The sequence below is a fragment of the Chlamydotis macqueenii genome, chromosome Z, assembly GCF_036417535.1.
Source record: "Chlamydotis macqueenii isolate bChlMac1 chromosome Z, bChlMac1.mat, whole genome shotgun sequence".
NCBI classification, from domain to species: Eukaryota; Metazoa; Chordata; class Aves; order Otidiformes; family Otididae; genus Chlamydotis; species Chlamydotis macqueenii.
In genome coordinates this window covers 33,417,489-33,705,846 of record NC_141593.1, presented here as the reverse complement: position 1 = coordinate 33,705,846, position 288,358 = coordinate 33,417,489, and the positions used below count along the sequence as shown (strand labels likewise).

Here is a 288,358-nt window from a genome sequence, read left to right as displayed (position 1 = left end):
CACAATCATATAGACAGGCATTGCTATTAATGGTAAAGCATGAACAAAATCACAAGTGTAAAGATTTAGAGGAACTGGTCTCTCAGTAGTGTAATCATAAGAACACGCACTTTCTTTTCTAGCTGATAGACTCCTACTTGCAATATTTTCCACTGCTTTGGATACAACCTATTCTGGTGCCATTTTGTCACTGATTTCAACTGAATGTTGTCAGTCTGAAGACAGCAAAAAAGACAAGAATAAAGATCCACTAGTAAATCAGTTTATGTATTTTTACAGAATTAGGAAAGTGGTAGAGGATCTCTCGTGATCATAATGAGATCATACTTAAAAAAAGAAGCTTCCTCCATGTAAGCAGCTGTAAAATTTATTGCCCAGATTGAAACTGCCCCGGATCCTTTTAGTTTTTTGATGCAGCCAATTTTAGCATTTGTAAAGATATTCTGGCTCATATTTGCTCATCGTCAGTCATTCCTAAAAGTTATTGGATACCCCATTTTCCCTAAAGCTGTATGCAGAAGCAGATTACAGAAGTCCATGAGAACTGGTCAGTCCTTTTCCTCCATTCCTAGCAGGATCTCAGATCAGTTTGCAACTCTCTCCACAATGCATTACCTATTGCTTGGCTTCCTATGAATGAACAAGATGCCCATGAACCCAAGCCCCCTGGTTCACATTACTCCACGTGCCATCAGCTAGCTCACCTGTGACTTTGCTGGGGAAAGAGTTTGTGGCTGGCACCTTCCGCAGCAAACTCTGGGCTGAGGAATGTGCTCTTCCTCTGCTGCAGCATAGCCTTGCTGTTTTGTCTCCCTCGCTAGAGGATAGGGAGAGTTTATTTTAAAAGGTTTAGTAGATACTGTTTTATACAAATTTCATAGATATATTAATGTCTTAAAACACTTGGTATATTAGATAGACATTGGATATATGGCAATACAGCAAAATGTTTAAGGAAATGAAGAAATACATCATTGCCTTTTCAGGTTTTGTTTCCTTTTTATGATTATTATAATGTTAAATGAAAGGAATCTGTTTTTTTAAAGGGGGCTTTTTTTCCTCCGTTGTTTATTAGCCATGTGTAACTGCTTAAATGGCAGGGTCACCTTTCCAGTTCACGCATTTTGCATTGTCCCTCTTTGTGTATAAATACAACTTGAGCCTTCAAACTCCAGCACACACTAACTCATGCTGCAAGTAGTGCTTGTTTCTTTACTATAGGCATTCCATTTTTGACAGTGATGCCAAAGTTTATGTTTTAGAAACAGCAAGCTGCCTCCTCTACTTAATATAGGAAGGGCCCCGTGACAATCACAAAGTAAAATGAATTAAGAAAATAGTCAGGTCTTTGTAATAGGTAGCTTCCAGTTTTCTGCAGTTCCTCTCAACCGTTGACGGTAGGTTACAAAGCAAGCAGGAAGCTAAGTTTTGTGCAGTAAGAAATGGCCAACGCAATGTCCCCCTGATGTATCAGCTTGGATGACCACACACTCCTGCCTTTACCAGAAGGGCTCAGAGAACTCAGACATCTTAGAGGGTCGCCTGGACACGTGCAGGTTGTTACACCTGGCAGCTGTATTGTGATATGTAGCCTCCATGCAGAGATTCTCTATACCACCAGAGGCTCCAATCTGGGCAGTTCTCTTCTAAAGTTTACCAGCTTTCTATATCTTCCCCAAGTACATCACATTTATCCGTGATCTGGTGAGTTGAGATGTTACACCTCTTTCTAAATGCAAATAAACCTGAATTTAACAAAGAGGCTATGTAAGTGAGCTTCTGCCATTGCTTCCTTCTCTGGCAGCTGGACTTAGTTGCAGGCTCTTGCCTCTGAATCATGCTTTCTCAAAGTGGCATACAAATGCATGAAGTGCAAAGAAAATTTAAGAATGGTGTATATAGGAGTTAACTTAGAGTATTCTTGGAGAAAGGACAGCATCTAGAACTACTTATCTGTGTAATTTGTTGTTGTTGTTGTTGTTCAAGATTTGGGGGGTTTTTTATTTGGCTTTTTTTTTTTTCTCAGATAAGCACCACCTTGCAATAACAGTTGGTGCTTTGCAATTAAATAATTTACTGTCTGTATGATACTGCTGATACTCTCTTTGGAGACACTGCTATGGAATATGTACTGTGCAACACCGCACGTGGTGACAGGGCTCAACGCTAATAAATGAGAATAAGAGGTTTGCTTGGTCACTTGCAGATCAGAAGAATAAGCTCAAGCTGATCTGGGAGTGTATTATAGCTGATCTGTGAGTGTATTATTTCATCTCCTCTTCTATTTGTTGTTCTTTCTGGTGGGAGTGATCCATTGTTTCTAAAATCAAGCTGCCTTTTGCAGTCGACTTCCCACTGACATGAGGAGCAGGCAGTGATTTTGCTTCCAGATGAAACCTGAGGAGAACAAACATCTGTGAAAAATGGAGAATGGTGGCAGCCCAGTGAAGTGCCTGAGAGCAAAGTGTTCAACATGCTCACTAATAAGTGTCAGCTTGATTTGAATCACTTGCTAAAGTGCTGCCCAGCTGAAGCCAAAAGAACATACCTTCCCTCAATGAAATGGAATCCCAAAGCATAAATAAAAGATTTCACCTGGGAAGAGTGATTTATTATCTCCATCCCAAGAAAGATGCCTGTGATTTACCACACCTCCTTGCTTTAAAGCAGAAGGAAAAACAATCCCTTCCCCCAAAATAACCCCTAAACAGCAACCACCAGCACTGTCTCCATTAGCTGGAAGAGAAGTCTGAGATGCATTTATACCAGTGATTTAGCTGAAGTCAACAGAGTCATACAGACAGGAGAACAGACAAAGTGAGAGACAAACTGGGTCCACAGTTCCAAAAATAATGAGAAAATCACTGATATTAATTTTTAAAAATTTTTTTAAAGGACTATATCATAATGGGCTTCTGTCCAATCTAAAACTGTGATCCTGTATCCCAATGAAAGGGGCCAGCTAATCATTCCTGACCATATGGATATTGTAAAGTTGTAGAGATCAAAACCCTCCCTGACAGAACCTTGGATGAACAAAAGAAAATATTTCTTCTCCCTCTTGAATAGCCATTTCGGGTTTTATGGGGAGTCTGATCCATGTTGGGACAACAGTTTGTACGGCTTAGTCAATGCTAAAGAACGTTTTACACAGCAGACACAATCAATAAAGCTTATAATTTATTTACTTCATTCCTGAGTCTGAACGGTTTGATTTAAGGAGCTGACACAGGATGTCAAAGTGAGGAGGAGCTTTCTGGGGCGAATGGCAGGTTTTAAATACTGTCTAGATCTTAGGTAGGTTCTCCATAGCCTTTTGCTCAGTATTACATTGAAAACAAGACACTATTCATGGACACCCTCAGCAAATCACTGTGCCGTGTCTGCTGCTAGCTGTTGCCATAAATTACATATACAAAATTCAAAACCACCACACGGTGACGACTAGGCCTCTCTTTAATTCTACTTACTCATGAAGCCTGAGCTTCTGTGGGTTGTGGGAGATGCAGGCAGGATAAATTATAATTACACACAGTCCCTAATTCTGTCTTCCCTACTTCTACTTCCTGAAGTTGGGAAAAGTAAGAATGGCAGGGAAGCTGAGGTGATCACAAGTCGCGAATAACTGGGGGTACCTGTCTCTTTTTTTCAGCCTCACTTTTTCCCAACCCGAAAATTTCAGGGAAAATCCTAAGTAAATGTCTATCAGGGTCAGCCAGCAAACTACATACTTCTCTCAAGCAGGCAAGTTTAGTCAGTTCCCCTACAACTTTACCTTTCTTTCCAGTGTGAAGTAAATTATCTGTGGCCCTTAAAATATTGCTTGGAGTGCAGAGTACTTGCTGAGACAGTAGAATATTTTCAGGTGAAAAAGTCCTTTACTGGAAGGCCTATGCTTTAATTTACTCAAGTTTAAGCCAAAAACAGGAAGCCACTTCTGCCACAGGAACTGTTTAGTGTCTTTTTCTTTTCAGTCCTCAGCAAAGGATCAGCCAGATTTAGCACAAAGTGATCACTGGTAGGGACAGCTGTGAATGCATGCCCAGCCTTGAAAATTCTCATGCAGCAATAAATATGTTGAAGACACTGCATGAAAAGATCATTGAGTGGCTTGTCCCTTCTTCTCTTCTTCCAGGGTTTTATGATCTCGAATAAAGGTGAAAATGTGATATGTGCATTACACACTTATATATTTTTATTTACAAGATGCAATCTATTGCCTAAACCGCTAGTCCCATTTACGTCACAAGACATAAAAAAACAACATAAATCCAGGGGAATAAAGAAATGCGAGCTTTCACATGTGCCGCATTTGTGCCAGTGCTGCCCTGGTTTCTTGGGATTCATTCCTAATGGGAGAAGTTCCACAGGAGCATAACAATGCAGGAGTGGAAACTTCCCTTAGTCCAGAAATGGACACCAGGTACCTGTAGAACAGTGCCCTTGGCCCTGTGGCTACAAGACAAGTGAAAAGTACATCAGTCTATGTCACCTCTGCTTTCCATACCAGAGTGGGAGCTACACCACAGCATAGTAAGCAGGTGAAGCTGAGGCTTCTCAGAGATCCACTCTTAAGTATCCTCTGAAACAACCATAGCAGGTTTTGCAGTGTCTAGACAGAGCCCAGTCCCCGTGTGCTGCACAGCAAGGGCACTAGAGAAACTGAAGTCTATTGTGAGAGTTCATTCACCCTCTGAATATGAGCTTTGAAGTTACTTCAGCAGCTCTTCTACATTTCTGATGTCCTGCAAGAACTCAACACAGAAAAAATTATCCCTCCTCAACATGAACCAGATGGAACTTCCTTCTTAACGATCTCAGAAAGTACAGCGTCCACTCCAAGTACTTGGCAAGTACTGTACAGTACAGGTACCTCAAAACCATAAGCAACTTTCACATTCAGAAAGAAATGTTAGCTTTGGCTGCTGTACAAAAGGAACTATAAAACAACAAAGAGAGAAGCAGAGACCATTTAGGATATTCCTAAATGGCAGGAAATAAAAATGACAGGAATAAGGTAGATAAAAGATTCGTGCATCAGAACGAAATATACTTTTTCTGTTCACAAAATTATATTTAAAATGTGTACTTTGTGTTTTACAAATCAAGCCCACATTGAGAAAACTGCCGTCTCTCAGCCATCTCTTTATCTAAAAGGTGCTCTTTGGTCCTGCCTGAGTGAGATGAGGAATGATTTATTTGTCAACCAGAGAATGCTCTGGAAAAGAAATTTTGCTTTTCTACTTTTTCTCCTAGGAAAAAAACAAAAACAAAAAAAAAACCAAACCAAAACACTCTTAAGGCTAATGTGCCAGGCTAATGGTCACCACTCATTGCTATGTGTTCTGGCATTTGACATCAGAGATGCTGGAATTTCTGAAGGAACTGGAAAATTGCAGTGGCTTTCCCATTTTTGGTAGCATTAAAGCAGGAAAAAAAATGCTACCACTCTGCATGACCCAGTACTGATTCTATCTGGAAGGACTGTCATTGGCTTTAACAACAAATCCTCCTTTTCCTGAGTAGTTGTACTTTGCAAGAATCTCTCTGCCTGCTTATGGGGGTCTAAGTAGAATGAATGCTGTTCTGTGCTGGAGTGAGATTTATTTCACCCTTGGCAAGAAGTCACCAGTTTATTTGGGGGGGATTTAAACTTCTGTTTACAGAAAAATGATGGGGAGGAAAAAAAATCTACTCTCCTTTGTGTCTACATTTGGAGGTTTTAGAACTACTTTACATTGGAAAGAAGTTCTGGAAATTCCACCTCCATTAAATTGGATGTACCAATATAATGCAGGTCTGCTTGCTTTTATTCATTGTATTGCCTGTCTGTTGCATTATTGCTGGATTGCTTCCAAAAATCATAATAATAATAATAAAATAACTTGTTCAGAAGATGTTTATCCAAATATCTAAACAGGTTTTTGAGGAACAAATCCTTATTGAGCAGAGATATCATTTCCAGCAATAATGCCTGGAAGAAAAGAAGAATGAAAAGTGTCAGTCAAAGTAAACAGATTCTATATTGCAGCCCCCAGGAGGCCATGCTACGGTGTATAATATATTCAGTTGCTCACACCTAGCCCTGTTTTCAAAGTCATAAACTGGGGTGGATTTGTCAGAGTTTCAACAATATAATTGTTTAGCTGTAAATTTTCCTGCTGGCAAGTTCCCAAGTTTTCAGATAATCCCAGGCAGGGATTCAAGCTTGCAGTCACATACACAACAGACGGTTCACAGGTAGCGTGTGGAGCCTGCAAACAGTGCTGCCACAGAAGTTTTCTGGGGATCACGAGCTCCCTCAAGCACACAATGTAATTTGAATATATGATACATGGATACTTCCATCACGGTGCACAAAGAGAGTGACATTGTTGTGGATTGTGTATGATTAACAGTGAAGGTGTAGAGTAGGTTTAAAAGTGTGTAAATCACTCAAATTTTTAAGCATCTTGAGCAATAAGATGCATTCCCACTTGAAGCCATGCAGAGAGGGCTTGGCTCTGGCCTTATTTCAAAATAGTCAAGGGAAACACCTGTGTCTCTGTTAGCATGAGGCACAGCCCACAGCTTCTTACTTTGGCTACTTTTCTCCTGACTACACAACTTATGTCCTGGCAGCAAGATCTCCTGAGGTTTTTTGTTTCATTTGAATGCTTATTTAGCCTCCATCTAAGTTATACAACAAGGCTTGAAGTGTTTATAGAAAAAGCTACTAAGATAGCAGTCATACTGAAACCACTTCTTCGCAGGTAAACATGATGAGAGCTGATGTACATAAACTAATGAAGAGGAAGGGAGAGAGAAGAGCATTTCCATTTCTCACTGGATTAGGAAGTCAAAGACTATTTCCCTGATTGAACTGGAGTTTTCTCTCTCAAAGTACCATACACAGAGGCATTTATTTATCCTTAGATGGAAGCAAAACAATGCTGGAAGACTCCGGAGCATGGTGCCGTGTCCCATCTCTCACATAGCCTTCCCTCTCTGTTATTTGAAGAGTAGCACAAATTCTGCCCACATAGAATTTCCTCACCTGAAATTCACTGCAAATAATCTTCACCCATTAATTCTTAAAAACCCCAGAACTCATTGCAGTAACTATATCCTTCTGAGTCCCTAAAATAGCCTAATAGTGTGAGAGCAAGAGAGCAAAACTACGACTCTTCCTCCAAGCCTTTATTTGACCAACCACTGATGCATCAGAAAGGACCTCCTAACCCTCTCACTCATAGTGTCCGGGGCAGCTGCTGCAGACGCTGGTGTGGAATTTACCTACACATCTTAAAGGTCCACATATTTTTGTCACCACTTTGCTGTTGTACATCACCTGCCCCCTTACCTTCATGACCCCCCTCTTCCTAGCTGCTTCAGCTCTCTAGAGTTCAAGAAGACACAGCTGGCAGGAGTTCATCCAGAACATCCTGGTGAGCTCCTCTTCCTGAAATCACTAACACTGTGTGCCCACCTCACTCTTACTTTTTTTTATTAAAAGAAAAAAAAATACACTTTCACAGTGTTTTCAACAGGAAGCTTGCATCAGCCAATATTCTCTCTGCCCTCAAAAATTTGTCAGAAGGCATCATGCAGAACTCAGGAAAAACTGTGAAGAGACTGAGTCACTCAAAGGGCCAACAGAGACTTGGACTAGAAAAAAAATAGCTGAGGCTGAATCAAGGTTGCAAGCATTTTCCTCAGATGGCCCAGCACATCCACAGCACCCTGCAGTACAACCCTTCCATCGACCTCAGTGGTGCATGGAGACAAAGCAGGACCGGTCATAGACACCTGGGGCCTGTGGTGATGTTCACCCTGTCCTTTGCAACTTCTGCCCTGTTTATATGGGGCCAGGCAGTCTGCAAACACCTAACACAGTGCCACAGTTCAAGCTTTGTGATTTGGTGGAGGAGATGTACACAATATTAAACATATTTAGTTCTCTTTCCCGAGAACTTGCTTCTTCAAAAATAATTGGAAGTAGAGCACAGTGTTAGAGCATAATACTGAGTGCCAGAGAGAGAAACAACCATAAGTATTTGCTGTCTCTTTTTCCTCCTCTATTGAAAACATACAGAAAGAACTGCCTTATCTCCATCTTCCTTGAATACCCCTGAAGATCAAGAGGTTGACAGTCAAAGGTATTATAAATTCCTCTGTAACACAGTTCTCTAGCTGGTATCTGTAACGCTGCGCTTGCCTCAAGCTTTATCCAATAATTAACTAGATCGCCTTGGTCACACATACTTGGACTGTAAAACGCCTCTGCAAGATACACTCACAACCAGCCCTGACTCCACACATGCAAGGCTCTGATTTATTCATCAATTTGGCCCGACTAGAAGCAAAGCTATTGTTTTTCACCTGGGGTGTGATCCAGCACTCATTGATGTCAAAGGCAGTGCTCCCATTGACTTCCATGGGACGCAGGATCAAGGCTTTCGCCCACCAGCAACTGACAATAAGTCGTGCTGGTAGGGAGGGCAAGACTCCCAATAGCAATTTAGAGTGCAAAAAATTTACTGTTGTGTGTTAGGTTACAGAAGATGCTCCTTCTTATAATCAAGCCATCCGGCCTCAGTACTTAGGTACCTGGGCTGAACAGCCGTGCCACACTGGATAGGCTCCCAAACCTCCACTTCAGCCTCAGTTAAACCCTGAGGTAATTTCCATATTTTCTTTATTTCTTTCTCTTCCTTCCTTCCTTTCTTCTTTTTCTTTCTTTTCCTTCCTCCCTCCCTTCCTTCCTTCCATCATTCCTTTCTCTTTCTTTCTTTCTCTTCCTTTCTTTCTCTCTTTCTTTCCTTTCTTTCTTTTTTCTTCCTTTTTTCTTTTCCTTTCTTAAACTTTCTCCAACTCTCTCTGTTTCTCTTTCTTCCTTTTCCTCTTCCTCTTCTTCTTCTTCCTTATTCCTTTCATTTTATATTCTTTCTCCCTCTCACTTTACCATCTGTCTCCCCTGATCCCACTTTCTCTCTCCGTCCCTTTCTCTCTTCTGCTGTTCCTTTCCTCATTTCTTTCATAATCCACTTGTTCTTCTCAAATTGCCTAAAAATGCTAGATAGCAATTCAGAAGATGTGTATTCATGTCCAGAAAAACGCGTTCATACAGCATGACAGAACATGCAGGTTCTGGACATCAGATGCACAGCAGTTCAACCCTTCATTCCAACTCCCTTGCTGCCGCTCCCTGCTCTCCCAAGTCTAGGGGTGAGAGTAGTGTAGAGGGGCAACCTGCCAGGCAGGTGGGCACTTTTCTTGGTGTTATACATTGGTTCACCTTTATAAGACAAACTTTTTCAGTTAACATTGGAGTTACTTAGGATTTAATATCACTTACTTGAGAGCAAAATTAGTCCTCATGTATGAAGATAGCATTTGCTTTTCCCAGTTACTTTAAAACTGGCTTTTTATCTTTGATTGTTAGTCAAATAGCTTTTATTTAACCAAAATGTGATATTGTTTCTTCCCCACATTCCACAAGGCTAACTGTTCCTGTGGTTTATTTCTGCTTTTCCCTCTCTTCGCTTGGCCCCAAATGCACTAAGATGTCCCATCTCCCATCATTTGAAGGTTAGAGGTGACTGGTTTATCTAGAGTTCACTTCAGTTATATTGACACACACATGCTGCAATTGGCATACTCAGGCCTCTGGGCTCTGGCTCTGAAAGCCGTTTCCACATAGTAAGAGGAAGGGATGTAGGCTGTGACCCATCAGTAGGCTGTCTATACACTAAAATAATGGAGAATGTGATAAACTGTCACCAGAATACAGTCTCAGTTCCCTGACTCTTAATGGTAGAATAACACAATAGGGTCAGACTAAAAAGGTTTCCTTATGAAAATTTTATCAGCAACTTTGGTAAATTGCTGTGGGAAAGGTGCTTTGCTCTCAGGCAGACCTGGAACCTGTTTTTACAAGGTACAGCTCGCATGCATTGCCTCACTCCCGCAAGATATTAAGGGCACTCAAATTGAATTAACACCAAATCAGGCCGGTGCACTTAACAATACAAATGCACTTAAGGGATGCCTCAGAATGATTTGTGACTAAAGAAAGCAAAGAAGAAACCGGCCTTGAAGACCACAGGGGTGGTGTTGTGTGTCATATACAGGAAAAGCCATAAGTAGAACTTAGAATACCGGAAAACCATGAACTTCAAGGGCTCTCAGATACCTTAGACCCAGCCGTAAAGTAGATGGTCTCTTTTGTGGTATGTAGAAAGACTTGATAAATAAATTACAGCCGATTTTCTTAGTGGTATGGTCTCCATTACCTTTGACAGCAGAGCAACCGCTTTGCTAAAACGATAAGAGGTGAATAATGGTATATCAGGTAGTGGCAAAGGAAATTCTCCGAGATGCCTGTTCTCTCCATGGGAGCAATGACACAATGCAGAAGTGAATGAGATGTGATGTGGCAGCTGACAGGGAGCTCCATGTGGACTGCTGCTAAAGCCAAAGCAGCTGAACCATAACCCTAGTAAGAGGGAGGAAGCAGTGAGGTTTTGTTTTTCTGTTAAATTGTCAAACTCATACAATCATAGAATCATAGAATGCTTAGGGTTGGAAGGGACCTTTAAAAGTCATCTAGTCCAACCGCCCTGCAAGGAGCAGGGACATTCCAGACTAGATCAGGTTGCTCAGAGCCTCATCCAGCCTGGCCTTGAACATTTCCAGGGATGGGGTATCCACCACCTCTCTGGGCAACCTGTTCCAGTGCTTTACAACCCTCATTGGAAAAAAAAATTTTCCTAATATGTAATCTAAATCTACCTCCCTCTATTTTAAAACCATTACCCCTCATCTTATCACAACTGGCCCTACTGAATAGCCTCTCCCCATCTTTCTTGTAGGCCCCCTTGAGGTACTGGAAGGCGGCTATAAGGTCTCCCCAGAGCCTCCTCTTCTCCAGGCTGAACAGCCCCAACTCTCTCAGCCTGTCCTCATAGGAGAGGTGCTCCAGCCCTCTTATAATCTTTGTGGCCCTCCTCTGGACCCTCTCCAACTGGTCCATGTCCTTCTTATGTTGGGGGCTCCAGAAATGGAGGCAGTACTCCAGGTACTCACCCTTTTCAAGAAGCCACCTCTGTTTGCATCCATTTTTCATCAAGTTACTCTAATGGTTTCTCTGAGCCTGCAGGCCATATTCTCCCATAAGTTAGGGGACCAACTCTGCAAACTTTAGACCACAACTAGGCATAAATGACATAAAGAGCACTAAAAGCATTCTGCACCTCAGGACTGCTCTGTGGATTAAGCTTTACAGAGGGATGGATCCACCATGGTGAAATAGGTCTATGTTGAATTCCTTTCTGATCAAAGACTAGTATTGGATTTAAAATACTAGACATTTAAGCTACGTATTATACTGAGAGTCTCTTGTCTTAGAAGGAGGCTTTATACTAACTGTTGAAACAAGACACTTGTAAAGTCATGATGGTGTTGTGGAAAAGCAGGATGAAGCTTGATTTGGGGTTTGTGGAGAACACATCAGGAAGCTGTGTAACAATAAGGGATTTCTATGAGCTGCACCATGACTGCTGAGTAATTTGCAGAAAAAGAAAACATGACGTAGGACCATTTGTTAGAGCCTGCAATAGCAGGATGGCTCACAGGCTGTGGCGTGCACACCCATCTTCCAGCTGAGTGCCAAGAGTTAGGAAAGAAATATCCCATACACCTACAAACTCTGGTGAGTGTCCTAGCAGTCTGTTGGCAGAGGAAGACATAAAACTACTGCTATGAGCAGTCGGAGCTGGGGGATGGCTCAACAATAGAGAGAAGTCCCCCCAGATACACCACTACAGCCAGCCCATGGTGCACTTTATCTCCACCGGAAAGGGCCAGCCCAGCACAGCAGGGACTCAGCCAGGAAGCAGACCTTTCCTTGTCTCCTTCCTACCTGGCCTGAAAATGAAGTCCCAGAGAGGAGCCAGCTGGAGGCATTCAGGGTAGAATAGACCTTTTCTTCTTTCCTGCATCCCAGAGTAGAGTAGAGTAGCCGGGACACAGGCTAGTGGCCTCATGGAGCAGAGCTCCTGCCATGGGAGGGCAATTCTTGACACTGGCAAGAAAAAGACTTTTTCCTTCTCCAAATGCTCATCTGGGCCTTAGCATGGACAGCTGGAGATTTTTCTGTGATTCTGCTCATTTTAATGTGGAAGGAGAGCAGAACAGAAGAAGCTTCTTGACAGAGAAGAGCTTCAGGTTGGAAAACATGTTTCCAGGCAAACCTTCGTGCTCACAATGGCAGAGCGGGGGAAAGGGAAAAAACGTCTGGTAGGCAGCAGTTCAGCCTCTGCACTGCGCCTTTTGTCCTTCTACCCTTCAACCTGGTAGGAATTCAACACAAATAACCATGCTGTGGCTGCAGAACCGCATGACCCACTAGATGTCCTCCTTAACAAATGCTTTTATGAAATTAACAAAAGGACTGTGCAGCAGCTTCCCAGTAAATCAGGCCTAGCTTCAACTTGTACTCATGGTGTGCTTATTAACACCTTCTCTTGGAATACCAGTCAAACATACCAGCTAAATTTTTGCTCACACTCTGGAAATATTCCTCCTAGTATCTAAAGCAAAGGGATCAAACCCCTGACTTTCACTCAAGTTTTTGTTCCTGGAGACAATATCTGAATTCCCTTATAAAACTGGGTTCTTGAACAATTTCTACAGACAGTCTAAGATATATAAATTGACAGACTGAAAGGTGTTTGTACACATAATAAAAATTTTTGTGAGTCAAAATTAATCAGGCCTACAGAGCTTGATATAGAAAGACTGAGGCACAAAAAAGAAAAAAAAAAATAAAACTCAATCTTTTCACACATAAGCCAGATTCTAATGATCTGCATTTACATTGGTTTCTTTATTCTCATTGGAAGCACAATTTTATATCAATTTTCTGTGTAAAATCAGTGAATGGAAAGTTACTAAATTATTAATAACAATAAATGATTAATAGTTGATGTAATAAATAATCGTTTTAAAATCCATTCAATAGGTTGCTAACCATTATTAAAAACCATGCTTTACACCTCCTCTTGACATGCTTATAATCTTCCATATCACTTGTTGCTACAAAGCTTATACCTCTTTTTCACTTCTAGTAAGCATTTGTTAACCCTTTATAAACTATCTAGGAATGAAACCATGTTGTAGAATGCAAAAGGAGTATCTTGTGATCAGAAGTCCATCACAACGACAGAATATCAGTCTCGATGCAATTAGTCTTTCTTATGAAGACAGAAAATTATCTGAAGGCAGTTGAACTAGATTTTATATTGTGGAAGAAATAAATAACTATCCAGAAATGTGACACATGCAGCAGATTCACAGAATGGTTGAGGTTGGAAGGGACCTCTAGAGGTCATCTGGTCCAATCCCCCTGACACCTAAAGCCAGTGGCCCAGGATCATGTCTAGACAGCTTTTGAATATCTCCAAGGCTGGAAAATCCACAACATCTCTGAGCAATCTGTGGCCATGTTCAGTCACCTTCACAGTGAAAAACTGTTTCCTGATGCTCAGACAGAGCCTCCTGTGTTTCAGTTTGTGCCCATTGTATTTAAGCACACTGATAAGATGCCCCAGAGCCTGCTGTTCTCCATGCTGACAAGGCTCAGCTCTCCCAGCTTTTCCTCATAGGTGAGATGCTTCAGTCCTTTAATCACCTTTATGGTCCTTTGTTGGACTCTCTCCAGTATGCCCATGTCTCTCTTGTACTGGGGAGCCCAGAACTGGACACAGGGCTCCAGGCCTGGCCTCACCAGTGCTGAGAAGAGTGAAAGGATCATCACCCTTGACCTGTTGGCAGCAGTCCTTCCAGTGCAGCCCAGGATACGATTAGCCTTCTTTGCAGTAAAGGCGTGTTGTTTTGTGTTCAGCTTGTTGTCCATCAGGATGCCCAGGTCCTCGTCTGCGAAGCCGAACAGTACACAGGTTTACCAAGCACCTGACCCAAAATCCATATAATGCAACCTCTTCTTCAGTACATTTTAGATTAACCTGAATTAACGGTAGAAAAAAATCTACTGAATCCAGAAAGTTCAAAATTTGATCAAGGGAAAATGAATGAGAACTTCCAGAACCTACCCACCCCCCTCAGATCTGTCCCTTAAATGAGAGCAATTAACTTTACATCTAAACATATTTTCATTATTAAGTATTCAGCAGGCCATTAGAGTATGACAATAGATCCCAGCAACTTTCTGCTCCCAAACCAATTTAAATAAACATAGCTAAGGAGGAGGATGTATGCCTTGCTCACCCTAAGAGTTAGCAAAAGTTAATAATACTAAAAGTTAATAATTGCCAAACAAGGAGACAAAGTGTTGTTTGGTTTGGAGTCGGTCCACTCACATATCCCTCAACACTTTAAATGAGTTCATTGTATTTTATGAGCATTAAAGCTTCCCCCTCCATCAGTCAACTCGTTCTCTTGGCTAAATTTTAATACATGCTGTGAAGTTATATCCCTTGAAATCACTGGCTTGTCTGAAGGTCCCCAGACACTCCCTCCTCGGTTCTCTCCCTCAGTCTCACTTGCTCTTCTCCACACACCTCTTATGTCTTTACTCAGCTGGTTCTAGCCCACACAAATATACCAGTCACAACAGAAGAGTTTTCTCTCTCACATATTCATACTCAGCAGGAGAATATAGAATAAATTTCCTCTACTAACATACATACACATGTATATGCACGTATAACCTACACACTTCAGTGATTGTAACTACCTGACTTAGAACTTTCATTGGACCGTGAGATGAAGTTTATTTGTTGCCTGCATGTGCTCACTGTGGCCAAGAAACAGCCAATACAGCTTCTCCCCCACCTCTTACCACAAAGCTGAGCAGGAGTTTCCAGTTACATTTATCACATTACGTGTGGAGTTAGATTTCCCATTACGCCCATAATGTGATCAGCAATTAGGTAAACTTGCACGGACTGCCACACTCTCATAAAGTCCATTAATAATAAAGTACAAATATCAGTGACACAATTCTTGTGGTTGCAGTGGTCTAAGTCAGGGGGTTTAACCATGGTGCTAGGCAGATCGGTCAAAATCCTATTGTGACAAGAGAAGAGACACATACATCTTTCTGTCATACACAAAGTTTCTGATAGCATGTCGTATTATGAGTGGTGGTTTATGTTTAGTTACCTGGTTATCTTGTGAAAAGGAGAGGGATGCCTAAATGTGGCACATGTATACAAAAACTGTGGGAAAGGTTTGACTTCCACTCCATTTCAGACAAGAAAGTATTTGAATATTTTTGTGTTTTCAGATTAGGGAGGGAAAAAAAAAAAAAAGGATAAAATAGCCATGGAAAAAAAACCCCAGAGTTTCATTGAATAAGTCATTGCTAAAGCTGCATTTTTTTGTCATGGTTCTTGAGAGAGTCAAGGAGTTCATGTTTTTCAGAAAATTATCCGTGACTGATGACACTTTGGGACTTTTTGCATGTGGGTGGGTGGGTGGACGCAATGCTAACCGGTTGAATCAATTTCAGATAAATCCTTTGCTGCTGTCAAGTTAAGTCCCAGACTGCAATGGAATATGACAAAGAGCAGGAACCCAGCAACGCCACCACAATGACAAACTGTCCTGGAACAGGGAACTGTCCTTGAGATTGCCTGGGAGCAATGAGCTTTCTCCCTCCCATAAAGAAAACAAAAGACCTTTTCTTCTTTCTCTTTCTCTCTCTTTTTTTTTTTTCCCTCTCGTTCCCATATTTAGAACCATAGCTTGGTTCAAAGGTTAGTTCTGGCACGGTGACCAATTGGATTTCCATATGGTGTTTATTTATTTATTCTTTGTCTAAAATATTTTTGGCACAACACATTTGCATGAGTTATATGGTGTTTATAGAAACCTGAATACTGGAGTTCATACAAAAGGTCATTGGCTCACTCTTTCTCGTATTTTAATTGAATTTTCCTCGCTGTTGTTTCTGCTGCTGCTCATTTTATGTCTTTATAGATATTGATTTATTTTCTGGATTCTTTTTTTTTTTTTGCTTGTTTGCTTGCTTTTTTGAATTTTTCTTCTTGTTGTGGTTGATTTTATTTCAGCTTGACTCCTCGTGAGTTCTCTGTAAAAGCTTCAGATAGTCTTATTAAAATATGTGAGTGTGGTCTTGTCTACAGACTTGTCACTTGGAGCTAGTGCCCATTTCTTCTCAGGATAGAAGGCTTCCCTTCAGCCTCTCTGAAAGAGGAAATTTGATTCTGCTTGAGTTTTTATGAAGCACAGCATCATCAGAGGCTGCACACCCAGGAGGACTGAGCAGATGAGGCCCTCTACAGACAGACAGGAGCAGCCTCACGGTCACAAGCCCTGGTCATCATGGGGGACTTCAGCCACTCCAGTATCTGTTGCAGGGACAACACAGCAGGGTACAAGCAATCCAGGAGGTTCCCGAAATGTGTGGATGTTAACTTCCTTCTACAATGACAGAGGAGCCAACAAGTAGAGGTGCTGTGCTGGACCTTGTTCTCACCAACAGGGAGGGGCTGGTTGGGAATGTGGAGCTCAAGGGCAGCCTTGGCTGCCGTGACCATGAGATGGTGGAGTTCAAGATCCTTAGGGCAGTGAGGAGGAAGTACAGCAAGCTCTCTACCCTGGACTTCAGGAGAGCAGACTTTTCAGAGCAGACTGAGACCTGCTTTTCAGAGATCTGCTCTGCAAAGTACCATGGGATAAAGCCCTGGAGGGAAGAGGGCCCCAAGAAAGCTGGTTAATAATCAAGGATCACCTCCTCCAAGCTCAGGAGTGATGCATCCCAACAAAGAGCAAGTCAGGCAAAAACACCAGGAGGCCTGTATGGATGAACAAGGAGCTCCTGAACAAAATCAAACACAAAAAGGAAGCCTACAGAGGGTGGAAACAAGGACAGGTATCTGGGAGGAAAACAGAGAGATTGTCCAAGCAGCCAAGGATCATGTTAGGAAAGCTAAAGCTTTGATAGAATTAAAACTGGCCAAAGACATCAATGGCAAAAAGAAAAGCTTCTTTAGGTACACTGGGGACAAAAGGAAGACCAGGGAAAATATGGGCCCTTTCCAGAAGGAAATGGGAGACCTGGTTACCTGGGACATGGAGAAGGCTGAGGTACTTAATTACTTTTGTGCCTTAGTCTTCATTGGTGAGGACTCCAGCCACATCGCCCAAGTTGCAGAAGGCAAGGACAGCGACTGGAAGAATAAAGAACCGTCCGCTGTAGGAGAAGACCAGGTTTGAGACCATCTAAGGAACCTGAAGGTGCACAAGTCCATGAGACCTGATGACATGCACCTGCGAGTCCTGAGGCAACTGGTGGATGAAGTTGCCAAACCATTATACATCATCTTTGAGAAGTTGTGGTAGTCCAGCGAGGCTGCCACTGACTGGAAAAGGGGAAACATAACCCACATTTTTAAAAAGGGAAATAAGGAAAACCTGGGGAACTACAGGTCAGCCAGTCTCACCTCTGTGCCTAGCAAGATCACGGAGCAGATTCTCCTGGAAACCATGCTAAGGCAGATGGACAATAAGGAGGTGATTGGTAAGAGTCAACATGGCTTCACTAAGGGCAAATCGTGCCTGACTAATTTGGTGACCTTCTACAATGGTGTTACAGCATTGGTGGATAATGGAAGAGCAACTGATGTCATCTACCTGGACTTGTGCAAAGCATTTGACAATGTCACACATGACATCCTTGTTTCTAAAGTGGAGAGATATGAATTTGATGGAGGATCCACTCAGTGGATAAGGAATTGGCTGGAAAATTGCACTTGCAGTCAACAGCTCGATGTCCAAGTGGAGACATGAGGTGTTCCTCAGGGGTCAGTATCAGGACTGGCACTGTTTAACATTTTTGTCTGCAACATAGACAGTGGGATAGAGTGCACGCTCAGCAAGTCTGCTGATGGCACCAAGCTGTGTGGTGTGATTGACAGGTTGGAGGGAAGGGATGCCATCCAGAGGGACCTTGACAGGCTGGAGAGGTGAGCCATGCAAACCCCATGAAGTTCAACAAGGCCAAGTGCAAGGTCCTGCACATGGGTCAGGGCAATCCCAGGCACAAATACAGACTGGGCAGAGAATGGGTTGTCACCACCCCTGGGGAGAAGGACTTGGGGGTGTTGGTTGATGAGAAGCTCAACATGAGCCAGCAATGTGTGCTTGCAGACCAGAAAGCCAACCACATCCTGGGCTACATCCAATGAAGTGTGGCCAGCATGTTAAGGCAGACGATTCTCCCCTTCTCTTGTGAGACCACACCTGGAGTACTGCATCCACCTCTGGAGGCCCAAACATAAGAATGATGTGGACCCATTGGAATGAGTCCAGAGGAGGGCCACAAAGATGATGAGAAAGCTGGAGCACCTCTTCTATGAGGACAGGCTGAAAGAGTTGGGGCTGTCGAGCCTGGAGAAGAGAAGGCTCTGGGGAGACTTTATTGCAGCCTTCCAGTACCTAAAGGGCACCTACAAGATAATTGGAGAGGGAGGACTTTTGACAAGGGTATGTAACGATAAGACATGGACTGGAAGAGGGTAGGTGTAGATATAAGGAAGAAAATCTACTGTGAGGGTGGCGATGCACTGGAACAGGTTTCCCAGAGAAGTTGTGGATGCCTCATCCCTGGAAGTGTTCAAGGCCAGACTGAACGGGTCTTTGAGTGACCTGCTCTAGTGGAAGGTGTCCCTACCCAGGGCAAGAGGGGTTGGAACTAGATGATCTTTAAGGTCCATTCCAATCTAAACCGTTCTATGATTCTATGATCCCATTCATTGCCTTTAACACCCTATTTCCTACCTTTAGCAAACAACTATGCTAAAACTCCTCTCATTTTGCCTACCTACAGTATTTGTAGGAAACATCCACTTAACACATGCTCCAGTTCAACAGAGCGCTGTGGCAAAGTTCCAATTCAGGAAAAGTATTAGCTCTCTGTTCAGTTGTGTAGGAAGCCTCTCTGCACACCCAGGTCTAAATAATGCTAAATGGCACTAAGGCTTGATTGCCGTGTGGTTGTAGCTTCTTAGTCTTCAGCAAAGTTCTGTGAAAAAATAATTTTTACTGGTCATCTTTTAGGTCATCTTCAAATGTTAGGATTCAGATAAGGAGGTTTTGTTTCACGTAGGCCTCTTTGACTCTTTATGTATGTGTATATATATATTTATATATATATATGACATTGTATACATCTTATACCGTTTTATATCATTGCTGGTTAATATCAGATGACAATTTGCTCCAGTTATGCAAACTGTAAAATTCTCCTGAATCCAGCCTTGATGGAGCACAGCTGCCTTCAAATGCTTCGGATTTACCCCAAGGCCTCAATAGCACCAAGACAAGTTCCAAGATCAAGGCAAACCTCGATATGCTGAACAACAGAATTGGCTGTAACCCTTTTAAAATTTGATTTATTGCATCTTTATTTCCAGCTGGATTCCTTTGCAGTAGCAAAAGGCTTGTTGAGATCAATACGGCCACTTTGACTTGCTGAAAGGAAAACCCTGCGGTGCTTCATCCTAACCTAAGTGCTTTACACTGATGACATTATCATCCATGGTCTTCTTGTATCTGAACTTAACTGTCAGCAGTGTCTGTAAATTTCTGCATTATGTAATATAGCAACAATCCACATTGGGAAGAAAACCCTGGTTTTTCTTTGTAACGGATATTCCAGCTCACTGGCTGTGAAGCATCACCAGTGATATCTGAGGTCACACAATGACATTGAGGGACTGGGAAAAGGGGATCTTTTGCTCTCAATCGATGTGGAAATGTTCTGTGACTGAAGGGGAGACTTCCACAGGTTTTTGGCAACAGGCTTATTACATCTCTCCTTGAGTTAGGTACCTAACTTTATGCATGTCTCCAGATTGAACTACAACCTGCAGTTGAATGGCGTTTCTTAACGAGGACATCATGCCACATCTGATCTGAGTAAATTTAGAAGACAGAACTCTTCTAGTTAATAAACAGAGCTAATATCCAAGATGCAAACTATTACTCTATATCTGGTCTAGGCTTCTAAAAACCAAATTGCAATAATTTCTTAGCCTGGCTAAATTTTGCCTTATTTCCTGCTAATATAAATAATGTTGTTTATCACAGAGACTTCCAGAATGTAACAATGTACAAAATGATTGACAAAATCACTACATGTCTCTGAACTCGTTTTTCAAGAAGTCGTAAGTTGGATTGTCAGCAGATTACACATACCTCCCACCACAGGATATATCACTTGCAGAAAATTTCTCCCGTAGCTTGCTCAAGAAAAAAAAAGAAATCCTATGAAATATCAGTACATATCCATTCTTCATATTTCATTCTGGATTTCAATTTTTTTCTATTTTTTCACCAGTTAGGTTTGTCACGCCATTAGAAAGGAACCATAAGAGCAGCAAATTAAAAAGCAACAACCCAGTGTAAATTGTTTGGAAAAATCTCTCACTGTGACAGGTGACATAAAGTTTTCCTTTTGCATACATTATGTCTTAAATAAGACATACTTTGCAATTTTATATTACAAATTATGCTGTGCTGGAATCAAACTAGAGATTGAAGCAGTTTGTCTATTGCAGTGAAATTAGTCCAGTACCTGGGTCATTTAACAAAAACATTCAGAAAATGTAATTAGACCAGAACTCCACTCTCTGAACATCAAGTATGCTCGTTACAGTAATGTCTACAAGACAGGCACGTGGACACTCTTAATTACCTGCACAGTCCCAGTGACTTTGGTAGGAAGGGTTACAGGCACAGGTCTCTGCAGAGCTGCCATTCATACACCTGCTCCTGCAGCAGGATGATTATTAATTTTAGCAACATCTGAGGATACCCAGTATGACATGGCAGGCACATATCATGTTGTGATATTTGAGCTAGAAACACGACCAGCATCTCTTCCTTAATTTAAGGACGTTTTTTAAAGCTATAGACTTAATTTTAATTCATTCTTTTAGCATTGTTCCTGAGAGAGAGGCCTAATGGAAGAAGTGAAGATAAATTTTAGCTGGACAACCAAGTTCCTCTGAATGTTTTTCAGGAGATGAGCAACTTTTAAACTTCAAGTTGACTGTGGCAGGCAGAAAGCTTCAAGCAGAGTGAGATTTAAATAGGTCTTAGACAGCATCAGAGATCTGATGGTTTTAAGAGCCTGGGTCTAAAATGAAAACAATTGTATAAGTCAATTAAACATAGCAGTAAATGAAACTTTCTGCAATCTGTATCATTCCATCACTTCCATTGGAAAAATAAATGATAGCATATCAAAACAGCTGTTGTTTCATTTACTGGTGTAACTCAACAGAAGAAAGAAAGATCCTCTACCAGTATCATCTTCTTGAGTTAGAAAATTGAAAATATAATACTGTTACATACAAAAACATGAAGACTATATGAAATTCTATTTCCTTGTGATAATGGTACAGATAATAATTTTTCAGTAGTCAAAATCACTAATGCATGCTCATTCTTTTATATTTACAAGTAATCAATGAGAAGTAGAATAACAACCAGAAGTTAAGGTTAATGAAATCAAATGAAGAATTTTGAAAAGTCAGACCTGTTATTGATATGCCTAAATATTGACTTTAGCCCCTATGAATAGATCAATAGGGTTTAATGTCAAAATGAACTCATCATAACAAAAGACAACAAACTTCCCTTAAGAAATGCCTGCTTCTGCCCAATGCATGCTCTTGAACTACAGAGCACTTTTTAGAAAAAAAAAAAAAAAAAAAAGCAGAAATCTTGACCAAAATAATTTCCCCCAGGTATAAATCATGACCCCTGATGTTTCCCTGAACCCTTTCTATATCTCAGCTCCCTCTCGGACCATGGGACCAGGGGCAGGCTGTATTGCAGCAGGCTCAGTGTCAAGCTTATGGGTGCTGGACACAGTACAACCTTCTTTGTTCACGACAACCACAAACCACTCTGTTTTTTTTTCCATGATAGAGTCCCTCAATTATAAGACTACCTTTAATGAAAAAGCCATGGATATATATATTGTTTTCTTGCATCCCATCTGGACAAATATCAGCATGGCTGTTCCCCCATTCTTGAAAAATGAGCTGCCATTTAACAGCAACAGCTATGGTCATTGCGCAGGGAAATGTTAAACAGCATAAGGCGAGGCCAAACGTCTGTGGCCTGAGGAAAGGAGGCATTTGCAATTATCTTCTTGAGACCTGTCCCTTGTCCATTATCTGAGTGCAACACTGGTTTGGTACCATTCTAGGCTTTCAACCAAATCACATGTGATAGGGGATAAAACAATCTGATTTTCAAATACATTATTTCACATCATCTTTCGTTATCACTGGAACTGAGAAGTATTTAGGATTACATGACAGAAGTAGGGGCTTTTATCAAGTCTATAACAAAGATATTTATTGAATTGCTGTGTCTTCTGTACTGTAAGTAGTAACTGTACCAACTAGCAATGGGCCATTGTAGACTCTTTTGTTTCTCAGTAGATTTTTCCAGAGACATCTTTCAGAGAACTTTCACTTTCCTCATGAATTGTCTGTTTTTCCTGCCTTTTAGCTCACATTCACAAATACTATTTTCTTTTTTTTCTAATAATTTTTATATCTTTGGGAAAAAAAAGATATGTGTATTTTCACCTTTATGCCTAACATTAAAGAAACAACAACAACAACAAAAACAACAACAATAATAATTATTATTATTATTATTATTATTATTATCATTATCATTATCATTATTATTATTATTTCAAAAATCTAAACCATAATAGACTGTGTGTTTGTTGGGCAGCTAGGGAAATGGGTTTTTTTAGTAAATAACAAGATTCTTTTTCCTAGATAACCTCACTTAAAGTTGTTTTCAAGTCTGTGAAACTGACCCTTTAACATCCTTTTGCACACATATTGCTGGTTCAGACTGTATTCTGTTTGCATGTAACAAATGTAATCAAGTTGAGAAAATTCCCATCTAAAAAACTGCTGGTTTTAAGTTCTGAGATCAACTACTCTCTGTCAAGGTGAAGTCTAGCATCAAGCTTCCTGGACTTGGATGAAACACAAACTAAGTTAGAAAATCTGCATGTGCAATTTTTGGAAGTTCCAAAACCGGTCTGTGGGACACAGGCAGCGTGTGTCACCTGGACATAAAGTCCCACACAAGTTATCTGTCTATTGAAAACTGTGGATTACTCTACTAAGCGCATTTTCAGCTGCTAGGGCAGTGCGCAGAGCAGCTGGTGTCTACGCAGTGGCCTGGTAGCTGCAGAACATGGTAAGAACAGTGAAGAAAACAGCAGCTTTAAAAACAAAGGAAAACTAACAAAACATAATAAAATGTAATTAGAAAAGGAATGAGATCTTATTAAAAAGTTTACAAAGGAAAGTTTTTCAACAGGACAATAGACACTGAAATATTCTTGAAAGGTCTACCTAGTGGTACTATTCACCTGAACAAATCTGTTCATCTGTTCTAAGATGCAAATATACATATCACTCTTCAAGAAAACAATTTTAAAATGTTCCAAGCTTACATGTGCAAGGCTCTTTTAAAACAGTTCCTTTGAAAACCTAAAAGTTGTTGTCAAATTGTTAGTTGGAGTCATACAATCATCTGAAAGTTATGCAAGGTTTTTTTTAAAAAAAAAAGTAAATGAGGAAAACCAAGATACAGAGAGGTTAAATTACTTCCTTCCAATGCCACGCAAAGTTGACAACATATCAGTACCGGTTCCCTGAGGGATGAATAGCAAGTCTAGGTTCCAACTGACACTGCAGGTGGAGTTTGTAAATTTTTCAGTCCATATTTGTATGCCATATAAAATAAAAAAATGTTTTTTCACATCAGAAAAGTGCAACCTAATTTAATATTACTTAGTACCTTTTTTTTTAGCAAGGTACTGAGTTTGTAGCATATTTGGTGCCCACCCTAAGCAGGGTGGATGAAGACAGAACACATCCTCACATCCCTTATAACAAATCCACATCTGTGACTGATCTCAGCAGTTCTGGACTTCTCCAGTGGCTGATGGCAATACACCTGAAAGAACAACTCTGCAGCAGTGAGCACCTTAATTTGTAAAAATTATTTTCAAGGAATTAAGCCCATCACAACAAGAATTATGATTTCACACAGGTCTCCCTACTACTTGAACTCAGCAGTCATGTTTCTGCCCACCAGTGTGCTGTCGATGGTGAACCGACAGATGCAAGACTCCGGGCAAGCACACCGTACCCACACCAACTGAAAATGGAGCCCTGCTGCATGAAAATCATTGCATGAATCCACAGGCAGGCAAGGTCACCAATTTTCTAGAACTTCTTTGGCATTTTATAAGTGGAAATGACAGACGGAAAGCATCATTAGTGACCTAGCAGTCCCAGGCAGATAAATCAAGGTCTGAGGGAGCTGAAATCCCCCCTGCATACATTGCAGGTAATCAATCAGCAGAGATGCACTGTAATCAGGAGGCACCTGCTGATGCTCTGGTGCACCTCTTTCTTTCTGCCACAAAAACCAGCCGTCATCACCACAGACAGTTCTGGTGTGCTAGCATCATTGCCAAGCTGGGTTCCAGGCTAGCCTCCCTCCCAAAGTGATTTTTTTGGCTTAGCACAAGGCACCCTGAAGGCATAGGTGTTGACAAGAGAGCACACATGAGGCACATAGCAAACAAAGACTCTAGCAGAGAGCACGGGATGACTGCGTGTTATCCAGCCAGCAGCACCACTAGGCCTTTGCTGAGCACTGAGCTTTGCAGGATGCTGTGGAGCTGAGAGGCTGCAGGGGCCAGCACCTGCTACCAGATCAACAGCAGAGGTGTTGGGTACCCATAACTTCAGAAACTTCATGTGGTGCCCCAACATCAGGCATGTTCGTAGAGCTGCTGAGCTTGCTTGAGTATCCGGGGTTTGCCAAGATGTCCTTAAACTCCCTCAGTTTAGATCAGGGGAAACACTTCTCTAAGGTTACTGGCTTAGCCTATTCGGTATTTTAAAATATATATCATATCAAAATTTCCATCAAATCTGTCACTTGCTATCTGCCTTAAGAAGATAAATATTGGAAGACTGTTGCTATATGAAAACCCTAACTGGTTTGCCATTTCAAGGTAGGCACTATCTATGCTGTAATACTTAAATCCTGCATCATCCCTCATGAGGCAGGAGCACTTAACAAAACAAGCAAACAGCAATTTCTCATTTGCCAGGACAGCTTTCATGTTACACTCAAAAACTTGTTATGGGGCCAAAAAAAAAAGGGCAGCACACCTTATATGGGAAGTTTAAAATTTCTTGTTAGTGCAATGAGTAGTCCAGCTAGAACAATGCTAGCACTCATCATTCAAATGATCTAACTAACACAAAATAAAACTCCTTAATAATTTGATTTTAAAATCATTATACAAAACCTCAGACTATCTTCCCCTTTCTCTGGTTTTACATTGACCCTCCCAAGGCACCTGCATGTCCTCAGGTCGGCAGCAGCACCTGCATGACACACACCTACACTTCACTCTGTGTTTGTTGGTCTGGAGCTCATGTTATGTCCCAATTTACTCTGTAATGTGTATTTTACTCTTGATTGGTAGATAGATACACGTTGTTTGTTGCTCCTGTGGCTGGTTCTGCTCAGGTCCCCGGTCTGTGCCTCTTCAGCTGACAGCAGTAAGTTGTTTATCGCCCTGGAGCCTCCAGTGCCAGCTTGTCCCTCCCTTCTGTCACCTCACAGCTCCACTCCTCTACGCTCTGTCCCTGTTCCCAAGGTCTCTGCTGTCATACCAGGCCAGCATATAATGGCGTAATAATGACATCATTATGGTAGGGTCATAAATTTTGCATTCTGCATGGAGTAACTACACTATAAAATACAAAGTTATGGCTAAAGTATAGAATACTTTACTATAAACTATGAAATTATGGCTATTCTGTGACTGTGCAAAGATAAGCAGAAGTAAAACAAATTAGGCAACAGTCATCTGATCATTGGAAGAATTGTTTTTACAGCTAAATTAACTAAAATAAAGCTCCAGGCAGGCCAAGAAGACCCCACACAAAGCCTGGCAAGCTTGCCTCCATCCTGAGACCTCACAAAGTTACTGCAAAGTCTACAGACTTTACTGGGCTACACACAACTACTGAATTTCTTGTCAAGAAAGGAAAAAAATTACTCCAGAGGAAGAGGCATCATTCCAACAAAATGTTCCACGTTAGTGTAACGGGAAAAATAAACACTTGAGTGTGTTATCAGGAAAATAAAAGCTGAACCGACACTGACCCGGTTGGTTGCCATTCACGCTCTCCACGATGTCAGTAAGCTTATTTGTGAAAGATAACCCCACCTTCCACCCCAAGACACACATTCACACTTCAGATTTTGACTGCAGTATTTGCTCTGGTATATTAATGAACAACAGCAGAATTGCCTATAAACACATTTTGGAAACAGTATTTACAGTGCACTCTGCTAACACATTATGGAAGAGATAGATACTTCTGAGTGTGCTGCATATGAACCTGGAAGTGGTGAAAATATTTAGCAGCTTTATAAAAGCCTCTTTTTGCTTAGAGGAGAGAGCGTTCACATACAATAGCCCTTGTTATCCCTAAAATGTAATTTTTTTCTATTCCATGCTTTGTAATGATACTTGTCTCCTGCGGGCTCGAACAGACAGTGTCTTTTGGCTTTAGCAGAACGCAGTCCCACACATCACCATGTGTACAGCTTCACAGATCACTGGTAGATATCTATTTGCATTCCTGTAACTTACAGCATACACTGTTATTTTTTCTTTCCATCTTTCAGAAAGCTCCCTATAATATTCTGTACAAATGGGAGTGCACTCATGTATACATAAGCAAACATATGTATCTTGGATGGGGATCTTTGTAAAGTGGATTTTAGCCCAAAGTAAATTTTTGTAATCAGATTTAAAAGCCTCCAGAATTGGAGATTATAACGGAAATAGTGCAACAGAGCATCTAATAGCAGCACTGCAAGATCTCTTCTGTAGAGCAGCAGTAATACTTAGAGAGTGAAACTACAGTGTTACAGCAACACTCTGCAGCCCTCACTTGTACTTTAAACACCAGTTTTGCAGTGAAAAAATGGGAACAGTAAACAGCAGCTCAAAATTTCTACCAGCAGTATTAATATCAATGACTCTTGTAAAACCAATAGCATAAATCTTGCTCTTAGCACCATAGCACATGTTTAATTAATCAGGCCTGCCATCCTCATTTGCCCTTCACTGGGTTTCACTGATGATTACCCAGTGGAAAATTCAGCCCCTTAATGCAAACCATATCCTTTTTAACACTTTCTTTCCAGCGTCTGGCTTTTGGGGGTGGCAGAGGCATTGTCAGCAAAGGAGGCTGGGACTCTCTTCTTGGCTCCAGCCACCCTTCTGGGATTTAACCCTTCACCGGGGTTACAAATCCACTTGGAAGGAGTTGCTTTCTTTCCTCATTCAGAACAGTTTTTCCTTCAAGACCTCTTTTCTTTTCCTCTCAGCTGCAGTGATAGTATTACAGCCAAATATTTATGCATCCTGTGAATGCGAGGCAAGAGATGTATTAAGTGCTAAGGTATTCTAATTTATTCTGTTAAAGGAACCATGCGAGGTAGCACAAAGCCCTCCCTGATTTTGAATTGTAGGCCAGTCACAAGTTTTACTTGTAAAGGACATCAGAATTTTATTTTCTTGTTGGTAGTGCTACCCAGGAATGAGAGAAAAAATCAGCTAAGAAATGAAGCCCTTGTAAATAAAATATAATTCACAGACAGGAGCAGAATTTTCCTCTGGGTCATTATTAGTAAAACCCAGTGAGAGGATAATAAGGACATGAGACCTGATTAATTAAACATTTGCACTATTGTGTGTAATTATAGTTTTGTGAACCATCCCACGGACATCTGTTTACACAGGATCACGGGACCTACCACGCTGAGCTTCGCTGGGACCTCAGGCAGGGCCCAGCATGGGGGAGCCAAGCCGGGGAGGCCCCACGGCTCCGTCCCCAGACCAAACAACCCTTCTGCCTGCTCCGGCGGCACATCACCGCCTGCCAATCCGGCCATGTGTTGACGGCAGCATCTTCCCAGAGGAAGTCTCCAAACTGGCCTGGTTTAGTGCTCCAAGCTGACCCACTCATACCCATCAGGACGTGAATTTGCAGCGACACCTATGAGTTTTCACATTTGGTTACTCCAGCACTCTGTGGCATTCTCCTAGCATGGGGGATGTATTCCCATTTATCTTACACTCCAATCTATGTTCAAGCCATATACAGCTCACAGGAATTAACATGCTGGGGCTTTTACTTGAAACATTTTTTGAAAGTTTGCAGTTTAAAGCCTTTTTACAGCTTTTATTTGCTAATTAACTTATCTTGGGTTTTGCAACATTCTGACTTAAAAGCCTTTAGCTCCTGAAGCGTATTACAAACCTTGGTGCTAGCATTCTCAGCTAGATGCTGTGGACTTACTAATAGAGACAGCGTCAGCCTGCCTAAAATTTACTGTAGTAGAAACATTAAATTGTCATCGCTCACATACACTTCTGTGATAACTCTAAGTCGCAGCACGCTTCTGCCCTGAACGGTGACTGTGACAGCAGCATCTTGGCGATCTGCTTCTCCCAGACGGCTGGGATTGACAGTGCTCCAAACAGCCCTGTCACGGCAAAATGATCTCTCTTTCCAGGGAGGCTGGGAATAGCTCATCCACCTCCCCTGGGATGGGAAAGGATAATGACCATGGAAGGTCGTTTTCAAGCATTTCTGGAGAAATAAAGGTGTTAATGAGAGAAAGCTCAAAATTTTGGTTCCTTCTTTGGCTTCCAGTTCTTGATGCAATTCAGGGTGTCTGAAAATATCCTCTGTTACTAGAAGTCTGACTCCCCACCAGAGCACCGCTAAGGGAGAAGAAGAAACTGTGGAAGTTACACTGGAGGAAGAAAATCTAGTTTCATATATGTATACTGTTTTTTTTCTTTTTGTCTGATTAGCAACTTTTCAATCTCTCACCTCCTCTTTCAACTGATAATTATCTTTGAGTATTTTTACAGCACTTGTAGCTCTCCCTCCCCTGACCATGCAAGAACAGATATTAAATCAGAATATTTCTGAAAAACCCAGAGAAAGTAGAAAGCATGAATAGCCCAGCTAAGCAGGCTACTTCTTACATGATAGTTGAAAGGCACAAGAGGATTTAACACAACAGAGAGCCAGATGTACATGACCAGAAGGGAAAAAAAAAGAGAAAAAAAAAAAAAGTTGTACAGTTGAAAACTTCTGCTGTGTTTTCTGTTGTAGGAGGAATGGGTGTAAAAACCCTGTTAGCAAAATCCTGCCAGGCACTATGGGTGTCAGCACCTCGTGCATGCAAACAGATAGTTGGGCTGTGTTCAATATTACAGAAATCCAACTGTCACGGGTCAAAAAGACATGCTGAGTTGGCTCAGCGCAGTTCTAGAAACTCATTGCTGTTGCTTTTTTCCTTGCAGTAAAATACTGCCTGCCACAGCATCATCTAATTCTTGCATTAAATGATAACATTTGCATCGGGTTAGTGCCAGGTTTACCTTCGGTGGTAACCACGTGGCCAGTCCTGCCATCCTGCCGCAAAACCAACAAACTTTGAATGCCCATCAGGTCTGCCCAGCAGTGTGACTGGTTCCTGTGTGGGTGTAACAGACAGGAATAAGAACCTTCCAAACCTTAGAAAATGGAAACATGCTGGACTGAGGGCCTGGCACTGAAAGGCAAAAATAGACCTCGATCCTTGAGTCACATCTTCAGACAGACAATCACTAGGTGTACGGCATCTTTGCAAGGAAACACAGTGTCCATTAACAACTCCAGCATGTCTTCTCTTTCTTTCTCTACTTTTCCCCCAGAGAAGATGGTTTAGTTCTGGAGGTCTCTTGCTGTGATGATGCCCAGTAAATCAATAAATCAGTTGTGAACAATGATTTTTATTTATTAAAAAAAAAAAAAAAAAAAAAGCTCCTGTCTGGTTTTAGTATTTTCCTACATTTCATGCTAATATTTCCTTGTATTAGCCTGGTGAACTGTAGGTATATATCTTCAGCAAAAGTAAGATTTGAATACGATATGCTTGAACATCTCCAGTGGGACAAGCTGCCGTGTGTTCCCAGCACAACGGCGTAAGCTTGACAGATACTAGCAGCACAAGCCACTTCTTAACATGACAGAATAAGGAAACCAAACAAAAAGGAGAACTGGTGCCAATTTTGTAAGTGGATTTAAAGGGCAAGTAAATGCACTTTTCTCACTTTCAAAAATATTTATTCAGTCATCAGTTTCAGGCAGTTTATCATGAAAGTCAGATTACACATGTTTTTCACGTATACCTCCTGATGTTTTTCACAAGAAGCTAACTGAACTGACACACTAGGAAAGATGCAACAGGAATGATCCTAATTCTCTCCTTTATACAACTACATTTTAAAAAATGGATAATTAAGATGTTTTACAAATTATAACAAGACTATGCCAAGAACCTGGTTCTCTGAAGAAAAAGGGACTGTTTTCATGAAAAGATTGCCAGAGCTAGGTTTCGCATTTCATTTAGCTGCTTGGTTGAAATATTCATCTCTAAGGCCAGCTACAATTCATTGTTGATTGTAACTGAGTAGGAAGAAAATACTGAATTTTCTTAGGCCTCAATTTTCTTAGGTCTCAACCATAGATTACCACAGAACTTGTTGCATTTTTTTTTTTTTTAATGAGTGGAAAGCACATGAAATAGCAACACAATAACCCTAGTGCAATTTCATGTCTTGAAAGGGGGCTAAGAACCGGTATCCCTTAAGTCTGTATCAAAATTTACTCTTGACCAGTCACTTAATTGCTCTGTCCCTCAGTTTACTTCTGCAAATGACAGATTTTAATATTCCACTGGCTCTAAGGCACTAGTAGACCCTCTAGATGAAAAGCACCAGGTAATCCATGTTGTTATGACAGCAAAAATACAGTAAACCTGTTCAATTTTCTCGTGAGGTAGGGTTGCTAATTTGCTAATTGATGCCTTTGGAAATACAGCCTGAGCAACGTCAGTATGAAGCTTCACTGTCTAATACATCTTGACATAATATGAAGGCAGTGCTAAGTACTGAAAACAGTGTGATAATAAACTTCCTCACATTTTCAAGAAGCTTGGACAAGAGAAACAGAGAGAAATCTCCATAGCGATGCTACCACTGCAACTTTGCTGTTGAGATCATTGGCTTTGCCAGAAAATGCACTGAATCTTATGTGAAAACAAACAGCAGGGAATCCTGAGCGGCTTATAGAAAACCCAGGAAGTAACCAGGGCAGCATTTTTTTTTTCTTGTTTAAACCTTGCATGGTGCAGTGTTGCAATTGACCGGGTGACGCAGCAGCAAAAATCAATTGAAAACTCTAATAAGGGCGTCAGATACGACTGAAGGGAAGCAGGTGAAAAAGATTGCAGATGACACCACACTGCTCTCTGAATATGTGACGGGAATGCAAGAAACAACTAGCAGTCCACAATGGTGTCACTCCATTTTGGCCTCACCATTACTAGAACAATACAACCCTGTCTGGGAGAGCCAGCACGTCCGAGAAAATGATCTGCTGGCCAAGACAGCCACAGCTTCCTAACTGCAAAGATCTCCAAATGCAAAAATACATCACAGCTTGACTGGAAAAGTGACTGTATGAAGAAGGGGTAATTTTGGCAAAGAGCATGGCCATCACAAACGCCAGTCAATGCTTGCAGCAGCCACTGCAGAAACGCTCAGAGGTGAGGGTGGCAGCTCTCTGGGCTGGTGCACCAACAAAGGCAGCGAAGAGAGGTTGCAGCCCTGCTGCCCTCTCTGGGCCTGTGTCGTGGAGATGAACAGGCTGCAGCTCTGTTTCTGCCATTCTGGGACACCTGGTTTTTCTTTAAATTCAAAACCAACTACTCAAACTAGCTAGTACACAAAGCTGAGTCAACCGTACGCAGATTAAGTTTCAATTAAATCTTTTTACCTAAGGACTATGTTGAACTGTAGAAATCCTTCTGTGCTTTCAGCTGATGGTAAGGAGTGACACACTTTCCCTTGCTGTATTTCTTTGCTACCTGTGCTACAGATCCTTCCTGGTCGTGCAACACTCCCTGACAAGACAGCCTTTAATGTCAGTAAAATGTATTTATAGAAAAGACATAGAAAGGAAAATAGGGAAAAAAATATATATATAACTTGCATACAAGCTGGGGACACCAAGCAGTCACGAGGCAGACACTTTGTCCTCTTCACTGAATTCTTCTAACTCGGGTTTCACTCTTCTAATTTTTAAATTTTATTTTACGTAGCAAAACATGACAGAACACATCTGAGAGAACCACAGACAAGGGAAATGGGACCCATATAAGATAAGGAGGCAGAATATTTGGCTCTATTTATCTCACAGTAGGGAGTGTTTTAGCTTAGATAAATCCTTTAAAACTTCTTAGGGCTGTAGTTGCAGCAGTCTTAAAAGAAGCTAAAGGCACTTTATAAAAGGCTTTCAAAGGCTCAGAGAAAAGAAAAGAAGTGCTGTGCATTGTTACTGTTTCTCCTAGCAAAAAGATCTACACCCAAGGCAGGAGAAACACTGAGAAACACATGTTGCCTGAGTAAAATTTCTTAAAGTACTGGGCATCCTAGCAGGCAAGTAATCCATCTTGGGTGTAATATAGGTCTTGGTGAATAAAAGGTCCAAATTTCTACTCACTTCAGTGGGGTCAGGATTTCACACGGGAGATACCCCACTGTAGTCTCTGTATGGTTTATTAGTCCTGCTTCCAAAGCACCACCCTTACTGTCCTTTCTCAGCAGGACCTTGATGTCTCCGTGTTTGCAGGTTTAATCCAAGTATTTTATAACTGGTCACATCTGGTTATCAACAGCTGATTAAATTGACACACCTGCCTTTTCTGTCTGATCTGTCCTCATGGAAGACACACTAAGTATTCCTGGCAAACTTGTACACTTTAGGGCCCATCTTATCAATCCACCCCACTATATGTTACCTAATAAATCAGCAGGAAAACTCAGAATGAAAATTGTGCAATAGAAAACATCATGTTTTGCAGTTCCCCTGAGTTGCAGGAAAAGACCCTTCTGAAGGTGATTTCTGGTTTACACGGCATAGACCTTTGAAGTACACTCAATCTGGAATCAATTCAGGAATTTACAGATATGGGTTATCTGCCCTTGTTTATTCACAATGATGAGAAGAGTTTAATTAATACCATGCATATTAGTCAATTCTCTGCTTTTAAACCTTACCTTTTGCCCATCAGCCAATCAATATGTATTTTAATCTTCTCTCCTTTTCAGACATGGTTTTAACATCTCACAGAACAGAGTAGCAGAATTCACAATCATTAATTGCTATTACCAGCCCTTTCATTTTCTGAACATCAGCAGTTTCTATAAATTTCACTTTCATCCATGTGTTATGTTATCTGTTCTTATTCACCACTTGTTTCTGAAGTATTCTTTTTAAAAACTGCAGAGAGGTTCTACTAACCAGTAATACAAAATAATTTTTATACCATTTCCTTACTATTCTCAGAATTTCTGTTTGACTTGGAAAAACAGATAAGAATAAGCTTCAGCTGTAAACTTCCATATCTATCTGCAAAACTTAAAATATAGAAATTTTCCTGCTACAAATACAATTAAGCTGATCATTTTGTGATATAGTCTAACTTTTTAACCCAAGGAGTTCTAGGTGACAATTAAGTCCCTCAAAATGGAAGCGTTTGAAAGTCTGGTAGTTCATAGCCTACCAACAAGCAGTCATATTTCTGCTGATCTTTGGTAGTAGCAATTAATATGACTATATATTAGTCCTTCTCTCTGTTAATCAACAAAATCAATAGTTACAGGTAGACATGGAAGAACAACTCTCACTGACCTCTCATTTCTATTTTATTTGCATGATTGAACTCAGATGCAAAAGGGAAGTGGACAGGAGGTGGGACTTGTCAAGTGACCCAGGAGGAGTATAGTGCTGCTGCCAGTTGTGCAGAAATGGGGTTAGGAAAGCCAAGGCTCACATGGAGTTGAATGTGGCAAGGAATGCGAAGGACAACAGAGAGGTATTCTACAAGTACAAGAACAGCAAAAAGGAAATGTGAGCCCACTGCTGAATGGAGCTGGGAAACTGCTGACAACTGACATAAATAACGACAAGGCACTCGATGCCTTTTTTGTCTCAGTCTTTACCAGTAAAAATCACTTTCAAGAATCCCAGGTCCCTGAGACCAGAGGGGAAATCTGGAGCAAGGAAAACTTACCATCTGTGAAGAAGGACCAGATTAGGGAGCACATAAACAAAATGTTTGTACATCAGCTGAAAAGTGCTGAAGGAGCTGCTGATCTCACTGTGATGACACTCTCAGGTGTCTTTCAATGGTCATGGTCACCAGAAGAGGTTCCCGAAGACAAGAACAGAGTAAATAGCACTCCAATCTTCAAGAATGGCAAAAGGGAAGATTTGGAGAATTACAGGCCCTTCAGTATCACCTCAGTCCCTAGGAAGATAATGAACAATAGCTCCTGAAAACCATTTCCAGACACATGAATGACAAGAAGGTGAATGGGAACAGTCAGCATGGATTTATGAAGGGAAGATCATGCTTGACCAACCTTATTGCCTTCTACAATGTGGTGACTAGCTTGACAAATAAAGGAAGAACAGTGCAGGGTGTTTACCTTGATTTTAGTGAAGTCTTTGATACTTTTGATACTGTCTCCAGTAACACCATCATAGAGAAGCTGACAAAGTACAGGCGAGGCAAGTGGACAGTGAAGTGGATGAAAAAGTGGCTGAACAATCAGGCCCAGTGCTATTCAACATCTTCATTAATGGCCTGGAGGATGGGATGGAGTGCATCCTCAGCAGGTTCACAGATGATATAAAACAGGGAAGTGTGACTGACACGAGAGTCTTCTGCTGCCATGCAGAGAGACGTCAGCAGGCTAGAGAACTGGGCAGAGAGGAAACTCCAGATGTTCAACAAGAAGAAATGGAAGTCCTGTGACTGGGGAGGAATAACCCCAGTTACCAGTACAAGCTGGCCACCCAGTGGAAAGCAGCTATGCAGAAAAGGATTTGGGAGTTCTGATGGGCAAGAAGCTGACCATTAGGCAGCAGTGTATTCTCACAGCAGAGAAGACCAACAGTATCCTTGGCTGCTTTAGGCAGAGAGTGGTCAGCAGGTCAAAGAGGTGATCCTTCCACTCCGCTCAGCACTGCTGACGCCACAACTGGAGTGTTGTGTCAACTTCTGGGCTTTCCAGTACAAAAGAAACGTGGACATACTGGAACATCGCCTGTGCAGGGCAACAAAGATGATCAAGTTACTGGAGCATCTTTTGTGTGAAGAGAGGCTAAGAGAGCTGGGCCTGTTCAGCCTGGAGAAAAGCAGGCTCAGGGAAATCTTATCCATGTGTATAAACACTCCATAGGAGGGAATGAAGACCAGGGAACCAGACTCTTCTCTGGTGCCCAGTGACAGGACCAGAGGCAATGGGCACAAACTGAAAACAGGAGGTTCCCTCTGATCATTAGGAAACACTTTTTTTTTTACTGTGAGGGTGACCAAGCACTGGCACAGGTTGTGCAGGTAGGTTTTGGAGTCTCCATACTTGGAGATATTAAAAAAACAACTGAACGCAGGCCTGAAAAACCTGCTCTAGCTGATCCTGCTCTGAGTAGGGGGATCAGACTGGATGATCTTCAGAGGTCCCTTCCAATCTCAAACATTCAGTGATTCTGTGAGTTATAAGCCAGTAGCATGCTTGCAGTTATTTGCTGCAACACTTTTATTATCTGTTCTGTGACCCATGCGAATGATCACTCCTGCGGTGGCATCATGGAACAGATTAAGCAATCATTACAAAACAGGACCAGTTCCTTAACAAACCAAACACTCTTGGGTACTGTGAACTAAAGACAGAGAGAATGAACAACGGAATTTTAGGACATGCTCTCATTTGCTGTGGACACAAACCTCAGGCTTCACAATGATGAAGCTCTCTCTCCAACCTTTTATTAGATTGGTAGCTGTATGCCTGCGTATTGGTGTGTCTCATTACTGTGCATTGCACACTATGTTTTTCGTATATGTGCCAAATGAACGGATTGATTTGAGTGACCTTTATGACTTTTGCAGTCCACTAAGTTCCCATCTTGAAACTTTTTAGTTAACATGCATATGGCATAATTTATTTGATTGTTTTAAGAAAAGCAGCTGAGTTTTTGTGTAACAATGGTAAAACAATGCTTCTCCTTGTGGACAGGACACTTATTTTTAGACAAACTCCTCACAACATGAGTAACCGGGGCAAAGAAACTGTGTTAAAATATCACTTTGAATTGACACATGTTGGTAGTCAGAACAAGAAATCAGGGGTACCAGGTTTACAACCCAGCTAAGTGACCCTGTATTTGTCACAGAATGTTTAAACTCTGCTGTAATAATGGAGTAATTATAGAAACACTCAAAGCTTCACTACCGGTATCTACTTTCTTTTGTCCTTCATTCTCACAGAGAATTCCTTAATTCTGGAAAAGGCAGAATTTTGATTGTGAAAATAAATATACATATACATACAGAATAAGAAGAACAAAGCAGATATACAGGAAACTAAGAATATGAAATTGAAAAAAAAAAACAAAAACAGAAAGAAAAACTTGTGGAAGCCATGTAGAAATTTCTATCACCACACTTTCCTGAGGGCTACAGTCTAGATTATAGTCTAAAGTCAACTCAAGTAGCTCTCCACATTTCACGTCCCTAAGATGTATATCTTTATGAGATCCTCAGACCTGTCTGTAAAATTATAGTCTCTAAATTTGATGTGAATTAGACAACTGGTTTAATAAAAAAGACGACTAGCAGCTGCTCAAATAAATAAGTTTGTATTTGACTAGCTTACATGGTGAACTGTAAGTACTCTATGAACTTTGTAAGAGGTAGAAACCATTTCAGTTATTAAAAGAAACCAAGTCTTTTTTGTGCAGCACCAAAAAAGAGGAAACTCCTCCCTTTCAAATTATAAATCTTTATAGTGCAATTCTTTATGGTTAGGAAGAGGACTTCAGACACTTTTCAAATAACCCCAACCGTTTAATCTGTACCCTTCAGGAAGTCAAGCTGTGTGTGTACGTGAGACAGAAACATTTTTGCTGAAATAGGAAGAATGATAACGGTTCTGCTCAGCCCACTGTAAAACTAACTGCTTCTGATAGGGGAAGGAACCTACTTTTCCTTTGCAGAGAATAGCATTAAATGGCTTGTGAATCTTCATCCTTTTGTAGTCTGTTCAGAACCTGTGACCACAGGAGACCACTATACACAGATTTCTCCCGAAAAGAAAATGGACAGTAGATTCATTAACAAAGGCATTTTATTTTATTTATGTAGAAAACCAGAAGCTTCTAAGTTTAGTTTTCAGCAAAACAAGTCTAAGCCATTCACAAAAGATCCTATTTACCATTTCCTTTTAAATTTACTATTACACCTGAGTCAGTTCAGTCAGGATGTTCCCTGTCAGGTTTTAAGCAATTTGTTTGAAATTCTAGCAAATCCAATATCCCAGGAGTAGTATTTATTCATTTCCCTGCCTTTCCCTATGCAGTGATCAGCCAATCATATAGGTACAAAAGTGCAACAGAAACAACAAGTATTCCACAAATACTTAACGTAGACTTTTGATGTAGTTGCAGTTGTAAAGGCAAGTGTTTCACACTGGAGGAAATCTGTATTTTCAATAAATTAAGATACCTTCACAGACCGCAGGACATGAATACACTAGAGATGACAATTCATGGACTTTCCAAATAGGTTAACAATTTTCATCTGAGAATGAAAACTGGAGAAAAATGGGTAGAATTCTTACTTAATATAATTTACAATCAGGATCCTGGACAAAAGTATTCCATCTTGAAGGGTAAGCTAGGAATTTTTAAATTTGTTTCTTTTTTTTTTTTTAAAAGTAGCAGTTGACATAGAATATAAAGCAGTTTTTCCCGTTTTTCTTATAGGAAGTCACAGCCAGCATTTGGTGTCCAAATCCTAATTTATTGCTAAAATCACACAAGTGTCTTCTTCAGAAATAAACAGAGAACAGGGCCTTTTACCACTGAACAAGGCTACAAGTTACCTGAAGATCTCCAGAGATTCTCAGGTCTTCTTTTCTTCCTGGTCCTTCACAATTAAAGCTGTTTCCAGCTATTCTCCCCTTGTATGTATTATTTTCCTAAATTAGGATGTCCACTAGGAAAATATTAGCACAGTTTTTCTAACTGGTCAGTTTTCTTCTTGGACCTTTTGACCAAATGACTAGCACCGCTTTGCAGTTAGTCTAAGATTGCGGTATTTGGCTCACTTCTTTAAAAAGGAGTTTACTTATAATGTCAAACAATAAATTCTTCTCAGTTTACTGGTAATCATCAAGTTTCCTCTCCTCTCCTGCTAATAATTTAACACATTCTGCCTTAACTGAGGCTCAAGAGTTCACCAAGCCACAGTTGGTTCTAGCTGATTGCTGTAAGTACTTCTGGGTAAAATAAGCAGTTCAGCACAATGTGCACAATATGTGTAACAGCACAGACACTGCAGAGTGCTAAAGAATACATCAAATAAAATAAAGCATTAACATATCGAAAAAGCCTACACCCAACTCAAATGTTCATATACAAACACACTGCATGTAAAATTAGACTTTGAGCTACAGCAGGTTCCCACACATCTCCTTATGGCTTCACCCCTCTGTATTGCTCAGTGCTCTTTGCAGCACAGTTGTGAGTTTCTGGCAGCTGGAAAAATTTATATTTTTTTGCCCTTAAATCAGTGGCAGACATGAGAATCGAGTTCCCACAGGTCAGAGCTCTGTAAGCTCTGCCTGCTGTACTATACTGCTCTCGGTAGTATACAAGAGACTCAGTGTAGATGTTGGAAGAAGACATAGATCTGCAAACTTCACCTGTAATTCCTACTGTGAAGTAGTTTATCTGGTTCCAAACACTTTCATGATATCTTAGATATTAGGAAGAAGCTAAATATATTTCATAGAATCATGGAATGCTTAGGGGTGGAAGGGACCTTCAAAGATCATCTAGTCGAACATCCCTGCAAGGGACAGGAACATTCCCCACTAGATCAGGTTGCTCAGAGCCTCATCCAACCTGGCTTTGAATGTTTCCAGGGATGGGGCTTCCACCACCTCTCTGGGCAACCTGTTCCAGTGCTCTACAACTCTCAGTGTAAAAAATTTTTTCCTAATATCCAATCTAAATCTACCTCCCTCTATTTTAAAACCATTACCCCTTGTACTATCACAGCAGGCCCTACTAAACAGCCTCTCCCCATCTTTCTTGTAGGCCCCGTTGAGGTACTGGAAGACTGCTATAAGGTCTCCCCGGAGCCTCCTCTTCTCCAGGCTGAACAGCCCCAACTCTCTCAGCCTGTCCTCAGAGGAAAGGTGCTCCAGCCCTCTGATCATCTTCATGGCTTTTTACTTAAACCCATAAAGGCAGATACTTAAACAGACTGCTGCTTCTCAGAAGCTCTGACTATTACAACCTTGTACAGAAACTCTTTGTGATTTACCACTCACATAAGATTCAAGCACTTAGTTATTCCCTTAGGAGCCCAACTGTGATGTCCCGATGTCACCTAATAAGATAGCATAAGAACCAGGAAGTTCACACAATGCATCAAAGTGTAGTATAAGTTAGGTCCATTTCCAGTTGCAGGCTTCAACCAGGCTGGCTGACATCAACCTGAAAAATGAAAAATGGCATTGACTTGCCAAAAAAAAAAAAAAAAAAGTCATAACTGATAAGCATTTGCGAACTCCAAGACACAGAATTCTAATGACTTCCAGAAAGCATCCTGCGGTCATGAGAAAAATCCTGGAAAGCAAAGAACCCAAAAGCATAACAAAGCCCTATGGGACTAAACAAACAGCATGCAGACCAGTTCAGCCAAAATAAGGAAGTATTTAACATCTGTCCATATGAGGGCAGTTGTTTGGGAATAGTTACTCTACCGTGCAAAAGCACAATACAAAATATTACCCCATCCATTGTGCACACAAGCTTTGTAAGCTCACCAGTGTTTATTGTTTCCCATGTTCCTCTTCAAAAGCTTTTGTTTGCTTGAGCCCACAATTTACAGCATTTTCTATATCTCAGTTGCCAACTCAGCATCTATTTCCTCTTGAAGGTTTTAGACTGACATGGGGCCTTAACACTGAGAAGTATTCAGAGAAAGAACATAAAGTTATTTTTTCCAAACTTAGACAAAGACTAAGTGGACACACCAATGAAAAGCCATCGGTGTGTCCTAAGGCAAGCTTATAAAAGCTATCAGAAGGTGCTTCTATAACAAATCTGCCTTCTGGAGCTGGCTTTGTACTTTTCAAGGTACGTTTACTAACTCGTGTGACGTGCCCAATAAAAAAAATCTCGAGATTAATTATTTATCTAAAGACCCAACAATTCTGTCTTATCAGTTCTCTCAAGAGGCAGAAAACACATATGAGAAAAAAAACCCTAGTTCAGGTTTCCTGTCAGTGTATAATGAATGTTGCCACCATTTAGACAGTACAGGATTCCTACTGCAGCAGAGCACGACTGCTCTGTCTCGCACACTATTCTTCTATAGCAGCACGATATGTCAGTGTATACTTTGCTGAAGAGAACTTCCTGTCAACAATCAGTGTTTCATTGGCATTAATGTGCAGTAAAAGACAATGAAGCATGACTCAATTAAACCACCAAATACTGCATTTAAATAACATTAACCCCTGACATTTTAAAAGAACTGTGCAGGATTTTAGTTGCACGACTCTCGTTAAGGTCAGTGCTTTAATATATACAGCTTCCCACCCCAAATGTCTGACATAAACTTGTATCAGTAAGCCAACTGAGACTGAAGCCTGAAACCAGGATTTATCTTCTACTGTAAACATACCGCAACTAAGGTTTCTTCTATGCAATTGTTTACGGGAATAAATTTCATTACCTTCATGTGGGATAGAAGTAGGGAAGGATTTTATATTTAATTCCTAATTCCCTTGCTTTTTTTTTGGCAACTACCTTGTGAATGGAGGATTTGGAAATTAAAAGCTTTTTATTATGTAAAAACCTCAAATGCTGTCCGAATGTCACAGGATGGAGTATAGCTTTGGGTCTCTCCCTGTGTGTGCCAGCAGAATCCCATGCATTAGGAAAATTTTACGTATGAAGTGGTGATGGGCTGCAGATCAAGACAGTGTACACTGAAATTTACTGAAACTCTTGCCTGAGTCGTACAAAAGTTGCCACCATTCAAACTGGCACTGCTATGCACATGTGCCAGATCCTTACACGTAACAGCATTTTCCCTATAAAGTGTAAAAGGTGTATGCTTTATTTACAGACTACTGTTCACAAGAACACAGTCTATGACGCTTGTTGCCAGGACTTTTAGGACCACACCGCTCTTGTGAACTAGACCATTTGAGCATCTATGAGTCAACAGTTAAGTGGGGCTGCCATACAGATTAGCTGTCTATCACACAAAAATATGTTTATGTATTAAATATAATTAGCATTGTTGTTTTTATTTTGAACAATCTCCCTGTTATCATTATGTAGTGAGATTAAAAAATCTATTTACCATGAAAAAAACCACATACTTACGCAATAATGCTTACAATACTTGTGCTTAAAGTAAATCCAATATTCTTCATTTTATAATTAATTACTTTCATTGAATTAGCCAAAAAAAAATCCAACAACTTCTGAAGCTTTCATCAGGCACAGTAGAGCCGTAAGTAAGCAATCTAATATCAGTAATGATTATTAGTACTATTGGCTTATAAAAAGACAGGAAGTATGGTAAAGTAGAAGTGGTAAACAAAGACCTGAAGAAAAAATTACTCAGTGGATATCCCTACCTCCCGCTGAGCACTCCTTGAAAAAAAATTAGTTTAGTATTCCTCATATTTTTCTTAGTCTTTGTTCAATTTTATTCATCAGTCACTGGTCACCAGAAACAGTAGATAAAGATTCACTTTCATGTGCATTGAATGACTGGTTTGTAAAGTAAGAATAGTAAGAATATTTTCTTCTTTTTTTTTTAACTTCAGCATAGAACTACAATTCCTAAAATTAAATAAACTGCACAAAATCCCTATATGATGCTCCCCATGACAGTTATCAGATCCACGTTAGCATGACAAAGAGCATGTCACCTTCCATCTTCCATTGATACTGAAGGATGATTTGCAGAAACCTAATTGAAGCCAAGTCTACATCTGCAAAACTGAAGTCACAGTTCAGAACCTATCAGGGAATGTAATTATACCAGTTTTAATCCCAAAATGTTATACATAAAAAGGTTAAATAATTTAGTTTTGTTATATGCAAAGATCACTGTAGATCCCACTGTTTTAAGTTAATATTTGGCAAAGAGGAAAGAAGACTTAATACTTTCCAAATAAATACTGAGGTACATTTTGGGGCCATACAGAGAGCATGACGTGAAATGATTGTCCAAAAAGGAGCAGATTATGAAGACCAAAGTGAAGCCAAGTCAGGCAATATCTAGTAGTTTAATACTGGGCAAAAGCAAGCTGAAAAGACAGGAAAGAATGTCCTAAAAGATTCACTTTGTGAGTTTGGATTTCAAGGCCAATCAACAAAAGAATGGAGAGAGAAATGCTGAGTAAGCTTGGTGTTCATCACCAAGCAATGGAAGAAAGGTGCTCTTCACATAAAGATTTGTTCCAAACTGTGATATTGCCAAGGGTTTCTTGGGTTTTATTCACCAGAGATAAATCAAACAACAACAAAAAAAAAACATTAGGAAGAAAATGCTACTAAAGCAATTCTGTATTTCAAAAGAGAGTTTAAATAATTTTTAGGAGCTAAGTTATATCACTAAACATGCAGATTTATATAAAATTTAAAGCCTGGGAAAACCTTTCAAGTATAGGATGACAGCAGCATGATCAGCTGTGATCAAATGATCAAACAGACCTAATTGACTAATAGGTTATATAAAATATTGCATTTCACTTAATCCAGGGCTTTAGCAGTGTTTGGGAATTTTGAGAGCCCTTTACACAGCAAAATGGCCCACAGTTGAATAAGGAAATACAGACTAGATACATGGACGCTAAATCAGTTTCAAAACTTTCCGAACTGGTGGGCTCAAAGGGTTGTCATCGGTGGCACAAAGTCCACCTGGAGGCCAGTCATTAATGGTCTACCCCATAGGTCAATACTGGTGCCAATACTGTATAATAACTTCATTAAAGACCTGGACAATTGGACCCAGTGCACACTCCACAAGTTTGCACTTGCATCCACATGATACAAAGCAGGGAGAAGTGGTTGATAGATCAGAAGTGTTTGCTGCCATCCAGAGTAACTTTTGATAGGCTAGAGAAATGGGCTGACAAAAAGAGAAGAAAGCCCTCTACCTGGGGTGGAATAACCTCATGCACCAGAACAGGCTGCGAGCTCATGACTGACTGGGGCCAATTGGCTGGGGAGGAGCTTGGCAGAAAAGAACCTGCAGGTCTTCATAGGCTCCATGTTGATCACGAGGCAGGTCTTGCGGCAAAGCAGGCCAGCAGCCCCCTTGGGCTGCATCAGGAAGAGAGCTGTCAGTAGGCCAAGGGAGGTGATCCTTCCCCTCTAATTCAGCACTGGTGATGCTATTTCTAGAGTAACGGCTCCAGTCCTGAGCTCCCTAGCACAAGAGAGACATGGACATACTGAAGTAAGCCCAGTGAAGGGCCACAAAGATGACTGATAAAATGACTGGAGCATCTGTCACACAAGGAGAGGCTGATAGATCTGTGACTTTTTTAAAGAGAGGGCTCAAGGGAGATCTTATCAAAATCTGCAAAGTGAAGAAGATGGAGCCACACCATTCTCTGTGATGCTCAGTAACAGGAAGAGAGGCAATGGGCACAAACTGAAGCACATGAAATTCTATTTAAACATAAGGAAAAAAATACCTTTACTTTGAGGGTGATCGAACACTGGAACAGGTTGTGAAGAGAGACGCCATCCTTGCAGATAGTCAATCCCATCTGGATGTGATCCTCAGCAGCCTGTTGTGGCCGACTCTGTTCTGAGCAGGGGTGCTGGACTACATGATCTCAGAGGTGCCTACCAACCTCAACTGCCCTGGATTCACTTGGCAAAGGCATCCAAGGTCTTTTCCAACAATGGAGGAGACTCCCTTAATTGTATAAAAAACTTTACTGTCAGTAAAGCTTCTGCTAGATTTGCAAATACGTGTGGGAGACAATGGGAGCCGAAAGGCCCTTCTGTACTACTGGTGTAGTAGTAATTCCTCACAGTGTGTGGAGTGATAATACAGGGTCATAGTTTAGGCCCAGTCAAGACCAAGCTACAGAGTCTCTCACTCACTCCCCCCACCCTCCGAGGGAACAAGGGAGAGATAATATAACAAAAAAGCTCGAGGTTTGAGATAAGGACAGGGAGGGATCACTGAAGTCACTGTTATGGGCAAAACAGACTCAACTTGCGGAAAACTATTTATTTATTAATAAAACCTAAGCAGGATAATGAGAGAGAAAACAAAAACAACTTCCCCCACCCCTCCCTCTTCCCGGGCTGAACTTCATTTCAGTTATCTCTATGTCCTTCCCCTCCCTAAGTGGCACAGGGGGGAATAGAGAATGGGGGTTACAGTCAGTTCATCACACATCGCTTTATGCCGCTCTTTCCTCCTTGGGTGAAGAACTCCTCACACTCCTCCCCAGCTCCAGCATGGGGTCCGTCCCGTGGGCTACAGTCCTTCACGAACTGCTCCGGCGTGGGTTGTTTTTCCACAGGGAGCAGTCCCTCAGGAACAGCTGCCCCAGCATGGGCCCTCCATGGGCCACAGCCTCCTTCAGGCATCCGCCTGCCCTGGCGTAGGGTCCTCCCCAGGCTGCAGGTGGATCTCTGCTCCTTCATGTGCCTCCATGGGCTGCAGGGGGACAGCCGGCCTCACCATGGGCTGCACCATGGGCTGCAGGGGAATTCTGGCCAGAAGCAGCATTACTCCTCCCCCTCCTTCTTCACTGACCTCGGCGTTCCTCTCACCAGAAATTATTCACAATCGGCTCAGGCAGACACCTCTCAGGTTCTCTTCACATCTCCTCTATTCACTTCTCTTGGCTGGGGTGGGCCAAGTCAGGCTCAGTCAGCCGCCCGGCGGGAGGCCAGAGGGTGAGGGCCACAAGGCCCACAAGGCTCGCACCTCCCCTCTCTCTGCACCCCACTTCTGCTCCTTCATTTTTTTAAAAATATTTTCCCCCTTCTTAAAAACGTGATCGCAGAGGCGTTATCAGGAAACATTCTGCCTCCAATTGGCTCGGCCCTGGCCAGCAGCAGGTCTGCCCTAGGCCCAGCTGAGTCCACCCAACAAAAGGCGAAACTTTTAGCAGCTTCTTGCAGAAGCTGCTACCATAGTCCCCGCCCCACTAAACAAAACCAACACATACAGTCAGACCAATATACCAAAATCTTTGCTGAGAAGTATAAACACAGGTGTGCATACAGGCACACACATGGTTTGTACACAGCTGTAAAACCTCCTACTGCAGGGAAGAAATCATATCTTTCACAGTTGCTTTTCAGAGATAAGTCACTTGGTGGGAAAATAAATTAATACCCATTTTGAGACTGATCAGAAGACAGACTTGTGACGATTTATTTGATGTGCCACTTTCCAAAAATGTGGAGAATATTCTAGCCTCACCAAACATCAGCTTTCTGCTAAGGAAAGTGATTGTTCTCATGGAGCAGTGCTGATGATGGAGATGAGATTATCCAAGTGGAAGCAGTCCTCTTGAAACTGCAGGCTCAAACCATGAAAAGCTCCAAAAGTAAGATCAAGCTCTCAAGCTCTGTACTTTTCAAACAAGCCAGAAAGAGCAGATGGTATAATACAGTCAGGATGCTCTTTTGGCAGCTACTGTTACTGAACTGTGTTGCCACGTTCTACATAAGCATGATTTTTATTGTGTCCCCAAAAAGGGAAAGAAATGCTTTGGTGGGATCATTTGTAAACTACTAACAGGAGATCTTGCCAGCTGGATTTCTTCTGTTCATTTGGAATTTATCACAAACTTCAATTTATCAGATGCTTGGAAAAGCAACACAGGAGTATTTGACTAATGATGATCCAGTTTACTACTTAGCAACTTCTTCACAATATGAGAAAGAGGAGCTTTCCTTTACAAATGTGACATCTGACATCCAAACAACAGATATTTCCAAGTCTCTTCAAAGTGTATGGGTTTAAGAAAAAAGTCTGTAACTCACAGTTGGTCAATATTTAAACAGAGAGAATGCGGTAGACATCCTCCTTTCAATGAAAACATACAAACTAATTCTTGTCAGAAATGATAGCTCACTAGATTATTCCTATTAATTACACTCAGTTTGCCATTGCTATCGCTCTTGTGAAATCACATGAATCTATGCCTGGAGCAGTAACGGGAGTAACTGCAGGAGATCTGTCCTAGTCTAGGTAAGATACTGATTTCAGAAAGAAAATCTTCTTTTGTCGCTACATGCCACATACATCTCTACAATACTACATGTACTGGCACTGAGGGGAAAGGGACAAATATGCTGCAAATTTTCTTCATTAGTTTGAGGTCATGTAGCAAATAGGCACTTTCTCAAATTATAGAGTACCATGAGAATATATTTTTAAAAGTAAAGCACATATATATTTCTATAAATAGTAGAGAGAAAAATGCTCATTAAAACATACTCTTTCATTCTTCATACAAATATAACAGATCTTTGACATTATATTTGGGAGAGCAGAGTACAGTACTCACAGTGCACGCTTACCAGGAACAGTCACTGTAAGGAAAGAGGGGAACCAAGACTTTCGGAGGGAAACAAAACTTGTTTCTTTAGTATTCAAGACTAAATACATCATCATAAGGAAAACTAGTGGTCTTCCTCTATCAGCCAACTCTTAGGTGTGAGAGTTCTGCAGAATTTTTATTTTTGTTTTGCCTGGCTCTGTATTAGTACACATACACACATGCACATCATGGCTGTGAGGAATGAACTTGCACAGCAGGGGAATACCTGAAATCTAGATGCTATCCTTGATTAAAGTTCTTCTGTTGTAAATCTGAGATTTATTTTAGCCTTTCTAGTACCTGAAAACAAGGGTATTTGGAAGACTTTGATCATTGTAAGTGGTGCATTATCTATGCAAGTATTGTTTTCCATCCAAACCAGAATTTCAGTAGTAGTCAGGAGGCTTTAAAATCAAATCCCACATTTGACATAATAGAAGAAATTACAAATTCCATAATGCATAATATTATTTTTCTAATGTATCATTGGCCCATAATGAGAAACAATCTATCATATAGATTTTGCACTCAATCTTCTTGTCAAAAACTACATAGCAAATCAAAAGTTAATTGCACTGGGGAGTTCAGTGATTAATATGAAAACAAATGGTACATTACAAATTTTCTTTTGTTCCTCATTCACAACAATGAAACTGCTAGGATTTAACCTTTAAGGGTTAAAGAGTTTAATCAATGTCAATGTCTGATCTTCTGAAGGCGATAAAGAACAGTCTGTCTAGCGATACCCAACAGAACATCACTTTGTCAAGCCACAAAGCGCCCAAAAGCTTGTCAAGTAAGTTACCAGAAACCTCTTTGTGGTTAGAACTCAGCTCCTTCCTGCTTGACCTATTATTTGATATTTGACCACTTGGTTGCAAGACACTTGCTCTTTCCAGCTGAAATGTCACTGGGGCATCTTGTCAGCTCCCCGACATCTCGGCCTGACATACAATTTTACTTTTGTGTGCTACAAGGCAGAAAATGCAGGGCAATGGCCTTGCTTTAAATTCTGTCAGCATCAAAGATGGGCGTCACTCTTGGGTCCTACCAACAACAACAAAAAAGGAGTCTATTTGAAGGTCAAAACAGCCATTACTTTAAAGTCTTTCAGCTTAAACTAAATATATTACCTGCAACACCGGTTTGGGAACTGTCCTTATAAAGTACATAAACATATCATCAGAAATCCTCCCTGCACAATTGTTCTTCTTTCTGATGAAATGCAGACTTGATAAAAGGGTGAGTATTCAGCGCCTGCAGGGACCAGATTCAGCAGTTAACTTAACTTGTTCAAATAGGCAAGTGGTATCATGTAGCTTTACAAGGAGCAACCTGACCTTCTCACATTGACCAGCAGTGACATTATTGTGCAGGAAGAGAAGCAGTCACATCATTTCTGTTTTGCACAACCTGCTTAAAGTTTGCAACTAAATGCTTGTCTTCAGTTGAGCTGACAAGAGAAAAGAGGGGGCTCAGTGAACCATGGCAGGGCTGCCATGAAATGACAGGAATCATTGGCATACATTTCAAATAGCTCTCTCAATCCTATTAAAGTATTGCAGTCCTGCTTTAAAATAGACAAGTATGAAACAACTTTGATAGATAGAGACTAAAATGGCTTATTGATTTTTTTTTTTAAGACTGAGGAAAATTACCCAAAATGTGTCATTCTTTAACATTTAAAAATATACCACATAAAAAAATGAAGAACTACAATAAATAAAACTTAAAAAAATAACTGTTTCAGTATGCAAAAAATGAGAAGTGCAGAAATGTGAACATATGAACGTACATTTTCATAAAAATGTAAAATTAATGTCAAAAATACATATGCTGAACTACAATTCAAAGGTAGCAACAAAATTGCACTTTAATTGCATCATTTTACATTAATGCAATTTTTTCCTTCTAAAAGATTATTGATACAAGAAATCTGAAAATCCATTTTCCATTGTTCTTTTGGGACTGGATGTGACATTCAGGCTGAAGGAATAGACTGAAGACTCAGAACTGGCTCTGATGTGCATAAAACTGTAGGACGTGCCAGGTTCAGCTTCGAATGCCAAAAAATCTGGGATACGACTCTGGTCAGGCTGAATTCCTAGCTTGAGGCCATGGTGATGTTTGAACTCCCTCTTGATTCCTGGAGTAAAATAAAGTAATAATAAAAAAAGAAAACAAAAAATAATCTACATTTACTGTTAAACTAGCAAGAAGAACAATTTTATTACCCCTTTCACAAAGGTATGTATACTTCTTCATTATGAGGGTGGTGAGGCAGAGGAATAGGCTGCTTCACCAATAGGGAAGCTGTGGCTTCCCCGTCCCTGGGAGTGTTCAAGGCCAGGCTGGATGGGGCTTTGAGGAACCTGGTCTAGTGGAAGGTGTCCCTGCCCATGGCAGAGGGGGTTGGAACTAGATGATCTTTAAGGTCCCTCCCAACCCAACCCATTCTATGATTCTATATGAAGTATTTGCTTCTTGTTTCAAACATTTATTTAGTATACATGGTACCTGAATATATATATTAAGTTTTAATAAGGAGGAAAAAGGACATTAGCTAGAGAATTCTGCACTAAGTAAGCATTAGGAAACAATTGCCTACTTTATTTGAAGTGCTACAAATATTTACAGAAAACTTTTACCCCTCTTCATTATCATTTGTAGGGCATGGTTTTTTTAATCAAGCAAACAAACTTATTCTACAGTCTCGTTGTCATTTTGTTAGGAAAAATATGCCATGCTAACCACAGAAGGTATTAATTTACTTTCAAATATATTTTACCATCAATTGAAATCAAAGACTTAATATTCTTCAAATGTTAGCCTGTTAGAAGATGGCCAGAGAATATACACTGAATGTAGGTTGATGGGGAACATGATTCATATTTCAATGAGACTCGACGTTCAGTCAGTTACAAAGGTTAGGCCAGTTAAAATTCAACATTAAATAACTTCCAGCACCAAGATATTGTACATTCTACTTCAAAAGATTATGGATAATACCAGTACATCAGCATTAATATTTTCAAATGCTAAACAAAGACACTCTGTTCCCTTAAACATCCATAATAACAAACAAACTTAAGAAACATAACATATTATTGCTCTTCTGCCTTGTACCAAGGTATTTTACCCAGTGCACTATACAGCTGAGGAAGTAACAATCAATTATTTCATCAGGTCATCAACTATGTAAAAACTTCACAGGCAAAGCATAATTAGGGAAAAGACAAAATGTACGGAAATACTGTTACAGTATATTTTAGGTTTTAAACACTCTCTTTGGCATTTCAGGAAGAGCATACATGCCTATATAAACATGCATACACAGAGGCAGAAATATATATAAATACAGAGGTACAGATTCCAATATACATACTCTTAGATATCCAGAGAGACGTAGAAGGGTGTGTGTATATTCATATTTCAACAAATACAGACTCAATCATATGTATAAAGACACATTCATGAAACATTCCCCTTTCCTCTGTTACTATGGCTGAAGAAAAATCAATGGTAGCCTCTAACACCTACTTCAAGAGTTCCCTTTGATATGGACTCTTTTGATTTCCTGATTCACCACAAGCCATACTGCAGCTACTGTAAACAGCTAGGTTATGTTAGACCTTCATTAAGGACCCATACAGTAGCAAATTTAGATTACTACTTCAAGTAGATTGTTAAAATGAGGTATTGCCTTGAGTTTTTCTAAACTATGGTGGTGATGAGGATGAGATACCCAGAAGAACTGGCAACTAAGATCTGTAACACTCTAGCTTTTCAGTCGTTCTGGGCTCAATGCTATGCAGAATGGGAAGCACTAAAAAGTCAAAGCACAAATGAGACCTACTGTATTTCTATCAGCACATCTGAAATGAGATCTCAATGAAGGCATCCACCCATTACACTGATTAACAGTTTGTTATTTGTACACTTTAATCAGCTGACAATATACCCAAAATTCTCTCTAAGAGTAATTCATAAAATATTGTTACAACATTGAAATAAGTAAATAACTTGTGATGTTCTAAAAATACTGCTGTGTGTAAAAAAATAAATTAAATAAGATATAGGATATAAACAGTCTTGACTCTGGATAACAAATATTGAAGACAAATTTAAACATATTGGTTTGTACTGCTTTCAACATCTCAATTATCAGCATATCAAAATGAGTAAAAATCACATGCTCTAATTACACTCTCATATTATTCTTTTTCTAGATATAGTGAGGGGTTTTTTTTTTAAGAATATGGCATCAAAATCCCAGTAAGGAGATAAGAAATCAGATTTCCTTTGAGAGTTGCAAAAAAATGTATGAAACTTAATGATTGGCAGCAAGTCAATAGTCTATGTTACAGTAAAAGCTTCACTGTTGGGGAAAAAAAAAAAGCTCAGTTTTAGTTATCCAGATCCTGTGCTGTACTTCTTACTAAGAACAGAATACTATTCACTGAGTAGAAGGCAAATCAGATCTAATAGCAACGTGATTGATGTAAAAAAAAAAAAAATCTTGGCTGTTACTCATAAGAACTGTTTTGATTCAATATCACTATATACACTCATGATGAAGAAGAAAGTAGGATTCTGTAGGTTAGAAGAAAAAATACTCAGAACTGTTATAACACTCATTGTTTGAACACATACCTGTACACAGGAATTTTAAAGGCAGTTATAATTTCCCCAACAGACCTCTTTCAACATTATTGTATTTAGACACCTTTCTAAAACATGTATTAAATTGACAAACTCAAATGACTATGCCAGAGCTGTGATGATAATACATCATATAAATATGCATTTAGGTAATTTTTAAAAGAGGAATTATGTATCTTATATAAGGTGTCTGTTCAAGTAAATCTTTAGTATAGCACTTTCATTCACCCGATAAGCTGTAAATGATTCAATCTAAACTGTTACATTTCATCAGGTAAATAGATATTTAGGACACAATATGTCTAGCAAAAACATGCTTTCAAAATATTTATGTAACACAGTAATTGGTCATGTCCTATGGTCATTTTTCAAAGTCTGATAGCCTGACTTTATAAAACATGTTTTCCCAAAGACCAAAATATGAAAAGTTCACCTATATTGTGGAATAATTGCCTTCTAAACTATAGTTAACTCAAGCAATTTTTTAGCATCAGACATGGAAAAAGGCTTCTAAACCAATTCTTCTGTACAGTTTTTCTTCTGTGACTAACCTATAACATTTAGGATCTAGGTTACAGGTTGTCTCATGATACATGACCTGCTTTACCAAAGTTAAAACTGATTTATAGTTAGTTGCTTTATTATGAATGATATCCTGAGGAAATACTATAATATCAACATGCAATATATCCTTATATATGTTTTATTGCAATAAAATAAAAAGCCTACACAAAGCATCTTGTTGTGATCAAAGACACCTAATTTTGCTTTTATATAGCCACACAATAGATACCTGGAATTACAAGACCATGCATGTATTATGAGAGTGGTGCAAACAGTTAACTACATAAAGAAATTCACTTTTAGAAGTATATGGTTTACCTTCAAATGTAGGAGTAAAATCTATAACCAGAGCTGAAGCCACAAATCAGTCAGAATGGTTTCAGCCTTCAAAGTCTACACAAGGATAATTTTACTGGACCACAATTTTCGGTATAATACCACACTACGGCTTTTCAATTGCCCTCTACTATTTGTATGTTACAACAATAACTCCTTCCAATTTGGGGATTTCCCACCACTAATTTTAGTCACTTTAAACTGCTTTCAAATATTCAATTTCAAAGCACAGTAGTGTTCACAAACTTCTCTTCCACTTTCTTATGGCATGTAACATTCTATATTATAAAAAAAAAATCAGAATATAAAAAGAGGCAAGGTTTTTGTGAGTTAAGACTTCCGGGTTGTGAATAACAAGATTGTATATATGGCTTCGACTGAGGTAAGAAAGTGATAAAAGTGCTTAGAATCAGAACAGAAAATGACTGAGTAAGGGATGAAATAAAAGAGCAGGAAGAATAATACTGATGTTACAACATAATACAAAGACTCGGCTATGGGGGTTCCCTGTGTGATGACGCAGCTGCAGTATTAAGTTCGGTGTTATGACTCAAGGTAAATTAAAGACAATTGTTGAATTACAAGGCAAAAGTGTGATGTGGAAATCACCAGATGACACGATACTTAGGTGTGTGAGGACACCTGACAGCAAACAAAAGTGCAGAGGGAGGAGGAAGGTGTAGCTCCTTCTAAATTCTAGCAACCCTTAAAATCTCTGGAAAGGCTGTAGCATAGTTCCTCAAGAGTAGGAAGAAATGTAATTTAAGCACAGACGCAGAGAGTAATGGAAGGAAAGTGGGAAAGAGTCAATATATTTCTCCGCAATTGAATTCTGATACCGATTCCTCTCATCCCAGCTCTGGAACGTGCACATACACAGTAGTACCAATAGACAGCAAATCAAATGGCCAGTAATGTCCTTTCCAACTTCTCCCACCTATGCTATCATTGTAGCTTGCATTATTTCACTGCAGCAATAGCAATTTCAGTAAGTGTTAAAGAAATGATGACAGTCTTTGATAAACACTTTGCAGGACTTACGTGGAAAACCTATTTCCCTACAGAGAAAGATGCACATGTTCAGACCGCTCACAATCTCCTTCTTAGACTGCCGTTTCCAAAACTCAGTTGCCTTTGCTAGACAATGCCAATGGAATTCCAGTATGCTGCTCATTGTTTTGCTGCTAAAAGTAGCTCCAAGAGCCATTTCTCACTCTCAGTGAAATAAATAAAATATCAGACTAAGGAAAAGGCTAGAAAATGGTGCCTAAAACTGAAAGTATTACGAGTGGGTGACAGTGCAATACAGTGCTAGTTAATGAACTTTTTCAAAGCAGGAATGTATGCTGGCCAAAACTGCAAAGTTTGCTTCTTGTGTCAATGATTTTGCAATTCTGTATGCTGAGGCAGTAGGACTAAATTGGTGCTCTGACACAAAGTAGGAAAACAGTAACATTCAGTATAAATTTTAATTGTCAGCACTCCTGCCTGGATTCTGCAAACAATTTGCTATCAGAGAATAATTCAATGAGCTGCCAACTCATTACATATTAAGTCAGAAAGGTAGACAGACACACAACACACTTTGGGTGCTGCTAGCCAACAATACTAATGGCTTTTTTCATTACCAAAGAATTCCCTCTTCCACTTTCAGGAGTTTTCAAACAAACATATGGGTCTGAAATATCTGGAAATATTTTTTTTTCCTGCCTTTCTAATACTTTAGCATTTAACACATTCAGTGAAATCACACGCTAGAGGCTCAATTAAAAGCAATTAAGAGAAAGATTTCACAATATTGTATTTGTTTTTCTGAAAGAAAATCCTGTTTTATTCAAACATACTTAAACCTGGTACATTTGAAGAATGCATGAGATTGGATGGATTATCACATTAGATAAACCCCTTACCTTCCATGTTTTGTTGACTTGAAGACAAATAATGTTTCTGTATTGCTAGTTTTGATGATTTATACATATTTTAGCAAAAATCCACCACATAGACTACATAGTAAGTTTCTCTTCCAGATGCTTCATTGGAACACACACGGAAGTCTCTCCTTTTCAGGTCAAATTCTCGGCACTACACTAATAATACCAAAACATTGGGCAAACTATGCAGTGGACTGTTTTCATGGTGAAATGCTCTGTCTGTATTGATTTCAATCCAAGTTTCCAAATCCTTTAGTACTTTTTGCCCATCCTGCATACCATTGTCTTTCCACTTTCTGAAGGGTGGAAGTAACTTTTATTTATTTATTTATTTTTAATCTGAGCAGCTAACCCAAATGGGTATTGTGCTGCATGCTACAAACAACATTGAAAGGTACACTGTACTCTTACTAAACTGTTGTGACACCTCTCCATATTTTGCACCAGTGTATAATATTGTCAGTGTCTTTAACTGATGCTCCTCTTGCTTCCAAGAAAGTCTTTCCTGCTATGTGAGTTTTCCCATAGCTTTTTATTGCCTCAGATGAGTATTTCTCTCTCTCACAGTCCTCTCTCAGCTCTCTGCTTTTTTTCTAGTAAGAAGAGAAGGTGACTACAACAAGAGACTAAAACACTCATGACACCACGCTGAGGCACAAGCTCCTCATGAAGTAGTCCTCCCCACTTAGCCTTTTCTTCTGCCAGTGCTAGTGGGAAAAGACTCTCTATCCCACTAGTTAAAGTGTCAAACTTCATATTCTCTTGAGAAATTTATTCAGTCATCAGCTGAATTTGTAGACAGTGTGACTGTCTGACGTAAACCTTCAAAGTTTTGTCTGAGTTGCATGTGTACTGCCACTCTAGCAGAAAAAGGAAAAAAGTGTATTTACATTCATTTTGCCAAACATTAACATCTTCTGTCCAATCATTTGAATGCAGAAATGTTAGGAGAAAACAGCTTAGAGAACAAGGGTTGACACATACAGTGTGAAATCTTAAGGTGCTTGAATGCAATGAGGGAGAAAGTGAGACAGAACCACATTTCATCTCCCTAACTGTGCTATAGTCCACATGAACTTTGTGACAGGTCTCTGTCTCTCAGCCACACTTCACTAGCTTCTGCTGACATTCAGCTGTCAGACAGCAACCCTTTACCATGCCCCTAACATGCTCTACAGCTTCACCCAATTAACTCGCTTTCACTTGACATTGCAGCAAAAAGCTTCATAATAGGTGGTCAAGGTGCATGGTGTCTGCTTGCCCTCTAACTGCTCACGCACAGCAAAATGCTTAGCTACCTTCGTTTTTGTCTGTTTGCTCCAAACTGGTGCAACTACAGTTTAAGCATTCTGTTACTAAACAGGACAAGGACAGCAGATCTTTGCCAGTGGTGCATTAATCTGTCTTCTACCAAAGACTAATTTTAATGCAGAATCCTAGAGATAATAATCATAAACATTCTGGCACAAAAAAATAAGAAATTACACTGATTCAGTTAAGTAGTTCAATCACTTTATTATTAATAAAGATATACTGTATCAGCAATATGGACACAAGGGGGAAAGAGGGGAAAAAAGTAATTATTTTGAATAGTAACATTTAACAACATAAAGGAGAAAGGTCTAGGAACAATGAAAGTGTCTTTATGATTCAGCTTTCTTGCATTAAAAAAATCTTTAGGCATTCACAAGATTAATTTTTGCTATGCATTTCTGCCAAATATGCAATAATTTTGAGGAACAATATTCAGAAATATGAATCTATGTAGCTAACAATACAAATGAACTATTAAAAAATAGAAATCAACATTTTAGCTTCTCCTGATAGCTTATAAAAAACAGAAAACAAACATGGAACACCATTACTTTGCAGACAGATGCCTTGAGAATACTCCAGTTTGCTCACTACTTCTCTCAAGTATATTTGTATTAAATACGTTGAGTAGGTCAGAAAAGGACCTTAAAAATCCAGTACGCAATAAGTACTGATGATGTTCAAGTGCTCTTTGCTGAAGAGGCATGCTGTTAACCAAGAGTGGAACAGTCTGCATGAGCACTGGTGCCTCTGGACAGTAGAATTAGCAAAGTTGCTGGAGCAAATCCCTTCTGCTGGTCTTATGGGTTTCAGCTACCAGAACTCCAGCAAGGCAAGACTCGAAAGACTGTCCACAAAGCCCTTTCAGATTCTGGTGTTTGCTAAACTACAACAAGTTCAGATAGGTGTTGTAACCTACTTGCTTTTTCAGCATATCTACAGGGACATGTCCCCTTGAAATTATCTCTAAAAACCATTAAATAGCATTTTTTTCACACAAGAACTCTGATTTTCATAAAGAGAAGCAGACATACAGTTTGCAGAAAGTGGAAGCTCAAGAGAAGCCACTAGCATGAAGGAAGGAAAACAAAAAGGAAAAATATTGATTGAGGTGTAAAGCAGACACCTCTCTCTACAGGAATTTGTTGGCAAGGACATAGAACCAACTTATCTTTATGAAAGGTGGTGAAAAGAAGCAAGTCATAAGGACTTGGAACCTGCACACCTCTGGCAGAGGTTGCTGATGCAAAAGTGAACAGCTTTGTAGCAATGAAAAAAAATGTAGTGGACATCTCAGATTTCAAGTAGGAAAATGGTATTACTCGGGCTTAAAATGAAGTGACAGGGATAGACAAGGCCTCTTAGTGGAGAAAAGTACTGCAGTTCTTTCCAAAAACCTTTAGCTGAGTAAAAGTTATTTCATACACTTGGTTGTGAGAATATGATCTGATGTTGTTCATCATCCTGAAGTGAGAAGAGAAATGCTGATATCACGAATTGACAGCCTTTAGCATCCCCTAACAAACAGCACGTTGATGTTAGCTCTTAGGAGACAACAGGATTAGGATCATAAACTGGAGACAGACATGGTTTATTCCACCTACCAGCACCTATTTGAAAAACAGACTGATTGTAATCTGTTGCCCAAAATACAGACAAACACTTGCATGCTGAGTAAGAACACCTGCATTTGCAGCATTAGGCTACAGGCTAATCTATATCTCAGTTCATCTAAATAACTGCATGAAACAGAGTAGCCTCTTAAAAAGATCCATTAACGATATCGGCAAAAAATAACTGATTTACACCACATGCTTAGAAGTGGACGATTACTATTGTCAACTTCATTTTCTCAAAATGAATGTATATTATTAAAATCTTAAACGTATTAGGAGGACAAAGGGTTCCACTCTTTTAGCACTGGCCAGTGTAGTGTACATGTTTTGTATTGTCCAGTGCAGATGCGTAGCCTGCTGCCTCCGAGCTAAAATTCTGACAAGAGCTCCACCCCCTTCCCCCATAAACTAGCTTAGAGAAAGATTCACCAGGAAGAGGTACATTTGGCTGCCTGTAGGTTTGGGACAGTTTTCAAACTTTTGTTTGTTTATCCAGACCAAGCACTTTAATGTTCATTCATTCCCATTTGGTTGAAGAAATTTCAGGAGGGAATTGCTCCTTCTCCTGCAAATCGCATGCAATATCTGAGGCAGTGTATGTTCAATAGAGTTCTAAAGGGTAGTTTTATAACAGTAATGGTCAGGGAAAAGAGCTGGCTTTCTGGCAATACGGCTTATAAAATATCAGTTGATATCTGAATAGCCTAAAAAAATATTTTAGGCTCAATTTCACTTGATGGCTAACATGTAGGCCTTTTGTAAACGCTAGATCCAAATTACACTAACTGGGCAAGGAATCAAGCTTATTGGTTATAAACAACTTGAGTGTGGGTGAGCTAGTTTTACTGTCTCTATTGGTTTTGGCTGAATTTATATATACAGTTATACTTCAGACTGAAATTAAATACAAAAATCTAATAATTACTTCAATATAACTTTTTATACTTATTTGATTGCTGAGCACAATCAGCCTCTAAGAATTGTTCTTAGCTCAGGTACTAGATCACCACTTTCTGTGAGGCTGAGCACGCAGTTTGAGTGAGTCCACCAGGCAAATGGAACTAGTATTTCCTGCATATTAATCATATTTTATGTGAATCAACATTCAGAAAATGCTAATAGAATTTCATCCTTTCGTATAAATACGTCAAATGTGTGTTCTGAAAATACTGAAGAGTTAAAACAAACAAACAAAAAAATAACCAACAAGAAACAGAACCCCCCACCACCACATAAAACACTACGAACTTTCATCAGGCATATAAAATTTTTATCAGAAGAGTCATGAAGAAAATAGAAGAAGACTTGGAGAGAGATTCTTCAGCTTTTTGGTTTGTAAAATAAGAAAGCTGTAACACAATTTTTAAAAATCATTTTACAAAGGGATGTTTCAGTAATTTGGCGTGCCTTGTACATTCCAGAATTCCTTTATTCCAAGCTCCTGAGCAGATTATGCTCTTCTCAAAAATCCCTTATTTAAAGTGTAGTAAACCCCAGTAACTTATTAAATTTAACTAGAAATTCCTAAAGCAGTAAGATGTTTTGACATGCACAAATTAAAAAGAAAGTGGATAACTTTAAGTGTCAGGAAGCTTTGCAAAGTCCTGGTTAAGTTACAATACATGCTCAGGCTCCCAGAAGAATGCAATGCATTTACTACACCCTGCGAAAGAAAACTTGATTTCACACAGAATCTGAAAGACTAACAGGTCCTTGACCATAAGCACATAACCACTGTATCAGCTGATCCTTTTATGATCAAATGAGACCCTTGGTACTCAAAAAAAGCTGAAAAATTAGCAAATTATTTCATTATTGTGGCTCCTGCCTCCAAGGGCTTTCTTTTATCAAATTACCTGCAATACCTAGATAGGTGAACATACTAATTTAAGAGAGGCAAGTATTGCAACGTCAGCTGACATTTACTGAGTGAACTATGGGTTTATAAGCCAATTTCAGTTGAGGGACTGATCCAGAAATGTGGTGTCTTAAAGCAAAGTGGCTTTAAAGGTTCCATGGGTACCTCTCTAAAAAGCTGTAGGAATTGACGCAGCTATCCCATCTGAAAAGGATGAAATGGAATCACTGCATCATCATAATGTCACTTTGCTTTCCTCGTATAATCACATTTAGCAGGGAAACTCTGTTCATGATTAACAACACTACTCTTGCCTATATGTTCCGTGCATTTTAGGGGTATCATACCTTCCATTAAAAAAAAGTCAACTGATTGCTTAACAAAAAGAGGGTCCTTCCTTTCCAAAAGGTAGCATTTCTGAAACAAGTCAACAACAACAAAAAATTATTGTAAAATCATAAAGGAAAGATACAGTTTAAGAAGCACATTTGTTTCTCAATCTCTTTAACTGAACCATTATGCAAACTGAAGAAAATAGAAATTATTTGAAAAATAAAGATTACCACAATAGCATCCTTTTAGCTGACAATGAAGCTCTTTACCCTACTGTGTACTCATTTCACATTTTTAAAATTTATTTAAGTACCAGTTTATTCAACAGGCCAACTGCTTCATGGAGTCCAGTCTTTGAAGAAAGTCCTTACTATGATCAACTGGAAAAATTGTGCCTTCACTACATAAAGTGCGTTTCACAGACTTCCACAAGTTTTAATATGTAGTTTGAAAACAAAAACAATAAATAAATAAAATTAGGTTGGGTAAATATTAAGCAGTGTGACTTCAATATTTAAAACCCAATAAAAATAAACATTAAGATGTAACTTGCTGACTATATGCTCTTAAATCATGTCAACATTACAAGATAAAATTACAAGTTAAGAACACTGTTATGCTTCATACTCTAACTCTGAATTTCCTGTCTTTTTATCTCTGCAGGTCATACTCTCTGATATATTTTAAAAGATTTTTTTTTTCATTTCTCGCATTGAGAAAATGCTTAAAGTACAAAATGCAAGCAATCAGGCAACAGAAGTAAGAAAACACATGTATTTCTACAAAAACAAATTACTCTATTGCAAAAATGGAAAGGAATGCAAAGGTTTGGGTTTTTTTTCCCAGTTGAAAAGGATGCAAATATGCATTACTATAGGAGAAGGCAGTGGAAAGAGCATGAGCAAACCAACAGAAAAACAAACTGATTTTATAAATTCCAGAAAGGCACAAAGTAAAGGAGACCGCTATGGTTTACAGCTACACTTCTTTATTGCTCTTGTTATCTCCCCTTGGCCTACAGAGGATCCACTCCTCCTCTGCTTGGACTGGTGAGGTGAGATCTGACAACAGAGAATCTGCTGTGGGACCAAAGGTGAAGATGATACCCAGCCTTGTGCTCCCATGACCTTCCTTCCAGTCAGCGCACCAGAAGCAGAGACTGAGAGGAGACACAGCATCAGAAACAGTCATCTGTGTAGGAGAGTTTGCCTGCTAGCTGGCACTGAACTCTACAATGCCAGGGTGTCGGTTATCTCCCTGCCATCCAAAGGGAAACATAAACCTCTGAACATGAGATTTTGCTTTACAAACACTTGAAGTTCATCTTCTGAGGGGAATACTTACTTCCTCACTATTTCAAATATAGTTTTATGCTTAAATAGATTCTGCAAGCCCAATCTAGCTAAATGTCAGCACAAATTTCTTTTTTTTTCTTTTTTTTTTTTTTTTCAAATGGGTGCATGTAGAATTATCCACACTACATTTTAAGTGGGGGCATGCTGCACACACATGCATTTCTGAAGCTGGCTGAGAAAGAGGCAGACTCCTGGAAACACTGCCCTAGGTCTTATTCTCTTGTCTTTTTTCCCTGTGAACTGAGTAGTGAGCCAGTAGTACAAAGTAAACAAGAAACTGCACAAAAGACAACAAATATCCTTCCACCTGTCATCCTGATCAACTGGACTACACATCTTGCAGTATTTATCAAAGCTAATGCCTGAAGATCAGCATTGAATTTTCTCCTGATAAACAGTGCTTTACATACTTACCTTGAAACACAAAACCAAACAGGTGTCAGAACCAGAAAATAAATATTCACAACAGTACACCTTATAGGATCTAAATGTAAAATGTCAGGAAAATATCAGGAAGATAACAATCTGGATTGCATGGATTCATTCGCCATTTAAGTATCTGAGCTAGACTCATTCAGGCACAGCTATCCTTTAATCCTCTCCAAAAATTTCTCAGCGAATTCACAGTCTCAGTACAGACATTCCCTTTATGTTTAACCCACAGTTTCACAGGAAATAATAGAAGCTTCCTAGCTCTCTTTCTTGAAATAACTTCTTCAAAAGGGAGGAGGAAGCACCTTCTGGCCTAAGTAAAAGTCCTTGAGTCTGGGAAGAAGTGAATTTGTCTGCCTTTGTAAAGAATATTCCTTTTCTTCTATAAAGCCAGTAAAATTGTGTCCTCAGCTCTGTTCTTTTGTAGAAACTTTTTGCCAGGGTTAAATGTCCTGGTCTATAATATGCAGTTCTCAAAATAACAGCCTGTCTGGCACTCCCAATACTTTTATTTCTACTGCAGCATTAGTAGTATATGTAATAATATGCAGAAGTTTCTTTTAATTTGACGTGCTGAAAATGCCACTTTGAGAGATGTGGGAAGAAGGCAAAAGAAACAGGGCTGTGTAGAAAACAGGAAGCAAGCATATATGGCTGGTGAATAAAACTAATTTCATGTTACCAATGAAACACATTTTGAAAGACTACTGCAAAGACATCTAATGAGGAAAATGGTATCACACAGCTGTCTCCAGACTCACAGATGTCCTCCACAGCAACTGGAGACTTTCTGAAACATTCAATTTCAGGAGACCTCATGTACCATTCTGCAAAGAAAAAAGAGACTAGCTCATTCCAGTATTTCTCCTTCAAAAACTAGGCAAACTGAAGCACATTCACTTCCTTTTTTTTTTCTGTTAATCTGCTGCAGACAGAGAATGAATGCATGATGATATTTCACAAGGTAAACCTCAACCTATACTTTAGACTTGTTTCCTTATCCAAATCATTAGTTGCTCTAAATCAGTTCCCAATTAATTGCTCTGAGAGGTATAATTGTTGCACTGGCCTGAGCATTTAGGATAAGAGACAAATACAGCTTCAGGTTCCAAGTGTCTTGTTTTCAGTCCTGGGAACTGAGGACCCTTGTTCGTGAGCTGGTAGTTCCAGTACCTCACTAGGAACACATTTCTAATGCCATAGAAATGCAAACTATGAAGGAAAAAAAGGAAAGGAGATTAGCTTCCTGAAAATGTGACCCTCCTTTTTTGCAACTCAGCCAATGACTTGAAAGATTTGTTTTGTGCTTAACATCGGAACAAACCTGCGGTCATTTAGGAACTTCATGGTTTCCATTAAACCGCACAGCGTGGACATTTGGAATTTCATGGCAACTGTGAAGTGAGAATGTAGATCTTGCTTTTCCAAAGCACAGGCCTCTGCGGAGAGCTAACACCCACACACATTCATTCACATTCCTTAACCAATTCATGTCATTAAGGAGACTTTAAGAACAGACAAAACAAAGAGGGGGAAAAAAAAAAAACAACCCCACTCAAAAATCTTTTTTAAGCACTTGAAAGCAAAATACTACAAGTGGAAATGTAATGTTTACGCGCAGCAAATGCATTGTGTCCATCTGCAGTGTTCACAGCATTAACTCTGCAACTACACTTGAAAAGCTGAAGTATTGGAAACCATCTAATTACCCAAACATTTACCTCTCTGCAGGTGTAAATACATGGGCCTAATAAGCCTTCCCACTGTGAAAGCAGTTACTTAAATTATATTAAAATATTAAAAACTATTTAATGAGCTTTTTTCCCCTAAAGTAAATTGAGTGTGTGCCTCAACCTGCTTCAGGCAAAGGAAGTTTCAAACATATTGGTTTTGAAACTAGCCATTATTTCCCATGTTGCAAAAATGGCAATTTTATTTCCCAACAGCAAATGAAACTGTCAGGAAAATTTAGATGCAATAAAATTGGGTGGTTAAACCAACATGCTGGATTTGGAATAAAACTGAATTAAAGGAATTAAAATTAAGCATTATAAGCATTATGTCAGTCAAACTTTACAAAAACTATTTGAAAAGGCAGAGGGAAGTTCTGTTGAGGTGGTAGGTTTTCTGGGGTTTTTTGGGGTTTGTTTTTTTTGGGTTGTTTTTTTTTTTTTTTTTTTTTTTCCCCAAAAGTTAGGTTTTGGACTTGGTGAAGTCCACCAGTAACTACCCATTTTATGTCCATCAACACTGTCATATTTGAAATTTGCACAGTGAAAAGTATTTTGCATAAAATGTGTGGCTTCTGGCAACTTTTCTGCCTAAATAAAAAGTTGTCAGGCAGTGTGTGACTTTAGTGGTACAGAGTTTTAAAATGGTGGCTTCAGTCCAAGGCTAGCTAATAACGGCTGACATGCACTGGAATCTTGAGGCCTAAATCAACATTGTTTTCACAGCTGTAATTAAGCCACCTAATCAGAAGCACATTTTGACGGGACAGTTTCTGGAAGCCAGACATTACAATTTCTTATGCCTGGAGCGCAGTGGCTCATGAGAGGTCCTCATTTAATTTCAAGCTTTTTTTTTTTTTTAAAAAAAAAGGCTGTAAAATGAAAAGACTATTAAAAAAGCAGTGTACGGCTGTTGAAATGAAGCAGGCCTATGTGTTCATGCCTTGACCAACCGTGCATCCCACCCTCCTTCGGCTCTCTGCTGAGTCCCCAGCTCTCAAGTGGCAGCTGCACACAGTGAGATTAAGGGCTTCTGCCAAAGTCAACAGATGAGCTGGTCTGAACTGGCTCTCTGTGTGTTCTGATTGTAAATTGTGCTGGTGATGATTAGAGAACTCTAACACAGGATGTCGACTCTTAAAACTGTCCAGAGAAAATAATTATTTTTTTTTTTTTAGGTTCAGGAAATTTTTTTAAACTTCTTTTGTGGCTTGGTACATAGTGTTGTGTCTATAACTTTCAGATGATTCAAACATGAATTCACATAAATTAAGTAACTATATTATTAAAAAAACACGCTGTTACTTGCTCACAGCAAGATCCTTCATTTGAGGATGTTTATGGAGCAGTGTTGGTGCTGAATGCAATTCTCTGACCATTACACTCCGGCGGTCTTGTGCTTCTACCACCTGTCAGTGGAAGGTACTCCTAAAATTTAGACTATCAACTGTTTTTGTTGTGCGAATATCACTTGGACGTTATCATACCTGAAATGGCTAAACCGTCTTGCTCTTTTTCTGGAGCGCAGTTACATTAGTAACTTCAACATAAACTTTCAACCCCAGAGGCCATTGTAAAACTATCAATACGAAGGCACTAGTCACTGGGGTCTGATTACGTTTAGTTCTGCATTTTAATTACATATGGATTCTATTAACGGAACCTTTTGCCTTATGGGCAACATTTTAATCAAATTACTATAATTTTCAAATATGTTACAACAGTCTGACAAGTTAAAAGTTCACATACCTAGAATATTAAGTATCAAAAAATTTTGCATAGAAAAGGAAGCATTCTTTACAAAACAGCAAATGTGTTGTTAGATTACTGTAACTATTTTGGAACACCTTGCCCTAAGTTACATAATGTGATTTATGATATTGGTTTAACATTATTTTTTAATTGGCACTACATAATAAGCAAATAGTTTAAACTACATTATCTATATTGTTTGGATATAGCTATTACTTGCGGAAGCAATGCCCCATGACAAGGTGAACATTTGCTCTAGGATACCTCCACCTCTCGGCTACGCAGTAAAGTTGGCAAGTGACTCCTAAGCGCTTAAAATCAGGTAAGAAATGCAAATATTTCAGTAAAAAAATAGTTTCTGGAAAATATTGCTGCTTTGTGGATTCTGTCTGATAGAGACTTCAAGTTTAATAAATATATAACACAGTTTTCAATTTTTGCCCATACTGATATTTCCACTCCTTCATGTCTATTATCATCTCAACAGTTAGGAAATTCTCCTTGTGGGTCTGTCAGATTTTTCTTTACTTACTATAAGAATACTCATCTATTTCACAGTAAATAAACTACATACAGGTAATTAACAGTATTGAGCAAAAGTTACAATTAGTTGAGGTCCATATCTTACTTAATTCTGTCCTAGAGTATTTGCAAGAAAACACTGCAAGACAGAGTGTAACAATAAAAATAACATGTCTGATTATTTTCTGTAAGGCAAGTTACGAACCAGTATCTCCAACTCGTTCAGAAAATCAGTTCAATTCCAAATCTTTCAAAAAATATTTTCAGTTCAACTGTGGATCTGGCTAGCATGAAGCAGTGGAAAAGCCAAACAGAGTTTTCATCCAGGACCTTCTTGCAACATCTGGGAAGAATTCCCCCAGCTACATCAGTCATTCCATGTCCTAACACAAGAGATATGGCTCCAGCCCATGAAAGACGCTCTCTGACATTTAACATGACACCGATGGAGTGAGTGCCTTTCTCCTACGCAGCAAATGAAAAGGCAGGTTTTCTTCCGTTCTCTCCAGTTCTGTCCCCATAATTTTAAACGTAAGACATGGCGTTCCTGTTTGGTGCAGGTCTCAGCCTTGAAACACAGATTAAATTGGTGACAATGAAACAAAGGATATGGGGGAAAGACATGTAAAACCACTGCGTGACCAGCCTGGCTAAGTAGGGAGAAACTGACAGTGATGTAGTTAACTGGTAAGTTTGAGTTTTAACTATTTCTTTTCTTTCTCCCACTCATGCATGCGGTTCAAGTACATTATCATAACTGTGAGCTGACTGCTGTGGTATTAAGAAAAGTGTGCATTTTGCTTAATGCGGTTCTTCAAAACAAAAATACGAGAGCATCCCAACAATAAATATGAATTTTTTTACACACAAGATCATTCTACTTGTTTCTCTGACCTTACCAAAACCCACAATTCTTGTATGTTCAGTGATCACTTTAAGTTATATCACTTGGCATTTTCTAACAAAGGACAGCCACAGCCACAACTGGGGGGGGGGGGGGGGGGGGGGCGGGCGGGAAGTAAGGATGATGCAAAGCCACATAAAGCAATGAGTGATTTCATTTTCAGCCCTAGTTAGGAAAAGCATCCAAAGACAACAGTTGTTTTTGTGGTTAGCTGTAGAGCTCTGTCCTTACAGAACTTAACTTCACCTCTCTCACATATCTGAAACTCACCTTCTCCCTATTTCAGTTAACATTATCCTTTTGGCTCCCCAAATTTCCATTTCTCCAGTGCACACAAAGCTTTTCTCTCTTCATCATCTTATAAAGTATTATAAGATGATGATTATATACTTATAAAATTACAGTATTTTCCCTTCATTTTCTATTCTTCTTCAATTATGAAGTGAAATCAGAAAAAGGAGGAAATATCACCAGATCACCTGCACATTCAGGATCAGAGAAATATCTGACCACTTGTAATAAAACAGTGGCTTCTTTGGTTTGCCAAAATTGATACCAGAATATTTTAAATTCTTAAAATTCTGACAGTAGTACTGACATCAGGCACAAAATCTCAACACTGAAAGCTACAAAAACACTTTCTAGAAAAATTTTTAAATTTATTTAATTCTGTTGGTTCCTCATATGTGTCAGGTCACACTAGAAAATACAGTGTCACTGCATCCACTCCCCACAACATTGTGCTTGCAGCAAGAAATTCTTTGGATTCATGTGCTTGCCATGCAACTAATACAATGCCACATGTTGCCCCACAGCACCCACAAAGTAATAGCTTATGACTACACTACTGCACAGTACAGCACTTAAAAGCTCTCAGTTCAAAGCCTACTTATTACTGTAACCCTGAATGAAAGTGAAAGTAAAGTAATAAACTAAAGTATCTGAAGAAGTAGTAAAATGGATCAAAGCAGCAGAACCCAGTACTGTTAAAGTAACTGGCAAGTGCTTGCTTAATGGGAGACCTTAAAGCACACTCCAGTTCGTTATGTTTATATTACTAGATGTTGGTGAACAAGAAATAGGTAGGAAAAAAGAAATGCAAGAACATTTTAGCTGGTATCTTCTCTGCTAACGCATAGATCATGTGTACAATTAGTTACTACCAGTGAAGTCCTTCCACTAAACCCACCTTCAAAGTACATTAAGCTATTCTAAGGAAAATCCTAAGACGACAGAAAGGCAGAAACATGTAAAGGGAAATAACACAGTTTCTTTAATTCCACAGAGAAAATGGCAGTGCCAGTCCAGTACTGAGTTCAGCGCACAGCAAAATAATTCTCCACCTTATTTCACGCTATGGATTCATGCTGGCTTTTCTGCTCCTCCTCTGGCAATATACATGCTTATAGTCAGAGCTACATATGGCCACATCAATGACATCTTAGCTGAACTATTATTATTATTAGCTCTACCAATTATAGATATGACCCTTAATGTGGGGATGCAGCAGGTTATGGAGGACAGAATTGTGACTGCCATATGTGCACTTCAGAGAAAGTAAATTTTAAAAAACAAGGAAATTCACAGAAGTGAAGCTGTTATGGTTGCAAAGAAAGACCAGAACAAAATGTTAATTGTTTAATAACAGAAATCAAATAAAAACACATTTCTAAAATGTAAGGGAGATTTTAAAAGCATTTGGTAAAGAAAAAAAAAACAGGAGGAATCAAAAAAAAACACAGAAAAGAGATACAGTGGTAGGGAACAGTTGAAAAAAAAAAAAAAAAGGTTTACATAGAAAATTAATAATCCATATTTCAACCATACTGAATTTTAAATAGTTGCAAGAATGAAAAATGCACAAGGCCTTTCTCTGCACAGAGGAGGAATTATCAGAGACAAGTATGACAGTCAGATAGCTGGACACTAATGAAGGGTACAGAAACATTCTGCTATTGACTCACCCCACATAAAAATTCTCCTCTCTGCAAGCCGTGTTTCCAGCATTCATCTCACCTCTGTCCATCATAATCATATCCTTTCCTGTTTCCCTCTGTTGGCATTAGCATGAGCACACATAGCAATCTCAAAATACAAAAACTATTGACTAAAAGGAAAGTGGCTGGACTAGAAGCAGACTGGAGGATGGAGATGTCAATTCACAGTCTAAGATAAAAGATGAGGAGTCAGAATTACTGATGTTGCCTTATGGCATCAGTTTTGTTTTTACAGTTATCAGCAAAACCCAAAACAACAGAAGAGGAAAAAAGTGGTATGAACAGAAAGAAAGGTAACATAGCAAATTTCAGCAGAAAAAGGTCCATTAGGAAACCAATACCTTCTGAACATGGAGAAGATCAAAAATGATGAATGGCTCAAATTTGGGTGCAATGGAAGTTTAGAAGGGCAAGAACCTTATGCAACTGCATACAAGACATCAAGAGACAGCCATAACATAGTGAGATAAAACCCAATATTATAAGGTAAGCGTCCACACACAGTATATACCTGAGACACTTTTCCAAGGTGTGTTTCAGCACTGAGCAACAGGTTACTGTTCTAGGAACACAAGCATATGCCACATGAAGACCTGCAATTAGTACAGTCCAGGTACTGTGTTTGTCTCCTATACGAAAAGTTTGGCCTGCAGTGTTAATAGAGCTAGATATGTGATTGAACACAGTGGATTGAAACCAACAAAGTGTATGCAATTCCCAAACCAAACAGATGCTCAAGAAAAGTCATTATTCCTTTTCATTTAAAATAATCAAGAAAAAAATCTGGTTTACTTTTTTACTAGAAAAAGAAATTTGGGGCAAAACTTCCTCAGGAACTAAACAGAACAGTATCAGCTGAAACTTTAAAACGTAAGTCACTCCAGAAAACTGAGTGATGCCTGAAGTTATCAAAAGTCATGCTTCATGCAACTTTTGCAAATACTAGGGACAAGCTTCACAGAAAACCCAAATACTATTAAATATACCATAAACACTTACACTTTTTTTCATGGAAACTTGAGAGCCTATAATTGTGACCTTTTTGTCTTTACATTAAAACGTTAAAACACTTTCTATTAATGCTTAAATGCTTATGCTTAGGTTTAAATTAAACTGCATCTAAAGGAAGAACAATTCTTCTCCCAAGAGGGTTGTACAGAATCCCACTACAATGCTAACAGTATCATCTTCACATTCATACTCTGGGCAGACACAAATTACTTAAAAAGCACTGCATTTAATCACAGGCATCACAGAGCTGAGGGGGCAAGCTGCTTTTCACTGTAACATATTAAGCCACTGCATAGCCCTTCATAGACGGGACTAGCATGATCTTTGCTAAAAGCACTCTCAATCCAAATGAAAGCAAACCCTCCCGAAGCAAGTCTGGCAGACTTCCCAATCCTTAGTACACAAGTGGTCATCTTGATTTAAACAACAAAAACAATCATAATAGGCAAAGGAGCAACCCAATTACACTGGGCACAGGCTCAGCAGGACACATGTAAACCCAGCAGAAAACACAAAGAAAGCCTGGCTGGAGGAGAAAGAAGCAGTTTCAGTGAAGCAATTTCATTTAGTTTCTTAGAAAGGTTGTGCAGTCACAAGTAAAACAAAGATTTCATTCAACAATCATAATATCAAGATCTTAAAACTGAAATTCAGCACTGATTAATATATTTTCTATTTACGCTAACTTCTCAATGTGCTGATCCAATTTAGAAGCAGGATAAGAAATTAATGTAATTCTGTTGGAAGCAACCAAACCACAGCCATAGCCTTTGAATATACATTGGCCAATGTGTTTATGTCATTTGCATTAGTGATGGCTCTCTTCTGACAGATCTTCTGTTTCAGAAAGAAAGACAAACAATTCTCATTTTCTTTATGGTCTGTTGCTTCACAAGAGGGAAAGAAGAGAAAGAGAAGAGAACAAAAAGAAACAAACTCCAAAGCTTTCTCCACTATCCTATGTAGAAAAGTAAAGAAAGATGGAGAAGAAATACATCAAGCATATGCAAGTTGCACAGCCTGTACAATCTCATTCTAGATATACTTGGCAACATATTTACGACATTTTATCTCTCTGGCCTCCTGCCTGTGTGACACAAATACATCTGCATTTAGTAATCCCCCTAGAGAGGTCTCAGATCTGAAAAATCACCTTATTAGCCTTGAAAAAGTCCAAGTATCTTTGTGGGCAACAACATTTTTTACAAGAATGATTTCTGAAATGGGATTTTAACCTCGTAACTTTAGTGAGAAGTATTATTCATAACCATAATTGCCTAAAAAAAAAATCACGTCTCGTAATAAACATTTGCTTATATGCACAGTTAATAACACTCTGTTTTAACATGGTGGATTATCTTTAGATGGTTAAATTCTTCAGGTCCAAAATTCAACTGTTTACTGTACTGCGAAAATCAAAGAAATCACAATGTACACTTTTCCAGCGACAAAAGCAATGAACAGATCCTTGTAGAAGATACAGTAGTAAAATTAATCCTTGTGTTAACTTTTACCATCCCCTTTCTCTTCTGAAAAAGTCTCAGAACGTTTCTGTTTACACTGATTTTGTTGCTCTAATAGGTTTACAATAAAATATTATTGTATTTCCTTACAGGAATTATGCAGCATGAAGGGAGATGCTGGCTAGGAAACCACATCCAAATGACAAAAATCACTTGAAAAGCAGACTTACCAATTGTAAGCTTTCACTTCCATGAAGACAAGCTGTTTGGAGCTTGGACTTAAGGGCTGCAGTGTGAAGCTGATGAGATGCTGTTTCTCTCACTAACATGTCAATTCTGGAACTTGCTAGTTGGTAGATATCCATAAAACTTTTAATCATCGCCTTTACAAAATAAAATAAATCATCAGTGCAAGGCAGGTTATACTTAAACACAAAACAGCATACATCCAAAATCATTACAGAAGATCTAACTTTTATTAATCAGATAAATCAAATGAAGTTTGGAAGCCAGGCAAAATTTCAGTCTCAGGACTTAAACATTAAAAAGGTCTAACATGGGATTTTGTATTCCTTCTAAAATCTTAAATATTAATAGCACTGAAAAAAAAAGCAAATGACTGTGCACTTTAATTAGAAGGTGTTTTGATAATCTCTTTTCAAACACGCAATACCACATTGAGCAGCTGATACCATTTTTTGTTGTGTCTAAATACAAGACTCAGTGCAAGTTCAATTTCTGTTTACAAATAATCACTACACAGTTTCAGGCAAATATTCATACTTTCAAAATGAGTCGAGTTACTAATCCTTCCACTCTATGTTAAAAAAAGAAAATTAATTTGGCAGAAACAAAAGAAACACAACAAACCTACAGACCTGTGAAAGTAAATAGTCTGATTACAATATAGCTGGGAAAATATAATTGTTTTCATGTATATAGTGGAAGAATGTCCCAGTCGTGTGATATTGATCAGACTGATAATAAAGTTAGCAGCACAAGAGAGTACAAATGATTTGGCAGTACTGGTAACTTTATATCTACCCTAAATAGTGTAACACTGTTGAGATTATTGTCTTCTTTACAACTGGTTAATCACATTTTATAAGTTATAGTTTTCCCTTCTGAAATGACCTGTAGCGAGTTTCTACTGTAAGAACATATTACGGATAATATGAAATTGGCCTTTTGAATGTAAGCCTGCGGTATAGGCAAAAATAAATCTAGTACCACCAACAGGCATTCACAAAGATTTTTACTGTTTTCCTTTCTTTTTCTCAAACACTCAACTGCTTTTCAGAATAAAAGTTAAAATAGCTAAAATCAATCGAGTTATTTCATTATCAAATGTAGAAAACAGCAGTGGCAAATTAATACCATCGTATCTTTTCTCACCAGAAAGAATATCCAAAAAAAGTGTATTCATATAGCTCTAAGTATGCCACTGTCAGACCAGATCCTGCTTTTAAAATTTTTCATCAACATTCAAGATGACTAAAATGCTGCAGCTCTTCAGAAACAATATCAAGCAAGAATGTGGATATATCTCACATCCCACATAAAACTGCTTGGGAATGTTCATATGGCAACTGCCCACATGTTAAAAATTAGACATATGTTGAAATAAGTCTATGGACTGCGCCTGTGACTCATAAACAAGGATTATATCAATGCATCATAACAAGCTGTGTCTTAACTCTCACAGAAAAAAAAAATTATGTATTCCTTTGATTACTTCCCAGATGATATTTAAAGGTATCTGAACTAGAATGAATACAGACGACTCCTTATCTTCTTCCTTTTACCTCTGCTACCACAAAGATAGTGAAGCCACTAACCCATACAGCTTCACGCTACATCTCCAGAGACGCCATAAGTCCGTGCAGTTATATGAAACAGCAGTTACCAATTCCTTGCTGCTCAACTCAGCTATTTCATTTGTTCTCTTGTTTAATTAATATAAAAAATATATAGATCTAGGAAAAATGTATTCATTCATGAACTTTTATATCCAGACATGGCAAATATTTTTTAAAGTGTCGTAGTTTAGCCCCACTTGGGACCAAGCTACACAGTCTCTCACTCACTCCCTCTGCCCTCCAAGGGAATAAGGGAGAGATAATACAACAAAAAGGCTCAAGGTTTGAGAAACAGACAGGGAGAGATTCCTGAGGTTACCGTTATGGGCAAAACAGACTCAACTTGGGGAAAACTATTTATTTCTTATTAAAACCAAAGCAGGATAACGAGGAAGAAAACAAAAACGACTTCCCCCCACCCGTCTCTCTTCCTGGGTTTAACTTTATTTTCAATTATCTCTCTACCTCCTTTCCTCTCCTAAGCAGCACAGGGCGGGGAATAGGGAATAGAGGTTATGGCTAGTTCATCACATGTCGCTTTACACTGCTCCTTCCTCCTCAGGGGAAGAACTCCTCACACTCCTCCCCTGCTCCAGCGTGGGGTCCTCGACAGGCTGCAGGTGGATCTATGCTCCTCCGCGGGCCTCCATGGGCTGCAGGGGGACAGCCGGCCTCACCATGGGCTGCACCATGGGCTGCAGGGGAATTCTGGCCAGGAGCAGCATTACTGCTCCCCCTCCTTCTTCACTGACCTTGATGTCTGCAGCCATTCCTCTCACCAGAAACTCTTCACAACAGGCTGGCAGACGCCTCTCAGGTTCTCTTCATATCTCCTCTCCTCTCCTCTTCTTGCAGCCGGGCTGGGCCGAGTTGGGCCCAGTCGGCTGCCTAGCAGGAGGCCAGAGGGTGAGGCCTGCAAGGCCCACAAGGCTCACGCCTCCCCCGCTCTGCCCCCGCTCCAGCTTCTTCACATCTTCTTCTTTCTTCTTTTTATTTTTCCCCTCTTAAATACGTTCTCGCAGAAGCGTTATCAGGGAACATTCTGCTACCAATTTCCTCGGCCCTGGCCAGCAGCGGGTCCGCCCTAGGCCCAGCCGAGTCCACCGGATAAAGGGGAAATCTTGTAGCAGCTTCTTACAGAAGCTTCCACTGTAGCCCTTCCCTCACTAAACTAAATCAACACATTAAGACATCTAGGTTTCTTTTTAGTTCTCATTTCTCAGCTCTTAATGATCCATTATCGACGTGGAAAGTAGCATTTCTTGCTACTTGCACCCATAGGCACACACTCTTTCCAGTATATCCCAACTCCCTAGCAAAAAGTCAAAGAGTCAGGGTCAGTCTACACCTCTCCCCCTAAGTTAGGGAAAACAGTATTTTGGGGTCTTTCAGTAAGTGACATAGAATCTTTGATAAGGAGCATGCAGAACATTTCTTCTAGGTGTCATCTGGAGGAAGGCAAATATTTTTAGACATGCCACTGCAATGTATGCGTTTACATATGATTTTATGTGACCCATGGCAGTCACAGACTCAGTTACGGATCTGTGTTGCACAATACAAAAGTTCCACTCATTAGAAAGCTTGATATACAGGGTATAGGCATAGAACTTCGTCACCTGCATGTTCTAAGATCTGTCACATAATGATTAAACACATCTTTAAAGGAATTCAGAACTTTAATTTAGATCCCTATTTGCGCATTACAGATACAAATATATCTGCAGCTCTGGAAACTGTTCAAGGATCATTTTTAAGTATACATAGCAATAAGATACTTCAGCAACCTTCCCAATTAATTTTTGTAGCATAAAATTCTGTATTCATACACATCTGCACAATCTCCATGTAAGCAAGCACTTCTAGGTTTAAATGTGTTGGTAATACTGTGACATGTCAACAGGCAACAGAACATGAAACTAAAAATCTATGTTCTGTTGCAAATAAAAATGTTCTAAAAATACACACCAGAAAATTACTTCTGTTCAGAAAGGCCAGATGCAGTGATCCTCGAACACTGTAAGAATGAATATTAGTGCAAGTCAGACTACTTTAAAAGTTAAAATCTCATCAGAGAGAGATGAGTGTTATAGGAAAGTTAGCTGGGAGAAGACTTAACCAAGGAGGCCACAGCAGTAGTGGGGTTGAAGAATACTAATTTTAAACATTACTGGCTCTAGGTGTCCCTGCTTGAGCAGAGAGCTTGGACCAGATGACCTCCAGAGGTCCCTTCCAATCTCAACCAGTCTGTAATTTGGTGATTACAAAGTATTTCTAAGGATGGAACACATGCAAGTTAATAATACTTGAAATTTACATTGGATTGTCAATTTTAACAGTAGAAATTGTAATGAAATACTCTGTATTAATCACAGAAGAAGAAGAACAAATCAGACAGTTGAATGGTTTTTTTTCAGCGACCTCTTCCCTTTCCTTTTACTCCACACAATGCCTTATTTTATAAAGAATTTCACTATCATTTAAAAGTTCCACATCACGTGCTACTGATATGGCAGAAGCAAATTACAACAGTAGGAGAGTTTTCAACGTCAAAAGTGTCTTCAATGTGAGAGGAGATCTATGCTCCAACACCTAGTCAAGACACAGGCAGCTTCAGGAAAACAGATACATGACTTTCCGGGATAATTGGCTGCAACTCACAGGATAAAAATATATTCATAAGGTTTGCATGGAGAAAGCATGCTTTTATGCTGAAGGAGTTTGACTAGGCAGAAAATCTGCAAGAGTACCCAAGTCCCATTTTCAAATGTAACTTTCAATGGACAAGTTATTTTAAGCCTAAGTACTTCTAAGGATCTTTTTAATGAATATTTATATATTTAAACAGTATCCCCATGAGCACTTCAATTATCTTTGAATTCAAAGCAAATCAGAAAATTCTAAAAAATTCAGGTAAGTGTAATTCACATGATAAAGGAACAAAGTATTTTAAATTCTAGATCCTTATTTATTTAGAAAATGGGACTCTGAAGATTCCAAGCACTGCACGCCTGGCTGTTTTGCCTGTCTCCCCACCTTGTAAAGGCAAGGCAGGAACACAGGAGCATTGCAAAACCATGTACGCACATAGCCATCTACCAATGCTCCAGTATCTTGAATATACAGAAATAAGCACATAAATAAATGAGAACATATATAAAATTTAACAAAAAATAAGCAGATTTTGTTTTAAATTAAATTAACAGATGAAGTTTATTTACAAGCAACTATAAGGTAGAAGAAAGTCCTTATGACCTGTTCAGAGTTATCTCATCTGTAATACCAGGGTATGCATAAAAATGTCTTTTAAAATACAGGCTGGTGAAGCTGAGAAATCTGAGTTGAGAGTAAAAGGAGACAAACTAATCTAATGCTGTTTATAAACTACAAACCAGTGAACTGCAGAGCAAAACAGTAAAATCTAAGCTGTGCTTTCTTTCTCCAGATTAATCTTTAAAAGAACTGAGAACACGTAACGTTAGAGACAGTCCTCCAAAGGATATGTAAAAACAATTTTTTCTAATATTCCCTCCTCCCTTTTGAATAACCAGTCATTTCTTTGTTCTGTACACCACTTCTAGAACCAGTAATTTTTAAGGTGCACAGTGCTACAGATGCTTTAAAATAGGTTTTGCAGGTATTAATGGCTGTAAATTTGAAAGACTGGAACACACCAATCTTCAGAAGAACTTTATTTAGAGTGAAAAAATGGCTAATGCTGACAAATTACACAAGAATCTTTAAGAAATAGGAAACGCAAGAAGAAAATAAACCTTTTAAAAAATTAGTTTATGAAATTTAAAAGTTACTCAAACTTCAGCTGTTCTCAATTCAGTTATAGCAGAAACATATGACAAGAAATACACAGATCAGCATATGCAAATTAGAAGACCTCTCATCAAAGTTTTAATGTATTTATTATACATTATTAAAATAGTATTTTTAATTTCAAATTAAAACAATGTACATGTTGTCTCCCTTACCCTCGGTGCTTGGCTAATGAGAACAAACACAGTTCAAAACAATTTTTATTTTGATTATGAATTATAAATAATTGCAAATGAAAGTTTCCATTTAAAGTTTTAGGCTATTCTGAAGTTAGAAACAAAATACCAAGGCATTAAGAATCAGTTTCTTTATTTTTATATCCACTTTATATCATTAACTCAGGATCTTACTGGACCTGCTGTTATCATAGAACTGTACCTCCTGTTTAGAAGGAACAGAACTACAGAAAGGAGATCTTATGTGAAAAGATGCTTATTAAAAGGTACCAAACAGACTAATAGCCTGACAATACAAGCACTGAGTTTGTCACATCAGATGCTGCAGCCAGAATAACAAGATCATCTACTTTACACAACGTGCTTAAAAAAAAAATTAAAAGTATAAAAAAGTCAAAATTAACATTTGACTATTAGGGTCTTCCTTCAGGAAATTCTTGAACTAAAAAGAAATGTCAGCAGATAGTAAATTTACCTATGAGCAACATATACAAAAAGATTAAAAAGAACAAGAGAAGGAATAATGAATGGACTTCAGAAGAATGAAAGATTAACTCTAGTATAACAAAGTGCTTAGAAGAGAATCCGAAAAGACTGAGGATTTCATTTATGGTACAGAATTTGTCTGAAGTGCAGTTCAGGCAAAAGCAACTGGTGTGAAAACAAAACTCCATGGAGTGGAGTTCTGCATCCTTAATGGATAACCTATAGAATGTCTCTCATTACTGCCTTGCTCCAAACTGGCATAAATAAGATCAGTTAAAACAAGTTCAGAAAACAGAACGTACATCAATTACTTTTTGTTTTCAGAAGCAGTATTTCAGGATATTTATTATAGATTTAAGAGAGCTACATTTGGGAAAGAAGGATTAAAATTAATTTCCTCCATACATTTTTTAGCATTTGAAAACCCATTCTGGCTGCCTTGACCCATAGTCCGAAGTGTCTAGTGGCAACATCAGTGGAGGATGTAAATACAGCAGCTTCTCAGGCATCAGAAAGAACCCTCAAGGGAAACAGCGTTCAGCAAAATTGCACTTTTGCAGCTGTTTGGCACTTCTTTAATGATCTATTCTCCTTGTATCTCATTTCGACACTAAACTTTTTGTTGGGTTCCATTCAAGCGTAGCATGCACAATTTAAATGTGCCAAAAAGCAGGCCAGTCCTGTTACAACTTTTTTTTTTTCCCCTATGAAAGCTGACTCAGTGCCACACACAGGGCCTAACTCTATCCCTTTCGCTTCAATAACAATTACTTTACCCCACAGGTCTCAGAGGATAGCCCAAGGGAACAAAGCTCTAAATAAAAGGCTAGATTCTCTGCAAGAGGTAATGACATGACTTCCTACAAGAAAATTGAAAAGGCAGCATTGAAATTGACAGAGACTGAAGGGAAAGTGCTTCTACTGGAAACTACAGTGGATGGGCATAACAATTGCCATGAAAATTATTACAAAGTGTAAGAGTTTCAAAAATAGAATTGATCTTTTTGAAACTGATCTATTAAGATCAATTTGTTTGTTGGTATGACCAAATAGAAAGCATCCTGAGAATTTTACAGGCAAGGAGCTACCTGCAGCCTTGACTACTCAGAAATATCTCTGGACCATGCAAGCACTTAACAAAATAAAGGAAATGTAGATTTTTATAGGCCAATAATGTTTACATGCAAATACCATTCTCACTGTCTGTTGCACCAAGTCAAGCATGGCTACATGCAAAATGTAGAGGAAAAATAATTGCTGCCCCAAAGAACTGGTAGCTACACCTACAGGGAAAAGGCTACCAACACACCGTACTCCTTCCCATCTTCTTACACAGCCTTGATACAAAAAGAACATTTCAGTCTGTCAGGGAAGAAGAGAATTTTCAAGTTTTGGCAAGAAAGAAATGGAAACTGAAAGAAGTTTCAGGCTGGTACCCTTCCTTCAACTTTCTCTTGCAGTGTATATTCTACACACAGGTGAAAGAAAGAGGAGGAGGTAGTTACTGAAAATAATATAAAGTCCACATTAAAGTGCCTCAACTGTGAGCATGAAAACCTGCTTAGAGTGAGTACAATATATTACCATCAATGATAGGAACTAAACAGAAGCAGTCACAACACAAAATTCAGGATGCAGTTTTATTTTTAAAATGGCAGCATCCCATCACACACTCAGTCTTGTGAAGAAACAAGAGAGTAAAACTTCTCATTGAAATCCAGGTGAAACATCACGTTAAAGTACAAGTTACCTGTATCTGGATTATGTTGCTTTTGGTCTATTGGAACCACAAAAGATGTGCAAGAGCTAAAGTATACAGTTCTGTTTTCACAACCAAATTCACAGAAATAAAATCAATCTTAAAAAGCATACTCTTTCTTATTTTTAAGGGACTCCTACATATGGACGGGATACTCTATGTAAGCAAACCAATTCCTAAAAATAAATGTTACCTAAACACTAAGTCTTAACTGTCTGAACTGTAATGGATTAATTATAGGTGTATGTGTACAAGAACAATTTAAGGAGGGGAAAGAAGCAAACATTACTCTATCAAGTTACTAAGTAGGAAAATCTGAAGCAACTTCATATAGAAGGTAAATGCAAGATCTGAAAAACTGTTCTTGTAAGATGCCATCCACAAACTATCCAACTTCAGTAACTAACTCAACTGTTTGCCAACATAGTAGAAACAGTGAGTATCCTGAAAATTAAAATACATTTTTTTCATTGGATTCAAAGAGTGCTCTATTAACTGATTTCAATTGTTTCAGTAAAGAAATATGATAAAGATATTTTACTGAGAGTTTTATGAATCTTTTTAGAACCTCTTGAAAAAATTCCAATTTAGTCTTAACCAATGTAGAAAATGTCTGTCACTGACTCCAACAGAAGAAAATTATCACCCCACAAAATCTAGGTTCAGTATAGACATTTCCTTAAATATTTTTACTAGAGCTATGAGGGGATATAGATTATTCCTTTCTGGCCACAAGAAGCAGCTTTTCAATTTTAGATTAAAACATTTTCAAACTGAATTAGACAAAATATTTTACATATGCTTAGAAGGGGGAAATGTGTCCACCTTGTATTTTCCATGCAAAAAAAGACAATCTATGCTGTAGTTGCCACTTACTAGGAGAGAAAAAGGTCCCTTCTGTCAGGTTTAGTCGATATGACAACTGCAATTATGTGGCCAATAAATAAACAATTATTACTGAGTCCTAATCTTCGTATCAGGTTTTAGGTGAATACTCAAGTCTAATGGAGCCCAGGGGCTAGAAGACTGCATAAAGTTTTGTGATACAGTTACTTCATTTCCTTTGCTTTTCTTATGAAGTGCTCACGGTAGCACTGCATTTTAATTCAACATAAATATTTCATCCTACATAAAGCAACATTTCACAGTTTTGTAAGGAAACTCTGAAGTCTATCTGTTAGGTTGGATAGCAAACTAATTTTTTCATTTTGGCTTCTCACCAAAACATTAGTTATGTGCACAAATTCATTATGCCAGCACAGGAAAAAGCACTAGTCAGTCTCTATAAAGAAAGCAATGATCTAGAAAAGTTGAATTGCATTCCTCAGATAAACAGACACATCCTTAATCTAATGTCTAAGGATCTCAGGCTATCCTAACTTACAAACACCCAGAGGACAGCATTTTCCAAGTTACATGTGATGTTAATGGGTTACTACTTCCTGATCCATTTTTCAGAGCTGGACCACAACATGCAGTTAGGTCATTTATGAGCAATTGTGCCTATGGATGTTGGTAACAAAGAAATCATTTCCACAGCTTACCAAATCTAGGAACTACAGATTATTTCTACTGCTTTTCACCTTCTCAGCGTTCGGAAATGAACCTGAAAAGAAACAACTACTGATGGAGGGATAGAGATTGGTAGGTGATTATGACAGACAATGCCAAGGCATGACTAGTATAAGGAAGGTAAACTGCAAATATTTATTAACAGATTACTATTAAGTAGCAGAAACCATTTTCAAACAGAAAGTGTGTAGTCAAGTTGCAAAAAATCCTTTCCACAAGTCATCTGAATGCTGAACTTTACATTGGTTCAAAAAGCAATGGGACAAAAGTGGCTGTTGAATACAAAAATATGAATTTTGTTTCGGGAGGTCCTTGAACTAAAATGGTGGAGGCTGGGAGAAATTCTGGAGACATTTTAGACCTGTTTCTTATGCTCTTTTTTTTTTTTTTTTTTTTTTTACTCTCCATTGTCCAACTTGGTTTTAAGCAGGGACAACAAGATTTACTGCTATTGTATGTGCCTTCTAGGCATTAAATGTTTACTCGGTCCCACAGTCTGTTTCCCAAAGGAGTAAAATTTGCAGCAAGTCTCACATGGAATAAATGCAGAACAAATTAAGCATCTAGGATAGTGACCTTTGCCAACATAGAGACAAACACCACATTTTGACATGTAGGAGACTCGCTGCTCAAAATCCAGTCCTGTGGTCTTTGCAAGCATTGGTAAAAACTTCTGAATCTAAACTTCAACTTGTAATCTTTAGCTTGCACAATAACTAAAGTAATTTAATATTCCTTTGATAATGAGAAACTGGATGGAGAGAAAGTCTGGCACTACATGCAGTAGCAATGGCATGATGTTTGCTCTCTATTTCTCCCTTTAGTATTTGTCAATTATGATACGATCAGGAAGAGGGGGACCTACAGATGAGTGCTGGTATTGGAAAAGAACATACAGTCTACCTCTGAACGGAAAGAGTTTAGGACAAAAACATAATCTTTAGGCATTAAACCGTCAGTTTGCCCTATAGGTGGAATGGGTAACTGTTTCCTCCTGAACTTTACTTTAGAAGTGCACTTCTGTCAAAGATCATCATCATGTGGAAGCAATCCAATGGAATCTAAAGTATTAGTTATATCAAGGCTCCAGGAGGATAAACAAATGGTGGTCTTTCCATGGATATTATATTTTTTAAAGCCATGAAAGATTCAATCCTCTGCAGGTAAACTTGCCAACATGCAGGCTGCGTATCCCTATTATTCCGGTTTGCAAAACAGTTCCACATTCACCCTCTTTCCATTATTTTAGCACCCTCCAGCCCTCCTCATTTTCTCCCCAACCCCTAATTTCTTACCACCTTTTTGCTTCTAAAGGGAAGAGGCCATAATGAAGGGAGAGTTAAAGAAGACTATAAGGAAACTGGGTACTGCATCGGAGAAGTAGTTAAAAATGAGTGTCCTATTTCAAGCATATTTATCCTGGAATACCTACAGAATAGACCTTATCAATCCTAAGAATTTATGCTTTTCACAGTCCAATATGTGTTGGAACTTGTGACCTTGGGATTCTAGCAGCACAGATCACTAGACTATCAGTCAATTCAGTAACTGAAAAATCAAGACAACAGTTTCAAAGTAGTTCATTATGATACCTGCAAGGTAATAATGCAAAAACCAAAATTCGCAGGTAATGGAATATGTGAATTTATAAGCCACAATTTACACACTCCTCCCCCTCCAAAAAACCCAAAACTCAAAATGAATTAGTGGAAAATTGGTAAACTTAGTGAAAAAACAGGTTAACTCTTAATCCTTTCAAAATTTGTCCTCTTGAAATTTCACTTCAGTGGTATACCACTTGGGATGCTATCCCAGTCTATGTCTTCAAGATAGGACAATAGTGGAATTAACAGAACAGTCTGGTTTTTTATGTGTAGTGTTGTATTCTGAAAGGTTTACTGTGTTTTCTTAATCCTTAAGTTGCATATTCATTGCTGTATTTTCGTCTAACTGTTGTCACTTATATTGTCATGCAGAAGGGCAAATCAGGGTCAGTTTATGTAAGCGGCATCAATCTGAAAAACTTCATCAGTCTTTATTTCAAGGCATTATGCAAAGAAAGCTGACATTAAGAGAGCCCTAACTGACAGCAAATGAAATCAATCAGCAAATCACTAAGCCATAATAAACTCACTCAAGTTGTAGATAACCCTTCCTCATCCAGGTCTTTAACTACAAGGCCCAACAAATGCAGTATCTGGGCAGAAATGTTTCCCTTGACTTAACTATAAAATTCTTGCACTAATATAGTATGTTATTTAGTATTCTTTTCTTGCTCTGTAAGCTATCAATAAGAATAACAAACAGATAGAGGTTATGTTTTAGAATAATGGAATACTAAGCAGTTAAGTGGAAAAAAAGACTAAACAAAAGATTCAGCATTTGAAGAAGTTTCTTTTTTTAGTTTAAATGTAATTAAGAATATAAAATAGTTTGATTCTGTTTCTGCTATATTTGTGTAACAAAGTCTACTGCTTTATTAACTCCTATTACTTAGACTTACTTGCTCAGCACTTCTTAGTTTATGAAATTAAAAGAACCAGTACAGAAAAAGTAAGACTGCAGACAATTCCTATCTTTCATGGTATTCACTTCATGAATACATTTTGTAACCCACATGATTATCAACAGTTTAACAGCTATGCTTCTGAATGGGCTTATTATCTGTGCTACAACAGTACACATGGCAGACAAAATCAAACAACACAATCACATTCAAGCTATGCAGTGGTTATCTGGTAAAATTACTCCTTTTCTGAAGATACTGCATAGAGATAATCCCATACATTGCTGAAAAACAGGACCTCTGAAGTAACAAAAAAGGCATAACAAACAAGGTGCTGTGAAAACTGTATTTGTTATTTTCTTGTTAAATGATGCTTTATTTTTGTAGTTACAGCATTTAGGAGCCTGCTCACATTCACCAAGGCAGCTTTGGGTACATATCGAGATCACCACGTCTCTAGAGTAATTTCTCTCATGAAAGAACAGTGACTGTAAGTCAATAAATATGCTTCCTGTTCGGTCCTTTTGCTATAAAATGCAGCAACCTGGTAACCAGCTGGAAAAAATCCCCATCTCAGGATTACAAGCAAAAGCAAAACTAAATAAACAAGCTTGGTGAATTAAGATCATATTTTGCACAGTTCTTACACAGCTTTCTTGCGTATCAGCAGAGATCACTCAAAAGATTACCTACATGCAACAGATAGAAATGTATGAAAAAGTCTAAGTGGACAAAAACAGATAGTTACACGATTGCTTGAGAGGGTCGAGAAAGAAAATTTTCCATTAAGAAAGGTTACTGAAAGGTTGAGTGTTTATATACTAACTTGGCGTTTAAGATAATCAGCAGCAGATCTTAACTGAGAAGTTTTCACAAAACTAATAACACTTATGAAAGAAGCTGGACAAGAATTAGTAGTTTCACAAGCATAAAGAGATAGCTTTCAGTAATTGATTAACTGGTGATTACAGATACTGACTTTGATATTTAGTGTCCCATAGTGCCAAAGACTTAACAGGGTTGGGGTGCAATCAGTGTACGAGATAACTAGGAAGCCTTCTGAGAAGGGTTCTTCATATAGTCTCCATTTATTAGAAAGAAGAAAGGCAAGGGAAGAAAGAAAAAGGTGAAAGAGTGGCTGAGAAAGTGCGGGAAATAAGCTAATTGCAAGGAGGAGGAAAATGAAGAAAGGAGAGAGAGCAATAAAAAGTCCACAGAGGACAGGCAGGAAAAGATTGCTAAAAGAAATGCTGTGAAGAGGAGAGGATATTGGGAACACAGTTAACCCATGGAAAGGAGAAGGGGTGTGAAATTCAAATTATAAAAGGCAAACTTCCAACATCATTGGCATTTTGAAGATGCTTCACTTTTTATGTTTTAAATTGTGTTTTGCTAATATACATTAATGTTATGTTTTAAAGGAATTATAGTTAAAATAAATTATGCTAAAATGGCTTCTAAATATTTATCACCGTAATACAACCTATCTGGAGACATGACTCCAGATACCAGCTGCATACATTCAAGGAGATTAAATTACAGTTTTTCAATGTTATGTCTCTTCAATCTAGTTATTCAGATTTTACCTAGTTGTTAATTACTGTCTCTTAAGCCTGGACCAACTTTATTTTTGACAAACTGAAGTTTGCAAGAGGTCAGGGTTGTAAAAGGTGTCATCCCACTCTGTGAGTTTAAAACACTTACTTACGAGTATTGCAACTCCAAGTGCAAGTGCAAAGTATCATTATATTAACAACAATCACTTCTCTCTTTAAACAGTATACTGAAAGGCAGGCTCACAGTCAGTTCAGACGCAGCAGATTTTGACACCAGGTAGGAAATTAGTCCTTTTGGAGAGGAGAAGAAAAGAGGAGAGGGTAGACCAGGTGCTGTTGATAGCAGCCGCTGAACTCCCAGAAAATGAAGACCCAGTTTTACCCAACAAGAAGCAGCAGTCTTATTCAAGAGGAGGCAGCATTCTGGCCTCTGTAATGAAATGGGCAGTTCCTTCGGTGAGTGAAATGGTGGAAGCAAAAAGAAAACACTAGAGGTGTGTGCAAGTTACGTGCACATATAAATGCATAAATGCACTATCTTCGAGACTCTCTTAAAAAGGTTTCTCCTTTCTGAAGTATTAAGAGAAAAAAACCACAATTATTTGTTCTTTTAACAGCCATGCCATTACAAAATAAAGAAAAAGGCTCTAAAACAGAAGTACGAGATTTAAAATACTAAGAAGTAGGTTTTCAAGCAGCTCCTCCGCAATTAATTCATCCTATTAAGTCCTCATATCAGAAATGATTTATGTTTTAAAGACTTGCCCTACGCAGAGGATAAAATCTAATGACAGAATTACAGTGTTACCTTTGAAATCACTTGCTTCCTCAATTTGATAAGAACTTTTTTATTGACAAATAAATATGAGAATGAGAAAGTGTTTATTATTTTGAGAAAAATTGCCAGTAGAATTATGCATATCTTTCACCTTCTAATGAATCAAGCATAAATCTAAAATTAATGAGCAAGTGAAAATAAATACAAATTAAGATGCTCCTAACACTTGAAACCACATTTATGTTTGCCCAATTAATTAGAAAAAGTGGACCTGCAACACAATTGGATAATGCATGACTAAATCATACATGGATACATAAGTTACATAAACTAAATAATAAGAACCTACTCCTTCATAAATTTATAATGATCACACCCAAACACTGAAGACATGTCAGTACTCACTATTTTACTACCACCACTATAAGCCTTTATATTACTATTACTGCACTTTTCATTTCAAATTATCTCAAAACACCTGAGAAACGCAAAGAAGTACATAGAAATCCCATGTGGACTTCCTAAACCTGCATGAACAGACACATGCTGAAGACAGACAGAGGGAGAGCAAGACAGAGGAGCACAAGGGGTGGGGGGGAGGGAGAGGCAGAGAAAGAGGGAGAGAGCCAGAGGGATGGAGGGGAGAGAAAGACAGAGAGGCAGAGCAAGCAAGGCAGAGCCAGAGTGGGAAAGGCAGGCACAGGGAGCAGGAGAGAGAGGCAGAGACTGAGAGACCGAGGCAGAGCAGCAGGCAGAGATGGACCAAGGGAAAGCTCGAGTGTACAGCAGAGAGGGGGAGAGTAAAAGCAGCAGAGTGAGTGCACGTACAGCAGTGTGCACACAGCAGCAAGCAAGTGGATGGCAAAGAGCATGTATGCAGAGGAGAATGTGCACACAAGACACAGAAAGAGTGTGCAGCACAGAAGGAGAGCATGTTGCAGAGAGAGGGAAAAAAAGAGAGGGAGACAGAGACAGATAGACAAGACAAAGTGAAAACTTACCCATCTCAAACCCACCTGGAGGACAGAAAGCATACCACAAGAGTACAGTATCCTTCAAAATTAGGGGATAGCTTAGTAATGAAAAATACAGATTTACCTACTCAAGTCCTTGGTTATAATAAACTAAAATTTTTTTAATATGCAAGGAATTTCCAAGAGTCAGTTCAATCTTACATCTCAGGTGAAGGACAGTAGACAAAGAAATGCTTTCTCCTAAGACCTGTATATACTGACAAATGCAGACATATGTATGTGCACCCCTTTTAAACCTGAAGCCTGCTTATAGTCTCATGCTTATATGTGCTTTTTCATACACCACATAAATGCATTAAATATTCACATCCTCATTAAAGTCACTCACAAAACTTGCCATTTGAATTCTCTAATTCATATAAATCTTGTAAAACAGCAACCTAAGTTAATCTGTGAATATCGGCTCTCTTCCAAACCAACATCCAGACATCACATCAAATCCTTTAGCAACCAGATAGTAGAGCAGGAAGACACCCACCATGCCAAACACTGACCAAAAGCAACCACCACTAATTAACAGGGACAATTAATAAAACACGCAAATGGAGACTTTGAAGACAGAGGTCAAGGTCGTTCCCATGACATAGAAAATTATTATTCCTTCCCTAATTGCACATCTGCATGTAGCCTCCATGTGTGAACACCAGTGGCTGTCTGATCACATAGCCACATGCACATCTTTCGGACACACAGTAGATGTGATTCTGACAACCACAGCTAGTTTCTCGTTGCCATTGTTTTTCACTGACAATGCCTGAATAAATCTATAACTTCTGTGTATTAGAACATCTGGGATGTCCTCTATAAAGACAGTGCACCTCTATTTTGTTTAAACAGCTCCTGTACCTCCTGTAAAACCAACCTGCAACAGTAGATAAAGAGCACAACCTAGGCACACAGGGTAAAGCCACAGACTGGTAAGTTGTTAGCCTTTCCCTGTCTGAGAATCAAGCACTTACACATCAAGTATTCACTACGCATCCTATGCTATTGCAAAACTAGTCTGAGGTACTTAAATTTGCTTCAAGAAGTTTCTTTCATACCAGTTCTTACCATTCTGCATCTACATCTTCAAATCGAATAAATTTACTGTGAGAGTATACCAGTGCTTAATTATTTATACATGAATGTTTAAACTTTATCTGGTTTATTTGGAGACTTTATGCACTGTTTTTCAGGTCAAATTGCTTGCCATGAGTATTAATTATGTATTTGATGTAAAAGTATTTGAGACAATTCAGAATGAATCTTCTGAATGACCACTTTTTCTGTGAGCCAATAGCCTCTTTCAGAAGAGAGAGTTGAGAGAACATTATTCTCCTCCTAAAGGTGTAGCACAATTCAATTTTATATTATATAAAGAGCTGACAACCTTTACCAGTTAACTTAGTCATCTGCCAAGCAAGACTACTAGAACTAGGAATCCCATGTTACTTCAGTTGCCCTTTTTCACCCTTCTTTTCACCCTGTCTTCTATTTATTGCAGTTTTCACAAATGGTTCCATTTTGTCTTCAGTGGGAACATTCAGGCATGTCCAGAACAGCATACCTTAAATCCTGTTCTCATGTATTTCAGGTGCTTGAAAAGAATACTTTATTTTCCACTTTCAAACTCAGCTAACTAACAAACAGTACAACTTTGTGATGTAACATCCTACACAGCAATTAAATACCAGGTGAGAGTGTTTCAAAGCTGTAGCACTCATTATTTTAGTCTTCAAGATATTGCACTTTTTTCATTACTTATCCATTTCAAGTGACATTTTCAAACTGTTATAGTAATTCTTGCTACAGTTTCCAGGAATCTAATAAATGCCTACAAATTAAGTTATACTTTCACTACTTGCATGGGGCTTTACAAGACAGTGCAAGGACATTTGTGTTGAATAACTTACATTTCCATCCATTATATAATTTTGCAATTCAAGAGCCATTACATAAAGCGCAGGCTTTGGAGAAGATACACAGAACTTTGTCTCCTAAATATTTCATTTCATTATCTAAAGGTCTACCACTACAGTGTACAACACATTCTTTAAAAGATGTGCACCACTTCCTACACAGCCTAACAATTATTTATCTGGGAATGACAGGGGTGTTATTTCTGCGTTTCTTTGATCAGCCCTGTAAGCAGTCATGGTATTTGGAACACTGGCTCCATTTGCTAGAAAAAAAACAACCTTCTGGTTTTACAAGACAATTAATTAAGTATGCCACATAAAAGCAAATCTCTGATAGCTTAGTTCACAATCAAGCAACATAGGTACATTACACCAATCTTCTTTGCACTTGTCTCCTATAAAGAAAGCATATTCTTCCCAAGAAACATTCAAACAGAGATAATAGCAATTTAAAAATTCCAAGACTTCCTGTATTCCCAATGACAAGGAATATAGATCACTAATGTTGCTGAGCCCACCAAGTAAATTAAGGATAGCAGATTTCACTCAAAACACCTTTGAGAGCCACTTGCTTTCCAAGAATTTTGGAAGAAATATAACCGATGCAGATGTGTACGCACACACAAATATAGTATCTTTTTTTCCTTCCTCTCATATGATAAAAAAGTGATACACACTGAACCAATGGATATAAAATTATTACTATTCAGGGAACTGCTGGGCAAAGTACCACGGGATAAAGGCCCTGGAGGGAAGAGGACCCCAAGAGAGCTGGTTAATGTTCAAGGATCACCTCCTCCAAGCTCAGGAGTGATGCATCCAAACAAAGAGGAAGTCAGGCAAAAACACCAGGAGGCCTGTATGGATGAACAAGGAGCTCATGGACAAACTTAAACACAAAAAGGAAGCCTACAGAGGGTGGAAAGAAGTACAGGTAACCTGGGAGGAAAACAGAGAGATTTTCTGAGCAGGCGGGGACCAGGTTAGGAAGGCTAAAGCTCTGGTAGAATTAAATCTGGCCAGGGCATCAATGTTAACAAGAAAAGCTTCTTTAGGTATGTTGGGGATAAAAGGAAGAACAGGGAGAATGTGGGCCCTCTCTGGAAGAAAATAGGAGACCTGGTTACCCAGGACATGGAGAAGGCTGAGGTACTCAATGACTTTTTTTCCTCAGTCTTCACGAGCTGTGCTCTAGCCACAGTGCCCAAGATGCAGAAGAATGGACTGGGAGAATGAAGAACAATTCACTGCAGCAGAAGGCCAGCTTCAAGACCATCCAAGGAACCTGTAGGTGCACAAGTCCACGGGACCTGATGACTTGCATCCGCAGGACCTGAGGGAACTGGCAGATTAAGTTGCTAAGTCACCATCCACCATATTTGAGAAGTGGTGGCAGTCTGGAGAGGTTCCTGCTGACTGAAAAAGGGGTAACATAACCTGCATTTTTAAAAACGGAAATAAGGCGGACTCAGGGAACTACAGGCTGGCCAGTCTCACCTCTGTGCCTGGCAAGATCATAGAGTCAATTCTCCTGGAAACTACACTAATGCACATGGAAAATAAAAGAGGTGACTTGTGACAGCCAACATGGCTTCACTAAGGGCAAATCATGCCTGACCAATTTGGTGACCATCTACAATGGCGTTACAGCATTGGTGGATAAGAGATGACCATCTGATATCATCTACCTGGACTTGTGCAAAGCACTGTCACACACGCCATCCTTCTCTCTAAACTGGGGAGACATGGGTTTGACAGATGAACCACTTAGTGGATAAGAAATTGGCTGGATGGTTGCACTCAAAGAGTTTAAGTCAATGGCTCAATGTCCAAGTGGAGAACTCTGACGAGCAGCGCTCCTCACGGACTGGTATTGGGACTGGCACTGTTTAACATCTTTATCAGTGACATGGAGAGTGAGACCGAATGCACCCTCAGCAAGTTTGCCAACGGCACCAAACTGTGTGGTGCAGTCAGCACACTGGATGGAAGGGATGCCATCCAGAGGGACCTCCACAGGCTGGACAGGTGGGCCCATGCCAACCTCATGAAGTTCAACAAGGCCAAGTGCAAGGTCGAGCAACATGGGTCGGGGCAATCCCAAGCAAAACGACAGACTGGGCAGAGAATGTGAGCAGCCCTGAGGAAAAAAGACTTAGGGGTACTAGCTCAACATAAGCCAGCAATGTGCACTTGCAGCCCAAAAAGCCAACCACATCCTAGGCTGCAGGTGGTCAGCAGGTCAAGGGAGGTGACTCTGCCGCTCTATTCCACTCTCATGAGACTCTATCTGGAGTATTGTACCCAGTTCTAAAGCCTCCAACATAAGGAGGATGTGGACCTGTTGGAATGAGTCCAGAGGAGGGCCACAAAGATGATCAGAGGGCTGGAGCACCTCTCCTATGAGGACAGGCTGAGAGAGTTGGGGCTGTTCAGCCTGGAGAAGAGAAGGTTCCCAGGAGACCCTATAGCAATCTTCCAGTACCTAAAAGGGGCTTAACAAGAAAGATGCTGAAAAACTCTTTAGCAGGGCCTGTTGTGATAGGATGAGGGGTAGTGGTTTTAAAATAGAAGGAGGTAGATTCAGACTAGATATAAGGAAGACATTTTTGACAATGAGGGTGGTGAAACACTGGAACAGGTTGCCCCATCCCTGGAAACATTCAAGGCCAGGTTGGGCAGGGCTCTAAGCAACCTGATCTGGTTGAAGATGTCCCTGGTCCTTGCAGGGGGTTGGACTAGATGACCTCTGAAGGTCCCTTCCAAAACAAACTATTCTATGATTCTATGATTACTAATTCCAGCCACCTACTACAAACTGGATACATGAATAATAAATACAGAACAATACAATATTCTGTGTCAAGTGAACAATAGTTCTGATAGCCAGTGCTTCATTTCTATCATAATATCTAATTTAGGATCTTAATTTTTATGCAATTTATTAAAAGAAACCATTAAATATCGCTACATTTAGACTTTAAAAAAAAACTCCTTATGTCTAACACTTGCAGATAATAAGGCCTTTAACTGAAATGTACTTGTCACAGACTAACTCTAAAATACATGTAATAGTAGCAGTTAGATACCATGCATGCAAACAATTCCTCCAGTTTAAATAAGAACTGTCCATAAAGTGATTACTAACTGCTTAGCTCATTCAGGATTGCAGGATTGCCCTTAATATATCGTTTTGCGTACAGTGAAATTAAAACAAATTAGCTGACTCCCAGCTATAAAAGGGAAATTTTACAATAAAATCTCTATAACATAGCTTTAAATTTATCAAACAGGCATCGGTGGACAAGGGACGAGAAACTGACATCATCTACCTGGACTTGTGCAAAGCTTTTGACACTGACCCGCACGACATCCTTCTCTCTAAACTAGAGAGACATGGGTTTGATGGACGGACAACTCGGTGGATAAGGAGTTGGCTGGATGGCCGCACTCAGAGAGTGGTGGTCAACGGCTCAATGTCCAGGTGGAGACCGGTCACGAGTGGCGTCCCTCAGGGGTCCGTGTTGGACCCGGCCCTGTTCAACATCTTTGTCGGCGACATGGACAGTGGGATAGAGTGCACCTTCAGCAAGTTCGCCGACGATACCAAGTTGTGTGGTGCCGTCGACACGCCGGCAGGGAGGGATGCCATCCAGAGGGACCTTGACAGGCTGGAGAGGTGGGCCCGTGCCAACCTCATGAAGTTCAACCAGGCCAAGTACAAGGTCCTGCACCTGGGTCATGGCAATCCCAGGCACAAATACAGGCTGGGCGGGGAATGGATTGAGAGCAGCCCCGAGGAGAAGGACTTGGGAGTGCTGGTGGATGAGAAGCTTAACATGAGCAGGCAATGCGCCCTTGCGGCCCAGAAGGCCAACCGCATCCTGGGCTGCATCAAGAGAAGCGTGGCCAGCAGGTCGAGGGAGGTGATTCTCCCCCTCTACTCTGCCCTGGTGAGACCCCACCTGGAGTACTGTGTCCAGTTCTGGAGCCCCCAACACAAGAAGGACATGGACCAGTTGGAGAAGGTCCAGAGGAGGGCCACAAAGATGATAAAAGGGCTGGAGCACCTCTCCTCTGAGGACAGGCTGAGAGAGTTGGGGCTGTTCAGCCTGGAGAAGAGGAGGCTCCAGGGAGACCTGATAGCGGTCTTCCAGTACCTCAAGGGGGCCTACAAGAAAGATGGGGAAAGGCTGTTTAGTAGGGCCTGTTGCAATAGGACGAGAGGTAATGGTTTTAAAATAGAGGGGGGTAGATTTAGATTAGAAATTAGGAAAAAATTTTTTACGATGCGAGTTGTAGAACACTGAAACAGGTTGCCCAGAAAGGTGGTGGAGGCCCCATCCCTGGAAGCGTTCAAGGCCAGGCTGGATGAGGCTCTGAGCAACCTGACCTAGTCAGGGATGTCCCTGCTCCTTGCAGGGGGGTTGGACTAGATGACCTTTGAAGGTCCCTTCCAACCCTAACCATTCTATGATTCTATGATTCTATGTAACTAGAGGCAAGAGGAAGAAAAAGAAAGGGAAAGGAGAAAAAGAATTGCACAGTGAGATAGACTGTAAACCATTGATGCTGTTTGTGTACATACAGAGTAACCACATATAATTGAAGCTGTCAAGTGAACAAAAAGTATGTTTACAATACTGCACCACCAGTAAACTACCCTGTGCACACATTGCTATGTCTTAGTTACACCACAAGCGCTCCATACAAATGTGAAATGCAACTTTTTATACTTCTGATTCTCTTCATCTTCCTGGAAAGAAAGAAGGAATTAGCTGTCTTGCAAATGTTTCCACAATCACTGTGAGGTCCCAAAAAAAAAAAAAAAAAAAAAAAAAAAAGGCAGCTATCACTGAATAGGCCACCAAATTAGAAGAACAGTATTTTAAATCTTGTGATTTCCATGAGAGCTTCTTTGAAAAGATGCCACCTGTGGAACCTTTTGTACAGCCTTAAAAGTGATCATCACTGTACTAAGGAAACATTTGTAACTCTGCCCTCTGCTAGAGACATACAGCTGTGTTAACTGAAGTTCATGGAATCTCAAAATGTTACATATTACTACTTTATTATGGAAACACTATAATACATAATTTAAGTCTTTATCATATTGAAATGTGCATGCAATAGGGCAACAGTGAGAAATTTCAGCTTAGAATCTGCCTTTCTTGAGTGTTTGATTTTGTGATCCTGTTCCTGCAATTATATACTGCATCTAGAACAGAAAATCTACAATAAACTTAAAAGGATTATCACAGAAATCTACACACACTGTGCAATACTTGCATTGTCTGACTTCCTTGCACTTTATATGACTAGCTTTCCTCTCTCTGATTCACATAGAAGAGCACAATGACAGAAGTATGCGCTCACTTTGCCTTTCGTTCTCTCATTGACAAAACAAAATGTTCTGCCTTTAGCAATAATGTATCACATTTTGTTTTGTAACAAAATCATTCTGCACAGCTATAAAGACTTCGAGATAGTTTGTATATAAGAAGACATAACAAAAACAATAGAAGCATTGCACAGAATCCATTTTCAGAGCTGAAAATAAGTACATTTTCAGTTCCTTTCTCTTTTTTTTCCATTGTTTCCTTCTAATGAAATTAGTATTTTGAAGCAGACAAGTCTTCAAACTTACATGAACAAAATAGTTTCTATATTTACGAATTCCAAATAGCAGTTTCTTTTAAGTCAGGAATATTTGAAAAATTACTGTTGCTTCTAAAACTGCAACATGTAAAAATCTGATACTGACCAAGAAGCAGCATAAAAATGCTGTCTTTTTTTTTTCCTATTTTATTTGTCTTGCTTAAGTTAAGGGGGTGAATAAAATGGAGGGTAGGATAAAGTTATATTAATTTTCAAATATAACATTTGCATTTTTCCATGGCCATATTCCCATCAGTTACTTAACATTATAACTGCACAATTAAAAGTTCACATCATGTCTGAAATACTGTATTCAAGAGTATATAAAGAAATCATTTGCCTTTCAATATTGCAGTCAACTGTTGACTTTTTTTTTTGTTTAAAAAAAATAGTTTTGAAGCTTTTTGTTCTCCACACATTCAGAGCAGCCTAGCTTCTCGTTCTATCTCAGATGCAAAAAAAAAGGAAAAAAAAGAAACAGGATTATTTTAGACTCTAACCTGAAATGCTACAACCTCTGGCCTGCCCTTCAGCCTTTCCACTGCAAAGGTCTCTAGGTGCAGTTTGGGTAGCTGCAGGGTGAAGTCATTCCTGGTTGCCGCAGTCCGTGACAGCAAGGTCTGATCTCTGACCTAAAGGGAAAAAAACAGCATCAATGGTAATTCCCCTTCAGACACATTAACTGGGATGAACTGGGTCCCCTTGAGCCCACTGAGTGGACTTGCATTGATCGTTGGACCTGAAATCCATGAATAAATTTAGGACTAATTGATTTTTCGTTGCAAATAAATCTCTAATTCAGAGTGCTGGGAGAGAATGTTAAGAAGAAAAAGCATCTTCCCCTGGTCTGAAAGGAGAGGGAAAGAAGAGACACTAAGGGTTCACAAGCCCACCTGGCATACACATTTCACAGATCTGTCCCCTGTAAAAACCTTGTAAGAAAATAAATAGTAATTGTACTTCTGACTCAAACAAGCATCAGCTATGAAATTAAAAAGTTTATGTGATCATACAAACAAGAAGCTGGCATGTGAGTTCTATCTGTTGTACAGAGATCGCATCAGTCCTCCACAATAAGATTAATTTAATATCAATTCAGCTAAGCCCCAGATTAAAATGAATAATCCTCAAACACAGCAAAATAAACCAACCTGTAGCTCTGCAATTAACAGAAGGAGGGGAAAGGAAAAAAAAAAAAAACCCAAAACCACAAAAACCCCAAACCCTGCTACTAGATTTCTTATTGTGGACTCACTACAAGAAATAATGCACTAGTTGGTATTAATCGACTTTTATACAGTTTCTAACTATGCCCATTTGGAGCGGGAAATGCTGCAACGTGCACAAAATTCGGACCGTTTGGTGTCCGGTCCGTTCTCTCGGCAGCCTGCAAGGGGAGGCGGGATCCCCCCGCCCCTGGCAGCGCCGGTGCCCCGTCCGCCCGCGCGGACGGCCCGCAGGCCGTTGGTGTCACAGTGCCCCCTGCTGGCGCAGCGGGGAACTGCACCCCGCCGAGACACCCGCCCGCCCCTGGCCTGAGGGGCACCGCCGAGGGGAACGGCTCGGCACGGGAAAGCCACGGGCGCTCCCGCCTCCCGACACCGCCGGACTGGCCAGCGCCGCACGCCAGACCAACGCTGTCAGCGTTACTTGAAATGCAACGCTGTTCCACGCGTTACGACATGTAATTAGGCTATCAACACGGACGTGAATTCATACGTATTTAACACACGCAATTTGCGTGGAGACATCACTCACGTTCATACACCGTTTGCTGCCACACGCTCATTTTTAATTCAATTTAATACAAAAATTATTATGTCCACTGCCAGGAGATCCCAGTAGTCAGCTTAGACTCTAATACAGACGGACAGACGCACATACTAACACATGTTAGTACAGACAAAATACATTCCTTTGGCACAGACTGTATCTGTTCAGTAGCAATACCCAGTACTGCAAAAATAATTTACTGTCTTTAACAACAATACACAGCCCAATACTGAGAGATATACTAAATATATACTAAATACAAATAAATCAATGCACCATTTACTAAATACTATTTAAAATAAATCTCAGTTTTTCTCAGAGCCTCCCTTGCCCAAAAGAACTCACCAAACACGAATTAAAACACACACACATCTATTCATTTCAAATCCCAGACTACTTTTTTGTAATCACTTACAAAATTAGATTTTTGTATAACGCCGATTACGAGTGAACATATTTCAAATAATAGCACAGCCTTTGAAATCCGCTCTGATTGAAGTAAGTATGCATGTGTAAATCTACTGATACAAAGAAGAAAAGATTTTATTTTCCTCCTTGCTCTCTTCTGTGGGAATAGGGAGCCCTATATTTCCCAAGTTGACCTAAAGAATTCCTGTCAATACCTGTGGCTGCCAAACATATGCACTATGATGCAATTTTTATAACAGGAAAGGTCCTCTACACGTTTTTTGCACACATAGTGCACTAGGTTCAGGATATACAGTCCCGTGGAACAAACATACTCTCTAGAGTGTTCTGTCAGCATGTGTAATTCCGGTTAGATGTTAACCTTGCTGAATATAACAAAACGCATTACTTTAAACACACGCACACACATATACACACACACGCACTTGATTTACATTTTTATAGCTTATATATCCCAACTTTTCCATGTCTTTGCTGCCAGTATGCGCACAGATAAAAGAAAACATTAATGTGGATTAAGGTACTAAGAATTTATCAACATCAAACCACCAGTGTTTTGCCTTCTACCCTTCTGAACCGTAGTCAATAGATCTAAATATTTTACTGCACCCTGGCCAATTCATTGTTTGATGTTTAAAAACTCACCCAGAATCAAAGAAAATTTATTAAATTTCAGCCCCCAAATGAGATACTATTAGCTTTGAAAGTCAAGTTTAACTGCGATATTGATGATTCTCTTTTTTCTGTGACAAAATTCACAAGGGAAATCCCTATGTCAAAGTACAAAAGCAGATTGCTAATACTAGGGGGAAAAAAAAAACAATGTATAAGCAATGTAGGTATAATACACACACACACAATACAGACAGTGGAAGTCCTTTTAACCCTATTAGTTTCAAACTCTCCATTTCAGTATTGGGGCCTGACACTCAAACAATAAATTTTTTTTAAATGGCTGAATTGTGGTAAACATATGACATTAGTAACACAATATCAGAAAAGTACATATTAGCTCCTTAAAGAGCTTCATATTTGATATGAAGATTCATAAATTAAAAAACAAATCTAAAACTTTTTGTGTTTGTGAATACTTAGATCGTAAAGAGCTAATCTCACTATCACCGCGCGTACTGAGAAAGACAACATGAAGCTACAGTTTTCGTTTGAAAAATACTCACAAGGGTTCAGAAAGAATTATAAGGACAAAAAACTAGGCATATACTGTACAAATATCATTACATTGTTTCTCTAAAAGTGAAAACAGTCTTCAAGGTTGCTGCCTGTTCAAGGAATTGAAAGATACAATGGCCATGCCTGCATGGAATCAGACTGGACTCACTGTACCTATATGAAATCTTAAAGAACTGATTTCATCACTTGCTGGCTATTTGCTTTTTAAGATCCAGAAAGATAACAACAGGAGTTGGGACACTGATTATTTCATCATTCTCTAAGGAAGTAAACACAGTACTCATGTATACACTTATATTCCAGAACTATCAGACAAAGGTAAAACTGATAATTTTGTTTTTAATTATTTATTTGTTTTTAGTAGCTTGACAGGGAGGAAAACCATCCTATGTAACTAAGCTCTACAATGCAAGTTTCAGAGCTTTTTTGTACTTAATGAGGGTTTTTTTTTTTCCTCCACAAGGAATCTGTTTTGTCCGAGAGGTCTCCTTAGGCTAGAGATCTAATGCTATAATCTGAAAAAAACTTAATCAGCTAATCAAGCTTATTGCAATGATTAAGAATGTACAAAACTAGCTTCACTTTCCTATATTCAAAAATTAATAGATACGAAAAAAAATCTGTACATGTATACAATGCTAGTGAATATTTTGTCTACTTCTGATTTTGGTAAACATAATTTTGGTTGAGATCATGAAAAGCTGCAAGCATGATTTTATATGGAGCATATTAAGTACTGTGACACCAGCCTGCTAAGTACGATCATTAGACTTTCCAGTTTAGTTTTACATAAATGCTGTCTGAAAACAGGCCAAATTACAAATTACACAACTCTACTACAATACTCAAAACATTTTTAAATAAAAGGAGCATAGTGACTTATGACAGTGTTTAACTTTTTAATTAATTAAGAGAGCAACACAGAAGACACACTACGGTGACTCAATTTAAAATCAATAAAGTACTGATGAATTCAGATCAAAGTTGAAAGTGAATAATAAACTGAAGCTATGTTATTGACTGAACCAAGGTGTAGAATTTGATGGGCTAATTCTACATGTCCAAAAATGATATTAAAAATTCTCTGCTGATCGGATATAACAATAATTTTGTCTACAGTCCACATTTGTGCTCACTTCTTTGTTTTCCCTTTTCACAGACTGAGCTGTTCTTTATGGATGTAAACTTCACCACGTAAGCTAAATAGAGAACCTTTTGTAAGTTCAAAGTTCACCAATTTCTACATAAAAAATAGTACCTAGAAAGTAAAAGACTTTGGGCTTAGTTTACTTTCCTTCACTACTACTATTTTAATAGCATATCATCTGCAATTAAACAGTGAAACAAAAGCTACAATGGTGCAGTGATTTGGTGGTAAGTGAATGGCAAACAATGATTTAGTCTGCTTGACTTTGAGATGCTCATATTGCTCAGGTAAGAGGAGCTACAAATATGTTATGCAAATCATTCTTAAAGAGGGCAAGCAAAAAGGTTTCTACTAGACCATTATGTGTTCTGCATGTGATACGTAATTAACAAAAATGCTTTCAGGACTTTTTAAAATAGAAAGAGGCAGTTTGAATGCAAACCACATCTTTCTCTTAACCACAGCCTTGTAAATATGTTGCTGATTTAGCTGCATAATGTCCATACCTCCAGGGCAGCATATAGAATGGAGACCATATTGCACAAATCAAGGACATGCACATCTACAGAACATGGTCCTTTGCCATCTTTGATGAGAAGCACTTTAACAGAAATAAGTTATATAGTAATGCGTTTGTCACAGTGGCACAAATGATAATGGAGCTAAGAAGAATAATAAAAAAGTATATACACTGGTGGACAGAATTAAATGTTCATGAACTCCTCCCATTTTTAAAATGTTTAGTTATGAGTTGTTGATGTTCTCTTACTCAGACTAAAAAAATGCAAGTGAATATACACAAAGGAAGTTAGACCAACAACATGAGTGGGCAATGCGCCCTTGTGGCCCAGAAGGCCAACCGCACCCTGGGCTGCATCAAGAGGAGTGTGGCCAGCAGGTCGAGGGAGGTGATTCTGCCCCTCTACTCTGCCCTGGTGAGACCCCACCTGGAGTACTGCGTCCAGTTCTGGAGTCCCCAACACAAGAAGGACATGGACCAGTTGGAAAGGGTCCAGAGGAGGGCCACAAAGATGATCAGAGGGCTGGAGCACCTCTCCTCTGAGGACAGGCTGAGAGAGTTGGGGCTGTTCAGCCTGGAGAAGAGGAGGCTCCGGGGAGACCTGATAGCGGTCTTCCAATACCTCAAGGGGGCCTACAGGAAAGATGGGGAGAAGCTGTTCAGTAGGGCCTGTTTTGATAGAACAAGGGGTAATGGGTTTAAATTAGAAGGAGGTAGGTTTAGATTAGATATTAGAAAAAAATTTTTTACAATGAGAGTTGTAGAGCACTGGAACAGGTTGCCCAGAGAGGTGGTGGATGCCCCATCCCTGGAATCATTCAAGGCCAGGCTGGATGAGGCTCTGAGCAACCTGATCTAGTCAGGGATGTCCCTGCTTCTTGCAGGGGGGTTGGACTAGATGACCGTTGAAGGTCCCTTCCAACTCTAACTATTCTATGATTCTATGATTCTATGGTAACAGTGCTGAATAGTGTTGATAACAGTAGTTCTCCAAGTACTTTGCCAAAACAGATGATCTTTCTAAGGATACATCCATATACTGTCATTCCCAAGCATAGGCTCTCTAGAAAACAGTGACCCCAAAAGATCTGCTGAAGGATCTGGCATGTGCGACATCCAAAGAAGTATATAGCACAGCACCCCGTCAGATACAAAAGAAAATCTGTTTATATCAGTTGCTCAAAAACAACAGACTCTAAGTCTCCCCTGAAAATAAGGAAATCACTCAAAAAGTGTATATTCATCTTATTGAATGAGGATCTATATAATCATGGACACAATATTTTCCATCAGGATATTTCAGCGTTCAAGGAGCACTCCAGAAGCAGAGAGACTGCCTGTGACAAGATTGCATTGCTTAAACTGAAGGCACTTTAAATCAAATATATGAAAACTGGAAAACTATAGCCACAGTTAAGGGAATGAAATAGATGAGGAATGATACTGAGAACCAAACCAGTCAACTGAACTACAAAAAAGCCCCCTCAAACTCTTCCCCCCATCCACCCCAAGAAGGACAAATCAAACTACACCAAAACACAACACATCTTGCTTGGACAAAATACTGCCTTATAGGAGGGAAAGGGAAAAAGAGCTAGATGGTACAGTTGAATGGATACTCGTTATGTGGCCACCACAGTTCGGTTTGAGTACTCATTAAATGCCGGCAGATGACTGCATACTCTTTCATCGAAAGAGGGAATACATCTTCAAACGCAAGGGTCACACTTCTGTTGATAGTGGAGGTCTTAAATAGCATTTTCACATATCCTGCTGTAGGTAGCCATACATGAATGTAATTAGGTATACAACGTATTTCACTTAATTGAAAAATCTACTAAAAACTTCTGTATTAGCATACAGATTCAGGCACTATCCTTTTTGACTACTGCCATGCAAGTCTGTATTTCATTACAATACAAGCCATTTCATAGGTGGTTTTTAAAATAACATTAATTACTGCATAACAGCATTTGTGTAAGGAGACGTGTCTCATAAAAGTGATGTTTTGGGTATGCTTAGCTTTTTCTTTTTTCAGTTTTCTTAAAGACTAGCCAGGATTCTGAAAATTAATTTTCAGAGTAGAACACCATCCCTAGCTTATCTATAAGTTTAATTCAAGCCTTCTCATATAACCACACACACACACCCCCCACGGTCTGTTGAATAAGATGTTAATTTGCAAACATTGACCACTGCACCTAAGCTTCATTGCAGTTGCAGTATGTACACTATAACACATCCCCTATGAATGGATTTTAGTGACCTTGGGCTGAAAATGAACCTATGTCTGGAGAAAATAGTAGTTAATGTATTCAGTAATTCCACAATTCTCCAAACAAGGATTTTTCCCTACTGAAAGCAAACTACACAGAAGTACTCAACCTTTAAAAAAAACCAAACAAACAAACCAAAAAAAAAAACCCCAAAAGACAAGGAAGACAAATGCACTCTGAAATTAGTTATTTAAATATGTCTAAACTGAAAACAGTTAAGCACATGGATATGACATTCGGCAATGTCTTATCTTTAGTTTGTCAAGGTTTTTAAATCCCTCTTGAGCTGGAGTACCATTTTTAGCTTGGCTAGGTCAGAATGACACTGAAAAATATGAGTGATGACACACTAGACAGCTATATGGACAGAGTTGTCATCAGCAAACCAGCTGTGCTAACACCTGTATGTCCTGCACAAGTGATCTTTAGGAACAAGGATCAAGAAAGTCAGATTACTGGGGGGGGTGGGTGGGGGGTGGGGGGAATAAAAGTCATTCATAAAACATTGAAATGAAGAGGTGCTAGCTCGAGATGAAGGAGGAGAAAATGTAATCTTTTTCCTGCATTTTTTTCTTATCACAGCGAAATAGAATCATAGAATGGTTAGAGTCGGAAGAGACCTTCAAAGGTCATCTAGTCCAACCCCCCTGCAAGGAGCAGGGACATCCCCGACTAGAGGTTGCTCAGAGCCTCATTCAGCCTGGCCTTGAGGCCAAATAATAGCTTGTTTCCTACTCTAAACTTCTCACAGCAGTCTTAATATTCTAATTGGGATTTTTTGCTGATTTTACTGCAGGTACACATACCCACTGTTTCAACAGGCTTGTGGCAGGGCTGATTTAGAACAACCAAGGACCAGAGCGATAATTAGACCCTGAGCAAAACATACACAAGCAGGCTTCACTCAGTTAATGTGTCTAAACACACACAAGAACCAGCTTAGGGACTGACATTAGGCTAGGGAAAAATGTTCAAATTGAGATCTCTAAAACAAGAGTTTTGAAATAATCATTGAAATAAATAAACAGCATCATAGACTATAGATCTCAGTTAGCTTGCAGAAATGTGGCTGATAAGTAGACCTAAAAGTATCAGGTCACATCTATTGAAGTCTGATTGTGGCAGCTAACTTAAGCGTTAAAACTGTTCTGCTTTTAAAAGATCTGATCAATTCGTGGTCTTCTTGCTGAAACTAACAATTAATGCCACTTACACTGAGTGTTTTTACTGATGTAGTCACTTGTATATAGACTTAAACCTATTGTAAATTAATCTCTTACAGGCCATAAAACCACCATCATAAGGAAATGCATTTTAGTGCTATGGACCACATCAAAAATAGCAATCTAATCCTATGACATTACTAATTCTCAAGTCTCCAATGGTGTCACCCCATCTCCAAATGTGTCTTTGTCCTGTATTAAAAACATTAACTTGAATAAAGAAAGATAACTTTGTTTTTGTATTTTACAAGTATATAACAGGACAGATTGTACAGATTTTTTTTCAACTGATAGAGCTCTGGGGCCCAAATCTCATGCACAATCAGTTTAGGGACATTTCGGAGAAGACAACAGGGCTGTAGCGGGGGGCAGCAGTGAGGCACTGAAACACAGTGGTAGAAGGATTTCAAGGCACGACCGCTGACAGGTCGGCGTGGAAGCTGTTCTGCCAGCTGGTGTCTGAACCTTTCAATCAGTGGAAATGAAGTGCATTACAGAAGTGGATTAAGAAGAATTTTTCTGCCCAAGTGCCAAAAAGAGAAAAGCACACTGGATAGGTGCTTTGATCCCTGACCTGTTCCAAAATGTCAGAATGAGTGGGTTGCTAATTGGTATTGGGAAAAAGATTTTTTGATGGAGGTTTTTTTGTGTTTCTCACTGACTCATTATCACAGCTCATGAGCCTCACAGGGTAGTGGGTAACAGTCTAAGCTTCTGAAGACATAGTATTTTATTACCCTGTTAAAATGGACAAATCCTAAGCAGTAAGAGTAGGGACAGGCTGAAAACTCTAACAGCGCATAAAGCTTGTCAAGACTTTAATAGTTAAGAATTAACTTATTGGGGGAACAGAAACAATTCTCTGACTCCATACAAGCTGACTCCCTGGGATGACCTCCCATGGTGGTGTTTTGCACAGGCAGAGTTCAGAAAACAGGGATTTACGGAGGCTGAAGAAGAGGCAGTTACAGGACTGTACCGGCTGTAAGTGCCCAGGCACTGGTGAGTGGGCCGCAGGGGCAGCCTGTGTGAGAAGAGGCTGGGGCTGCCCCGTACTGGACAAAACCAGTTTCAGTCAGCTCCAATCCATCCACAGCAGGACATGGCTGAACCCTGCAGGCAAGGTGGTGGCCCCTCTGTGAAAATGTATTTAAGAAGGGGCAAAACCCACCACCTAAGCAGAGAAGGAGGGAAGAAAAAGAGTGAGAAACAGCCCTGCGAACACCAAAGTCAGAGAAAAAGCTGGCAGGATGGAGGGGGGAAGTGCTTGAGGCACCAGATCAGGTTATTTCCCTGCAGCCCACAGACAAGGACCATGCTGGAGCACATGTCCACACCGTAGCCCGTGGAGGACCCCATGCCAGAGCAGGTGGATAGTTCCTGAAGGAACTGAAGTCCATGGAGAGCCCATGCTGGAGCAGGGAAACAGCATGAAGAGGAAGGAGCAGCAGAGAGGAGCTGTTATGGACTGACTGCAGTCCCCTGCCCCTCATCTGCCCCATGCCTCAGCACGGACAGAGGAGTCAGGAGTGACATTGAGCCTAAAAGGCAGGAGGATGCTAATTTTTTGTCTTGGTTTCTCACTATCCAAATTTTTTTAATAAATAAAAATAATTTTCCCCATGTCAACTCTGTTTTATCTGTGATAGTAACTAGTAGGCAATCTCTCCATCTATATCTCAACACACAAGTCTTCTCATCCTATTTTGTCCCCTTCTCCTGTCAAGAGTGAGTGAGAGCCACTGGGTGGGCGTCTGGCTGCTGGCCAAGGCTAACCCACCACAAGCACTCAAACTGAGAAGCAAGACAAAGGGAAGGCTGAAGATTTTACAGAGATAGTGTAAAATGATTTCTTCCACTGATGGGATTACCATAACTAATAAGTCATTCGCTACACAAGTTAAAGAATCTAGTTGTGTAAAATGAACACATTTAATGTCTCTTCCTCTGTTTATGCAAACGTTATATTAAGAAGTACGGAAGAAACTAATAATGAAATGCAGTTTATCAACAAGTATAACAAGGATATATTTATAACAAAAATAACTTCTCTACATATTTTTGAGACGAAAGTGTTTCAGGAAGTCATTTAGTTTTCATATATAAAAAAAGGACTGCAGATATGTTTTAAAACAACACATTTACTTTAATACTCTTTCTCATGATCAGACTTTTTAACAAAACTCTGTGCTTGAACTTCAAGCAGATTAATTTCTTCTAAGAACTCTTCCAGTAAAAATTAATTTATATTTGTGACCATTTTGCATCTTACACTTTTTTTTTTCTTTTCAGAGGAATTGGTCAAGTAAGATAAAAGTTCTCTAAGTAGGCAATGTTTAAATATGTTCTGCTTTGCTAAGTTTTTTTTGTTTTAAGGCTAAGAGATTCTAGGCAAGAAAAGAAAATCGCATCTGTTTTCCGAACCTAGATTTTTTTCTTAAAATCAGCTATTATCTCTTAGTAATCTTTAATATTATGAGAACAAAACTGAACCAAAATAAAATCTTTGAGGTCATTTGTTTGCTCTTGGTGATGTGTTTTTTTTTTTTAATTTGGTAAAACACTCACTATGAATTTTGATACTTGTCTTCAGTATTTAGACAGTATAAAACCAAGAACGATCTGTTTTAATGGTGTCAGGAACTCTTGTGAAAATAATCCAGCTTCAGGAGTCAGATGACGATAGATAACATGACAAGACCCAGGATAAGACAAAAGACAACCTTCTAAAGAATATCTTGCACGTTATGAAAGACACAGAACTAGTTGCTAAAAATATGTTCTCTTTTCGCATAGCACATGCTCAAGTTCTTCAACATTTATGCCTCACAAATATTCACTGTGATTCAAAAAGATGGTTCTGAAACAGTCTTTAAAAAATCATTCCAGGCACAAGCATACCCAATCAATTGTTCACAAAGCCAAATGTATGACAGAAGATTTTTCCATTGAGTCATAGGGGAGCAGTAAGTGTTGTAAATGATCCCTTGTCTAGAGCTGTATTAGCAGCACACACAGAGCTTGTCTTCCTCAGCTCTGCTTCTTGCTTTGTTTGCTGAATGTTACACGGAAGTATACTCAAAGGCAGATGATCTAGTACCTAGATTGCTGCCTTCTGGAATTCTTGCAGTGATAGAGTACAAAAAAGAATGAGGTTGCTTTAATGAATATCAGTATACACTGTCTTATCCCAAGTCTAACTAAGATTACTAAGGATGTCTGTAAAATCCGTCTGAGCTCTGAAGGCAAAAATTTAGCATTATGCATTGATAACACAGATCCTGCGAGTGATGCAGTGGAATTTTGTGGATATTTGCCCATGAATACATCAATGTAGAAATACCACAATATTCAATTTCAAACTCCCATAAATGTATTTGCAGCTAATAGTAACAGTTGTTCAACTCTAGATGATTCTGAACTTTACCCGTTTTCTTTTGATTCCTTTTTTGAAAATAAAAGCAGTTCCCAGAATTTCACCTGCGGAAAAGACAGGCTTGTGGTTCCTTTACTAGTATTTAATCTACATCACCATGTTCTGATTTTTCACTGTGTGAGAAAACCTTTAAAAACAGCACAAATGTGACAGTTTACACATAAGCCACATTCATTAATGGTAGACAATTAGTTACTATTATAATGCAGGGTTTCATTTCAGGTATTTCCCAAATAAAGATCAATATTTCCCTTTGTTCTTTTAGGAGAAACGATAGTCAAATTATGAATGATTTACAATCAATTCTTTTTAGTTCCTGGTGAAACAAGGATCCTGATATTTCTAATTCTTACGTTTTCTTCATTCTTTAGGTTGACAAGCCAGAAAAGATAAATTATTCTGCTACTCAATAATAAGCTATTTGGGCCTGACAGCTATGTACATCAAGAACTAAGCAGCAGATATGGTACTAAAATCCCCAAAGATGGCATTTTCTTGATCCATTCACTGCATCAGGAAAATCAGTACTAAGCATGTAACCTTCCCTATAACCTTTCTCCAAACATTCCAAACCTTGAGCATATACAGCACTGCTTTCTAACCCCAAATATAAACTTGCAATCCAGAACAATAAATCCTCAAGGCCATTATGCATACAAGTCACTGTAAAAAGACAGCATCTTCTGCACTGCATAGATTTCTCAAGCTTAAAAGAAGCCAATATGAAGAAGATGGGGACACAAAGGAAGACACTACCTATCAGCACAGACACAGTTCTGCTGCAGCTAAAACACACAGTTTAGTTACTGTCACTTTTTGTGAACATGAAAGGAAAGAGAAATTAGAAAAAGGTATCTGAAAATTAAATTAAGAGTAGTTTTGGTGGACACAGAAACCAAAATAAGAGATAGATTCCCATGTTGCTGGGAATTCAAGATGTGATAAGGGAAATGAACACTCCAAGGTAATAAAAGTATTTATTTTGCTCTGTGTTGCTCTGGACTAAAAACACTTATAAAACAATCAGCTACTAGAGCTACAGTTAAAAACAGCCCTTTCTCCCAAATAATTAATATATACAGCTTTGTTGGACCTTCAAAGAATATTATACTATGGCAATATAGTACAAGTCTAAGAGACAACTTAAGATTATTACTCAATTTTAAAAAGCTTTTAAAAAATTCACAAAAGTTTTTAAATACAGGTTAATACTTACTGTCTTTTCCTTAAATTTTATTTAACATGTATCAAAGATTAAAGTAGCATGCACAAAACCAAATGTCTCATAGCCAACACATATGTGACCTCATCAGATGACCTCCACTTTACTCAGTAGAGAGAGTTAACTCAGCAGCAATTACTAATTGTTTGGATGATCAATAGTCTTCACTTGGTTACCAGAAATAGCACTCAGTGATTGAGGGAAAGAAGGTGAATTTTGTAATAAGTTTTATATTTAAAATAAGAAGTCTGTGTACTATAAAATTGTATTTTATTTCACTAAATATTAATAGTTTTGGAGATCAAAGAAGTTGAAGGTGGGAACTTAAACTCTAAGGAAAGGAAGTTGCTTTACAACAACTTCTACTCCCCTCTTCCCTGAGAATAAGCAGTTGTAAAACCTCAACGTGTTTGGAAACACAAATGCAGAGGGAACACTTCAAACTCTTACCTTATGAAGAGTGGCTTCCACAGATTTCATATGACTTGTAAGCAATTCTTTCTCTCTAATACAAGAGAATAAAAAAAAAAAAAAGAGTAGTTAACAGAACTGAAGCTCTACTGATGCAGAAATGCATTTTCTACTACTTTATAACCATTATAGCTTTAAAAATAATTGTTGATAACTCAAAACTGTTGTTTGTGTCTCTCCTTTTTACACCTTCCATGCAAACCCTAAAAAATAGTTCATGGACTGCTATTTGGCACATTTCCATATGAAAGATGCTTCTGTTGTGGATAAGCAATTAAAATAGCTGTATTTATAGGCATATCAATGAACAACTATCACGTTCATGAAGAAGAAATCTGCAGTCTTGGATAAAAAAGGCATGTTGAATGGAGTCCAGGCTCTAGCAGGAAGAGATTACATTCTCGTACTGGAAAACATAGACAAATTCTTTGTTTTTAATCAATTATATGGTCCTAACAACTATGTACATAAATGTATGTATATAAGTCTTCCTGTCTTCTCTAAACATGAACATCCCACTGATCCTTTTCCAAAGAAGTTCAGTCAAGGATTCTATCCTTACAAAATAGAAGTTTGAAGAATGAAATGCTACCCTCATGTCTTTTTGTAGATTAGGGCTTCAGTAAGAAAGAGCTTTAATCACTTACACTGAGACAAAAAAAAAAATCTTTGTATCGTCTGACACATTGACAGAAGTTGAATTAAAGTTGCATGATGCCATATGACTACAGCGAACAGGACAGCTCGACCAACAAAACATCATAGGAAATCAAATGGAATCTAGGCCAGAAAAGCTGACACATCTTAATATTCCAGGACTGTCTTTTACCTTGCCAGCTATGTGAATATTTCATTTTAACTCTCAGAGTTCCTAAACCAGAAGGCAAAATCATGGTGGCGTTCTGCCTGGAATGACCGCTGCTTCCTCATTTCTTGAGTCATACTATCCTAACAGCAAATACAGGAAGGTGGCCAGAAAAGTAGGACTGGCTTTTACACTCCTAATGAAGCTGCCACATAGATAGAGGGTAGTGAGGCACTGCAACAGGTTGCCCAGAGAAGTTCTGGATGTCCCATCCCTGGAAGTGTTCAAGATCAGGTTGGATGGGGCTCTGGGCGACCTGGTCTGGTGGAAGGTGTCCCTTCCCATGGCAGGGGGGTTGGAACTAGATGATTTTGAAGGTCCCTTCCAACCCAACCCATTTTATGACTCTGTGATTCTTCTCTTTTCAGGATCCTGCCTTCCTTTGGACTAGATTGACAGAGACATGTTGTTCACCTTCCCTGCTGGCCTCACTTATGTAGCAACTGCTGTTTGTCTGGGTGAAGTCAGTTCTAGAAAGCCAGTTCAACACCATTAATTTCTAAGTTAGTTATTGACATAGAAGTCAGTCTATTCCTCACATATTCTCAGGGTTTCATCATAAAACAGAAAGTGTCTTTAGATGGAATTTTGGACCAAGGTTAATAGATGGTCCCTGCATTCCTATTTTTGTGAACAGAAGCCCTCTACTACTGTTAATTTATTATCTTAAATAATATTTTAAAAATAAAGTCTGGTAATATTTGTTTATAGCACATAGGAAAAAAAAGTTTTTAAAAGGAATCTATTGCACCCCTACATGCCAGGATCCACATTTCATTCAATCTTTATTTCCCATATTCATCAACTCCTACAAGTGTAAGGGAATTTGGGATTGTATCATAGAAATATTCTTCAGAATTATTATCCAGAAATGTAGTTCAGGCATGAGGAACACACTTTACATCATCTTTTACACAATAGCTAGGGTGAAGGTTTGATAGAGGGTTTCTATCTAGCAGAGAAATGACCAAAAGGCTACTATGTTTCTTTCAAGTTCACTGCTATCAGATACTTTTATTAAAATAGCTTCCTACTCTGGAGGAAAGTGGAACAGAACTTCTGGCCACCCCTCCCAGAAAATCAAGATAGCCATTCTCAGAATAAGCCAGCCATCTTGCTGTCCTTCAAAGCTCTACAAAAGACTACAAAAGAACCTGAAAGACACCCACGCATTGCTTACAATCACTTGGGTTATGGAAAAGGTATTAAAGTAAGATTTTTCTGGACAAAAGTAAAGTGTATTTCACCTACTTCGCCTGTATGTTCCACAGGGGAAAAAAAAGACATTTGTTATGAAGAGTTGGTAGAACAATAAATGGTATGGGTTTTTTCTTTGTCAATATTCACCTACTATATACAGAAGTAAAACCAATTTTAAAACCACTTCACATTAAAATAACCTTTTCTGAATATAAGATGGGCCAGAGGGAATGATCCTTACTAGAGTGTGTAAAATTGGTTGGGGCAGGGTGAAAAGGGGCAAGCTTTCCAGAACAAATCCTTCTTCAGGTCACATCTGCTTTAATACACTCATACTAAATAACAGTTGTCATTTTAATTAGCTTGTTAAACATTTCACTGATAAAGACATTAATTACATTATTTCACTTGTGCACAAAACCCTCAAAGCTTCTAAGCTATTGTTCTTCAGAGGTCAAATGTATCCCAAGTATAATGAGAAATTTTAAATTTAAATTAAACTTTTAAAAAATCTTAGCCTGGAACAACAATATTCAAAGTACATACTACAATAAGAGTAATAGATTACAAAGTCTGTGAAGATTTATCTTTTTATCTGACTATATGACTATAAAAGGTTAGTAATAATCTCATTCAAGTCAATGGAACACCTTTTGACTACTGATCTTTTCACGATCGGTCCCTGAACATCTCCTTCCACTCTCCAGGTTATGATGTAAAAAGGCATGGGTTTTATATCTAAATAAAACACTCGCTGAAATCAGCTGAAAGATCTATTGTATTCCACAGGTAAGTCTAGATCCAAAATGGGTTTCAGCCTGTTTGGCAGCTAAGACCTGTCACCTAGCTGACGTTTCTGTATTTATTATAAAGAAATTGCATCTCTCTGTAAAAAGAAGATGTGGAAATCAAGAAAACAAGCAGTCATTTCTTAAATAAACAGAGAGTTAGGGATCTGCCAAAGAGATATCATCAAACCAGTAACACAACTGGCAAACAAAAATGCCCATGCTATTTCAGGACCCAGAATTGGGAGCACTATTTTGGGATAAGTACAGAAAACATACAGTCTAGTATTTTGAACTAACAGTTTTGGTCTTAGAAGACTATCAATGAATTTCAAAGAGAGACAGATGTACTTTTGTTTTCCAGCATTACATTAGCCAGGGCTAAAACCCTGTGCATGAAAGTAAGAATTGATCTTTTGTCCGTTTTAAGTGATCTCCCCAAGGTCCCAGCACTCACTTCACTGCCATGCACAGGGCACTCTCTGCATCATGGATGCTCTCTTTCAGTCGACACTTGTCCTGCTCCAGCTGGGTAAGAAGTCTATTGAGCTGATGCAGAGATTGATCTTTCCTTCTTAGCTCCATCTTTGCCTCAGAGAGTCTCTGCAAGCAGACAGAAAGCAGAGTTACTTGTCAGCCCAAATAATTAACTTCAATTTATGCCATAGGCTATTAAACAAAGTGGAAAACAGACTGACTGTGAAGCAGATTTGGACCATTACATACAAAGGTTTTATGAATTCTCCAGCAAAAATATTACTAATCAGAACCCCTCAGTTTTTAGAGTATTGCCTATGTACATTTTATAAAATAAAGTGATTTGTTGATCAAACAGGTATATATACTATGCTACAGGTACTATATTTACAAATACCAGATATCAACACAGTGGAAAAAAAAAACAAGAGTACACCATTAAAGAGAAGAGAATATTCTCAAAACTTAATTTTAAATTAACATTAAAGAAAAGAATTCACCAAGAAAGAAATGGAATAAACAAAGCAGTATTTATTTAAATAATCTGCACCATGTAGAAATGTTAGGATTAAAAAAAGAATATAATATTCTCTGTTAGTGCATTAAGTACAGTTTTTCTGCAATTCTTGCTAAAAATAAATCACTATTTTATGGTGTTTTCACTAAGGTGTTTTACAATATGCTAAATAGTACATTTTTTTTTAATCTTTCTCTCTGGCTTAGAATTAACACAACACGCTTTAGATCAATTCAAATTAATCCAACAGATGACAAATAACACACAGAACTAATTAATACAGAACCTGGCTAGTTGCTACTCCTTTCTGCTGGGATAAATCAATACTTTTATAGAGTGGAGTATTAATAACATGATTTCATGGTTTGCTAAATGTTACATTTTACTTACAGCTGTTAATTGCCTTTTTAGAAAGAAATTATAATAGGTGGCTATAAATATTCTTTTACAAAATGCAAATTCCCTGACAGACTCTAAACCAATACAGAAGGACAGAGAAAGCTGCACAGTTGCAAGACTTGTTTTCAAAATTTATGGATATGTTTTCTACTTAAGTTCTAAGAACACTCTGCATAATTTGTACTCAGGAGTACTTGACCTGGACTGCGGAACATGGAGAATACGTATCATGCTGTGGATATGTATTAAGAACAGTTTATACAAAAAGGCTGATAAAAATTTGGAGGGCAGTGAAAACTCAACTAATCTGAAAAAGCTTCAGACCCAGCCAAGAGTCAAAGGCACTTGAAAAAAACAATATGCTAGAGAATATTTCTATAAAATAATAAGTATTGTATAAGACTGTATAATCCTGCAAAATAAACTGAAATCTGCGGATTGCTGTAAGTTTTCTTCAAACATCTCTCCAGACAAAAAAGCAACCAGTTATTTCGACCATGTATTGGGAAGATACAGCACCACTACCTGAACTCTCTGTCCAGCAATTTACAAAATCCAGGCTGAGATTATAATCACTGCTGTAAGAAAAAAAACAATCAGGAGTTTATTTAAGAAACTCTACACCCCAGAAATGTTAATAATAGTCTTGCTCAAATTACTGCAGGTTGGGTAACTCTATTCTGCCTCTTAAGACATTATTTTCAATGAAGAATGCTATTTTTCACCTAAGAAAAGATAAATACACATATCTCATTCTTCCACCGCATTAACAACATAAAGATATTCAAAACTAGAAGTGTTGCTTTCAGAAATTCTACCGTAATAGCACTGGCAGCTATCAAAGCCCTGTCTGAATGGCTGAATTTGTGAATTGTCATATTTTCAGAGAAGTTATTTCTAAGAATCAGATGTGGATTAGGAAGGATAAAATAAGTCATCTTTAATTTAAGAACAAAGAACATTATCTTCTTCCCATTTATTGTGTTTACTGTTTGTTTGGATTAGGCCAAGTCACACTGAGGGAATAGCTCTGAAAGCAGTGAAGTTCTGTCCATCCCCTACCCTCATCCCCGCCCCATATTCCCATCTCTGGATAAACAAAATTTACTGAACAGAGAACAATGTCTGTCCACCAGCTTTGTCCACCTTACTTTCCCATCTGATTGAAAAACCTGTTTTTAGGGCGGAGTTACAGGACTAAGCTCTGGCCAACACAGAATAGATAATTTTGCTAATATTTTGATGTAAGCAGCGTTTGATGTAGAGGCTGCTGGAACAGAGTCTCGCTCCAAGATGCTAGTGGTCTAACTGAGTGAAGAAAGATAGGGTAATAGGAACATAAGACATATTTATTTTGTTTTTATTAGATAGCTGACCTTCTACAGGGGCTGAAGAGTTATCTGCTCCCACATAAAGCTTTCATCACTGACCACAAATGATGAAGAGACCCATTAGGTGTCAGAATCTTCTGGGAGCTGCTAACTAATCTTGCTTACCAATTGCTAGCACAGGCCTAATAATGAGGCAATAACAGAGATGAAAGGATGAAGCCTAACCCTTTGAGAGGCATGGCCAGCAATCCACACTAGCTGGTGACAAAGCAATACAGAAATTATTAAATCAAATATTTCACTGAACACCTGCTTTATTATATTCAAAACTTTCACTACTATTTAGAGAAATCTCCAAAGGATTCAGACTTTACCTATCAATAATACTGCAATATCTAAGCAAAATGTAAACTGACCTCAGCTCTCAAAGTTTCAGCATTCACTTGAAACTCCTTGCTACTGTGTGTTAACGTCAAGCCTTGGAAATTGCTCAAATACAGTGTGGAGTATTCTAAAGTAATGGCTGCTAAGCCTCTCTTTTTTCCTTCTTCAGATTGATCTAATTAAAACCCTTGATAAACTTTATGGACTCTAATATTTCCAGCTGAGTGACTGAAACCAAGAGGGTGTGCCTCAAGGCAGCAAGGCAACAATGATAAGCAGCAGGTTAGCCACTAATTTCTCAGCCAGGGTAGATTGTGAAAGTGTGATGTTCTGATATCCAAGAAAGTGTTCAGGAGAGAATAGGATAAATCAAGTTTAATAACTCTGCTCCTAATTGTTCCCTCAATGCTCCACTCTAATTACTTGGAGAACTCTCCTGACTGTCACCTGATATTAAGTTGTTGGAGGCTGAGTGTGGAGCAGTGAGATAATCAATAAACATTTAGTGGGGAGAAGAATGAAGATCCCGTTAAGCAGTGGGAACCTGCAGCACCCAAAGCCCTTCTGCTCATGAGAAAACCTATGGGAGAGCCATAGTGATTGCAAAGCAATAATCCAAAGCACTGTTTCTAGGCCTTGAGGCCTTTAGGCAACAGTACATTTGAGAAAAAAAAGGTTAACACGGTCACCCTAATTACAGCCCATTTTCACATTCTTCATATATAAGCGAAGACAAGCCAATTAGGTAGAAAGGAAGATAAGGGAAGTTTTATTTGTATACTAATTAAACCCCTGATGAAATTAAAGGAAAAACATACAGCTCTGTAATTGTGTCTGAGAAAGGTCACTTCAGGTTCAGTTATCAGAAAAGCACAGCCTTGAGATATTTCACTTAATCCACAATATAGCTCTTATTTTGCCCCCCAGGTCTTAGTATTTACAAAAATAAGAAAATTTCAAAACTTGATAATGCATTTATCTTGGAATGTTTTCTGTGGACAATTACAATTGTTAGAAAGTTGAGGCTAAATACGATAAGAAGAATGAAGGTTTTAAAAACCTACTATGTCTGCACATAGTTCTGTGAAGATGCTGAGCTTTCACTTTCAAGCACAAGTGATTCTGAACCAACTTAGAAGCCAAACTCCCAAGTTATTGAAATTCTGTAAAATGCCAGTTATCTGTTTATTTCAGATATCTAGGCATTCAGATGCTAATTCAAACATCACTGCACTCCTTCCTCTACAAACCACCAAAATCTCATAGATGAGTTGACTTTTCATCAGAATCCTTAGAAGGAGTTCCCTGTAGAGGATTAGACTGTAGATTGTAGATTTAGGCTTTTTTTTTTCCCCATAAACTGAGCATGAAAAATCATTTGTTGGAGGGAATAGCAACTAACTGATAGCACTGAAGAAAAATCGCATTGGATGTCTGACAATGGGTCCTTCCACAAATAATTTTAACAAGCTTAGGCTTTACAGTGAGGAATCACCTTCTTCAAAATCAGTTACAAAATAAATCAAAGTCTAACATTGTCATTCTTTAAACACAAAGAAGCACTCTATTCAAAAGATAACAGATGGACAATCATTCAAGACGAATGATGACAGTCATATAGTTTAAATTCATGCAAAGCATGTGTGACACATTTTTACAGAGTGCATATTTTCCAAGAACAACTAAAGCTAGATCAAACTGCCTACTAAATTACTTAAATTGCACAGACACAACACAGCACCTACAAGATATGCAAATATAATGCAGTATGTGTATTATTAACTAATTTGTGAAATTAAAGATTTTGTCTTCAAGATTAAGTTTTATTATGTATATTTTCTATTTAGATGCAAAATAATACCTTTTAAAAAAGATCTGTACACTGAACACATCCTGAAAACTGTCCTACACATATAACTAATAAAATTCCACAAAGAAAAAAAAAAATACATACTTTAGCCAGCATCGGTTCCTCCACCAGTTGAAACACACTTCCCATTACCTTTGTTGGCAAATATAATCCTCAGGATGGCCTCTGAGTGCTCCTCAAAAGACAGTCTACAGAAAATGTAGACAAAGTTTTGTACCTTCAAAAGGCGCAAATCCAAAAGGTACAAGTTACACTAATACTTAATGTCAACTATTCAGTGTGCATAACTGCAATGCAGAGCTAATTACCACAAAGTATACAGCTGAATTTCCAGGGGATGTTTTCCAAAAATAATTCTTACTTATCAAATGAAATTTCTTGTATCAAAATTGGAGATTAAAATTCTCAGGGAAAAAAGTTTTGTGGCAAAAAGAAATTCATAACTGAGACTTCTCATCGATACATTAAAAAAGAACAACTAAGCTATACATTTAGACCTATGTCAACAAATAAGATGGATTTACACTTCTCAACTGGAAGCCAAAGTGCAATATCAATATATTATATCTGGATTCACTGGGTGTTTCATAGTGACTGCAGTAGTGTCTTAAAACAGTCTGAAATGAACTCCATGTGGCTGTTCTGCTCTCGCAAAGCAAAGCTATCTTGAAGCTGACCACCCATGACAACCTTTCAATAACAAATGCCTTCACATGCCCTTTAAAATTCTCTAGGAAAAGAAACATGAGTACCCAAAATGACATTTGAATGAGCTGTATCTGCTTTGCAGAAAAAGCAGTGTTGTTTTTTTTTTTAACCACTTTGGCACTAGACCCTCATCCTCAGAGCAGCGATTTTTTCATATGCTGGCATTCTGAGAAAGGACATACCTGAGGTCTCTTTGCTAAGATATGTGTGTGATGTGGCATGGAAACAGTTAAACATAGCTTACAGATCACAGTCTATCTAACTGGGTGCAAAATGGCCCTTCGTGTCTTTGAAAGCGCCCGATGTAATGAGGTCACAGAACACAAGTGGGTCTGCTAAGCCAAACGGTAAGGCCACCCCGCAAAATTGTTTTAATAAATAGCCAACAAAATACTGGTGACTGAAGGGATACTTGCAGACATATTTTCACATTTCTGACACTATATCACATCTAATTGCTTGTGATTGTTTTACAAAAGAAACTCACATAATATTGGAGCACAAAGTATCTAACAGTAGAAAGCTTTAGCCAAATCAGTATCACAAAAAAAGTCAAGCAATCATTTAAAGACAATTGTAAGTTAAACAATGGTGCAGGTAGCTCAAAAAGCAGCAGTGATGTATAGTTATTTTACAAGATCTAGAACCTAAGTATTAAGAAACATAAAAATTTATTCAAGAGTCACTCAGTGGACTGGATGGGGGAAATGCATGAGTTTTCATCCTGCAAGAGATTTTTCTTAGAAAAGTCATTTGAAATTGCAATTGAAAGCAAATGGCACACTTATGTGTCTCCATTTATTGACCAAAGCACACCTCTCAGACATTCAAGTAAGTTCAGGTATCACAGACATTTTACCTGCAGTGGGTCAGGCTGGATTACAGTGCCTCGAAGACTTACAGCTAGGTTTAGTACCTTTGTACTATAATGAAGACCTACTTCTCAAGAAAAAAAAAATCTATTCTGAGCAACAAGAAAGGAATTTTTCAATTACATTAGTGCAAAATGTTTAGCAAAGGATGACTGAAAATGCTTTATGAAGTCATTGTGCTGTGTATCCTCTAAAGTTATTGTGAAATAAAAGAAATTATTAATTTAAACACGATAGCTATTCCTGAATAAATCCACATAGTCACATTCCTTCCAGAAGAGACATCGTATATTCACATGTCACTCAGCTTCCGTGTAAAACTAAACAAAACTTTAAAAGTTTTAATATGAAGTAATCACAAAATACAAACTGCCCACACATAGGCTATATCCTTACGGACTGTTAGTATTAAGAGACAAAATCATCAGTGTTAAAATGTGTTAGCTAGGTACATTGCTGCATTTGAAGAGAAACAGAAGTTGAAAAAGTTGAAGGAAAGCCCTTTGAATACCAAGATGCACTGGGCCTTCCAGACATACACTAATCCAATCAGAGATAATAATTAAGCCCTACTTTTAAGCAACGTTTTGGAAAATGTTAGAAGTACATAATAAAATTTATAGACATGATAATCTAGAAATTTTTATCATCTTCTGAGCTAAGTGAATTATGTTAGTATTACTGGAAAGCTGCAGAGGATTATACCACCTTAATAGAACAAAGACAATTTTAGAAAAAAAACAGGCTTTATCACTGTGAGTTTTAAGTGTATTAGAAAAACCCTTCATGTTAAGTGAGGGTAAATTTTTTGAATCACATGCGTGGTGGCATGAGTACATGATCATTCACTCCCCACTCACCTCTGATATGCTACCTCAGGAAAGATGTTTCTTTTTTCTCCCTAGAAAAGTAAATTCCTCTTCTATCACAATACCTAACTCCATGCAACTGCAAACTAGACAAGATCCAGCCCTGCAGGAGCAGCAGCTTTTCTGTTCTTCGGCACTGTCATGCCTTTAAATCAGTTACGTAAGACCCACAGAAAATAAATAATCCTATTTTTTTCACTGTTACACCTTCTACCCTAATAGACCCCCCAGTCTTATAGTCATTGCAGTTCCAAGACTTCAAAAAGATGGTTTATACTTGGTACTGCAAAAGAGGACTTTTCATAACTCTCTCATGTATCTGTATGTAAATGAGGCACCAGACTTTACAGAGAAACTCTGATGCTGCTCTGTAACACTGCTCTCTGCTGTATAGAAGCATCTGCAACACCGTTGCTTAATTTTGCTATACATTATCTAATTGTGCACACACATTAGCACACAGTGTACAAGATAAAGATACAAAAAGCTCTTATTTTTTATCTTTACTATGGTTTATAAGCGCTACTGCATTACACGTACATACAGGAATATTTAGCTGGGTATCTATGATGACACAACATATTGCACCAGTTTCTTGCATTCTGTTACAGCTGAACTGGCCTTAAACCATCTGTCTCTGATCATGTCTTACTGGCGTTCATGATCTTGCATGACCAGTTACATTTCTAAGCCCAAGAACAGACCATTTTATGTTCTCAAAAAATATTATTCCAGTGGATCTGCACCAGTCTATTTGGAATATTTCTAAATCATAATAGTTATTTACAATAATTCAGGAAGAAGGAGAAACAACGGCAATAAAATTATCAACAGTGACAATGAAATCCTACCTAACAATTAAAGAACCACAATTTGATTCCCATTGTTTATTTTAAAATGCATACACTTTGAAGTCAGTGGGAATCTGGACACAGACTAAGAAGTCATCAGAGACAGGTTAAACCACACCGCATTCTGCTTCAGAACTAAAATTAAGAAACAAGTATTCTGGTACACTGACTACATTGCTTCACCTGAGACACTGGTTAAAAAATGGGAATCTTGAAAGTTTTTTCAATAGTTTCAATAAATTTTCCAAAGCAAACTTAAGGTTCAGTTCTGAGTAAGAACTGTCCATGACCTCAGTATACTGGTGGTCTCAGTTATGAACCTGAAGGTGCACAAGTCCATGGGTCCTGATGAGATCCATCTGCGGGTCCTGAGGGAACTGGCGGATGAAGTTGCCAAGCCACTGGCTATCGTATTTGAGAAGTCGTGGCGGTCTGGTGAGGTCCCCGATGACTGGAAGAGGGGGAACATAACCCCAATTTTTAAAAAGGAGAACAAGGAAGACCCAGGTAACTACAGGCCGGTCAGCCTCACCTCTGTGCCTGGCAAGGTCAAGGAGCAGATTCTCCTGGAAACCATGCTAAGGCACATGGAGAGCAAGGAGGTGGTTGGTGACAGCCAACATGGCTTCACCAAGGGCAGATCGTGCCTGACCAATTTGGTGGCCTTCTATGACGGGGTGACGGCATCGGTGGACAAGGGACGAGCAACTGACATCATCTACCTGGACTTGTGCAAAGCTTTTGACACTGTCCCGCACGACATCCTTCTCTCTAAACTAGAGAGACATGGGTTTGATGGACGGACGACTCGGTGGATAAGGAGTTGGCTGGATGGCCGCACTCAGAGAGTGGTGGTCAACGGCTCAATGTCCAGGTGGAGACCGGTCACGAGTGGCGTCCCTCAGGGGTCCGTGCTGGGCCTGGCCCTGTTCAACATCTTTGTCGGCGACATGGACAGTGGGATGGAGTGCACCCTCAGCAAGTTCGCCAACGACACCAAGCTGTGTGGTGCCGTCGACATGCTGGAAGGGAGGGATGCCATCCAGAGGGACCTTGACAGGCTGGAGAGGTGGGCCCATGCCAACCTCATGAAGTTCAACCAGGCCAAGTGCAAGGTCCTGCACCTGGGTCATGGCAACCCCAGGCACAAATACAGGCTGGGCGGGGAATGGATCGAGAGCAGCCCTGAGGAGAAGGACTTGGGAGTGCTGGTGGATGAGAAGCTCAACATGAGCAGGCAATGTGCCCTTGCGGCCCAGAAGGCCAACCGCACCCTGGGCTGCATCAAGAGAAGCGTGGCCAGCAGGTCGAGGGAGGTGATTCTCCCCCTCTACTCTGCCCTGGTGAGACCCCACCTGGAGTACTGTGTCCAGTTCTGGAGTCCCCAGCACAAGAAGGACATGGACCAGTTGGAGAAGGTCCAGAGGAGGGCCACAAAGATGATAAAAGGGCTGGAGCACCTCTCTTATGAGGACAGGCTGAGAGAGTTGGGGCTGTTCAGCCTGGAGAAGAGGAGGCTCCGGGGAGACCTGATAGCGGTCTTCCAGTACCTCAAGGGGGCCTACAAGAAAGATGGGGAAAGGCTGTTTAGTAGGGCCTGTTGCAATAGGACGAGAGGTAATGGTTTTAAAATAGAGGGGGGTAGATTTAGATTAGAAATTAGGAAAAAATTTTTTACGATGCGAGTTATAGAACACTGGAACAGGTTGCCCAGAAAGGTGGTGGAGGCCCCATCTCTGGAAACGTTCAAGGCCAGGCTGGATGAGGCTCTGAGCAACCTGATCTAGTCAGGGATGTCCCTGCTCCTTGCACGGGGGTTGGACTAGATGACCTTTGAAGGTCCCTTCCAACCCTAATCATTCTATGATTCTATGATTCTATTTTAGTGCTGCAAGTCATTCTGCAGCAGCTTCTTGGAAGAGACTGCTGCAGAATTCCACCAGACACTAGTACATTAGTGAGCCATCACATTAAGCAGTTATGGACAATGCCAAGCACTGCCAGCTAAAGTTTTGATCTCACTTCAACAAGAATTTTTCAGTTTCTTTAGTTAATGAATTTGACAAATCTTTTTTTTAACATGGCACTAACATTAACATGGGTTTTGGTGGATTTATAACTTCATACAGTTTACGTTCAAACACTGCGTTCTCCTTCAGAACAATTCTGATCAAACTGTAACTTGTATTCAGGTATATGCGTTTCCATAGACAGCTACAAATGCTGTTCAGTGTATGCACATTTTATTTTAATATTATGCCAACCAGATCCTGCTGCATAAAGTATCTGCAGGGGGAAAATATACATACATGATTCTCTTTATTCCTTCTACTCCTTAAACCTCAACAAAATAAGAATAAATTGATAAATATGTAATTTCACACTAAAATGTCTGTTCTTTTATACAGGTCACCCCTTTCCCTCCTTCATTAAAAACTGGGAGTAGTCTTCTTAGAAGACAGAATAGATACAGTAAAACACAATTAATATAAAAGGCAACTTCTAAATCATTCTGTTGAAAAAGCATCAAAGATATATTACATCCTAACAATCTGCAAAGAGATCAAAGTCCTATAAAGGCATATTGATTGGGTGTCTCCCTTCCCTCTGGGTATGCTTTGTGTCATACCAAGTGCCAGTCGAGAGCACAAACCTTGAACAAGGAATACATTTTTCTGAGCATGGCACACACGGCTCCTGAAGCCAATACGGTAAACACTGACAGCCATAAACATTGCAACTGTTAAACTGAATTATTATTAACATTTTTCACTTTTGGTGTGTTTCTTAAGTATATGAGAAAATGGCACTACAATAATACAAAACTTGGAAAATTACCTGTTCACTCACTATTCACAGCAATAATGAATATGCCTTATTATTGAACACATTGGGTGATAACATTAACTTCTTTTTTCTAAGAACACTTATTTCTTCATTCATACAACTGAGAAATTTTCTTGTACAACAGTGAAGTACTATTTATAAAGAAAATTTTGAGACTGTTACTTAGAATTGAGAATCTTAAATTCATAATTTTTAAATCACTTAATTACTTATTGTATAGTTCACAGGAAAAAAAAAACAAAAACAAAAACAACCAACAATTAAGGTGGGTTTATTTTAGCTAGAAAAGTTTTTAAAACCTTTTAGGAAGTCCTTCTAACTGAGACAGTAAGAAGTTTCATGTAGCAAAAAAAAAAATGGAGTGGGTTTTTCATAAATACATATTGTGTAAGCCAACACAAAACTTTAGGCAACAAAAAAAAATAATTTATGTTTTGAGTTGGTTACCCTGCTACAATTTCAAAGAGCTTCCATGCTTTTCATGATAAAAAGAAGATAACATAGCTATCGATTTTGGAAGCTGAAAGTGGTATAAATTTTGAAAAAATTCTCTTGAAAATTACCAAATATCCAATGAAAATATAGTGCTGAATTAAATTCAAAACCCAAATTACATGAAAGATGGGCAGGGCTGCTGCCTTTGTATGTAGCCAAGAAAGAAAGAAAGTACAAAGGAATGCTACTCTTGCTTGAGCTTTATGTCAGTTACATACTCAATTATATTGCAATAGCTTAATTATATTCCAATAGGTATTTGCGAGTTAGTTACTTATGGTTTCATAAGAAGACATAAAAATCTTTACAGAGTTAGCTTCACACAGATAGAAAGGAAGATCATGGAAAAACCTGACTAAGGTGAAAAAACGATGGGGCTCTAGAGATATCCTAGTTAAACATCAGCAAGAAGAAAATCTATGTATAAAGGACTTATATATCAAGAACCTATATAGCAGAAAGTCCTACTCATTGATATCTAAACTACTAGGAAAAATAGGTTTTAGAACATTTTTTTTAAAAAACATCACATGCTGTTTTAAAGATCTATCGATCCACTCTGCACATCTCAAGGTAACAGTTACTTTGTAGTTGACCCAATAACATAACAAAGATCTCCCAGGAACTGGATTTAAGAAGTCTTTCTGTATTTTTGAGTGAAAACTGAAACATAGTTGAAGGTCTTGAAATAATAGGGATAAACGGTATGTAAGTACATATGCTTAATAACCACACACTGTAATTATACAATAATCCTGTATTTCTTCCAAATTACATGTCAATAAATCTTTCTCACTGCACTATAAATTCCAAGGTCACGGACAGAGGTGTTCGTTAGTATAATTACAATGCAGTAATAAAACCATTAAGCTTTTAGATACCGATATTGTTCCATTTATTTTCCCTTCCCCCTAAGGGAGGCAAATAGTTTCTACAAATGGAATACCTAGAAAAAAAATGGAAGTTACTTTTAAAAGACTATGAAAAGGCTCTGGTTCATGCAATTACTTTGTTAAAGTTTTCCTTTTTCTTTCTTTGACAGAATGTCAAAATTTCTTTTTTTTTTTATTAGCACAGTGTAGCGAACAGACTCAAGATAAAAAGTATTCTCTGAAATAAGCAATGTTATTACATTGTAAAGATATAAATAAAGCATTCTATATTTCACTGTGTGTCAGTTACTAACATATTAGACCAAAAAACCCAAGGTCTCAGCCATCTGTTGAGAAGTAACTTGCAGTTCAAACAATTGACTCTTTTCCACATTAGTTTCATTATTTCTGGTCACAATTCTACCTGTCTTGGTTACTTGCCTTCTTCTGCAGACTCCTTCTGCAGAAGGGTACTAAAGTGCATGATCAGTAGAGTGATTGCTGAAATCAGACTACTGAATCAGACTAGCATGATCAAACTTATTCCATAATTTTCTACAAAAGGGAAAACCTTTTAGCTTTCAAAGATTAACTGAAGCGATGTTACATAATCATTACTTATTCTAGTGTTCTCTCTCAGTGCCTAAATTACACCCAAATTGTTATAAGAGTGAGAGCATCTTCCTCAGTTATCTTAAACTCTTTGACAGGTTAAAAACAAAATACAATTTTTTTCTAACAAAGGGATATCTTTTCTTACTAGATAAATAATTTTCACACCTGACTAGATTGAACATGAATGTAATAAACTGTCAATTCCTTTCACTCTTCTCTCAATATAAAGTAGAAGCAATTTTGGAGATTATTTTATTATTTTCTTACTATACAAAGATAGTAGAGAATCTGCCTGAAAAAACCAGCCTGAATAATATTACTACTAATCGATAAAATAATTTGTAGTAGGAGAATTTAAAAAATAACAAAAAATGTTCACCTGAATATGTGAATCATTCATATGTGAATGAATATGTGTTCAAATTCCAATGTAAAATCTTTACAAAGCCCAAATTACAATGAAATATTACTAACATTCAACTTCAAAAACTGAACAAAAGAGGAACTGCAGAGGAATATAACAGTAACAAAATGGTAATGCCAATATCCTTTCAAAATAAGGGCTTGTAATTAAATTATGTTTGTGTGACTCATACTGCAAGAATTCGAATTGCTGTATTAAACTTCACCTCAATACGAACACATAACTAGTTCATAACCACAAATTTTAACTTCATTCTTTCTCCTGTTCTGCTCATTATTTACATATTTTCCCGAAAGCTTTACTCAGAAAAGTTAAGGCAGACCTTCAACAACTCACATGCTAGTTGCTTCACTGATGACTACAGAGGAAATACAATACTTTCTAAAGGCCATGGACTGACCTGAGTTCCTCCAGACTACTCATTGTGATACTGATGAATTTTCTAGGCACAGAACAAAGGCAACCTGGCTGGAAGTAAGTTAGTTCAGCAAGGAAACACAGGGATCAATATTCCTAATAAGATGATCCCTAAAGTGGAAAAAGAACAGGGCAGCCCTTGGACCCTGAATCTTAGAGGCTAACCAAAGAAGCAAAGCACCACAACATAAAGAGCTGCTTTCAAAGTGCTAAACAGACAGGAGTACAATTCTTTATCTCCAATAGAAGATTTAATGCACAAGCTTGTGATTTCTTGATAATAAAGTAGACAGCAAGACAATAAAACAAGGAAACTTCATGTACAAATCACAGAAGAGAGACATTTAAGATTAAGTTTAAGTTTAGATATCTAAGTGCAGATTGAGTAAGAGTACAGACTCCGTCACAGTTGCCTTCTCTTTCCTCCAGTAAAGAGAAGCTCTAAAGGCCAGTCCACAACAGGATGCTATGTGTCTCTCCTATTACGTAAAGATAGCATCTGCCAGAAGAAAGCCTGGGAAGACTATCCCTTCCCATATACCTAAATTTCATGTACAATGCATTGCAATCTTTAAATAATGAAGCACAAAGGACCAGTTCCAGGGTAAGTCTTCAATTGACCTAACTCTTTGAAAACTATCTATCTAAGAAGTTACCATTAGTGGAAGTTATGTAACAGAGAAGGAGAATGAGCAGGCTTGCTTATTTTATAAATAGTGTTAATGCAAACCGAAATACATGACAAAACTGTTGAACCTGTAATTTATTGTAGTAAGATCTCTTTCAACTAAGAATAAGGCAGATGGCAATGCGAATCCATTCCTACCTACTTTATTTAGGTATTCAGAACATATAGCGTATGGAAACTAAAAAAAAAACCCCAAACATTTAATTAATGAATTATGAATTTTAGTTTCTAACCTATTTAGAGAGAAGCTTCCTTTTCTTTAACATGCTAAACTTGATTAATACAAATTCTCTATTAAGTTAGATGCTAATGTAATCAGCTATACTGCTTTCTTTAAAGAACACCCTTTAATTTAACCAGGCAATGAACAGAAATGCTGTTACTTGACAAAGTGACAACCAAGTTTTCGGGAATCAACTGTATCCCTCAGTGCATTCAAATCCTAATAGTCATTCCAACTTAAGATGTCAGAGAGTTAAAAAAAAAAAAAAAAATCCAAAATCCTGTTACTGTTCTTGTAGTGACTGTAATCTTTGCTGTTCTATTTCAGAAGCATGAAAATCACTTAGTCTTCCTCATATTAGTGAGGCCTTTTAACCTTCCTGTAAGTTAGAATGCTGCATCATTTGCAGAAACAGCCAACTATAAAACTGACTTGTAAAGCATGTGGAATGGTATTAATAAAAGAAACTGTATAAATAATTGAAATTAGTTTTCAGGGGAAACATGTGGCTACAAACATATGAAGAGGAAAAGCAAAAGCAACAAAAAGCACCAAATTGTATACCGCCTCCACCTGAAATCCACACTAAGAACACATAGCCTGCTCAGTGTCATAGAAGTGAGTGTTTTCCCTAACAAACCTAGAAATCCCAATCTCCATCAGAATCTAACTAATTTGGATGTGTCTGTTTAGCAAAGAATACTACACTTTCAGAACACAGAATATGCATATAATGATTTAAATGAAATAGCTAGTGAAAATAAACACTTCAGATCTTCCCATTAGAAAATGTTTCTCCATGAGTGTTACCAAAGCACTTGGATGAGATACTTTTCTCACTCATGCTGTCATAAAATTAATGGCAGCTTCACTAAACTCCATAAAGAAACCCAAAATTTAGGGTATCATCATCATCTAAAACATGTATTGAAGACTATTTTAATGTAGATCAGTAGCAAGTCACATGATTTAACAGATATTGTGCTTGAAATGCACAGAGAGTTATTAATTAACAATTTATAGGACCTGCTCCACAAATTAAACCTTAAAAAAATAGTATTTTTATTATGGGAACTAACATACCTAAAAGGAAGTAAATATACACACAGTGTCACATTATATACATACACACACATATTATATATATATTGAATATATACAAAATATATTATTATATATACACATTAGGAAGAAAAAATATTTTAATGGAATTAAGACGTGCTTGTATAAGAAGTAAAAATCATGTCTGCTACAGATGTCTGATTAGCATTTGTGTAAAAGTCTCTCTTCAAAGACAGGGGAATCAGAGCTACTGATTTACCTCATCTAATAAAAAAAAGTGCTGTAAAAGAGTTGCTTAGTTCCAGCTGACCTTGAATGTAATTGGCTACCTAGGATGTCTCTATGGTATATGCCATTAAGAAGATAAAAATATACAGGATTAAAATCTGAACCGATAAAGCTAAGAAATTAAGCATTACTCCTTTCATAAGCCTACTTTATGAAAGTATGTGAATACCAAAATATCTCCTTACTGATTGCTCTTGAAGTGCGAATAAGTTTAAAAATAAGTTCTCAAAAGTAAAATGATCTTTTACTTTTCCCCTTATCTGTTTAAAAACTATGAACAAAGAAATCACTGACACTCCATGATACTCTACTCCATCCAAAATGACTTGTACACCACCACATTCTCCAACTTTTTATATATTAAGTCTAGACCAATAGATTATTTTGTATCTTAAGGTGAAGATGGAGTCCTATTCTTTCTATTATATTTTATCAGTGCAATAGTATTTTTTCCACACTTCTCTACTACGTAAGAGTTTAAAAGCTTATGCAATTATAAGAACACTATTTTCAAGGTCAAGGTTGATTATTACAGAGATGAGATTGTTTCACTGTAATGCAAAACAAGAGGTACAAAAAAAAGGCATTTTGAGTCACAAAAAATGATTAGCCAAGAGAAAAAGGTCTATCAGTTAAAATGCCAGGGCAACAGCAGAGATCATTTCTGCCTGCCATGGATAAAGCCATGAATAAAATGGGATTGTGGTAAACTGGGGCAGGGGGGAAACTCTTACGAAAAACTTTTTCTTAAATTTTAAAAACCCAAACGTGTAGAGCTCAAAATAAAAAAAAAAAAATGTCCTTTTACCCCTTTGTACGAAAGTTTAGATTGCTACTCCAAATTAGGAAGTACTAATTCAGCATACGTTTGGAAGTGCACAAAAAAAAAAAAAAAAAAAAAAGATAAAAATTGAAGGCAAGATGATGATTTAGGAAGTATACATTATAAAATTATATATGCATGATAAAAAAAAAAAAATCAAGAAACACTGTATCATGAGTATGAGTTGCCATGCTACCACAAATGATCTTTTTACCTTCCTTGACATAGACACAGCCACAGGCCATTAAAATGACAATGCAATTTTTTGCTGACTCTTGTAGTAAACATCATGAAGGAATTAAAAGACATCAATCAACCTTCTGGTATTTAAATATAAGTTTAGGGACAGTATATGGCAACAAGTCTACAACTTAAATTTGGTTCAAAACTCCTCCATGGAAAAGATTGAGAATTACAGAGTGATAGATTTAGAAAACCAAATCAGTGTAACTGTAAGTGGTAAGTTTCAGCTCTAAAGCTTATTTTATCAACTTTCTAGCCTCTATCCTATCTCAATACCTACATTATTACATTGTATTGTATCTTTACAGTTTTCAGCTATAATCAAGCATTTTACACTAAACCAAGTTGTTCCAGTAGCAAACAACTGCTAGGGGTTGCAAAATTAGGATGCATTTTAGGATCACTGCTGTCTCAAAAAAAAATTGTATGTAGCCTTTAATTAATAGAAAAACCAGAAGCTGTGAAATCTAATTCAGTATAAAAAAAATCCATGTAATAGCTTTGTTTAAAACTTCATCCTATATTTTAAATGCCTACAATTGACTTTGTTTCTTTTTCTCTAAACAAATGCAAAGACATTTTACATACAAAATAAAACCATACATTAATGTATAAAGAGTAGACCCTAATGAAGATGTCAAATAACAGTTGTCTTTTATTCCTTTTCTTTTTTATGATCCTAATATCCATTTAAAAATTTTGACTCAAGTATTTCCCAACAAAATGTCCAATGACTTTTATATACACTGCAGTTACATCTCAAACAAAAAAGCAATAGTATTAACAAGCAACCTGACTTAAACATTAGACAAGTTTATTCTTATATTGAAATGAAATACACAAAGTAAGGGGACTGGGAGGGAGAAAAAAACATAAAAATCAACAGGTAAATTTGAAATATTGTTTTTCACACTTAGTGAGGTAAGGCATTTTTAATAAATAATACTGCTAAAGAAAACCCTCCTTAATAAATTTAACAACATCCTTCAGCTTCCTTCACTTCAAGCTTCAACTCTGCTGCAAGTCATCCTCCTTGACATCCATTTTCACTACTATATTTTCATATATTTTCAGAAACAATGGTTTCTGACATTTCTACCAGCTTCGCAGCTTGCCTCTTTTTGGTTCTCCTCTTGACATTTCTTACCACTTCCTCCCTCAATATTTCTCAGAATCACAAGTGCTTCTATTTCTCAAAATACCAGTGAAGCGGTCTCTTTTGCTCAACTATCAATTCACAGAAGAATACTAGGAGGTGAAAAGACAGCAGCAGGGCTGAAGAGCACACAGAGGCAGCAAAGCTTGCTCTTAAATAAAAAACAAATTAAAGATACAGAGCTCAGGTAACCACACATTATTGGCCTGCCATCACAAGGTTTCTTCTCTTCCCATGTTAGATATACACCTTGTTTCAAACCTCCTATTCTTTTCTCTGCTCCTTGGTTCCCTATCAGAGATTCTGGTAATTTTCCCTCATTACTCGTTATGTCTGGAGAAAACTAAATCTTGCTGAAAAAGGATCTTTCTCTACTCTCACCTAGCATATTCCAAACTGACAAATGCATTCTCTACATTAAGATTAAAATCAGGAAACAGCTAATCCAGGTTTTTAAATATTCTTATGATCTCTATCAAAAAAATCAGAGTATTCCGATATTTCTTCCTTCATTTTTCCTATAATCTGCAAACACTTAATGATAGCTAGAACTGTTATATGCTCCATACCATGTAAAATTCAGACACTTCACAGATTACAGATACTGGTGTACAGCACCCAGTCCCAAAAGCAAATGGAAGTTGTGTCTTGAAGTTTCATTTTGAAAGTGTTTTCTGAGTACCCTAAAATTTCAATGGACTGAGTAGTATGTGTGCATTTACTCCTACAATTTTACTAGCACAAGAACTACAAGATTTGGCTTATTCACTACAAGGTAAATTTCTGGTGCCTCTTTCAGAAGGATAATTGTCTTACCTTTACAGTTTCACTTAAGACTTGGTTTTTATCTGCTTCTTCATTGGAGTGCAATTCTAGTTTATTGTTTAACTCCTGTAGCTGTTGCGCCTGTTCATTCAAAAGCACTTGTGCCTGATGCTCCCGCTGTAATGCATTATTCAATTCTTCACATGCAGTTTCAAATCTCTCATGGGTGATCAATTTCTGATAAGGGAAATAAATTGTGTTTGATTGTGTAACTATATTCACTTGTTTACATGCCTGACTTTCAGAGTTCCACCTGAAAACATATCAAATTCTAAAACAAAAGCATGCTAAAGATGAATATTGAGGTTTTTTTAACATGAAGGTAGATCACTGAACAATAAAATGGCAGACAACTTTATTCACTGTATTTAAAAAAAAAAAAAACATTCAGGGTACCGTACACAGTATGCATTCATTATTCTATTGAAATTAGCACCCCAGGTTGTAAAGACTTAGTATTTAGAAGGAAATACACAGATCAATGTCACATATTTCACTGTGTATCTTACTAAACCTTGTAAATATGTTCATTATCTCTTCCTCCCCTCCCCAAAGCTGTTCCAGAAAGAAGAAATAATTCTTCAGGTAAAATCATCATCTATATTTGAAGAACAAACTAGAATGTGACAACTTCACCTAACTGTCCCAGAATTGTAAGGGAATAAAATCCACTAAGAACAAAACTGAAGATGATTAGATATAACCTCATCCATACAAGCAAAAAAGGAAAAAAAAAATAAATCCATTTTATCAGCTAGGAACAGGAAGGAGAACAAAAGTGAAACCATCTATTAAGTATCTTTTGCTTGGAAGCGTTTTGATTGGGACACACTGACAGGTCTACCATCTAGGCCTCAGGAACAACACTGGGCACAGCTACAGAAAATACTACTCATTCTGGGACACGAGTATTTCAGTTACACTGTGCACATGTAAAGCATGTATAAGAATCTTTATCTATTCACTTTCTATTCTATCCATTCACTATTACTTTGATAGATCAAATGTAAGCTCTGAATGTATCCTAGAGAAAATAAGCATAGGAAGAAAGGTGCCTAGTGAACTTCCAGCATGCTAAAGGAAGACAAGTCTCCTCTCCTCCAATGAGGATTGACAGTTCCATGAGTATGACAGGGAACAAACCAACAACCTACAAAATGGCATCAATCCCTCAAACATCATGTCCATTACCCACTATACTGTGGGTTCAAGTTGTTAAGGAACCTTTTTGTTGTCTCTTCTCATTCCTGCCAGACAGTGCTATTTATAGGACAGTGAACCCATAGTGTTTAAGTAAATTGATCAGTGACAGTAAAGGTCAGAGGAATTTGGTGCATATGTGCCACTGAGAATGTCTAAGAGAGATTTTTTTTTATTTTCCTTGCCATTAACTTACTACTTTAAAGAAATGACCAAACTAAAATTTGCACTTACTAGCTCAGGATACAACCCACACTCAAAAGATACACTCAATTGTCCATAATAATATTCAGCAATATCCATGCAGAGTTTAAAATACAACATTTATGTTTTATAAGCTTCTCATGAACACACTTACTGGATACCCTCATTCCAGCTGACTTTACTCTGTTGAAGATAAATCTACAAATCCTTTTAGGGTATATAAATCATACCGACATTTTCAACATATAGAAGAAAACCTGTGATGCTGAAGACCAAATACGTAAACAGAACATCCCATTCTACAAATCAAAGAGAAACTCCTGTGAAAACAAGATATTTCTAAAAACATCTGACGTATAGTTTATTGACATTTACAAGGCAGGTTTTCTGGGAAATTCTGTTAATAGTATATTGATTTTATACTTGTTTTTCAAAAGAACACAAATCAAAAAATGTGTAAAAAGGAGGATCTCTGGTAAGCAGTCTCCACTAAATCAAACATACTTACAGATTGCTTAAATACATTTAATTGCTCTTGCAGGCTCTGGGCTTTGTCAGCTTCTTTTTTCATCTCACTGAAATTCCATTTGAATTCTGCAAGTCTGAGGCGTAGTGAGCGGCGCTCCACCTCTGCTGCATGAAGTCTTTGTGTAAATTCAAATATTTGCTTCTGCAAGGATGCTATGCTTTCCTATTAGTAAACAGAAACAAATTAATGCACTACAAAATGTGCTATTTTGGCAATAAAATCAATCACATTTAATACCCAAGCAACGTAGACAAAGCTGTTATTTTGTATGTCTCTAAAAGACATACCTGAGTGCAAAAATGTGAACGTGTTTCACCTACTGTTGGGGGTTACTGAAAATTGTGTTTTCAAGGAAGTACCTGTTTTCACATAAGGCCCACAACAGAAGACATATTATGTGAGAAAGAGCTTATCCTTTCATTTCAGTTAAAGGGAAGAGGTTTATCTTATCTGAAATATAGAACAGTAAGCAGAAGGAAAAAAGAAAAAAAAAGGAGGAAAAGGAAAGAACCTTAACATTTAGTTAAAGCCAAAAGGAAGTTTGTTCTTACAAAGAAAACAGAATTTTGATAAAACTTTAACAAATCTTTTTCTTGGATACATCAGATCTCTTCTTAAAATTCTGTGGAAATAAAAGAAAATATTTATTCACACCCTAATGCTTTTGGGTGTTGCAAATCAACTTCTGATTCTCTATATAGTTGACTTCAACGTAACAGACTCATGAACAATCTGAAACAAAATTAACGGTACTATCGAGAGTTTCACCACAACACTTATGCTGTGAACCTACTGTTTACATGAAGTAGCACTATAAATATGCGCACCATAATGGGTAGTCCATCACACAATCCAGCTTCCAGGGTCTGGGTATTTATTTTATGAAGTCCATCAGCCAGCCTCTGTACCAAGGAGTCTTTCTCCAGGTAGGTAACGTTCCTGCTGCTGCCTAGTGGAACAGTCTCCATTATTACACTCAGCTTGTTCATAAGTTTTGAAAAGGAGTTCCTGGCTGTGCTTACAAGTAAGTGTCCAGAAAGCCAGGGCTTTGGATCTTTAAGAAACAACAACAACAAAGAAACATCAAGTAGGTCATTAGTTTAGGATTTTTCAAAGAAAAAAAAGCAACGACAACAAACAGCATCTTTAAAATACTCAGTAGGAAATTTCCATTAAAGAGTGGAAGATTGAAGTCACAGGAATATCTCAGAGAGACTTTGGAACAAATTCTGTATTTAGCAATGAACATTACTCCTATTAATCTTTTGACAGAAAGGTAGGATAGGATTCTAAAGAATAGGACTTGGTTGTCAAAGAATAATTTTCCAGCTGTTTTTGTGTTCTACTCCAATACTACACTTTAAGTCTTTCTTAGGTGTTCTAATTTTGTAATTCAGAAAACATGTAAGACAGATGCAAGCAAATGCAAGCCAAGTCAAGTTCAAATGTGATAGCACATAGTAAATCACTTTATCGCAATATTTACAATGCAAATTTCTTAGGGTTTCCTGACTCCTCTTCCCTCCCCTCTATAGATGTCTAAATCATTTGCTGTTCAAAATTAGTGAGGCTTGGTACCTTAATGCCATACTATTTATATTCTGAGACAACAGAATATAATTTACCTTATTCCAAGGCAATTAAAATTTTACAGCTACAATTACTTATTTCCCCACAGGATTTTGGTAATCATCCTTCTCATATAATGGACTTAAGGCCCCAGCACACCCAACATGTCCTGCTTACTGCTAGATTCGTCAGGTCTGTAATTAATAATTGTGTTTAATGTTGATAAATAAAATTGTCAGTGCTCCTTCCACTAATTGGTATTCCAGATAACAGTTAATAGGTTTATTTATGCCTTAATAAAAGTCTTGTAATTTAGTTTTCCCTCTGCTAGGCAGGTCTTAATCTGTCATTACTTGTCTTATGATACTATCAGTGTAAGATGACAAGCATGGAAGAGCTTATTTACATTCAGTGGTACAGCAGATCTCCTGTTGCTGCAGTGAATTAAAATACTTACTTAAGAGTCTAAAGAGAAAAAAATAACCATAGCTTTTTACGTTAAAGAATTTCTTTTTATACCTTATGAGGATAAAGCCAAAGATTCAAAGAAAACAAAACATGATTATTGATATTCTTAGATCATGATTCTCATCACAAAGAATTTATCACTTAAACATATGAGATTTTCTTTTTTTCCTTACAGGTAAATTTAAAGCACATAACAAAGTCAAATATTCTTTTGTCAGAGCCATTCTCCTGCTTGGTTTCAAAATATCACCATTCCAATGATTCCAGTGCTTAAGTGAAAGATCATTTTTGAGTACATGCTCTCCATAACTCCAGCTAGTAGTAAATCTGTCTTTCTTCCTGTCTAAGATAGCAGTTTTTCTATTAATCTTTAAAGCTAAAAATCTTACCCAGCATTTTTATCTTGCACTTCAACTAACAAAACATCCTTTGAAATAAAAACATATTATTCTTCTCATACCCAGAAGAAATTCCTATTTGAATGCTCTGTCTACTTTGGCCAAGGCTCCTTATGTTGGTTCTCTATTACTGATCACATATAAGTTAAGCTACCTTCATCATTTTAACTCTTATCACAGATTATCCTGCTGTATCTGTCTTTCAGTTTCAAAGACGATCTCTTTTCTCCAGTTATGACACATTTGTTAGTCTGAGTGTTTAGTTAAATTAACCCAAAATTAAAACTAGAACATTTGTACTGCCGTCCATGTAACACGATACCAAAACCTTCTAAAAAACCCACTGGTTTGCCACGATTTTTGGTAAATATCAAAACAAGGATACTGTCAATGAGCTAGTGTTCCTTCATTTTTCCTAGTGTTTCCACTCAGTATCTCATATTACACGAGACTGCCTGCCAGAAAACACAGTATTTCTCCTACGTGCAGTACCTAGGATGGCAGCCCCTTTCCCTATGTCTAGAACCCCCAGTTTAACTGTACTAAAATAAATTAATAATAATAGTGCACGCAATTGTGCGCAGCATTTTGAAATGATCACTCCACTTCAAAACCAGGATTCCCGTTATTCAGTACAGTTCAGCATCCACAATTTAAGGCACTTTCTTGGGATGGGAAGTAAAAAATCAAATTGTCACCTCTTTATTTTTTTTATGAAGAGCAGTTTGGAGTAAATAACACAGAAATATGTTGATGCAAGTTACTGACTGCTTTGAAAGACGAAGTAAGAGTATAAAGGAATTCCACAAGGAACTGTGTCTATAATAATCGGGAAGAGAATATAGGCTTTAAGTATATACATTTTAAGTACCTGCCCATGAAGGATAAAGAAATTACAACAGAAGTATTAAATTATGTACATTGTGATGTGTATAAGAAATTATCAACACAAATACAGGTATATCGCAAAGAGCAATTAATTTTTACACTAAACAAATAAAAAAAAAAAAAATGAAAACTGACAAATCTTTCTTTACTGACAGAAAAAATTATTTTTTCTCAAGAAAAAATTCTTGTTTACTCTGTTTTGATGAAATAGAAAAGTCAACAGGATTAACTTCGTAGTACTACTTAAGAATAAAATTTTCATGCTAAGCTTCAAAAGCTTTGCGTATGTAACAGTTAATGACAGTTGTATTCAAAAATACTGGCCTCTACTTTCTCTGGTTTACTGCAGTACAGATCCTGTTCAAACAAACCTACAGAAGTAACCTTACAAAAAACCAATCTAAACAACCCCAAGACTTTAATTAACTTGTATTCAGACTGAAGCTAAGAGATCATTCCAAGTCATGCTGGAATGGGAATGAAATTACTGAACAGTGTGAAGGGAAATGATCATGAATGTCAAACAGGAACCACTCTTTTAAAGTTAAAAGCTCAAGAAATCTGCCTCAAATCACCAGAGTGCACAAGCCCAAAAGTTCCAGTGTTATCTGAGTGATGTGGATTCGGTTTCTTTCAACTGCCTCAAATGGTTCCTCAGAACCCAGACATCTTTAAAAGTAATTTTCAAGACACCAAACTATTCCATATTGTAGACCTGCACAGCATCTTCTTGTGCCTCCTCTCTCCTGTGATGTGCACTCTAATCTGGAACTGCCATTATTTCCTGATCTGAAAAGAGCAGATACCTCTTATATTTAAAAAAAAATCAAAATCATTTAGGTCAGTTTGAAGGTTTAAATCCTACTTGAAACATGACTTACAGAACATAAAATAATTTCCTAAGTATGCAAGTTTTCTTTCAAATATATTCCTTCAGAGCCTTATCACTTCAATACTTTCAGAAATTTCACATCCAACTTTAAATTATTTATTACTATTTTTGAACTACAGGTTCAAAACTTTTGATCTCATAAGCAACAGAATTTGAAGTAATACACGAGCAGTTAGATCTCAAGTTTCTGTGAAAATGACTTTAAATAGAAGTAAGTTATGAAAGAATGACCAAATTGGCTCTCGTAATAACATTCTCAGCATGGCTCTTCCTAATTCTCAAAACCAAAATTGTGTTGAGGGCAGAGATACCAAGTAAGAAGAGTCTACCAGCATTCTCATAGACTTCAATACCGGCAAAATACCATGAGGTTTAGAGTATTCTAACTAGTCACTTCAACACATCGATGCTGCTGTAAAGCTCCACTTGATTCTTTTTCAATTCACTGTTCTTACTCAACACTCTCTACACAGGAACACTTGCGGTATAGAGCCTGTAAATATTCTGAAACACAGTTCAAAGTTTCTTTTGTAATGATGTAAATTTAAGTTACTGAAAACAGGATAATCAAAAAGGAGAGCACCTGAAACTGAATTAAAACACTTTTGATTCAATGGCTGACTTCTGGTACCAGTTTACTGTTCAGGCTTCCGGGAAATGTTTCACCTTCTCTCTGTCCTGCTAGTTCCCTTTACTCAAACTGTCCTGCTAGTTCCCTTTACTCATACTCATATCCTTCCTTTAATATCCTTTATTCTGTGCCAGAATTGTTGGGACTTTGAAACAACCAGATACCAAAGAACTATGGATGACAGCAATGCAGAGGAAACAAGTGAGATCTTGTATCAGTCCTTACTGCAAAGAAATTAACGAAGACAATTAACAGCTGGGAAGCAATGGGCGATATTTTCAGAAATTGGCACTAAAATTTGCCATAGGCATAGTAGAATTCTATACAAGGAGAAACTGAGAAAATTAGGGAATCTAGATACAAATCTAATTAAGCATACAGTAAAAGAGGGAACACAGTAGAGACATAAAATAAGGACTGCTATACATTGTGTAAGTTGAGAGTATTTTATTTCTCTCTCAAAAACCAAAAGATAGCAAGTAAACCAGGTGAAAACAGTATCAATTGAATTCAGTTGTTTTCCAGATGGCACCAATTTGGAAACTCTAGATTCATATAATATAAAACATAGTAGGAAATTCTTTCCTTTCAGTCAACAGTGCTGATGTCCCAGGTAAAACATGTGCCAGTTTTAGGGCACATACTTAAGAAATACACGGTGCAAATAGACAGAAATGACATAATTTTCTTTATGGAAAAAAAAACTGGGTTGAGCTTCAGTAAAATACTTTTTTAATATTAGAACACTGGAATAAGATAACTGGGAAGCTTGTAAAAATTACTTCATTGGAAGCTTCTAAGAACAGCTTAGCCAAATATATATTGGCATGGTGTAGATGGTTTTTTTCTATCTCACAACAAAGCAGGCAAAACTAGTTATGTGCCTTCTAGAAGTACTCTCCAGCCTTCTGTTTCCATTATTCTATATACTGAAATGATAACGTATCATATCACCAAGTAAAGAAAATTAATCTGTTCCAACAATACAGCTCTCCAGATAGTTGATTCAGAATAGTTCAGAGAAAAACCTAAAAATGGAAATGATGTAACCACTCAGGTTATTTCTTTATCTTCTACTACAATAATATACTTTTAAAATTACCTGTTTTGCTAACAACATCCTGTAATTCACCGACAGAACTGATTACTGCAGCAAGGAGGTTAGAACTAGTAAACCAGTTGAGTGCTTCAAGACAGTGAATTTGCTCCTCTTCATGACCTGTGAAATAGAATTATAGCTAGAAATAAAACTGAATAACTTAGATAAGAGACACTACTCTGTCCAGCTCTTTCAGAAATTGACCAAAACTAAGTATATAAACCACAAAACAATTCTTCTTTCAGGACAATTAAGACTGTATTAAATATGCTTCCAGAACTATTCAAACAGAAAAGTAGAAAGATTTTCCAGATTGGGATATATTTTTTACACCATTTATCCTTGTAGAGGGAAGCACGAGCTGTCTGGAAACAGATAAGGACAGGAAGAACAGAAAATCTCTAAAGAAAAATTTAGAAATCCTATGCTAATACTGAATCAGAAAGTAACTTTTTGCATTTTTAGTATGTAATAAATATTAAAAGTGATTAATAAAAGAAGAGGAAACATCTTTTTTATAAAAATTATAATGGTCCATCATTTAGGAACATTACAATATATTTACCACAGAGAAGATGTAGTAGCACCTAGTTTTGAAATGTATAATGCAGAAGTCAAGCACATGAAAGAGTATGATTTCACATGTGTAGTTGTAACTTTTATTTCAATGCTTAACAGACTAAACATTTCCTTTTAGAGGAAATTACATTTGTCAAGAAAACCAGAAATCACAAATCCAGAAATTATATTTGTCAAGATGTCACTAAATTTGTCTTTACACTCTATGAATAATAACACTACTATTTGTTATTCACTAACCATGTAATTTGACATAACACTTAAAAAGGAAGAAAACAATCAGCTTACTTGACAGATTATGCTTGCCTTTGGAGTCTCCTATACAAACTAGAATTCCAATGCCGTCTTTGAAGCCATTTACCCAGGAGAAGAGGGAACTAGAAGACTTGGCTAAAACTTTAAGTCTGTTAGCTGCCAAAACTGCAATCACACCTCTTCGGAATACACGAATCAGGCCTTTGAATTGTCTTTTCTTCAGTTTTGCTTCATCTTGATTTTTTTCCTCTGCATCACAGAGAGCGTGAACTAGGGTCCTAATCTCCCGGTTCACCAATTCATAAATGTTGACCTGATCCTGGAGAAGGTCTCTTTGGGAAGACATGGCACACGATCGGCCATAGAGAGGATACAGGGCACCTGCCAGTAGTGCACAGGCTGCCAGGAGAGATGAATGCTCTTTCTGAACTTGAGTTAATGTATTTTTCACAGAAATATTTTCAAGGACTAATTTCTCCTGGTTTTTTTCAAGGACATCAATTTTTTCTTTGTTTTTCTCTGCTGCTTCTTGGTATTCCTGTGATAACAGGGGAAAAAAAAACCAAACAAAAACAGAAACAATAATAACTAGAAGATTTTTTTTAATAATAAAATCATTTTTACCTAGACAAAAGCTGAAGGATTTTTTTTTTCATATTCAAATAACACATTAAAGGAACAAAAATTACTAGTAATGACTGTCAAAGTATCTCTCCTAGTAAATCGTTACAGAACCAGATATACAGAATCACAGAATCACAGAATCACAGAATTTTCAAGATTGGAAAAGACCTAAAAGATCATCCAGTCCAACCATCACCAATACTTCTCAGCTAAATCATATCCCTCAACACAATATCCAAACGTTTCTTGAACACCCCCATGGTCGGTGACTCCACCACCTTCCTGGGGAGTGCATTCCAGTGCCTGACTACCCTTTCCAAGAAGTAATATTTCCTAATGTCCAGCCTGAATCTCCCCTGGCGCAGCTTGAAACCATTGCCTCTAGTTCTATCAGTCTACACGAGAGAAAAGGCCGACCCCTAGCTCACTACAACCTCCCTTCAGGAAGTTCTAGAGAGCTATAAGGTCTCCCCTGAGCCTCCTCTTCTCCAGACTGAACAATCCCAGCTCCCTCAGCCGCTCCTCATAAGGCCTGTGCTCCAGACCCCTCACCAGCTTCGTAGCCCTCCTCTGAACGCGTTCCAGGGCCTCAATGTCTTTCTTGCAGTGAGGGGCCCAAAACTGAACACAGTACTCGAGGTGCGGCCTCACCAGTGCCGAGTACAGGGGGACAATTACCTCCCTGTTCCTGCTAGTAACACTGGTTTTGATGCAAGCCAGGATGCCGTTGGCCTTCTTGGCCACCCGGGCACACTGTCGGCTCATGCTCAGCCGAGCATCAATCAGTACCCCCAGGTCCGTTTCCTCCACACAGTCCTCCAGCCACTCCGCCCCAAGCCTATAGCGCTGCCTGGGGTTGTTGTGGCCGAAGTGCAGGACTCGGCATTTGGTCTTGTTGAACCTCATCCCATTGGCTTCAGCCCAGCTCTCCAGCCTGTCCAGATCCCTCTGGAGGGCCTCGCTACCCCCAGGCAGATCCACACTCCCAGCCAATTTGGTGTCATCTGCGAACTTACTGAGGGTGCACTCAATGCCCTCATCCAGATCATCAATAAAGATATTGAAGAGGACAGGCCCCAGCACCGACCCCTGGGGAACACCACTTGTGACCGGTAGCCAGCTGGATTTAACTCCATTCACCACCACTCTCTGAGCCCGGCCCTCCAGCCAGCTCCTTACCCAGCCAAGAGTGTACTCATCCAAGCCATGAGCTGCCAGCTTCTGCAGGAGAATACCGTGGGAGACAGTGTCAAAGGCTTTGCTGAAGTCTAGGTAGACCACATCAACAGCCTTTCCCTCATCCAGCAGATGGGTCACTTGATCATAAAAGGAGATCAGGTTGGTCAAACAGGACCTGCCCTTCATGAACCCATGCTGGCTAGGCCCGATCCCCCGGCCATCCCGCACATGCCGCATGATCTCCCTCAAGACTATCTGTTCCATAACCTTCCCTGTAACCGAGGTCAGGCTAACAGGCCTGTAGTTCCCCGGATCCTCCTTACAACCTTTCTTGTAAATGGGAGTCACGTTGGCAATCCTCCAGTCTTCCGGGACCTCACCAGTCAACAAGGAGCGCAGATAGATGATGGAAAGCAGCTCGGCTATCACCTCCGCCGGTTCCCTCAGCACTCTTGGGTGGATCTCATCCGGCCCCATGGACTTGTGGCAGTCCAGTTGGAGTAGTAAGTTTCTGACCGTTTCTTCCAGAATCACAGGGGGGTTAGCGTGCTCCCCAGCCGAGACTACCAGTCAGAGAGAGGAGTACCCTGAGGATAACTGGTCTGACCTTTAAAGACAGACGTAAAGAAGGCATTCAGAACCTCCGCCTTCTCCTTATCCTCAGTGGTCACATTCCCAGCCTCATCCAGCAAAGAGTGGATATTCTCCTTTGTCCTCCTCTTACTGTTAATGTATTTATAAAAGAGTTTCTTATTCCTTTTCACCCCAGTGGCCAGGTTAAATGCAAGCTGGGCTTTTGCCTTTCTGATTTCACCTCTACACATCCTAACGACTTCCTTGTATTCATTCTCAGTTGCCCGTCCCTCCTTCCACAGGCGGTAGATTCTCTTTTTCTCCCGGAGCCTCAAGAATAACTCCCTATTCATCCACGCCGGTCTTCTTCCCTGCCGGCTCATTTTGCGGCTCAGGGGGACCGCCTGCTCCTGCGCCCTTAAGACTCCCTTCTTGAAGAGCAACCATCTCTCTTGGACCCCTTGCACCCCTACGAAAATAAATTAATACTTTTGCACAATCTTCAACTACAAATGGACTCCAGATTTCTGATGATAATCCACTAGTACTGCAATAGCCCACAGAAGGTCCAACAGTACCCAGTTGTCCACAACACAGTCTTATGATTTGGCTTAACAACAACAATTACATGCTCCAATTTCAGAAAGCAGAAAAGAAAGTTACTGTAAGAGAGAGGAAAAAAAGAAGGAAAACTCTGGAAGATAAACCTAGACAGATTGGCAGCAGCTGGGAAAGGGGAAGTAAAGGTGATCCCTTAATTACTTTGTAATCAACCCCCTACTTATATATTCACAGATTAATTAGGTCTCATACAGAACTGAGTTTTCAGAAGAACAGTGTAATGCAGATATTTTTATTTTGACAAGTGCCATTACAGATTTTTTCAACTTGTAGAACATGTTTTCTTTTCCTCTACATGCCCTGAAACAGGGAAAGAGGGAGATTTAAAACAGTAAACTGGTGTATCAAAATGAAGACTCTAACAAGCCAGGGAATGCCAGGACTAAGATTAGATCATGCAGACTGGTTAACTTTTGACAACATGCAGTTCTTGCACAGGAATCAAGACATTGTGCTGGGACCTCAGAGACTTAGACTGGCTTCTTGACGCATGAGAGTCCTTTGTGATTGGAACAATCACTTGGGGCTACGTTTAAACAGGATGAAGTGGTACAAGGAGATAATAAATTTCAGCCACTGTTCACAAAGAACTCACATGCTCAAGTCAAATGCTTATGCTCCAGTTTACAATACTCAGACATAAAAAGGTAAACATCAATGGAATGACAAGTCTGTATGATGAAAAAAAAGAGGGGATTATGCTAAGCTTCAGCTACCTCTTTTATAGCTATAAGTAATTTTGTTAAAAATAGGTTGACGTTATTCCTGTTAGCAGTGGCCAATGGAGAAGTAAAATGGTGTCATTCATGGCCACATTCACGTGCATTCTGCCTGGTACAGGTCCCAGATAAGTGGTGATGGGGGCACCCTGGTTTCTTCTTCCTCCTCCATCCTCAAGCATAACAAGGGAAAAAAAAAAAAAAAAACATAGTTATGCCTAGAATAGGAATAAAAGATTCCATGCTTCTATAGAGATGTACCCTAGTCAGTTCAGAATGTCTTCAACCAAATAAATATTTTACTATTTTTTTGGAAGAGGAAGAATTTGTAGTGTTAGTAAAATACATTCAATGATTAAAAAAACAGAGAAGGTAACTAAAAGATTTAATTACAAAAGGCAATTTACAGGCCTCATATGTCACTTTACTACTCTAAAATTAAGTACGAACATGTACGATACTTTCAGTGCTACTGCATTATTTACAGTGTTTGATTTTTATAGAAAAAAAAACCCTGATAGCATGACTGGAAGGATTTGAAAAGGTAAGCTGAATTTAGAAAACAACTTATGGTTTCTGGCCATCAAAGGTGAAAGGCCAATATCTGAGTAAACAAAGTGTGATCCCTACAGGGCTGTTGGGCAGCAATAACAACATTCAGTGCTCTGGCTAATTAAAGCTTATTTTTTAAAAAAGCTTAGTGTTGTTATGCTTATGGTTATATGGTAATAGGTAAAAGTGAACAAGACAATCTCCAACTACAGAAATGTACAAGTTTCATTAAAAAAAAAAATACCGTCTTGTTTTTACCAGCTAATAATTGCTTCTGCCTTACTCCACACTGTTTCTAGTGTTTTCTTCAAAGATTAAAAGCATTGTTTTGGAAGGGACGTAGAATTCTCTTCCTAAACATTGGCAAGCCTGCTTCCTTGGGTGTTTGAGCTTTGAGGGACACCTCATTGGATTGCAGAGCTTGGTGGATTCCAAGAACCCTTAACAAAAAAATCAGGAGCTACTAGCAACACTATTTTATCCTAATTCTGACTGGGTCCTTAGCCTTTATTCTGGCATGAAAACAGAAGTGCAAACTACAAATATAACAGCACTATGACTTCAAAAGGTTTTCCTGTATTTAATCTGTTTTATTTTTCTGAATATATACATCTATATACCTAAATAAAGAACATCAACATCACTGTCCTCCACTTCTTTCCTGTGTTTTAAGTACGTGGGCCAGACATCCATCAAAGAGACCCAGTGAGTCAGGAACAGTACAGTTACATGTACTTTGCCTCCTTTTGCACCAATTGCACTGACTTTTGATACAATTGCAAGATATCACAGCATTTAGCTAATTCACCTAATTCACTTCCAAACAACAACAACAAAAAAGGCCAATAAAATACATTTTTTTTCCTCCCTAGAGGACTTTTTCCCTTTCCTAGTTAGCAAATCTTTTATTTTTCTGTTGAAATTAACATTTTTAAAGTAGTTACAGGATTTTTCTCTTAAAACATGTTTTCGCATATCAGAACAAAACCTTTCTATTTTAAGCAGTTGCCACAAAAAATGGGGACAGATAAATGTCTACGTAATAAACAAACAACAACCGATAGTTAAAATTCAGAGGACATTTCCTATGAGACTGCACAGCCTGAATAAATAATTTGTGTGAGGCTAAGGAACAGGCATAGTAACATTTTCAAAACGGCACACTGTCAAATCAAGAGAACTGCACTCCTGCTACAAAAGGCAAGGAAAAAGGCTATGCATTTTAAGCTCCACTGACTCTCCAAACATGGAGACCACGGACAAAGAAGAGTGGTATCTATAAAGTGTCTTGTTTACCGCTGATGTGTGGTAAGGCCACCCTGAGAATTTCTGCCCTACAGAAAAAGAGTGAAACTGCTTTCTGATTGCACCATATATCTGACCTACAGCAACAGCTGTGAAGTAGCACCTGTTAATATCCACAGATCCTATCTTGGAGTCAGGGACCCCGAACAGTACTGGCTGGAGACAGAGGCAGGTGTTATTGCTACCAAAAACCTCAGATTTTTCAATGTTACATTTTAATCTTATGGAGACCGTTCTGAAAAGCTCTAACTCTCTACTGCAGTTCTAAGAAACCAAAACAGTAATTTCCAAGACACATTACTCATATTACAGTGCAGTTCGAGCTCTCAATTAACTTCCCAGAGTCTGAATTGACAGTCTTCAGTTTGCCCTCACACATGTACCAACAAATGGAAAAACTAAAGAAGTCTCAAGCCAGGAGTTCTGAGCAGAAACAACCTAGAAGAAGGCATGGAACACTGGCTGAAGACAAAGTTACAAACAAAAGGATGCATCCTGTGATGTACCATCCGCTTGTTGCAGGACAGCAAAAATCACTCATTTTCCCTTTCCAGAATGGAACCAACACCTACAAGGGGTTAGTTCATTAAACTGCTTGTAATTAATACTCAGATCTTTGGATGGAAAATACAGCAAATTGCTAGTTTCCTTGTAGTGCTAAAATAAATGTCCTAGAGTGATGAAACCCACAGTTCTACAATGAAATACAGAATACTGGCAAATTATATTCCATTTACACTGATTATATGTTTCCTATCAAATTTATTTAATAAAGCCTGTTAAAAAATTAAATTTAAATATTGCCTTCTGTATTTTTATGTAAACACTGGTGCTCAGTAAAGGGTCTAAAAAACCCTTTGAAGATATTCCATAATTTGTAGTACATTTTTCTTTGTTTGCTGTGGAAATAAGGCTATAACATTATTCTCTCTGCACACCTCTGATCCAACAGAGTAGTGATCTCGCAGACAAATATGGCTAACAAGCTCAAAATGCAGTACGCAAAAGACAGTCAAGTCTTCGGAAAAAGAAGCCATCACGATTAGGACAGCCCTAACAACAGACATGCATGGACCCTACAGATGCCAGAAAGGGAAAGGCTTAATCTGGTATTTGCAGGCCCAAAGTCAGTCACCAATTAGAAATCCAGAAGAAATTAGACTACCTTCTCCCCAAACTGACACTGAATAGTAAGAAAGGCAAGCTAGAACATGGGATCAAGAAAAGACAAGACACACTTTTGTTGAATCATCTAAGTTTATACAGACATTGTGCTGCCTACATTACAACGCTAGCAGGCTGTACTCCAACAGTACATAGCCTGTGTTAGAAAATATGCTCAGATGTTTATAAGGTAAAGCATTTCCCTTTTAGAAACTCAGTAGTCCTGTACAGCAAGTTGACAGATAAAGTCTTTTCCAGAAGACATGACTATTGCACGCTCCACAAAATAGAGTTTTATTTTCTGTATGTGCTCTGCTTGCTCTCTACACAACTCATCTGAAAAGACTGGCAGGTTCAGCACCATTCCAAAGAACAGCACAGTACTGCACAGCACCAGTTCTCCACAACAAGCTAGAATTCTGAAAGAGATTACTCAGATCTTTCTTTTGTGCAGCATCCATAGGAGGTAGAAATCTAAATTGTGACTCCAGTTTTGGAGTGGTAACTCCACTTCTTCTTCAGGAAGGAAAACTAATTTTTAAAATTAAAATAAAAAACTCACTTCATCATTCTTTTTGTTCGTAATGACTTCGTAAGATGGAACTACAGGATGTTGGGGGAACCTAATATAAGCCTGGATGTCACTTACTCCACTCACAGGGATGTTTTTAACATTTCAATACCCAACATGAAATGTAAATATCAAGCAAAAAATATATACGTACAACTCATTCTCAAGAAATTACCATAAATTGCTCTGTCTAAACAAAACTTCATAAACACATTTTTCACAGTGCAAAGACTTCCAAAACCTGAGTCAAATACAACATTCTTTTGATGAAGTAAGTTTCAGATGGCAGTCACAAATAACAACACAGATCTTATTTATAGAGTGCACCCTCAGCAAGTTCGCCGACGATACCAAGCTGTGTGGTGCCGTCAACACGTTAGAAGGGAGGGATGCCATCCAGAAGGACCTTGACAGGCTGGAGAGCTGGGCCCGTGCCAACCTCATGAAGTTCAATCAGGCCAAGTGCAAGGTCCTGCACCTGGGTCATGGCAATCCCAGGCACAAATACAGGCTGGGCAGAGAATGGATTGAGAGCAGCCCTGAGGAGGACTTGGGAGTGCTGGTGGACGAGAAGCTCAACATGAGCAGGCAATGTGCCCTTGCGGGCCAGAAGGCCAACCGTATCCTGGGCTGCATCAAGAGGAGCGTGGCCAGCAGGTCGAGGGAGGTGATTCTCCCCCTCTACTCTGCCCTGGTGAGACCCCACCTGGAGTACTCTGTCCAGTTCTGGAGCCCCCAACACAAGAAGGACATGGACCAGTTGGAGAAGGTCCAGAGGAGGGCCACAAAGATGATAAAAGGGCTGGAGCACCTCTCCTATGAGGACAGGTTGAGACAGCTGGGGCTGTTCAGCCTGGAGAAGAGGAGGTGCCAAGGAGACCTGATAGTGGTCTTCCAGTACCTCAAGGGGAGAGACTGTTCAGTAGGGCCTGTTGTGATAGGACAAGGAGTAATGGTTTTAAAATAGAGGGGGCTAGATTTAGATTGGATATTAGGAAAAAAGTTTTTACACTGAGAGTAGAAGAACACTGGAACAGGTTGTCCAGAGAGGTGGTGGAAGCCCCATCCCTGGAAACATTCAAGGCCAGGTTGGATGAGGCTCTGAGCAACCTGACCTAATCAGGGATGTCCCTGCTCCTTGCAGGGGGGTTGGGCTAGATGACCTTTGAAGGTCGCTTCCAACCCTAAGCATTCTATGATTCTATGATTGTATGATTATTTCCTATATTTCACAACACTTTTAACTGAAACATATGTAAAGGAATGTGACCTGAAAGACAATGAATTGCAATTGTAGAACAACAGTGAAAATTTTAGATTGCAAATAACTTTTCTAACACTCAGTGATGAGAGTTTTACACTTCAGAACCATTGCTCTCTGTACTACCTGTATAACGAAGTCTTTCAATACTGTTGAAATCGACCACTGTAACTTCTAATTGGTTCTTAGGGTTAGAATGTATATACCTAAATTTATCCCCAGATGACACCACATCACTGTCACTCTACAGAGTCTTTGCAAAGCATGACACTGAAAAAGTAACTGCTGCCCTATATAATTCTTAAACAATTTCAATCTTACAGCTTTAACATTCTGAAAAAAAAAAAATCACTAGCAACTGCTAAAACAAATTAAGCAATTAATTTCTGTAATGTTTTAACAAAGTCATTTATTTCTTATTATAAATGATGCTAATACTAGCACAGTGTTAGGTTTTTAATTTTAATGATATACTAAAATTCTCAAACAAGCTCAGATCGGTTAGGAGCTTAAACTACTGAAATAATCCATTAAATATTTACAAGAAAAAAAAAAAATCAGAAGTTTACAGCACCATACCTGTGCCCTTGCATGAGCTTCCCGAAGGAGACCTGAGTACTGCTGTTCCAGATACTTTTTTTGTTTCTGCCAACAGCTTTCCTGTGCTTTCATCTGTTCAGCCATTTTGCTAAAAGCCTCTTCCTGGCTCTGCTGACGCTTCTTCATAGTATCAGACTTACTCTTATAAACATATTCTAGGTGAGATATCTGTGTGACAAGCATTCAGAAAGAAATGTTTACCTCTCAAAACACCTTTTTACTTTCACTATACATATTAATTGAAGCACAGACTATTCCAACATAAAAATAGAAATGGCAATTTCTTCAACACATTTATTAAAACTAAGTAAAAGCTTTTAATGACAGATAACTTACTTGAATCTTGTAATAAAACTCAGACATTTTGGAATAATGAATTTTCCTTGGTTTCATTTTCGGCATTATTATGCCGCCTTGTGGATATCTTTGTTGGAAACTTGAACTAAACGCTTCCCTTTTTTTTTTTTTAAATAAGTGCATTAAATCTTGTGCTGCTAAATTAATAATCTGAACATACTAGTCCTTTAGCAGTTTACAAGGATAGCAAGTAATAATGAAAAAATAGCCCTTAATTTTATTTTGTGTTTTATTGGAAAACCAAGACATTCTGTATACTATTAAGTATTAAAATAATTTAAGGAAATTTTAGCATAAAGAACGCTTTTCTCACAAGTAGAAAACTGCAGAAAAATTTTGTTCTCAGCAAGCAGGTACAACACAGGTGATAACACTGTCCCAAATCCCTGAAAAGCTGATAAGTATATGAAAAGAGCCCTAGAGACCTCAACATCAACCTCAATAACCATACCAAATGAAAAAGCAAGAAACAGTAAGACACAAACACCCCGAACACTACTAACAATGTTCATTCCCTTCGCTTCCATTCCCTTGCTTCCTTTACTTCAAAAGGAAAACAGAAATGTACACCCAATCTGCAAAATCCAGAATTTATTTCATAGTATCCCTCTTTAGTAATTTCCATTGACTGCTAGGGTATGTACTAAATGATGGGCAGAGACAAAACCATTCACTGTAACCAGTCCTGTCCCTTACTCGCACTAGAAGAGCGGTCACAATTCCAACAGATAAGAAACATCCAAAAGAGTTTTTCCCTTCCTATGCATCAAGAACAAAATGTCAGGGCAGCCAAGATCTGGAGTCACTCAACTAGACTGCAGGACTGGCCCGATCAATGGAGTTAGAACATGAACTGAAATCCTAAAGAGTGGCATATGTTAGTCTGTGGAGCTAGTTTAAATTATTTAAAAATAGGTCTTCCCTTCCCTAAAAACATATGGATTTCTGGGGAGAAAGGTCAAATAAGTTTATTCACATTAAAGTAATTCAGCAAAGTACAGCTTCTCCCTTAAACAAATGTTGACATATTTTATAAAAATAAGTATTTTCCATAGTGTTTCTGAATGTAAATTTCATAATCCAAAAGCTACAATTAAACCAAAAAAACCATCCTGGCATTTTTCCACATAGCACCTCCGAATCATAAACATATAATTTAAAGATTATATTCCTTGAGTAAGTGCATTTTTTTCTGATTTATGGTAAAATAAAGACTTGCTTTATTAGTGTAAATGACTAAGTTCTTTGAATTGCTTCATCAGTAAGATTAATTTATTTTCTTTTAATTAGGTCCCTGTGGCTAATATTGGCTAGTACTATTAGCATGTCCTGCACAGAAAGTGGAGCTTAGAGACTTCATACAGACTTCAGTCACATTTACATGCCCACAGCAATGGCATCAAACTGAGTTGTAGACAAGCCATAATTAACGGTATTGAATTATTAACGTCCAAATTCTTTTTGAAATAAGATGAATGTCAGTTGTCTTTAATGAAACTGTGATGTGGACAAATGTCACTGAATTTAATAGAGGTAGCTGGTGCCTAAGGACACTTACCTTCTCATTAGCCCTGTTGAGGTCTAAGATCAGGGCATCAACATTCTCCTGCAAGACTGCACAAAGCTCAGACCAAGAGAATCTATCTAGGATGCCTTCTGGTTGTTTTATAAGCACATAGCCTGCTACCAAACGCTGGTATAAGCTATGAAGGAAGGTTAGCTTCTCCTGAGACAAAAAGAAAAAAATAACTGTTGTATCTGAACGCTGTTAGAATCCAAAGAGATGCACCATATGTGTAGTAATGTGAGCTGCACACAGCTGAAAAAAAAAACCACAAAGTTCATGCTCAAACCTTTTCAAAAGCAATATTGTTAGTATTTGGAGTCATACATATTAAACCCAGAGTACGGAAACTGTTTTTACAAAATTTGTCTAATTAAACATAGTACAGAAATAAAGAAAGCCCAGTCCTGCAGTGGTCACAACCATGACCTGATACAGATAATAATTTCTGTGCTATTAGTAGATGCAATTTAATAATTCATGTTAACGCTTTCAGGTACATTCAAACTGTACCCACTTCCAGTATCTGCATAGCACACAGAAAAGTGTGATTGGTTTGGCAGCACAACACACTGTTTATGCAACTGTCATTCTAAAGTCTTTTTAAAATGTTTTCTGCGTGGATTATGTATGACTAAATAGCTAGACAAAACAGGCTTATAGCTTCATCAGTTAAATTCCACAAGCCATGCCTCATTCATTTACACTGATTTCAGTCAGTAGTATAATAAATTGATGCAAGTTACAAATAAACTTCAGCAACAATAGCATGCAACAGAAATTACAGTCTTCATCCTTTTAGTACATATATGCAACTTAGCAACTTTTATTAAGACAATAGAAAGCTGTAGCCCAAAAGCCACAAGAAACAGAGCCTTTATTCAAAATCAGTAAATAACTGTAAAGTTTCCCAGGGGCCTTGGATGAGGCTCGACATCAAGAAATCATGGATGACTGACATGGAGAACTACAGTTACTCTGAGTCCTTTCCATTGTACTTAGGTGCATTTTCTCACAACTATTTCAGAGTATTTTAGGCAACAGAAAACTGTAGTTTACTTTAGTTTAACTTTGTTTCTAGCAGATCTCCAGTTCCCCAAGGAAAATCCAGTGTGCCACCATCGTTATATTTTCACTTGAGCTGTGATAAACCAAGGATGATAATTATGCATTTGGTGTGAAAAAAGGGAACCAAAATCAATTCACACATGTTGAATGCAACCACAGTGCTGTAGACATGCTGACTTTACAATATAGCCAGGCTCCTAGTTTCCTTTACTTTAATCATTATCTGACATGTATAACAATTCCAGCTGCTTCATGTGGACATTATTTAAATATCAGGCTCCAAAAGAGGTGGAAAGAAAGTTTCCTTTTTACTCAGTTGGCATCCATGTCCAAATTTGTGGAAGTAATGAGCTCAGTACGCAAGACAACTATGATAAAGAGTATCATTGCTATTGCTAGTATAGCAGTGCTTCGGGGGTGGGGGGGGGGGGGGTCAGAGAGAAGCAACAAAACTAACATCTATAAACAAATACAAGGAGAGAGATAATAGGTCTGAAATAAGACTTTGTGAAGCTGTCCCCACATATCGCACACTACAATGAACTAACAGGTCACAAATAACAATTTCTATCTTTTGTGGCACACAGGGAAAACCACCTCATTCCACATTTGCCATGTGAATCAGTAATTAACAACATATGATGATGATGATACTATTGTATGCTCCAATTGTAAAACATTTTTGTTAACTTTCAATTTGAAAGAAAGAAATAATTTTTCATCAAGCACAGCTATTTAAATAAACTCAGTTGTTCAAAAATTCAAAATACTGGAAGGGTTAAACTATTAGTTCTCATACAGAAAGAAGGAGAACAAGTATGTCCTGAAGTCTTGTGGATATTAAATGCATATTTCAAAATACGTATCTTAAAATCATATTTTGGGGATAAATCTGTTAAGACTAAGAGTAACCATCTGATATATGTAAATGTATAAAGTTGAGATTAAATAAAGACTCTTTTTGACAGTTATCTTGTCTCTGGTAATACCTCCATATCCTTCTGGTAAGCCTTGGTAAGCTTCTGGATTTCATTTTCAGATTCTGTGGCACATTCTTTCTCCTTCTCCCAGTATTGCCGTACATTCTGTAGTTCCACTTCTAAAGTTCCTATTAAAGTCTCTCTGTCTGCACACTTCATGTGCAGATGATTTAACTCCTTATTGGCATGAGCCAGGTTATCCTGAGCTTCCTGTAGAAAAGAGGCGTGGAATAGAAAGGCTGGTAAGAATTTTACTCTATAAAATGTTACGTTAGTCCAGTGCTCAGCATCTGAGGAAGTAAACAGTCATATAGCCACATGTGTTCAGAAGACGCCAGGCTAAGCTGACTGTAACTTCTCAATAACAGAATTTCAACATTGACAACAGTCCTTCTCCACAGCTTGTAACTAGATGGCACCAGAAATCCATCTCAGAGTTAAAAGTGCCATTGTCTAGTGACCTTCGGGATTCCTTCTCCCCCGACAAGTGAGAAGCAGAATGTGCAGAATACATGGATGCAAGTTACCCTCTCCAAAGTGGAGAGCTCTCAGAGCCAGTGAAAAGATACATTCTTTTCATAAGTAAATCTCTGATTCATTACAGCTGAGACAGTATGCAACACAGCTGTTACTCACTGTATTCTTTATCTGCAGGATAAAAAACTGTGAGGACTCTTTTTGGAGATTCGACCATGGGAAGAAACTAGTAATCAGAAACGGTCATAAACATAGTCATTATGTTACTAATACCAAATCTCACAAGGTAAATAAAGAACTTAATACACTACCCCTTTTCAGCCAACAGACTGCTGAGATGGAGCAGACAGATACACATACTTTCCTCTCCTACAAGCAGTGGACTGTCAGCACTGCTAAAGTTTGCTCCAGGTCAAACTGAAAGCATTGTTTATTTTCCATAAAATCCATAGCTGCTTAAATAGGGAACATAATAGGAAAGAGACTGCCAAATTAATTAATAACAACTTTTATTCTTCTTAACGAAAATATTTAAATATTAAAGCAATGTTGAATTTCCAACAAATGTTTTCAGACTGGATCTAGTTGTCCCTCATATATACAATTTTATTACTGAAACTTTAAAGAGATCAGAAATTGGCGTACTGCATAAAACCCAGCACTATCTGTGTGTGGCAAACTCAATTTTTGCATGAATAATACAACTATCTGTTGCAATGGGTTGCAAAATTTTAAGGTGCCTCACAAAGGTGCTACAAGAGAAGCAGAAGTCTTAAGTTTTCTGAACGTAAATAAGGAAAGAAAGTTCAGTTCAGATAATAGGAGATCATGTGCAAGTATCAATTAATATGAAGATTCAGTGAGTGTTGCAGAAGTATCTGTGACTAAACTGAAGTGATAAAGCAGTATATCCCCAGCAAAAGGATCTGAGAAACAATGGGAGTAGAGATACTCTATTTCAGCAGTAATATAATGCACTGCTAGCTGGGAGATTAAGTTTAACCATGACCTCAGACTTCCTCACTCCTTCAGCCACTGATGTAACCAGACAGGACATTACCAAAGTGGTGTGTCAAACAAAAACAGAGACAAAAAAAAAATTCTTGCTCAGAAAATAAAGGAAGGAGTTCTCAGGTGTTTTTATCAGTTCCCAGGTAGATTTTACTCTAAGAAATTTTGGGCTGCACATTGTACAACTGTTAAGGATGACCCGATGCCTCATACATGAACTTGTTTGATAAACACAAAAAAAAAAAAAAAGGAAGGACAGCTTTAATAAAAAGTACTTTCACATGAAAAGAGGTAATTAAATTATCTTCTCCTATTCCTGAGAAAAAGTTAAGAGAAAAAAATTACTGATTTTAATTTCAATATAAAACAATACTCTGAAAATAAATCTATTTCAAATTCTTTCAGAAGTCCAATCAATGAAATGATCAGTTATGTAGTCTAAGAATAAAGCAGCATGCAAGGTAAACTAGTCTGCTCAACAGAATACGATGATACAGAGGCTTATTCTGATAAGAAATAAAGATACCTTAAATCCGGAAAGACACTTTTTGCAGAACTTTCAAATTTTATGTTAAGTTCATGAAACCATACCTTAAGGTCTTGACTTAGAGCACACATTTTCTCTTTGGATATCTCAAGTTCTTTTGTCATCTTTTCACACAAAGCATTCATTTTTCGAAGCTGTGAAAAATATGGTGATCAAACAGGCTTTTACAGAAAGTTTACACAATCCTTGAATATAAAGGAAGAATTCTGTATATAAACTTAAAAAAAAAAGTGGTTTTAATTCCTTTGACAATATTTATACTCCACACAATTTAAATATTGTACCATTACAAAAGTACTAAGTAACTTTTATATATTTAAGACAAATAGGAGTGGCAGAATCCCAAACTGAGTCCACTATTAGCTTTCCCATCAACTCTCAAAATATCTGACAAAACCCCAGACTTTGAAATGCATTTGAAAATTTAGTGAACTCAGATTACGGTTGGGTGAGTGGTTTGAGAAAGTAAGTTTTCAAAGTCAGTTGCCATTTGCAGAAATTGTCCAGTTATGAGCGTGGTCTCTACTTCTTACTGAGCACTGGATAGTACTCATACACCCATAAAAAGCAGCAATGTTCCCAAGAGGCATGGTGACTACTGAATTGTTTGTGGTGTTAACAAGCAACCACCTTAGAGGTAACTCATTACCATAATGTATTCTAGCTTCACTTTTCACTATCAAAAAAGATAACAACACATCATTATAATTTGTATCTTTGGCTACCTGACAATGAAGTTAGCAATACAGATGTCTAAAAGAAAGCATTTAATAGAGGTGTATTATAGTGTAGGTTATTGTCAGCATTTGAGCAAACAACTCAGAAGTAAAATACTCCATTTACAAAATTTACCAATTACTTCAGAAATTATATTTTTGTTTGACTTCAAATCAGGAGACCTGGCAGAATGCTTAGAAATAATTACAGTAAATTACAGAATGCTATCGGAATATTTCCAGTCTTTTTCTTGGTTTACTAGCCTTCTCTCTCTCCCTAAACATATTCTAGCCTCTGTACTATATGGAAAGTCAAAAGCTTGTTATCTGTCAAAAACACAACACTTATATAATTCTCAGTCACACGAATGAACTAGATAATTTAATCTAATGTTTAACACAGTAAATTAAAGGTGATACATAACAAGTTTACCGGCATATTTCACATGTACATACAGGCGTACACATGTATTAATAAATCCATCAATATGCAGGGTCTTGTTGAAAATCTCTCTATAAAAAGAACCACCACATAATTACTCAAAACTAAACTCTTATTGCTGGTATTAAAACATCCTGGTTTTATTGCACAGTGCCCTTCATAGTCCCTTTGTGCATTATTGTATTATTAAAGAGTTTTATTACTAACCATATCTAGTATATAAAAAGCCAAAAGCTATGGGGGTGGGGATAAGCAAGAAGGACAGAGGACTGCCCTTTCTGTGCACCATGAAGGTGCTCAGTGATCTCTGGCTCCGTATGACAACTTCAGGGTCAGTCACACACAGTCCTACTGGGAAGTCTTGTGGCAGGTCATCAGTTGGTCCTGCTCTGCTTGCGATTTATTTTCCTTGACAGTTCATTCTTCTTTCTGTCAGAATACTCTCTTTGCTTTCTTAGCAGCCACCCCCTTGGTCTCCCCACTGCTGTCTCTGGCACAGTTTCACAACAAAGCACATCACTAAGCCAAAGCCTGCTGAGTCGACTTTTCAACTGTGCTGCCTGTCACGTGACATTCCTCCTCCCAAATAACAATTCGCTGTGGGTAATATGTTCCTAGTTACTCTGCAGCTTCCAGACTTGGGTCTCAGAAGAGTTTCATAATGACTGTACACATCGGTTCTCTTATCTCACTGGGAGAGACCTAACAGTGCTTGCTGTTTACAAAAGTATAATTGTTTCCATGGCCACCTATTTTTGCGCCCGTTGAACAAACTCAAAGGTCTTGTGGGAGACGATTCTTTTCCCAATAAAAGGGGCAAAGCTGATATACTTTTCTTCTGATTTTTTCTTTTTCTTTTTTTTTTTTTTTAAACGTTGTGAGTGACTAGCTAGACTATGCAGTTGACAAAAGACAAAATCTAGAAACAAGAAAACAGTACTGGTATTTTTACAATCTTATCACATCTTGCTTTTCTGTATTTGCCAAATTTATTCATAGATAAGCTGATTACAAGTTTGTACAGAAATTAACAATGCAGTTAATTTCTCTCTACAGCCTTTAAAGCCACAAACTCATAAAACATTTACACCCAAGAGTATTAATTTAATCACATTAGCAATACAAATGAGAAAACAAATGCAAGATTGTGACTTTTCAGTCAATGAAATAGAAGGTCAGTAGGACTGTATGGAAAACATTTTATTTTTTTTCAAGGGTAAGACTTCCAAAATTGAAATAATGCCATTACTGTCTTAGGTAATTTAAAGAAAGTACTGTCACACTTCTATTTTACTTGAAAAAAAAACTCAAAATACCTCCAAAAGATATCTCATCACAAACACACTCATCTCAGAAAATATGCCACTTTTAAAATGTACAAGGGCATGAACATTTACGTAACTGATAGCAATGACCATTGAGGCTCAAGTGTGGCACATTTAGGAATATTGCAGTATACACTGCTCAACTCTTAAATCATCATCTTTTAACTGAAATCCTAGTTATGAGTGGTACATTTTCCTTAATGTTTATTGAAAATAATAACTAAACAGGTTTAATGTGAAAACAAAAACAAATTACATTTAAAATAAAAAAAAAAAAAGAAAAAAAACCTTTTCTCCCTGTACCATCAAATGTAAGTGAAACTTCACTGTAGGGTAAGCTTAGAAAAATACTAGTGACAGAGATTATATCTTTGGGTATACGTGAAGCTATCTAGTCAACATTCCTACTCTTCTGACCTTTTTTTAGAGGCAAAGTGTACATACTGCTGCAGGCCGAAGGCAATACATATGGAGCCAAACAATGTAAGTGTTACCTCATTAGACATATCTTCCAGCTTGTTCTGGTAAGCTGTCAAGGTACACCTCAAAGACTCAAGGACAGAGAAGCTCAGAGGTTTATCTCTGTCCTTATAAGTGCCTGAAGAAAATACAGAATGAAAATTAAGCCTTAAAGCCACAGAGAGAAAACTACTCACCCTGGATGAGAGGCATTAAAATTAGTTTGAGCTTTAGTGACAATACAAAACACTGAACAGCACCCTTGTTTGCCACAAGAGATGCAGCCATACTTTCACAGCAAATGCAGCTGAAAGACATTTGTATAAAAGGTTTAATACAAGATACAGAACTGTAAATTCTGGATTACATTTCTACCTAATGTTCTTGGTATGCAGTCTCGCATGTAATTTCTACTGTGGTCAAGTCAGACCAGCCAACTTTAAAAGCACACAATAACACACTTTGAAAAACATGTTGTCTGAAAGTTAAGTATGTTACACTTTTCCTGACATTATTTTGCTGTTGTGACTAAGCATGCATATTATAATGTAGTACTTAATTTACTCAAAACTTTACTGAGCCAAGGATCACATGACTATGTTATGCTTGGAGAGGTCTTAAAAACCTTTTAAATGATCTTGAATTTCATTCCAAAGGAAATAATAATAAAAAAATTACTATCTGTCTGCAAAGTCCTACATAATGTTTCAATTATAAATCTTAAAGCTGATATATCCACTATATACACACTACACTTATTTATTAAACCTTTAGATGGAGACTTCTGATCTGGTTGCCTTAATTAGGGACATATGAACAAGTTTGAGCATTCCAAGGCCTGTAGTACAATGTGCTAAGAAAGTAAAACACCACTGTATTGATCAAGAGGTCACAAGATGTCAGTTGATATTAAATTTCCAAGAACAAACTACTCATTTTTTTCTGGTGTTGCAGCAAAATATCAGGTTATTGACAGATTTTTCTTAGCATTATTTATATTAGTATGCAGCATTTATAAACTTATTTTGTAACAAATTACAGTATCGTCTTTTCCACAAATCTTAACATATTCTACAAGCAAAACTATTTTTACCAACACTAATAGTATCCTTATTTTGCAAAAGAAGTGAAAAAATCCGTAGCATTTTAAGTCCACAGAGGCCAAACAATCATTAACTCCCAGTAAAATCAAATGATGATACAGGTTTTTATCACCTCTGAAAGGTCAGTGTCACCTAGGGTGGCTTATAAAGTCAAATCAGGTACTAAATTCTAAGCCTTTTCTTTGGCTCTCCATAAAACTTTGTTACCTAGAGGAGCTGCACTTACAGACTTGGAGGTTTGGGTTTTTTTTAAGATTCTATGGTTAATGTTATCTAATAACATTATATTCTACTCAAAGCATTATACAAAAATTATAGATTTGTCCTGAAGGCTACACATAATGTACCAATGATAACCAGTGGAAAACTTAGACACATGCACAAGTTGGAAAGTATTGCAAACAGCCATTCTGAAAATTTTTTCAATTAATTAGCCTTTTCTCTCCCAACCCTTTGATAATACCAGAAAGTACAGAGTACTATTTAGATTGGATGCTAGCTTTTCACTTTGTCTTGCCAGCCAACTGTACTGTCAAAGTCACACCTAGTTAAAACAATGCAGGTTTGCAAGATTGCTTTTAGTAACAGGAGATAGATCTGTTCTACAGCATGCAAATGAATTAAAAAAGAACACATGTCCCAGTGACAGACTTCTGCTCTGTCCTATCAGCCATTCCACTGGAGATCTATTTACCACAGTTTCTAACGGTCTACAGAGCCAGGGAAAAGCAAAATAATCTCATGGGACTCCAGTGCCGCTAACCAAATTGCTGAGTCCTAGAGATGTCCCAAACAGCAATGTTACACTTAGAATCAACTTATGAAGAATTAATAAAATCTGACCTTTTGTGAGAAGTTTAGATTTCACATTTAAGAAAGATACTAGTAACACCTTGCTATCATTTTTATAACTTAACCACAGCTATAATTAAGGATGCACAGGGCTCCAGTCCTGTCTTCTCAAATACAAGAGCAACTTCTCACTACTACCCATTGTAAGAACATTTTGCAGTGATCTTGTTGCACAGAAGAAAGTACTATTCTTCCATACTTCTACTCACAATTTTCATTCAGTTTAAAATACCACCTATTAAATTAATCTATTGGTTGTCCTCCATGCCACAGTTTCCGTCAATCTTTCTAAATCATGTTATCTTCATTTCCAAAGTCCCAACCTACAATGCTGTCACTGAAACATGCCTCTGAACTATCTTAATTTACATCATGTTTCCCAAAATCAGACTTTTGCCAGTAAACTTCCCATGCTGGCACTCCTTGCCTTTGCTGCAACTCTATTTTCTAGGCAGCCCAGTTTGCCAACAGAAATACCAGATTCCACCTTCCTGCACTAGCTGAAAACAAACCTACAGCTTTAATACAGGCCAGATGTTGTCTGTCTTCTTACAACTATGCAGGAGACATGCAACATAAACTAAATGGCACTCTTACTGCAGAGGCCCTACTTCAGCAATTAGGGGAAAAAAAACCCCAATACTTGAAGCATTTGCCCAGTATCACCTAGGAGTTCGGGGGAAGAACTTTGGGAAAATGCCAGGTTCAATAGGAGTCTGACAGGAGGTATACCAGTGAGTAAATTCTTACACCTGCTGCTTCAGACTCTCTAGTAACAGTACTGGGCCTGGCTAGGATAGAGTTAATTTTCCTCATAGCAGCTCATATGGTGCAGTGTTTTAGATTTTTGACCAAAACAGTACTGGTGGCCAGCATTAAATGATGACACTAACTCAAAGCAGGTAACACTCTTAGCACTTTATACTTAGTTCACTTTTTATCCAGATTACTACAACCACATTTTTTTTTCCCCCTGATATGAACACAAACTTCCCTAAGCATAAACCATGCTGCTGAATAACTGCAAAATATGATAAACTGAACAGGGACAAAATGAAATCATGCAAATTGCCCAATAAGAATAACAACGCTGTGGAAAATTTATAAAGGTCACTCAAAAAGGAGAAGACATTGATTTAAGTTTGGGTTTTTTTTTGGAACGTATACAGTATAGCTCACTTAGTACTTAAATGAAGGGTCTGGACCTTTAATATTGACAGATTTTTAAGTAGATATCTCAACTACTGGAGTTGAAAGTTAAAAACAAAAACAAAAAAGACAGACTGCCCAGCCAGCTGTGGCTCATGTAGCCCCTCATGACTAATAGACTACAAATCTTTATTTCAGATTTTTACTTTTATTGGCATGTAGGCACTCCTATTTCAAATAGGATTAAACTTTTTTTTCAAAATTGAAAGAAATACTGTTACATAATAAATTTGTAAGCATAACACAGTAAGGCAACAGCATTAAAAATTCTACAAGCTTTACATGTAGAAGCATAGTAAGCATGTACAACATCTTACTCAATGTCCATTTTAATATCAGTTGTAAAGACTCAATCCACAGCAGCGCTACATTTGACTTTCTGCCTCAACTGAGCCTCTCTAGAGACGCTAAAGCTTAAAAAAAAAAAAATCTCTTGAAAACAAGACCTTTCAAAGTTTACCTCAAACAAAGCAAATTAATACTGAAGTTACTGTTACTGAATCTCTAATACTATAGAAACAGGTCAAAGCTATTCTCTGCAAGTTTTACCACTAGGGAGAACAGAAAATCTACCCAAAAAGACAATTACCGCTTTGGAAACGGCACTCCGGCAGCAGCATACAGCTCCCCTCAGAATTGCTGAAGCCTCTTTGGGCATGTGGAACTTTGCAAGATTGAGGTAAACATAAGTTTCGAAAAGCTTTTCAGTCTGACGTATCTACAGTAAACCTACAGGTATTGCCCACAGAAATTACATTCATAATCACAGAAAAAAACTGGTACCAGTTCCCAAGTTAAAAAAAAAAAAATCATCTAGCCCCATGTGAGGAAATCAATGCATCACAAATTCAAGGCGAGGCTTTTAAGGACGACAGAAATCTCCAGAACTTCCTTTCTTCAATTTTAACAGTACCAAGCCCTAAAAAAATATTTTTGTGAAGATACCAAAAGTTGCATCCTCATTTAAAGGTACTATATGACCCGTTTCTGTCCACTGTTGCTAAGAAGTGTAGAAATATATAATCACAATTTACATAAAACAAACCCATTAGCTTTTAAACAATATTTTGCCTGTTTTCTGCCAGTTTACTTGCTCTGTGAGTTGGAAGCATGTGATTGCGTCTAGCATGTGATTTGTTCTCATCAGGAACCACACAGAGAAAAGTTTTATAGATAGTTTTAAATGAAGATTTTTTTAAAGTATACTATTTTAACTTTTTTAAAAATTACTAGCTTTGATGCTAAAGTTCAGCTGGTTTATGTTAGCCACTATTTCAAACGTTTAAGCAGGCAGCAGTTTGTTGAATTTCACACAATAATTACATATAAACGTAGGTAGCAAAGTGACAATCACTGACTTACAATTAATTTTAATCAAAATAAACAAATATTTGTTCTGTATTAGATCAAATGAATGCAATATAATACTAGTCCACAATCAACAGTAAGAAGTATTGTGTTGTACCATGTGTCCTACACAACCTTTGTGAATATATGACCTTTAAGTTGCTGAAGGTTGCCTTGGAATTTGGCTCAGTTCAGGCAAAACATCTGTTCCCTTTGCAGGTATACTGTAAGGACTTTTTTCTCAGTTGGATTCAGAGCACAGCAAGTGAGCCCTTTTCTGACCGATCATATACACCCCAGCATTTGTAAATCAAGCTCTGGGCTGACAACAGCAGGTCCACATTCCGTCACCCTTTCTCAGCTAGCAAGGCCATTTGACTGCTGTGAGAACTGCTCTTATCATGTCATCAAATCAAAGCATGTTGAGAAGAGGGAATGCAAGAGGCATCTGCAGAATTCCCACAATGTAGTGACTTTGGAACATTGACAGATGCATCTGTCATTTTATACCTTCAACTAACCTGCTGTCCGCTGGCCTGACATAGCAAAGCTGTCCAAGAGCAACTCCAGCTCTCTCATGTTGTTTTCATACGTCTCTGTTAGAAAGACCTGGTGTTTCTTGGCCTTTATTTGACAGAAGATAGAGACAAGACAAGAGGGGGGAAAAAAGAAAACCATTAAAATAGGAAACAAAAGAAATACAGACCACAATAGTATTTTTATTCCTCTTTAAATTTAAATTCCTGCTATATTTCTTATTACTCCTTTTCTTGAGCCAAGACACCTAACGTGAGATCACAAATAAGTAACACAGAACTCTGAAACACACTTAAAATAGAACTAAAGGCTTCAGGTATTCAGAAGAAAAATGAAAAATGGTTGTATTAAAACTTAGTCTTGATTGTCTTCTCCTTTAAAAACACCTTAATGAACATTAATTAACTGCTGCTGTCTATGCAAGCCATGAAATCTATTGTTACATCCTACAAGGGCATCCAGAAAGACACCAAACTACTGGCAGACGGGCTAAAAATTCATTATTTGGCACTCAGTCAAATCCCACACCTACTCTCATTGCAAACCTGCCTACTTCAATTGTTAGTATCTTCCATGCTTGATAGTGATTTCTTCAATATCAAAAACTCCTCCTTATGCATGGAATATAAAGCAGAAGAGTCCTTCAGCTCCTGTCACTGAATTTTCTTAAAGAAAGCTGTTCACTAAGTGTAGCCTATTGTTCAAATTAAGACATTGGCTTTATTCTGAGTGTAGAAAGGAATTACAGCACATTTTTAAATTACTACAATAGAAAGACTATATTCAATAATTCCTTCCATTTATATCTCATACCAAAACTTGCCATTTTCAAAGACATGAATCCTTAATGCCAGACAAGACTAAGGTCATCTTGAATAGACATAGTTTTGACTTCTCAAAGAAATGTACAATTTTAGTAGCTGACTAACAAAAAGTAATACATCTCAGTAGTTTAGAGAACAAACAACAACAAAAAAAAAAACCCTCCAACAAGCTCTCCCTCTCAAACCAAGAGGAAATTATATTTAAATAACTTCACCATTTTCTTATTACAAAAGTTATATTCAAAGATGTCTCAATACTTTTAATTACACAATTTATTTTTGTTCTAAATTCTAAAAACTTTGAGTAATTTTCATTTCTACTTGGTGATGGAAGATTATCTTTTTTCTATTGAGAAAAATCCTACTGTTTCTATCAAATCTATAAACTATTGCTTTAGTCATGCTTCACTGAATGTGCAAGGATCCAGTCAATTTCTCAAGTGTGGGAAACATCCTCCTCAAGAAAACTGCTACATACTGGTAGCATATAACTGTCAGGCTAAAAATCAAGAAATGCATTTAATTCTCTGCAGTGTTCTTCACTATTCAGTTTAAATATTTTATAAATTTGCTTTACTCTTTCAATTTTAATTATATGTACTGTATATCAACTAATATATTATTCATATGTGTATTTCAGTGTTAGGTCCCCTGTAGCATTTACAAGCCTTTCCTTGTTTGAGAGTTTGTACTACACTTCATAAAGAATTTCCAAAACAGTTCTATATATTCAAAAATAACTAAATTTTAATTCTTACTTTATAAAATTATCAATATACATAGACCTTGTAATTGCTGAGTTACCGTAAAAATATTTCATGGGACGCAAACACATTAAAATCATTTACTCTCATGTACTGATATAATCTCAAAGACCTCACATGTTACACATAAGAAAATATAACAGTATCACCAGCATCACAATAAAATAAATACTTTTTTTTTATGTAAATAACTCCAGCACAGACAAGGTCAGACTAAATCTGCCCAGAAAAACCTATTCCCACATAAAAGTCAAATGTGACAACTTTTTTTTAATATCCTCATCCAATTTTTTCATTTGGTTTAGTTAATTTACCACAATTTAGTCAGTGTATTGCAGTCTATTCAGCCGTCACCACTTCTCTGCGCTTTATTTGCTAACTGCACCTACACTCCCTAAGCCAATTTGTCTCTTTTTCAACAGTAATAAAGATCAAAAGGAAATTCCTTAGACTAGCCTGTTTCTCTACATTTCAGCTGCAAAGTATTTAGTATCTTTCCTTTCTAACTCCCGTTTTCAATCATTGTCCCCATTATTGGAAATTGAATAAAAATACTACAAACAACAGTGCTGAAAGTTCAGGCACTGCTAAGAGTCCAAAAGGTTCTGAATATATCAATCTAATTTCTTATGTCTCACTGACAGGTATTTAATAAGAATGTCTAGTCATAAAAGCATGGAATAATTTAAGCTGACAGGATCTCTGGAGGTCATCTGGTCCCACTCCCCACTCCAACCAGGCCCACGCTTGAAGTCAGATTGGGTTGCTCAGAGCCATGTCCAGTCATTTTCAGTATCCTCAAGGATGAAGCTTCAAAAACCCCTCCAGGCAACCTGCTCCAGTATCTCACAATCTTCATTGTGATTTTTTTTTTTTTCCCTTACAGGTAATTAGAATTTCCCTTTCTAAATCTTCCGTTGTCTCTCATACTTTCACTGCACAGTTCTAAGGAGAGTGTAGCTCCATCTTCTCCATTAGCACCCATTTGATAGTTCATGGCAGTAGCTATAACTCCCTTAGTTTTCTTTTCTTCAGGCTGAACAAACACAGTAAGTATACCTAAGTCTTTACTTTGAAAAGGAAAAGGGAATCTTATGAAGTTTGCACAAACACTACAGAATTTAAAATTCTCAAACTATACTAGGAGTATTTCCTATATCCCACAAACACAATTCTCTCCCTCACAAAATATTCAGAATAGGAGGCTAGAAACCAAACAATACAGGAGCAAAGTCATACTTTCTGAACCCAGAATATATGCCGAATTGTATCATATAAAATGCTTCCCCAAGTCAAGCTTAGTATCTCCGAGAAGGTATAATTATCACAAAATTTCCCTTGAGGACAGAAGAGTTTTTGGTAAAAAAAAATGTTTTGGCAACATATTTACTTAACCATAAATTTTAAAAGACAACCACACTTCTAAAGAAATTAAATAAAAGTGAAGTATTTTTCATTACAAGTACTGTAGGCTCCAACCAGCAGAAAATCTTTTTTCTAAATGCGTTGTGTCCTTAACCGTAAGGATAACCAGAATTATTAGGAAAACCTACTACTTAAAAAAACTATTCCACTCACTGTCAGAATTATGCTAATTGTCTAGAAGCAGGGTATTTGCATTTATCTGGGCAATTCCCTACTACCTTGGTTGAAGAAGTATCTTCTCTAACTAGCAGTATTTCATTTCAGTATTATTCCATCACCTGTTCCAGGACAGAAATCAAGTCCCATTTATTTTTCAGCATCTCCCAAAAGCCATTGTTTAATAAAATAAACACAAACACTACACACACTTCTAGAATAGCCTACATGACCTGATGCTGCAAATGTGCATCTGTATCTCAAGTTCAACAAACATAAAATTATAGAATAGTCTGGGTTGGAAGGGACCTTTAAAAGTCATCCAGTCCAACCCCCCTGCAAGGAGCAGGGACGTCTCAAACCAGATCAGGTTGCTCTGAGCCCCCTCCAACCTGGCCTTGAATGTTTCCAGGGATGGGGCATCCACCACCTCTCTGGGCAACCTGTACCAGTGTTCCACCACCCTTATTGTAAAAATTTCTTCCTTATGTCTAGTCTAAATCTACCCTCTTTTAGTTTAAAATAATTTCCCCTTGTCCTATCACAACAGACCCTGCTAAAAAAGCTCATCCTCATCTTTCTTATAGGCTCCCTTTAGGCACTGGAAGCCTGCTATAAGGTCTCCCGGTAGCCTCCTCTTCTCCAGGCTGAGAACAGCCCCAACTGTCTCAGCCTGTCCTCATAGAAGAGGTGCTCCAGCCCTCTGATATCTTCATGGCCCTCCTGGATTTGCTCCAACAGGTCCATGTCCTTCTTATGTTATGGGCTCCACGGCTGGATGCAGTACTCCGGATGGGTTCTCATGAGAGCAGAGTAGAGGGGTAGAATCACCTCCCTTGATCTGCTAGCCACGCTGCTTTTTATAACATTTAAAAAATAAACATAAAGGTAGGAGTTTGAAGCCCTTTTAAAATCAACTTATTAAAACCCTGGTAGTATTGTGCAGGGAACCGAGGTCCAGTCCTGCAATGAACTGCCATTATTCCAAAGAGAATTTTCTCTACTTTGTTTACAGTTACAGGGATTTTCCTGTGTCATTCTCTTGCACATGGTCTAACAGTACAAATCCCATCTGGTGATGGCAGAGCAAGTGCCAAAACCAAAACCACCCACACAGGCATCAACAAGAAGTGTGTTCAGATACTCCTTGAAAAGCTTTTGGGTAAATTCTTCACAAAAGCCATCAGAATGTTTACCAGGCATGACCTTGGAGGAACCAAACCAAAGCACTTATAGAAAAAGGTTCCAAATGACTGGTCCACATCAACAAAAAATGGGTTTTACTTGAGTGATGTTCTGAATAGTGGCACAAATTTTAAGCAATAAAGCATAAATTGCAGTGTAAAAAACAAATCCAAACCCTCACTGACAATCTCCCTCCTTAGGCTACTATTTATTTTTGATCAAGTTATCTAACTATTGAATATTTAATCTTCTTATATAAGCTAGAATTTTCCAGAGACCCCTCCTATAGAGGGTTCTATAAGAAGTATCTAGTCATGTGTAAATTAAATACAATTTCTCAAGAAATTTAGTGTCTCGGTTTTAATTACCTGAAATAAAATTAATCAAAAATGCTCAAGTTTTATACGGAACTATTCTAGGCCCCTAAAGAGAGATTTGTAATGACCTTTTGATAGGAGAGAATGTTCTGAACTATCTCTTAGGGTTTTGGGGTTTGGTTTTTTTTTAGTGTGAGAACATTTTTCAAGAACTGGAAACTTTAAAAGCATTTTTTAGATGCTCAGCTTCAAACACTGGGACATCACAGCTTGAGTGACCTCCCTACTTCCAGAATAAATTACAAAATTGGTTTCTTTTAGAAGATCATTTGAGCACATGCTTGACTGGTATTCTTAAATTAGGACACTAACAGAAGTAGCATCTGGGTAGAAACACTTCACCTCCGAGTTAAGGCAAGCAAAACAAGAATCAAGGCAACATAACATTCAACAATCATTAGCGCAAAATTAATGAAGACTGCTTCTCAACTTTTTTAAATTGAAAGAAAAAGCTCTGTTCACAGTAATCATCTAGATCAGACTTACATCTTTGCCATTGAGCACCAGATTCTACTCCACAGAATTTGCAGAACAGAATCATAACCTTTAGGGTGTTTAATTGTCTGTTCAGTCAATACTTTAAGAAACTTCTGTTAAAGAACAATGGTTAATGCCTATGTCCAGGAACTAGATTTTCAAACACTTCTGACTTTCAGCTTAAAATAATCTATAAGGCTATTACAGACAGCTGAGAAGTATAGAGCACATGACTGCATGCATGGCTGTAAGAGAAAGATTTATATGCCACATGAAAAAAGACAGACCCTGAGTGTAATCTGTTACACTACTTACACACTAATTATGCTACTCCTGATAGTATCTATACAAAGGGGAGGAAATTAACACAGAGTTTTTCCAAATTAAAGAAATTTAAACTAAAATACACTATTTTTAATTACTTAAATTTTCTAATATGCATTCTGGTGAATCAGCAAGCTCCTCAAGTTTCAATATACATTTCTCATAAAATAAAGGTTCAACATTTTCTGCTTGTCTAGTACTAAGAATTAAAGATCATCCACTACTAGGTGCCAGAAATGTAAATATCCTGAGTAACTTTTAAAATTATTAGAGACACATCTTATTCTTTCCATGGGGCAGGAATACAGCAGGGGCTGTTTCAATTTAAATTAAGTCCTGAATCACAATGGTCATTCTCTCAAATTCCTATTCTTCAAGCTAAAAACTTCTAAAAACCCTAGTTGGAAATAATTATAAGCTTGAGACTAATTTCTTCTAGAAAAACATAATGAAAATCTGGAGAGCTTGCTCATGCTGAACATTCATAAGCAGTTTTGTTTGATACCAACAGATCCTATCACATCTGATTCATGCAAATTTCTGGCAAACTTCCGCCACATGCTGATATTTAAAATTAAAAGTGGCATAACTATACATTCAACTGAGCCATTAAAAAAAAAAAAAAAGTTCTTTTTCATAGGAAGTTTTTAAGGAATGTATTTCATCCCTGCTTCCCTAAGAACAAAGAGCCTTCATTGTTTTGGTTTTGTTTCCTAAATATTTTACAAACAAAAACACTAACTTGTATTATAGCAGTACAGTGAGAAACCAAGACTACCAGACTGAAGGGGAAAGGATATATTCAGGATGTCTAACAATAGTATAAAACATAAGACAGTAATGAATAGACCAAGAAAGTAGGAGGGGGAAATGAAGGGAAGAGAATACACTGCCACTTTCACACAATTTTAGTGTAGGTTTAAGGAAGCCTAATAACAGTATATGAAATGTTATCTATACTTAGTTTCTGCTACAGTCTTCTGCTTTTTCATTTGGGGATGAAAAATAACAAAAAGCTGTCCAGACTGAGTAAACAAGACCACACACAGGCACTGCTGCTTCCCAAACAAATACAAAAGACTTCAGGAAAAATACAAAGCCATCCAAGGTGATAAAAATCTAATCCCATAGGGGATCACTAATACAAGTCCTCAGAAAATGAGTATTTTTATTACCTGTTCAAGACAGTCTTGTGGTTTGAAATCGTTCCAGTACAACAATTAAAACAACCAGCTGTATAAGACAGTTCTTTCAACTGAGACAATCTATTCTGATTTTTACCTTTCAGTAACATAATGGTGATTTTCAGTACACCATTTAATACTGTTGCTATTAACAGAAATCTTGATCATAAACAGAATTTGGTCCTGAATTCTTGTCAGATATAACACACATTTTACTAAGGAACACAAAATGAAAAGGAAAACTCATATCACAATAATAGCTATCAAGCACTCAAGGTTCTTAACAGAAAATTTTCAGCTTGGAATTGTATTTTATATGAATAAATAGCAATCATTATTGACTGTAGTTAGGGGAAACAGTTGCTTTTATCTCTTTGTATTTCTTTTGTGCCTGATAAGATGACTTTTTCAGGTTAACTAGGCCAACAAATGCCTTTTAATACATCAATGTTTGCATGGAAGAAGCTGTGGTTCTCCCAGCAGGAAGAAGAGTCTTTTATTTAATTTTTCTTTAACTTATTAGTTACCAACCTGTCTGGGAAGTGGATAACACTAAGACAATGTATGGAAGAAGCCCATGAACTGAACAGAAGACATCAACAATCTGAAGATCCTGTGATGGAAGGTCTCTGCTCCTGCTCACTGCTGAGCACAATGTCTGTCAGCAGCAGGGAACAGACCACATCAACCTTCCATACTCACAGCTCCAAGATAGAGAAAGAGGAGAAATTTGCAAGCCAACATAAAAGAAAGTTCACATTGGCTAAGTATAAAAATATTGTAAATGCTAATACACAAGGGAAGGAGAGAAGGTTTTCATCCTAAGTTTTTTGCTTTGTCCCTGCTGCTATGCAACAGGATGGCAAAATTGTTATTCAAAGCTGAGGTGGCTAGAGACATTGGAAAGGCCCCAATTGGTCACATAAAAGCAGAAAGATTTCAGAAAATAATCCAGTAAAATACATCCAAGATGCCAAATTCACATGAAAACAAATAAAACCTCCCTCTGCTTTGTCATCTTCAAACAAGCAATTTTCAAGCAATTTTTACAGTCAAATGCTTGCACCAAAACCAAAATGTTACATGACATAGAAGTAAACAAGTCTACAATGGTAGCTAATAAAACTTGGAGAAGAAAAAAAGCTTGGGTAGAAAGACAGAACATTCTTCACAAGGAATCATAACCCATATGTACAAATTGCCTTCTTCACTAGGAATGCAAACACAAGTTACTCTTTACTCACAGCCATATCTTTGTAATAATTGTTTTCTGCAAATAACTATTCAGTTAAATACATGGTGGTATCACTTAAAATACACTTTCTAATTAGCTTCTCCAGTCTATTAGCTATATTTACAGATGTTTTACAAAACAATGTAACAAGTAAAATGAGAGTAACACAATGGCAAAACTCTTCCACAGCTCAGCACAGCAAATGCACATGATGTTCACAGTATGTTTAAAAAACCCTAAACACAGGCGTTTTGTCTTACCATTGCAAGTTCCTCCTGTAATTCTCTGCAGGTTTTTTCATTATTCCCTAGTCTCTCAGAGAGGTCTTTAATTATCTTCTTCTTGTCCTCAATCTTCTCGTTCATTTGCTTGTTTGTGGAGAAACACTCTCTCTCTAATCTGGAAAATTTCAGCATTAGAACATTGTTATCAAAAATACTTCTGTCAAGTACATTATATAGTTTTAAAGATAACAAATGGATATGGCACATACCATGTTAGCACATTATATGGCTTCTGAAGTTGCTTTTTTTAATTAAAAAAAAATGAAGGTTATATATTCCATCTAACAAAGGCTTTTCAGGAAGTGGTTGTGTTCTTTTCAGTTATCAAGGCCTGTGTTAGGCTTCCAGTCATCAATTCATTTGGTCATCTGCATGTGGCCTCCAAATTACATATAATAAACAGAATTCATTGTATTTTAATTAACACAATAGCTCTCTTCAGAAAGATCTCTTCCGATGTTACATCTTGCATAATCAACTCTGATTTCAAATACAAAGTTTGCTCCTAAAGTTTCCATATACCTGGAAACTTTACCTGAGTATATTCTCCTCAGAATGGCATGACTTTTAATTTTTCTACCAGTAGACTGTTCACAAAATTTCAAACAGTTCTTGTACTATATCAGTCTTCCTGGTACTCAGGACAAAAGATACATAAAGAGCCTAGTGTGGCTAAACAGGCAACTCATGAGAAAGCTACAAGGCCAAACAGCATACAGAAGCAGGGACAGGAAATTCAAGGAAAAATTTAGAAAGATTGTCTGAGTATACAGGTATGGTGTTAGGAAAGCCAAAAGCTCACCTAGAACTGATGTTTGCAAAGGATGACAAAGACGACAAGATGAGATTTTACCACTACATTAAGGTAGGAAAGAAAACATGGATCTGCTTCTACACAGGCCATGTATTTTATCAACAGTGGACACAGAAAAGGTCACCAGAATTAATGTCATCTTCGCCTCAGTGTTCCCTGACAAGGTCTGCCAAGCCTCTGTGATCAGTAAAAGGGCTCAAAAAGGAGAATAACAGCTAGCAGTAGGTGAGGACTGAGTCCAGGATTACTTGTAAGAATTCAATTCACAGAAATTGAAGAGGCCAGCTCACCTACACTCAAAGGTTATTACAGAGCTGGCCAATGTCACAGTGAGGCTGCCCATTATAATTTCTGATAGGTCACAGAGATTGAGGAAGGTCCCTGGCAAATGGAAAAAGACAAATGTCACATCTATAGTACAAAAAGAGCAAAAGGATAAGCCAAGGAACTAGTTAGCTTAATTTCAGTCCCAGGAAGGTCATGAAGTAAATCCTCTTGGAATAAATTTCTAGGCTCATGAAAGACAAAAAGGTGACTGGGAACAGTCAGTGAGGATTTACAAAGGCTAAATCATGTGTGGACAACCCAGTTATATTCTGTGATAAAACGACCACATCTGTGGACAAAAGGAAAGCAAGCAACTCAACTTTTTTTTAGCACTATCTCACACAGTATTTTTTTAGGCAAGATAGGACCTCGGTCTATGTGTGTGAACTACAACACTAATAAAAATGGTTTCATGGTGTCGTAGTTCAGCCCCACTTGGGCTCAATTGACACAGTCTCTTTCTCACTCTCCCCACCATCTGATTGAATAGGGAGAGATAATATAAGAAAAAAGGCTCAAGATTTGAGACTAGGACAGGGAGAGATCCTTAATGTTACCATTACTGGAAAAACAGACTCAACTTGGAGAAAACTATTTATTTATTATTAAAACCAAAGCGGGATAATGAGAAAGAGAACAAAATAACTTCCCCCCACCCCTCCCCCTCTTACCAGGCTTAACATTATCTCTATCACCTTCCCAGCCCTGAGTGGCACAGGGGGGAATAGGGAATGGGGGTTACAGTCAGTTCATCACACATCTTCTTCTGACACTCCTTCCTCTTTGGGGGAAGAACTCCTCACATTCCTTCCCTGCTCCAGCGTGGGGTCCCTCCCATGGGCTACATACCTTCATGAACTATTCTGGTGTGGGTCGTTTTTCCATGGAGTGCAGACCCTCAGGAACAGCTGCCCTATCACAGGCCCTCTACGGGCCACAGCCTACTTCAGGCATCCGCCTGCCCTGGCATGGGGTCCCCCACAGGTTGCAGGTGGATCTCTGCTCCTCAGTGGGCCTCCATGGGCTGCAGGGGGACAGCCGGCCTCACCATGGGCTGCACCACGGGCTGCAGAGGAATTTCTGCCGGGAGCAGCATTATTCTTCCCCCTCCTTCTTCACTGACCTTGGCGTCTGCAGCTGTTCCTCTCACAAGAAAAATTCTTCACAACAGGCAGGCAGACACCTCTCAGGATCTTTTTTACATCATCCATCTCATCTCTTCTCCACTTCTTGCAGCCAGGCAGGGCCAACTCAGGCCCAGTCAGCCGCCCAGCAGGAGGCCAGAGGGTGAGGCCTGCAAGGCCCACAAGGATTGTGCTTCCCCCTCTCTGCCTCCACTTCAGCTTCTTCACTTCTCTTCCCCCCCCACCCCGCCCCTGTTTTTCCCCTTCTTAAATACATTATTGCAGAGGTGTTATCAGGGAACATTCTGCTACCAATTGGCTCGGTCTTGGCCAGCAGCAGGTCCGCCCTAGGCCCAGCCAAGTCCACCGGACAAAGGGGAAACTTCTAGCAGCACCTTAGAGAAACTACCACCGTAGCCCCCCCTCTCTAAACTAAACCAACACAGATGGCAAAGCTCAGATGGTAGAGCCTGGTAACAAGCGGAATATTGTAGGAGCCTGTATTAGAATCTGTTTTAACATCTTTGTGCATCACCTGGATTAGGCCAAGAGTGCAATCTCACCAAGTAACAGTGAACTGAGTGGTGTAGGCCACGACACAACGCAACTGACACACTCAAGAAAAGGGCTGCCATTACCCAGAACCTAGAAACAGGTCAGCATGAACCTTCTGAGGTTCAACAATGACACATGCAACTGAATTTAGGAAGCAAGAGAGTCCTGGAGCGATATGGCTGCTAACTGGCTGGGGAGCAGCTATGCTCAAAAAGGACCTGGTAATCTTGGTAGGTAGCAAGATAGTCACAAATCAGCAGCATGGCATACAAGTAGAGATAGCTAACAGCATCCTGGGCTGTATTAGTAGTAGTACAGTGAGAAGATCAAGGAAAGTGATTAATCATCTTCTATTTGTCACTTATTACAACGTATCTAGAATAGTGACCAGTTTTAAACACACACCTCTGCTGTAACACGGGAAAAAAGTTAGAATGAGCTCAGGTGAGGATCACCAACATGGTTGGGGGCTGAAGTACATATAAGAACTGAGGAAATTTGCTGTGTTCAGGCTGGAGAAGAGATAACTTCGGAGTGTCTAACAGGCCCCCCCAGTCTCTAAAAGGAGATTACCAAGAAGATGCAACCAGTCCCTTTACAGCAATGTATGGCTAGGGAACAAAAGACAACAGTTACAAATCAAATCCAAAGAGGTTCAGACATGGAGAAACTTCTTCCACCTTAATGACAGTCAAACAGCGAAACAAGATCCCTGAGAGGTTATGCCATCTTCATTCTTGGTGGTTTTCAAGACCTAAATGAATGAAGCCCTGAGAAACCTGATCTCATAGCTGATCCTAGTTTGAGTAGAAAGTTGGACTATAGTTTCAACCTGAACTATTCTTAGATGTAACTCTTAACAGTAGGAACATCCAGGTGTCTCTCATGTCTTTACCTCTTCTCCTATCACTTCTGTCTCATTAGAATTGAAAGTAACAGAAAGGGCTCAAAGTTTTCCAATTCTGAGACTTCTGAATCAATATTATCACTTCCTGACTTTAACTTATTTCTTATAGATCAACATATCTTTTTAGCTGAAGGACTACTTTATCAGCCCTCCAAATACCTATGTGCTTCTGCTTCAGCATGGTTGATTTTTTTCTTTTAGCTGTAGATGGTTACTTCTTATTCTTAGAGAATGAACTTGTGTGATTTAGTCTCCCAAAGTAGCTTCTACTCCAACAGCTTTCAGAAACATAGCAAAAGCAGTTCCAATTTATTCTATGTCATGCTCTCACTCTTCAAGAAAAGTAAATTCACACAGAGACCCAAATCCCATGTTGCCTCCAATTTACATAGTGCTACTGGGTTCAGCGCTAATTAATAAATTATGCAACCCAGAAAAGCCTGTTTGCTTGGTTTCAGTTATTACAACCATCTTTTTCTGAGAAAATAAATTCTCACAGCTTTGTATAGCTTCCAACTTTGGTATCACTTATCCTACATCAAGTCCAGCTAAAAAGACATACAAGTGTTCTAGCACAACAAATAAAAGTCTCGAAGACTTTCCAAAGACTAAGGCTTAAAGATAAACTCATGAGACTCCTCCAGAAAAAAAAAAGGAAAACATGTTAGGAAGCCAAATCATGGCTTAAAAATAAAGGCCAAGCTCCTGACATTGTCTGGAGTCTAAGGACCACAGCCTTCAAAGGTAAGTAGATCAAAGGCTCTCGTATTCTCTCTGAAGGGATCCAGTGAAAGCAATCACTGATATTCACCAATGTTACTGATACTTATATGCTTCAAAGAATAAAAAAAGGCACAGGAAACAAGACAGGGCAGTACATGCCCACCACATGTAATTACCTCAAGGGAACTGTATATGAATGATCATCTGAGATAAAGTTTGACCTTCAATGGCTATCTTTATAGAGCTCTGGAAATTTAGGTATTTGGACTAACAAAATTGTAAGGATAGGCTCTATCTGTTTCTTCAAGGTCTATTAACAAAACTACCAACTGTTTAACTGTGTTAACTTTCATGGAAAGGTTGACATTCTCTGAAATCACAGAAGATAATCTGCTTTCAAAAACTCAGTTGGCAGAAGCTGCAAGGTGTAATTGTCTGAATCAACAGATGATTGCAAGTAGCGAAAAGTGCTGTTTGGTTATTAAACAAAGTTTATTCTGATATCCAGTTAGCACACAGAACAGATGCTTTAAGTAGGCACAAATTCTTTTTCATAACAAAACCACTCCCAAAATAGAACAAATATTGTTTCCACGGAAAGAAGTGTTGAAAAGAATCATCCAACTTAGAGGAAAAGGGGAAAGTTGTTTAAGGTTCTTGTTGCATTTTAGTAACGCAGGTATTTATTTCTCCATAAGCACTAATATAGAAGTTCCTAATGCAACTGGTACCATAACTTAAAGAACTGTATTTCCTAGTCTTAGCCACAACAAATACATATATTCAGGCATTTCGGACAGCAATTTCAGACAAATATCATTCTTAAAAAACAACTCTGTTTCTTTTTTGAGGATAAGATTTTTGTTCAAGAGTTCTTCCCATTTTTCCAAAATGGTATTTTCATGGACCAGAACTACTCTAACCATAAAAAAAACTTTGTTTCTCAAAGAAACAGCTTCATATGTCTAGATAAAAGATTCTCACACGGAACAAAACATTATTGAATGCAGCAATGCAATTCAATGTTTAACCATTATCCTTATGCTGGTCTGAATAATCTAATACAGAAAAGTATCTTTAAAAGCGTCTCAAAGACTTAGCTGGAAAATTACTACTTATGAATTTTAACAATTTTAAACTAACATGACTAATTTAAAATTTTAAAAGCAGATCCTGTGGTAAAACTTGTAAAGTTCTAATGGTTCGGAAAATTCCTAAACAGATATTTAAGCTACTATCAAAAAATGCTTCTAATTAGCTTACATTTTATATCTATTGTCATCTCATTCCCTAAACTTCACCTACTACTATCTTTTATTTCACCTACTCCTCAGTTCCTGCTTTCAACGCCATTCTTCTTACTGACACTTTCTTACCTCAGTATATACTTGATTCAGCCATGGAGGAAGACTTAGTACTGTGAATCCTGTATTTGTCTGGGGAATATAACAAAGGCATTCTTCCAAAAACCGTCTGTTACCACAGGCACAGCAGACTGTGCTGAGCAGGAAAGGAATCCCAAATCATTACGACTCCTCTCACACACTTCACCCCATTTCTGTTTTTCGTTACCAAGTTAAAACTTTCCACAACTATTCAAAAGCTGAAAATGAAGATTATCCACTATCAACTATACACAACTTCTAGACAGAAGTCTTAAAGATTCACCAAGTTCCCTGAAGTGAAAAGTAATGTTTTCATAGTAATGTAAGTGTATACCAAAAAAAGATCTGTTCTAAACCTGCCATGTACGTTTACCTACACTCCTCCCAAACACCACTGGAGACAGGACCCTATCATAACTATTATTTTCAACATTTTTGCTTTGGCAAACAATCTATAACAGATTAGTTATTTTCTCTACCTACTCATAATATGTATGGTTACTGACATGTACCTGTTATTAACAGAATGCCAGGTTCTGAACCTTGGCTTGGTTTGGCAAATTGTATGAGATACTGTGGTTTTCCAGTGACTGAAAACTATAGGGAAGGCAAACTTTAAGTGGTACTCAAGCTGCCTACTTCCATTTTACAATGAATTTAAAAGGTAACTTACACACTGAGTTTTTCCAAGTTCTCCTGGGCATTGTGTTTTTCTCTCTCATATGCATTTTCTACCTCTTTGAACTCCTTCTTGATCATTTCTAAATCCGAAAGAGTTTCTGCTTGGCTGGCTTTTTCCACCTGCAAAGCTCCTTCAAGGTCTCGAATTCTTAACTGCCAAGCGATAAGAAAGCAATTAAAGCAAATTAGGAAGAACTATCATGATCTTTAATGCAGTTTCCTGTTCTGCTCTGCTTTACTGGTAACTATATTCTACTAATTCTTTATGGAAGTATATACACAGAAAGCCTTGAACATATGTAAAAATGTATGAACACATGTAGTTCAAAACAAAGACAAACAGATATGCTCGTGTATATCATGATCACCTTGATCATGAAACAAGGAAGAAAAATCTTGGGCTTGTTAGTTAGTATGAGCTTACTAAGCACCTGTCATTTAGCTTTTTCTCGCTTGCTTTTTAAAATAAACCATAATTGCCTTACTGGGTCAAACCTCATGTCATATAGTTTAATAATACAAAGATTCAATATTCAAGGATATATACTACATTTTTCATATAATCAGCCTTAACTGGTAACTGCAGATTTAATAACTTTGTTTGAAGCTGAAATGAGCTCTGAATAATTACATTTGGAAGTGCAGTTTCAGGATGCATTAAGCCCTAACTCCTAGAGAAACTGGATATATGTGCTATATCTCCAAATAGCTCTAAGTGTCCATTCAAAAAATACCGGGCAGGACATTTAAACAGTAGTATAGTGTTAAACTATTGTGAAACATTTCCTTTCTCCTCACTGTTTAAATGCTAGTCAGAATTCTCAAACTTAAAAATGTGACATTTCATTCTATTATTTATTTTAATAACTTTAATATTCCTTGGAAAGTAGATATATTTCTATTCTCTCCTTTTATATATCAGCTATTACAATTTTGACACTTGTTGCAAAAAAAAAAAAAAACAAAAAACAAAAAAAAAACAAACTATTCAATGTTCTCACTGAAGCAACTCAGTGGTCTTAATATTCTTGGAAGACTGCATCTTTACCACTTCATCAACTGTTTTACCGTAAACTTCTATAAAATATTTAACAAAAAGTTTACCTGGATGATTTCTGAATTGAATTTGGATTCCAAATGTGCTGCTCTCTCTGCTTCAATATTTTCTTCCAGTTTCTTTATTCTCACTGTAGCTGCCTAAAAGTACATTTTGAAGAAATTTAAGTCCAGAGAGATGGTAAACGTGATACAAATCTATTCTATTCACTCAGTATATCAGGACTCCATACACCAACCTCATATCTGAACTACTTGTACTTTGGAACTGTGAGAACTCATAGCAACAAATACATATAAAAATAATCTTTACATACTTAGAATATTAAATTATTATTTTCTATTTAGTTAAATAAATTGATGTAGCATTATGTTACTGCTGCATTTTTTACAACCAAGAAAACTGCAGCTGGAGTCAGAAAGCAGAAAGACTGAGTTAAATATTCTACCTTACTAATTGCTCTTTCAACAGGGTTGTCACCTGAGGCAACATAACCACACTATGCATTTTTCAAAGTACAATGGAGGAGCAATATAGTATGTACAGTTTCAGTGACAAGACAGATAAAGCACAGAGAACATACAGAATTCCTCAAAAATATGTTGGCTTTGGCACCTAATTTCTAATTAAGGTGCCCAGAACAGATAGCTTTGCAGCCCTAGATTACTGTTGTGGTTTTGTTTAGTAGGGGGGGCCTAAGGTGGTAGCTTCTGTAGGAAACTGCTAGAAGTCGCTCCCCTTTGTTCAGGGGACTTGGCCAGGCCTAGGGCGGACCCACTGCTGGCCAAGGCCGAGCCGATTGGTAGCAGAATGTCTCGTGATGACGCCTCTGCGATAACGTATTTAAGAATGGGAAAACAGAAAAAAAAAGAGCGAGAAGAGAAGATGTGAAGAAGCTGAGCGGGGGCAGAGGCGCAGAGGGGGAGGCGCAGGCCTCATGGGCCTTGCAGGCCTCAACCTCTGGCCTCTCGCCAGGCAGCCGGTTGGGCCCGACTCGGTCCAGCCCAGCTGCAAGAAGTGGAAAGGAGATGAGAAGTGAATAAGATGTAAAAAAACATCCTGAGAGACATCTGCCAGCCTGTTGTGAGGAACGGCTGCAGACGCCAAGGTCAGTTCAGAAGGAGGGGGAGGAGTAATGCGGCTCCTGGCCAAGATTCCCCTGCAGCCTGTGGTGACGACCATGGTGGAGCAGGTTGTCCCCCTGCAGCCCATGGAGGCCCACGGAGGAGCAGAGATCCACTTGGAGCCCGTGAAGGACCCCGTACCGGGGGAGGTGGATGCCTGAAGGCAGCTGTGGCCCGTGGAGGGCCCGCTGGGACAGCTGTTCTGGAGAGACTGAACTCCGTGGAAGAGATCACCCACGCCGGAGCAGTTCCACAAAGGACTGTGGCCCGTGGGAGGGACCCCACAATGGAGCAGGGGAGGAATGTGAGGAGTTCTTCCCCCGACCATGAAGCAGCGGCGTAAAACAACATATGATGAACTGACCGCAACCCCCATTCCCTCTTCCCCCCTGTGCCGCTCAGGAGGGGAAGGTAGTAGAGATAATGTTAAGCTTGGGAAGAGGGAGGGGTGGGGGGAGGTTATCTTGTTTTCGGTCTCATTCTCCTGCTGTTTGTAGTAATAAATGAATAGTTTTCCCCAAGTCGAGTCTGTTTTGCCCGTGACGGTAACTTTAAGGATTTCTCCCTGTCCTTATCTCAAACCTCAAGCCGTTTTTCCTTATATTTCCTCTCCCTGTTTTTCTCGGAGTGTGGGGGGAGTGAGAGAGAGACTGCGTAGTCTGGTCCGATCGGGGCTGAACTACGACAATTACTCTTAGTTTCCTTACAAAATAAATCTGTAAACTCTGTAATGTTTTAAAGCACTAAACTAGTATTTTTTTTTTACTGCTGAGTTCCTTGACCTTCTAACTATTCCGTTATGGTTTTGTCTAGCAATTATCAGGATGCTCATGATCTCTTTTAACAAATATCCTGACTACTTTAGTCAGTTACTACATCTCATTACACAGAAGAACATCTGTACATGCATGCATACTTTAAGCAAAATAGGATTCTCTGAATTAAACTGTTGCAACTTTCTTATCCCTTCTTACAACATTTAGAAAAGCACAAAAATGCAAATTACTATGCTAAGAAGCTACTTGGAAATTTGGATTGCCTACAGAAGCTCAAGCAGTATTCCATATTTTTTCTAAAGTTTTTTTTTTAAGTAATCCAAGCTGCAAAAATGTCTTCCAAGTTACAATAAACTCAAAAACAATCACCAGATACATATATCCAAATAAATGCCTAGACACAGGATTTCATCTGGAAAAACAGTTTTACCAAAAGCAGTAACTAAAGATCTACTATAATGGAAATTCCATGTGGTTTTAACTACACTGTTTTGTATCAGTAAAGTCTTTTCACTTTTACTGATAACTGAACTGAAAAGCAAAATTCACCCCAAAATGTCTCTTGGCTTCAAGTTAAATCAGGGAGATCAATAAAAAGGAATTAATATCAAAAAGTCATTTAACATAAGCACATTTAATGTTACAAAAATACAATAAAAGTTATCGATTTTGGAAAAGCAAAACAAAATAGCAAGTATGTGAGACTGCATCTTGATTCTGAACATTTAAAAGGAGAGAAACATTAACAGATGTTAAAATAAAAGCTCTTGGTAATATTTAAACTTTGTATAATCACACACACGGAGAAGAGCAAAGACTTTTGAAACTAATGTCCATGGAAGGTCTACTAAAGAGAAAAGCAGCAACGGCACAGAGCTTACCAAACCTACTCCACAGTAGAGTCTGTCAAAGGGCTTTGCCTCTTCCCAAGAGTTTTATGTGCTTAACACACTGAATTAAAGAAATTCACAAATCCTGCAGAAACACTGTACTTCTATATCATTAAATTTATTCATAAAATCATAGAACCATGTAACAGTTTGGTTTGGAAGGGACCTTAAAGATCATCTTGTTCCAACCACCCTGCCCTCAGCAGGGACACCTTCCACTAGACCAAGTCGCTCAAGACCCATCCAACCTGGCCTTGAACACTTCCAGGGATGGGGCAGCCACAGCTTCTCTGGAAAACCTGTTCCAGTGCCTCACCACCCTCACAGTAAAAAATTTCTTCCTTATATCTAATCTAAACTTACCCTCTTCCAGTTTAAAGCCATTACCCCTTGTCCTATCATGACATGCCCTTGTTAAAAGTCCTTCTCCAGTTTTCTTGTAGGTCCCCTTTAGGTACTGGAAGGCTGCTGCAAAGTCTCCCCAGAGCCTTCTCTTTTCCAGGCTGAACAGCCGCAACTCTCTCAGCCTGTCTTCACAGAAGTGTTCCGGCCCTCTGTCGATCTTCGTGGCCCTCTTCTGGTACTCACTCCAACAGGTCCACGTCCTTCTTATACTGGGGGCTCCAGAGCTGGACGCAGTACTCCAAGTGGAGTCTCAGGAGAGTGGAGCAGACAGGGAGTATCATCTCCCTCGACCTAAGATGCAGCCCAGGATGCAGTTGGCTTTTTGGGCTGCAAGCACACACTGCCAGCTCATGTTGAGCTTCTCATCAACCAACACCCCCAAGTTCTTCTCCTCAGGGCTGCTCTCATCCATTCTCAGCACAGTCTGTCTTTGTGCTTCAGATTTCCCCAACTCAGGTGCAGGACCTTGCACTCGGCACGGTTGAACTTCACGAGGTTTGCACAGGCCCAGCTCTCCAGCCTGTCAAGGTCCCTCTGGATGGCATCCCTTCCCTCTAGCATGTCAACTGCACCACACAGCTTGGGGTTGTGGGCAAATCTGCTGAGGGTGCACTCAATTCCCCTGTCCACATCGCTGACAAAGATGTTAAACACCACAGGCCCCAATATCGACCCCTGAGGAACGCCGCTCACCACTGAGGAATGCCAGTCGTCACTGACTATTTCTCAAAAACAGCTGGATTTAGACTCATAACAGTATTATTTCTTCCAAGTATCAGCTCCTACTCCCCTTCGCTCTTAATTGAGAATTACCAAACTTCCTTCTTCTTCATTTTGGAAGGGCTCCTGAGCATCCTCCAACAGGTCAACACCTGTCAACAGGATGGTTTTACAGAAGAATACTGCCAGTCTAGTAAAAGTAGTCAAAGAACAATACATTTCAAATGATGTAAATTTCATTTCATTTTAATAACATTTTAAAAGTCAGGCTGAAAATAATTCTATTCTTGTCCTCAAACTTAAAATAAAGAAACAAGTGAGGAAGGTACCTATCAGAACAGTTAGAGTGGGAAATGTAAGTTTTAAAAAATAAAATTAATACAAATTTCACTGAGAATATTTCATTGCATACCCTCAAGAGCAAAAACACTTTTCTGTCTTTGGCTGGTTTGTTTAAGTGTCTATTCTCATAGCAAACACTGAAATAGAAAAAGAAAAAAGTGATTCTGCAAGTAAAGTTCTGAGGCATAACTTACTGATTAATGAGGTCTGTACTGCATTTGACTTGCAAGTCTTATTTTATTTCCTGAGCATCAGTCCTAAGTACCTCAGCCTCTCTTCAGTTGAAACAAGAGATGCAAGACACTACCAAAACAGTTAACTTATCCTTTCAAATGAAGCCCTCTAGAACTGCTAGATTTCATCCGTCCAAAGAAGAAAAATAAAAACAGAAAGAACAGCTTGAGTGAGGGCATCTGCAAGAACAAAAAACTGAAGCAATCACATTCTCCCAAACAGAGCATGTAACTATCGGTTCTTGGTATAGTTCTTTAAAAGTAGAGTCTATCTCCATAAGCCAACATGATGGACACTAACTGCAAGGACAAGAGACACGGTCAAAAGGAAACACAAACTCCTAGAAATATAGAAAGTTCAGTCCTAAGAAAATCCTGGAACAATGAAGGAAGAGGCAGGAGCAAGCAGACACCTGTAAGATGTGCCAACATATCACCCTTTTCTTATCTGAAGCGAGAGAAATTCAATCTAAAACCAGACATATTTGCAGTTGGGTCATTTGTTCAAGTTGTCATAAGTCACTGAAGAATTAACTTGTAGAATTAGCATGCCTATAAAAAGAGAAGCACTGGGAAAACTTCTGTTTCAGCTACAGAGGTTCCTGATCATCTCTGGAATGTGAGAAACAGGCTCCTAACTGCAAGCAGGATAGTGTGCCTAGCCTACTGCAAAAGCATTATGAACCCCAGGCATTGACCAAATAAGAGCTAGATGTACCTGACAGGTATCTAATTAAAAGTATTCAACGAGATTCCAAACAGCACACACAGGAAAATTAAATTAGAAACCAGAAATCAAAATATCTGTTTGACAGATAAGTATCATCTTTCAGATCATATCCCCATATAAAAGCATGAGAAAATTTACTTATTCAAAAAGAGGGTTTCTTCACAAGGACAGGAATCTCAATGCCCTATGCTTGCTTTCAAAGTTAATCTTCTTCTAGAGTTTGATTCTTTAAAGCTTTGCTTTATACCAGTAGTTTGATACAATTTTGACTTTTAAAATTGCTTAAATTAGTTCACTGGACCTCTAGAAAACAAAGACCTGTATGTATTTTCATTCAAGACAAGTCACTGTCAGGGACCTGACAGGAACTGCCACTAATATCTTGTATTGCTAGAAGCCAAAGATGAAGAGTGAATTATGTTCCCCTCAAGAGTCTCAGAAGATTACTCAGGTAAACCTTAATCTTAGCTTACCAGTATAAGCAGCCGACTTACCCAAAAGAGATTCAGATGCTTAAAAGAGCTTGCAGAAAAATGGCATATGTAAACTGAGGAAGTCATGTAGATGCTGTCTGTGTCCAGTGGAGCAATGAATTTTTTTTTTTTCCTGGGTTCTATGATTTGATTGCTGAAGCTTGTAGTTCACCATATATCTAGTAAATTTAAACTAAGTCTGATGCCAGCAAATCAGTGGCAAATTAGTGGGAAAACAAAAACTTTATGGGGGATATCTATCCAGCCATTAGCACATAAGCCTTGCTAAGAAATACAGAATTACTAAATATAAAGAAATACAGATTTCCTGCTCTAAGGAAATCTAAGTGCACATCAGCCATAGAATTTACACCTGGATTCCAAGCTGAGTTTGAAGTTTTATTTGGGAAGAACACAGCTGCAAAAAAAAAAACACTACACAGAAAATCTTGTCTATTTTGCTTGTAAAGGTTCAAAGAGACCCTACTGACACTTATATACACTTCCTTTCACAGTGAGAAGCTGCATGCTCTACCAGTAGGAATGAGCCATTGCACACTCTGTGACGGAAAGAAAGAAATGCCAGGGATGAGTCTAACCTATCACATCACATCATACTAACAATTCCAAAAAGAGAAACAGGATAAGGAGAAGAGTTCTGTGTTTCTGTCTGACAAACAGGAAGACAACAGTACCAGAATCGTGTTGGCGAGGCAAACCTCTTTGAATCAGATAAAAGGTGAGAATCAGTATGCTGAATCAATGCTCACAAACTTTACACAATCAGTGACTAGAAAGAGGAAGCTGTGTGAAAGCAAGTTGTAAAGGAAAGGATGCAGGCCAGAGATATCCAAACCATCCCATCTCAACTGGGAGTCAAATGGGAATACTTTCTGATTTAGCTTGCAAAGATTCTTTTTAGGTCCAAGTCACAGCAATCAATCTCACGGATGGATCCAAAAAGTGGGTTCTCCAGTGGTTACGAAGTGCTTCTTATCCAACACCGAAAACACTGCTTATTCAAGAAGATTTAGTCACTTGTTACTTCCATTTGCACCTAACAGGATATATGAAGGCAGATGTCTTAAGTAAGATACACACAAACCCATGGAATCTCTGAAGTTTCCTTAAATATTCAATCTAAGTCAATTTCAGTCTTGAAGAACAAAGATATCTGAAATCTGTTTCCATCATAGCACAGATAGAACTTTGACTTTTGAGAAATATTAAGTAAAAACTACCAAGAAAATTTCATTGCCAGCCCTAGAACTTGTGGGCAACCATGCTACATGTTCACTCTAATCCCTTAAGGTTCAGTCACTTTTTTCCGTGTCCTGTTGCATGTCAATGCTAACGCAATTTCTAAGAGACATTTTCTGTATGCTGACAGTTCACAATACCATTTTCCAAACTAGCCTTTGTGGCTTCCACTTTTCTCAGCCCATCATACTTGCTCTAACTACTGCGATATTTGTGAACACTAGGGCAGTCTGTACTAAAAGAGTAATTCAGTATCTTACATTAGTGCAATGCCACAGCCACAAAAATGTAATCATTTAATGTTTTCATTTACATCAGAATACCCTCTATCAGATAAGATACAAACAAAACAATACGAAAAAGAGAAAACTATATTTACAACAGTTACTGAGTCTAGATACAGTAATATAAGTGATTTTTATCTTCTTTGCTTCTATTTAGACCACTTCTGCAAGATTCTTCAATTTTACTAATTTTACTAATTTTACTAATTTTACTAATTTTACTAATTCTTCAATTTTACTAATAAATTGTCAGGATACTTACACTTCCCTACGGCTGAGGTCCGATCCCTATGCAAAACGCTAAGCCAAAATAAAGTTTTAAGTGAAGAGGATACACATGTACCTCATATCTGGATCATAATCCATCCACTCTGTTTGTGTTCTTCCATATTCTGATTAAGATCTTACTACTGCCCATTTAAAAGCATTTCCCTATGACTCACAACTCAAATCGGGAGACAGATCAGGTCTAAACGTATCTTTGGGAGATATGCTGACCACTTCCACCTAGTGTTAGAAATGCTGATGCCTCTCGATCATGGTAAGGTGGAGCCATCTCCTGTCCAGATAATAAACAACCTTTAATAACTAGAAAGCTACTTAACTACAAATAATTCTTAACCACTGAAGTAAATGTTCTTTCAGCCTGCTGGAGTGCAGTTAATTCATACTATAAACATTTCCTGTATGTGAAGTCTAGAGTAACATGTCCCATTGACAGAGAAGCCATACTCAACCTGTACAACACTACATTAAAAAAACTACACTGGCATAGGGGCTACAAGATAAGCCACACGCTTGGCTTTAGGTTTAAAAAAAAAGTAAATATAGGACTGCTAAACAGATACAGTTTGTTTGCCTTTGCATAAAGTCCAAGTTCATTCCAATCTGCATCTGAGTTGCAGTTGGAGAACCCATGTGAACTGCTCTCTTAAGGGGAAAAAGACATCCCTTTTGGTTCTCATGCTCAGTAGCTGGTAGGACATGAATCGATACTGTTACTTTATACATGCCCACAGACAAGATTAATGTGTGACTTGTTACTGACGCCTGGTGAGTGCTACATAAGACAGCATTCAAACAGCTTCAGTCTGATAGGGAGGTAAGAGTGAACAGCCTTCAGACTGGACTTGAATAATATGATGACACAGGAGATGATAAAGAGGAAGCTCCTCTCAGAGACAAAGTCCGTTATGTCAGTGAGCTTGTCACTGGAGAAATATGAACTTCGGAGCCGCCACAGAGATACCATTACGAAAACGGCAGTTCTTAGAGCATAGACAAGACAGTCACTGTAGCTAGAATTCCAAGATGCAAGTTGTGCATTGTGGAGACACTAGAAAACAGAGGATTAAGGAGGAGTAAGCCATCAAGAATTGAGTAGTCATAGAAAACAAAAAGCAGTTTAAAGTTTAACCAGTAGCACTGTTAACGGGCTGAGGAATGTGTCCACTCTCGCACTGCTTGGAGCTTTTTCAAGTCTGTCTCATGAGAACTGTAACTTACCTAACACTGCAGATCATGGTGAAATCAATAACAAAAAGGAGATTAAAAAGCAGGTCTCCAGGTTTGGGGGGTTTTGTTTTGTTTATAGCTGGGACCTAAATTTCATTTTTCTCTGACTTAGATACAGTAAGAAATTTAATACACCCACAGCCTTTGACTATTTCATGTACATATATCTTCTGCAAATACTGAGATGAACCATCACTCATGTCTTCTTTTCAGTTATCTTCCCATTATAGCAGCATTACCAAGCTAATACAAAAGCTAATACAAAACAGCAAATTTAGCAGGAGATGAAAAGGTCAATACACTTACAGGCAGGAGAGCAGGACAGGCAACATGAAAGCTAAGGGAATGGTCTTTAAATGTTAACTCAATGTCTCAGAAATATAGCAACATATTCAGTCTCAGAAATAAAATAGACCAAGTTATGGGACATTTTTCAGGCCTTATGAGAAAGGCTTAAAAACTTTGAGAGACCTTGAGCTCCAGCGTACTAAGAGCTGGCAGCCTCAAACACATAAAACAAACAATAGAAAATCACTACATTTCTGTGAACAAGACAGAGAGTTTGAAATTTATGAACTAATAATTCTGTTTCTCATAGTAAAATCCACATTCCCCTTCCCTCCACTGTTTGTCAAACAGCTTTCCCACCCAGCTTTTTGGCAGCTAGACACATCACAAGAAATACTATTTTTGTATACAAATTGCTCTATATTTCCCAAGAAATCATATTTCTAGAGCAATGGAGTTAAAGGCTAAAATAAAAGACACCGGTTCCAGGAAACTGATTATCATAAATAGTAATATCTTGATGAGTTCAACACAAACTTATCAAGAATTTGCTTCACTACTGAACCTTAGGTTAAAGAGGCAGAATGATAATGAGGTTCCCAATCTAAATTTTTCTGGTACAGTACACGTTCCACTTCAGAAGGATTCCATGTTGATGTAATGGTACACCACATTGGTATCAATGCAAACTGGAAAACTAGTAGGTTAGACACTGTACCAACAGCTATCTTTCAACTGAAGAGTCCACAGAAACTTGCTGTTACTCTTTCTCTTAATTTCTAATTCCAGAAACTAGAAACGTCCTCTTTTAGATCATGGTCAGAGTGAAGGGTAAAATCAGAATGATATTTAAAAAGAAAGAAAAAAGGAAAAAAAAAAAGGGGCGGAGGGTAGACTTTTTTCCACCTTCTTCATCATACAGTCTAGTAGATTAAATTCTTCATAGGAATGCCATTGTACAAAAAGAAAAATATTTTAAATTTATAATTTCCTTTCATTACTTAAACACAAGTATTTTCCCATGGATGTGTCTCATGTCCAGCAGAGGGCAGTAAAGAAACAGCTTTTTGAACTCCAAAAAAAGTTCATCCTTAATGCGTACCAAGAAATAGGGTTTGATAAAAATTAGAATTTTAATTAGAATTGCACCTTAAGAAGTCCAATGTCATAATCAAGAACTTAAGTACACATTTTCTAACCAAATGCCCATTAACACAATGTGCTTTTCATGGAAATTGAAACAAGACATGTCTCCTGTGTCCATCTTTCCACAAAACCCAAGTTTCAAACTATAAGCTAAAAATTCCATGAAAAGAGATAAAGAAACATAGCGCTATTTCATGAAAAAAATGTAGACTGTTCTGTCTGGAGTGTACTACTTTAATGCTTCTACATCTGAATGGAAATCCATCTCAAATGTTGACATCATGGGCAAAAATAGGAGTTGTACTTAACCACAGCGGAAGTACAGGACAGGTTATCAGAACCTTATCCATATTTCTAACATGAGTAATACTTATTCCCATACACTGCAGAGTTTTAAATCTACAGCGAGAATACCACAGAACTATGTGAGAGTAATAGCAGATGGAGAGATTACTTTTGCACGCTGGCACACAGTGAAAACTACTGCCCAGGTCTTAGTGCCCTTCTTTAATGCCTCTTCCACAATGTATGGGAAGAATTTGGCAATTAAGAATGTTATCCACAGAAGCTGGCGTGCCAGTGAGGCGGCTGTTAAGGCACAGCAGAGGAAATTCTACTGACAACGATGTGTTTAAATCCCAACAATCTCTAGGCTTCACAGGACTTCTTTCCAACTGGGAATACAGCATGCCCTTTTAAAAGAGTACAGTCCTTTCTTATAAACACAGAAGGGAAGATGGTGCTCATTTCCCCTCTTTTGTGCAACAAGTCTGTTCTTGAACACTCCCCCATTTCCTTCCCTGACAGCTTCCAAGACCAAAGTTCCAATAACTGAGCTACAGAAGTGAAGAGCAGCTTATCTGGTCCCTTTGGTTGAGGTCTTTCTACTGTCTCAGCATGAAGGACAGACAATACCTCTGCCTGATTGAGCTCCAGAAGGTAAGAGAGGAAGAGGAATGATAAATTTATAAATCAAATAAAGGCTGCAATTAGATTTCAAACTCTGTTAATACTAAACTGTTTCTCAGTATACAACTTTGTGGAGGGAGAGGATTACAGGTGACAGAGAAACTTAAAATGCATTTTTATTAACCTGAATTTTGAACTTCAGCACCCCTGCAGCCTTTCATGACCCCAGAAAAGGCAGAACACATTCTGCTTCACGAACAGCGATGCAGAGTACTGGCACCTTGTCAGATGCAGATGATGCTGTTGTCACAAACTCTGAAGTTTGACTCCACTATCCAGTATGACATCTACAGTAGTCAATACTATCTACAGTAATCAATATTGAAAGCTTAAAATATCTAATGCTTTTGCTTTTAAAAGAATAGAAGTATCTTTAGAGATGCTTACAAGCAAATCTCTCTTTGACTTCAAGTATAGGATGTGTAAGTTATTACTGTAGGCCCTTTCACACACTTACACAAACGCAATTTACTTTTGAGATGGTAAAGTGAGATGCAAGCTGACTAAAGCATATGCATTGCAGTCTAATGTAGACTTTTTTTTTTAATTCACAGACACTTGTGCTAATTTGCTTAAATTTTCAAATGCAAGAGGTTTCATCACATACTTTCCTTAATCACTGCTTAAACAGCTATACTTACAACAAGTACCACAAGACTGAATTTTCTGTAGTCTGAATATGTTGTTTTCTCACTACATTATTATGAGATTCAATAAGTTAAAAGGATTTAATAAGAATTAAGCAGCAATGAAAATATTTCAGCTGATTGTGGTTAATAGACAGCATTCCCTGATAAAACCATCTCCAGGGCACAGAAATTATATCTTTCAAGAAATTGAGTGCTTCCTTTACAAATTTGGATGGTGAGGACATTCTATCAAAATATTTAGAAAGATAAACAATTTGCTGCCTTGCTGCTCCTCCTTTCAGATCATGATTCCTATGATAATACATTAAAAGCCATGAAGCCACAAAAAAAGCCCTTGTTCAAGTACTTGGAAGCAAGAATCTTTGTTTTTAAAAGGGCTATCAGAACTTCACAGTAAGCAGCACTTTTCAACTGAAAGTAATTCTGCCTAGGCCAGTATGTGCAGCTCACAATACCTGACAATAGATTTCCTGTAGATTTCTTTGAGGGCACAGAAGTCTACCTTGTTAGTCAATAAGCCTGTATATTTAGTTGATGAGCTTTGATTTTCCCTGTAGGAATTTTCTTTTGTACTTCATCTTTAATGCAGGGCTCTACCTACCTAGTAATCAATGCTTTGAACATTTATTCTGCCTTTAAGGGAAAAATACCAGAGAACAAACACAGCTGAGAACTGTGCATCACTTGTTCCTTTAAGGATTCCCCTAATATCCTGCAAATGCTAATACTTTAAAATTTATCGCAGAAAATATTTAAAGATGCCTTTGGTAGAAAACTTACATCAGGATAAAGAATCATCCACTTTTCTGCAGTGACGAATGATCTACCAAGAAAGTCTTGGTCCGGACTGTACACACAGATTACATAGTGACTACAAAGCCTACCAATGGACAAATAAAATGTGCAAACTTAGGAGAGAATTAGCAGTTTAGTAAAAAGAGCACATTTACAAGATACTAGTCTTAAAGACATGAGACTTCTCAGCAATGGGTGTTACTCAACAGACAGGCAAATTAAAACTACCTGTAGCATTTAAGTCTAGATAGGAAGAGGCTGCCATAACACCACTGTACTCTTCCAGTAGGCTATTCTCTCCACCTAGCACAACATTGAGTGACTTTCTCAGCCCTAGTATCTTCTCCATTGCAAATTCACTAATTCTCAAAGTCTGTTCTTAAGCCAAGAAGATAGGAACATAGACAAATTAAGAGGTTGGGGAAAATGTACCAATTTCCTAAAGTAAAGCCAGCCTTGTTTTCATGCTTACATAAACCTTTTCCCATCTGCTGTTCAAACACCAGTCTCAAGTCAGGCACACAGTCTAACTGGCATTTGCCTGTTCAGTCTTTTCTGTGAAACAATGTTCAACATTTTGTTAATCCAGTACATAGAATTCACAGCCTAACTGGGAGGTTCCATCCCTCAAAAACAAAATTGCTTAGAGTGTCAGTGCTCATCTAGACTGATAGCAATAGTCAAAAAGCCTTACTTCAAGTTCTTTTTTAAGTCGCTCCTCTCGTTCAGCACTGTGTTCAAGTTCATTGGCCTGGCGCCTCAGCAGCTCAGTACAGCTGTTGTGTTCTGCCTCCACATCTTTCATTTTCTTGCATATATTTTGCAGGGCGTTATTCTGCTCCTAGAAAAAATAAAGCATTTAGAGATAGTTTTACTACGATGAAGTATTATAGTGACGAGTTCAAAAGAGGAATACTTTGTGAATCGAGACTGCATTAGAGGAGGTTATTCAAATCTAACATGTTCACACATGTGAACAAAACCACTTACCCAACAGCCCATGTGCTCTTCATTCACCACCAGGTAAAATGTGTTGGTTCAAAAATTACTATCCGCATAACCTTCTGTAGTAACACTAAAATCAGAGCAAATTCACCACAGGAGATCTTACTTTCTAAAGAATACAAGGCTGCTCTTCCAATATCTTCCCTCTCTCAGCTCAGTGGCAATGATGGAGAGGGAAATAGTTAAATACATTTGACGAAATGATACGTAAGGACAGATGTTCTGTTTTGTTCTCATTTAAACTGTTAGAACTTGAAATCAAATTAGACATTTTTAGAAACGATTACTCCTGTAGACTAAATAATCTTCATTTCTGCTATTCTTAGAGACTTTCTTCTGTTTAGAAACTGAACTACTTCAAAAAATTATCTACACGCATTCATAGTTCTCAGTACCATAAAATAACCAAGCTGTTCCTCACTTGAATTTCTGCATTCAGAAGTTGAACCAAGCTACAGGCTGGGATAATTGCTAACACTACTGGACTCAGTAGCTCTGTGGAGTCACTGTTACAAAATCCACATTCACACTACACCAGGCTCAGAGGAAAGTAGCCAAATAATGAACTGCCAGTAGTCTAGCAAATACTTAAGCTGGAGATCCCAGAAGTCTCAAAAAGCATAGCTTTGGTCTAGTGGACAAGAATAAGCTTTTCCGTAACTAGCATCAGAAACAAGCTATAAATCCAGTGATTTAGTTGGAGGACCTTTGGAGACCCAATTTGCTGAAATGACTTTCTGTGCAAAACACAGAAAGATTACAGTAAGTCCACCTGTTCATTTACTCCTATTCAATATCACGGCAAGAGACATTTTGTGAAAATAAACCAGTTGGTCTGCAAATTCTGCTATTACCCTTACATCACATAATCTTGTTCCTAAAAATTACTAATCATATAAGGCATCTGCAGAGCAGGGAGGAGGAGGAGGAGAAAATGAATTATTCATATAGAATAATTCTTTGGAAGACTGAAGTCTGACAAGACCATGTTTATACATGAAGAACAAAGAAATGCAGGTCTTTTCCTAAGTTTGGAAAATTATTTTTAGAAATTATTCCAGATTAAAGGTAGAAAGTTTTGGCCACTCCAACATGACAATAAGAGAATCATGACTTTTCTACAGTGCTAAGTGTTACCAACTAGTAACTGAAAAAATTAAGTTTATTTTCTCTCTTCTTTTATGCACAGGCACTGTGGCATGACTTTTTGGCATCCTCTGAAAAAAATAATAAGGTGCATACTTGTGAAACACACATGAAGGAAAAAATGGGAACCTCAGCAAATCAAAGTATTGCAAAAATAGTATACCTGGATATGGACTAAATTTAAACTAATCCTCTAACTTTGCCTGTAATATCAAGCCAATGCACAGGTTTCTTTCTATTAGCATGCTAAAAAAACCTTTGAACTGTTTTTATAGAAAAACACAGCTACCCCTACTCTCTCCACACTGGACAGATACAGAGATATTAATCTCTTCACATGTATCTTCCAGATACTAACAAAAGTGAGCAGGAAAAAGTATACATGAAATTATGTTGCTGCAAAATACTGCAGTAAGACTTATAAACACTTTACTGAAAATGTAGTTAACATTAATCAGACTAACATGTACCTGAATATATCAAGCTTGTTATACAAGTTATCATGAGTTGTAGAATTTCAGAATTTTTTAAAAACCTCCAAAATTTTCAGACTTGGTATGAAACCATGCAAGACTAGCCTAGCAGTCACCTGCATTTAAAAGGTTCAAAGAGAAAAACACTTCATCATTAAAAAAAAAAATATATATATATATATACACACACACACATGTATACACACATGTCATTTACACACTTATTCTACATATCTGCCTCTGAAAAACATGGCTGTTTTTTTTTTTAACGTGTGTATAAACAATATGATTTCATCAGCAGTCTAAGGAAAAACCGAGTGTGTCTGTGAAGGACTATTATTTTCTGACTAACCACAAGGTGATGCTGTTGCACTTGCTATTGAACTCCCACATCTTTTATCACTAAGCACACGGCATGCTAAGCACACCCAATAGACCACACTACAAACTTCTGAGAAAGCAGAGAGGATTAATTTCCCTCCATATCTTGGAGACACATTTCAATAGGTTAAGGCTTCATTTCCATGCATTTACATAGTCAAGTTCAGAATTACAGTTCATGAAGTGAAGCTTCTCCAACCAGGATTTGCATACATGCTTAAAATCTCATTCCTATGTACATATTAAGACCAAAATTAAATCCACTTCATCTAGCTTTCATTTCATAACTCAGAATAGGGTGTTTAAAATAGGCCTGTAAATACACAGCACACAAGACTGGAACACATTTGAACTCATCATTTATAAACTCAGATCCTTCTGACACTTACCTGCCAAGTTCAAACCAATTAAGCTTTCAAGCAACAACGAAGGTAGTCAAGTTCCTATTTAAATTTTTTTATTTTTTTATTTGCTGGAATTTTATAACTATACATAAAACCTCTAACGAGGGTGATGAGCAGCGGAACACCTACAAGGGCTACAAGGGTGAAGTGGGAAAACAGAATGTTTTTACTATTGAAAGCAGGTGAGGAGTTGACATCTAGTAGTTAGTCACGTTTACATTAGGAGTGAACATTTTCTAGCTTTAATACATTTACCAACCAAACATCTGCCTCGGCAGATCACCTTTATTTCCGATTATACATCCATTGACAGAGAACACAATGATCCTTTTGATCTAAGGTCAAACATGGCTTGAGAGTTTACCTCTCCAACATTGCTCTTTTTATACAGTATTAAACTCACTGAATGTGGCTTCTACAAAGCACTGTAAAGAACAGAAGACAAGTCCATTCCAAAGCCTCCTCAACCTACCTCAGCCTGCTGTTATCTAGAGCTCAAAGCTCCACTCTTAGCCTGCTTTACCTAGCAACTTAAAGAAAACAGTATCTGAAAACAGGTTTCTTCATAGCCTGTATCTAATCCTACTTTTTAAAGCATTGACTTTGAATGAAAACTGAATCATATTTCTGTTGGCTGGAGAAGGACCTTACAGAGTCACCTGTCAATCAACTCATATGTTTTTCTCTGAAACCTTCTCTTTCCTTGGCTTTCACTTTTTGTTTGTTTGTTTGTTTTGTTTAACTATTCCTCTATGGTTCTCCTAACTATTCCTTCAAAGCACTGTTCAACCCATCCACAAAACCACTGGGGAGAGGGAAGAGAACTTCCTTTTTGCCTTCATTCAGAGGAAATCCAGTTCAGTGGGAGCTTTCTCCACCATCAGAGCTCCTGGTCATTAAGATAACAACAGAATGCAACTCCTTTTACAGCTCATGCACAGAAACATGTATCCACACACGACCTGATTTCTACTTCAGGTCTCATTATTGCAGCTCTCTTTCCAGACCTTGCCTTCAAACAAACAGCTGAAGAGTCAGTATGCAGAACTCATGGAATACACTCAATTAAGGGATTCTCTCTGCGCTGTTTTTTTAAGAGCTGCTTGAACAGATGCCACACAGAATCTGACCAGCAGCACCAAAACATAGTACAACAGGTAGGTTTGCTGTCAGAACTTGGCTATCAAGGTGCCAGGTAAGGATTGTTTTGTGTCATCTGGGAAGACTGTTTGGCACTGTCCCAGGCTTGGAGCTGACTGGGTGGGAAGAAAGCAGGGTTTATTTTCTACTGCTTGACCAATGCCCAGACCAACTGAGACAAGTCTGCCACATCTTAAAGTAAGCTACAAAATAAGAAAACAAGAATATTTTTTAAATCTCACTGAATAAAATAAAGTGAAACTCTTAGTAGCAATCTTTTCTCTGCATACATCATGCATATGAGGTGCTATGCTGGACCTTGTTCCCACCAACAGGGAGGGGCTGGTGGGGAATGTGGAGCTCAAGGGCAGCCTTGGCTGCCGTGACCATGAGATGGTGGAATCCAAGATCCTTAGGGCAGTGAGGACAGTGCACAGCAAGCTCTCTACCCTGGACTTCAGGAGAACAGACTTTGGCCTCTTCAGGGATCTGCTGGGCAAAGTACCACAGAACAAAGCCCTGGAGGGAAGAGGAGCCCAGGAAAGTCGATTAATATTCAAGGATCACCTCCTCTAAACATAGGAACGATGCATCCCAACTAAGAGGAAGTCAGACAAAAACACCAGGTGGCCTGCATGGACGAACAAAGAGCTCCTGGACCAACTGAAAAACAAACACGAAGCCTATAAAGGGTGGAAGTAAGGACCAGTAACCTGGGAGGATTACAGAGAGGTTGTCCGAGCAGCCAGGGATCAGGTAAGGCAGGCTAAAGCCTGACAGAATTAAATCTGGCCAGGGACATAAAGGACAAAAAGAAAAGCTTCTTCAGGTATGCTGGGGATAAAAGGAAGACCAGGGAGAATGTGGGCCCTCTCTGGAAGGAAATAGGAGACCTGGTCACCCAGGACATGAAGAAGGCTCAATGACTTTTTTGCCTCAGTCTTCACTGGCAAGGGCTCTAGCCACACCTCTCAAGACACAAAAGGCAAGAGCAGCAACTGGGAGAACGAAGAACCACCACTGTAGCAGAAGATCAGGTTCAAGACCATCCAAGGAACCTGAAGGTGCACAAGTCCATGGGACCTGATCAGATGCATCCATGGGTCCTAAGGCAACTGGCAGACAAAGTTGCTAAGCCACTGTCCATCATATCTGAGAAGTCGTGGCGGTCTGGTGAGGTTCCCACTGATTAGGAAAGGGGAAACATAACCCCCATTTTTAAAAAGGGAAATAACGAATATTCAGGGAACTACAGGCCAGCCAGTCTCACCTCTGTGCCTGGCAAGATCATGGAGCAGATCCTAGTGGAAACTATGCCAAGGTACATGGAAAATAAGGAGGTGATTGGTGACAGTGAACGTGGCTTCACTAAGGGCAAATCGTGCCTGACCAATTTGGTGGCCTTCTATGATGGGCTTACAGCACTGGTGGATAAGGGACAACCAACTGATGTGATCTACCTGGATTTGTGTGAAGTATTTGACACTGTCTCGCATGAAATCCTTGTCCCTAAAGTGGAGAGACATGGATTTGACGGACAGATCCCCTGGGGGATAAGGAATTGGCTGGATGGCCACACTCAGAGAGTCACGGTCAACAGCTCCACATCCAAGTGGAGACTAGTGATGAGCAGCATTCCTCAGGGATTAGTACTGGGAGTGGCCCTGTTTAACATCTTTGTTGGCGACAAAGATGGACAGCGGGATTCAGTGCACCCTCAGCAAGTTCATTGATGACACTACACTGTGTGGTGCGGTGGATCTGCTGGAAGGAAGGGATGCCATCCAGAAAGACCTTGACAGGCTGGAGAGCTGAGTCCGTGCAAACCTCACGAAGTTCAACAAGGCCAAGTGCAAGGTCCTGCAAAGTGGGTTGGGGAAATCTGAAGCACAAAGACAGACTGGGCAGAGAAAGGATTGAGAGCAGCCCTGAGGAGAAGGACTTGGGTGTGCTGGTGGACGAGAAGCTCAACATGAGCCAGCAACGCACACTTGCAGCCCAAAAAGCCAACCCCATCCTGGGCTGCACCTAAAGAAGTGTGACCAGCAGGTCAAGAGAGGTGATTCCCTGCCTCTACTGCACTCTCGTGAGACCCCACCTGCAGTACTGTGTCCAGCTCTGGAACTTCCAGGATAAGAAGGATGTGGACCTGTTGGAGTGAGTCCAGAGGAGGGCCATGAAGATGATCAGAGGGCTGGAACACCTCTCCTATGAAGAAAGGTTGAGAGAGTTGGGGCTGTTCAGCCTGGAGAAGAGAAGGCTCCCAGGAGACTGTGTAGCGAGCGATCTTCCAGTAACTAAAGGGTGCTTGTAAGAAAGATGCAGAGAAACTCTTTAGCAGGTCCTGTTGTGACAGGACTAGGGCTAATGGTTTTAAAATAGAAGGAGGTAGATTCAGACTTGATATAAGGAAAAAAATTTTTATGATGAGAGTAGTGGAACAGTGGAACAGGTTGCCCAAAGAGGTGGTGCATGCCCCATCCCTGGAAACATTCAAGGACAGGTTGGATGGGGCTCTGAGCAACTTAATCTATTTGGAGATGTCCCTGCTCCTTGCAGGGGATTTGGGCTAGATGACCTTTGAAGTTCCCTTCCAACCCAAACTATTCTATGGTTCTAGACTTTAAATCATAAGGCCTATCACCCTTAACAGAGCCTCTGCACTATGCTTCTTTAAAAGCATAAAAGATAACTATGGTTGAATACATTCTTGATTTTCCTCAGATGTTGTTATTACATTGCTAAGATATACAGTAATTCAGTTGTCAATCAAAAATATTAAATTATAGTTGTGTAATTGTTTGAGTCCCTGTGGAGCAGGTAAAAGTTGAATACACCAACTCAGCACTTCCACACCATAATACTACTAGAGTTCTTGGAAACGTAATTTCAGTTTTGAATAGCCTGTCTATATAAAAGTTTTAAAAGTTTATCTTTTTATTATTTTTTACACGTATAACATCTAAGGAATTCATGTATACTACTACAACTCAACTTTGAAAATTACTTTTTCATGAAACACAAACAAATGAATTATTTTAAGAACAAAAATCCAGAATCTAAAACAGATTATAAGCCCATCACTTAGTACTAAATGATTTTTTCCTAACCAAACAGCAGAAATTCCAACAATGGTCATTTTTCATATGTGGCATGGAGTAAATAATGTGCAATGCACAGCTGGAAATCCCATCATCACTGTTCGGGCTTCCTGACAGTGTGTAGTCTCCATATTATACAAATGATTTTCATGTTCACAAGCTATGAGGTGTCAGACTGAAGAAGGCAAGAGGGAAATAAGAGTCAGAATTCAGGTGCTGAGTGTCCCTGATTTTACTAACTCAGCTTTGCACAAAGTGCAAATGGGCCTCACTACCACCTGGTTTAGGTGTTGACCATGAAAATCAGCCACAATACACTCCATCAAGGCAAGAAAGACTGATTTAATAAATGTAATCTACAAAGCTATATTCTTATTTAACTATTTGGGGGATTTTTTTCCCTAAACCAGAAAAACCCCAACCCACCACTCACTTTTCACTAAAAAAGTTGTATTCATCATCTCATGCAACTTTCTGACTACTAATACATCATACCTGCAAAACATTTTCTAGTTTGGTTCTTTCCTTAAGAAGCAATTCATATTCACTGTTGCAAGTTCTACGGATATCATCCTTCTCACTTGCAAGTCTTTGCTGTTGTTCCTTCCACTTCTGCTGAGCAATATGAAACGTTTTCTCAGTTTCTGTCACTTGCTGCTGAAGTTTTTCATTCAATACTATTGTTTACAGAAAAAGAGAAGAAAGAAGACAAGTAGCATTACAAAGCATGTTCAGAAAAAAAATGAATAATGATCGTCAGGTCTTCTATGTATTATGATATCCTGTGGAACACTGGAACACTAACACTTCCAGCACCAGAGAACACCACCTTCACTACAAAGAAACCATCAAATTCTGTGTTCCTATAGCATCTTTCACATAAGGACATAAGAAGACTTTAGAGATTTTTATAAATTAAAACTCTTCTCTTGTTTGAAAATAATTAAAACTTGAGATAACTCATTCAAGTGAGGTCTCTACAGCACTGAGGACTTAATTTCAGATTTCTACAATATGGTCAGCATATTTCCAAATGTCTATTTGATATAAATATTAGTCTGCATAAATAAATTTTTATCTCAGTTTTAAGTGACAGTAAAAATAGGCACCTGCTCCCTGAAAGGCACTATAGGAAAACCTAACGCAGGTTGGACCAGCGAGCAAAGGCTTAGCTTTTCCAACCAAATCTACCACTGCTCAAGAGATTTAAACCTTCAGCCCAGCAAATGCCCTGAGATAGAGAAACACCGTATATACTCTTCTGTGAAAGCTTAAATGACATGGAAATCTTCATTACCTCTGTCTATTTATTTAAGCAGTTTGACTAAGAACTTTGCTTTATTTTACAAACTAGCTTTCAGATGAAAGCACTTTCTATCAGCTTTTCATTTTGCTGAATACAACTAGCTACGTTGCCATTTAAGCAATCATCACTTTCTAACAGATTTTTATTCCAAATTCATACCAGTTTTCTGAAACTTCTTCCCAGTTAGAGAAGGCTAAAATGAACAGAACAAGTACATTAAGACAATATAGAGAATCAGTGGACACAATGATGAGAAAGGACTGTCAAACGGAAGAAAGTCAAGCCTCACTGAGAACAGAAGAAAAACAGTTCAGAGCAAATACTGAAGAGGACAAGGCACAAATGAGGCTTTCTGTCCAAGAAGCTAAGTCAGGGTCATATCAAAGCACCAAATGAAGTGAGGAAGGCTCCAAGTGACCAAAGAAAACAAGCCATAAGTTATAAACTGCAAAAGAATTGAGAAGGAACACTACGATGATTTTACTTCTTTGGCACCTGTCATAGAAGAAAAAAACAGTTTGAGGAATTTCAACCAATGTAATTCACTGTCAGTTAATAGACTTCTCTTTACTGATTCTGGTGTTGAAAGAAACTAACACACACGCATACATTTAGGAAAACATCCTCTGCCTCTGCAAACCCTTTCTTACCCCCTTTTTGTTCTCTAGTTCCCTCACCACATGTTACCCCAGTCCCTTCAGGAAGGTGACAGGCAGTGCAGTAGACTGCGGTCACTGTGCTGAGGTCCCTCCATCAGCAACAGTCTCTTTTGAGTCCTGCCTCCTGGTGCCTGCACAGGCAGTCACTACTCTGGCCCAAGTCTCTGCTCAGGCTGCTGCTCTGCTCCTGCCTCTCCTGCTGTTTCTTTTTTTCCTCTTCTTTTCTCTTCCTCTTGCCATTCGCCACTCTTTCTGAAACATGTTTTAGCAGAGGCACCATGCACTCTCTGGTGGGCATTTTGACACGCAGTGGTGGGTGGGTTTGCCCATTGTGGAGCTGGCCTAGGCAAGCTCCTGGCAGACCCAGACCTCTTTTCTCCCACACGGGTTGCCCCACAGATCCGCATCCATCAACATCACCTGCCAGCCACTGCCAATACAGCAGCCAATGAGTTTTCTAAATCATAAAGTGAATCATAAAATGAGATTTACAGTATTTTAAAATACACATACACACTACTCACTTCTAAACTAGTAAGCAAGATAGCAGTAAAATGAGCATGCACAGAAAGAAACACAGCTTTTCTGTAAGTGAGAAACTAGCAGTTCAAGTCTTCAGCTTGCAATTGCCAGGGAATTTCCAAAGGGAAAAAAACTGCCTTCTTCTAGTTTGCCATCCATAAGATTTGTGTGTGTGTGTGTGTGTGTGTTCTCCAAAGGAGTGAAAAGTTCAGCTTTCTAATTCTCTTAAAAACATCTGGTACTTCAAGTACTTGCAAGTTTCCGAGTCTCCTTCCATCCTTGGAAGGATAAAATCTCCATGAGGAGTGCTCTGAACTTTTCATGGAACATCAAAGGTTCAGCAAACACACAAACGCATCTCCTGTAGTAGATTAAAAAGATATACTTACTTAAAGTAATTAAAAATGCACCTCACTTACAAGTAAAAACGAGAAATCTCTTTCTCTATTGAGGAGGATCAAGGAAATCTGAATTTCTGAATACAAAAATAGAAGGAAAAAAGGTCTACATAAAAATCCTCCCTCCCACACACTACTGTCACAACACCCATGTTCTATTACCTACAGAAAAAGAAACAAGGATGATGAGAAGAAAAGAAACTAGACATGAGCAACTAAATGCTTGAAACCTTCAAAAAGAAAGAAAGCAGCAGTATGAGGAGAGCTTCTGGAAAAAAAGTTACTGGAAATAGTGCAAACAAATTAATAGGAACAGACCACGTCTTTCCTTTTCTCTTTTTCCCCCAACATGGAAAAGGAAGAACAGCTGGACATAGCAATAACCAGGATTACAGTTCTGTACAATGACAGCAGTGAAAGATAGAACAGTAGAAGACAAGGGGCAAGAGAAAGAAGGGTTGATAGGTTTAGCAAGTTAGCTTTAATTCATACATGAGACAGCAAGAGTTCTGTAAACTCTTATGAGTTTACGAAAGCAGATGGATAAGAGATGAGAAAGATAAGAGAGATCCAAGAAAAACAGTAATATTTAGAAAATTTAATTAAGCCACTGCTTCTCTTCTCGTTTGTCTTCCTGACTTTAAACTGCCTTAGCCTTTGTTCTGTGTCTGCTTTTTTTGAAACTTACCTTCCAGTTCCACAAGTTTGGTTTTTGCATCACTCAACTCTTCTTCTGCAGCATACGTTTTCAGGCGAGCATCTTTTCTGGCAATTGTCAATTCATACTCCAAACTTTGTCGAACAGCCTCTCCTTTCTCAATTTCTGACCGTAATTTGACTATCTGGCTTTCATAGCTGGACAGCTAGAAAATAAATCTGTTTCAGAAAACTGGTAACAATGCCCTTTTGAAAAAAAATTCAATGTTACAGAAATACACCTACAGAATATTTTAAAAAGGTATTTTGAATTGCATTTACAGCTGCCTTCTTATTCCACTTTAATTTGAAATACAGTCCTGCAAGTGCACATTTATGTAGATTTTAAGTACTTCCACTGTTTTTTATGGAAACTGTTCCTATTCCTAAATTAATTTCATGTACCTTGAATATAACTCTCTGTTTTTCCAAAAATACACCTTAAGAAAATAAAAGTCATAATACTGTCATCTTCCTGCATGTCAAAGGAAAAACTACAGCAACAGAAATACTATATCTCATAGGCAATTTTTCTGGTAACTTTCTTTAAATTTAACTTAGAAAAAGTGTCATGTTGGGATGCTAGACTATCAGACATCTAGTAACTCACAGGTATACATAGGAACATAAAATTCAGTCCAATAACGTTCTGTAGTCAAACAGAATGCTATATAAATTTAACAGACAACAAACTAAGAATGGAAAATGCTTCAAAAAGTGATCTTATCCAGATTAAGAAACATAGTCTAGTAACTGCTGCCAAAAACTGGGTCCAGAAAATCAAGTTCAAGCTATGTCACAACGAGGTGGAAAGTAAAATACACATTTCTTCAGAACATCTACAAAGCAGCCCCTTCACTTCAGTAACATTGCGCATAGGTAACTCAAGCATTTCCATTATGGGTAACTGTACAGTAAATGGAGAGGGAAAAAAAACCAGTCTCTCAAGTAATTTATCTACTTAAAATGCAACCTGAATTGTGCTGCAAACCAGAACAGCAAAATGGTGCAGAAGATTATTGTGCACACTCAGCTTTCAATTTCCCAATATAAGAGGTCATTTGTTTTGTTTGGTTTTTTTTTTAATTCAGGTAATTTCACAGATGCATTTTACAGAGCCAGCCCACAGTTGATGGGATAACGGGAAAACTAGGAATCCCTTAATTTGGGTACACTCTCCAATAATAAACGGATACGGAACAGCAAACCTTGTTTACTGGCTGGATTTAGCCCAAAACAGATGAATGAGCACCCACATCAAGTGTCCCTAGCAAACTGCTGAGAGACTAGAATTGTTACCCACAGTAGTAAGACTTCTGCACCAGCCCCATTTAAACTAGGACTTCTGCTGTCAGACTGCTAGTAGCAAGTGTGGGAAGTGTTCCTAGTAGCAACAAATAGGAAGCCAATTACAAATACTGCTGTACTCGGTGCCCACCTTTCCTTATGCATACTAGTACAAAAGCCAAAATTGAAGCTTAAGAAAAGATTATTTTCTTACTACTACTTAATTTCAACACTAGTTTGCTACAACAGCACCAGTGAAAACCTCTGTAATACAGGTAAATTATTTCCGGATGAATGAAGTTCTCATTCACAAGTACAAAGTTACTGACTAACACATCAGCACGTTTGTACATTGTTACAGTTACCGAAAACTCCAAATTTACACAAGCTGAGACACTGCAAGACTGCTAAAGGATATCCTAGCTGGATTTTGTGTACACACACAGAATACTGTACTAGGTTTATGAGTTGCAAATTATTTCAGCAGAATTAAAATGATACGCTAATATCCTGGGGGGGAAAAAAAAAAAAAAAAAAAAGAATTAAGTAAGATCTTTTTATGAGGCTAGATTCAAGCTGTGGTGTTTATTTATTTGTGTCACCAACCAATTTTATCTAACAAACTACTGGTAGTGTTTGTTAGCAACTCTTCCCCGCAGAAAATCCGCGCTCTGCTTGGTGCAACTGTAACTATTAACACTGCCAGAAGAAGTGCTACGAGTTCCTACGAACAGTCATGTGAGGTCTATACAGTATCACCTTCCTTATTTTTCAGCTAATGACTGTGCTTTTGATACACCATGCGAGAGTATTATTTTAATTAAACAAGATTTCATTTAATTCCAAGAATAAAATAAAGCAAACAAAAAGTCCTTACTTCTTGATTGTGTTTAATGGTTAAGTCTAATTTTTCTTCTTTAGCTTGACAGAGTTTCCTTCTCAGATCTTCAGCAGTGTCCAATTCTGATTCATTGCTATTTTGTAGTAACTGTGACTCACACTCAGCATTATGTAAGCTGCAAAATATGAATGTTTTCAAAAAACATGAGTACTCCTTTTAAGTTTTAATACTCCCTTATTTCAATGATCAGATTGTGAGCCCAAAGTTCTAAACATTCACTTAAATAAAATTATGTCATGCAGCGGTCATCATACTATTGCTTTTTGAAAAAAAAAGGTTATATATCTTGCACAATAAGCAATTCTATAAGAGATGTAGAAGCAGGAACTTAAAATAGATATGCACTTTGGATTTCCAGAAGTTTATTTTAGCAAAACATGTTTTTTATTATTTTTCATTGTCTTTATTATTGATTCAATAAACTTTCACCATGCTTAAAAAACACCATTCCAATCACTTACATTAAAATGGCTACCAAGTTTTTGTTTGTCTCCTGCAGTAAGATTTATTTTTAACACAGATTACCATCTCAAAATCACCTCTGTCATGAAATAAACACACATATGTGGAATAAAAATAACTTTTCCACACTTTTTCTTCAAAAATATATAAATTTAAACTACATACAAGCAATTGATCACAAACACAATAAAAATTAAAGGTCTAGTCCTCTAAAACACCCAGTATGTTCATTTACACTACTATTTCAGTTAAAAGAAAATCTACTTGGCAGTTAGCAGGATCAGCCCTTGAGCACCACAAGCAATATTAAAATAATCAAAATCAGCTTTTTCTACGTAGAGTGAAAAATAAATAAATTAATTAAAATAAACTAGTTTTAAAATAAATTAATTAAAATAAACTAATTTAAAAATCTTATGTGCAATTATTGTAACTTCAAACAGGGCTACTTTTAAATTACTTCAGGAATTAAGAATCAGTTTTCACATTATTTTATAGATGTAAGACTGGCTGCAATAATCAGTTGCTCCACACAAAAGCACAAGTCGTCAGGACCACTAAACATGAAATACAACGTAAAGAGCAACATGTATTAATTTAACCACAAAGTTGGCATCATTTCATACAGAACTGAAAATACTAAAATAGGTTACCTTTGTCCACACGAAATCTTAAGTATTAATTACAGAAATGACAGACTACTAGAATTTAATTATTTGTTTTTTCTAAATAAAAAATGACCACTTTACCCCTAGGTTTGTGCACAGGCATCATTAACATTTTCCACAACTGACAACTCTACCTGGACCCTACATGTTTTCTCACATAAGTTGACTAGCAAAAGACACACAAGTGTCATTAACAAAGAGAACAGTAACTTAGATTAAGCACTGCCTTTGAAGACCTTACTAATAACAAAGGATGAAATTTCAGCAGCCTACAAATATTTTATAATTTAATAAATACTAAGTTTATTTCCAGTTAAATACAAGATAAGAGTTCATCTATGAGATAAGACTAATTCTATGTCATCAGTAATTGTTCCACAGGGTGCCATGTACTTAACACATTTCATATATTTAATAAATGTAGGTGATAAGGATCATTAAAACCTGCATGTACTGCAAGAAAACCACAGGCACATTATTAGCTTTCAGTGTTTACTGTGGGAGCCATACTCAAAGGAACCAACATGCCTCAAAGGGTAGAAGATCAGCAACAAGGTAAACAAAAACCACGTGTTGTTATTTTATGCAACTCTTAGCTACTGCAATAAGAAGATATGGCAGCGAGTCAAGCAGGAAATAAGAGGGATCTGAACAGCTGGAGCATCTGTAAACTGTACAAAAGCTTTTTTTGTGGACATCATATAATAGCTTTGGGAGACCCTTATTCTTCTGCGGTTAAGGAAAACAGAGATGAAAGAAAGGCAAGTCATCTTATTCACAGATGATGCAAGAAGTATTAATCTCAACTAAAGATAGCTAAAGACCAGATAGCACCAAAATTAGCAAAGCACAGGTTAGGGAGAAAAACAGAACCCAAATTGAAAACTAGGGAGGACTAGAGCAAAGAAACAAGGGTTATGGAAAGGGTAACTGTTTTATTAGTTTGCGCGCAGTGGGGAGGTTGTTTTGCTTCTTTGAACCTGGTGATACTTAATATACTTCTTGCATGGAGAGCACACCAAATGCAAAGAAGGGAATGAGTAGTTTTTGTAAAGTAAATTTAAAAACACCTTTAAATCTTTAAGTAAATGACTTTGGTTTGTATGGCAATTAGCTTTCAAGAAAACTGTTCCTTACAACTCCTCTATGAATTATCTAGGAAAAAAAAATAGAGCACAATGGAGATACCTATACAATAAAATTTTTCAGCGGAGAACCTAACTATGTGATTTAATTGTTCTGCTTAACTGGAAGGGGTGGCAGGGGCAGGGGATGTGTGACAAAAAAAAAAAAAAAAAAAAACACAAACAAGTTACAAAATCTCACAAGTAATAGCAAATTAGGGACATTCTACAAGTGAAAAATGTGCAAAAGGGCATTAAAACACAACAGCACAACAGTAACTACTGGGAAAAAAGCACTAAACATCTTTTTGAAACAGCATTTTCTGCACTGCTTCTAAACTCACAACATCATTACTGAAAAAAAATTGAAAATATAAAGCAGAAAACCCTATTTTTGTTCTTAATACAGAATCAAATTGAATCAGCTACTTTAAAAAACCAAACAAACAAACAAAAAAAAAAAAACCCAAGGGAATATTACTATGTTAACGATTTCATTATTTTGTCTACTTAAGCATTTTCAAGTGAAATAGAGATCAGCCTTAAGAATTCTTATTTCTGTGCTATTTTCTTTAATCATCACAGCATCACCAGCACACACAGTACTTTATGAAAGCCTCATGCTACCCATTGTAGGAAATTCTTCCCTCCATATTCATATTGCAAGTAGAAGTGCTACATGCATAAAGCTCTCAGAAGCTTAAATCAAAGACAAAACCACCAAAAAAAAATCCCTGGAAAGTTTCATAGCATGTATGATTCGCAGTTTAACAGGAGTTGAGAGAATGTTTTGTATTTCCATTTCCACGTAGGAATAGTTCACCAATCATTGGTTTTGAACTAAAATACATATTTTACCAACTACAGCTTTTATCTAACAAACCATTTTTAGTAGGACTTCAAGAGTCTTCAAGAAAGTCTTCTTTCACCTTCATATAAAAAGGTGAAATAGCTTCTGAGTTCTACATTGCAGAATGACCTTTCGCAACTCAAAAACTTCACATTCACTTCAGAAGTCAGCTAGTTACAGTGAACACAGCACACTGCAGAAAAACAGTTTTTCACTAGCTTTTTCACTAGCTTCACTGGAGAAGAGGAGCCTCCAGGGAGACCTGATAGCGGTCTTCCAGTACCTCAAGGGGGCCTACAGGAAAGATGGGGAGAAACTCTTCAGTAGGGCCTGTTGTGACAGGACGAGGGGTAATGGTTTCAAAATAGAGGGAAGTAGATTTAGATTGGATATTAGGAAAAAATTTTTTACAATGCGAGTTGTAGAACACTGGCACAGGTTGCCTAGAGAGGTGGTGGATGCCCCATCCCTAGATACGTTCAAGGCCAGGTTGGATGAGGCTCTGAGCAACCTGTTCTAGTTGGAGATGTCCCTGTTCCTTGCAGGGTGGTTGGACTAGATGACCTTTGAAGGTCCCTTCCAACCCTAACGATTCTATGATTCTATTATTTTCTTCCACACCTGGCAGAAAATGTAGAGCAATTTTGTAAAGGAGAGAAATTTTCCTTCATTTATCATCTAGCAGCAGAATCTTACTAAACTTCACTAGCTGAAAGAGTAGTCTGCAGTCTGGTTTCCTAACCAAAGCTCATATTCACGGAATTTTGCTGTTCCTATATATAACAGGCAGACTTGAATAATTAAGACTTTAAATAGTGACAAATAGCTCTCACAGCTAAGATAAACAGAATGCAGTAAGGTTCACTTTAATTGTGCCAAACATCAAAAACATATCAGGTTATAAAAAATAAGAGTCATGTGCAAGACTTAAAGTAGACCTCTACCACCTCCATTACTGCAGAAAACAATTCTGTAACTCCAAGTCAGCGTTCTCAGCTGCTGACAGGAACTCGCTCTGTCTTTAAGTCACATCACCTATAGTTGTGCGAGAACTCCTGCACTTTGGATGGCCACTATGCATGCCTTCAAGTACACCTTTTCATCTAATGACTACATTGACACGGCACAGCTTGAATGTATCGTACCATATCTGGTTCTTCTTCAGTCTGAATTACATTGTTTCAAGGACCTAGTACATTAACCATAAAAATACGAACTTTATTACTAGACTTAAAAACACAGAAGTGGAGCTCACCATTTCGCTTCTGTGATAGCGCAGCTGGCTGGAGAAGACAAACTCATGATGTCCAATATGCAGCTGTTAAAATCTATAAACTCTGCAGAATGAGCATAGTCTTTGACCCTATATACTTTCAATTGACAAGCTTCAAAGATTACTTTTTTCCATATCATAAAAACATTAAAACCTGTAACAGAGACATGCTTTAGTTTATCTGGCAACATAACAAAAGAATCATTTGTTAACACACACGAACAGTTACCAGTGTTACTACTATTTCATGCGAACAATTGCCACCAACTGTAATTTGACATCAGTTTTAGTTAACAAAGAGAATTGTGCTGCTAGCCCTCTAAGTCTGAATATTGTAGATAAAAATATATATACACTTTGTAGACTATCCACTGCCAGGGTTTTCAAAAGGATGTCAAAATAAAACCTTATGTTTGTGTAGATTGTTCCCCTACATTCTGTATTCTCTGAAGAGGACCACAAATCCCATTTCTCATCAAAATAATTCTAAGAGTGATAAATGCATGTACTATGATTTTTTAAGTAGGTCAATACCCAAGGTTTGCCGTTAAATAGCAGCCTTTAACATAGCAAGTCTTCCAAACCTTTCATAAACCTGAAATTTTGTACTTGAATGTATTTTTATTTATTAGATATAGTAGCAATGTTTAGGGGTATACAGGAGGAATATTTAATTGAACTATAACTCAGCTCACCTTTAGATGAAACTCACTAATTTAATGTTACTGATAAAAAGAAATCAATACAGATAACATAGTTGTAACACAGACCTTAAAAAAACTCCAAGATCTACTTCAAGTTGAACAGCAAACTTATTTATGAGCTCTTTCCATTAATTAAAAAAGGCAACATGAAGAAAAAGCTGTATCAAATAGTAAAGATTAATGAGCCATGGTTTGCTTTTGAACTCCACAGCAGATGGACATCCACACTCCAGTCCAAAAGAAGAAACTAGCCTGGATTCCATCTTCATCATCTCTGGCTTGCAGCCACATGTTTGCCACAATCTATTTCTGTCAGACTGAACACAGAAGTACTTGGTGTAATATATTAACTATAAACTGATTTTGTTCATTCCAGGAGCTAACAATCTGCACTAGAAACATGGAGAAGAAAAAATGCATTTCTGCTTCAAACTATAATTTTAACAGAACATGTAGCAAGAATAAACCTACTATTTCTAAACCCTCTCCCATTTTTTTTTTACAGAAACACATAACAACTGGTTCCCAGGGTTATATTCAAGCTTGTGCTTTTTATTCAAGCATGTGGTTATTTCAAACTACCTTCAAAATCAAGTGGAGTAAGTTGGGAAGTACAATGAAGGTTAACAGTTTATTTCAGTTTCTTAATAAAGAATATCTAGAGGTACCATTTGTCATGTTTTAAGATCTACCCATCAGAATTCACTTTGGCATATGTGTTTAAAATCCTCAAAACACATAACTACCATACAACTGTCACTCACACAGAGCAAGCGATACAGCTTTCCTTCCATCTCAAATGGGAAAACAGTTGAAGACCTAATTTTCAAAGTATAGTAGTACAGCTGTGAGGCATGTATTAAGGCCCATTAAATTACTAGTAACTTGCAAACTAAAAACCTCACCTTTACATGAGAGAACAATCCTGACAGAATACTTGTAGTATTCTACTCAACAAGATCAGTTGCCTGGATAAAAAGCAATTGTGATACCAGGGTACGGGAAACTGCACCCCTATCAAGTGTGCCCAATTTTCAGATTAAGATCTAGGTCTGAACACTAAGAAATGAGTTTTTCATACCACTAGTTTAAGTTTTATTGCAACCTACACCAAAATCTCATAATGAAGAGAAGGAAAAAAAAATCAGGCATAACCAAAAGACCTTCCCAGAAATCTGGTTTTTTCATGTCAATAACAGAATTCGCTAGCTCTATCTAACAACCAATAGCCGCAGTGAAAAAAAATTTTCGGCTCAAAACATAACCAAAACATACTCTGTCACATCCACATCATTCTGCAGCTTTAAAACTTCCTGAAATTACTCTGATGTTACACAGAGGGGAAAAAAATCACCTAAAGAACATGTTCTGGGAATGCTAATGATTTTGAATATGCAAGCTTCCTCTATTAAAATACGTACCAATCGCTAGTTTATCAGCGCACAAATAGATACACTCCAAAACCATGCAATTTCACTTAGGACAAAAAGTATTGGAATGGCTCGTAGAAGTCCCATAAGTAAATAAAACAGTGTAAGATGGGTTTGTTTGAGGAGTTAACATATTTGATGGGTGTTACCTACAAAAGTTGTGTCATATTCTCCTTGTGAACTTCTGCATATCCCTAACTTTAGCGAGGCCACTGATTTCAATTAGACAAAAGGAAGAAACTCTTTACCCTGAAGATGGTGAGGCACTGGAACAGGTTTCCCAGAGAAGCTGTGGCTGCCCCATCCCTGGGAGTGTTCAAGGCCAGGCTGGATGGGGCTTTGAGTTGCCTGCTCTAGTGGAAGGTGTCGCTGCCCAAGGCATGAGTGTTGGAACTAGATGATCTTTAAGTTCCTTTCCAACACAAACCATCCTACGATTGAGACTACTCAAAATAAATCCAACCATGATCTTACAATGTACTCCTTTAAAACATACAAAGCCAGGCGTAACTAACGTATCTGCACTGGAACCTAAAACAAACTCACCAGCAGTTGTTTCAGCTGAAAGAATCACTAGATTTTCACTTAACGTACACAAAAATGTTTCAACAAGCTAAAAATGAAGGCAACAGCACCGCTTCGCTATGCCAAAGACGTCGCTGGTGTCAGTGCACGCGGTACCGGTGCCTCAGAGCGGGGACCGGCAGGCCGAGGCGCAGCGCGGCGGGCAGGCGGCCGCAGGGAACGCACCGGCGGCAGGGTCCGGCCGGGCGGCAGCTCAGGACAGGGCTGCAGCAACGCCCCGGCGCAGCGGCGGGCGGACACCCGAAAACCACCGCCGGCCAGACACGAGCGCCAAGCTCCGTCGACACTGCCGGGTACTCCTTCCACCTAGCGCCACTAGCCTGCCGGTGGCGGGCAAAGCGGCCTGGCGGTCCTCTCACCGAAACCCCCTCGCCGCCGCCGTCCCACCTCTCCGCGGCCGCCGGCGGGCCGCGCCGTCGTCAGGGCCCGGAGGGAAGGACGCGGCCCCGCCCCGCCGTTCCCAACGGCGACTTCCGGCGGCGCCGGGTCGGCGGGCAGCTGAGCGCGCGAAGGGCCCTGGCAACGCTGCCACTCGGCGCCAAGGGGCAGTGCGCCGCGCATGCGCGGGTCGGGGTGGGTGAAGGAGGGGTGCGCCCGCACGGCCGCCGGGTGTCGTCCCGCGGCTGCTGCCTCAGGTTCCCGCGTCGCCTTCCTTCCGGCCGCACCGGCCCTTCTGCCGCCTTTGTCTCTCCCTCCGTGAGGATTTGAGCCTCGTCCCATTTAGGCGTTGCTTCGGGCCAACCTGGGACTTTTGGATGCGTGCAAGTCTCCTTAGCCAACGCCGGTTTGCCGCAGCCAGGCCGCGGTGTGATGCGGCCAGTGCAGCTCCTCACCTGGGCCTGCTGAGTAGTCACCTCTGTGGCCCTCTTGGCAGCACAGGTGGCATCCCCAAACACCTCCCTTCATGGACAGGAGGGTGGCTGTACCCTCCTTCCCAGAGCTCCTCATATGTGAACATGTTTCAGCTGGGCAATCCCAGCCATATTTTAGCGATACTGAATCCCTAAAATAGATAATAAAGACTATATGTATGTGTGTCCTGGTTTCAGCTGGGATTAAGCTAATTTTCCCCTCAGTAGCTGCTGTGTTTTGGATTTAGTATGAGATGTGGTATGTGAAGAATCTTGATAATACACTGATGTTATGAATTCTTGCTAAAGAGAGCAAGGACACTGTCTGGCTTTCCAGGTCATAGAATCATAGAATAGTTTGGGTTGGAAGGGACCTTCAAAGGTCATCTAGTCCAACCACCCTGCAAGGAACAGGGACATCTCCAACTAGAACAGGTTGCTCAGAGCCTCATCCAGCCTGGCCTTGAACGTATCTAGGGATGGGGCATCCACCACCTCTCTAGGCAATCTGTGCCAGTGTTCTACCACCCTCATTATAAAAGTTTTTTTCCTAATATCTAATTTAAATCTACTTCCCTCTATTTTGAAACCATTACCCCTCGTCCTGTCACAACAGGCCCTGCTGAAGAGTCTCTCCCCATCTTTCCTGTAGGCCCCCTTGAGGTACTGGAAGACTGCTATCAGGTCTCCCTGGAGCCTCCTCTTCTCCAGGCTGAACAGCCCCAACTCTCTCAGCCTGTCCTCATAAGAGAGGTGCTCCAGCCCTTTTATCATCTTCGTGGCCCTCCTCTCGACCCTCTTGAACTGGTCCATGTCCTTCTTATGCTGGGGGCTCCAGAACTGGATGCAGTACTCCAGGTGGGGTCTCACCAGGGCAGAGTAGAGGGGGAGAATCACTTCCCTTCACCTGCTGGCCATGCTCCTCCTGATGCAGCCCAGGATGCTGTTGGCTTCTGGGCTGCAAGGGCGCATTGCCTGTTCATGTTGAGCTTCTCGTCCACCAGCACTCCCAAGTCCCTCTCCTCAGGGCTGGTCTCGATCCATTCTTCACCCAGACTGTATTTGTGCCTGGGATTGCCATGACCCAGGTGCAGGACCTTGCACTTGGCCTGGTTGAACTTCATGAGGTTGGCACGGGCCCACCTCTCCAGCCTGTCAAGGTCTCTCTGGATGGCATCCCTCTCCTCCAGCGTGTTGACAGCTCCACACAGCTTGGTGTCATCGGCGAACTTGCTGAGCGTGCACTCTATCCCACTGTCCATGTCGCCGACAAAGATGTTGAACGAGGCTGGGCCCAACACAGACCCCTGAGGGACGCCATTCGTGACCGGTCTCCACCTGGACATTGAGCCATTGACCACCACTCTCTGAGTGCGGCCATCCAGCCAACTCCTTATCCACCAAGTGGTCCGTCCATCAAACCCATGCCTCTCCAGTTTAGAGAGAAGGATATCATGCGGGACAGTGTCAAATGCCTTGCACAAGTCCAGGTAGATGATGTTTGTTGCTCGCCCCTTGTCCACTGATGCTGTAACTGCTAAGATCTTGCTAATATGCAGGAAGCTGGGAGGGAAATAGCCAGAACAGTTGACCCAAACAGGCAATTCTCTCCCCATCCCACTGGAGAGTGGGAGGGGGAGGGAAAGCGAGTATCTGTGTGTTGACTAGGGCTAAACCATGACAACAGGAAACAAAAATGACAAACTACCATGAAAGCTCAGTTGAGACCTGGATGTCATCAAATCCAGGGTGGCATATTCTTTACCCAGATTATCAAGAAATCAAACAGGTAAGGATTTTGAGAGACCATGGGACAAAATGACAGCAGGGTCAATGGAGGAGACAGGTAACAGGGTTACCACTCCCCTTCTGGTTGCCTTACTGCACAAATGGAAAAAGGCTATTGGGAAACATCTCCTCAACTGAGCAATTTCAGGCCCCAGATGTAGGCATATATGATAACAAACAACGACAGCACAAGAGGCTGAATATAATCCACCCTACAATATCCTAGGAAAGTGTATTCTTCTAGAAAGTGTGTCAGGCTGAAGCGAATATCCTGGTTTTGACTGAGGTGGAGATAATTCTCTTCTCAGTAGCTGCTGTTTTGGATATATATGGGATTTGGTATGTGAAGAATGTTGATAAACACATTGATGTTATGAGTTCTTGCTAAAGAGACCAGGGACACTTTCCAGCTTTCACTTACGTGCAAGCGCAGGAAGCTGGGAGGGATATAGCCGCTACAGTTGACCCAACTTGCCAAAGAAAGTATTCCATGCCATAAATGTCATACTCAGTATGTAAGGGGAGTGGGCCAGGGGGCAGCTCTCTATCTCGCTCCTTTGCTTGCTGCTTGGTTTCATTTCCATGCTCGCTGCTCAGGACAAGCTGTATCAATCATCTGGTTGTCGGGTGGTGAGAAATTGTGCATCATTGATTTTGTGTATTTTAGTATCTCTATATTTTGTTGTTATTATTATTATCCTCTTCCTTTGCTATTCTAGTAAATTGTCTATCTCAAACCAATAAAGTTTTTTTTTCTTCCCAATTCTCTCCTCCATCCTGCTGGAGAGGGGGAGGGTGAGCGAGCCGCTGCATGATACAAGATTGCTGACTAGGGCTAAAGCACAACAAGGGAATTAAAACAATTTTTAGTTAACATGTTCAATAATTACCATTGACATTATCAGAAGTAGATACACAGTCAGATGTCAGTACCAAGTAATTTTAAAGGTACTTTTTATACATATTCTTTTACTGTTGATATGTGACCCGAATTTACATAGGCCATAAGAAATCTGGGTCCTCTTGCATCAGCAAGATTGTGTTAAAGCCATCACAAACCACACTTGGAAAAGCATCAGTAAGACAGTCTCTTAAAAGAACATTGGTCTGCATGTGAAGATGAAAAATGTGTCATGATGTCCATAGATTACCAGGTTATCTAGGAAAATACATAATTCAGAAATGGCCAAGTAAATTAATCATAGAAAATACACAGTTTGAAAATGACCAGGTTATTTGAGAACATACAGTCCAGAAGATGAACAGATCGCTTAAGAGACAATAATATTCTGATGGAGAGTGCACAGAATGGGCACATGTTGAAACACAGAAAAAAAAAATCTGTGGGAAACACAGTTATCCTCGTAATCAAAGCTGACTCCAAGTAATGGCATAGGTGTAGACACGTGAAGATTGGATATACCAGGCTCCAGCGACTCTTGAGTTGTGTAAGATGCCGTATTTCTTCAGCACCCATCAGTTTGACAGGCTGCATGTTCTGTACAGCTGCTTATGTAAGTTCTGTTTTCTTATCACTATGAGGAGGAGCTGTGTTGCATTACCTACTCTTAGGTTCTCTAGGTTGCATTCAGTCTGGTAACCCCCTCTCCAGCTTTGGTATGACTGTTCAGTCTGGAAACAAGCAGAATGAAGTCTTAACCTTTCTTTAATTCAGACTTTCGAATCTAAAGATCTCGGATGCTATAACGTAAGAAAATCTACAGAAAAATACTGTTAGCAATTAAAATTAAAGTATAGTTTATATTTATTTATACAGATTTGTATTTATAAAAACATATTAAAATAGTTGGGGTTTTTCTTCTGGTTGGAATTCCCCAACAGGAGCAAAATTAGCCAAAAGATAGTTATTCATGAAGTTAAAATCAGCTTAGATTAACCACAGAGCTGCAGTTGGTCCTCACTCAGGAAAACACTCATATTGAATTCAAACTACAGCTAATTCCTTTGGCTTACAGGTCAGCATGACTTACTTTGTGATTGCAAGTACTGCCATAGCACTTCAGGTGCCCTGTCACTTTTTATTCCAAAGTTGTTTCCTGTGGCTTATAACTGCAAAAATACCACTTTGGGCTAAGATTTTCTGAGATGTGTGTTGAAAAGCGGCCCTGATACTGATGTCCTTGAGGGTACAGACTGAAATTTTATTTGCAAGAGACAAAATGCTCCAGAACACTTTACATGTACTGAGATAAGCCTCAAAACTTCATTTCTAGTTTGTGTCCTCATCTGTATAATTGGATTTTAGCTGTGGTTTTGCTACTTCTGCATCATGCAGTTATTTTAAATTGGGTTTTTTTGTGTGTGTGTGTGCCAAATCAAATAAGTTTTTTGCCTAGGTGCACAAAATTAGAAGATTTCATTATGTTGCATTTCTTTTAATAACAGCATGGCATTTTTTTGCTGATCAAAAATGTGAGAGTGAACTGTTGCCTGATGAGAAGTAAAAAATTGAACATGGTGAAAAACAGCCTTGGCTAATGGAGAAATACAAACTATGGAATAGTATGGAAGCAATCACAGAGATTTAATGCCATGTCTGCAATTTCTTCATTTTGGCACCATAATAGCTTACCAGATAGTGAACCAGTAAGATGAGTTTATCTGCCCAAAATAATATACGTATCATTTTTTACCTTGATTCACAAAAACTACTTTAGACACAATACTGCAAGCGTGTAGCTAAACAAACACCTTTCCTTCCTCCCAGACTGAAAAATATATCTCAAATATACACTGTCTTAGGCATTTTGTCAGAGTTCAAGGAATATTTTGGTCTAAACACTACATATATTCAGGCTGTGTGGGGTTTTGTTTGAAAGGTGGAAACAAATCAGAGTTGTATAACAAATGGAATTCAACATTAACTTACTTCTTATTTTTCAGAGAGTCCTGTTTGTTACGTGTTTAGAAAGAGTGCTTGTTGTTCAAGAAAAAGGAGAGGAGAACATGGTGCTTCGGTGTGGGTCTGGCCTTGGCAGAGCAAGAAGCAACCACTTCACTTGCAGACAGGATACCAAGCGTGCTTCTTTGTGAGGCGACCTAACCCACAGGAACCCTACCCACCTAACCTGCAGGAAATCAGTTGGAACGGCCGTTTCAGACAAGCATGCTCAAGACATACAGCTCCTCACAGGAAGAACTGTTTTTCACCTCTGAAGTTCATTCATGGCTTGTAACAATGCATATCGGTGTACTGACCTCTTCCTCGAGCATTAGGTGGCAGGTCTGTCTGGCTGAAACTCTACATATTCTGTCATGCAAAATGAAACTATTTGCTAAAAGATGCTGATATGGTCCTTGAAGTTTACTAGCGTCAGTTTGGCATGTTACTCTCTTTCAGGTACAATGTCTGGATTGCAAAATACACTTTTTTTTTTTCCTTCTGTTATGTCTTTACTTGAACACTTTGTCTTTAATCTTACATTTACTTAACATGTACATATGAGCCATATAACTTGTTCAAACAGTTTTATTTTTTAAATGTTTGAATCGAATTTTACTTTACTTTTAAAAAAATCCTTCAGTCACTTTTAAAATTTTTAAAGAACACTCTGCTTTTGTATGAAACCAAGTAATCTTGAGTTGCTTCCTTAATTAGGAAAAAAAAAAAGTATTTTCAGATGTTCTTCACTGATTTTGCTACAAGGCACAGAGCTTCTAATTCCTGGGAAATGTCAGAGTTTCAAAGGCTGCGAAAATTAGAATGTCCTCACTGCTTCAAAGCTAAAGTATGAACCGATTTAATCTGATATGGAAGACAAATGTAACTCTGTGCTTAAACAGCGTAGTGATTTAGCTAAGGGAATCTCTAAGATTGTCAGTTCCTGCGTAGCAAAATATTAATATACACAATTTTTGCAGTACTCAACACTTTCTCATTTAGGAAAAAATATGAAACTTTATGTATTGCTGAAATTTGAATGATTCAATGCAGCAAAATACAAACTTCAGTATCTGCCAATGGAGACACAATTTCTACCCGTGTCAAATCTTTATCTTCCTCTGAATAGTTCTAGATATACAGTCTACCTTAGGCTTAATTTTTTTAAACAACTTTTGTGCCAAGTGGTCATCCATTTGTGCATGGGAAGAAAGGGGTTTTTTTTCCCTGTTTAGAGAGTGGGTTTTCCTGTTTAATATGGTGATGATCTTCTATTTTCTGACGAGCTCTTGCCTAACTCTGACTGGCTTGGAAAACTGTGGTTTGTTCCTGCTCAACACAGATGGAGTGAAGTTTTGCAGTTAACATTTATAAGTGACCATTTTGCATTTGAGAAGAGAGCCTACAAGCAAGCACAGCTTGCTCTGTGGCATCTGCAACGGGTGTTTGGGGCCCGCCTTCAGTTTCGGTATCAAAACTGAAAGCAGCAAGATGATTCTTCTCAACAAGGACTTATCTTTGCGTGCAAGTAGCACGGAGAGCAGCTGCCAGAAAACTGGCATGTAAAACTTGTGGATCAGGCCAAACACCGAAGATGAGCACTCAAGCCCCTGTGATAAAATATAATTCTGAAAGAAGTAACTTTTTGTGCCACTACTCTTACGGCTTTTTGCTGTTTTTGGCTCCCCCTGTTAGCACAACCATACTGTACAGTGACTTGCAGGTAGTGCTGTGTGGGACCATCAGACGGGGCCAAAGTCATGGAGAGCTGGCTAATTTTCAGCACGGAGGGAGAACTAGAACTAGGCACAACAGGAAAGGTAGGCAGGGAAAAAGAGGCCGTTGAGTTAAAATCTGTCTCTGAGGTCTTCTGTTTGAAGAAAGGTATTTGTGGGGGAAAGCGTGGAGAGGATGGACGTGTCTGATGCACTCAGCAAGGAGACCATCGGGCAGGCAGAAACGGAAGGAGAGTGCAGGGGCTGGAATGCTGGGAGAGGAGCTAGCTTAATTCTGACAGATAAACAAGCCAGGAGGGCATGGATGTGGAGAGGACAAGGAGAGTGACACAAAGGCTGAATTTACTGTAATCCCAGGAAAAAAAAAAAAAAGAAAAAAAGAAAAACCCACCACAGAACAGGACCTAATGGCAACGAAGGTGTGGGTAAGAACTCTCTCTGCAGACTGAAACTGTGGGGTGCTGGATGATGGGGGAAGTGGAGCCATCGAGAAAAATAAGCAGGCGAGAGGAACACGGGTGTCTTTGGGGGCCTCTGTACCAGGGCTCCTGTCCCGGGAGGAACACAAAGGGGCCAGCGGGGACGAACACATGCATCCATTGTACCAGCGAGGCTGATGACAATGGGCTACTTCCAGCCTGCCAATAGGGCGACATTCCCGGCCGGGCAGGGCGGCGGCCCCAGGCCATGGGCTGAAGCGTGGGTGAAAACGAGCAGCGGGGACGGGAGCGGCGCACGGCCCTGGGCCAGGCGCGTCACCGGCGGAGCCAGGGAGCGTCGGCCCGCGCCCGCCCGCCGCGCCGCCGCCGGCGTCACCCGATGCGGCTCGCCCCACTCGTGAGGGAGCGCGCAGGGGTGCCCGCGGCCGCTGCCCGGCAAGGTCGAGGTAACAGGTCACCACCCGGCTGCCTCGCCTCGCCCCCGCCCCCCGCCGCCGCTGCAACCGAGGGCGGCCCGCCGGGCCGCGCCGCGCCGGCTCCGCCCCCTCCACCTCCTTCTCCTCCCTCCTCCCCGCCCGCAGCGCCGGGGCCGCCCCGCCTCCGCGGAAGGGGGATTAAACCACTGTCGCGGCTGAGGGGAGAGCGGGTGCGTAAGGCTCCCTCTCTCCGGGCGGTCGGGCGATCGACTGATTTCTTCTCGTTGTGCTTCCGTTTGTCTTCAAACGCGGAGCCGGGAGCCCAGCCGTCTGTTTTCGGCAGGGCCTCCTCTCATTCCCCGCCCGACGCCTCCCGCCGCCTGCTTGCGGCGTGCCGGTTGGTACTGCCCCGCCTGGCGGGAGGAGGGAGCGCGGCGGTGTCTCCCGCGGTGGCGGCGGCTGCTGCTGCTGCAGGCGGAGGTAGGCTGCGGACCGGGCGCCAACGCGGTAGGTAGCGAGGCGCCAAACCGCCGCGGCTGAGGGGACAGAGGGCGGGCCGGGCGAGTTTCGCTCCCGCACCCTCAGCCCCGTTTCCGCGCCATCACGCCTTGTATGCGGGGGGCCGGGCGGGCGGGCGGCGCAGCCGTGTGGCGGGAGCCGTGCTGGCTGGGGAAGGGGGAGCTTCGGCCGAGCCGAGCCGAGCCGAGCCGTGTGTGCGCGGGGGCGAGCGAGCGTGGGCTGGCGCTCCTGGCTGCGTGCGGCCCGGTGCGGCCCGCGTGGGTACGTGTGTGGCGTCGGTGCCGCGAACGCGCTACGCGTGGGGGCCGCGGGCGCGACCGTTGGGCGTCGCGGGGGGCTTTCGGCGGGGGTGCAGGGTGGGCGCGGCGTCCCCGGCTGCCGGCCGGGGTTGTGGGGGGCGCCGCCCGCCCTTGCGGAGCGCGGTACTGATGTCCCCTCGTCCCCGCTCCCCCGCCCCGCTGTGTTTATCCCAGCAGCGGCACCTCGGGCGGCTGGCAGCGCCTCGGTGGCGGGGACTGGAGGTGCAGACCCCTCCCCTCGGCCCAATTCGCCCGGCGGCAACAGGCGTCACCTCGGTGAGAAAACATGAGCCGAGATTTCAAACCCGGAGACTTGATCTTTGCCAAGATGAAAGGTTACCCGCATTGGCCAGCCAGGGTAAGGCACCCCCTCCTTTCTCGTCCCCCCCCTCCCCGCCCCGCGCTATGCCTGTCCCTGCTGTCCCGGGACTCCCCTCCTGCTGCCCCAGCTCTGGGTCGCAAGAAGCGTTTTAAAACACCTGTGGAGAGAGCGATGCGATCAAAGCGCCGGGCGCCTTCAGCCGCCCCTCGTATGAGGGCAGGGTAGCGCTCCCGCCGTGGGAGGTGACTTGTGAACCACATCGCGGATCCCGTGCTCTACTTTGCTTTGCCCTGTGGTCGCCTGTAAACAGTAGCCTGCTCTAGTAGTCGTTAGCTCTCCCAATTTGCATAATTTCACTTTTAGAAATGAAGACTGTATGGTAGCATGACGCTAGAGCTGTGCAAGCACCTAACTGTACAAAAATACAGTTCCCAAGTAACCGTACTCTTTTGAGAAAAGAAAAACACAAAGTTATGGCAAAGTTTCTCTTTACTTTTAAAGTTAGCTGTTCCTATGGCACTTCCCGTAGAATAAGCTTAGTGCATGTGGTAAGTTATCTAGTCCTTTTTTGCATTCTTCCTGCACCCTTGGAAGAGGCATGGCAAGTTCTGTAACTGCTGTAGGTCGTGTGATGGTTGTGAGGATGCAGATAAAAAGTCGACTAATTAGGAGATACTTAGCTAAGATGCTGGCTTAAGAATTGTTTTCTAAAAAGTTCATTAACCTTTCATTTTTGTAGCACTTGGCATTCAGACTTCGGCAAGTTACCAACTCAGCATAAAAGGAAGTTTTGCTGTCACTTGTGCTGAAGCAGAGGAGGCATTTGGATGGAGTTGAATTGTGTTTTTTACCTGTAGCACATTATGTCTCCTTTTAAAGAAGGTGGTCATGTGCAAAATGTTGTTGCAGCACGAGAAGTGGTGTTGCTTCCTATCGTTGCTAATACTGTCTTTGGTTCTGCTATGTTTTTTAACATACAGTTAAAAAGAGATCGAGACCTGCTTTACTTTTCTGTAGCTTCTTTTTTTTCTTTTTTTAATACTTGACACTTTTATTTCCTCCTAGACTGTTCTTAACTGTTACTTGACTTGAATTATGGTTTGTCTTTTCTTCAGGTGGATGAAGTTCCTGATGGAGCAGTAAAGCCTCCTACGAATAAAATGCCCATTTTCTTTTTTGGCACCCATGAGACGTAAGTCCTTTATATTTAAGGGTCCTGTTTTTTTCATTATAGAATGCCATGACAAGAAGCTAAGGGCTTGTCTGAATTTAGTATATTTTAAACTATAGTATTCAGTAGCAGACCAACTCTTCCTAAATTAACCTCTTTTGACAAGACTTGCTTGTCTAACATTTGTTCAAGGTATTCAACAGAATGGTAGACTGTAACTGTACTGTGTACACTTTCCTTGTCAGAAGAAAAAAGAAAAATCTTACCCACAGTGTTATGACTGATAGGTTTTTTTTTCTTCAGTAATGGACCTTAATTATGGTCCTATATTCCTCAAAATTCTCGACAATATATGCTCAAAGAAAGTGAAATAAGGCTGATAACAGTGAAATAGGCAAAATCTGAGAAACTGACAACTAATCATCTACTGGGTTTCTTTTGTTTCTGTTTTTCTGGAGAGGTTTGGGGTTGTGGGCATTGGGGTTTTATAAGATCTGGAGGGAAATACTGGGAAATGCGGTTAGCTTTATACTTGTCAGCCTGCAAAATGTTTATCTTTGGGTACTCTCAGCAATACTTTTTGTGATCATACAACATTTGCTTTGAGGAACTATGTTTCTTTCACTACTAAATTTGATTCTAAACATGCTGGGTTTTATGCAGTTCTGTCTCTTTGAAAATTATTGTGCTACTTTGTAGCATGACTGGTTGTCCTATTTTAGGTTTCTAAGACTTCAAATTCAGTGCTACGTTTGTTGACTGATTTGTTTAAAACAAAAACAAACAAACAAAAAACAACAACAACAAAAAAACCCCCAAACCAATAAAACAGAAAAACAACAAAAACCAAACCACAAAAAAAAGGAACCAAAACTTATGATGGTATATTTTTAGTTCTGTTATTTCTATTAATAAAATGGCAAATGGTGTGTAAGCAGGTCAAAGATAGAAGTTATGTATACAAATACTCTGTTTCTTGCATTTTGTGGAAAGGTCTTGTTTTTTTTCTTCAACTTATTAAAAATCTACTGAAGTCTCTTTAATCTAGTACTTCGCATCCATCTTTTAGTAAGCCATGTAAAGACAGGATACATTGCCCTGTTGAATTAAAGAGTAAGCATCCTCTACACTCTGACATAACTTGTTACTTGGTTCTTTTTGTAAGAAGTTATTTACCTGTGAAAAAGATTTCTATATGCTTTGCTTATACACCCATGCATTTCTTTAATTGTTTTGACCTTTCAATAGATCTTTCAATGGCTAAGTTTTTGTAGTTTGGGGTTTTTTTTATGTGCATAGTTCCGTGAGTAAAGAGGAGTTCCTGGAATTTGATTCAAGGTTGCAAGGTTTGAATCTTGTCCCCTTTTTTTTTTTTTTTTTTTTCTTATGATCATTTTAAACAATGAAGCAAGCTACTTTTTTCTTTCTTTTGGGTTGTTGTTGTTGTTTTTGTTTTTCCCCCCACCTAAATTTTTTTTTGGCAGCTGAAAACACAATATTGCTTTGATCCTGCCCTTGGTAATACGTATCATTCTGGGTTGTACTGGAGTTATGTGCAGTTGTAAAAAAGTTCAGGGACACAGATTGAATATAAGGCAGAAAGAAGTAACTCCTTCTCAAAATTTGCAAAATACCTTTGCAAATTTTGAGAAGCATCGTGGCCAATTTTAAGTTTAGCTTGGGCTCCGAAGACATGCATGGGTTTAGAAGTCATCTTTTTTTTTTTTTTTTTTTTTTTTTTTTTTTTTTTAATGGAATTTACATGGGTAAATTTGAAATGTCTGTTCCTTGCTCTTTGATATTCTTACAAAATAAAGACTTACTGTCATCTTCTTTTTGTTAAGCAGTAGGTCCAGGGTTACTACATTTCAGAGATCTGTACAATATAAGGAAACTTCTTGTCTCAGTTTCATATGCATTGCAAAGTACAGGATGTTCCGTGACCCAGCTATCTTGTGGCATTTGTTCTTTAAGCATGGCACTTACATTGTGCTCCTTAGAGTGGTAACAGATGAAACTCCCATGCTTCTTGAGCTTCCTTATTGTTACTTACAGCAACTACCTGTAAGTAACTGTAGGAAAGAGCAGATCAGGCAAAAAAGAGAACCCTGTTCCATGGCATCAAATTTTGTTTAAGTTTATAGCTGTAAATAGTGACTTAGTGATCTGTCATGAATTAGGTGGAGCTACCAATTTTCTGTAATTTTTCATAGGAATTAAAATAAATTTGGGAAACTTGATCTCTGCTGTCCTTCTCACAGTTTGAGTTACACACCTGTGCAAAGTTAGACACTATCTTCAGTTAGACACTAACTTCATGCTAGTAGTCTGTACATATACAGCGTATTTTACTCTAAGTAGTGTCAACTCAAAATCCAGATAATGAGTTAAATCATGATAAAAAGTCCTTCTGTATACAGGATGACGTTTTCTAGCTGTGTGGACAGTTACAGTAGGAAAGGGGGTATTATGGGGAACAATGAAAACAAGATGGCTTTAGAATAATTGTTACTTGATTTTTAGCAATAATATTAATTCAATTTTGCACATTACTATAAACCAAATATAAACTTGTACTTTGCTACTGTTGATTTTTCCCTAAGTTTTGTCACAACTAAATGTGTTGCTGTCTGTGTGCAGTGAACAGATATATGCTTCTTAACATATGTTTTGGGAATTTGGTTGAGATTTGTTTTGGTTTTTTTTCCATACTGTCTTAATGCAGCAGCAGTACCCTTTCCTAAAAGAAAGTAATAAAATAGATACTGTTTTAGTAAAAGCTTTATTTGGATCTGTTGTGGCATTAATCACATCCGTGCAAATTTTGGTTGGTCACAAACAAACAGAAGGTAATGCTGAACTGTAGTTTCTGGGCTCTGTATATTAGGGTAATATCTCTTCATTTGATTTTCTTATTCCTTTTTGGTTTTGGTACATGGGGATTTAACTACAACAACCCATTAATCTACATGACCTTTTCAGAGTAACTGGTTCCTGGTGTTTTTCAAAACCTGAGCAATGTGAGTAGAGGCTTACGGACCTTTGAAAAATGCTTCCTTCAGGAGGCAGGGAAGAGAGGAGGCAATGTTTCCTTTTCTGTCTCGCTCCCCATCATTTTGGTCTGGCTAAGTAGGCTTTGCAGGTGCATGTTTCCCACACTGGCTGAATCTTCTCTAATCATGTCTTGCAAAGAAGTGGATGATTTGCAGTCTAGTCTGTCACAGTGGCTGACTTAATACTTTTGCAAACATAGATGAGTGCTGTACTGCTGGAGTATGAAATGCTTAAGCTTTCTAGATGATGACATGCTCTGTTGGTTTTTTTGGGTTTTTTTTGGTTTTTTTTTTTTTGTTTGGTAGGGTGTAAGTCTCAAGTCGCTCTTTTTAAAGATGATGAAGGAAATAGGGGAGTGGAGCTTACTTTAGTCGTTACTTTAGAAAGCAAGTATCTACAACTTCTCAAGTTTTTTTTTGTTCTAACATACATACAATCAGACAAAGCTATGTCTAGGCACAGAGTGAAAATAAGAATGTACCACCAAAGCATTGTCTTTTTCTGTTAGCAGCATATGGATTGCACAGTGAAATTCTAACTTGAAAGGTCATGAATGTAGAGTAGGAATTAAGTGGTCTTTGATGTTCTTCAGCATAAACCAGAATATTGATTTTCAGCAATATGTTACCTTGTTTTCCCAAGTATAGCTTTGAGAAGCTAGTAGTGTGGATGCTATGACTTCGTTTGAGAAAAGCCACTAGGCTAAAAGCTTTAATTACACAGTTTACAGTGGGAATAGTGCTATGCAGGAGTGTTGTTTCTTTGTCTGACAAAGATACTCAGGCAGTATTAAGACTTATACTACAAGACTAGCTTAAATAAAAATCCTTTTTTTTTTTTTCCATGTTTACTTCATCAATAGAAGGATTGGGGAGAAAACTTAAAATAAGGAACAGTTTAAAGTTTTTATGGCTAAGTTCAATAAATCAAGTGATGAGGTCCTGTTGTCACGCACTGAAAAACTACTGAATTAATCCTGTATTACATAGCATACTTACAAAGACGTGGGCAGTCAGGGTATTCAAGTGGATGCTTTTTGGTGTCCAATACACTAAAAGTTATTCTTAAATTTTCCATTTTAATTGGATTACTTTTAATGTAATGACTTTGAAAGATTTTCTTTGTTAGCTTGGAGCCATTTCTTCTTTAAAGTGTTCTGTTACCTTACATTGTCCAGATTCAAGGGTTCTTTATCCTTTGTATTTAAGCCTGTTTGGTTTTTGTTTTGTTTTTTCTAGAGAGGCAATTGCTCTTTGTTTTTTTGCAAGGTGCGCACTTTTTAATTGTTCTGGTTCATGGTAGTTGGTTTTCCTATCAGCTGTGCTCTTCAGATGCAGCATTGGCTGTTTCTTGTCCAGACACTCAACACCCTGGGAAGGAGGGGGTCCATATGTGTGGTGGCAGTAATGGAGAACTTAGGCTATTGAAGGCAAAAGTTGAGAAAACCAAAGAATGCTTATGCAGAAGAACTAATTGTTGCAGTAGTAATGAATTTCATATCTTAATAACATTTGGTGTTTACTTCTCCTTTGAAAAGACTAATAATTGAAAACGTGAATTTTTGTTCTTTTTGTTCTTTCTCTCTTTCTTTCCTTAAGGGCATTTTTGGGACCGAAGGACATATTCCCTTACTCTGAAAATAAAGATAAATACGGCAAACCAAATAAAAGAAAGGGTTTTAATGAAGGCTTGTGGGAAATCGACAACAATCCCAAAGTGAAGTTCTCTCATCAGCAGGTAAGTTATGCCAGGCCTGCAAATCTTTATTGCTATACTACTGGGAGAAAAAAAATGGCACTGAGTGTTTCCCTGCTGAATTATTGCTGTCATTCAACTGCAGGTTATATACAGTTTTGGGGGCTTTAAAAAAAGTTATATTTTATTTTATTTTTCATTGATCTTTTAGTTATTAATAGCATAAGAGTTGGGGGGCTGTTGTTTATCTGGGGATATCTTTTTCTTACAGTAGGGTTGTGAGGGATCATGTTGACAGCTTCAGGACACAAGGCTAAAATTTTAATGCTTTTTACAGTACACATCAAGTTTTACTTGTAACTGTATATATATACTTATTTATTTATACTCATAACTATCTATTCCTAAGATACGTACCTTTGGAACCGTACAACCATGTTTGAAAAGTGGTCTTTTTTTGAGTCTCAGTCACTCTATTTCTTTCTGTCCTCTAAACCCAGGTGCTTCTCTCCTCAAGTATCTTTGTAAGATTTCAGTTCATACTTTTTTAGCATACAGTATTTGCCTTCTAGTAGGTTGGAACCAATGTGATGTTTTTCTTTTGCCTACAAACTGTCACATGACTTGTTTGATTCAATTTTTGCCTGTTGGTAGTCCCTTGTTTCTTGCCTTCTTGGTAAATCTTCCAAGCTTAAACTGGAGCTATGCAGCACTACTCATAAAAAGACTCAATTTTAATCTAAAGACAAAGAAATTATCTTGCTTCTTTTGTCTTTGCCTACCTTCTCTGAACATTCTGTAGCCACTGGGTGTGGCTGTGTATGCTGGACCCTGGTCATGTATTGGGACCTCTAGGCAATGCTGCAGTAATAATAAAAATAAATTTTTATCTTTTGATATTACTTACTGCTCTTACATGACATGCCAGATTTGCCATTTCAGCACCAGTTAATCCCTGCTTCATGAGATCTCTTTCCAGTTAGAAACACCAGTAACTTGGGGTAAGATTGGATAAAGAGTTAAGGAGTTTCTGAAGTAGAGTCAAGAAATGAGGTGATGTGCTCAAGATGTACATCTTTTCTGCTCTGGGATGTGGAAAGTGGGAAGGACTGTATTAATAATGGACAGATTCTTTCTGCTACCATGAAATATGAGTCAGTATACCTTCTCGCTGTTTTCTTTGTGACAGTTTGAGACATGCTCTGTGGATGGCTGAGGCAGTTGTGAACTGTAACTGAGTTGCATGTTACCAGTGATTCTAACAAGGTGGAAATCTGGGTATAAACAATCAACAGTTACAAGCTCATCTAATCTTTTATTTCACAGCAGGAATCAGTAACTTCAGTTACGCAGTGCTCTGGGTTGCTTTCATAGCATCTCAGACTGATTGGAAGTACACAAAACATGCTGCCAAGAGATGCATACAGACTGTTTTCTTAGTCTAGCAGCTTTTCTGTGGGGTAGTCCTTTCCAGGTTTTGAGTTCAGTGGCAGTGACAGGACCAGAGGCAATGGGCGTCAAAGCAGTAGGTGAAATGTAGGAGGCTTCCTCTGAACACCAGGATGCACTTTTTCACTGTGAGGGTGTTGTAGTTTAGCCCCGCTCAGGACCAAACTGTGCAGTCTCTCACTTGCTCCCCCCACCCTCTGAGGGAACAGGGAGAGATAACATAAGAAAAAGGGTTTGAGGTAAGGACAGAGAGATCCTTAAAGCTACTGTTACAGGCAAAACAGACTTGACTTGGGGAAAACTATTTGTTTATTATTAAAAACAAAGAAGGATAATGAGAAAGCAAAAAAAAAACTTCCCCCCACCACTCCCTCTTCCTGGGCTTAAATTTAATGTCAATTATCTCTGCCTCCTTCCCTGCCCTGAGTGGTACAGGGGGGAGCAAGGAATGGGGGTTATGGTCAGTTCATCAGATGTTGCTTTATGCCGCTCCTTTTTCCTCAGGGGAAGAACTCCTTACGTTCCTCCCCTGCTCCAGCGTGGGGTCTGTCGCATGGGCTACAGTCCTTCATGAACTGCTCCAGTAGTTCCACAGGGAGCAGTCCTCTGGAACAGCAGCCCCAGCGTGGGCCCTCCGTGGGCCACAGCCTCCTTTGAGCATCCGCCTGCCCCGGCGTGAGGTCCTCCCCAGGCTGCAGGTGGATCTCTGCTCCTCCATGAGCCTCCATGGGCTGCAGGGGCACAGCCGGCCTCACCATGGGCTGCAGAGGAATCTCAGCCAGGAGCAGCATTACTCCTTCCCCTCCTTCTTTACTGATCTTGGTGTCTGCAGCCGTTCCTCTCACAAAAATTATTCACAATCAGCTCAGGCAGATGCCTGTCAGGTTCTTGTCACATCTCCTCTCCACTTCTTGCAGCCGGGCCGGGCTGAGTTGGGCCCAGACAGCTGCCTGGCGGGAGGCCAGAGGGTAACGCCCACGAGGCTCACACCTCCCCCTCTCTGCCCCTGCTTCAGCTTCTTCACATTTTTTTTTTTTTTTAATTTTATTTTTCCCCTTTTAAAATACGTTATTGCAGAGGCGTTATCAGGGAACTTTCTGCTACCAGTTGGCTTGGCCCTGGCCAGTGGCATGTCTTCCCTAGGCCCGGCAGAGTCCACTGGGCAAAAGGGGACTTCTAGCAGCTTCTTACAGATGCTGCCACTGTAGCCCCCCCCTCACTAAGCAAAACCAGCACAGAGGGTGACCAAGCACTGGCGCAGGCTTCCCAGGAAGGTTGCGGTGTCTCCATCCTTGGAGATACTAAAATTTGAAATTGGCTTCTGAGGCCCTCACCTTCCCATCTTTGCCAAAAAGGGGTATGGCACAGGCAATAAGACACTCATGTTGGGAAGTTTGGCACAATTTAGCCAGTTCACATAGCTTTTTATGACTGATTCTGGTAATGAGAAACAAAGACAAACAAACACTTGGGGAAACACACCTCAGCTTTCCTCCGGCCACCTCTGGTCTCCTGTCCCCTCACTGCACATTACAGTCAGTCCTTTGGGTGAGGTGTTGGCAGTGCAGGAGACTGCAGCTGGTGTGTAGCAGTTACTTTGCTTTTGCTGTTCCTTGTTTCTTACTCAGCTGCTTGGGCATAGGCTTCTCCACAGGCTGCAGTTCCCTCAGAGCTGTCCCTTCTGTTCCTCTCTGCCCCTGCTCAGGCAACTTCTCTGGGCTGGAGCCTGGCGTGGGTGACTCCTTGTGTGCCTCCTCTTTCCAGTGTCCCTCCTGCCCTGGCGCCTCTCTTGGTTCGGTGTCCCTCATGCCCTGCACACGCGTCGTGTCTGTGTGTCAGCATTGCCCTCTGTCAGCATCTGTCCTGCCCTTCTCCTGGATGGCTCTCTTTCACATGGTTGTGCTGGCAGAAGGGTAATGCGCAGGCTGGTGTGTGGGGATGGGTCCCTTTGCCTGTGGCCGAGCCAGCTGGGACAGGTTTTGACCCCCCCCAGCTAGGTTCCACACAGGTCATCAGACACTTGCCAGCTGTTTTCCATGGTGCAGAGTGTTAGAGAAGATCAGTGTAGGCAGTGAGTTATCTTGAAAGTGAAGACAAGCGGTTGGCTATGAAGAATGAGGGGAAAAGTAAAATAAGTATACTGGTAAGTGAAGATGCTGTTCTTACAACAGTATTTTAAAGTAGGATAGTGTATTGCAGCCTATTAATATGTTACAGTATGTGGTACGCATATGGGTGAATGGACAGGCTTTTTAGCTGAGGTCTTTGAGACAAATGAATGTATGTCAAGATGCTCCTTGATCTCTGTATTTGATCTACATAAAATTCTTTGAGTTTAAAAAAGATTCTTAGAGTTATGTGAACCACAGTTACTGGACAGTATCAGGGAAGACAGTTTAGTTGTCAGAGCCTGATAATTCAGGGTGAGTAGATAATTCTGTGTTTGGCCACACAGCAGGTAAGTGGGTAATCACATAGAGATGTTGTCAAAATTGAGCTTTTATGCTGGATACAGGGTAATATTAAAGTGACAGACTAGTCAACTGTTCATAGAGGGATTCACTTGCCACTTTTTTTTTCTTCTGTCCTTCTGCTGGGCATATTTTGTCTTGGTAAGTCCTTCTGAGAGCTATATTTTCTGTTTAATTGCCAGAACTGGCTGGAATGTTCTGAAAGCAGTATTTATGCTTTGCAGACGTTGCTTGTAACTGCTAGTAAGGGAGGTGGAGGGCAGAAGGGAGCTTGTAGCCTGGGCTTAAATCCAAAACCACTTCCTCAGTTGGGGAAAAAGTTAAGATTCAGAGGATTTCTGCCAGCTTTGTTTGAAGGAGCTAATATTTAAGAGTGAGAATGCTATCCGCAACATAATGGAATTAAAAAAATAAAAAAGTAATTTTGGCTTTACCTTCTCTATTTCCATGTTTTTAACTTTAATTCTTTAGCTTTTATTATGATTTTTTTTTCTCTGCTCATGTTTCCAGGAACAGGTAGTTGGTTCACTTAGGATTGATAGCTTATTGAAAAATACGCTTCTTGGCGGCAGAGTCACAGGTTATATTTGACCAAAATTTTTTATTATTATTATTATATGTTAGAAAAACCTTACATTGCAGTATTTTTTAGTGTGGAAATAATTTATTTTAGCATTACAGCTTGAAAGTTTGACAATGAAAATGCAATTTACACTGAAAAGTGTGGAAACTAATGAAATAAGATATATTTTAATATTCTTATAGCTCTAATAATGAGTTCCTTAGGATGATGCTTTCTTCAGTACTGTACAGGTGACAGAACATCTCTCAATATCATTCTGTAGTTCAGGAAGGGATTTAGATTTCGTTTTGTTGTTTTTTGTTTTTTTTGTTTTTTTTTTTTTATTGAAGTCCCATCCAGCTGTTAACACTTCTACCAAAGAAGCTGTTGAAGAAAGCAGTCAGGAGCCTGCTGAGGGAAGTGAAGAAAAAGCAGGAGCCAAAAGAAGAAAGGCTTCCACTCCAAAAGTGAGTGACTAAATTAATGTTTTGTTCTACTGGAAACATTTTTTAGTCAAAACTGTATTGCCAAGTTTTTACTTAAGTACTTTAAACTAACAGTATTTTACTGTTGTAACTGACTTGCCTTTTCTTCTTTTCAAATGTACATATAGTAATATTCTTGTCCTTCTGTATTCCTTTTAAGGTGCTATACATGTTTTAGAAAATTAATTTATTTACTAGTCTATATTTCTAAATCATAATACACTTCAACTAAATTCATACAGTATTTCCTAGGCAGGAGAAAGTGGAAATCACCAAGATCACCAAATACAGGCTGGGCAGAGAATGGATTGTGAGCAGCCAGTGAGAGGAAGGACTTGGGGTTGGTTGATGAGAAGCTCAGTGTGAGCTGGAAATGTCCACTTGTGGCCCAGAAAGCCAAGAGCATCCTGGGCTGCATCCAAAGAAGTGTGGCCAGAAGGTTGAGGGAGGTGATTCTGCCCCTGTACTCTGCTCTGGTGAGACCTCACCTCAGTAGTGCATCCAGCTCTGAGGCTCCCAAAATAAGAAAGATACAGACCTGTTGGAGCGAGTCCAGAGGAGGGCCACAAAGATAAGAGGGCTGGAGCACCTCTGCTATGAGGACAGGCTGACAGAGCTGGGGCTGTTCAGCCTGGAGAAGAGAAGGGAGACCTTGTCGCAGCCTTCCAATACCTAAAGGGAGCCTAGAAGAAAACTGGAGAGGGACTTCTGACAAGGGTGTGTAGTGATAGGACAAAGGGTAGTGACTTTAAACTGAAAGAGGGTAGATTTAGATTAGACGTAAGGAAGAAGTTCTTTACTGTGAGGGTGGTGAAAGCACTGGAACGTGTTGCCTAGAGAGGTGGCAAATGCCCCATCCGTGGAAACATTCCATTATAGATTGCTCAGAGCCCCATCCAACCTGATCTGGTTCGAGATGTCCCTTCTTGCAGGGGGGTTGGACTAGATGGCCTTTAAATGTCCCTTCCAACCCAGACTATTCTATGGTTCTAAGATTTAGCTTTATGATTCCCTTTCAGGTTTTGAAAACTTTTTAATACCATAGGCAGGTATGACTGTCTCTTTCAATTATGACAGGTCTTGCTGAAAAGCCTAACAGAGCAGTAGGTTCTGCCTGGGCTGAAAGGATTCTTCAGTGTGTTTGCCTAAAACAGATCATAAAAATCAGTTTGAATTAGGCCATACTCCTAATGGACTAATTAGGATATAAATGGATATAAAGGATTTAATTGCTGTATCAATTGAACTCTGAGTTAGGAAAGTATCTGTGAGTATAGTTTATGTAGACAGAACTCAGTTTCTTTGCTTTGTAAATGTGTGCATACCTTAAAATCCTTCTGAACAAGATTCTGTTCTCTTTAAATGTATTGTATTCATAGTAAGAAAATGCATTTCTGTCTGAAACATCTTTGTTTGAGCTTACTTGTTCCGTATGTAGTTCATACTGTAAAAGGTGAACCTTCGTAACTTACTGTACACTTGATACTAGTGTAGCACCCTGCTTTGAACTTTATCCTTGAATGTTTTTATTAGTTCTTGTGGCATAATTTCTCGTAGGCATGGAAGAGGTGTGTATCATTTCTTCTCAGTTGTTTGGTTTGGTTTGTGGTTTTTTTTGGTTTTTTTTTTTTTTTTTTTAGGAGAGTAAAATCCTAAAATGACAAAAAATTGTGATACAAATGGGATTGACACATTTATGGCATATCGTTTATTTTTAACTAATTTCTGGAAATTATTACTCTGTAGGATGAGCACTGCCTTTAAGTATCAAACTAATTTTTAATAGAATTGCTTTAATTCTGACTGTTTTCCTTTTGATTATTTGCCAAGGTTTAATGTACAACTGTAGTTGTAGCTGTCTGTCTGTCAGTATTGATTCACTGTTGCAACTGAAGGACTTGCAGTCTGTCAAATACATAGTTGATGTTCCTTATGTAGGATTAGTGTCTAGTAGCTGTAATAGCTTGTCTTTCCAAGAGGAAAAAAGACCTTTGACTGGGGGCAGGTAGAGGGGGAAACTATGTATTGGTTGATAGGGGATGTCGAGAGTTGTTTTGATGAGTTGGAGACTGCAGAGTTATTGATGGGTTTTTTTTTTTTTGTCCCAACTTCTTACTGCTTTGAGTGTTACTTGATTTAGTACTTCCACATGTGAGAGGTCAGTGTGATTTGCGTTTTATCAGCTATACTTTAGGAGCACTTTACAATATATAATTTTGTCGTAGTATTAGTAAACCAGTGCAGTTCTTCCTTCTTGCTCATGCACACTGCTGATAAAAGCATTTGTTCCCCACCATTTGCTACTGCAAGGAGAAAACTTCTTTTAAACTGGACTTGCTCGTCCGTTTGCCTCACTCTGAATTTATGCAGCAAGCAGCATGTGGTAGTGGGGATGGCAATGACTTAAGCTTCATGTTTCTCCTGAAAAGTGCTTTCAGGATGTCCTGACCTTGCATTGTGAGACACAAGAAGATACAAGAGCTGTTCAAAGATGAAGATGGAATGGAAGATCCCAACGCATCTGTTTAAGTAGATTTCTATAGTTGGTCTCAAGCAGCTACAGTTCAAGTCAAAATATGGAGAATACATACGCCTTTTCTTTTGATACTAATGTAACCATGTAATTGTTTTAACCCATTGTTGTACTCTGTTTTCCTGTAGCTTTAGTGTAGCAGTGATTCTTTGGTCTTAAAGCTGTAATCTGTAAAAAGACTCAGTGGTATTACATGCCTCAAGTAATAAGAAATATTGCACAATAGCCTTGTGCTTGAGTTGCTTTATTCAATGTTGAAATTTTAACAACTAGCTACTTTAAAGGGAATTTCACAAAAGGTGCTTGCAAGTGGGACAAGGCAATAGTATTGAAGTTGAGAGAATTAACTGAAGATCTAAAAAACATGTGCATGTATAGGCTACAAGGGAATGGTGATGATTTTCAAGTAAATTATTACAAACTCTTGATTTTTCAAGTCTTAACTAAGCTCACCTAAAATGAAAACTAGTATTTTAACACTTAAAAAAAAAAAAAAGCACCCAAAAACCAGCAAAACAGGAAAAAAGGCATAGTTTAGATGACACCAATTATCACAAATTACTACCTCACACATGACAAAACAACTTGTTTGTGGTCTGTTTACTACCTTAAGTCTTTGTTTAATAGAGTGATAGTCTTTGCTAATTGTGGTCTGTGACTCTGATATCCATCTGTATGTAAAGATAAACAGTGGTCTAAACGAATCTTGAATGTTGGCATGAACACTTAAAAGTACTCATGTAATGGTGATACAGTGGAAAAGCATAGTTACATTATCATAAACACAAAGTGGAATTGAAGTTCCATCGTAGTACATTGCTGTATTTTGATGCGTTCTGACAACCATCTGCAATCATGTACTAGAGAAAGTACATGATTGCCGTAGGCTTTTAACGTGTACCTAAGAAAGGAGTGTATCTCAACTGGAAAGCAGCCTGATGGTTATTAGCATGTTCTCTTTTCACTGTGAAATATTTTTTAATGCATATTTTACTGTGTTGACTCCCTTTGCAGTTATCCCCTAAAGGAGACAATAACTTACCTACAGAAGCTGAAACAGAAGAAAAGGAAATGGATATTTCAAAGGAAGATGATCTACCTTCTGAAAAAAACAGTAAAGAAGTATGTGAAAGCTTTTTCTATGTAAATTTTATGTCAATTGATGTAAGTCTGTTACTAAGAAGCTACAGTTATTACTAATATGACAGTCTCAGGAGCTGTTTGATTATATAAAAATTCCTGTGTGTTCATTCATGTTCATATTGAAGTTTTCATCAGAGAGGAAACTTTTAGTCTAGCTTGTCTGTAAGTTCAGTTAAATCAAGTGAAACAGTATTGTTTTTATCACTTACTCTGTATTGCAAATATACGTACTTAAAGGACTAGATAAAGAGTTCAGACAGATTAAAATGTGACTGCATACCTTTATTTAAAACAATATTATTTATACTTGTTTTATTTCTTTCAGAAAAAAATGCCGATTACCAGATAATCAGGATTTTAATAACTGAAAAGCAGGAAGTGTCTTCATATATATTCTTGTCTAAATTTTATGCCAGAGGCTTCAGTTGTGGTAAAAACTTAGAATAATTTAAAATATATTTTTGTTTTGTTAAGACTCTTTAATTTTCACAGGATGTGGTGAAGACAAATGATGCTTCTGTTCCTAAAGCTGCTAGAAGAGGAAGAAAAAGAAAGGTAACGATATGTTTAATTACTTTGCCTTACTGTAATTTTTAGATGTGATGATACTGGATATTATTTTCTTTAGTGACAGATTATGCCTAAGGTGAAGTGCTTGACACCCTCCTCCCCCTTTCAAATATCTGAAAGATCTGTAGGTACAAAAGTTTTTCCAGAGGGTGTTATACGAGTCTTAATTCTGTTTGAACTTAGTGCACAGTAGGGAGTTCCTGTATTTTCCAACAGTCCATTGCAAGTAAGAAAAACTAAGATACAGACTGTTGCTAGACCACTGATAAAATAATCTGTTTTGAAGCTCTGAAACTTATTTCAACATCTTCATCACCCTGAACTAACACCTGAAATACACCTTTTTTTCATGAGGTTGTGATTTTGTGGTCTTTTCAAGCTGGGAAAAACTTGAGTTACTTTGAAAAAAGGCCATTCCAGATGCTTGCTCAGCATGCTCCAGCTGATGGAAGGCACAGTTAATATAAGAGATGTACCTCTAGTCTGTTCTAGTTTTAAGTTTGTTCTTCAAAATTGTCTTTTATTATAGGTGCCCACAAAGAATATTAAGATAAATATGTATTTGCCCGTAACTTCTGTTGCTCATAGCTGATGCTCCTGCATCCAGGACACTAAATTCGATGAATGTTTTCTGCAGTTGGGATTTTTCACTTTTTTTTTTTTGTCTGTATATATAGATATAGAATGTTTCTGCAGGGAGATATGTATCTGTCGTAGTTTAGCCCTGATCGGGACCAGACTACACAGTCTCTCTCTCACTCCCCCTAAATGAAGGTCATTATTTCCAGTTACTGCAGATCAACATACAGTTTTTCATTGTCAATAACTGGCTCTAGAGGTAGAAGCCGGGGTTTTTCTGAATAGCTCCATCTACTGGCTTGAAAATTTGATGCAGCTAGGGGAGATGATAGCATCTAAAAGAGGAGTGTTTGTCTATGATGGGGGGGAAAAAATGAACTTACCTTCTTAAAGCTGGGTTTTGGTATGCTATTATGGTGATCTTAAAAATACTTACAAATAATATTTTTCCTTTGTTGTACAAAGAGTGTTTATTGTTCTGAAGACAAATGGGCTGGTTGAAATGGTAGGAAATACTACTGTATCAGCTAGTGACAGTATGAAGAGGATGACATTAGTTATATTCAAATATAATCTGTTACTAAATTTGGAAACTTTTATCATGCATAGAAGCAATAATGTAATAATGCATTTCTAGAACTTAAAAATTGTTGTTTGAGAACGTAATTGAGAAATTAGTGCTCTATAGTTTTTCACTTGTGAAATTCATTCTTTAAATTAGGCTGAAAAACAAGCTGAAGTTGAGGAAGTGGCAACGGCAGCAGTGGCAGCAGCAGTGGCTGCAGCAGTGGCAGCGGCAGCTCCTGTGCCAGTGGCTCGAAAAGTAAGCCCCAAAAGAGGAAGACCAGCAGGTAATGTTAAAAGAAAGATTTAATTTATTTCACCACAGAAATACCTTAGTAGAATCAGTCAGGGAGCTGTCTCTTTCCCCTAAAGTACTGCTGAGTATTTTCTCAGGCTAAAGGCAGTTTTTGCTAACAGATTGTAATGAGAAAACACGTAATCTCAAACTGAAGAATTCAGGATGTAAATTAATTTAAATTGTTAGCATTAATGCTCAGTGCTTTAAATGAGACTCCTTATTTTTGGGTACTGGTATCACATTTAGAAAAGCCTTCTTCATAGAATGCAGCTAAACTATAGATACATGACAAAAGCTCTTCTTGCATTGTTGCTCCACAAGGGTTTATATTCATTAAAGGTCTATATAATACTTTAATTGTGTTAGAATATCCATAAAACACAAGGAAGAGATCTAGGGGGACACAAAGCCTGTAGGTGGAGCTCAGAGGACAGTAAAAACAAACAGAGCTGGAGAGACTTGTTTAAAAAGATGTTTAAGGCAGTCTGTGTAGATTGATAGACAAATGAAAAGATGATATAACTGCTTTTTCTAAAATGTATAACTAGAACCATTTGGTGATAATTCTGCAGTGCTTATTTCTTTCAAAGTAGCAATGATCTAATTCATTGGCATTTTTATGGCAAGCTTGCAGCTATTATTGACTTGATCATTAACTAGTACATTGGAAAACATTTCTTGCAGCAGTTAAGTGCATTGTATGAGCATCTAGTCTGGGAAACAGGTAATATATACCCATCTGTATCTGCTGACAGTATGAAAATAATTTTCAGAAAGCGCAACCACAGATAACTAGACTTAATTACTTTTGCCTTGGAAGCTGTGAGGAAATTACATGTTATTTCAGCTCCCTTCCTCCTCCCCCCTAATTTCCTTACATATATTAAATGTACATTTTAAATATTTGTATGTATTTTTATCTTTGCAATTTGTGTCTATTTTCACTAACTACTGCCTGTAAGAGCAAGAAAGGATTTTTAAGAGATGCTTTCACCCTCTATATAAAATACATTTTTTAACACATACTATGCAACCTTTTCTGGTGTTGATATGATGTGTGCATCTCTTGCTTAATAGTGCTCCATGCTAACACGAAGAGGAGTTTAAGCAGTGAGTATTATGTTTCCTAACCACATATTCACTGTGGTATTGGACAAGCATTTGGAAGGTATGAGTGCCAGGAAGGCAGATACACTAATTGTCTTATTCCTAACAATATGGTGAATCTGAGGAAATGCAAAGTTTTGCTCTGTACTGTGGTGTGGTGGTAGAAATTCTTGACAGTGGTTTGTTACCAAGAAAAGTGATGGAAGCTCCATGATACAGCTAAAAATACCGGCAAATGGGCTGTGTAAATCTGGACGCTAAATGACTTTTTTCCCATTCTCTAATTTCAGACTTTTTCATATTAGTTATGCAACATGTGAAACAAATCTGAACCACACAGAGTGCAGAAAACACAAGAATTGGTAGTTGGAGCCTGCGGCAAAAAAAACTATGGAAGTTTAATTTACCGATTAGCTAAAAAAAAGCCTAAGACTTTAATTTTTCAAAGAGATCTTGATTAAAGTTTGCTACTCACTTGACTTTTTATTTTTTTCATAATAACAAAGTCAGGCCATCTCTTTTGATTTAAGTTTAGCTTCTGTCTGAGTAAGAGTCTTTCCTCGGAGACAAGGAGCAGATGGTGGACTAATCTGTTATTTCTGTATACTAGCTTCTGAAGTAAAGGTTCCAAAACCAAGAGGGAGACCCAAGTTGGTGAAACCACCTTGTCTTTCAGAGAATGAGTCGTGAGTTGTTCTGTTTTGTTTCTTAATATAAAACTTTTTCATTGTGAACCATGTCATTCCTTATGTTACAGCTTCATAATTAGTACTCAGTTCCTGATTTTGCCCTCTTCAGTTCTTGTGTCAGGTTCTTAGTGGTTCTAGTAACTGAAGAAAAGTAGAGTATTAGTGTAGTTTTCTATAGATTAGCAGATGCATGGTTTCAGTATATGTACACCTTGAGTAAGTGTATTTTATAAAACTCGTTTACAGTGTATGCAGTCTTGGTCCTGCAGACATGTGTGTGTGGACAACTTCTGAGCATTAACTTTTTTGTTTTGGATCTATGCACATATATTAATGTTAGCTTCATTAGGGCCTCTGTACTATTATTTGGGGGTTTTTTGCATAGGTAGTGGGCTATAATTTTAGAAAAAAATGAGTTTTCAAGAGTCATTAAATGAACTGAGAGTGAATTAACTTCATGATTTTTACTATTCTGTGGTAAAAAAAAAAAATCCATTTCCTAAGTTAGAAGACTGTTGTGTTTTAAACTTGCTCTAGATAATGAATATGATGCTTAAGTACTGTTCATGTTGTAGCGTTAATGAGGAGGAGAAGGCAAAGAAAAAAGGACCAGAAGAAAAGCCCAAAAAGCAAGGGAAAAAAGATGAGGAAAGTCAGAAGGAAGAGGAGAAATCAAAGAAAGAATTTGACAAAAAGGAAGGGAAGAAAGAGGGTGAACCAAAAAAGAAAAATTCTGCAAAAGTGGGCTCTGCATCAGCTTCTGATTCTGAAGATGATGGAGAAGAACAAGAAGGTGACAAGGTATAACTTGCTTTCCTGGTATATTTATTATAGAGGAAAGTAGTATCACTGAAGATCTTTCTTGAAGTTTACTTTCTGGAGCTGGAGCTCTATGGCTGCCTAATATAGATGTACAGAATAAAAGTTGCAGAGGTTCATTTTGTAAAATAATTATTTCAGGAACTTCTTTGTTATTTTCTAAGAAAAGCATCTTTTCTAAGACACTTTTCTTAAGAAAGGATTTAAATGTAGCAGTTATTTTGTCAAAAAGCTTTTTCCATCCATGTTTCTTGCAACACAGACTTTTTTCCTTTCCTTTTGGTGCATCTAAAGAGAACATTTGGCTTAAAATGAAGTTTTTGAAAGGTATAAAGCTGTCCCTAGCCAATCATTTGGAATGTCTTCATTTTCTGGTGCTTAGGATATTGCCTCCTATTAGAAAAGGAAAAAGGGAGAAAGGACTAAAGAAATCAAGAACTTAGCAGTGTGTGGAGGACTTGTAGTTAGTTGCAGGAAAGCCAGCTCTTGTCAGGTTTTTCCATGGAGCAGAGTGGTTTCAAGGATTAAATATTCAGTGTAGGTAGGTTTACCCGATTACAGAAACAATTATTTTATAATCTTGCTTTGCAGTAATCTAAAGACTCCTTTTCTCTTTCCTATCCTGAAATCCCAAATGAAAACAGAAGAAAAAGGGAGGAAGAAGCTTTCAGGCTCATAGAAGAAACATTGTAAGAGGCCAACATGAGAAAGAAGTAACAGAAAGAAAGCGTAAGCAAGAGGAACAGCCAGAATCTGAACTGTGAGTATGTTTTTAATACGTGATGTCTGCAAGTTGTAGGAGTACTTTGAAACCAACAGAAGGAGACTATATCTGAAAAAATTCCAAACTACTTTGTGCTGTGTTCTGTTGTTCTCTCATCCCACTCTTATTTTGTCTATTTTAGCTTCTTTAAGTGGAGAACAAAAAGCTTCTCTAAACAAAAATGTTCTATTATGAGAGGATGGAAAGAATTGAACCTAGAAATCAAGCGGTCAGTCTTTCAAGTGACATAGAATTTCTTGCGGAAGACAGCTAGTGGGTTCTGTTTAGAAGTAACCCAAGAATATCCATGTGAAAAGGGATCAGTGTGAAAAGCTATTTCAGAATAGCCATATATTTTTCTTTAAGTTTAGGATACATTAGATTGAGAACTCGTAGGACCTATTAATCCATGATTATGGATTTTTGATCAGGTTGTAGAATGCATAGGGTTACCTGGAGAACATTTCCTCTATCTGGCAGCTGGAGCACGCACTGTCAGACAGAACAAGGAAAAAAAAATTAAGAATTATTCTACTTTAGCACTGCAAAGCTGGTTGAGTGATACCAAGATCAATCTGCATTCAGAAGATAATTTATCACAAATGAATCAAGCATTAGCATGGAAAGAAGATCCTGCCAGAAAATGGGGGGGGGGGTGTGGGACAATAGAAAGAAATCTGACTCATTCTCAAGAGCTATTCGGCAAATGGGTGAAGAAACTGCATGCATTAGAGCATGATGCTCCCATCCTCACAGTTGGTGGGAGGGCAGAAGAAAGGGAGAGCAAGGTAAAAATGTGGAGAAAAGGAGGATAATGGTCCCCTTTACCCATAAAAACAAAATTCTACCTTTTCCACATTCATTCACAAGAATCTAGTTTGCTTGGGGGTTTTTTATCCTCTAGCCCTTTCTTTTCTTCTTCTTCCTGTCCCTTGTCTGGAAACCTAACAAAATTACTTGCCTGTAGTAAACCTAAGTATTTCCAACTCGAGAGATACTAAATTGTCCTTAGCATCTTCGCAGCTCTTAATGTATCACTATTTAAATCTGACATATGCTGATTGATTTCTGCAATCAAACTGTCATATATTGATTTGGTTATAATAATAAAATCTCCACTTTTAAACAGTTGTCATAATTTATGCATTGGAGGTTAGAGCGTTATTTCAGTAAGATAAAGGAGTAGTAGTTAATGCATAATGAATTTAATTATAGCTGATGACTAATACCACAAAACTTAATATTGATAAAAACTCAGAAGACTTTTTGTGCTGTCTGTCTTCAAGTTCCTCTGCTAATACACTGAATACAGGCTGATACCTTCTTTTAGTTACTTATCAGCATAGTTTCCATTTGTCATCTTTGTAGCTATTTCATTAATACTTTATTTAAGTCTAATTATGGTACTTTGTACACTGTTCTGGACATATACAAAGTTTACAAGTACTGTTTAAATGACATGAGCTTGTACTGCCAGTGGAAGGAAGTAGTCTTATATACTTGAAAACTGTTCATTCTGTAACTGGATGGAGTATGAAAGGAACATGGAAGGTGACAGATGTGCAGGCCTGGATATTTTATGGATGCAGATTACTATGACAGGAAGAAAGTGAGTCACAAAATAGTCATAATGTGCTGAAATATGGAAATTCTAAAGTAAGGCTTTGAAATCCCTCAGTAAGACAAGATTGAGAAATTGCTAAACAAGCGTTCATTTCTCTGAATAAAGAGTTCAAAAGCTAGTATGAAGAAAGGCAGAAGTCTTTCAAACAGTAACTGAGATGGAGATAAGTCTTGTGTTTTGTTTTGTTTTTTTTTTTTTTTTTTCTTTTTCTTGAGTCTTAGCTTTATTTTTAGTGATACAATTAGAGAGAGAGAGCCAGGAGATTTCAATGAGCTTGTAATGACTCTTTTTCCTTTATTACTGTTTGCTTCAGAATATTTTAAATTATCATAGATACATTTAAGGTCAGTTGTAGGATACTTACACTGTTACAATTAATTATATGAGAAAAGAAGTCATGTAGGAACTGATTAGGACTAACTGATGTCTCCATAATTCCTTGTGGTGATGTTAAATAGTTTTATTCTTTTTGTCGTCATTAACAAAGTATTCGTTTTTCTCCATAAGTTAGTTCTGTACAATGCCACTTTACCAATTTGTACATGCAACCAAAACAAAATACTCTAGAAATGTGACTTGTTTTTAAAATCCTTTAATTTGCTGCTTCTAGGGAAAACCATCTCTCAGTGTGGAGGATGTATCAGCAGCATTTCTGCTAACTAATTTTGTAAATTTATTTCAATCTCTGAAAATTAGGGTTTGGCTCTTTGTAGTTTTTCCATGCTAATGTTTTGCTGAGATAATACCTCAAAACACTGCATCTCATTTAAAAATTGGGGGGAAAAAAAAGACTGAAAAACAGACTTTACAACATTGTAAAACCACTTTGACATTTTTGATAGGCAGAGTAAAGAAGAAGGCAAGAAAACAGAAGTTAAGAAGATGGAGAAGAAGAGAGGTTAGTTTAAAGAAGCTAAACAGTATTTCTGATCATCTTAAATTTTGAACAGAATTATCTGCCTGGATAAGATAATTTACTACTAAGGATGGCTTTGGCCTCTCAGTCCAAGATGTTTGATCCATGACTGCTTCCTTCAGATCTGTGAAACAGTGCATTCTTGTTCTCCTATGTTTTCTTTCTTCGGTGCATTACAATCAGTCTTTGCTATTCACATTTTATTGTCATTCGAGCTTTTAAACCTCGATGAACCCTTCTGTTTCTGAACAAGAAACAAAAGCTATTTTCTTTGAAACAAATCAAGATCTTCCTTTCATTTTTTCCTTTCTGCCTTGTCGTCACATAATAATCTGAGGGACGTCCTGAAAGTATTAGATACCACCTCTTACTAAGCAAGAAGCTTGGTAAGAGAGGCTTGTTTTTCCTAAGCAAGAGGCTTAGATTCAGATTACTGTGGTCTTGTCTACTAACCCAGACTTGCAAACTGACCTTCATAGGGATAAGTCGTTCCTTTTTTAGTACTCCCATCTTTAAGGGCAATCCAAACCACTGGCTGTAATTTGTAGTATGGTACTGATCTAGTGGCATGGACTCCAACCAACCCAGTGTTGGCAGGGGCGAGGAAAAAAGTATCCAGACCCATCCAAGATGGATTGGACTTGAAGGAAACTCTGACTGCTTGCCGTATTGTTCAGAGTATGTACTACTTTTGTACAAAAAATCCAAACAGGCATTCAGCATGTGAATTAGACACAGACCTGTTCGTTGATCTTCCACACTGCTGGAGGATGTGTACTGGGAACATTTTATTTGGATGGATTTGGACTGTAACTTGAATCATGTCCAATTTAATGAAAACATCCATTAAAGGTTTTTCCAGCTTTGTATTTCTTAGTATTTATTGAAACTTCCTTTTAACCTGGCCCACAAGCCAAGAGTGACAGCTGTATATTGAAATAGAAAACTATTTTCATTTTATAATGTCTGAGGAGCAAACTATGTAGATTGCTAATAGTCTACAGTTCTAAAAAGCTGTGTACTTTATTTCTGGTAGTAAGCCCTGTGTTGTATTTATGCATGCACCTGTATGGTTATCAGATGTAGAGTGCCTGCCCATATTTTTCTGCATTCTGTATGAAGTTCATATTGTAGAAAGATTTCTACAAAAACAAATCCGATGTGAGTATCAAATATTCATGCATGCTATTTTTCATCTTCAGAAACATCAATGGATTCTAGGCTTCAAAGGATACATGCAGAAATTAAGAACTCCTTGAAAATTGATAATCTTGTAAGTATTTTTTAAGACTGATTTATGTATATAATTCCAGTAGGAAATACTTGGCATGTGTATTTTTTTAATTAATATTCTGAGAATGAACAGATCTTTTTTCAGTTTGAAAGATAACTGCTGCTTAAATTAGACTACTGTGGACATTAAAAGATCAGTGTCAGCAAGTAAAACTGGTTTTGTTTGAAAACACTTAATAATAAATTATTTACTGGAAACATTCAGACAAAATTCTGTCAAATGAAGCACCTGGGCCAGCTCAGCCTGAACCACACAGAAGTGCCCAAAGGACACAATAAGTGTAGTAGTGGCAGGCTCTCTGATGGAGGCCCCCATCTCCTGATCCCACTCATTGTTGAGGGAAGTCCCCTGCTTGCTAGGGGCTCAGATTGGAACATTACTGACAGATGGTTGAGGCTTGTCTGGCCTTAATACTAGTTATTAACTGCTGCTGGTTTTCTAAGTTGGGCACTGATGATATGGGCAGGGGAGACCTGCAAAGTATCAAGCATGACTGTGTAACTCTGAGGGTGATGGTCAAGATATGGGGACCCAGATGGTGGTCCCTTTCTTGAGGAAAGGGCTTGTGAAGGAATGGGTAGGACTGCTAGGAGGTGTCAGGATCCTCCCAACTAACTGGGGCAAAGTATTGCTGCCAATACTTTAACCTGGTTAAAGAGCTTTAAACTAGGAAAAATAGCAGAGGGGAAAGTGAGGAAGTGGTGGAGCAAGATGGCAATCAAATGATGCATGGTGATGTAAACAGAATTGGCCTTGTAATGAACAGAATTCGTCAACAGAACAGGACTGAAGTAGCATCGCTACAAGCATATGCACAGAAATGAGGAAGTGCTGGCAGCACAGCATTGTAAGGAAAGCTCTCATAATCTTTCTGGAAAGTCAGCAGAGAAACCAGAGGAAGAGGCCATCTATCTGCAGCTGCAAGGCTATGGTTTCACTGGCGTCACAGAGATTTGGTACAACTAGAGTGTATTGTATACAGGCTCTTTAGGGAAGATGGATGCTGGGAAGACAAGATGCAGGATACTTACGGGAGAGACCAGTGGGAATGTCTGGAGTTGTCCACTGGGGCAGAGCTGAGCCAGCTGAGAGCTTATGGGTCAGGATTAGTAGGCAGACCAGTATGGATGACATCCTGAGGATGTCTACTGCAGATAGCTGATTAGGCAGAAGTAAAGAATGAAGTAATCTTAAGGCAGCTGGGAAATAACTCCAGTTCAAAGGTTCTGTTCCTCATTGGAGGCTTGAACCATCCTGGTATCTGCTGAAGGGTCAACATGGAGATTATACAGCAATCCAGGAAGCTTCTGGAGTGTGATAACTTCCTAACACAGGTTATCAAGCAGCTGACAAGGAAGACACCCTGTTGGACCTGATTCTTAGGAACAGGGAAGATCTGGTCAGGGATATGGATGAAGGTTGTGGGCAACCTTGGCTGTAGTGACTGAGATGGTGGAGTTCAGGATCCTGGGAGGAGGGAGCAGGGCAAAAAGAATCACAGCCCTGGGCTCAGGAGAGCAGACTTGGGCCTCTACAGAGATCTGTAGATCTGAAGAACCCGTTGAGAGACCATGCTGGAGAGAACAGACCAGGAGATCTGGCTCATTTTTAGGTATGACCTCCTTCTCAAGATTGATACATCTTGAGAAGCAGGAAAATAACCAAATGTGGCAGGAGGACTGCATGGATGAACAAGGAGCTTCTGACTATAGTCACCTAAAAAAGAAAGCATATGGGATGTGGAAGCAGGGTCTCCCTGCTTCCCTCTTTGTCAAAGCATGGAGGGATGAGCTCAGGAAAGCCAAAACCCACCTCTGGAGTTAAATCTGGGAAGAGAAATGAAGGACAACAAAGCTCCTTTAAGTACCTGGCGAGCAACAGGAGGAATGGGAAAATGTGAGCCTGCTGCTGAATGGGGTCGGGGATCTAGTGAAAAAGGATGAGAAGGCAAAGATACTCAACGCCTTCTTGGCATCAGTTTGCTTGTACAATTCCTTTAAGGAATCCAAGGTCCCTAAGACCAATGGAAAGTCCAGCATAGGAAAGACTTGATGCTCAGTGGACAAGGGTCAGATTAGGGAACACTTAAACAAAGTGGGATCTCATGTGGAATAAATCAAAGAGTGCTGAGGAAGCTAGATGATGTCATTGTGCATCCACTCAATTTTTTTTTTTTTTAAAGTCACCATGATTAGGGGGAGGATCCTGAGGGCTTGAAGAAAGCAAGTGTCACCCTCATCTTCCAGAAGGAAGATCAGGGAAACTGCAGGCCAGTCAGCCTCACATCAATTGCTCGGAATGTAATAGAACAAATCCTCCTGGAAATTGTTGCCAGTAATATGAAGGACAGTAAAATCTCTGGGAGCTGTCAGCATGGGTTACTGAAGAGGAAATCATGCTTGACCAAACTGACATCTTCTATTAGGTGACTGGCTTGGTGGATGAAGGAGAGCAGCGGATGTTGTTTATGTTAAGTTTAAAAAGGCTTTTGACGTTGTCTCTTGTAACAGCCTCATAGACAACTAATGAATTCTGGACTAAATAAGTGGATGGCAAGGTGGACTGAAAACTCACTGAACTGCAGGACACAAAAGACTGTGATCCATGGCAGTGAGCCCACCTGAAGGCCAGTCACTAGTAGTCAGTACTGCTAAAACATCTTCATTAATGACTGGGTTGGTGGACAGGCCACACTTGCAGCAAGTTCACAGATGATACAAAACTCATAAGGAAAGATTTGTTGGCTATGCTGCCATCCAGAGGGGCCTGGACAGGCTGGAGAAATGGGCCAGCAGAAACTTAATGAAGTTCAACAAAGGTTCCAAGTTCTGCACCTGGTGGGGAATAACCCTGTGCACCAGCACAGGCCGGGGACTGACTGGCTAGAGGGCAACTTGTCAGAAGATGACCGGGGGGTGCTGGTGGACACCAAGCTGACCATGAGCCAGCTATGCGTTCTGGTGGCAAAGATGGCCAACAGCATCCTGGGCTGCATTAGAGTTGCCAAAACATGGAAGGAGGTAATGACAGCCCTCTTCTGGGCACTGCTGAGACACTGCATCTCATTTTGGGCTCCCCAGTACAACAGAGACATGGACATAGTATAGGGAGCCCAGAAAGGGCCACAAAGATGAATTAAGGGCTTGGAGCATCCCTTATAGAAGGAGAGGCTGAGAGAGCTGGGAGTGCTCAGCCTGGAAAAGAGAAGGCTCCTGGGGGGATCTTCTCCATGTCTGTAAATACCTGAATGGGGTGTGGAAAGATGATGGAGACAGATTCTTCCAAGTGAGAGGACAAGAGGCAATAAACACTCCTGTCAATACAGGAAATGCTGCTTAAACATAAGGGAAAGCTTGTTTACAGTGAGGGTTGCTAGGCACTAACATATGTTCATCGAAATTGTTACATCTTGTTGTTACAAGTAATAACAGTAACAATGTTACATACATTGTTACTGTAAAGGCTGGGCAGTGAAAACAGAGAAGGACCAGGGCTGTATCTTTTTTTAAGCTTATTTTCATTTCTGTGTCTTTGGTGCTTTAGAACAATACTACCAGGGTTTCTGAATTCAATTTGTGCTTTTATTGGTTTTGGTTTGCTTTTTTTTCCCCCTAACTGAAACCTCAAGTCATGAGACGAGACCAAAAATACTTTACCAGTCTCTTTCTTACTTGAAGTCTTAGAGGGGATGCAAATCTTCAAAAGTCTATTTCCATTTGCATAACTGAAAAAGCAAGTAAAAGGCTTCAATCCATCTCTGCCTTTATGTACTGCTGAAGACAAGAAAATTCTTGCTGTCGCTATTAGCTGGCCAAGGAGAGGTGTGAGAGTGACAGCAGTCTGAGGACTTTCCTTTGTTGATTATGTGGTCTTTTCAGAGTACGATTGCAAGGGTAGTGGTGAAAGGGATTCAGCCTTTGGTTTACTATCTTCATTTTGTGAGTGCCATTGTACAATGAGAAAATACAAGTGTCAGTGAAGAAGTACAGTAGCATGAGAAGCAGCAAGCTGCTCCAACTCAGGAGCTCAGTGTTGTGTTGGGTGTCGGAGGCAGAGGCAAGGTTCTGGTAGTGGGGGCACGGCGCTGCCCTGTGCTGGACACAGCTGGTTCTGGCTGCTCCAGTGGACCCACCACACAGCACAGCTGAGCTCCTCAGCCAAGATGGTGGTGCATCTGTGAAAACTTACTTACGAAAGGGCAAAGCACACTGGGCAGAGAGAGGAGGAGGAAAGTGTGAGAAACAGCAGGGGGAACACAAAGGTCAGAGAAGGGAGGAGGTGCTCCATATTGCTGGAGCAGGTATTCCCCTGCAGCCTGTGGAAGAGAACACGAAGGAGCAGATGTTCACACTGCAGCCTGTGGAGAACCCATGCCAGAGATTTCTCCTGAAGGACTGGGGAGAGAGCCTGGCCTGTGGGAAGATAAGCTGACAACAATGCGAGGAGGAAGGAGTTGCAGAGAGGAACTGTGATCTGCTGACCATTTGGCACCACTGCACTGCTTGACAGTGGGCTAGGGAGGGCAGTCTGGAATGAAGTTGAGCATTGGAAAGAGGAGGGGAAGGAATAGTGTTGATTCAATGCTTGTGTCTTGTTTGTCACAACCCAAATCTATTTCGTTTGTTTTGCCCACGACACAGACAGGTAAGCAATCTCCCTGTCTTTATCTCGACCCATGAGCTTTCTCATCCTGTTTTCTCTCTCTGCATTGTTAAGGAGGGAGAGGTGAGTGGTTGCCTGGGCATCTGGCTGCTGGCCAAGGCTAACCCACCACAGTGTTAAATATGAAACATTCATTTCCAGTGTGGCCTATTCTTAAATTATTTTACTTAAGTCTATGCCAATACTTTGTCTTAAAATAGTTCACCTTAAATGAAATTTAGAAAGCGTTTACTTCACAACTTAATGGTTTGTCTTCAATAAATTACCCCGTTCTGAGCTAGATAGTAAATTCCTCTAGAATAATAAGTAAAAAATGGAAAACCACCAAACCTCTGATTCAGAGGCGTAGTGGAGCAAACATCTTGCAGTACTAGGAAGAACACTGGTTGTAGAGCTACAGCAAGGACACTTAGTTTATCGTAATTTTATTTGTCAAATAAAGATAACAGTAATTCTGCTGAACATAGTCCTGATGTGTGTCTGGGTTTCTTTAATAGCAATTTCCCTTGAGAACGGGAGTTACAACTTTATACAAGATGCAGAATATTATTATTATCTCTGCTGGAGATGAACTTTGTTAGTTCTAAATAGCTACTCTTGCTTATTTTAATTCCTAAAATAAGGAAACTGAGAACTAAGTATTACAGGAAGAAGACTTCAGTACAGTAGTGTTTCTTCTATGTGTCCTGCATAGTGTTTGATTCATCAAACTTCTAACTGAAAAATCTAAAAAGATACTATTCTTTAAGTGGACTGCAGTCCACTTAAGTTGCTTTGCTACCTTCTCAGTGGCAAGTCACTTGGGAAATATGGTGTATGGAAAAGGCTGACCAGGGAGAACAGGTTCAAGCACAGAAGTAGTAGAACTGTGAAAGCAACATAAAGCTTGAGTTTGTATTTTGAAAGTATAAATTATTTTTTTTAAATTGCAAGTTACTCAAACTGCATCTGCCTCTTGTTATGGAAGTAGCTGAAATGCAAATGATAGTATACTATCTCTGTTTGCAAGTTTGACTGCATAAATTGTTCTAAAATTAAGTACATAGTAAAACTAACGATATTACAGGAAGGTTACTGAGCATGGAAGTGAATTTAGTATGGATCTTTAAAGATTATTAATATATAAGTGAAGTCTTCCAACCAATTTCTTGTTTATATACAGGATGTGAACAGGTGCATTGAGGCGCTTGATGAGCTTGCATCCCTTCAAGTCACAATGCAACAAGCTCAGAAACATACAGAGATGATTCTGACCCTGAAGAAGGTGAGATCTGCAATGTTAACCAAAGTAACCTGTGTGTTTTCTTAAATTGATATCAGTGTTATTTATTGTTGTTATTTATTATTGTGTCCAGTTCTGGTTCAAGAACGATGGAGACAGACTGGACAGGGTCCAGAGGGCCATGAAGATGATCAAAGGGCTGTAGAAGGAAAGATCAAAGGTGTTAGGTCTTCTGTTCCTGGAGAAGTCTCAGGGTGAACCTCATCACAGTATTTTAGCATTTAAAGGGCAGTTACAAAGAGGATGGAAGTGCTTTGTTCAAAAGAAGCTATGTGGAAAAGACAAGGAGCAATGGGCACAAGTTGCACTGCGAGAAGTTTCATCTTGATATAAAAAATAAATTTTTTACAGGGAGAACAACTGCTCACTAGAACAACCTCCCCAGGAATGCAGTGCAGTCCCCATTGCTGAAGGTTTTGAAGATGTGACTGGACAGGGTGCTCAATAATCTCAATGAGGCTCCCTTTCCCAAGAAAGGTTGGACCGATGATCTTTTGAGGTCCCTTCCAACCTGTGCTGTTCTGTGATACTTCAGAGAGTGTAAAGTCTAAGACCTCATTTCAGGTTAAATTAAGAATTTCATCTAGCATGTGATGAAATTACATAGGTACGTAAATACTTAAGTGGAGTTCATTGTTTTATTACTTTGATTTCAGATACGGAAATTCAAAGTTAGCCAAGTTATCATGGAGAAATCTACAATGCTATATAACAAATTCAAGACCATGTTTCTGGTTGGGGAAGGAGATTCTGTTCTTTCTCAAGTACTAAATAAATCACTTGCTGAGCAGAAGCAGCATGAGGAAGCCAACAAAACCAAAGAACAGTGGAAGAAAGGAACAAACAAAAAAATGGAAAAAGAAAAGGACCAAACAGGTAAATCATTGTGGTTTTAGTTTCTTGTCAAATAAAAGACCTAGTCTCCATCAATTTCTGAGCCAGCCTCAAAAAAAAAAAAAAAAAAAAATGCTTGATGTAGGAATTTTACCCATCTAGTAAAACCTTTATATATCTGAAATAGTCCAGGATAATACTGCTGTAGCTAAGTTTCAGGTTCAAAAGTATAATGTTTTCTGTGGCTATTTTACCTTTATTGCCTGAAGAGAGGGGCTTTTACAAGAATTGAGATTAGCGTTCCTTACTTCTCTGTAAATTTTCTAACTTAATTACCTTATGGAATAAAAAAAAAACATTTAACATGAGATAGAACAGCATACTGCCTACCATTCTTCAAGCAGCCTTTTGTTGCCTGGACTTCCAACTGTGCTTTAACTGCTTAATTTCCTTCACTAGCATCTTCCTATATCATGCATGCTACTATGCGTAACACCAGCTTTTAACCACTTCTGTAGTGCAACTTTAGTAGTTCAGTCTACCAGTAAAGAAATAATCATCATTTAGGGGAGAAAAGGCCTTTATGTTCTTAGCAGTACTATGACATTAATCATGAGCGCCTGTACAAGTACAGCATGATATTGAAAGCTTTCCATAGTAAGCATGCTCTACAATAACTTAGGTCAGTTACTTTAAAAAAAAATTGGAAGAAATGTAGTAAAACAGATACTTGCATTTTTAAATAGAGGAACAAAATGAGACAGACACACTGGAAAGCTGTGTTGCAAATGAATTTAAATCCTTGGGGATGTAGGAGATTACTCATCTTTTAAAATTACTTGGATCCTTGATCTCCACAATGAGTGGAGAGAAATCATATTTCATTTGAACTTTAATCCCAGGACCAAAACTGTTTCATAAAACTGTTTGGAAGTTACACCATGTGGATCTGGAGTAAACGGGTTACTGTAACTGAGGTGATTGAGGATGCCAAGGATTCAGAGTAACTGTAGTTGAAATACCACTATATTTGTAACCGCTAAGAAAGCAAGGATGATGATAAAATCCAACCATTTTATGGTCAGAGAAGTATGTATGATGTAGAAGAGTTTCCATACAGGTCCTTCCCCAACCCAGTGATTAGCACAGCTAATACTTTATTAAAGTTTCTAAACTGAAAGACTTCCTTAACATAGAGTAGTAGTCTGACTAATGAAGCTACTCCAGATGAGAACACAAGGTGAACACAAGGCTTCAGCAGAACACACCGAAATACCATACTGTTGCCTAGTGAAACGGAGAATGGTAAGGGAGTTATACCAGCATGGGGGGGGGGGCGGGGATATTTTATGGATGTAGATTTTCTTTATTTGCTAGAAAGAGAAATGCTGGTTCCTTACATTTCTGCTTCTTACATTTGTACTTCTATTTGTACTTACACTTGTACTTTAACTGAACTGCTGACCTCCTAGTGTCTTTACGAGGCACAACAATTACAGCAGTTTGTTCTTCAGCTGAAGTACAGCTTCGTATCTTTCTACTTTGTAACAAGGGATTATAGCATTAATAGTTTCATTTAATTCTTTCCATGGCATTCAAGTTCAGAACTGATTCTGAGCAAGTCTAGACTAGAATGTCTTCTTAAAATTACCCTGTCTGCTTTTTAGCATCTCGTACCCTGTAAGTATTCTGATGAGCAATGTATTGTATTTTTTTTCTCTTGCTGTAGCACAGTAGTTTAATAGAGGTGTTGTTTGGTTTTTTTTTTTTTTTGGTAAACCTGCAATGCCAGTTAAAATGGACTGTCAATTCTGACTTAAAGTGACATTCCTGAGCAATTCGCTCCACATTGACTGGCTCCTGATATCAGAACAAGACATGTATTCATCACAAAAATTGTAAAGAGGTTTGATATTCCTTCTTTGACTTCACTAAATGCAGCTTCTGCATAGTGCTTTGTTTTCCTGCTTGACAACTCTATGCTGTAACGAAACATTTTTACTCTATTTATATATACTGTTTGTCATAATTTTCATTATATACATATTGATTGGAGTTAAGAGTAGAAGAGAACCCATAGAACTAATAAACCTCCAATAAAAGTATCAGAAATCCCCCAAAATTGTCTTAGTGGTAAACAGAATTTACTGCTGACGTATATTGTCTCACTGCTTAGAATATAAATAAGCACTAGTCCTTTTATCTGTAGCCTAGCAAGCACAAGAACAACTTGAAATCTCATAAAATACATACACTGTTCACTTCTCGTTATTAAAATAATGGGATGAAATTTGTTGCATGAGAACTTTTAGAAGTTTAAACCGTATCAGTTACTGCTTTTTTGTATTGTTTCAGCTGCTGAGTTACAAGGTGAGGGGAAAATTCAAGTTGATGAAGGTAAAGAAATTATCTGGGGCTTTTTATAGCACAGTTTTGCTGCCTGCTGTACTCTCTTCTTTCCCTGCTCTTTCATTTTAAAGGGTCCAAGGTTCTGAATGGAGGGTCTGAAGCTCAAGATGCCAACCAGCCACAACCAAATGGAGAGAACACTGAGGAAAAGAAAGATAACCATGAAGTTGGCAGTAAGAAAAAGTGAGTTAATAACTTTATGGAACTAAGGATCTGTTCTCTTCTAGGAAAACGATGTAAATAGAACAGCCATAGACTGAAGTTACTTAACCTTGTTGAGGTACTCTTTTCTTTAGAGTTTTCTCTCAATTTTAGAGAATAATAGTAGCAGTAGCATGCCAATCTTCTGTTAAGTTTTGAATGAACATTTTAAAAGTTACTTCACTCACTACTATGGTAGAGACTTTAAAATTATGGGATGTCCTGTTAGGAGAAAATCAGCAAGTAGTCAGACAGGGCAAAGTATAAGCTTTCTGCTGTGTTTTAGACTGGTCGATGCTATTAAGTTGGAAGCAAATGAAGCCTGAACCAAGTTGTACAGATACTAATGGGATTTATCAAGTTTTTTGTGAAGTCATGTATTCTAATCAATATTCAATCCAAGCCACTTTAGTTAATGTTCTATAGTGTAGCTATGTAATTGCCCAAATGCAGATAAACTGGAGGCTAGAACTTACACCTGTGAAACCTCAGAATTCTGAATGCTTTATAGAGGTTGATGCATTTACCTTTTTCCAAAAAAGAAACCGTAAGAATGCTTGAATTTGTCAGGAGGTAAGTATTTAAACCTTAGCCTCACTGAAAAATGCTGTTTTGTAAACAAGAAGCAATGAATCTCTTGTAGAATATGAAAAATACCTAATAGAATTTGCCAAACAATGAGGTAAAGTCCTAGAATTATCCTTGAGCTGAATTGTTTTGTTGAAGTACCACTTTGTTTTCTCTGAGCACTTCTGTACCTTGTGCTTAGGGATTCATTTTGTCCAGCAGTATGCCTTGAAGCAAGCTTTCCTTTCATCACTGTCTTCAGGCGGGCCAGGAGAAACTGCAGTTGCCCAGCATTCTTTTGGCTGTCTGCCAGGTTAAAACTGCAAATGAGTGGAATATTGACCATTATTTACAATAAAGTAAACTTAAACAGAACAAAACAAAACAAAAAAACCCCTTAAGATTAAAATCAATTTGGTATTTGCTGAGAGGTAGCCTTGGAACTACTGGCTTCTGATTACACAGCTTTTAGAAGTGACATTTAGGAGTTTTCAACCAGTGATGCCAAATATTCATTTTTTCGGAACAAGCAGCATGTTATGGGAACATAACAAAGGCACAAGTGTAGGTTTCAAACACGGGTTACACGCCTAGCACACTGCTTAAATAGGTGATTTGGCCAAATCACAATACAGTACTAACAATGTGCAACACTCAAAACTCAAATTACTTTAAATCAACAGCAAGGCAGTTCAGTAATAACAGAATACACTTGGTCAAGTGTTTAAAAATAAATGACTACTAGACTGGTTCTCCAAGGTACAGTTTTTTCATGGCCTGTTTCTGTCCTTGTTCCTGCAAAACCTGACAACACTTGGATTTTTCAGTGACAGAGAGACCGTGTCAGTCAGACTGCCCTTTATTTGTGATTAAAATAATTAAGAATATTTGGATGCATGCATGACACCTCAATGGACATTAGTCAAAAGAAGCTTAAGGCAGATACTTCAGGTAGTTATGCAACATGCCTGGAAAAGGCTGTTGAATATAGAGTGTCTCAAAAAAGGAACTTTGAGGCAAGACAGTTTGTATTTTTAATACTTCAGTAATTGTATCTGTAAAACTTGGAAATGTATCTTCCTTGAATGAGCTAGTGGGGATGTCATGTTCTGCTAATAAACTTCTAAGTGCGAGTGGTTGTTTGCTATGGCCTTTAACTCTGTACTCCAACACAGTCTTAGACTTACCTAAAGAAAGAAACAGACCCACTTAAAAAAAAAAAAAAAAAACAAAACCCAAAAGAAACCAAAACTTTTACAGCTGTTTGGGAGCAGTTTCTGTGGACATAGATGTATTGTTTGTTAACAGCTATAAACCAGATTTTGTAACACCTCCTGCAAATACCTTGCATGTTGAGAAATGCATCCACGTACCCTCCAAAGTAGCTTCTCCATCATATAAACATCCTTTCATTCAGTATTTTTTCTACATTTTTATTTGCAATATTCAATTTTTCAGACGCGAGAAACTTCTGAAAAATAAATGAGGAAGTCATCAATTATCAAAACACCCCTGCAGTTCCCACTACTGCCTCTAAGCAAGTAATCTGTAAACTTCTCAAGTCACAGGCTGTCTGTTCAGTTCTGAACTTCACTTCCTTTAATAACCGGAGGCAAGACAGTTATTGTCTTGCCTCCAGTTATTGTATGTCTGTACATCTCTAAAGATGTACTTAAAAAATTCTGAAAGATGGAAGTTATGTGACTTAATATTTCTGAAGTGACTGACACTTCAGAACATCTTTCTGTTCTCGTTTGGTAAAAATATATACTGCTTCCTGAGGTTACCTTAGTGTTTGGGACACATTGTGGATTATTCCTGGCTACTAAGAAAGTTACAACTGGTAAGGTATGTCAAGCCAGAGTGCTTTTCCACCTGAGCTGACACATACTTGGCAGCAGACGAGGGAGAACAGCCTGAATGGAACACAAGCCACTAGTGAATGACTGGCATGCACAGCTGGTCACATACCTGAATGTGATGTTAATCACTGCTAGCTTAGCTTAACATTTGCTATGCTCTGGGTGTAGGAGAGAAGACAGACAGCTGGCATTGCTACCTGCTTCAGTTCTGCTGCTGAACGTACAACAGCCTCGCTTACTCTAGACTGTACAAATTCATCTGGAGTAAGTGGTGGTCTCCACATTTTAATATGGTCATGAATGTTGCTTTATTTTGTTTCTAGGGCATGTGGTGAAGAGAGCGAGCTTGAACAGTCAGCAAAAGATTCTGCCTTTGAAAGCAAATGACACCGCTGGAGTCCTTTTATTTTTATTTTTTTTTAAATACAAATTAAAGTGGGTTGCTAAGTTTTTTGCATTTTAAATCTATAGACTGCTGAAAGTTCTAAATAATTTTGTAAGCATAGTATTATAAAGTTAAATTTTGTGGAATAAAAGCCCCTTTAATCTTGGTTTAACAGTATTTAAACACTTTTGCCAATAGCTTTGTCCAGTATTAACAGGTAATACATTTCAAAAGTGAAAATTTCAGTTAGAAAACAAATGCTTACATGTTACAGGACTTAGAGTTGTAGTATATTTTTATCTGACTACTGTATGTTTGTTTAGCTAATAGCAGGAAAAAGTATAAATACTTTTAATTGCCTAATTGCTTCGTTTGTATAAAACCTCTTCTCTTCCTATGATACTGACCTTGTTTGTGCCTAGTTTTCCAGCTCTCATGGGGATGTCTTTTCACTGTGTTTTGTAGGAGTTGGAAGCAGCATTTTTATAGCTGTCAAAATGTTAATGTCTGAGTATACTTAATCACTTTTTTAAGCAAGTTTAGTTCTGTTCTTGCAAAACTCATTGTGCCAATTTACTGCAATGTGACTTTATGGTATGCTTTTGGTATAGTAAGTATACTAGAAATAAATCTCGTGTTTTTCACTGAGCCTGTTGATGCACTGTCTTGAACAATTTATGACATTAAAAAATTTAAACTGATAAAGGGAGACTGGTTCTTAATACTAACTTGTATAGACTAGAACATTCCTAGGAACAAGTGTCTGGTCTTAGCACTATTTCAGTTTTATTGCCTTGGCATTAACTTGGGCAGTTCTAAATTTGAATTTTTAACAGAAACACTGCTAAAAATATCTTTAACATTCCTAAAGGCATGAAAGGGAATGAAACAGGTGGTACAAGCTCCTCTGAAAATTCTTTCTTGAAACACACTCTTCACCTAACATTAGAACTATAAGCAACTTGTAAGCGACTGGAAAATGGTATTTGATAGAGGCCAACCAGGTGAAAAATTAGAGTTTAATAGTCCTAAGAATCTTATTAGGGGGAGATTGGGAAGGTGGCAGTGTTGCAGGTATACGTACTACCTCCTATTGTGTCCCCTTCAAGGCAGCAACAAAAAACCCCATGATTACAGCCTGGGGGAGACGAGTAGTTTTGAAGCTTTAGCTCATACCACTCAACAAGGTAGAGTTTTTCAGTATTGCATCATGACCAAAGCAGCATGGTGTCAAGTACTGAAGTCAAATTATTCCTTGTTTACATGCCTTGTAAACGGCTGCCATGGCTTCTTCAGTCAGCTCACTTGAGGTTTTTTTATTGTTCTTTTGTTCTTACCCAGGGTAGTATGGAGAAGAGGGATTTTTGCTCATATGTAAAACAAGGCATATACCTTTCTCCCCATTTCAAGTTCAACAACTTGGTACAGTCTTTACTTTTGTTTGCAGTTCTGCTCTTACAGTAGTGCTAAGCAACTACTTCACTCAACACATCATGACCAGCTGAGGGTCTAGTAACTTCAGCACTGCTTTCAAACTTCTGTTTTCCAGAATCTGAAAGTGACAGATTTATCTTGACTCAATATTTTTTTTTCCCCATGGAAATCGTGCACTATTATGAAGTAACTCCTCCTGATTCTCTGTCTCCTGATTCTGAAAAGATTAAAACTATTTTCCCTAGTGCTGCCTTTTTACTTTTTTTTTCCCCTCTTCCTAACACACTAGAATAGAAAACTGCATAATAGTTTTAGCCCTATTCTCTCTTTCTCTTCATTTGCATGGTTTTAAGTAACAACAAAAAAATCCTCGCCAGTGACCAGAGGCACAGAAAAAAGCATGAAAGTCCTGAAATCAGAACTCTTGTATCTGATACTCAGTGCACAAACAGTATGAAGTTTATGGTGTTCAAAATTGTTATTTAGTCATCTCTGCTAGTTTGCACCAGTTACTATTTTTTTTAATGTAACTGCCAGAATCCATCACAGTGAATGGTTTTATCCCCTTGTGAAATATGCCTTGATAGACCATGAGTGCAACATGCAGTCACTACACCAAAGCTGCTGCTAATGTGTGTTCAGAGTGAGTAGTCTGACCAACTTTTAACTGTCCCTTTACACAGTGGTACACCTAGATTATGTTAACTGCTTCTATAGGTTGTCCTTAACAAGAACCAATTAAGTTTATTTTTAGTCTCAATAATCTGTAAACTAGCTGTAAGGTTAAGATGAAGCAGGATTATAGATTTGGTAATGTAGAAAAGCCAACAGAAGAACATTTATTTCAACATTCAGTAACACTGTTCACCAGCAGCTGAAATTACAGAGCCTGTTCTGCTGCATTTGTACAGCAGACCTCCTCCTAGAATACGCTACATCCTTTCTAAAGACTTCTTCACTACATTAAGTACTTTTAAGTTTTACAGATGCAAGGTTATTTATCATTCCTTATTACTCTGGTATCATTTATGTCAACAGATAGAAGCACATGCACGTGTATGCATCTGCACCAATCTTGAAAAAAAACATGATTTGTGCATATTTACAAAATGGTACTGTTTCCACTCTACCTTCCTGCCCGAAGTTGCAAGCAGCCTAAAACTCTGTATTCCCTCTTCACAGCTCTATTAATCAAAAGGGGAAGAGATCTGAAAAGAGCCTGGGGGAAGGCCTCCGTGTTGCTGTTGAAAGAAGCATACTCTTAAATGACTTTTTGCACAAAACACAGTGTCACTCTGTTAGAGTAGCACTTTGTAGTAACATGCTGGCAGCCTTAGGAAATTAAAGTATCAAGCTACAGGCATTTAGAAAGGTTACTGGTTAAATATTGAAGCCTGTATTTACAAAGTAGAATCCACTTACGTGATTACTGGAAGTTAAATCTCAGCACAGAAAGCAGTTTTAGTTTGCAGCCATATAGTTAAGAGTTTGAATACAGCAATCTCCTCCCACACAAAGGCAGAAACATGCAAGTAGTTACAAAGCTAGATACTAAAATTGCTTGCAAAGCTTCTCATGTGCGTAATGAGTATGTATTTGTGCAATGAAATGGAAGTTGTTCATATACCAAAACTGAATCACTTTCAGACCTTGAAGACAGTAGCTCAAGTTAAACCTGGAAGATCATTAGCCATAGCAGCTCCCAATATGAAATTGTTCTCGTCAGATGGTCTATGTTTGGCCTTCACAGATCACGAGTTTTGGAAATCATCTCTCGCATTTCACAACAGACTGCTGTTAAGGGGAGAGACTAACGTGGCCATACAGGTAGATCATCAGATGGCAGCATTCTCATTCAGCTTCCAGACAGAGGCAGTTACTGCTCACTGGAATCTGCATGTTTCTGCATACAGCTAGTCAAGAGATATATTTCATTGCCTTAGGAAACTAAAACAAGTTCCGCTTTCACCCTCAAAAGTGTTTCTGTAAAGATGTCAACTCACAATAAACTGGAATTTTCACACAGGCACTTCCCAATTTTGACCACTCCTTTGTATCAAAACCCCTTTAAAAAAAAAAAGAAAAAAAAGTACTGTGTAGTACAGAACTACAGCAAATTCACCTTGTTTTCAAACAAGTGTTGATGAGCTACCACAAATCTTTCACAACTGTTTCAGAGAAAATGGGTCTACCGTGCCACTAGTTCAAAAGGTTAACTGAGATGGATGCAGAGACACAAGATCCTGATTGCATGCTGCAAGTCACTAAAATTAAGCTCTACCCATTCAGCTGCTTGGGCTTTTACTCCCTGAGTTTACTGCCCCATTACAAACCACAAGTAACCTAAATTCAGGAATCTCACTGACTGTAGAAACAGTCATCTTGGACTTTCAAGATCCCTGAGTATCCATGAGCTGTGTATCTTGAAAGATACAAATATAACTTCTGAGAGCTGAGAACTACTAAGCAGTCAAATTTCTTCAATCTCCCAAGGAGTAAGGCTGATTCTTTTTGCAGAAAGGAAACAACCCACAGTTAATACACAAAATTTAAAGCAGAATTAGCTTTGACAGTAGCATTCCTACTTACAGAGCCAAGTTTACTACAGCTTAAAATATTGTGCAGCCCTTCAGTTGAGTTGCTCATCATTCAAGTGCACAAGGGGCTGCTGTGATGTTACAAGAACCCAGCTAACCATCTCTATGCATCCCATTTTGCGTTGGAACTTTACACCAACAGTAAAATCAGAAGAGCTTCTCCTCATCCTCAACAGAAGAAACAGTGTTCTGTTTCACTGTCTTGCCAGTGAGGCAAAAACTTCAATCATGGAGAGAATCTCCAAGACCTTTTCTAAGTTTGAAATAAATATAAAGGCTCATAATGCCAAATCACAAAGCATTTTAAAAAGATGAAAGCCAAAACCTAACCACAGACCAGGTTAATGCTTTTTAGAGCCAACAGATTCAATTACAGTTTTTAATATTCTAGCCTTTTTCCTCTCCTGCTAAGTATAGACACAAGTCTTCACATGTCAGCAGGCAGGGCCCTTACATTTTCATTTAAATAGAACTCAAATAATCTCCAAATTGCATACTCTTATATGGAGTTTATTGTAATAAGGGATTTGTAAGAAAAAATTGTGGATTGTCTTGCTTTAAGGAAAAAAAAAAAAAGGCATAAATACCAAACATGCAGACACAGGATTATTAAAAAAAAATTTTCTCATTTTTCATCATGAAGTAATAAACCTACTCGAAATTTTTGGTGACTGAAACACTGACAGCTTTTAACAAGTAGCCAAAACACAAATATCCAGCTGGTGACATAGAAATTTAATTACAAATGGGGAGATGGGTGCAATGCTGGATTTCACTCACTTCAGAAAGACACATTAAATCAAGACCAGACCCAGCTGTCTTGCAACAGCTCCTGGGAAGTACAGCATCTTTAAAAACTTTGATTTAGTTCTATTTGTCATTTAAGTTGAATCATTCAATATGAAATAGGACCAGAACACACAAACAGCAGCTTCTAATATAAGTTCTTCTCCATTTTGTAGTTAAGCACAGGATGCACTCAACTCCCACACCCAGATTGTGGCCAGTTTCTCCTTGCCTTATTGGAAGTATGGGACTGGCCCTAGCAAAATTTCTTAACCTGCAGGGACAGCAATTTTGAAATATACTTGACCATAACTTTTTACTGGAAAGGAGGTATACGGGTTGGGTGAAAGACAGCATACCAAGGCAGAATTAGTTTAATGAAACAATAAATTAACATTTTGGCTGCTCCCTTCTCCCTACCTCTAAAGAAAAAAACCAAAAAAAACCCACACGAAAAACCTACTGATTGCTGCCTTATAATTCAACATAAGAAGCCATCAAACAAGTAAGTAATATCTTTAGAAATTATCCCAGCTGATCTCAGTTCCGATACTGAAGAGGATTGGGAAACCTGTACGTTACCAGCTGAAAGAGGAGGAGATTGGGGAAATATGAAGAGTACCAACTTGTGAGGCAAATACTGAAGTTGCAACCGAAGCTGCATTGCACAGCATCTTCAAAGCAGCTGCTACAACACCACAAAGCAGTTCAGCCGTAGCAGTTTAACTGGTGACTGTTGTGGTGGGCAGGACACTTCTTTTTCTGCAGATTCCTGAAGGAAAAGAGAACTACCACCACGCGCTGTTACACGTGCTTGATTCACTACTTTGCTGTCAAAATACACAGGCCAACAGCTAGCTGACTTACAAGACTTCTTGTCTTCACAAGCAGAGTTTCAACTTAACATCAGACCAGCAAGTACAATTGGCCACATTTTAATAAAAACCATCAATATTTACAATAACAGATTAACATTAAGAAAGGAAGCATACAATGAACACTAGTTTAGGAACAGTTAAAACTGCATGAACTGTAAACAGGTAACAAAGTAATTTGAAAGGGAGACTACAATTCAGTAATCTGTGAAACGGAGTACACTCTTCATGGAATTAGTCCTCAGAGTCAGAATGCAAGGACAGCAGTTGCTCACAGATGCAAACAGCCTCCTGTTTGCAGGGAAGGCCTTAGAAGTTAACAAGCACTCTGAGTTTCTCTCTCAGAAAGCGTCCTCCTCCCCAGGAGGAGTGCTATCTGCCCTTGTTCAGAGATGACAACTGCTACAGTTTTCAAGGTAAAATGCCCAAAGACCATGTTCTTATTCTCTGAGGTTAACAGAGCTTTGGATGCACAGAACTTCTTAAAATCACAACTTCTTTAGCAAGGTATTCTCTCTTTAAACACCCATATTTTTAGAGTCCATAGTCTCCAAACTACTGTATTGTTGTCAAAGCATATTAAAAATGTAACAGTTTAAAATAAAGTAGATTTCTGAGCATATTTTTCCATGTTAACTTATCTTTCAACATCACACTTACTCAGAAAAGCAGACCAGAAAGACTTCAAGTGCAAAGGGCTCCTTCTACCTCAGGGCAGAGGATTAAAAGCGTAACACAAAACTCAGCAGTATGCTGAAAACTCAAGCTGTTTGGTGGTTTTAACAGCCAGAGAAACAAATTCATCAATGTAGTTAATGGAATTCATTCTGGCTCACGTCAGTTTCAGTTGAAAATCCCAGGATCAACATACGGATATGCAAGAAACTCCCCCAGTTTATTGCCTTCTGCATCATAATGGAGCATCCGAAAACAAACATCGCAGAAGAAACAAGGGTCCTCTGGTGCCAGACTGTCTTTATTGGTTACCCACCTGTAGGTTACAAAATACAAGTGTTTCCCATGTGAGTCCAACTAACATCTTGTGACTAAGATCTCAACATTTTACTCAGAGTTGGGGATGGCAGCAACAAACATCAGCAACTATGTTATACCAACCAGATACTACCTGTATTGCCTATCTCCCACCCCAGGCAAACAGCTCTTTTCCCAGCTCCACGCCTGTTTAGTCTCAGTCCCAGCTACTATCTTACCCTGCTACAGCAGCATTTCCTGAAGAACTCCTCCAAACCTGTGTAGCTGGTACAGTGCACACCCAAAGGAAATAAATAAACAAATAATAGCAATCTTCTGTCCGTCCTATGGCCATTTAAGTCATAAAAGACAAACGTTTTCCCTTAAGCTAAGAAACTGGGATACAGAGCAGAGACATGACTGACCCAGAGTACTCTGAGTAATAACCAAATCCATTTAGAAGTATAAAAGGAGAGCCTGGATGATGCAGACAAGACAAGGAGAGGATTGCTGCGCACGCTAGCAAGCAGTGAAGTTAACATGAACACAGCTGCTGGCACAAGGAGGACCTGCCATGTCACTGAGCAATTAATTTATGGTTGCACTCAGAGGCCATGACAGCTCAAGGCTTCTAGTGATTAAAGATGCTATCTGCACAGATTAGAACACGCAGGACAGCCAGCCAAAGCAGCTCTGCTATCCATGGTTTAGCATCTCCCCGCTTAAGCTTAGTGATTAATCCTGGTTTTAATTTAATGCATTTACATCACCTCTCTTAATGCCCTCACCATCCCATCTTTCCCCCATATTGACCCTTTGGCTCCACCTCCCCTTATGGCCAAACACCTCACAGATTATAGCCACTTGCGAAGGCATCCTAGGGGATCTGCTAGGAACACTAGGATGGGCTCCCATCACGAGGGGAATTGGCTCTCTGCCTGATTCCAGGGAAGTCTAAGGCCAAACAAGAAAGCTAACAAGGGCACAGATGCTGTGTGAAACCCAGGCTGAGAGTATAAGCTGCCCTGGGGGCAAAAAAGGGCAGCAGGTGTTTTTGTAAATAAATGGTTCAGACCTGTAAAATCAGGAAGCCTAGTCTAGTCTGTAGAACTCCTTTAGAGAAATTTCTACTGTGTCTGTTGAAAGGCTTTCTCATGTCTAAGTAAACAGCACTGAACTGTATAAAGATCACTAAATTCAGATTCTGTTCCCTTAACTGCAGAAAATCTGTGCATCACAAAAAATTCCTTCAAGTACAGCTGCACAGCACAGAGTTTTCAGGTAGAGGTTAGGGGTTTACTCGCAGGGAAAGCTACCTGTTGCTACATATAGTACATGTTACTGTACTAAAGTCAGACAGACCCATACTTCCCTCTACTTAGATGCTACATTTAATGAAAACTCTGTACAATATCTGGCGAATGAATTTAAATCACCTCTTGTCATAGGGGAAAAATGCAGCATTTTCCCCCCAAAGTAAGATTTTCAAAAGTAATTGATCAAGAGCCAAGCTCTATGTCTGCAAAAGCACTTGAGACAAATAATTAACCTCTTCATCATTTCAGTTATTTTGATCATCCTGAATCATCATCTCCAAACGAACGCTTCCTGCAGAAGGCCTTCTCCTGGGTAGGGAGAGGTAACTGCCAGAAGAGTAAAATCTCAGCATACTTGCATGAAGATTATTCACACACCCTATCAAATACGTATAGAGCTTCTAGGTGCAGAGTAGCTGCACTAGAAAGACTTATGTAAGAAGATAACTGAAGAAGATTGAGAATGTAGCGTACCTGGCTGTATACATTTTGCACACAAAGCATTTTCTGGTACATAACCAGTGTTTCTTGATCAGCAAGGGATAGAAGCTCCTGTCCAAGCAGTCATCATGATGAATGAGCCTTGAGGGAAATAAATAAATACATAAAATACATTAAAGACTCAGACACTCAGACACATTGGAATTTATCTGAACATAAGCATGGGCACTGAAGATAAGGCATGATTTAAATTCCTGTGTAAACTATGACTAGACTTCTGCTTAGCACTTCTTAGATGAAGACCTGAAGAAAGACTGCTAGTTGCACCACCTGTGGATCTTAAGGTTAGAAGTAAATTCAGTTTGTGTAGTAACTCAGAAGTCTTCAGATCATCTACTTCAGAGAGTCTTTTCAGAGCTTTTATCTCCTACATAGACTAACAGGCAAAAACATCACCAGTTGAGTGTTTAGAGGCTCACAATCCTGAGATCATCTGCTTGCAACATCTATGTCCTTCTTTGGGTTGTATTCCTCTTGGGAAGCACCATTTATTAACAATGCTTAGGTACATCAGGTTTCTGGGAACTGAAAATGATCTGTCACCCACTACAGACAATGAGAGTAGTGCTCTATCTGTTACGCACTGAGCAGAATACACACAACAGTTCTACTGTTGATGTGGCTCCCACCTATCCCACAGCCACAATCAAGTCGTCCTTTTCTCCCTTGCCTCAGCCCATAACTTCCACTCCTCTGTTCTCTTTTCAGTTCCTGCCCCTTAGCATCCAGTTTAAACTAACAAGTCCAGTTAACTTCAGCCAGAGCCAGTAACAGCATTCTGCTCCCTAGCGCTCTAGAATCAGTATGTAAATCTGCCACACATTGGCTCTGCACAGAAAGGGCTTTTCTCTGTGTGTGACATTCATCCCATACCACAGTCAGGGCACGCTACTTAGAAGTCTTCTTATGCAGAAAAAAATATTAAAAAAAAAAAAATGGCAGGGAGATTACTTTCTTCCTTGCAGAGGTAGTCATGTGCATATGGAATAAAAGATTAAATAACCCCTGCAGAAGGTAGCAGAATAATCTTGAAGTTAGCGTCACAAATATTCAGCGCTTAATGTCTGAAGTTTGTCCACAAGCAGGCTTGCTTTCAACTGCCTAAGGACTCACTAAGAGCAGTAAGCTACCGTATGTCTGTGACAACCTACCTTATGTCTGTGACAATAATAATGTGCTCACAGTTCCCTTGGTGGCAGAAAAGGTACGGAAAGCCAATTTTGAGGGACAAATCATTAAATGTGTAGTCCTCCATTTTAACAGACTGAAGATTCCCATAGCCTCTGTCGTGAGATTCTGACCACTCAATAATTGTTCTGAAAACAGAAAGGTCATTAGCACAGCAATGCTATAAACTGCAAATGCACAGAAAACAAAGGCCTTGGGGGACATGCAAAACTCTTCACTGGGACACCGTTAAAAACACGGAAATTAAAACAGCTCAGAACATTTTGTAACAACTTAGTTTCACAGCAATACCACAACCCCAAAGAACTGTGCACTGCTCTTGCGAAACACCTGTCTTTAAATGCCTACCAAGCAGCTTTTCAAGGAGCTCGAGTCAGAGCGTATGCTCCTGATGGCACCAATCCAGGTCAGGTTGTTTGCAGCACAATACTTCTCAAGCACTCCAATAATTCAAGTTACCAGCAGGTCAATAACTTTGTTTTAAAGTATTAAAAATGTTTGGTTTTTTGGTTTGGTTTTGGTTTTTTTTGTTTTGGTTTGGTTTTTTGCCAAGGAGAAATACAAGTCTGACAACTGCACAGTTAGATTTCCAAAATTTAGCACTGGAAGGGCACTGGCTACTGCTGCAATTATTTCTTGACTTTTCAGCACACTCCCACACACAAGGCGTTTCACTTCTACAAACTGCCTATGTTATCACAAGCCTTTCTGTGAAGATCAGTGTTGCTCAAGGACAGAAAGAGAAGGAGTGGAATAATTCATTTCTCTGAAGTCACACACCAAGTCTGGCATAACAAGAACGGAGTCCAAACTCATAGCTCTTCCATACTATCCATTTTAACATCTTGATCTCCTAAATCTCACTAGTGTGTCAGCAAGCCCATAATTCCTTAAAACAAACTACTACCATGGATATGACTTGCACTCAGCGTGAGCTATAGCTCCAAACAAGAGATACCTGCGACTCTTGGCCATGTCATCTCAGATTTCTTTTCCCAACAGTCACACAGTCCCCTTGCTGACTTTACCATGAAGGCATTCAGCATATTTTCAAGACTGGGCAGAACAACTGACTTCCACATAGTTGAGCACGTTTTTCTGACTCAACTTCTGCCTCACAGGCAAATCTTTTGGAGGGCACTTTAAAAGCCAGTACAGAATGGCAGCTGGCACCTTCCACAGCAATCCCATTCCAATAGAGCAAATCGTGATTTCTGGGGGAAAAAAACACATTCATCCCCTTTTCAGAAGACAATTGAGTGGAAGGAATAAGTAGAGCAAGTAAAGTTAAACTGCCATGTATAAATCAATTCAACATGAAAAGATAGTACGAAAAGTCTATTCTACCTTCATATACTAGATATTCCAGTCCTAAAACCCCCACAAATCATAAATAAAATGAAAGAATTTTTCTGTCTATTAAGGTTTTCCTTAGTCAGTGTCTACAAATACTGTACCTGCTCAGATCTCTGCACTCTGCGTATCTTTTATCATTATAGAAGACGCCTTCAAAATAAAAGAAAGCAGATTTGTAGAGATCCTGAGAGAGAGAAAGAAAGAGAGATAAGTCTCTATTAGTGTTATGAGAGATTAAACGTCTTAACCAAGAACATGTCAAAAAACAAGCACTTTAGGTATCTAAATTGTATTAGGAGACCTCATTCTACAGGTTTTTAGGAAAAGCTTTGCACTGGTTTTAGATGCTGATGTGACAAGAAGACTTATATGACTGTCAGCTATGCAGTTGCTCTGCTGATATTATTCTCAAGCCATTACAGTTATTTTAGTGCTCTTCTGTTATTACTATCCCCATTATAGCAGTTATGGATTTCCACAAAAACACAGAACAAGAACCCAAGCACCGCTGCACAAATTAAATAACTGCACAGCACTGACTTAAAATGGCATGGGATATCGCTTTGGTCAGCTGGGGTCAGCCATCTAAGCTACATCCCCTCCCAGTCTCTTGCCCACACCCAGCCCACTGGCCTCAAAGGGACCTGGAGATACAGCCTTGAGGCTCTGCAAGCACTGCTCAGCAAAAGCCGAAACACTAGTGTGTTATCAACCCTGCCCAGCCAAAAATGCAAAGCACTGCACTACATGGGCTGCTGCAAGGAAAGTTAACTCCATACCAGCCAGACCCACTACACCTGATCAGGACACACCACACTACAAAATACTTTTTGCTGGATTGACAGAGAATTCTTGTAGTCCTGTCCCCTGCACACACACATGACAGCCACATGGGAGCAGGCCCTGGTCCCATCTATACAAACAAGACATCTATATATGCAATTATGCAGCAGGACTATAGAACTATTTAGGTAAAATCACATCCATCCATAAAAAAGCAGACTCCAGCTGCAAGCATCTCCTTGAGAAGAAACAAAATAAAAAAGAACAGGAAAACACCTTGTTGAAATAGCACAATCAAGTGTTGTTCTGTTTATGTCTCTAGACTGCTTGCAAACAACATTCACAGAGCTGTTCTCTCTGAAAGCTAAAAATCAAAACTTACTGTATTTTTACAAACCAGGGGACAAGAGGCTGGAGTGTAGCCCTGCAGAAAGACATCTGGTGGTCTGGATTGATGGTGACTTGCGTACGAGCCAACAGTTTGCCCTGGCAGACAAAATGTCCAACCCTGTACAGCAGTGCATGAGGCACAGCACAGCTAGCCAGTCGAGGGAGGTGACTGCCCTACTCTATACTGCCATGGTGTGGCCTCACCTCAAGTACTGTGCTCAAGTTTTGGATGCCTCAATGTAAGAACATCCAACTGTTAGAGTGTGTGCAGAGGAGGATGATGGAAGGCCTGGAGGGCAAGACTTCTAAGGAGCAGCCAAGGTCACTCAGTTTGTTCAGCTTGGAGAAGAGAAGGATGAGGGGTGACCTCGTCACAGTCTACAGCTTCCTCAAGGCGGGCAGCAGACAGGGAGGTGCTGATCTACCTCTGGTGACCAGCAACAGAGCAAGGAAACACAAGGAAAAAGAATGAAGCTGTGTCAGGGGAAGTTCAGATTGGACATTAGGAAAAGTTTCCTCACTGAGAGGGTGGTTGGTTACTGGAACAGGCTCCCCATTTAAGTGGTCACGGCCCTAAGACTGTCAGAGTTTAAGGAGCGTCTGGATGATGCTCTAAGTCATATGGTTTAGTTTCAGGTAGTCCTGCAAGGAGCAGGGAGCTGAACTCAATGATCCTTATAGGTCACTTCCAACTCAAGATATTCTGTAACAAAACATCGTGTGTGGTTTTGCAACTCAAAAAACAGCTATATAATAGGAGAAATAAGTGGCACAGATTTATACAATATAGATATACAGCCAGAATTAAGAGGAGAAAAAACATACAATCTTTTTATTTAGATACAAATGTCATTTAATGTCTAAAAAAGGAGTAATTGTTTCTTTCATTAAGGCATACATCTGCTTCCCATAATTTCCATTTCTGTTATTGCTGTCAAAACAGCCTTTATATAAACAAGTAACCTGAGCAGAGAGAAGATGACCAGGAAAGGCTGTGCTTTTTTATACATAAAACTTAACCTTTAAATTGTGCTCTTCCAAGTTCTTTCTGGCATATAAGAAGGTGTTGTTTTGGTTGGTACTATAATCCCTTAAAGACTGAGGCCAGATATCAGTTTACATTACCAAACTGATCACAACACATGTACAGAGCTTAAGAAACAGTTACATGAAGCAAGAAACAGCCTTCTGTAGTGGACCTTGAAGCAGGGAGATGCCTCAGATCGAAAACCCACAGCAAGCATGGAACCATATTGTTCAGGTACTTTATTACATTTTGCTGAAAAAAAAAAAAATAGCAAAAAAAAAAAATCATCTTTGTTGCAAGAGCAATAGAGCTAACACACACATCTATCCTGGGCTGGGGAAAACAGGTCAGGTGTCTCTCACAGCATTCATTACTGTAAGTGAGAAGATGTTGAAGGACACAGACTAAACTCTCTTGAACCATTTCATAGTGGAACATTTCTCTACTGACTGCTGCTCAGGGAGCCATTCTGCATATGCTATATACGCAATTGTGCACAGCTACAACACACACAAGTGATGCTAAGATAGGCTGTGTACATATACAGTTGACCTGCAAGTTATAGCATATAATTTTTTCCATCTTTTCAATTGTGCTTTGAAGAAAAGCAGTGTTTCATGACCTTTCAGAAAAAAAAAACCCTTTATCTGCAATTATATACTGGCATTCAGGTATTGCACAAAGCCTATCTAAATCCTATATTTTCTTCAAGTCTATAGAAAACTGTGAGAAATCCTTCATTCATGGGCCTTAAGAGCATTTTGATAAAATATCTCTCCAATATGCATCAACACAGTTTCATCAGAGTAAAGTGGTCCCAACTTTTACCCCTCTAATTACACTGTGTGCCAGCTCTCAGATAATTAAAGGTTACACTAACTAATCAACAGATGCGTGTGCAGGCAAATCAGACAGATAATGAGTGGGGAAGGTAACTAGGAGCTTGGTTCCTTTCTATGAATAACACGGTGACCAGCTCATTCCAATTCTGTAACTTCGAAGTTGCTCACTGCCCATTAAGTCACAGAATCTGTCAGAAGGCAACTTATGGCCTGTAAGAGCTTACAGTGGAAAAGAAAACACAGAGAAAGAGGGGAAGACAAGAAGTGAACATGAATTATTTTACAGGCTGGGTACAGAGGTGTAAGCAGACTAAATAAGAATCAAGTAAGAAAACTGTGGACAGCCAGGTACTCTGAGTACTCCACAGAGCAGTCTTATGTGTCTTTATTGACAAAATGAATGCTTATTTGTGTCCAGAGGTCCCTTTGAGCTATTAACTCCAAGGCATCAAAAGACAGGAAACACAGACACTGGGACCCGAGATGGGACTCATGACTGCAGATGACCTGCACAAAGGCACAGCAGTAGGAATGTGTTTTGCTTTCAATTTGTTTTGGTGCTATTATTGTCACCCTCCTTGGATCTCAAACCACAAAGTGTAAGTACCGCCATGCTCTGGTAACACCTTACCAACTTTTGTGGGCCGCAGCAGTTCTGAGTTAGCCAGTTCTCTAAAGCTGCTCCAAACTACAGAAAATATCTGTTTGTCATAACGAAAGGAAGGCAAAGTGAGCCACTACTGGGAATTTGAGTCAGGTCTTTCCTGATTAATGCTGGCCAGAGGTATGATTCAGACACTTCTTCCTCCCAGACTTCGCATTATCCTTCAGTGTGCAAGGAGAGATGCTATTATGTTTCTCCACGGAATCCCAACAGTAGTAGTAACCACATAAAAGATCCAAGTTCCTTGTTAAAAGCATCCATATCTGTGGAATAAAATAACTCAATATTGTCCAGTTCTCTTAAACATCTCCCTGAAATTGGTTTGATTAAGGTGTTTGTTTACAAAACAACCAAATCAAACAAAAAAAAAAGGCAAGAATAGAATAGAACAGAACATTTCAGCTGGAGGGGACCTACAGCAGTCATTTCGTTCAACTCCCTGACCACTTTAGGGCTGACAAAAAGTTTAACCACATTACTAAGGGCATTGTTCAACTGCCTCTTGAACACTGACAGGCTTGGGGCATCAACCACCTCTCTAAGAAGCCTGTTCCAGTACTTGACCACACTCTCAGTAAAGAAATGGTTCCTAATGTCCAGCCTAAACCTCCCCTGATGTGCAGCTTTGAATCATTCCCACACATCCTGTCACTAGATTCCAGGCAGGAGAGATCAGCACCTCCCTCACTGCTTCCCCTCCTCAGGAAGCTGTAAAGAGCAATGAAGTCACCCCTCAGCCTCATTTTCTCCAAACTAAACAAGCCCAAAGTTCTTAGACGCTCCTCACAGGACATGCCTTCCAACCCTTTCATCAGCTTTGCTGCCCTCCTCTGAATGCATTCAACGACCTTCACGTCCTTCTTAAATTGTAGGACCCAGAACTGCACACAGTACTCCAGGTGAGGCCACAGCAATGCCCAATATAGCAAGATAATCACCTCTTTTGACTGGCTGTTTATGTTGTGTTTGATGCACCCCAGGATGTGGTTTGGTTGCCTTGGGCACACTGCTGACTCATACTGAGCCTCCAGTCAACAAGCACCCCCAGATTCCTTTCTGTAGGGCTGCTCTCCAGCCACTCCTCTCCCAATTTATACTTGTGCCTGGTGTCACTCTATCATACGTGTAGACTCTGGCCTTTGAACTTGTTAAATTTCATCCTGTTACTCATTGACCAATGAAGAAAAAGCAAAATCACAAAACTCAGAAGTAACAAGAATGAACAGAAGTTAGGCCTATTTACACCAGTAAAATAAAAAAAAAGCCTCTCTTACTCTATCAGCTGACAAGCTACACTTGTTTACTTTACCAAGGAGAGTAACTTGATCCTTTCAGTCAGCCTGTATACTCAAACTGCACCTCAAGAGAAGCGAAAGCTAGCATCAACAGCTAACTCACTCATACAGCCTCTTTCCTGCAGACTCTCAGAGCACCATTCTGATTTAAATCAATCTCTAAGAGCCTTAAAATAGTCAGAAGTTATTTTCTCTATGTGGAAAAGCTAACATACTTCTGACGGGTCATGGTGCCACTTCCTTCCTAGATGGAAAGGAAGAAAGTTCTACCCACTGATGGCTGTTTATCTGTATGTTGAAGCAACATGTGATTTTATTGTGAAGACTTACCACACGCTGAGCCTATACTTCAATGCAAGTTGTAAATTCACAATCATGCTTGAAGAAAATAAACAAACTGAACAAATGCACACCATCCATTAAAAGCTCCTGCTAGGAGGCCAGGCATGGTGGCATGCACTTCCTCTGGGGAAATTATTGATGTGAGGAAGCCTAACCTCAACCCTGTGGAGGCCATGACAGCCTCACATGACTCCTCCCAAGAGGACAGTGTCAGAACTCTCTGGTCTCAGAACTAATCAGCTAGTGCTTTACTAGACAGTGGTAGAAAGACTCTTCCATTTAACCTACATAAATGAAAAGACTAATATCTGGGATGTCTTTCAGTCTCCTTAAACGACAATGCGCCACTATTATATGAAGAAGTATGTAATATCCTCTGGTTTCTCCCAGATTGTATATCTTATATAATTTGATTTATATTATATTGATAATATACTATATTATTAATATATAACATTGGCGGAAAAGCTGGGCCCGAAGGGTGATAATCAGAAGAACAAAGTCTAGTTGAAAGCCAGTAACTAGCGGAGTACCGCAGGTGTCAAGGTCGAGCCCTGTTTGGCATCTTCGATAATGTTCTGTATGATGGGGCAGAGTGTACCCTCAGCAAGTTTGCAAATGACACAAAACTGGGAGGAGTGGCTGACACACCAGATGATCAAGCTGCTGTCCAGAGGGACCTTGACAGGCTGGAGAAATAGGCTGGTAGGAACTTCATGGAGTTCAACAAGGAGAAGTGCAAGGTCCTGCACCTGGGGAGGAACAAACCCATGCACCAATATATGCTGGGGGCCCCTCAGCTGGAAAGCAGCTTGGCAGAAAAGGACTTGGGGATTGTGGTGGACATCAACTTGACCATGAGTTAGCAATATGCCTTTGCAGGAAAGGAGACAAATGGAATCCTATAGTGCATCAGACAAAGTATTGCCTGCAGGTTGAGGGAGGTGATGCTCTCCTCTACTCAGCCCTGATGAAGCCACATCTGAAGTCCTGTGTCCAGTTCTGAGCTGCTCAGTACAAGACAGACATGAGAGAGAGTCCCACAAGGGCCATGAAAATCAAGGGGCTGGAGCACCTCTGCTATGAGGAGAGGCTTGAGAGAGCTGGGACTGTTCAGCCCCGGAAAAGAGAAGGTTCAGGGGGGATCTTATTAACATATACCAATACCTCTAGCAAGGGTGCAAAGAGGACAGAGCAAAGCTCTCTTCAGTGGTGCCCAGTGACATGACAAGAGGCAATGGGCAAACTGAAACACAGGAGGTTCTCTCTGAACATCAGGAAACACTTTTTGTTGTGAGGGTGACCAAATACTGGCACACGTTTCCCCGGGAAGCTGTGGAGTCTCCATCCTTGGAGACATCCAAAAGCCATCTGGACATAGTCCTGGGCAACTGGCTGTAGATGGCCTTGCTTGAGCAGAGGGGTTGGACCACATGACCTCCAGAGGTTCCTTTCAACCTCAACCATTCTGTGATATGATATCTATTATATGTGATATAATATATTATCAAAATTATGCAAAATCAGTATTTTCAATTAGAGTGCTTTTTCTTTATTGATTCCTTCTCCACACCCCCAGAGAACACCTGGCAATTCTGGGAGCTGGGAACAATCTTATTTCCCACCTTTGATCAGCACCCAGTTGCAAACACCAAAGCATGTCAGTTTAAAGAGGAATGGTCTACATTTAGCTTTCTATTACCTCTGGTGTTTCAGAATATAGCTCAAAGTAAAGTCAGACCACAGGGATACATCTACACAAGAACTCACTACCAGTGCTACTACTTCCCAGCAGCAGCATTAACGATGTTTTTCTTGACATTGTACAAAACAGGTCAGCTGGGTAATGCCACCAGGAAGCATCTACTTGCAGTGCAATCCACAGGCAGAACCAATGCAGCCTAATTTAATGCTGAAGAAATAACAACAAAGAAAAACTCTACCTTCCTCTTTCCTGTATGACTTTGAAGCTCCTACCCATGCAGAGGGTTCGAAATAGAAGATTTTACCTTGCTGATGTGCTCTGGTGCTTGATCTGGCTGACTGCTGAACTCGCCACCTATCTGGAGGTCACTGACACAGGAAATCGAGTCCCTCAGCTCAGTGAGCTTCTGGCTGCCCAATACAAGGACTGTCTGATATGGTTTGTGATCTTTATGCTACGAAGAAAAAAGCACACAAGCTTCAAATAAAAATCACTTGTCAGCATCAGTACTGCTCTTCAGTCAACAGCTTGAGGTCATTAATGGCAAGATAAGGCACATCACCTCTCTTGTATGATATTTTAAAGAGCATCTTGCCTCAGCCTCTCCCTAAGGCTGCCATTTATTAGTTTTACTCAGAAGCTCAAAAGTCACATTTCCCACTGGAAAGTGCAGGAAAGACAGAAAGTCTGAGCACATTTATCTGAAATCCAAAAAGAGTACTGTAGTTTTCATGTATTTAGTTCCAAGTTTTGAGCCTTATGTGAAATACATTAACTGCTAAGTTATTATTATAAACATTTTCTTCTGTAAACTACTAACAGAATGAAAATCAGGTTCTGAAAAAGCCTTAAGAAATTACCACAGTTGTAGAGTTTACCACACTTCCTTCGTGGACTCACCAATTGTAACTGCTTAGAAAAGTAAGATAATACCTGAGTAGGGAAGAGATGTTAGAATACAACCTAGAGAATTTAGTACTAACCTTCTGAAATATTACAGGATAGAAGATGTTCAGAGTTAAAAGTAGTTCTCCCTCCTCAACTAGATCTGCTGGATTGTCTGGCCTCTTTCCAATTGCATGTGACTCCTGAAAAATAAAGATATATACATACACGTTGTAGTTTAGCCCCGCTCGGGACCAAGCTACACAGTCTCTCACTCACTCCACCCACTCTCTGAGGGGACAGGGAGAGATAACACAACAAAAAAGCTTGAGGTTTGAGATAAGGACAGGGAGAGATCCTTAAAGTTACCATTATGGGCAAAACAGACTCAACTTGGGGAAAACTATTTACCATTATTGTTAACAAAAACAAACAGGATAACGAGAAAGAGAACAAACCAACTTCCCCCCCACCCTTCCCTCTTCTAGGGCTTAACTTCATTTTCGATTATCTCTACCTCCTTCACATAGGCCACTGTAGCCCCCTTGACTACACAAAACCAACACAATACACTACATTTGCAACCACTTATATATCACAGCCCCTGGATAAAAGTTTGAGAAACGCTGTTCTACCTGTAATTAATTTTTGACTGCGTAGCCGCCTGAAGTGGTAACAGCCTACTTCTATGAGATGGAAAGGTGAGAAATTGCTGTAATGACTGATTTAAAGCATTTTCCTTCATTCCTCAGCTCTAGAGAAGCTGAGGTGCTTTCAGCAATTACAAGATAGCTGGCTACTCCTTGGCTTCCGAGAGGCCCTGCACAAAGACTGCTGCCACTCTGCCTGCATGGAACCCAGACACTACGAACTTCCATCACTTACTGCTTTGAAATGCTCAGTGAATGCCCTCACATGTAAAGGGGGATTGCAACCCTCAACCTGAAAAAGACCAACCTATAAACTAGACATAGGATGAAGTACATGAAAACAAAAATGAGTGCAACACTGGCTCTTATTAGGGAGGCTTCACACAGCTGGATGTCTCAATTTTTCCGAAACCCAAAACTACAATCCAGTACCGCCCTTGCCACACAACTACGTTTTAGAAAAGAAGTGAAAGAATTTCCACATTTCCATCCTATTTTGCACTTAAGACATAGCCCAGCCTTGAGAATGAGGGAAGGCCCTTTTCTGTGGCAGTCAGTTTCCCCCATTTTCAACAAATCAAGAGAGAATATCGACTGCACAAACACTTCCCGCCAGCACGAAGTGTTCTTCACATTTAACAACAGGAGATATACTGCTGTGAGACTTCAGTTCAGAGATACTGGTGCTTTATCAATTGCACTTCCTTTCTTCACGTGACACACTCCAAACTGACATTTCTTGTTGCTGTCATCCTGTTCTAGGACATTGCAGTCACAACCAGCTCTAACACACAAATCAGTTACCACAGCTTGCTTAAAGAATGCAGTAATTAACCAGGTGCTCATTCTTCAGAATGAAAGACATCACTCATTAAAACCTTTAACATAGAATCAGAGCACAGTTTGGGTTGGAATGGACCTTTAAAAGGTCATATACTCCAACCCCTCCTGCAGAGAACAGGGACATCTCCAAGTAGATCAGGTTGCTCAGAGCCCCACCCAATAGCCCCTGAATGTTTCCAGTGATGGGGCATCCACCACCTCTCTGGGCAACCTGTTACAGGGTTTCACCACCTTCATTGTAAAAAATTTTTTCCTGATGTCTAATCTGAATCTACCTCCTTCTATTTTAAAACCATTACCCATTGTCCTATCACAACAGGCCCTGCTGAAGAGTTTCTCTCCGTCTTTCCTGTAAGATCCCTTTAGGTACTGGAAGGCTGCTATAAGGTCCCCCCAGAGCCTTCTCTTCTCCAGGCTGAACAGCCCCAACTCTCTCAGCCTGTCCTCACAGGAGAGATGCTCCAGCCCTCTGATATCTTCATGGCCCTCCTCTGGACTCACTCCAACAGGTCCATATCCTTCTTATGAAGATCTCTATTGCAAATATTTTCTCAAATACACCCTAGACTAAGAGCCTGCATCTCAGCTGATGTATGATATTTACATCATATGCCTGGGCCTCTGGACAGTTGAAATAACATCAGTCACAGCAGACTAGGAAACCCCAAGGGGAAAGAATGTTTAATAGTTACAAGTGAGGCTCCTTCCTCACTACAGCTCCATTCCTTATTTTTGCACTAGCTCATGGCTTGCCTGTTGATGCCATGGACTCCAGCACTGTAAAATTTAAGAATTTTACTCTTCTTGTTTAGGACTTTAATGATTGTGAAGAAATCTTTAAAAAAAAGAAATACTAAACTAAATACTTTAACTAAAAATAGTTAAAGGAATTCCAAGATGGCTTTTGAGAGGCTGATCACTACACTGCTGGTTCCTGACAGCTCAGAATGGCTGGGAAATTTGGGTTACAAAGCTTACAATTAGGAACTTACTGTTCCTACTGTCTTCCTCTTTCAGCCCTACAGAAACTAGCTCACAATCATTTACACATTAAAACTTGGATTCCAACACAGGACTCCAGAAGCAAAAAGATTATGCATTTTGTCTAGCTCTATAAGTACACATGATGCTCAGTACACTTGATACCCTACAAAACGCTTTAACAGCAAACAAACAAAAGCAGTCATACAGTGGCAACGAGCTGGAGTTCCTCCTTACTACATTTGGTACTAACAGAAGAAAAAAAAAAGGCAACCAGGAGTTGGATTTTGGCTGTGCAGAACTGTCTTGAGATGCCACGAGATGACAGGGAACTTACCATCTCATAAGCAAGAGTTTCTTGTCTGCAAGCCCGATCCACAATAATCGTTTCGTCTCTCCTCTCTAATGCCTTCTTTCTAATTCTGAAGGGCAGGAATATAGGAGAAAACTTCATTCAACAACTTTCATGCAGAATCTCTATAGATATATTTTTAAATGACAGAAGCTACTACAGTGCAGCTTTCAAACAGTAGGATTTGTCGCTGCTTTAGTGTGACAGACTAACTCAAAATACTCTTGTCTACCAACTCCAATAAAGCCTGGTAGTACAGGGCCAGCTTGTGGATTTCAGGTTGTTTTTCCTTTCCCTTATATGGAAATTACAGGTTGGATGTGGGCAGTTTTACACTTAGGAGAAAAAGAAAGCAAAATGTTGCCTTAAGAGGCCCTCCCAGAAACACTTTGAACCTTTGAGGAAGCTGTTTCAACTATCCCTCCCACTTTAGAGAAATTTAAGTTTAAGCAAAAAACAAAGAAAAAACTCACAAGTATTCTTAATCTGATGACTTAGACACTTTCCTAAAAAAAATTCAGCATTATTTGTAGAAAAAAAAAGAGTATCATACATAGAATATCTACTAAAATACATGTATTTAATCACTGCATGAGCACCAAACTCTTTCTAACTTCCGGGACAAGTGTATTTACATTTCAGACCTTCCTGAAGGTTTTCAGTAACAATCGAACCTAACACTGACAACAACCTTAACATGTTTCTTTACATTAGTGCTAAGCAAACTAAAATTCAAGCACAGGAAAGGCCTGAACCGGCCAAGTATGAGATCAAAGTTCACTAACTTAACATATACTGATTGCTCAGCCTCTGAAGTGCACCAGTAGTATCAATGAATTCAATAAAGAGTTGGTTCAGATAAAGAGGTATCTGTCTATAAGTTCAGTACTTACACTTTGGCTGTTAAAATGTGACTGTGGGTTACTAGACGTAAGAGCTACAGGTTTATTTCACAAGGCTTTGGAGAAACCTCCCACACATCACCATGATAAGTCCCCTGCCTGCTTCAAATTTAGTTGCTAGTTCAGAAGTACCTAGGTCCAGAAATCGTAAGTTCTTCCAATAAGGAAGACGGCATATTCTGTATATCATAATAAAAAATTCCTAAGTAACATTCAAGCAGAAGGCTCATACCAGTTATCCCATCCCAAGCTGGTGTTTCTGGTCTTGGAGTATTTCTGAACACTGCTTCAGAAAGTACACCATTGCCTGGAAAGGGAACAAGCAGCCAGCCATGCTTTTGTGCTTGTTTTCCATCCCACCCCGCATTAGGGTACTGCAAGTGTACCATAACGACATACCGAAGAGTTAGCAGACTGCTACCTTCAGGAATAACATCTGGGTCCTCTTCTTTATCGGAAGACATTAACATATCAATGCTAGGACAATAAAGAAAATAACTATTAAACATTTTTTTAGACTTCACAATGAAAATCAGTTGAGCTATTCTTAAAAAGAGCAAAGACAATGTAAATAAACAAGACATAGCTTCTACAGCCTTAATCAGGGCAAAAGGGCAGTATGGTTGCTAAGATAAAGAACCAGAAGACAAAGAGTCCTAGAGTTTATACGTGGCTTTCACAGAGATAGGGTAAATTTTATCTTTATTTTCTGCCTAATGAAGCATAGCTTCCTAGAGAAGTTTAACAAGCTCCATTCAAAATATTTGTCCAATACTTTTTATAAACTAAAAATGCCACTTGACCTTTTCAAATCTCATCCACCTGCTCCGATTTTCTCATGATATATGGGAAAACAGATTCAACCAAAAGGAACCAACCACCTCAATCTGTGTGGAACAGCTAGCACTCTCCCTCAGGTACAAACATGGGAAAGCCATCACATTTGACACGAGCTGTCATTGCTGTATTAAACCATTAATTTATGCCCCATTTTTTTCAAGTGGGAACATGACAACACTTCTGCCAGAAGTGACAGGTCCACTCTTCCTTGTATTCTTTCCATCCTCAGACTCTTTTCACTCTTTCTTGTGTTCACACAGAATCCGAAGTACAGCTAACAATAGGTTTTCTGCTGTAGTGCAAATCACTGCAGGATGTAGGAAGGAAAAGTGGAACTGCTTTTGGCTGCTGCAATGACTTAAAGTTATCATACAAACATTAGGTTTTCATAACATAAATAGATGGAATTTCTCATAAACTTTGCAGAAAAAAATGAACCCTGTGGGATACCATATCCACTCCCCTGACATAGTTTTGTAACATAAGGTTCCCCCACGTCATTCCACAAACAGACCAAACAATCCAACTGAATGCTTCAGATAGGACACTATAATAGTATCAATTACCTTTATAAAAATACACAAAATAATGTTGACTCAAAGACAGTAATAATTTTGTATTAATCACAGAAGACTTACCCAACTTAAAAATAGACTGAGAAAATGCTATTTAAAACAGAGAAGCATCATCTGCTTTGAATTAGACTTGATCTCTTTTGTCTCTCTACTGTTTGCAGACTATATAAAGGCAGGGCTTATACCACTGCCTAAGTTCACGTGCAGTTTGAATCCCAGCAAACTCTTGTGCAAACTCATCTCTTTGTGGGACAAACAAACCATTGGTGAAGTCCAGGAAAATTTTCTGAAGTGTACCATTTATTCTCTATATAATTTATTATTTGACTGTATTCTTTTTCATTATAATCTTATAATGTAACCCATGTCAACAATGCTAAGCTAAGTAACACTGTCACTACAGTAATGAATAAGACTTTAGAGTGGAACTGCATAGGAATACACAACAACTGAGAAACAGAAGTCTGGAATCAACTGGTATCAGCTGACAATAAGCAAAGGTCAAGAGAGAAAATTTTGGTTGTGGGTAGATGCTCTAGTTCTGATGACCCAATAAAAACACTCTGTATTGAAGATAATTTGAATTTATTATTGTTTAGTTAGTTTCTTACCATCCAGCAGTACACAAAGTTTTAACCTTCTTGTCTTACCGATTTCATCCCAAACAGAAAATCCTTCTTTTTGAGAAAAGGGGATTGCTTCAGAAGCATAATTTTAAAAGAAACTATGCAGCAGTTAGTTGCAACCTCCTGGAAATAGAATCAACCTTATCTCACTTGAGGAAGTGGAGGCAGAGACAACTGAGTGAGTACTGTATCAAGTGCAGACTGAACCACTGCTGAAGAACAGTAATTTAAAATAAAGGAGGAGAACAGCACTTTGGAGAACACAGAGCAAGCATTAGTCTTTAGATGAGGCTGTTCTCCATTCAGTGTAGATTACCCAGTGAAGTAATACATAGCCCCTGACAGGTAAAGCAACTCATAACTGACCCTTCTGTGGAACTGACATCCCACCAGCATGACTAGACTATTTTTCTAAGTCTTCCTGCAGAGAGATCAGTGACCTCCTTCATCAAAAAGCCCCAAGTCCCTTGAAGACCTGCCACTTTGAAGAAATTACTGTGTATTTTGGTTTTTAAACATCACATGGGTTATTTACAGGATACGAAAATGTCTATTACCTACCATTGTGAAGTTTCTCATGTATCAATGGTGACACTTCCCATTTCCCTTGTATGCACACATATGATGTCAGAATTCACCAACAATGAGTTGGTTACAGCATTGGTGGACAAGACACAAGCGACTGATGTCATCTACTTGGACCTGTACAAGGCATTTGACACCATCCTGCACGACATCCTTCTCTCTAAACTGGAGAGACATGGATTTGATGGATGGATCACTCGGTGGATCAGGAATTGGCTGGATGGCCACACTCAGAGAATACTGGTGAACGGCTCAACATTCAAGTGGAGTCCAGTGATGAGTGGCGTTCCTCAAAGGTCAGTATCGGGACCAGTGCTGTTTAACATCTTTGTCGGTGATATGGGCAGTGGGATAGAGTGCACCCTCAGCAAGTTTGCCAACAACACCAAGCTGTGTGGTGAGGTTGACATGCTGGAGGGAAGGGGTGCCACCCAGAGGGACCTTGACAGGCTGGAGAGCTGGGCCTGTGCAAACCTCATGAAGTTCAAGGTCCTGCACATGGGTTGAGGTAATCCCAGGCACAAACACAGGCTGGGTAGAGAACGGATCAAGAGCAGCCCTGAGGAGAAGGACTTGGAAGTGCTGGTGGGATGAGAAGCTCAAAATGAGCCGGCAACGCGCCCTTGCAATCCAGAAAGTCAACTGCATCCTGGGCTGCATCAAAAGAAGCATGGCCAGCAGGTCAGCAGAGGTGATTTCTGTCCCTCTACTCTGCTCTCATGAAAACCCCACCTGGAGTACTGCATCCAGCCCTGGAAACCCCAACATAAGGACACAGACCTGCTGGGAGTGAGTCCAGAGGAGGGCCATGAAGATGATCAGAGGGCTGGAGCACCTCACCTATGAGGACAGGCTGAGAGAGTTGGGGCTGTTCAGCCTGGAGAAGAGAAGGCTCTGGGGAGACCTTATAGTGGTCTTCCAGTACCTAAAGGGGGCCTACAGGAAAGATGGGGAGAAACTCTTCAGCAGGGCCTGTTGTGATAGGACAAAGGGTAATGGTTTTAAAATAGAAGGAGGTAGATTCAGATTAGACATCAGGAAAAAAAAATTTACGGTGAGGGTGGCGGAAGCCTGTAACAGGTTGCCCAGAGAGGTGGTAGATGCCCCATCCCCGGAAACACTCAAGGGCAGGTTGGATGGGGCTCTGAGCAACCTGATCTACTTGGAGATGTCCCTGCTCCTTGCAGGTGCATTGGACTAGATGACCTTCAAAGGTCCCCTACAATCTAAACTATTCTATGAACGATACTTGTGCTCTCCTTCTTTCCTACCACTCTAAGCCGAGGATCTCTGGATACAGGAAAAATGCCTAATGTTTCCCAGAAAGCAGCTCCAAGCAGACAAAGTATAAAACAGCTGGCATGTAAGCTGCTTCCTCTTTTTCATTGTAAGGACAGAAAGATAGCTAGTACAGAGAGAAACTGCCACTGAACCCCTGACAAGTTCCAAGGATCCTTTTGAGCCCATATGCAGCCATTTCCCACTCCTGACAAGTCAGAAATCCTCAGTTTCTAGAGGAATGCTACATGCAGAGCACCTTTTTCAGTATTTTGAATCTGTCTAATAATTAATTACATATGTCATTGTACCACATGCACTGAAGCCTTGAAAGGCTTTGCTGTATGGCCTTTTACATAGGCCATGCTGGAGCTCCCCATGGATAACTCCCCTGCAGCCAGTGGAACCACATCACTAATATTCGGTCCACGGTTCTGAGGAAACCAGGCTTTACAAATGGAAGACGGTAATCCCTCCAGACGTTAAGGCTAAGTAGTTAGTGTCATACACCTAACAGACGAAAGTGCAAGCAATAAAAAGTTTGCAATGGGCACATATCACTCCTGACAGCCACAAGCCTGGGATTCTATTGTGTCCCCACACAGAATATTCCCCGCACGCAAGACAAACACACTCAGTGCACTCAGTTATAGCACAGGGAAAACACTGGCCATACTGTTTCACAGGTACTGAAGTGAACTGTAGGAGAGTGACTAGGAACAACAGCTTAAGGTGTCACTTGAAAAAAGTATGCAAAGTGTTATATGAAATTTATCTCCCCGAGAAAGATATTTTAAGGTAGCTAGAAATAAAAAGCCCAAAAAAGCCTGTGGAAATTTGGACACGGAAACAGACTATCAGTGAAGCCTTTAATCAGCATGACTTTACTTTTCTTAGAATATTCTTGCAGCACAATGAGCTTTCTCAGTTTTACAAATTAGAAGATGCTTTAGTATTTTGCCTGCTATTTTCATAGTAAGTAGATACACTGTTTATATTACTCTTTATATTGCATATATTTTAAGGGCTGTACTTTCATCACCTTTGAGACACTAATACTACAAGATGCTAAATACTAATACGTTAAGACTCTAATGCTAGCTTAATGCAGCTTTATAACACGTCCCTAGAGATATTTACAACTACCCCTTCTAATAAAACAAGATGGTGAATTAGGGCTGAAGTGGAATAAGTTACCTATAAGCCTCACCTCCCTTGACCTACCTAAAATCTACACTGATTTGAGTCTCAGCCTATCCTACATGTACACAACAAATCAGTGAGAAGACAAAACTTACTAACACAACTTAGCATCTCCAACATTTAAGCACTGCAATCACTCAAACACCAATAATGAATCTCAAGGTAAACCTCTTTGTTCACAGATCATTAAGGCATTTGAATAAAACTTTTAATTTTACCATCCAGACATCTTGATTATTTAAGAGAAGTACTGATGGAACCTCCTGCTTAAGGACACCATTTTACATCTGTTTAAAAATCTGATGAAAATCCAAGCGATCTCTGTAAAGATTGTTTGCAGACAACTTGAGCAGTACGCAAAGAATTCTTACAGAGCCAAATTCAAGTGACTGAAGACAGAATTATTTTTTTTCTGTTGAAACATCATTTCAACATTACACCTTTTCTCCTCAACAGAATACTCTAAATCATCAAGAATACTTAAATGCACGCTCACTATGTCACTATATTCTAAAAAAAGTATTTAACTATAGATATTGAAAAATTTCATCCTGAGTCCATGAAAGATTCTTTTAACCTATTACTATTTAAAAAATAGATATAGGAGGACTATCCATAACTTCCCATTTCTCTTCTACCCAAAAAAACCCTCCTTCACTTGCCAGAAGTTCCCATAGAAGTAGTACACAGTCAGAAAAATCCGTGTTTACAGCCAGGATGTGTTCACTTCAGCACCTAGAAAACTATATTTACGCCAACAATAAATGCGACCTCAAGACACCACAGAACTGATCTTGGTGTCCAGCGTTTTCATCTCTTCTCAAGGGAGGAATACGAACAGCTCAAAGCACGCAAGTGAAAGTGATCAGACGTAGCGATTTGAGGTTGGCCAATGTTAAGGAGAGACTCAAGAGGTTAGGACTATTTAATTTAAAAGCAAAAGCACATGGAGATTAGGGATTGGGATTTCCAGCCTGCACAAGGGAAAGGTCACACCAGGATGTGCAGATTTATCTTCATTCTCCTGCAAAGCCAACAAGCAGCTGCCAGATGATCTGTTCTCTCTCTCCCTCATAGACCGCCAGTCATTTTTTTCTGTCTCAAACCTTTTCACCACACAGCACCACTTTCCACAGTACACTCAGCAGCAAGCTGACAGCACTGCTCTGTAAAACCAGCAAAGGCAGAGAGCAGATGAAATGTAGCAGTCAAAGACTGAAGAAAGCGGAACAGAAGAAAAAGTAAAATGAATGAAGGAAAAAATAAACAAAGCATAGAAAATCTGCATGGGATTCAAGTGAAAACAGCAACAGATAGGCTCAAGCAACAGGGTCACTGCAGAGAATACGCCATGGCATAGGAGCAATCAGAGACTACGTCTGCACTGGGAAAGCTTACAGAATAATTCCCACAGTTACTGCCACACCAGAATACCTGAATGGCGTTTAATATCAACATCAGCCTCTATTTTTACTAAGCCTAGTAATGGCAAAAAACTATCCTAGCCAGCAGAACTATGGCAGCTGAGATAAAGCATTGTTTTAGTTAAGTTAGCATTAGAAAAAGTGAGAATGCCTGGCAAATTTCTTCTCTGTTGGTAAGGCAAGGTACAATTAATTAAGTGTTGGTTGACCAGAGAGGTGGTAGATGCTCCATTCCTGGACACGTTCAAGGCTGGGTTGGACAGGGCTCTGAGCAACCTGATATGATTGGAGATGTCCCTGCTCTCTGTAGGGGCAGTTGGAGCAGATGACCTTTAAAGGTCCCTTCCAACCCTAACCACTCTATGATTCTGTAAGTGTTGATTCCTTCCTGATTAAAAATGCCTCCAAAAGTCTTGATTTCTAAATGGCTTGCTAAGCTCTTACCATTACACACAACACTCACGCAAGTGTATTTTGGCTCAGACGTTAAACTCTGTGCTCATGGGCTCCTACTCCTATTCTCTGTTTGTGGATTGGCTTTTACTAAAGCAACAAATGTTCCTACCTGTCTTTCTCCTTCCTCTGAGGAACCATTATCATCTAAACAAACAATAATTATCAAATTAACTTTGTCCAGTTAATGACTTTATCTCACATAATGCTGATAATGTTTTTGCTGTCATGTTATCCCCACAATTCAGGGTATAATACCAAAAATATTCACGAGGACGTGCTCATGACACAACACCTGCACTTTTTTTTATACACATCTTCCATGCAGAGTACTGAAGGAAAAGCCACGAAGAAAAGCTAAATAAATAGTGCAATTCTAGCAACATTTACCAAATTATGCTGTCTGCATCACTTCTGGGACTACGTTCACTCTATTCAGTACATGAAAGTGAAAAACCTCCATCTTGCATTTGAAGTAGCTTGTAAATACTTCCGCACCTTTGAGGAAACAATAACTGAAGGACAGATATAGATAGCAACAGAACACTGGCATGTCTTCCTTACTGATGAGCTACAGACGAATCTACTGTGATGCTTTCTGCAGGAACTACTGCCTGAAATCAGACCTTTCCTACAGGTAAGAGATGATTCTCACTACTCACAGGACTTGAAAGCCTTCCAGCTTCAGCATGTTAGATCCTGCTGCTTCAACTCCTAGATGCTTCTCGTCTTCTTTAAACGCTAGTTTGCAATTCACTGGTCCACAAATATGAGCGAAGTTACAAGTGCAAAGCAAGAGAACACTTTTTCCTTTCCCAGCCCCAGAGCCACCTAGGCTGACTGGGCAAACAGCACTATCGCTCACGCAAAGAAGCACTTGCAGACCTTTGACTTCACCACCAGCCCTGACAGAAACAGTGAGTAGCAGCTAGGGACCCAGACCAGCTCAACAGTTCATGTATGCTACCAGTTACCAGAACACATCTAAATGACGTTAAGAAAGATGTCTGGCTCTGTTTGTTCATACAAAGGATGCCTTTCACTTTACAGCTGGGGCCTCCCAAAACCATGTACACGTTCAGACACGTTAAGTTTTACCTAACGAGTAAAATGTTTCTAAGTGTTTACTTAAATAACTTGTTAAGGGCTGAACGGTTTGCTCATGAGTTCAAGAAGTTTCCACCACCCTCTAGAAACATGATATTTTCCTTCTCCACTGCGTATTTACCCGGGAGACAAAACCCCCCCGTGGCAGAGACACCGAAAAGGCTGCTCAGAAGCGGCTTTGCGCGGGCTCCTCCCGCCTCTCTGGAGGAACCAGTACAGCGCCTGAGCGGCAGCACCTCCCACCCCAGCCCGGCGCGGCCCAAGGCCTCCCGCTAGGCCTGGGGCCGCCGACCCCCGCCTGGAGAAAGCTGGCGGTTCCAGCCCTTCCTGGGGCTGGGGGGCGCCGGGCCCGCACGCCCGCTGCGCAGCCCCGGCGCTCGGCGGGGCCCTGCGGGCCGACACCCCCTCCCTCCCTAACGTCCGTCCGTCGCCCGCCCACCGCCAACCCCGCGGCCACCTGCACACGGCCCGCAGCTCGGCCGCTGTCTCCGCCGCGCAGCCCAGCTCCGCCGCTACGGCCCCGTCCGAGTCCGCCTCGGCCACCGCCTTCAGCGAGAGGTCGGGCGGCTCCAGTTGCTGCCGCCAGCCGCGGCCCAGGGCTCCCACGCGGAAGACGCGAGTGTACAGCTCCGCCGCCTCGTAGTCTGGCGCTGCCTCCTCCGCCGCCGCCGCCGCCGCCATGCCCGCCGGCCCTAAGCGCGGATTGCCGGGGCCTGTAGTCCGCCACCCACGGCCGCCGCGAAAAACGCGTCACGGTCGCATGAAGCGCGGCGGGGGCTTCCGGAGGCGGGCGGCTGCGGGGCGAAGGGAGGGGGAAGGGCCCGGGAAGGCAAGGGAGGGAGGCTGCTGGCGAGGGTCGGGCCGCCGAGAGGGGCGGGAACGGGAGCGGGGAACGGCAGCAGGCTCCTGCTGCCACGCTGGGACGTGCCTGGCGGCCTGCGTTCAACAAGCCTGGGGAAACAACCCTCAAGGCGTTAAAAATGCACCGTGAGCTTACAGCGATACAACGTCTTTCGTTATGCACTATTGAAGAGTTGTGTTTTCTCCTCTCAAAGTACAAACTTAACGCTTGCCAAACCTTTCTTTTACAGCATGAGGATGTTTAACAACACAAGGAACAAGGCTCCTGAGATCGATAACAATTTACCAGCACGGCTGATGCCATCACTTCAGAAAAATGCATCCGTTGGCCTCCACCTTTCCTCCCATCCACATGGGATCAATGAGGCGCTCCATTTGCTCTAGGAGTGATTTTTTTTTTTTTTTTTTTTTTTTAGGGAATATACAAAGAATGCTACAGTGAATAACTGCAGAATATCCTTGTTTTGGAGCACCTGGGAATGCCCCACTGGAACCATGTGACAAAGCTGCCGTGAGCACAAACTGTTGAGAAAGAGGCAGAAGTAATTCTGGATTGAGCTAAGCCAATAGACCTGTTGCACATACCAGTTGAGCCACAAGCTTCTCACTCGCTTCAAGCCAAAGTATCCTATTACTTCGTTAAATATGAAGATAATACTCAAAAAGAAGCTGCTGCAGGTGGCTTGTTGGAGCAGAGGGTGAAGACAGGACCAGAAAAAGTTCATGAAAGGAGATTGGGTCTTTGCAAGCTGCATGGAAAGAGTAGAAGGTGGTCACAACATCTGCCTGCTTCTTTCGCAAAGGGAAGTAGTTAAGGGGGGAGTAATGCACTAGCACTGCTCTATGATATAAAAGCCTGTCTTTCTTTACTGCTGTTTAGCAGTAACAGCATAGTCTAAAGTCCTTGTACTTCCCCCAGTTACATTTAGACTTGCACTGCATTTCCATGCTGAATTCTTTTATTAGTTCTCACTGACCTCTGCCTCTTAATTGCAGTTACTATTCCTCATTATGGAAGTTTTGCTAAGCTTCAGCCCAT

General features: G+C 39.1%; 3 protein-coding genes across 13 annotated transcripts; 1 reads left to right on the top strand and 2 right to left on the bottom strand.

Moving 5' to 3' along the window:
* Positions 1–48,780: 48,780 nt before the first annotated feature.
* On the bottom strand, positions 48,781–210,858 carry CCDC171 (coiled-coil domain containing 171). 5 transcript variants are annotated; one of them, XM_086770830.1, is made up of 25 exons: positions 210,780–210,858; positions 207,684–207,855; positions 203,301–203,439; positions 201,129–201,303; positions 198,051–198,232; positions 190,600–190,746; positions 177,353–177,445; positions 176,241–176,401; positions 169,709–169,847; positions 161,483–161,585; positions 156,486–156,589; positions 153,553–153,642; positions 151,483–151,683; positions 149,420–149,587; positions 147,484–147,672; positions 138,369–138,873; positions 137,505–137,621; positions 132,384–132,610; positions 131,536–131,718; positions 129,615–129,800; positions 110,825–110,970; positions 107,494–107,548; positions 94,327–94,458; positions 70,944–71,096; positions 48,895–49,079 (listed from the first exon to the last, which is right to left on the bottom strand). In XM_086770830.1, the coding sequence occupies exons 2-25, from the start codon at positions 207,839–207,841 to the stop codon at positions 49,038–49,040; spliced, it is 3,795 nt and encodes a 1,264-aa protein (XP_086626956.1). In that variant the 5' UTR covers positions 207,842–207,855; positions 210,780–210,858; the 3' UTR covers positions 48,895–49,037. The 5 variants fall into 5 exon arrangements, with proteins under 5 accessions (XP_086626958.1, XP_086626956.1, XP_086626955.1 ...); XM_086770829.1 differs by lacking the exon at positions 210,780–210,858 and adding an exon at positions 210,382–210,500; XM_086770832.1 differs by lacking the exon at positions 210,780–210,858 and having other exon boundaries at positions 48,781–49,071; positions 207,684–208,015.
* An 8,037-nt stretch (positions 210,859–218,895) lies between these two features.
* Positions 218,896–256,329, top strand: PSIP1 (PC4 and SRSF1 interacting protein 1). 4 transcript variants are annotated; one of them, XM_086771121.1, is made up of 18 exons: positions 218,896–219,033; positions 219,546–219,729; positions 220,809–220,885; positions 225,517–225,655; positions 230,446–230,562; positions 234,128–234,235; positions 234,749–234,811; positions 236,127–236,256; positions 237,985–238,060; positions 238,639–238,864; positions 239,527–239,642; positions 242,112–242,167; positions 243,388–243,458; positions 249,304–249,405; positions 250,080–250,299; positions 252,613–252,627; positions 252,738–252,849; positions 255,620–256,329. In XM_086771121.1, the coding sequence occupies exons 2-18, from the start codon at positions 219,658–219,660 to the stop codon at positions 255,681–255,683; spliced, it is 1,764 nt and encodes a 587-aa protein (XP_086627247.1). In that variant the 5' UTR covers positions 218,896–219,033; positions 219,546–219,657; the 3' UTR covers positions 255,684–256,329. The 4 variants fall into 4 exon arrangements, with proteins under 4 accessions (XP_086627247.1, XP_086627245.1, XP_086627249.1 ...); XM_086771119.1 differs by having other exon boundaries at positions 252,613–252,654; XM_086771120.1 differs by having other exon boundaries at positions 218,898–219,033; positions 219,549–219,729; positions 252,613–252,654.
* SNAPC3 (small nuclear RNA activating complex polypeptide 3) lies at positions 252,865–287,259 on the bottom strand. 4 transcript variants are annotated; one of them, XM_086771124.1, is made up of 9 exons: positions 286,916–287,259; positions 278,767–278,844; positions 277,451–277,535; positions 274,738–274,842; positions 274,059–274,208; positions 266,808–266,890; positions 265,314–265,478; positions 264,136–264,243; positions 252,865–253,754 (listed from the first exon to the last, which is right to left on the bottom strand). In XM_086771124.1, the coding sequence occupies exons 1-9, from the start codon at positions 287,137–287,139 to the stop codon at positions 253,391–253,393; spliced, it is 1,362 nt and encodes a 453-aa protein (XP_086627250.1). In that variant the 5' UTR covers positions 287,140–287,259; the 3' UTR covers positions 252,865–253,390. The 4 variants fall into 4 exon arrangements, with proteins under 4 accessions (XP_086627250.1, XP_086627253.1, XP_086627252.1 ...); XM_086771126.1 differs by lacking the exon at positions 252,865–253,754 and adding an exon at positions 254,455–254,621 and having other exon boundaries at positions 286,916–287,256; XM_086771125.1 differs by lacking the exon at positions 252,865–253,754 and adding an exon at positions 261,401–262,364 and having other exon boundaries at positions 286,916–287,255.
* Positions 287,260–288,358: the final 1,099 nt, after the last annotated feature.

Bases quoted from the DNA above. Each gene is read 5' to 3' on its own strand.
- CCDC171 (XM_086770832.1), bottom strand. From the start codon at position 207,892: ATGTTGCCAGATAAACTAAAGCATGTCTCTGTTACAGGTTTTAATGTT. The intron at 132,611-137,504 runs GTAATTTTAAAA...TGTTTCTTAAAG, and splicing joins GGATGTTGTTAGCAAAACAG to ATCCAAAGCCCTGGCTTTCT. The intron at 131,719-132,383 runs GTGCGCATATTT...GTTTACTAATAG, and splicing joins GTGATGGACTACCCATTATG to GAAAGCATAGCATCCTTGCA.
- SNAPC3 (XM_086771124.1), bottom strand. From the start codon at position 287,139: ATGGCGGCGGCGGCGGCGGCGGAGGAGGCAGCGCCAGACTACGAGGCG. The intron at 278,845-286,915 runs GTGGCCGCGGGG...TTATTGTCCTAG, and splicing joins GAGCTGCGGGCCGTGTGCAG to CATTGATATGTTAATGTCTT. The intron at 264,244-265,313 runs GTAGGTTGTCAC...ATTTCCCTCAAG, and splicing joins ATTATTGTCACAGACATAAG to GCTCATTCATCATGATGACT.
- PSIP1 (XM_086771119.1), top strand. From the start codon at position 219,658: ATGAGCCGAGATTTCAAACCCGGAGACTTGATCTTTGCCAAGATGAAA. The intron at 234,812-236,126 runs GTAACGATATGT...TCTTTAAATTAG, and splicing joins GAAGAGGAAGAAAAAGAAAG to GCTGAAAAACAAGCTGAAGT. The intron at 238,865-239,526 runs GTATAACTTGCT...AAATGAAAACAG, and splicing joins AAGAACAAGAAGGTGACAAG to AAGAAAAAGGGAGGAAGAAG.